Source organism: Scatophagus argus, chromosome 7 (genome assembly GCF_020382885.2).
Source record: "Scatophagus argus isolate fScaArg1 chromosome 7, fScaArg1.pri, whole genome shotgun sequence".
Taxonomy (NCBI): domain Eukaryota; kingdom Metazoa; phylum Chordata; class Actinopteri; family Scatophagidae; genus Scatophagus; species Scatophagus argus.
The window spans coordinates 14,384,355-14,672,712 of record NC_058499.1 but is presented as its reverse complement, the minus strand read 5'-3'; the positions used below and the strand labels follow the sequence as shown (position 1 = coordinate 14,672,712).

The following is a 288,358-nucleotide window of genomic DNA, read 5'->3' as shown; positions in this document are numbered from 1 at the left end:
CAGTCAGACAAGCCCAGTAAAACACTGTAGCCAAAGACCTCCCTTGAAACCCCCAGAGACCTGGCCACTGGCCAGCCTGACCAGGAAATTCAGCCCATTTGTGAGTGGAGGGTCGATGAAAAACATATGAGACTGATACAGCCTTTGCTGGAGGTATTTTGGAGGTTTGAGGTAGAATGTTTTCAATGTTTGGAGCCAAAGCTGGGCAAGACATAAATGAAGAGTTAAAGGCAAACATATGTCAACAATTAAGAGCGAGGGAGGACACAGAATCTGGGAGCAATGTCAGGAAACAGGAGGTGAGGGAAGATGGGAAAGTAATGGAGGCTCTACCATACAACTGGACCAACTGACCTACTTATCCAAGTATTTGTCTAGAGGGGCAGTGGATCCCCTTTCTCTTTCTGAGCACCATATGAACAGTCATGCTAAACATCCACAACAGCATTCACACCCTCAGAGCTTCTATGCTAGGATGTGCAGCACCTCAACCCACGTTGAAAAATATGTATTCTCTGTACAAGATAAGACATTTGTGTGCTTAACTGACATGTGCTCCACCTTCTGCAAAAAACAAAAAAAACTGTTAAGCAACAGACAGAGAAATAAACTTAAACATCTACTGGTGATCAAAGTGATACAAAATGAAGAAAAAAAGTACAGAAAAATATTTTACCTTATCTGTCATGAGCTACTCAGCACAATCCAGGATGAACATAATTTTATGGCTCTTTTCACTTATGCAGGTCCCAGGGTATGTAAAACTCGCCAGGAATTTATAGTCTCTCAATCATAAGACAGTCATCACACTCCCTTTGACTGTCACTTGAAAGAGTTCTTTGGCCTGTGCCACGTCCTGCGCACAGCAACTGGGAGCAGTGTCTGGCAGTCAAATCCTGCTCAAAGGGGCCACTATCCACAAAACAATATACTATTTAGGCTACCTATCAATGTCTGACTACTGCCATTTCAGAACCATTTCACTCGTTATTTTACTCATCTTTAACAAATTAACCATTTAGATAAAGATCTTTGAAATAGCAATTAAAAAATTGTTCTATCTAAATGAGAAAAGCGGAAACAGAAATTTCAGACATGTCTTGAGAAACTCACAAAGATGAATTAGAATTTATAAGCTCAGCATCAATTAAACCTATTTACATTAGAACCTTTTAGGTTTTCATAAATTGTGTGAGGATATCTAAAGTCAATGGCACCATCATATTCTACATACCATTTTGATTAAGATACATTCAGTGTCTATAAATTAGGAAACCTAAGGTGGCAGGCACTCTGAGGGCAACAGCAGCTGCACTTGAATCACAGCAGCTCTATCTGACAGAGTGGGTATGAGTCAGCTCACTAAAGAGCTGTGTTGCCACCACTGCCTCTGCAATATCAACTCTCAGCTGTGAAAACTAGCCTTGTGAAGTCCCTGAATGTAATAAGTAGGAGAAAGAGTGCGTGGGTCGAATATGGTGGTGTAAACGTGTGTGTGTGTGTACAATAATAATATCTTTCAAATCAGACCAGTCCACATTTTAACCATCTTTACAGAATCAGCACAACACTTATCTGAAACCCTGATCCCATTGCTAGAGTTCAGTGACACACCCCTTAACAAGCCAATGCATGGCTTGGCAGTTAAAGTGAAAGCCCAAGTCATTATAGAATTAGAATTATATCCCTAGTTGCTCAGTCCAAACTGAGTGAAATGGAATTTCCCTCCAAACCATAAAAAAAAAGATAGATAAGCGTAAGATAAAAGGAAGTTACTGTTACTGTAAGAACTTCATACACGCTTATGCAGTACAAAAGCTGTGGTAAATCGATTTCCAAAATATAGACATTATACTCGTGCAAAAACAAAACCTTGAATTTGTAAATTGGCTAAACTAGAGCTAAAAACCAGAACATACCTAGCATGGTTCAACAGTATTGAACAGGATATTACATTACAGGGCAGTAAATTAACATAACCTTTTATCAACTTTAAGCAAAACTATGCTGTGATAATATTAACATCATCATAAACAATAAGACACTTCATTGCATCAAAAATCAAGTTGTGACATGAATTTTAACCAAAATTTCTAGACCGAAATTTTAGACCAAAATAGCCTGAGGTCTTTCTAGCTAACTTGAATAACATCTAATGCTAGTTTAACTACATTACCAACAAGACAGAGCAGAAAATACTGCTTCTAGGCAAAGGCCATCATAAATAACCCAACAACCCTAAAAATAGGCTGAGTGAAGAAAGCCTGTGATCATGCCAAGGGCTGGCACTGTCAGGTCCCTGCTCTGAGGTTTGCTCTGAGGTTGACACTGAGGGCTAGATGGAACCCTCTGGGTAACATTGGTTGTGATCTTCAATGATGGCCCTGAAAGCCAAGAGACCATGTTAAACCATTCCACCCTAAATGTTATTTAGTTATTGCATTAAATTCAATATGTCTCAGTGTTACTATGATGCTATGACACACTGAAACAAGGTCAAAGATTACTGTGACTGTCAGTAAAACTGTCAGCAACAGAGAAGATCACAGAGCTGAGTTATTTCACATCCGCCAGTGTACATATTCTAAAACCAATGCTGTAGAAAAAAAATTTGGTATCCACTTCAACTAGAGTAACATGAGTGTCCAAAAAAAGAGCTGAGCTTTCTGAGCTGGACTTCAGTGAATTTTTTCAACACAACACAATGATCATCATCTAACAGCTAATGGCCAATAAATGCTCAAACCAAGTGTGAAACATGCTTAGAAACTAGTCAAGGGACATTTTTGTTCTGATGAAAAAAAAAAAAAACATGCATCAACAATAGGAAAAAGGAGGTGACCAATTTGAGGAAACATGACTTATTTTTCAAATATACTTACATGAATACATACAGGTTAGAAACTATACTGTCTAATTATTCTCAAAGTCTGCATCAGTGATTTAAAACATCAAAGTTTGAAAGGTCATAAAACTTCCATAAAGTTACAGTTTACAAAATTACAATCACAACAGTTCATAATATCAGTTTTGGTTTCTGGTCTGTTTGGAGTGCTGCACTACACAAAACTGGCATTCACTTGTTGAAATGAGACTCTAATTTATTTCAAGATTATTAATTTATCACTGAGCCCTAGTTTAAGTATTACTGTTGGATAGTAGCTATTGCTTATTTTTTTTTTATTTACGCAATATTGAGACACTAGGGGAACACAGCAAAAGCACTGGCTCAACATTTTCAATGGCACTGTCAACAATCTTAAACCACTCACATGGTAAACCGCCACATAATAAGAGGATGTCTACCCCATGGTTTTATTGAGGAATACTGACAATGCAGAATTCCATTTTACAAAATGTCAAGTTTCATCCCAAATTTGCTGCATCTAAATGTAAAAATGGAAGAAACTTATGAAAAAAAAATGATGGCAAACCTCAAGACTGCCATTTGTGAAGAGGAATTACAGACAAGTTACTATGTTATACTATGTGGCTATAGTGTGTCACTCCTTACGGATGCCATCAGCCAGCTGGACAGGCAGCTCACATAGCTTCTAACGGATGCCTGGGGTCCTCCTCCTCATCTTTCAATGCTTGGCTTCAGCCAGTACTAAAGAGGAAGGAGGTGGGGAGGCAGCAAGTGGAAGATGACATGGTGGAAGATGGATGAGTGAGCAAGAAAGGGGAGGCTCCTAAATTTTTTCTTTTTTTCCCCCCTCTTGACTTCCTCTCTGTGGTGACCTACTTATTGTTCAGACATGCCTGCAATGTGAGATCTGAAACAAATGTGTGGGTTCATGGGTGAGGTGAAAAAGGGTGGACGCCTAAAAATTCTTCGACAATTGTGGACAGATGGTCTTCCAGACTGAATAAGCCATATGCACTAAAATTTCTAGCTATGATTGCAGCAAAGCAGACGAGTTAGTGCATCAATCCACAATGAAATATCAACTGAAGAATTTGACATGTGGTACCAAATCTCAGCTTGTCTAATACAGTCCACAATAACATATCTTTGAAATAAGTGCCTAAGTTCTTCTAAGCCTAAGGTTGTATTTTGTTGAGATGAAAGATTTAGATTATACTATTTTAGTACATGGTCCCTGATGATTAAAGGCAATAAATCAAAAAGTCAGCAGTGGTTTGTTTGAATACCTTCAGGGAAAACCTTGCATTTTTCTCCCACTACTGGTAGGAATCTAAGAATTGCAAACCATTTCTCATGGCTTTCTGGTATGGCATGAGCATTACAGTGTCACAGGACTGCTAAAGTGGCCCTAGAATTTTTACCAAGTAAAAAGAGAGATTAAAAGATCTTAGGGGGGAAAACCTGTCAGACTTGTTTTAATTAGCATACAGGAAAGGGTGCTGCTGCTGCTTCCAGCTGACACCAAATTCCCAGTGAACACACAAGTGGTAAGGCTGATTATTTTCTGCATCGCTGATTCTGGCATCAACAGGAAACAAGACAATAAGTAAATCAACCGGTTGAGCACCTACTCTTTTCTTGTACAGTGCAATCTTGAAATTAATTCTGATGGAATGTTAGCATTTTTCACACAACCAAAGTAGAAAAGGATAAATGTACTTGTATTACTGTCAAAACTTCCTGAGAATAAATAGTTATTGTATACATTTAAAAAAAAAAAAACACTGAACAATTGAGACTAAACTTAAAAAGCATTCAGAAAATAATCTAGGTTAACATTACATTACATAAAATATGCCCTCAGAATGTATGGAGAAAGCAACAATAGCACTGGAGTGATAATGGTTCAGCCTTAACAACGATGTGAAAGGGGATTTCAGCTTTTCATGTGTAGCTGAACACTGAAACTCTTGAGTGGAAGTGGTATGAGAGTGTCATATTACAAGTTCATATTTTGGAGCATACTGCATGCATAAAACAAAGCTGGTACTCATTCAACTGTAAAATTTAAATAAAATACCCCTTTGCACTGGGCTTGGCATTAAGAAATAAGTGGTAGCTGAAAAAGATTAGATTAGATACAGAAAGCTTATGTGAGCCTCAAGGGAGGTAGTTATGGAACCTTATCTATTTGGGTGAACCACTGTCTAAAAACCACATGAACTAAGACAGAGGTACTTTTTGGTTTAGATTTTCCCTTGCCTTTTCAAACTGGTCCTTAGGAAGTCACAGAACAAAAAAGTTTTTTTTTCTGTCCAATACCATAGCGATTATTACCCCAGTATTCCGTTAATGAAACTAAAATTTCACATTGCATTTCTATTCCTTTCGCAATAGTTGGTTCATAGCAAGTTGCTTAATTGAGGTCAAAGGAAATTCAGGATAATATTGCAGAATTAACCTTAGAAAACTACGAGTATACTGGCTCACAATGTAATATTAACTGATGAAAGTATGAAGGCATTGCTTACTTTATATGTATATGTGTGTCTGAAATAGTTGAAAAAAAATATGGGAAAATGTAGAAAAATTAAAAAAAAGATGGGATGTGGACTGATAGTTTAGAAGCAGACCTTGGCAGGCTGGCCTGCTTCACTTCACACAGGAGATTCCTCGATCAGGAATGTGACCCATTTTACATTCACACAAGCATTCAGAGCAGGAATGCACTGAGCATGCGCTCGATTTGGTCTGTGTGAGGGGGGAGGGGCACGTGTCTGTAATCTTCACATTGTTCTGAAACCAGAGTGCATGCGTAGCTCTGGTTGTATGTGCTGCCGTGTGAGGCCTATGAGTCTCATGGTAGGGTGAAAGCATGACAGTAAAAGCAAACATTCACGTGGCGAATTAGGTCAAATTTTGCTGTGGGCCAGGTAGGTGCTTGAGCTGGATAGACAGTAGAACTGCAAATTTTTTCAAGAGAATTTTTTAGAATATCACAAACTATTTGCCTAAGCAAGATTCAAAGATAAATCTATGCCTGCTACAATATAGTAACACTGTATTTAATTCATGTATTTAAAGAAATGGGTTCTCTATAAAACTACCCCAAGTATATTAAGGCTTTAAGAAGTCTTTTAACAAAACAAAACATAAACTTCTATAAAAGGTGCACATTAATTACCACTACTTTTTTACATTCAGCTATGGAAATAGCAAACTATAACAACTTTAATGGCATTTCAGATATGCTGTCGTCAAAGGGTGTTAAAATAAACCAAATAAATAATCTCACCTAAAAAGAATTTGCTGTGATGCTAGACATTCAATGTATTGTTGTGGCATTTATGGAGAGGTAAAAGACAGTCATGACATTTTATTTTTAAATGGTATATAAAATCCAATGTCAGCGCAAAAAATAAAGCAATTATAGGAAATCATTATTATGATGAAATGGTTTCTGCACACTACCAGGGCAATGAAAAATCAGACTCTGAACCTAGAGTTTTCACTTAGTTGTAGTGTTAAAAACTTCAATTATACATATTTTGTTGACTTCAAGTAATCTGGCAGTGTCTTATGGTCAAGTAAACACTTTTACTTAAGATTTTCAGTTGTAAATACAGCCATGCCAGCTAGTATGGACTGAGCTGTGACAAGAAAGAAAAATTGTTTGCTATGCTTTTATGACATGTGCAGTATGAAACCATGAGGGAAAGGCCAGGCATGTCTGTCAGAGGGGAATTGACAGCAGCTGTAGCAGCAGCCAAGAATGAGAAAATTACTTTAGCTCTACTCCATCAAACTTAAGCCTGATAAAAGCATACAGCCTGATAAATAAATGACACTTTCAGGAGGGAGGGAGGGAGAGAGAGACAAGAATAAGAACAACGGTTATTCCAATTTCATACCTGCAGTTCACACCAAGCCACCTCCACTGTGGTCTCAGTGTCCAAGCCTTTGTAGACAGTCTTGAAGGAGCCTCGTCCAATTTCTATATCAAACTTTAGGAAACGCCCATCCGGTGATGTTCCCACCGCTTTGGTCTCTGCCTCCTCAATGTCATCCTGCACTTTTTTCTCAGCTTCACGCTGTTCTGCCTCTGCTCGTGCCTTGGCTGAGTCCTTATCTTCTTCCTCCCCCTCTTCATCATGATGTACCTTCACATCAGTGGTGCTTTCAGATTCTGTTTGACTTGGCAATTCTGTTCCTAAGCACGGTGCAGAGTGCACCACTACAACCTCCCCATCACAGATATCTTGCACAATGGCAGGCTGCTGTTCTGAAGGCACTACATCCACCTTGGCTATTTCTATATCTTTTCCCTCTTCTCCTCCTTTTCCAATTCCAGTTGACTGCTCATTTTTAGCTAAATCCGGCTCAGACCATGGTAGATGAACAACAGCAGCAGTCTGTTGCCGCTGGGGGACCGCTTCAAGTAGCTGAACCCGTTGAGGTGCAGGGATTGGGATCTTGCTAGGCAAAGGGAGGGCCAATGCTGTAGCATTGGAATCACTGATGACACTGCGGCGTAAGAAACGGTGTTCAGGGTTACATCGATCACGCTCCATCGTGTGATGCCTGCGTCTCACTTCTGTTGGCCGGCATTCATTCACCATTGAATCTGAACCAGAACTGGGACCATTGCCACTCTTCTGAGGGGGAGCCAGGAACTTCACCATTTTGGTGTCTGGCTTTTCCGACATCCCACCACCTACACTAAGAGTAAGGGGGTACAACAACTGAAGAATTAAAATAAGGATACTTCCATGTCCGCCATATAAGCTTATGTAAGCAATATCGACCTGTGCTTTAAAAAAGAAAAAAGACAGAAGTTTTACAACTTCTATCTGCAGCTGACTTTTTTATTGCTTAAAGAAGGTCTTTATATATATAGTGCAGAGCTTGGAGGTGAAGGATGGGAGGTGTTCTCTTGTAAATGGTAAAAGACTGAACACCACAGCAGAACACAGATTGCTGATGTCGATACACAAGTCTCTTTAAGTTCACACCATCCATCGTGTAACACACAGGGAGCAGCTTCTTTCAAGCATAAGGAATCACTGGCGAGGAACAAACATGCAGAGCCTGTAACAGGCACCAAACTTCCAACTGTTGGCAGGATAGCTAGACACTCTGAATATGCTTCAGTCCAGTTTCACTGCAAGAGAGAGAAAAAAAAAAGCTGCTTGACATGTTTTTAAAAGTAACCAGCATTATGTCAAATGTCAACAAGACTTGTAAGACACCAGCCAAAGTGTTGACAAGTAGAATTTACAGTATACATAGAAGTTAAATAACATTGGCACTAGATCACAAGTACCCCGCACCCCCAAAACGGATTTGCTGACTTTTCCAAAGACATGTGATGTAGGAAATATGCTGGCAATCACAACTGCTTCATTTCCGGTTCTAACGGGTAATTTCACTGTTTTTTCCACTGTTCACAAATGAAAAACTATTCAACTGATGTGCTCAGTAAGTATAAAGTGTATATCTATATTGAGTATATAATTAGATACACATTTATATGTATGAAATGTGGCACAAAAACCAAAAGCATTAAACACACCTTCAGAATGACACACTAACCTCTCAGAGCATAACACTTGAAGACGAGAAGCAACCAGCTTTAACGGAGCACGGATGAGTATTCCTGTCTCTTCAGAATAAATCACATAGGCCGCTATTTATGTTACTGCTGTTAGTAAATACTGCGTGAATAACTAATATTAAGTACACTGTTGTGATCGCCTCTGTTCACTTTATGTTAAAACTGCACAACATTTTAACTGTGGATGCAGTAGACCAGCGCATTTATTATTATTATTTATTAGGAGTTATTATTAACAGTTTTACATAGTGTTATCTACGGGCCTTTAATTATGCATGGCTGCAATGGCAGTCATAATCTTATGGTTTATTAGTCATCTATACCCTGCCATGTTTGAAGCCATTACCAGCGTAAGCAAGCACAATGTCAGAAGGAAACCCGGTAATGCTGGCAGCAATAACATACCAATAAATATGACAAACGACAGTACGAATTAAACAAATTAGCATGTCAATTAACATAAATCTTGTCTTACGTACCCATTTCCTCGCCGCCTTAAAAGTGACACCAGAGCCATTTGAAATGGCAACATAGAGCATACAAAGCTAGGAGGAGCAACGGCTCTTTGTTAGCTTGCTAACGAGAAAAGCTAGCTAAGAACTACTTAGCTGGCGTTGGCTGATCCTTAACCAGTGAAACGTTAACCAACGATGAATGATTTACCACGTCACGTCTTTTTAAAATATAATCCGCCTCGGCGTTATCAGTTCAGCTTACCATGACAAATATTTCACACAACAAGCTAGTGTTGCCATTTTAAACATATCGGTAACCGTTAGCATTCAACATTGACGTTTATTCTATCATATATTGACAACTTTACAGTCGTTAAAAGCCGTGCTAACGCACCGGATACGGTATGACGCCGGTTAGAAAGCCAGTAGCAGATAGCGCCACTGCTATTCAGCTAAGCTAACGCTGGCTAGGCGGGTCTTGCTGATGGCCTAAAAAACTAGCCCAACCTCCTGGCAGTCCCCATTCAAATGAACGTTATCTGAAGAGTTAATAACACTAGGGCCTTGTTTGTTATTATCACACACTTAATGATAATACGTTTATAAGTCGGTAGGCAACATCTATTCATAGCCGAATGGTTTCCCACATCTGGTTATGTTACGTTAGCTCCTACCCGTTGGTGAGTCTGGTTTTGCTAACAGTTAGCAATATTACATAGCCTTTCATGACGAGCGGTGCCGGGTGGCGGACAGCGACCTACCTCAATATCGTATCCACAACACAACTGACGGTCATCGACGTTGAAAGGGTCCTCACAGCTAGAATCCGTTTTCTTAATTATTAAAGTGAATATATGTAGGTTATCCTGAAATTTCAGGCAGATAAGTCACCGTATTACTGAATATCAAAGAGGCGATTTGTGGCCTCATAGACAGACAAGCGGCGCAGTTGCTACATATTGACGAAGAAAAGGGTTTTTCCGAAAGCGCCTGCGCCAGTGAAGAATGACCTCATAACCATAACACACATGGACGTTGAAACACCTTCATGACATGAATTTTGTAAATGATTTTCTCATGATTCAAAAATCATGTCAATTCAAACCACAAGATCAACCAAGAATCACTAATTCTAAATATAATAACCTTATGTGAAAGGAATTAAAAAAGGAATAGAATAAGAGTAAAAATCCATTTGGTTATGATAACGAATCACTACTGTTGATGTTTTGGTCAGATTTTAAGTTACTGCAAGACTTAACATATTCGATATATTCTCTAAAATTATTAGTCTATACAGAATTCAAATTTTTGTTTTAATTTGCTTTGCTAATATTATTTGTAGTTGCCCTGGGATTAACTCATTATAAAATATCGTGTCATTGTTAAAACAGACTAGGAATTGAATTATTTGCAAACCCAGGTCAGCTGCTCTCGTTCAAATTTCTTTCTGACTACAAAAGGCTGAAAAAATTAAGACATTTTTTTCTGTCATAATGAGTAGATAATATACTACGTCGGCATACTGTTATACTTACATGTGAATCAATTTCATTTATCGAATTTTATGAAAAAGAAAACACTCACTAAGATCATTACATTAGAAACTGGATACGATTTTTCCATAAGTAAGCACTGTCCCCTGCTGGTATTTGGTGACTCAACATGCCATATCTATCTCTGTTTTGACTGTCACACAGAATGAAAAGGGAACACAATATATTCACAAAGTCTAATTAAGATTTTAAATCTTATATCTAATATCTTAATAATAATTAATAAATCTTAATATTTAAGACTGTTAATATTAGAGAAAGATATACTCGACTGTAGTAAACGACATTTCCATCGTTGTTTGCTTACTGAATTTATTTAATTTAATTGGAATACTTTGACTGCATCTTTTACTTATTCCATTATATTTATTCAAAGTTATGGATTTTTCTTGTTTTGTCAAAATTTGGATAGGTCTGACTTTTGCTGCTGCCCCACCACAAGCTCGTGACCGCGCGTTTAAAATTCAAGCGTGGCGAGAAAGACTGCCGTGACCGCGCACAGGAGGCTTGACGTCACTGAGGCGCCCTGGCTCTCCTGAGCCGCTGGTACTGCTGGCAAAAAAGATGGGAAAATCAGATAGACATCTACCCAGTTATTAACAGAAAATTATGTTTTTGCCTTCGATTTTCATTTGACAAAGGAATCAGTATTGGCACCGATTTGAACTGCGCCAGACAACGATAAAGGTAGATTGTTTGGAGAGATTTTCTTTACTGGCTATTGTGTTAGCGAGAAAAAATAAGAGGTTCTGCTTGACCACATAAATCGGATGGACTAGCGTCCATATGTCACTTCGAGCTAACGTTAAATGTATGTGCGTTTGGTATTTTAGCTCTTTTCTTAATAATTACAGTACTTGCAGCGTGGTATGCGACCATCTGAATTGAAAAAACCGTAGCTTAAAACGAGAAGCCGTTCAGTAACGTTAGAGGTGGAAGAAAATGGATGTGGTTTGATGTGGGTGTCTCCAAAGCAGACCCTGTACGTTATCGTTAGGGTTGTGCAAAATACTTTAGTTCTGGTTCAGTGTTTTACATTTTGACACATCTATTAAACGTATCACATCAGATACCCAACTCTCTGTTTGACCAGATGTTGTTCTTTTTGTGTTCAATTTTACGAGCAGGGATTTTTTTCCGCACGATGTCCACCATGGACAACCCCCTTTTCCCTCCCTTGCTAGTTTTAATACATAGCGTCAGCACATTGGAAAAACCATCCAGAAATTCAACATTTATTCTGCGGACAAAATCAGCGAACCTATTTTATACACGTCTCAAGCAGTCGACAACATTTTAGGGATAACAAAAAGGTACTTAAAGGTGGAAATGTCAGCCTTTACTGTTAGCCGGTTTGTTAACGTAACGTTAGCTGCTAGCAAGGCCACGCAGACTGCCCAGTCAAATGGCTGTGGTGGAAAATCAGTTTAAAAAAACATACAAACCAGAATAATCAAGACACATTTCTGCACACAAAGCTGCTTGTAACTCTTGCAACGTTAAACACAAGCTTTTCGACTCAAATTGTTCGACAAGGCTGACAGAAGGACTATAACTTATCAACAGTTTGAATGTGACAGCATTCAACTCATCCTTTGTAAAGGATAAACCCAATACCAGAGGTTCCCAGTCTTTTCCGAATATATGTCCTCAAGTAGATACATAAGAGGTCGATTAGCAGGGACTTTGTTCTGAGGGACCCTGTTTGAGAAGAATTTTGTCCTTAGACATGTCTCCATACAATTACATAACTGTCTGTAGCTGCGTGAGGGAGTCCAGTATAGACAGTGAAAGCCAAGGACAGAGTGGATGCCTGTAGTCATTCTCAGTGTGCTAGATTTTAAAAAGTGGATCAAACATTTAATGTACTGTTGATGGAGATTGATGGAGACCCCTCTTTAATGACCCTTGGTGGACCCCAGACAGCATGTAGCAAACCACTGGCTTGTTTGATATGGGGAGCCCAGAGTTTGATGCCAGTTGAATTTGATTTGATCCTACTTTGTCAATTTTAAATGCATTCAGGTGTCTTATCAATTGATGCCATACACTTTATGTACACAACTGCTCTGCAGCTCTGCAATTTATAGTTATCAACTGTGTTTTCTTTGCAGATTGGTGTCATAATTTGTAAAGCTGGTTAGCTTCTGCCAAAAGAGGAACACCTATCAGCACTGTCTGTTCCTGAAGGTGGAGAGCATCAGGCCTCTGTTTTATCATGAACATTGTGCTGAACGTTTCCAACTGAAGGAAGATCACCACCGCATATTCATACAACCGGTCAAAGTCACAACCACAAAATTAGGAAGAATATAACCAGATATTTAAGGCCTGTCATACTTTAATTTTGCCACCAGGTCCATTCTTCCATAAAGCAGAAGATGTACGGTAGTGCCCGCTCTGTTGGCAGAGGGGATGCCAACCATAGTGGAGGAAGAGATGGAGGTGGTACTGGCAATCAGGGATCTGGCCGTTCCCCTCGCCTTCCCCGTTCTCCTCGGATGGGACACCGTCGGACTAACAGCACTGGAGGTAGTGGAGGGGGTCCTGGTGGAGCTGGAGGCAAGACGCTTTCCATGGAGAACATCCAGTCCCTAAACGCTGCGTATGCCACCTCAGGACCGATGTATTTGAGTGACAACGAGGTTGCCATGGCAGGTGACCATCTCCCCAAAAGTGGTGGAACAGTGACGACCATGGGGAGACAGAGGGTGACATATGGTTCAAGGGGCAGCAGCAGTGGAGTTGTGGCTGCCAGCACCCCCAACATCTCCACCTCAGTGCCTGGCAATGCTGTGCTGCCAGCAGGCATGATGGCAGGTGATGCTCTCGCTTTTGGGGACCACCACATGGCCTCCACTGTGCCCCATTCTTTAAGGCAGGCCAGAGACAACACCATACTGGACTTGCAGGCCCAACTGAAAGAGGTATTTTGCTCATTGTTTATATTTTTCTCAGTTTGCAGATTTTGTCTATCAGGGATATGGAATTTTTCATAAAGAGGTTGACTTGCTAAATTGAACAGACCATTTATACAGTATTTATGTGCCACTCCTTCATCCTGCTTTCTCAGGTTCTGCGTGAGAATGAGATGCTGCGGCGAGAAGTGGAAGTTAAGGAGAGCAAGCTTAGTTCCTCCATGAATTCTATCAAGACCTTCTGGAGCCCAGAATTAAAAAAAGAGCGAGCTCTCAGGAAAGATGAGGTTTCTAAGATCACTGTCTGGAAGGAACAGTACCGTGTGATTCAAGATGAAGCACAGGTCGGTATTCCCTTATATTTATTTGAATAGATGGAATAGTTGTCCTTGCCTAAAAATCTCTGTTTCTGATCTTATCATCTAATTTTTCTCAATACAAGCAGAGTCATCAGTCTGCCTGGTTTGAAAAGGTTCGACTGAATGAATGCATTTCTCTCTATGTGTCAGCTTTAGTACAAGTGTGTTTCCATCGCTCTCTTCTCTCTCTCTGCATAGGTTAGAGGCAGTTTTTGAACAACTAGTTAATCCTCTTACATAGCTATATGCTCATGCTTAATAGACGAAAGAGGCTGTAAGTCTAATGCCCGCATTAGCAATTCCGTATGTTTTAGAAAATGATGGATACGATGAAAATGATAAAAATTTGGAGAAAGCCCATATGTAAAACTACGTATGTGTATAGTAGTTGAGCTGCAGCAGAAAACAAGTTACCAACTGGAGAGTGTTGTCACTACACACATACTACACACACTATTAAAGGAGCTGTTATAAACAACACTTTTAATTCAGTATTTTGTCATTTTCTTTCAAGAACACTGAACAGAACACTGAACTTATTTTTCCCTTATATATTATACGGGTGATCTGATGCATTGAGGTGAAATGATGAAAAACCACATAAATACATACATGTTATACATTTAGCTTCCAAGAGAAGTCTATACCAGAACTGAATTCAACTTTGAACACTTTCATCATATTTTATAATTTCCATTACCTATCACAATTTAGTTGAGGATGTGTTGACATTCATCCAAATAGCTTCATTTCTAATTTAATTTGAAAAGACAGCATACACGAGTACATGCTATCAACACGTTTGTGAAAAAATATATCCGCAAGGTCTATTTTTAAAACTATACTGTGTTGGTGGAACTGTGTAAATTAAATTTCATTAAGGAAAAGAAATAGTCTTTGTTTGACTGTGATTCTTAATGGATGGGCAGAACTGTATAATTTACTGTTTTCACTCCTGCTGAGTCACAAAATCACACTGTGGACTAATTCCCAGTAATGCCTGACTAGTGCGGGGCTAATCAGTGGGTGCTGTAATTTAAAGATGCCTGCTTTCATATGTCAGCCTCCGCCTCCCACGCTGGCACACATACAACAGACAGCACGGACACTCACACACACACACACACACACCCAGAGCCATTTGGCTAATTATGCCTTTGGTTAAGCTGCATGCCCTTAATGAAAGTAAGTCCGAATCATGGTTAATACATCTGCAATTGTGTGTTTACATTTATGCATTTCGTTTTGATGAGTCATTTTTTGCTGTAAGTGACAGAGTAATATTAAAGTTAGTGAAGCAGATATGAGCATCTTTAACATTGTGTACAGTTTGATGATCTGAAGCAAAAGTATGGTTCTGTGGGCACTGTGTTGTTCTGATTTGTGACTGAGTGTTTGGATCACATTTCCTATTCTTTGTGCTCTCTCAAACACCTGACTGTTATCTCTCCTCAGGCAGAGAGAGTGAGAATATGAGGGTTAAGGAAGGGAGAATGTGTGTGTGTGTGTGTTTGTTTCCGTGCTTGTCCATGCATGCGCCTGCCTGTTGGGGTGGGTGTGGGGGTGGACCGGTGCAGTCACAGTAGTGAGTCAGCCTTGGTCACAGGGTGGAGAAGGTGATGGAAAGGGAGGGTTGGTGAGAGGAGAGGTGAGAGTATTGGAGGGAAGAGATAGGGCGAGAGCAGGCTAGGTAGATGAATAGTGTGTGTTGGTGGAAGGCGAAGGAGAGAATGACAAAGGAAGAAAAGGGAGGGGGCTGGAGGAGGGGGAGGAGGACAGAGAGGAACGAAGGCAGACACTGACTTCTCTCTTTGTTCTATCGTCTGAAAACGCTCACAGCTGGTTCAGACCAGAGTGTAGCACAGCCTTGCGTTACTGTCTCACAGCAACTCTGCCAAGTGTCAGATGCCGCAAACAATGCAACACTATACTGACCTGATTGTGTTTCACCACTTGTATTTCTCTGTGCATGAAATGTAACCCTGTCCACAAAGACCGGCTGTTGGGGGGTGCATTTGTCAGGGCATTGCTACATTTTCAATCATGATTAGAGGCTGATTTTTACAGACTGTAACCCAACCCAACCAAGTAGGGTGGCTGTCGACCCTGTTGTATTCAAATGATTATTGAATTTCCTTTACCTCATATAGTCCTGTGTACATAGTTTTGTAATAAAGTCCAGCAAATGCATATATGAAAAAATGAATGTTAATAAATACGTATGTGCGATTTATTTGTCTCCAGCATCTCCAGATGACTGTTCAGGCTCTTCAGGATGAGTTGAGGATCCAGAGGGACTTGAACCAGCTGCTCCAGCAAGATCCAGCCAGCCAAGGCCGGGACCTGGCCCTGACATCTGAGCCTACGGAGGAGAACTACCGGCGGCTCCAGGCCGAGCACGAGAGGCAGGCCAAAGAGCTCTTCCTCCTTAGAAAGACCCTGGAGGAGATGGAGTTGAGGATTGACACACAGAAGCAAACCCTGAGTGCCAGAGATGAGTCCATCAAGAAACTCCTGGAGATGCTGCAGAGCAAAGGTTTGAGCCTAGGCAGAGTAGTGCTTACTGTTAACAGATGTTTGCTAAGTATCAGTGGAGACTTGGCCGTTTACAAGTGGGAAACACACCTTTGCAAAACGTTGAAGCAGTGCAGAACTGTGCTACTGGGCAGCTCATCTGCTGGCCAATAGATTTTGATTCTTTTACAAAACAGTATTAAAGTCAATTGGAAAACCAGCACACTCTTTGAAATGCTAAGTCAGCATGTTTCTTCCACAAACATTTTTGGTCTGATGCTACAACTTAAAGTTACAATGATTTCCCCCTCAACTGAGCCCAGGCTTCCTCCTTTGCCAGCCAAACATGGGTTTCTATGCTCTTTAGTCTAACACAGATGCAAGCTTTAAACCCATGTATCCCATTTAAAAAAATAGGATAAAATAAGATAGAAAATGGATGGATACAGGAAAGTAAGGAGGAAAAAAAAGCATAAAATCACAAGGATGTATTTTTTGTTAAAATTTTGTTTTTGTTTTGTTTTTTCATGTTAGCTGTGGTGTTGTGAATCTCAGTGCTTTTTGATGTCCTTCCCTGCTGAACAGATGAGCTTTTGTTTGACGCGTAAAACAAAGTCTCTTACCCTCTGCAAGCTCCATTTTACTGATTTTTGACTATAAAAATGTATCTACCAATTTCACCGCTGTAACCATGTTTGTATGTATTCTGTCTCAGGGCCATCTGCCAAGGCATCAGAGGAAGACCAGGAACGGACCAGGAGACTGGCTGATGCAGAGATGCACAGGCATCACCTTGAGAGTTTACTGGACCAGAGAGACAGAGAGATTACTGCACTAAGAGAGGTAAACTCTGAGAGACCTTTCATTGGTCTAGTTGTGTTATCTCCCAAGTATACTCTGATATAAAACTGAACTGTACTGTAACTGATAATTTATACATATAAACAACATGTTCTTATTCATCGGGATCCAGCAGGAGTTGCACCGTCGTTATGAGGGAACCCCAGAGTCTACCAAAACTAAGGCTCTACAGACTGTCATCGACATGAAGGTAAGGGTTTTCAAGAGAGAAGTGTGTTTGATATGTTTGCGGTGTTCTGGTCACACATGTGCCATACTCTTATTGACCCCAGGATGCGAAAATCAATTCAATGGAGCGGAGCCTGAGAGACATGGAAGAGGAGCTGCTAATGTTGAAATCTAATGGACTTCTGAGCTGCGAGGAGCGTCAGGAGGAGATGAAACAAATGGAGGTCTACCGCAGCCACACCAAGTTTATGAAGAACAAGGTCTGAGATGAAAGGAGATGCTGTAGTTCTTGAGTGACTCATACATAAAATCTTGCATCTTCCATTCAGTGTGCTGAATTACATGTTCATCCTTTGCTCTTTCTTCCTCCCTTGGCCTCATCTTTTTCAGATGGAGCAGGTGAAGCAGGACCTCTCCAGGAAGGACACTGAGCTCCTTGGTTTGCAGACCAAGCTGGAGACACTCACAAACCAGTTCTCGGACAGCAAGCAGCACATTGAAGTCCTCAAGGAGTCCCTCACTGCCAAGGAGCAGCGAGCTGCCATCTTACAGACAGAGGTACATAAGATACAGATCTTCTGTTATCCAGAATATTTTGGAATAGGTTTACAGCAAGGGCACTTAAATAGTTATATATGCTTTGCAGAGACTTCTGGTCCTCTTACATTAAACTGATGGTACTACAAACAAAAGCACAGAAGTTACCATATGTTGAGGATGTTTTCCTCTCTTTTTCTTTTTCTTTTGACCACTTTGATTTTAAAACATAATGCATTCATGTTAAGTGACTGTTGTAAGTTGTCTGCTTTTTCCTGCCCAGGTGGATGCTTTGCGTCTGCGCTTGGAAGAGAAAGAGGCAACTCTAAATAAGAAGAGCAAGCAGATACAAGAAATGTCAGAAGAGAAAGGCACGCTCAACGGAGAGATCCACGACCTCAAGGACATGCTAGAGGTTAAGGAGCGCAAAATTAATGTGCTACAGAAGAAGGTGATTTGGATTAACAGCTGTTTCAAAGATCTTGTTCTGTCCAAAATGACCACAAAGATGCGTTTGTCATGCTGCAGTGCATATCCTGTGGTTGATGTTCATTTTGACCACATTTGCTCTGCAGATTGAGAACCTGCAAGAGCAGCTGAGGGACAAGGAGAAGCAGATGAGCAGCTTGAAGGAGAGAGTAAAGTCTTTGCAGGCAGACACTTCCAACACTGACACTGCTCTCAACACACTGGAGGAGTCTCTTGCAGAAAAGGTGAGTTTATTTCTGCATGTTCATTTGCAGCAACATCTGTTGTTGGTTATACTGGTGAAGGCTGCAGGTGACTGTTGCCTCGACCTCATTCATCTAGGAGCGCATCATTGAGCGTCTAAAGGAGCAGCGAGACAGAGACGACCGGGAGAAAACAGAGGAGCTTGACTGTAACAAGAAGGAACTGAAAGAGTTGAAGGAGAGACTGAGCTTACTGCAGGGAGACTTGTCAGACAGAGAGGTGAGAAACGGATGCGGGAACACAAGCTCACACGAAGACAGGCAAACTCTTGTTTACTGTGATACTATTAATAAAGTGAAACATTTAAGTCAGGAATGAGCATCAGGCCTTTTGCATTTGTCTCTTTTTTCGATGAGTCACAGTTGCTTTTATTAGATCAAATGTGTTTTCAGTTTGCTCTTAGTTTGTTAAGCTCGAACAAGTTCATTGTTACTTCCGGTTATGCGGGTGTGGGTGTCTGTCTGTGTGTGCAGACATCTCTCTTGGACCTGAAGGAGCATGCATCATCCCTGGCCTCATCAGGGCTTAAGAAGGACTCTAAACTAAAGAGTCTGGAGATTGCCTTGGAGCAGAAGAAGGAGGAGTGCCTAAAACTGGAGAACCAGCTTAAGAGAGTGAGATCAGATAATGAAATCAGGCTCAGCATTGACATGATGTTACTAAATGTTTACTTTATATGATTATGACATCCAAAGCAACTGCTTTCTTACTGGCATCCTGTCTTTTGTCAGGCTCAGAATGCAGCCCTGGAGGCTCAGGCCAACACTGAGCTGGCTGAGCGCATTAAGAACCTTGAGCAGGAAGTGGCCCGCCACAAAGAGGACTCTGGGAAGGCCCAGGCTGAGGTGGACCGCTTGCTGGAGATCCTTCGGGAAATGGAGAATGAGAAGAATGACAAGGACAAAAAGATCAATGAACTGGAGAGGTGGGTGAAAAAATAATGGATGTTGGAAACATACTACTGCTTAAGTAAAGAATGTTTGTCAGCTTAATGTGCAGGTGGTTTCTGATTGTGTGTGAGAAGATTGGAATGAGTCTTTTACAATGTGTTGTTTGTGGTTTTAGGCAGCTTCAGTGTGCTGTCTACTACCTATTTTCTTCTTCCGCTAGCTTGGACTTCAGACCACTAAATTTTGTTTTTTCCAATGACATCATGGAGAATGTTGCCCCTCAGCACATTAAGTGGTGGATTTTTGTGCAATTTGGCCATCTGCCATTTGGCATGTTAGCAGTATTACTTTGAAAGCTGATGTGGTGAATGTTATAAAGCTTGTATGTATGGCTGCAGTATGCACAAGCCATCTCTCATGTAACGTTTCTGCAGTGTTTGTCTTCCTATACGTCTATGTGGTGAACCATGTGACCTTGTCCACCAGGGTAAAAGATACTACATAATCCAAGAGCGTTTTCTTTTTTTCTTCATCTTCCTGGTCTGAGTCTGTTCTTCTCTTTACTGCTTTCTTGTTTTTACACCGGAATTCTCTCACCACACCAGTCTGGCCTCCAGGTTAGTATTTGCTCTTTTTCTTGCCTCACTGACATCCTTAGTCTCTCTTCTCTCCCTTGTTCCTCTCCGTCTCTCACCTCTCTATAGTATGTGTTGCTGCAAGCGATTGCCTTCTCCTGACATGTTCAACTCTGTCTTTCTTCATATTTCTGTTCATACCCCTTTTCCTTTTTGGCCCTGTTTATTGTTCTGTGTTTCACCCTGACAGAGTCTTTGCAGGGCTTTCTGAAATTTTGCAAAAACAAATCTGTAGGGTTTTGGTTGTAATTGTCATGTCAGTGTGTTTAAAAAGCTTTTCAGGAGATCACATCACTAATGTGTGAAAATACAATGGTATATTGAAATATGATCGATGTGCTGTTTTTTTTTACTATAAATTCTGAGTAAAGATTTCTTCCACTTGGACTGGAATGAGAGCCAAATTTATTACTTGCACATCCACACTGAAAATGTGTCTTATTTGCACTTTTAAATTGGAATGATAAGTTACATTTCTAGGTAAATGTAAACATAGCATGTAACTTCTCCCATGTATTCTGTGGTGTCCCTGTAGGCAGATGAAGGACCAGTCAAAGAAGGTGGCGTCTCTGAAGCACAAGGAGCAGGTGGAGAAGAGCAGGAATGCCCGACTCATGGAGGAGGCCAGGAAGAGGGAGGACAACCTGTCTGAGAACTCCCAGCAAGTGAAGGTGAGCCATGTAAGTGATTTACTTGGACTACATGAACCCTGAATTACAAAGTTTTGGTGCTGACTTGCAAGTCCAGTGTCTTAATGTGCGATAATAATAATTTGACGTCGTCCCACTCCTGTTCTGAAGGACACACTACGTCAGAAGGTGGAGCGCATAGAGGAGCTGGAGGAGGCCCTGAGGGAGAGTGTTCAGATCACTGCTGAACGAGAGATGGTACTGGCACAGGAGGAGGCTGCCAGGTCACTCCAGGAGAAACAGGTACACAGCTCACACCCCCTAATAACAATATTAATCAAGCCACAGGGTCCTTCTCAGCTACAGATAAGAGAAACACCTTCATATACTGAGATTCTTTCTCCACTTTTTTGCTGCCACTGTGGTGTTTCTCATCCTTTCCTTTCCTCCCCTCCCTGCTCCCCTCTGGCCTTTGTTTCTTTCTTCATTCTTTCATCTTTGTTTATGGTTTTCTCTTGTTTCCTCTCTGCAACACACCGCCTCTCAGAAGCACTCACTCAAACCAATGCATGAGTCCAACCTCGCCCACTTTAAGTGGTCTAAGGTATGAGTCCAGTATGTGTGACCTCCATCAGTGAGCAACAACACTCACGGGGTGGACACACTAACAGCAATTTCTCTACAATTTATGCAATCCCATACAACAACCTTGCTGTAAATGTATTTTTGAATATCATATTTGGGGACTTAAATGTTGTTGGATTGCATTATGTTGCGAGGTGTTGCTGTTTCCAGCCCATGTAATTTTCATGTTATTTTGTTTACCTGCTGTTTGTTTCTCAACATAGCAATGCTGATGAATTGGTTGGTTCATACAGTACAAAGTAAGCAGTAAAAATATAATTTGGGGATGAATTATTCACTCTTTCTTTCGGTCAATGCAATCAAAGCATGTATTATTATCAAACAAAGGTACTTTTACGCCATTTCAAATAAATAACAGGTAAATACAATTTAGTGCTGTAGTTTTACTATACCTATAGTTACCTTGTAGTTCTTCCCAAAACTCCACATGAATTCTGCTGCTTCCGCCTCTTTTTAGAGGAGTTCATACTAGCCAGTCATGAAAAAAAAAAAAACATGCTTCCCAATGACGGATTCAGGTGACCTGTTTTACTCTATTCGTCATTGAGCTTTTGGTGTGTGTGTGTTCCCAGATGGAGGAGCTGCTGGGGGCCATGGAGAAGGTGAAGCAGGAGCTGGAGTCCATGAGGGCCAAGCTGGCCTCCACCCAGCAGTCTCTGTGTGAGAAAGAGGCACACCTCTCAACCCTGCGAGCTGAGCGCAGGAAACATCTGGAGGAGGTGCTGGAGATGAAGTAAGAGACAGACACACGCACACAAACAAAAAACATACACAGTAGGGTGGAGTAGACTGTGGAGTATCGATTGCTACCTTCATGTTGTAAAATGTCATCCAATTCTGGCCTTCCCCAGCTGGTTGGATGATTTTGCACAATGAATAATAAATGATAATTGAGCTATTTACTTGTGTGGTTAAATGCCATGTTGTTTCATCCACCACCTAACAGGCAGGAGGCGCTGTTGGCTGCTATCAGTGAGAAGGATGCTAACATTGCCCTGCTGGAGCTGTCTTCCTCCAAGAAGAAGAAGACTCAGGACGAGGTGGCTCTGCTGAAGCGGGAGAAGGACCGACTGGTGCAGCAGCTCAAACAGCAGGTTTGGAAGGGAAAACATGATTGATTACACGAATTGACATTTATCTTCCCTAACACGTCTCTCACAAACAATATGTTGGGGAATAGAGCATGGCGAGTCTGGTGGTCATCCTAGAAAAAAAAAGTTGGAAAGAGGGGACACCGGATGTTAGTGTGACTTTTCAGTAACAGCTTGTGTTGTTACCAGGAACACTGAGTTGCATGCTGACTGCTAGTAAATGATGTGTTTATTATTAAATCTTTGAGGATTATCTTGCCACACTGGGGAGTAACTTTTTCTACCGACAGAATTTGAAGTTTCTGCACATAGAGCAACCTGTGCTCTCTCTCTCTCTCTCTAATCATGAACCAATCAAAGGGTAAACTACCTCAGAGGCTCCATATCAGACAGCCTCCTGACTGGTTCTGTGTATACTTGCTCCACACCATAGTTACATCATTATTGTCTTGCGCACACTTTATTTCATAATATAAATCGGGGCAATTATGTAAAAGATTCACTTAGTACTCAATTCTGTCATTGTGTTGTTGTTTTGTATTTTTTTTTTTATTATTCTTTTCAACTTTGTTTTACAGACTCAGAACAGAATGAAACTGATGGCAGATAACTATGAGGATGACCATCTGAAGACTGCCCCTGACCAGACAAATCACAAACCCTCTCCAGATCAGGTAGCTTAACCTAACCTATTCTAGACAGCTTTTTTAAAACACCTGCAATTGACTGGTAAACAAGATATTGTCTGTTGAACTGATGATCTCTATCTGAATACTGTTTTGAAATGGAAGTCTACTTCCATCTATTCAACTTTTATGTCTTTTATACCCACTAACCAAATGTTCCTTTCAAATGCTGCGATTGGCTTACCGTGTGGCTAACAGGATGATGAGGAGGGTATTTGGGCGTAGCCAATCTTTTGCCCTACCCCCTCTCTCTCTCAGCCACCGTGTTCAGAAGGGTGAGCTGAGTGATTAGCCAACCCGGTCACACCTTTCTTCATCGTTGCTCTGTGGCATGTTTATGTCTTCCATTCATTGTGGTTTTTCATTTTTCGCCACGTCATTCCTCTCTTGTTAATGTTGATGGTCACCGTCATCACTGCTTGGTCTTTCTGTGGCAGCAGATCTTACCACTCATTCTACATCTCTGCAGAGTTCATTTATTGCTTTTAAGTGGTTTAAGGGACAGTGTTTGCATGCAGAAGCTAAGAGGATGAGATGATTTTAATCCTGGCTCAGTCCCATTGCCTCAAGCTAAAGCATCTGAGCTTTGCATGCCTCTCACATGCTTGATTAGCTCCTCACATTTTGACCCACACCAACAGGTGCAGCACTGGGTAATGGTTTTAACCTCAACATAATCTGTGGCTGAGGAAGTTGCTTTGTTGAGCTGCATAAACAACGTAACAATCAGTAGATACTCTGATGATGCTCCTGAGAAGGGTGGCTCTAATGTGAGATGATAATGGGCTCAAAAGCACGAATGCAAACAATGAGGTTTTGTTATTTTCTTATTAAAAAAAAACTTGATGTGTTTGGGCCTCATTACTTTCAGCCACACAAGAGATTATGCATCCATTAATCTTCTATCCTGTAATCTAAAGATTTTTGCCCCTCTTTTTTTCATCTCTTAACGCTTTTTATTCTGTTTTATATATTGCGTCACAATCTCTCTTCTGATTTCTCTCACCTTGCAGATGATACCCCCTCTTCTAGCCCTGTCCCAGAACCGCAGTAAGCTCAAGCTCTACATTGCCCACCTGACAGACCTCTGCCATGACCGAGACCCCAGCATCCTCAGCCAGCTCACGCCGCCTTCTCACTACCACCACAGCGACCCCGAAGACTGGGAGGAGGAGCTCCAGAAGATGAGTGTCGACCAGGTAATTGTGGAACCCTGTCAGTTATTCATCTCTACATTTGTGATTAACTATGTGTAAATATATTACAGGTATATTGGAATAAACTTCTTTAATACAGTGATGAAAAATAAGCATTTGGTTTGCTTCTTAATCAATCATAGTGAATAGAATGAAAGGCAAGTTCATTTGTCCAGGACCTTTGGAGGCAATGCCATGTGCTTTACACAGGGCAAAGAACAAGAGAACAACAATGAAAACCCAGTGAAAACAACCAATCCAGGAGCAACTGAATGAAAATAACAGAAAACAGTACCACAGTGCAGTAATACGCTATAAGGCCTAAACCTGGGAAATCAAGGAAATACAAGTACAATTGCTAAAATTTGTCAGTCAGTCCAAATTTTTGATTTGAAAGTAGATCAGTGTGGGGCAAATTTAATACACTCAACATCGAGTTAATTTCAGTTGTACTATTTTTTTACTTATTCCTGATTTAATAAAAAAAAGATTTTGTTGTTTTATCTTCCCATTAAAAGTCAATCTGGGAGTCATGGTAGGGTCCAATCATATTTTTTTAACTGTCATGGTGATGCAATCCCTTTGTCTATAATAGTATAAGGTATAGTGCCTTTCAGGGAGATTGAATGTAATACAGTGTTTTCAGTAAAATGTTCCTCACTGTGGTTAAACTGACATAAAAACATTCTGCTGGTATTATCAGTTGCTTTTGTCCCGTAAATGAGTGATTGTTGTGGTTTGGTTTTCTGAATTTTAGCTACACACCATGTGCAAGAAGTCTTTTTTTTTCCAACTTCAAACCTTCCTAAATGTACATTTTATTTTTTGAAAAATGCAGAATTTTGTTGATGGTTGAAGCTCTTTTAAAAGGAACTAATTTTTGCATTTTAACTCCAGTTGGAACGGGAGCTGGAGGTGTGTGAGAAGGAGAGCGGAGAGCTGCAGGAGTACGCCAACTCTGTTCTCCAGCAGATCGCAGACTACTGCCCTGATATCCTTGAGCAGGTGGTCAATGCCCTGGAGGAGTCATGCTGACAACTCTGACCTCAGACACAACCCAGCTGATGCCTGGTCTTCACTTAACCCGTAGCTGAGCCCTCTACCTCCACTCATTGAGGCTCCTGGAAGGATGAGAGAATGCTGGGGCATTATCTCACCCCACTGAGCTTTTCTTCCTCGCTCTCCTCGTCCACCCTTGCACAAACTTTCAGGACACTTGAGTGCTTTCCTGTCTCATATGCCAGACCAACAAAATCGAATATGGGATGTTCACAAAGTTTGTTGAAGTGTATGAAATAGAGCAAATAGATTATTCATCGCAAACTGGGGTCCACTCATTCAGTGACAGTCCTATCAGATAGTGGAGTCGCAGTGGGATGAGAAGTTTAAAAACTCACCTTGTAGCAGTTGTGAACTCACCAAAGTCGATTTTGGGGTGTAGTATACTTACAAAAGTAAGTTAGGGACAGGTACGTTGGGAGAGAAAGGATTTCATAGGAAAGAAGCAAACTTCCGCACAAAGTCTTGGAGTGTACTGCCAACTTGGACATCTTCATTCACAGCAGGAAGTGCTAGATCAAGCACAGTTACCTCAGTCTAGTTCTGTCGCAGTCTATTTACCTCTCACAGCTTGGTTCCACTGGGCATGGCTGCTACGCTGCCACTGGAGCTCATTGCGGCTCTCCGCTGGTGGAGTATGAGGCTGTGCCTGGTGGAATAGGACCATTCTCGCAAATCTTTCGGGGTAAATGCATTCCGTACATGGGACTGGAAAGCACTTTTTGTCTTAAAGAACTAGGGAGCTGCTACATCTAGAGGGGAGCAGAGAAGAACCAAGTTCAGTGGGTAAGTCATGGAGCCATGTAGATGCTTGTTTTGTATTTTTGTCAGTGTCCCCTAACTAGTAGGTTGGAACACAGTCATTAGTTAGAAGTAGCTACTGGTGGCTGAACATGTGAACACCTTGGAAATGCCACTTTCTAACCAAATAAATGCAGCATGTTCTCCAAATGTTTCTTCCCCCGGCTTGGAGCTGTGGAGGTCTCAATGTAGCCAGGATTAAGTTGAAGGTACGCTTTTCTGTGGCTGGGTCAGTGGCATGAGAGGGGGATCAAGGCCTGACCTTTGACACAGGTCTAAGGTCAGCTTTTAGTTGCAGTATGTTCTCAAATAGGAGTGTGTGTGTGTGTGTGTGAGAGAGAGAGAGAGAGAGAGAGGGGTGATTAAAAACAAAAAAAAGCTTTTATTCTTGGTGACGTATTAATTTTTAGATGGTTTTGCACACAACGTCCACTTGATCATGAGGTATGCAATGTTTCTTTTGAGAACGTTCTAGTGGCCTTGGAGCATGCACAGAGATCAGTACTGGACCTAATGCAGGGATATTTAATTCTCTGCAATACTGGTGCTAAGGCATGATGTAAGAACTTTCGATCTGATCCACTGATCATTCAGTTTCATCCAAAGTTTCTATAGATGTTACTTAAAGCCCAACTAATCTTTAGTTTGTTGACTGAATCACTGAAGAATACAAGCAATGCCCCTTTTCTTCTTGTATTTTTCAGATCACTTACAAATGCAAGTGATAACTCCTTTATTGTATTTTTTGAAATCTTCAGGGCTGAGGTTTTTAATTACTAAGTGCATCTACATTTACAGGAAATGAAAGTCGCTTTTCTGCAAATTTTGACTTTTTAGATCAGTTTGTAAATAATGTGATATTTAACACGTACAGTGACTGAATAAAGGTAATAATGTGGAAGGTGTTGTGCATTGTTTAAAAAAAAAAAAACAAATCTGAAAAGTTAAAAGCAGTGCAGTTGTCTTTTGTGTCTAATTTTGTCTTTGGGACAAAATGTGTGTGTGTGTGTGTGTGACAGTACTGCCATAACTTGCAGAAAGTCATGTTCTGTAGAGATATATATAAATATAATACATATATAAAAAATGTTTACTGTATGGATATGCATTGAATGTTTGCACAGAATCTTGAAGAGCGAGCCGCTCTGAACAAAATGACCGTGGAGTTAGTGTCCTCAGCAGAAACTGAGGAAAGATGTGTCAAAAACAACTTTTGTGTCAAAAAATGTGTGAACTACAAATGTTTTCAAACCGTGACTGTGTGATGGGAGAGTACTTTTCTTGCATTTATTTCTAATCGTCATTTTTTTATATATATATATTTTCACCATATGGTGATGTAAATGTACTTTCCTGAGATTCCAGTGTTGTCTTTTCTTCTGACGTGTCATGTCAATACTTTTTGTTGGTTGATGTCAAAGACAGACTGCACCTGGTGGATAAAAGTAAGTTTCCAACCACGATGGCCCTCCTGCTGTTGTAAAAGGATAATGTTACAAAACAGAACTGCATCCGGAAGTTTTCTCACTAACTTCCTATGTATGTTTGATAAATTCGGGTGGGTAGACTTTACCATAAACAAAAGTCTTGATTTTGGAGGACGTTGGTTGGATTAATTTCTCTCCGTCCCTTTTAACCCCTGACAAAGAAGAAAGCATTTTTTTTTTTAAGTGTTCAGTTTCCCTTTGGCCTGTGTGTCCCTGCCCTTGCCTTAATGTCTCATCATGTTTTTCTTGACTCCTTATTGAGGAACACAGAGCTGATTAAGGGGCTTCTGTCAAGTTCATGTTGTTTCTTTTCTTTTTGCATTTGTATAAGAAATGTACTGCCTTCTGTCTGTTCATGTTAAGAATCAAACTGTGTAAAAAGAAAGCAAAACAGACATGTTTGTGAGTTATTTGGATTTTGTATGTATGTAAATAAATAAATTATAAGCCTTGGATTCTTGTTTTTTTGTTGTTGTTTTTTTTTTTAAACAAGCCACAGAGAAACCTCTGTTAATTTGATTACATATACATATATGTATATATATATTATACTGTGAGCTCCACTCAGATGTGTGAATGCTTGATTTATTCTTAGTTTGAAGACAAACTGCTTTAAGAATAAATAAAGACAAACTCAAACTGATTTCACATTGGCTGTGGTCATGAATTTGATTTAAAGGTAAAAAATACACTTAAGGTAAATTTATAAGTTTTAGACTAGCTCTGCTATTATTAAAAACCAAACCTTATATTGTCACTCAAGCGGTATTGGTGCGAATAATTTTTAAAACATATATTCAATCTGGGGCGGCACGGTGGTGCAGTGGTTAGCACTGTCGCCTCATAGCAAGAGAGTTCCAGGTTCGAATCCCGGTCTGGGCCCTTCTATGTGGAGTTTGCATGTTCTCCCTGTGCCTGCGTGGGTTTTCTCCGGGTACTCCGGCTTCCTCCCACAATACCAAAAACATGCACATTAGGTTAATTGGCTACTCTAAATTGCCCCTAGGTGTGAGTGTGAGAGTGTGTGGTTGTCTTTGTGTGTTGGCCCTGCGATTGACTGGCGACCAGTCCAGGGTGTACCCCGCCTCTCGCCCGTAGTCAGCTGGGATAGGCTCCAGCTCCCCCGCGACCCTGACGGATAAGCGGTATAGAAAATGGATGGATGGATGGATGTTCAATCTGTGAAAATACTTAGTGCTCTTCCACGATGCCCATTAGGAGTTACAGAATTGAAATTCTGAGTTATTACTCATCATCAGAAGATAGATGTCATTTTGCTTGTCCAATCACAATCCAGTATCAGCAACAAGAGTTGTTGTTGGTCGTTTGAGTTCTGTTCAGGGCACTTAAACACTCATTAAAAGCTTTCGATCAGATCAGCTACTACTAAGCTTCTATTAATCAACCCTGTGGTGAAAATGCATTTTCAAATGTTGTTTCCAAGGTCAAGAATGGAAACTTTCAATCTCAGGATAAAAACCTTTTAGGAAAATGGGTCATTATTATATGACATTAATGTATCTAATAATGACATCTATGCTTTTTGTCTTGTTTACATATCATCACGGTCGTTTTAATGCAGTGAAGTGTGGATTTGATCCTCAAGCAAATGCTGAAAGATTGCTCAGAAAAGTGTGCATACAGGGCACAAAATGTCTCCTCACAAACTTATTGGGAATATGTATTACATTATGCGTATGTGAGTAAAGACTGTGAGGGCTTTCTCAAAGATAGGTAGTAACTAGTCAAATAGCTGTGTGTAATTCAACGTTTTTCCTCATGCCATTGGGATTTAATAGGATATCTAGACCCCACCTAGTTGTGTAGATACATTTTTTGGCAATGGACACTTGGCTGTTACAACTCAAGTTTTACAGACAAAAGACACTGCAATGGGAGAACTAAACTGCACAAACCTTAAAACTTGATGGTCATAATCATAAATTAGTTAACGGTTGACAAAAGGGTTAAATTCTACAAGCAAAACACACAAAACTGAAACATATTTGGAATCTTTATTCATAAATATCACTACTGTAAGAATATAAAACAATCTTAAATTACTGCTTTTTTTTTTTAAACAAATACTCTGACACTATTGTTGGAAGCTCCTCGGGAGAAAAACCACCAATATACAGTTTTAAGGTATTGCATATAGCCTTGGCAGCGGTTAATTACTACGCCTTACTGTAGTTGTTGTGATGAACCTTTGACAGACTAGCACACTAAAACACTTATTTCCTCAGGAATATAAGACATGGTCAACTATACATACCGTAGGTAAACACAGACAGACAGGAGTGATCCACCCACTTCAATTTGAAGTACAACTTTGTCAACAACAGTCATTCAATACAAAAAATATTGATTACATTATTAAAAAATACATCAGCCAAAAAACAAAAAAACAAAAAACATTCCATCAAAACTTCAATCCAAGGTACTCCAGCCTTTCTGTTAAGAGATAAAATGCCTATTATTCTGCAATGAGATCTTTTTAAAAAAAAAATATCAAAATCTCCATTGGTACATAAGCCACAAAAATATGCAATGTAATCTAGTATTCAGCGGTAGTAGGCACTCCTGTGTTTGACAGGTGAGGTAGCTAGACAGTAAGAAGAAGTGTACACAGGCTGAGATTAAAGAATGCACGTCAAAAGAGATATATTTGAGTTAGAGTGGAGTATTGCAGCGGACGTGAACAATATTCCAGTGATCAATTCTGAGTCCCCCCTCCTTGTTTTTAGTCACAGTATAGAAGGTAAAATTAAAAATGGATTCAGGCAGTTTCTCTCAGTGTGCAACTGAGCATCATACAAGATGAAACACATGTACACTAAACTGGAAAGCCTTCACCTTACTCTCTCACTCTCTGTCATCTGCCACAGTCCCAGGTTTAACACTTTAAGGCATGGGAGCTGCGTTATCCTCTCCAGACCCCTCTTGGTAATCTTAGTACAACCGTACAGATCAATTCCTGTCAGCTGGGTCAGGTGGTCAGCTATCAACTCCAGCCCTTTGTCTGTGATCCTCACACATTGTCCAATGTTCAGAGTCTTGAGTTCATGCATCTGGCGTACCATCCTGTTAATGCCATCATCACTGATGTGGCAGGAGCAAAGAGAAAGAGACTTAAGTTGATACAAACCCTGGGCGATGTAGGCCAGGCTTTGGTCACCAATCTTGTCACAGAAGGACACATCAAGTCCAGACAGCCGGAGGGAGCCCATGGCAAGATGCATTATCCCTGTGTCACTGATGTTATCACATGACCGCAAATTCAGGCTGCCCAGGTGAGTCATATGTGACAGATGAATCATTCCTACATCTGATATCCCTCCACAGAAGCTGAGGTTGAGCATTTTGAGCTTGTTTAGGCCCTTTGAGACATGCTTGAGCGAAAGGTCAGTCAGCTTCTGGCAGTCCTGCAGGGTCAACTTCTCCAGGGACAGGCAGCCCTCTGCAGCACTGCGGGTCATGCCAGCCAGGTGACCGATGCCCACATCAGATACATGCCGGCAGCTGCGCAGGTTAAGGCTCTTGAGTCTGTGCAAGCCCCAGGCAATGAGCAACAGGCCCGTATTTGTGATGTTGCTGCATCCCCCAAGTTCAAGCACCTCCAAGTTTTTGAGGTACTGGGCAATCCTGCCCAGGCTGGAGTCCGTGATCTGTTTACAAAGACTGAGGTTCAGCACTCGCAAGGATGGGATATCCTGCACAAAAGCATGTCCGAGTCCGTTGTCTGTAAGGTTAAAACATCCACACAGGTTAAGGCTTTCGATGTGTGGCATCCCTTGAATCACGTAGCTCAGACTTCGCCTCAGACTGAGAATCTGAACTTTTTTGATTCCCCTGGTCTGCAGACTGGGGAACAGAGAGGGGTTAGCTCGCCGCAGATGGAGCTTGGCTTCCACCCCCCTCCATACCGACTTGTGGTAGGACGCGTCTCTCCAGGCCGCGCACACTTGCGCCACTCTTCCTTTGTCTTTTACGTCCAGATAACTGAAAATAATGGCCAGAATCTCCGGGAAAAGGCACGATATATGTGTCTCGATTTCAAACATGACTACAGGTGGACTGCTTTTAGTAGCAGAGGATGATTGTGAGCGACAGTACTGTCGTAGTTAGCTTGCCGAAACTCTCCTGCCGAAGTTGCTGGCTGGCTAAGCAACGTTAGCTAATGTCAGCTAACATTCGAACAGGCTGACGATAGCCAGTTAGCTCTGTGTGTAACGTAACAAAAAAACACCCATCTCGTTGAAGCGAAGCCCACTGCTGTACTTGAAAAGGTTCAAAATGACCACCGATGACAAAGTCCTTATGTTGACAACGTGGACGCAGATGCAGGAAACTCCGAGAGGCAGTCACAATATTTACCTAGCAGGCTAGGCTAACGCTATTGCGCTAACATTAGCAAACGCTGGCATAGAGTTAGCTTTATAAACTTGTAAGCGTTAAAGCCAATAACCTCCTCGCCGAAGCTGTCCAAAACTACTTATAGTTTACTCAAGCTCATCGCAAAGCGTATCCAGGAACTTTTTTTGATTGCAGGAACTTTTCCCCTTTACCTTCTGAGGCATTTCCAGCAGCGTCGGGGCATCCCGGATCTCTACAAATGAATAAACCAAATTATTAGCTTAGAGCGACTTTAGCCACAAGCCAGCGGCTCCTAGTGGAAGTAATGTATCGTTACCACTGGCGTCCTGGTGCAGTTTTAATAATAAGAGCCGTAACAATACTTGGCTGCATTAAAACACAATGGTGGTCGTCAGCAAGAAAACAAGGCGACATAGATTACGAAGTGATTTCAGCAAAGTTCTGCTCATGTGATTTCCTAAAAGCTAAAGTATGATCACATAATGAAAATTGATTTATTACAAAAAATGCATTAAGTTTGTCAACCTCTTGCTCTTAACCGTTTGATGTTTTACCCCAGTAATTTTTACATTTTTATTTTTTGAAAAATAATTTCTGAAGTTCTGAAAATGAACAGAAGAAACAAAAAACAGCAACAACAAAGCAAACAAAAACTACTCACTGCACGTGTTTTATTTTATCTACAGCTGACATATGACAAGTGGCATAACAAAGTGATTAAAATATGAAATGATCACACATGTGCAGTTGATACTTAACTGGCTGGGGATGATTTTTCAATGAAATAATGTGGTTATACTATCTTGACATGAAAAAATATGTGTCACGTAAAAAATGAGCACCATATATATTTTAGCGCAGTCCACCTCTGGACAGAAATATGTTTTCATTGTTTGGCCCAGCCCAGAAGACTGGAAACAGGAGTCATGTAACCATACTTACTGTTGGAAGCTTTTCGAGGACTTCTGGCAACCCGGGGTGCAGCTGAAAACAGTCTCTGTAGATATTTGTAAGTACAGTATAATCTGTCAAATTAGTCATATGTCCAACGTTAACCCAGAGACAGGTGCATTCGTTCGGAGGACTCTGCAGTGTCACCTGCCGTCTCTTCAGTGCTTCTTGGTGTAAATGTCTTTGACCTGGCAGGAATGCCAGAGTTACTGCTGTGAGGCGTTCACTGACCTGGCCACCTCTGGCTGCTGTGAGGATGCACAGCAGGTGCTTTGCAATGACTGTCAATGTAGAAATGACAAAATAGACATGGATGTGTCAGAATGAATGTTCACACAACGAAGCATTTCGCTGGTTTACACACAAACAGTAACAGAGAGGCCAACACAATAATAAAATAATAAAATGCAATATGGCAGACTCTGACTTGGTACAGTAAGAAAAGCCCAGGTAAAAAATGTTGACTTGCTGTCACATTATCAATACAACTGAGTCATCGTTGGTGTTATCAGTAACACCCGTGCTTTTGTACTGGCAGATAGCAATTAAGTACATTTACTCAGGAGCTATACTTAAGTACAATTTTGAGTTACTTGTAATTTATTACTTGTAAGTATTTCCATTTTCTACTACTTTGTATTTCTGTTCCACTACAATTCAGAGGCATATGTTACACTTTTACTCCACTGTATTCAGTCATTAACTGTAGTTTCTTAGACTATAAAATAAGGTTTTATTGATGCAGAACTATGCAGTATAAAAATGTAATATAATGGTCCCAATATATTAAAATATAATAGCCCCACCTTTAGCCACTACACTACACTACAAATTTAATGATTTATAATCCAATAATCCAATGTGCAATTTTTTGAACCAAGCCATCCTGAATAATATATAAGTATTTAGATGCTAATGCATGTGTACTTTCACCTCAGTAAAGTTTTTACATGCAACAGAGTTTTTCTGCACTATTGTACTGCCACTTTCATTTCAGTAAAAGATCTGAATGCTTCCTATCAGTGTGATTTCCTGTCATCATACATCAAACTTTGTGCTGTGAAAAAGTCCAAAGCTTTACATCTCTGAGGTGATGGCTTGTAATAATTTCTTTCTTTTACTCTTTCATTGTTGTTGTTGATTTGTAATGAAGTGTACACACACACACACACACACACACACACACACACACACACACACACACACAGAGTTGGGATGATGTGGAGAAAACACAAGAGATCTTTTTGTCAATCATTTGTCTGAGTGAAAAGAAAAATGAAAATGACCTACACATTACATGAATGTAACAGTTTTATGTCCCATACATTTTGTACATTTGAATCTGTAAACTTTATGTGTGTCTTGCAGCACCAGAATTGAGAAATGACTGCAGTTCAAGTGAATCTGACCTTAGAATCACTTTTGACTTTCAGGGGCACTGCTAGAAATCCTGGGCCCCCTGACAACAGCTCACATGGGACCCTGAAACAATAAATATCTACAATTCCTGGCATGTTTCAGGGCTTCTGTCTAGCTCTGGGCCCCTGAATCGCTCAGGCTCTCCCCACATTTGGCCCTCCTAACCTCCACCAGACATCTCTAAAGCTTTTAGAGATGAGGAGCTGAGACTGCTCCTAACAAAAAGAGTCACAACACCAGAAAGCATCTTAAATTTGATAGAAATAATACATCAAAATGAATAATATTGTATAAATGAATTCATTCATGAAAAGAAGAAGGGGATATCAGTTTATTTAAATAAATGCAGATAATTTAAGAACTAATCATTATTATTATATATTATTTTCCCTGCTTTGTATTGTTTATATATCAATGCTACCATACGTACAGAGTAATAATACTGTAAATTTACAGTGTAATAACGCTATGAATTGGAATAAAGCAACAAATTTCTAGGCAGACGAGCAAAATAGATCTCTGCTCCTTATATTTCTTATATTTTCTTATATTGTTTTTCAGTTGTCAACCATGCAACATGGAAAATTTTGAAATATCTTGTGTTGCATTGGGTTTATTTTGTGTATGAGTTCCCGCACTCATGAAGATTACTGCTTTATTAAATACAACCTATAAAATGAAGCTGTTTCAGGCTTAATGAACTTTATCTTTATCTCTGGCTTTGATGCCAACAAGCTGTTGTGTTTGTTTGTTTTTGGTTTTTTTTGTTTACCATCAACAGCCTCTGTCAAATTACCCCCAAGAAAGTATAGTAAAGTATAGCGATGGAGCTGAGATGTTGAATACAAGATGGTGGTTGTAAAACGCAAACGAACCTTGTCACAAAATATTGACCAGGCAGAGTTTTGAGCTGTAGATTCTCGCTGACTGACTGACGTCTTTTGCTGGTGTGTCATATGTACAGTGTGATATCAAGACTTTCATTCTGTGTGCAAGACCACATGGTAACAGAGAGGGGCAGAGAGACAGAGACTCTAGATAAATCAGTCAAACCTGTGTGGGTGGTCTGGATCCGAACGGGGACCTCAAAACTCAATCATCTGCTGTCATGCACAGACTTAATGGTCTGTGTTAAAATTTTAGTGTTAAATACACCTATTAACTTCAGTTCTGCTGTTACATCAACTTTTTGACAAATGAGGGGAGTCTGCTTTTGCGTTTAGTTAAAGTTAAAGTTAAAGTGACATATTTTGTCATTGGAGGGAACTCACTCCAACGAAATTTGTTCTCTGTATTTAACCCACCCAAGTGACGTGCACACACACACAGCAAACCCGGGGCAGTGGGCGACCGCGTGCAGCGCCCAGGGAGCAGTGGGGGTTAGGTACCTTACTCAAGGGTACCTCAGCCATGGACACCGGGACGGGGAATCGAACCAGCGATCCACCGGTTACAGGTCCGACACCCTAACCGCTGATCCACGACTGCCCCTTGTGTGTGTGTGTGTGTGTGTGTGTGTGTGTGTGTGAGCCTGCAGTAAATATCCTCACTAGCCATTCTGATGTTTATATTTGATCTGTAAAGTATGTAGAGGCTCTTCTTTTTTTCTCTCAGTGATTTCACCTCAGTGATTTGAGACCTTCTTTAAAGGTTCTTTTAGAGGTATTTTGTTTTATGACCATCAATAATGAAGAAATAAAAGAGATATATGGGGACACAGAGGTCCTGGGTGAATAATAACAAAATGAAATATAAAACAGAGACTCCAGGTTACCTACAACTGCAATGAACAAGAAATATGACCCTATAATATCATCAAGTAACATTATATTTTTGCAGTGTGCGTGTATATATGCATTTCTGTCACTCAATAAGCGACTGTTGACGTCTTTTTTGCAGAAGAAGATTCACCAGACTTTTTCCAGCTGGCAGACAATCTGGACAGCAAAATAATTATTTAGTTTCTTTTCTTTTAATCTCTTTTATGACTGTGAGCTCAGGACCACATGTGACCAGCAGAGGGCAGTGCTGATCTGACAAACCAGTCAATAAAAAAGGAGAAAGAGCTCACTCACTGAACACTCAAGCCCCAGTTAGATCATCACCACCTCAAGCCGTCTTGTGTATAAAACGGGATCAGCATGTCAAACAGAGAATGAAAAAAATGTTTTCTTAAGTCTACAAAAGGAAAAAACTGAGACAAAAGGATGTGGAAAAAAAATGTGATGAGGGTGGATCAAACAGACGTGAGGACGGAGATGGAGATGAGGGAGGGTTTGGTAGACAGGAAGGAAACAAGAAAACTGGAGACAGAGGTGGGGAGGGGGAGAAAGTGAGGGATGGTGATTCCCCTCTCGGCCTCCCCTGTGGCTCGACTTGTCTCTGCTAATGACCCTGTCTGCTGGCTCACACAGACAGATGGTGAATTAACTCCAATTAGCCCACTCTCACCAGATCTCCTGTGACAGCTCAACACACACACACACAAGCAGCCGATTACATTTAGTTGTCTTAGATTTTGTCAGAAAGTATGAGAGAGCAATATCTGTTTCATCACTTACTCAAAATAGACCTGGGCATGAAAACTCACTTGTGATATGACAGTTGTGATTTGAACATTTGCAGGGAAGTTTTTCGAAAGTTTTCATGTTTCGGTAAAGATATTCGTTAGATAGGTTCTCTAGAAATAAAAGCAACTGTTAACATGTGCACTGATTCACACACACACATGCACACACACACGCACACAGGGACACACACGCACACTTGGATGTTGCTGTGTGACTGTGACCTCCTGCCATTGTGTTCAGAGTTAGTGAGGTGTGACGGGTCAGCATTCATACTGTGCACAACCTCTGAGTGGCTAAACTCACATGACATGTCAAGCAGAGCATAGTGTGTGTGTGTGTGTGTGTGTGTGTGTGTGTCAGTATAACTGTCACTCACCAGACATGTATGCTTTTCAGTTTATCACACTGAGTATGTCTCTTGGAGGACAGTGATGCTACACAGATTGGTGTGTGTGAGTGTGTGTGTGTGTGTGTGTGTATGTGGGTGGGTATTTAACAGGTGTTGTCCCTGCTGCTGAAAGGGCTCCATCTGGGCAGTGTGACTGGGAGGTCCTCTGTGACCTACGACCTCTTCTGCTAAAGAGATCGGCAGGTGCTGAGCGCAGGGCAAAGGTCACGGGGTCAGCCACTCTGTGTCTGTACACAATGACATGATCAACCACCGCCGCAAAATAAAACGCTCTGATAATGCAAGAACATGGCAGTCCATAAGCCTCTCTATCTGCGTGAAGTGTGCGCATACACCCTGAGTTGTGTGTGTGTGTGTGTGTGTGTGTGTGTGTGTGTGCGTGGAGTAATCCCTTTAAATCTTTTTAGCTGTTCTGACCCATACTGCAGAGCATGAGGACAGTATGGACAGCAGCTGCCTGTGAAGGATGTGTGACCCCGGCTGCCCAGAGGGTACAGAGGGAGTCGTACCACTTCGGCTGACTTCTGACCTCAGCTCAGAGGATGTCACACATAGTGTTTAAAGTAGACCTCATATTACTCTGTACAGTCCCTTCAACTCTATGCTGTTTGTGTGTGTGTGTGTGTGTGTATACTCCTCCTGTCGGTGTGACACTGAAGTGAAAAGACAAGTGTCACTGAATCATTATGTCAAGAGAGAGGGAGACACAGAGAAAGCGAGATGGAGACAAACGAGACAAATGAGGAGTGATGAGCGAGATGTGGTTTTGGGGTATAGAGGCGTTAATGCGTTTGTGCATATGAGTGTCAGAGACAAAAAAAAGGAAGAAACAGGAGGGAAGGAAGATGGAGACACAATGGATGGACAAACAGGGGAGAGGGTGACTTGTTGTTGCAGATTGGCTGATGTAGGGCTCAGACACAAATAAGCCTTGTTATTTCACTTCGTTTATTTCATTGCGGCTACTCAGTAAATCAAAAAACAAAGCGCTTGGAAGTCTCATCAGCACACACACACAGGTAGCAGCCTCACACATATCTCATGTGCTGCTGGCAGGTGGTGATGATGGTCTGGTTACCTTGCTTCCTCATGACTTACTTTATTTAAGAAATTTTTTGCTGAGGATGTGACAGAAAGGTAGAAAAAAGCAGCACCGTGTACAATCATTACCACAACAATAGCCTGTAGTAAACTGTAAAATACTTTGATTATTACTATTATCTGAGACTGGTGGAGACCACAGATAGAAACCACTTTACTTGAAGTTAAAGCTGAAAACACCACAACACAAATATGAACAATATGTAATAATAATAATTGCAATAATAATATAATAACTCAACATATTAATCATAATGTTGAGTTGATACGGGACGTCTGTCTGTCAACTCTGATACAGTAAATATAATTTTAGAGTTTGCCTTCATTTTCTCTTTCAGATGTCAAACCAGGAGGACTGTTCCTGACCTCCGTGCTCATCAGACTGTGTTTCTCACCCTGTCTGACTGTCCTCGTGTGCTATAGTTCAATACCCACAACTGGGGTCAGTTTTTCCCAGTGCGCCTTGGATCAATCAGTGGAACTGGAGCGCTTGATTAAGTGCTTTCTCATGTTGTGTACTGCGTCTCAGTCACACAGTGACACATATGCAAACACACACACACTCGTCCCTCTGTGTGTGAACTCGCAGTTACGACCAAGAGCCTTGTTTTTATGCTGCATAAATTGATTTGTCCTTGTCATTTCCCTCCTCAATACAGCTCTGTTCCACTCATGTGTATTTAAAGCTGAACTGTTGTTTTGTTGTTGTTTCTTCGTGTCTCGTGAGTGCTTAGCTTTCCCCCTTTCTCTCTCTCTCTCTCTCTCTCTCTCTCTCTGTCTGTCTCTCTCTCTCTTCATTTGCTTTCCTCCTGGGCCTGTGTGATTTAAGGCTGTGCTTGAAGGCTGAAGACCAGGCTGTTATCTGGCTGTTATTGATGCGAGCTGTAACTCTCACTGTCCCCTCACTCTACAGGCTCACGGAAAGAGAGATCGTCTCTGTAGAAGGATGGGTGGACGGAACAAAAAAGAAACAGCGGATTGATGGCTTTCTCCGTAAATGTTCAGACTTTAGACTGCGTGGCGCGTTTCGTAGCTTCATGCAAAAGAAACAGCGTGCACGTTATAAAAACGCAGAGATTTTGGTTCTCTCTGCATTTCCTTCACCCTGCAGCTCTCCCCTCTCTTTCTCTCCCAACCCTCCCTCCCCTTTCCCTCATATTTCCTCTGCCCCCCCCACCCACCTACACACACACACACACACACACCTCCTTCCATCTGTACATTATGTAGATGTCAATAATTTAGCACAAGATTCAAGAATTCAGCGCTTAACAACAGGTTACGATCTTTGCTATAAAAGCCATAAAATATGCGTTTGTGAATAAAATATGATTCTGTCTCTTTCAAAGCAGCTGAAACCTGTCAAGATTGCCATTTGTTTTCTGACAGTATCGCGGTGAAGTGACAGTTCAAAAGCGGGGGTTTGTCTTTATCTTGGCAGGTTTTCAATCTTTGCTCTATTTCTGCACACCGCAGAGCATTATTTTGTATCCATTGTTTTGTAGACTGTCTTTCATCTCCAGGGCTTTGTTGTTTTCTCACTCTCTCGCAGTCTCTCGCTCTCTCACCCTCTTACATCGTGACTTTTTCTCTCCTTTTTTCTCTCTCTACTCTTTTACAGTTTCATCTTGTATTGTACAGTAACAGTAACACTTGGTTTGAAGCCCGCGAACAGTTAACACATCCCACTCCGACTGCCCCTTCAACCTCCAGTCACCTGCTACATACAAACCACCCAGCTCTAAATGCACTTGGTTTTTCCAGTGTTTTCTCCTGCCATCCTTCCTCCCTTTTGCTTGTCCTCCCCTCCCCTCCTTCCTCCTTCTCCTAACACCTCCTCCTCCTCCTCCTCCCTTTACCCCACAGGCCTGGAGATCATTCCTTTGTTCTTGACATCTGTTTTGTTCAGTGATTAATTGAGATGAGCATGTGGGGTGAAGGCGCTCAGACCCCCCAGGTAATGTGGATGTGCATGTGTCTGTGGACGTGTGTGTGTGTGTGTGTGTGTGTGTGTGTGTGTGTGTTGGCAGTGGAGCTGGAATAATCCTTGATCTGGGTAGTTAGTGCAACCTGCCAGGATTTCCCTTAAGAGCCACGAAATATGACGCATCTGAATATCTGTTATCTTGATGAAATGCTTCAAAACTGCTCACGCTCAGGAGAAAATCTCCTCAGTCTTTTCTCAGTGTTTTAATCCACCAGTGTGAAATCTTAAGTGACAGCTGAGTGACAAGCGACAGCACCGGTTGCACACACCATCATGCCAGATATCCCAGAAGGCAGAAATGTGATTTGCAGATTATCATGATACACTAACCATCACAATACACAGACTAACACAGTTGTCTGAAATTTACTGCAAATGCTGATAAGTAGTGAGCTTCAGTGTGATTCCTCAGCAAAAGACTGATCAATAAGCATACATCACCTGACTGTGTTTACGTCTGTGTTATTTATAATATCAACAGGATTACGTATTTTCAACTACATTGGTGATTTTTTTTTAATGCAGTTATGAGCATTGGAGTGACCTCAAGGTTAAACTAGGTCTAATGATTACATTCACTGTTCACTAATCGGCTTGATCTCCATTAATTAATCAATTGATCCTTTGATCATCAGATATTTCCTTCTGTTCAACCAGCAGTCAAAAACACACTTTCACACATGTCAAAGAAAAGCATTGAAATCCTTATATGTGAGATACAGAAATGATTGGCATTTTTGTATTTTTGAAAAAAAAAAAGACTCATACTATAATTCAGTAACCAACATAGCTGATTAATTTTCTACAGACTGACCAACTAATTAATGAACTAATTGTTCTGCACTTGTTTTCATTGAAGAAGGGAGCTTGGGAAAAAGTTAATGAGTACACCTTTAGGTTTTATCACCATAAGAATACCTCCTGTGTTTTTATGAATAATGTAACGCATATTGCTCTATTTAGTTTTCAGCCACTATGAAATGCTACAGTATTTATAGCACCTTTTTTCCTGTGAGCTGTGATTCATATCTTCCTCTACACGTTGCGATTGTAAAGTATCAAATAATTCATTTAAGAGAAATGCTGCATGTTTTGCAACAAGGGCATGTTTCTCCTGATGAAGCACTCCTGAGGTAATTTAGAGACAGATTGTGTCTGATTATCATAAAGACAAACTTCTGCACTCTGGTTGTCAGAGAGAAAAGTTTGAGGTTTGCATCTGATGTGTGTGATTTATTATCCTTTGAGCTTAGAAAACATCAGAAGGGACAGACGCTGGATTAGAGGTCACACAGCCAGGTCAGAGGTCAACTCGACGGTCAGGACGGGGCAGGGAAAAGTGCTGAGAGAAGTTCAAAACTCTCCTGTGGAGCTGCTGCTGATGTGATCCTGGCTGTGGGGGCGTGTGTTTCCCGGGGGAGAGTAATCGATGTGGCACTGTGGATGGTGGCATGGCGAGGGTTTGGACCTGCCTGACCCACGAGGGCTGCAGCATGGAGGAGGAGATACATGCTGAGATAATCACTAGATATCACCAGCTGAGTAGACAGAGTGAGGCCAAACAAAGGCACGCTTCACAACACATATCTCTCACACTCTCACACGCACACACACACACACTGAAGACCAATGCCACAACAGCAAGCTAATTTTCCACTGTGTGTGTTTTATACTTACAAATGGACAGGATATATAGATAGATAGAATTAAGAATCACTTTATTGACAGTATATATATTTTTACATACACACACTGAATTTGTCTTCTGTATTTGACCCATCCTTAGTTGAATACACACATGCAACACCTGGCAAATTACATGCAGTGAAACACACAGGAGCAGTGGGCAAATTTGGAGTTAAGTGCCTTGCTCAAGGACACATCAGCCAGCTAATGGAGGGTGAGGGGGGGCATTTTTTCTCATTAATCACTCCACCACACCCAAATTTTTCCTGCCCGTCCAGTGGGGGAATCAAACCAGCAACCCTCCGATCACAAGCTAGATCTCCAACCTCTAGGCCGTATGATGGACAGACAGACAGACAGACAGACAGACAGACAGACAGACAGATAGATAGATAGATAGATAGATAGATAGATAGATAGATAGATAGACAAGAAGGTTAAGAATTCAACTGAAAAAATTTTTGAATCATGAAGATTTCGCTCTTTAATGGCAACTGCTGTAGTGAATGGTGATTCTGACTATGGAAAGTGACACTCAGGGACACACCAGATAAACAAATAAGTCAGATGTGTGTACTGTGTATGTGCTGTACTTTGCTACTGTATGTACATGTGCGGTATGTGAACACTAACAGAACACACACTCGCAAGGCCAAGCATCACAGCAGCAGGCTAATTTCCCACTCGTATTTTTATTTTTTTCCTGTTCATACTTCCAAACGGACAGATGGACGAGGGAGAGAGAGGGAAAGAGAGAGAGAGAGATGGGGGGGCTTGAAGGGGTGGAGAAGTACAGTGAAGCCCTGTGGCTCGGGCCCATTAACAGTCTTGATTTATGCTGCTCTGCGTGCTGTGGTGGGACAGCGTCATCCAAGTCTACTGTACGAGTGTGTGTGTGTGTGTCTGATTTAGGGCTTCAGCAGGCCACACTCTGATAATACATGTCTATGTGAGCATGCATGGATGGCGTGTTTAGGATAGTTTGGTGGCCAGACAGGCACCAGACATCCTGAGTCGAGAGTTTAGCTTGGGGGCTAAGGGTTTTTTTCTTTTTAGACCATACTTCCCTCTCATTTCACCCTCATTTGGAGACTGACACCGTCACACAAATACAGTATGCACGACTCAAAGACACACAGACCAAACTGGTCTAAATCCACCATAGCAGTCCAAACCAGACTGCAGTTTGGGGTGTTATTACTGAGCGTCTGAGGCTGTGTCATAAGTTTGGAGGAAAGGAGACAGGCCTGTGATTGTGCTGCCTTTTGGATCATGTTTCTATAACAGACTAATGGTGATGGCGGTGTGGACAATTTTAACTTATTTTTTTTCTCCACTCTCTGAGGTCACAGAGAACCCATCAGTGTCCAATTAAATCCCTGATGGTATGGAAGAGGCTGATGAAGAGGAGAGGAGACATGATGAGAAGGATCGGTTGAAAGAAGCCTCCTTGGGTTTCTCCCACAATATGTGCATAATGACTTCCACTGACAATTATCTTTGATCCAGCGCAAGCCACCCCCCATCCCTCCCCCCCTCCGCCACCCCCTCATCTCCCCCTTCACTTTATCTTCCGTTCTGTACCCATCCTCGACTCACCATCTTTTAATCTTTTTCATGCCTCTCTGCGATGAAGCCCGTCCTCTGTCGTCTGTTCAAACATCTTCTTCTGAAACTGCCGGAGTGACTTCAGGGATGACAAATATATTTACTGTTCATCTCATCAACACATGCCCAGGTAAACCGCCCCCCCAACCCAAGAACTACCAGCCCCCCCTCCCAATGTGAGTGGATTAATGAGGCTCACTCACTTGGGGTCGCTGACCTCTGCGGGACAGAGATGACAAGAGAGGGGGGTGGTGAATACAACAAGGGAAGAGACAGCAAGAGTAATAGCGAGATGGAGGTGGGCTTTCTCTAGTTTTCCTCATCATTTCTCTCCCTTTATTTGTCATCTTCTCTGTGTTCCTTGTCAGCAGTTAGAGTGCTGCATGGACGCAGGGGAGAGAAGGGTGAAGCAGCAGAGAGAGAGAAAATGTTTAAGTGCTGATGGCAGCCCCTGGTTGCTGCTGGGACCGGGGTGTCAGCTCTTATTCTGCCACAGCATGCATCTGACAGGCAAATGATAGAGAAAGAGCCAGGCAGGAGACAAGATGAGAGGAGGGGGTGGGTGTGCATCTTGTGTCTGTGATGGTGTCCTTTTTAAGGACAGAACAAGAGCTCCAATAAAGAAAAGGAAGGCTGTGTGATGAGTGAGGCTGGTGTTTTATTGACCACATCTCTAAACTCTCTCCCTCCTCTTCTTGTCATTTTCCTTTTTTCTCCCCACCCCCCCCACCAATAGATTGAGTTATACTGCTCCCTTGGTGACAGGCATTCCCTCACGTTTCCACGGCGATGAGGTCAGAGGTGGATGCTCGTTATTGGCTGTTGTCTGTAATCATCACGGATCGTGCTGTGTGTTTGTTGGCCCCCTCCTCCTCCTCCTCTCTTGACCCTGACGACCCCGCTCTCTGCAGCGGAGCGTGACCCCCAGGGGCAAAAGGGCCTCGACTGTCTCGACCCAGAGGTCAGGGGTGTTTACAGAGTGTTGGCGGCTGTGTTTGCGTGTGCGCGCGTGTGTGTACGTGTGTGTTAACGGCTTGGGCTGATGGTACAGAAAAGAAGACAAATAATTGTTTTGATCTGATTCAGATTCACAGCCAGTCGCAAAAAACTAAAAACATCTTCTTTTGTCTGACACACACACACACACACGCACACACACACACACACACACACACACACACACACTTCCCCTCTACCCCCATCACCACCTCTCCATCCTCTTTGCTGTTTCCTTACTGTTGTTTTTTATCTCTTCTCTCCACTCTGCTCCCACTGCCCGTTTGTGGTTGGCTGATGTTTCACAACTTCTTCCACAGCTGCTGATCAGTCTGTCTGTGTGTGAGGGTTTGCAGCCTGCATGCACGCTTAATGTATGCTCTTGTGTGTGTTCACACACATTGTATGAATACTGTAAGGGTTTATGTGTCTTTGTTTGTACTGTATAGAGTGTGTCCTGCAACAGCCTCTCTTTATTGATTCAGTGGTGACAGACAGTGTTATAGATAGCTCTTTGAGACCCTCACGATCAATCTTATCACAGGCACACTTCCTCACAATTCACAGAGGAGAGGCAGAAAGGTATAAAGGAAATAAAATAGAAAAAAATTAAAGAGGGGAGATCAGAGATGAAGAAGAAGAGCAGATGTATAAATAGGAGGGAAATGAGTGAGAGAAGGGTGAAATAACTGAGACAGTTCAATTTGAAAAACATGCCCGCCTTCATGTACATTCTTATACTTAAACGTGTCTGCTCATGGGAATGAAACTGGCTGCTTGTGGCTGCGTGCACCATATGTGCAAGAGAGGAAGTGACAGAGAGAAATGAGGGCTACTGTGAGGAGATGCAGACAGTGATAGAGCGGCCAGGTTCCTTAGAGCTGCCATGAACACACAGGCAGAAACCACAAGCGGCAAAAAGAACCTCCAAAAACATCACCGTTGACTTTATACCACCAATGAGCAGAACACCGCAGAACCTCCTCAAATAATTGCTCCTAATGGCATATCATTCCCCTGTGATGCAGCTTGGTTTGTTTGTGTGTGTGTGTGTGTGGGGGCAGTGGTTTCTGGCTTAGGCTCTGGCGTGGCTGTGATAGAATTGGGTCTCAGTGACAGTAGATGGGATGCTACTCGCCAAGAGTGGACAGTAATTGATGGAAAGCTCAGCTAACATGATGTGTCAGACATATGGGGCCTGTCTAATCAATGGGAACATGTGACCAGTTTTGGGGCTGTGTGTGTGTGTGTGTGTGTGTGTGTGTGTGTGTGATGCGGTTATGCTGGTCACATCACGGTATGCAGCAACGTGTCTGCAATTTGAAGCACACAAACAAGACTGTTGATTTTCAGGACTGGAGGCTGAAGAAGAGGAGAAGAGGAAAGAGGGGAAAAGAGGAGATCTGAATGAAGCAGATGCTTAAGGGCAGGTTTTAACCCCCCATCCGTCGCTCCCTGCTCCACACACACACACACACACACGCACACATTTTTTTCCTCCCCTTCACTCTCCCTTCCTCTCTCTCCCATGATGAATCAGCTGTCACTCAGGCACCAGTCCAATCTACTGATAATGAGAACTGCATCAACACCCTCTCGCCTCTCTTCCTCCCTCGTTCTCTTTCTCTCTGTCTCTTTTTACTCACACTCGCTCACACACACACACAAACACACACACACAAACGCACGTGCCAACTAAATCATCCTTCCTGCTCTCTTCATATTTCACGCAAACACACACACAGACACGTGTGCGCGCCACACTCACATAAACTCATTCATCTCTCCCTCACTCATCCGTCTTATGATTCTCCTCCCATCTTCCTTCCTCCCTCCCTCCCTCTTTTCTCTCCTTGCTTTTCTCCCTCCTCCTCCCCTCCCTTCTCCTCCTCCTCCTCCTCCTCCTCTGTGCTCGCTGAGCTGAGCAGTCAGTGGTGGGACTGAGGCAAAGGAAGGAGGATAAAGCAAGAATAGAGACAGAAAAGAGAACAGAGGCACAGAAAAACAGATCATTATACAGCAAACGAGCAAGAGGCCGCTGAATGAATAACAAGGAAGGGATTACAAAGCACAGGACTAAAGAAAGGAGAGAACACCGGCTGAAGACTCTCTCTCTCTCTCTTTCTCTCTGTTTCTCTTACTCCCTCCACCCCTCTTTCTATCCTCCCTGTCACCCTCCCAACTCTCACAGGCTCTCCCGCCCAGGCGATCTCCTCAGTAAAAGATGGCATGAGCATACTCTCACCCATCCTCAGCTTGTGGAGCATTTTGTTCTCCTCTTTCTCCCTCTCTCTTTCTGTCACTTTCTGCCCGTCTCTTCCTCCTCTCTGTATTTTCCTGTGATCCCTCAACCTCTTTGCTGACCACACGGGTTCAGTCCAGGAGGGGAGAAGTTGAGAAGAGGAGGGGAGAAGTTGACCTCTTTCCTCCCCCCACCCCCCCCCTCCTCGCACCCACAGGGCCGAGAGAGAGAGAGAGAGAGAGAGAGAGAGAGAGAGAGGGAGAGAGGGGAAGAGAGGGAGGGAGAGTGAAGGAGCCAGAGAGGGCAGCCGTCTGATGACTTGTACCAACAACGAGCTCCTTAACCCTGCCGACCGCCCGATCCCCTCCTGCTCGCCCCCCTCCCTGCCTCCAGTAACCCAGACTTTTGTTCCCTGAGTCAGTGGAGGAGTGATCCAGGATCATGTTTGGATTAAAGACTCCACACTTCTACCTCCCAGGTAAGATCATTTTTATTCACTATTTCGTCTTTATGTGCAGGCATTCCTTGTGCTTTCAGCCTGTATCAAACTGGTCACATGGTCGCGTGTATGAGTGAATTTCCCATTCATTCACTCATTCTTTCACGGCATGATTAATATCTTGAGTGGTGATAGTGATGATAAACAGACTAAGCATCAAGGTTTCTCAGCATTTGCTCACAGTGTTGATCAAAAGCTTTATTTTCTCCTCCTTGCTGCCATAGTGAAAGTTACATCTACAGTATGAATATTTTTTTAGAACATTTTATAACAAAGACTACAGTATCTGTGGTCACTTGGTCTCTTGCCTTCTTTTTTTATTGCTTTATTTACGTTTTATTTCATTCCTACCTTCCTCAAAGTTATAATGCTATTGTTGTTGGTATGAATCTTTTGTTAATATGAGACTCAATTGAATGAGTGCAGCCAAATAGTGGACAACAACAAAGGGTAGAGGTTAGGTAGATCCACAAAAATTGATTGTCAAGTAGTGTAATATTTTAATAAATATATATTTTTTAAATTCTTCGATTCCAGCTCTTCAGATGTAAATGCTGTTTTTTTTTTTTATTCCAGTCTTTACTGATATTAGACAGAATATTTTTGGACTGTTAGTCTGACAAAACAGTCCACTTTGAATGACATCTGGGGCTTAGAAAAATTGTAATGTGTATTTTATTCCCTGTTTCCCGGCTTTTTATAGACAAACTGATTAATTGATTGATCAAAAAAAACCCAAAAACCCGAATGTTGTAAATTATGAAAAGAAAAGTTAGATGTAGCAGTAAAATTAAACAGTTGAATGGTGTCATGATGGAAGTTGATTTGAAATTCTGCGGCTCATCTCTCATGAGCTCTGGAGCTTTTACAAGCTTTCTAAGAACCAAACAGCCTGGACGTCTATTGTCTGTAATCTTCCAGGCAACTGTGTGATACACAAGAGTGTGCAGCCAGTGTCGGTGTGGAGCTCGGTGTGCGGTTACCTGAGAAAGGTGCTTAAACATGCCTGGTGGCAGGATGACAGAAAGACACTGAAAAAAGAAAGGAGGGGGGGAAGGTGAGGTCAGTTTAAAGGCAGTACAAAGAGGAGAATTTAAAAAACAAGCTGGGGAGGAAAGAATTGATGTGTAAAATGGGATTTTGTCCTTTTAAGCAGGAGATGGTATGAATGATAATGCTGGAAACAGAAACAGAAGACTTCCTGCATGAAGGCACACCTTCATGTCCTGTCATTCGCTCAACCCCTGAGCCTGATCTTTGACCTTTTAGTTGTCTGGGCCAGACTGCGGTCACTGATTAAAACCCCTGCTGTGGTGAAAGGTGAAAAGTGGAAGAGGGGGTGGTGATGTAGGGGCTTTACGGGGGGGAATTAAAGGGCGGAGGGCAGATTAAACAATGTTCTTTTCCTTGTGAATTTTTCATGCTGGTTTTTGAATTATACATCTGCTTTCATAAATGATTGAATCAGAGTGATTATGTGGTGCTTTGTCATTGTTTGTATATTTGTGTGTGTGTTTTCTATCTGCGTGTGCATGTGAACCAGAGAGGAAGAAGAAGAAAATCTCTCCAGGAAGCAACCCCCCCCCCCCCCCACACACACACACACACACATACACACACCCCCTTCCCTCTTGCTTTCATCCTTTTTTTCAGTTTCCTTGGTCGCACTTAATGTCTGTGTGGTGTGTGTGCTTTTGAATGTCTGTGTGCATGAGAGTGTGCGAACTTGACTGTGTTTTTTGTGTGTGTGTGTAAATGGGTTTTTGTCATAGCTAGCACCCTTGCGTGTGTGTGTGTGTGTGTGTGTTCTCATCATTCACACACTGGAAGATGCCCCAGCCCCCCTCCTGGTCCTAACTGCCGTTGCTGTGGAGACAGTGTCAGCCACACGCTCGCTCCTCAATGATCATTTGACAATGTAAGGGGGTGAGGGGTAAAGGATGTCTGTGTGTGCGTGCGTGTGTGTGCGTGTGTGTGTGAAATGTGGAGCGATTACTGTGTGATTAGTCAGGGTAGAAGGAGTGGAGCAGAGTAAGGATGAGACAGGAATGGAGATTAGAAGCAACAATAGAAAATCAGGTTAATGATACATGTTATCTACGTGAAAATCTTTCATAAAACCATCAACGGGCAAAGAAGGAAGAAATGTGAGATAGGAGACATGACAGAAAGAGAGGAATGTGTGTGTGTGTGTGCGCTACATTCATGCATTGTTACTGAGAGCACACCATGACCTTAACATGGTATCATAAGGAAAAGAAAGTGGCATTTTACTATCTCCCATTCTCTGGACCCCCTGGTGATATGAGCCATGCACATTACAGCAGTTTACTGTTTTTCCTCAGTGGCTTGTCAGGTGATCGCTATTCAAATGCCTTTTCAAAAACTGTATCTTTTGAAAGCAGAATGTATTCCCAGGAGAAGGTGCATCAAGGCTGATGGGAGTTTTGCAAATCATGAAATCAACAAAACCGTCCTGTACTATGGTTAGAGGATAAGGCTGGCGATATTCTATATTTTTCTGGTTGCCAACAAATCCCATGAAAATACCAAAAACAACACTATTTTTATCCTTATCCCGTCTGTGGCCCTCAGCCCAGAGCCTATTTGTGACTACTTCAGACGTAAATCTTGAATCTACACTATAAAAAAAGACTGTATGTTATTTAAACAGCTGAACACTGTAGTTTTTAACAAATGTTACTCAAAGAGAAAGTAATAGAGGTGGAAACAGGGAATATTTTCAGACGTAAATGAATACATATTTGGTCCTCTTGTGAGTATTTATAATATAACTACACGGAAAAGACTTGTTAGTAGGATCAATTCAGTTGATGGTTTTGGTCATAGGATTTGTTGACAGTCAGAAAAATAAAGAATATCAGCAGATTTATCCATACATATTGCATGTTGAGATAATTCATCCCCAGCTCTCACAATGTCACCAGGTCAAACCCGGCTCACACATCTGCATGAAGAATGGACACTCTCTCAGAGACATTTGTGTGTCTGTCCATGTATACATTCACTCACACACACACACACACACATTATCTGTGGAGAGTCAATAGGGCGAGAAAGCCTGGTGGTTGACGTGTGTATTAGCCTGCCATATTTATTGGTTGCTGGGGTATTTTCGGGGGCTGGGTAGCTCTGTTCGACTTGACCTCTGCATTGATTTCCATGATATGTGTTAGAGCTACAAGGACACTGTGGCTTGTGATTTATGGCAGATGTCACATGAACGTACACACACACACGCACACACACACACACACACAAACTTCTCACTCAGCCTCAGGCCACCGTACTGTGAGCATGGCATTTGATAACTTCACTCTGAGTATTTTACCCTGCAGTGTGCAGCAGCACAGTTTCACATACACAAATACACACTAATTTCTCAGACAGCAGAAGAATGATAACTTCAACAGACCTTCAAAATCTGTGTGAGCATTGTGGTGAGAGAGACTGTCCTTCCATCCAGGCGGGATAAAGGGTAGAAGCCCAAATAGAGCTCGATACAGCAGAAAATTAACTCTCAAACACAAACAAATCAACATGACTGGAGTGAACTTCAGTGTTGTTAACCAGCATGAAGAGCTAATTTGTGCCACAGAGTAAATCTGAGAGCCTGTAGTGATAAATTTAGGATGCCTTAGTGGTGAATCAGTATCCCTTCAAGCTACTTTTGCTCCCCAGTTTCTTTCCTTTGTCTGCTCCCCTCTCATTTCCTCCCTCCTTTATTTTTCATTTTACCTTGGTTAGGATGCCAGGTGGGCTCTGTCTAGTACGTGAGGCTCTGTGCTGCTGTGGAGCCAGAAATCAGTCTCTGCTTTTGAGTCTTTATTTTAAGTAGGACGCGAGATGCCGTGTGTATATGTATCTGTGTTTTGTAGTGGGCGGAGGAGCCGCTGGCACGCACGTCTGTCCGTGTGTTTGGCCATATTTCTCCTCTGTATGTATGTGGAGAGAGTCTTTGTGTATTCATGCAGGAGGCTGAGATGGGTGCTGCCTCAAAGGAAGCTGCTGTCAGCCTCTCTTGTGCTGTTAATTGTGTGTGTGTGTCTGCATCTTGGTGTGCAACCGTGTGTATGTTTGTGCTCACTAGCATGTGCCGATGAAAACAGGGTCGCGATGCTCCACCTCAAGGGTGCTGTTATTAATGAGATGAATAAAAGACCATGACAAGAGCTTGATAACACAGACGAGATAAAAATCCACACACACACACACACACACACACACATCATGTGGGAGCTGGGCGACTTTCTCTTGCCAAGAAAAAAGAATAAAAGTGCAAAACAACCATAATCTATTTTTTATGTTTTCTACCCTCCAGAGACAGCAAAAATAAACCCAGAGAAGGGGTGTAAAAAGAAAAGGAATGAATAAAACAACGTGTTCGGTAATGCCTCAACCAGAAAACAAACAAGTGAGCAAGTTAGCAAGCCACCCTAATTGGTCAAAGAGCTGGTGTCACTAATGAGCTCTTAATTAACAGAGGATTCACTTAAAGCACATGTGCACCAAGCAACAGCAACACACACACACACACACACACACACACACATACTTATACAGGCAAACATGCCTGCTCTGTGATGTTTACATTCATTTAGTACAAGCAGAAAGCTTTGATGTGAGATCTCACATCACATGCAAGCACACATTCACACAAACAATGAGTGCACACACATACACACACACACACACACACACACACGTTGCCTGTCTGCTCACTGAACTGGGGAGATTGGGATAAATGCCAACAGATTTTGACCCGAGGTGATAACGACAACTCCTGGAAGCTCACACACACAGACATGCACACATTTTACAGAACACACACAAACACACACGCAGCAACATGCACATTCTCAAAGTACACACCACAGAGTAAAACTGTAATAACCAGCGCGGTGTATGATAACGAGCAGATGGCGGGGGGATTAGCCAAATGAAAATACAGCAGCTAAAATTTGCCAGCATTAATATCTTTTACAGGGAGGTGGACTCCTTAACACACACACACACACACACACACACACACACACACTCACGCACACACACTATAGGACTGAGTTAAACAGGGAAATGGAGAGGGATAGAGAGAGAGAGAAAGAGAGAGAGAGGGATACTCAGTCCTCTGCCCCTGCTGGTCCTGCACCATCTGCATGTTCATGAACCATGTCAAAACATAATTGATTGAATGTGTCAGTGTGTATGTATGTGTGTATGCAGTGAGTTTGTTTGTGTGTGTGCGTGTGTGTAGGGAGGAGCCTCTACAGAGAGCACGTTAACAGCAATTAGGTGGCCGTTACCATCAGACAGAGCATGTGTGCTTTATAATGCAGATGTGTTTTTGCATATGCCTTCTTCATGAGGTGTCACAGTCCTCCAGCCAGGTCTCCTCTCTCTTACACACACACACACACACACACACACACACACACACACACACTTCCATATCCTTTTTTGACATTTCAGGTGTCACTCCAACACAGTGGAGGGGATTTATTTTGTTGATATTCAGAATGCAGAAAAAAAACCAACTCATTTTTAAAGCTCTGCTCTTTTGAGAAATATCATCCCAGCTACTCTGAATAATCCACAGATATCACTGTGTAGGATGACCAAAACATTTAGATTCATTTGGCACTGTAGTAAAGTGCCAGTGTCATCAATATCAGTACTTACTTTCAAAAAATGCTACTGTAACATCATGTAGGACCTATGTGGTGAATGTGTCTTTGTTCCAACATGGGTGTTAAAACAAAGCACAACTTTTAATAATCGTTAACCATAAAGTTCATTATGTCTTTTTTTGAACTAACAAGGAGAAGCTAAGAAGGATGTTTATGTGCCCAAAAGCTGATCGGTTGTGAGATCCTGCTTTGCAAAGTATCAATAATCCAAAACAAAATGGTTTTAGAGGACAGTTTTAGTGAACTGTTGGAAGTCAGTTCTTATTATCCAGAGTTATCATGACATTGCTTCTGGAGAGACAAGCTACTTTTGAAATATTTGTTTTATGTTTACACCACCATAAACAAAAACTCAGTTCATTATAAGCTTGCTTTTGGCAAGGATTTGGGTGAACTGACCCTTTAATTCAGATAAAATTCAGCCTTGGAGTCGTTCAGTCTTGACTCCATAAGCCATATTGCAACACACAGTGTTCTGTAGAGCGGCTGGTGTCTGACATTCAGACCTTTTGTGGAAAATAAAGTAGTATGTAGAAAAATAAAGAAAATAAAGCATACAATTACAAATCAGGAAGTTTTTTCCCACATTCTCTTGCACACGTATGTACCCTCCGACACACACACACACGCACACACAGACACACACACAGACACACACACACATACACGGATGTATCAACATTGCACGAACACGCATACACAGGGCACGTGTTTGCTCATGTGTGATCTATTGCCACCTCGTTCCGCTTCTGACTGTATTTGCATAATCTGCATAATGATGCCGGCTTTAATTGCCCACGCCCAGGTAAGGGATCATGTGGTTAAGTGGGAGATCATAATTATGTAAATAATTGGCCTGACCACAGCAAGCTGCTACTCTCTGCCACCCATCTGGAGAGAGAGAGAGAGAGAGAGAGAGAGAGAAAGGAAGAGAGAGAGAGAGAGAGGAAGAGAGAGAGAGAGAGAGAGAGAGAGAGCGAAAAAGAGAGAGAGAGAGAGAGGGAGAGAGAGAAAGGCAGAGACACAGCGAGAGAGATACAGAGACAGACAGAAAGACAGAGGCAGACAGAGAGAGAGACAGACAGAGAGAGAGAGACAGAGAGGAGCAGAAACTACGTAAGAAGGGATTTAAATGAAGAAATGAAAGAGGTGAGAAAACGAGGGGAAAGACAAGCGTACGAGAGGAGGAGTGAGAAGGAAAGGAGGGATTAACAAATGAGGACAGTCCAAGAGGAGGGTGGAGGAAAGAACATCCGAAAAGAGTGATGGCTGACAGGAAAGTAAGAAGAGGAGAATTTGATTAAAAAAATAACAAAACAAGGAGGAAATCTAACGACCAAGAAGAGATGTGTGATTGTCTGTATGTTAAATCCACTGAAAAGCTCCTGGTCCCTTTAGTTTGAATGTAATGCTTGATTTTGTCACTTGTTTTGTGGTCTGTCCAGACCAGCTCTTGTCCAGTTCTTTTAGGATATTACTTTATTCTTAATAAATAAATAATTACTATGTTTGTGACTTTTTTATTTGATTCTTTTAAAGCTTTACATTTTACTTACTTACTCACTTAAACGACACCATTTACCTCACCTGTAACCTCAGATCTTAGCAGAAAATGTCTTAATGTCCCCTGAGAGACATCACATCCTGTTAATTTCTTTTTTATTTTGAAAGATTATAGCTGTACAGAAACACACACATGTGAGCGCGCGCACACACACATGTACACGCGCACATGCCTGCCACTGTATCCGCTGCACAGATGGTAAAGGCAGCAGCCCCTTCACACAGACAAAGGGAAGGTAATTCTCTCTGCAGGACATGAACAGAGCTGGAGCTGGAAAAGAGCAGCACACATCAACACTCCCCTCCCTGTTTCCTCATCTCAGCCCCGGGCCAGCAAACATCACAGGAGTAAACTGACAATGTGTGAGCGTGTGTCTGTGTGTGTACGAAATGTGTGTGTATGTGCGTGCGCACGCTGCTGAAATGGGCTTGAGGAAGAGAGACAGGAAAAATAAGAGAAGAGGGGAGAGAGGGAGAAAATGAGAGAGAGATAAAATGAAAAAGAGAGGGAGAGTGTAGAGAGGGAGGAGGTAATAAACAGGATTAGTGCTTATCTTTACAGCACTCTGTGTGTGTGCGTGTGTGTAAGTGTGTTTGTGTGTGTGTGTTTGTGCGTTTTGCCTGAGGACAGAGCGACTGACTCCAGCATTACCTTTGCCAGTGTGTCTCCATCCCCAGGTATCTCTTCTCTCTGGACTCCATTTGTGACGCTAGTACACAGTATGCTCTATATGTGTGAGTGTGTGTGGGCATGTGTGTGCATGTATTAAAACCACAGTTACTCTTGCTATAGTCTGTAGTATGAGGGTGTGAGTTGCGTGTGTGTGTGTGCAGAGGTGAAAGTAAATACATGCACTGTACTGTTCGGTGATACACTAGTGATTCTGTTCTGACAGATTGTGTGTGTGTGTGTGTGCCTGAGGATAAAGAGTGTACTCACCTCCTTGTTGCCTCTGCAGTTTGTCTTCCCTGTCTGAATTGCCAATAAATCTGGCTACAGAATGTGTATATGCACATGTATATCTCTCTCTCTGTGTGTGTGTGTGTGTGTGTGAAGGCTAAGAAGGTGGGTTTAGTTGCCATTACTGATGCTCGCCCAGCCACGTAGAGCCAGTGTACGTAACCGTGTTTCTGTTTGTAATCTCCTACCTGACCAGAGCTAACAGGCTGCTAGAGCATCTCACTTTCACTGGATGGGGAAGGAGGAATACATTTAAATAATCAGCACTTTGGGTTCATGGCTGATATTATGCCTGGCTGCTTTTGTAAATGAGCATCTGTGTGTGCGTGTGTGTTGGTGTATGTGTTCACGAGAGAGCACATGCGTCTGTTTTTAAAGACATCTGTGGATGTCTTGGTGGGATTGTTCTTGTAGCCTGTACTTTGCTTCACCATAGATGAATAGACAGAGAACACACACACACACACACACACAAAGCAGAAGACAGAGACAAACTCTGTGTGTGTGTATTTGTGTGTGGCTGCGTCTGCATATAAATGTGTGTATGCTTGCGTGTGTGATGGATAGAGGGCTTTATGAGAGAGGAATAGGCTAATGACCAGGTCTCCAGAGGCAGTAAGATTCCTGGAGCTATTACTGCCGGAGTTCATAATGGCCTCTGTGCTTGGCCTCTTTACACGCTGCTTAATGGGGGATCCTACAGTCCACCGCCAAGTATAACGCACCCGGAGAATATACACCGCTGTGCGCTTTGACCCCAGCATTGCACACAAACACGCACACAAGCACACACACGCGCAGAGCAGCACATGTTCGATCAAGTTTCTCTTCTCTTTCATGCACCTGCAGTTGTACACACACAGACTCGTGTACATATTACAACTTACCTCCCTCTCTCTCTCTCCCTCTCTCTCTCTCTCTCTCTCTCTCACACACACACACACACACATGCGCTTTACAACCTGTATAGGTCACAAAGGATGGAGGTGAGACACTCACCTCAGAGAAAACTGAGAGATTCTGCCTGCAGTGCACAGCCAAACCATAAATCATGTCAGGCAACACTAGTCTCTGCAGACACACACACACACACACACACACACACACACACACACACACACAAACACACACAAAGACACACAATTTTTGTTCACTCCCCCTCTTTTCTCTTGTGTAGGTTTGAGTACAATATAGAAGGATTTGGGGATTATAGGGGAGCCTCATTTTTTTCCTTTCTTTTTTTTTCATCGCTTCCTTCAGTACTTGTTGTTTCCATAGAGAGAAAAGTAGGGAAGTAGGGGGCCGCTAATCTGTGAGCATGAGCAAGTGTGTGCAAATGTGTGCGTGTCTATTTGGGTGTATGCATGCCAGCTTGTGTTTATGCATGCTTTTGTGTGTGTGTGTGTGTGTGTGTGTGTGCATGCGTGTTTCATCACTGAATAGATCTCAGGGAAAGACTTGAAGGAGACGGTCTATTCATTGAGGAAAACATCAAGGCTGTTTGGTGCTACTGTGTGTCTGGCATCTTAGAAATGCAAGAGGAAAAAGGGAGGGGGGGGAGGGGGAGGTGGAGTGGTAAAAAAAAAAAGTGAGAGGCAGGAGGAAGATGGACAAGGTAGAAATCTGCACTCGGAAGCTCAAATCGATGCAAAACAGCTGTTAAATAGCTGCAAAGTGGAGCAGCTGCTTGGGAGACGAGGAGAGAGGGATGGGGAGATGAAGGGAGGAACGATCAAGAAGGAGAGACAGGGAGACAGAGACACAGAGAGGCCCAGGGGACATGTTGAAATATTAGACTAAATGAAGCGGGCTGAGTGAGCTTACCGGTATATTGTGTGATGAATGATAATGATTGTTTACAATTTGACATTTCCTACAGTGAACATCAGTGAAATCATTTTGAGTAATTTCTCCTTATATAAAACACATCATATGTATGTGAGTGCTTTCATGCGCTTCTTTTCTGAGTTGGGACGTCAATTTTCTGACTTCAGTTGCGTTCGGGAGATTTTACTCATAATGTGAAAACAACATGGATGCTCCAGACAAGACAGGCTGTGCTTATCAGGTTTAATACTAATAAATAACTTTTCCCACTAATTTGGGTCCCTGTGTGTGGATAACGGCTATAACCTAATACCACATCACAAATTACACGCGAGCAAAAATATAAATGAATTCATAAAGCAGTTCATTTCCTACAGTCAACCAAATATTTCATCTTTCATCTGTCATGTTTCGGCTTAATAGATGATAGGTCCACAAGTAGTGTGCTAAAAGTTTTTGATTTATTGCTCAGATTGAATTGTCACGACTGGGAACTAATTTTTCTGATTATTTCAAACGCCACATGAATGTGCTATTCGATTGTAAGATAAGTCAGACACTCCTGATCAAGCTGAAATAAATGCAATGATAACCAGTTGTCTAGTCACATTAACTCGATTAAATGTACTGAACGACTTAGGTTACAGGTTTAGCATGAAAGGCACACTAATCACCCGGCAGCTGTTTTAGAAGCACTAGCAGTTAGTCGATCAATACTAGTGCTATGATTATGATCAGTTAAATGAGTCTGTTAGCAGACGTGCTGTGTGTGTGTGTGTGTGCGTGTGTGTGCGCGGAGCAGCAGGAGGAGCTGACTAAAACAGATCTGATTGTCTCCAGTGGACAGTAAACATGTCCAGGCTGTGAGGTATCAGCAGTCTGGGGCCACATCTTCCATCTCTCCATCCCCTCCATCTCTCCTGGGAGTATCAGTGGAGCAGGTGCTCGCCCTCCTCCTCCTCCTCCTCCTCCTCCTCCTCCCTCACACACCCCGCCTCTCTCTCTCTCTCTCTCTCTCTCTCTCTCTCTCTCTCTGCCTGAGCACAGTTAGCGTGTTGTCCTTCTCCTCCTCACGTCGGTGTGTGTTGTGGTGGTATCGGGGAGATCACAGAATATCGCAGCACACAGAGTGTGTGTTTATCTGTGGTTTATCTGCTAAGGATGCACAAAAACCGCGGATTCTCTTCTCTGTGCTGAGGCGGTAAGTTGTCCGGTTTCTGTTGTTTTAGAACAAAAGTCGGTTTTCTTTTGTTGTAGCTCGGAGTGAATCAGAAGGTCTGTTATTTGTGGCCATCTACTGGTTTTAAAGTTAATTCTGGGTTGTTAAATCATCAATGAATTACTGGATGTCGTCTGTGGTGCTGAGCGGTGACTTTAACTAGTGACCTTATGGCTTTCGTTTTTGAAAACAAACTTATCTTGTTTTTACGAGCTTGTTGTAATCAGCGCTGACTCTATTTGCTATCATATTTTATTTATCAGTGTTATGGCAGCAGTTGAATCGCTCGCTTTGTACGACCTATCCTTTCTCTTTTTTCGTGTCCTTCGGTGGAGGAAGTGAAATTTTTACTTTCATTCCAGGCTATTTTTAGACAAACCGCAGTCGACTATAACGCTCAAAGTGTGGAGTGTGTGATTCAATCAGTCGACAATAGGTGATGAGACAAACTGGTTGAGCTTGACTGACAGAGTGAAATCAGCAGGAGAAACCAGCTTCTGGTTTCCACTTTCAAAATAAAATGATTTTTGAGTGAGTCACATGAGCTTGTAACAAAAGATACCAGGCTCTTACATGGGTATGATAGCACTTACAAACACAACGACGTCTTTAATTTTAATGTCCTTACGTTGTATGTCTTCATGGGGGGAAAGCATTGCTTTCTCTTATTTTGAAGTTATAGTCCCTCGTTTCCTGTTTCTTGATGTTTATTCCGTCTGCCTTGACGCAGCCGCAGAAGATGTTCCTGGTGAAGGTGTTTGTGGTTCCTTGTTATGTTATCTTTCTTGTCAAACTTGTCGGTGATCAAACACCGCTCCTGTTTACTCATGGTAAACTTAACGGACAGGAAGACGTGCCTGAAACACAGTCGTCGTGTCACCCATCGCCTTCCTTGTGAGGACTCCCTCAGCACCCATGGGAGTTGGAGGAGTCGCTCTTTAATCCGGGACCTTTAACAGCAACTGTATTGTTTGGCTGAGATAGATGCCGCCGGGCGTATTAGCAGCAGTCAAGCGGATCACGTCGCTTTTGTGTGTGTACACAGCCCGCAGGTGGAGTTCAACACACACACACACACACACACACACACACACACACACACACACACACTGTCCATGCGCCATGTGCTGCTCCTGACCTGCCGTAGACCAGCTGCTCAGCAGGGGTTACTGAGTAAACCTCCAATCTCTTTAATTACCTCCTTCTCATACAGAGTGCATACTGTAAGCTCCGTGGCTTCGGAGTTTTCTTTCATTAAGTTTATGTTTCTTTCATTTAAGTTTATGTTGTGCTTTTCATTTCCCAATACTTTATTGGGAATTGTTTCAGACTTTTATTCTCCCTTCTGCGGTATCAATATCATAAGAACTGAAACCTTTGTTCAGTTTATCGATCTACAGAAAATGTGTTTTTATTAACTTTAAGGTCATTTATCAAGCAAAAATCATTTTTAGTTCCACTCTCTCAAATATAAAGGTTTTCTCTTTTTCTGTAGAATAATATTTCACTGACCACTGTCTGATCTTCGTCAGCAGACAACAATGTCACCTAAAGGGCCAGTTTTAGTTGATTAGAAAAATAAATGGCAAAGCAGTTGAAATTAATTGTTAGTTGTGCTCTTAACAACAGCATTGTATTACTTATTTAGTGCTGTTCTGGCCTTGTAAAGTGTGAGATTGGCAGCTCTTTGTTATTTTGTTGTGATATTTTGGTTGTGGTAACCTAAAATGTATATAGTTAGTACAGGATGCATCCATACTCCACAGTCTTTGGCAATCTGAGAAAAAATAGGACCGAAGAGGTGGATGAGCACAACATGGAGACACAAAGCCAGTTGTTTTCTCACAGTGGTGACAGGCCTCATGTTTTAGTCATCGAACCAACGTCAGACGTGCAACTGACAGCCAGAAGTCAGGTAAACCTACTGACACGAAGGGCAGAGGTGATAGCAGGAATAAATCAACTGCCCTCTGCTTTTCTTTGCTCGAGCTTGATCTGTACAGTTTTGACAAATAAGGAAGTAATCTCACCTGGAATCTTAGTCTTTCAAGACTGACACCATTTTCGTCTACTTCACAGATTGCCGTTTAGCAAGTCTACTTTCACAGCACACACCTCAATTACACTCTGCACTTCATACTTATCCAACAACAGCCTGTCAGGCCAGTCTGTGTGTGCCTGCTGCTCCGTATTGTCTTCGTACACCTTTGTGCAACCAGAGTGTGTCTGTGTGTGTTCTCCCTCCCTCATGTTTGTTCAGATGGTTGCTGTCTAGCCGCTGCAGTGTCGGCACCTGGTGAGCAATGCCAGCCTCAGGCCAGAGAAGGAGGAACTGTGACTGTCAACTGTGTGACACGACCCTCCATATGCACTCCCACCTTCAAAGCTGAATATACACACACACATACACACATACGCAAATCCTGCAGGCAAGAGTCAGACACAGTCAGGCGCTGAAACAAACTGAGACAGAGTAAGATTGGTTTTCCTCAGATTGTTTTATCTTTTTGCATCATCTCCGTATCAGAGAGGCGAGACTGAGCCACACGCTGCAGAAGAGATCGATGACATGGAGGGGGGGATAACAGAACTGTAGCCGACGTGATGGGAAAGGCTGTCGAGTGAGTGGTAGCAGGCTGGAAAAGAGATAGTGAGGAGGAAATGACAAGGCAAAAGAAATGATAACACGCCTGGATAAGAGAAGAGTGTAAGGGTCCCAAAACGGCCGCTATTTATATCTTCTTTCTGTATCTTACAGACAGTGACAAGATGCTCGTAGACAAGTACACTGATTAGAGAAATGGAGAAGGGGTCACTGAGAGAGGAAAAGTGCCCTGCAGTCATGAGGCCTGGGTTCATGGGAGGAGAGAAGAGAAGAGAGGAGAACAGAAGAAGCTTTTTGAATGTGGCCATCTCGTCTTTGCTGACAGTTGACATTTCTGCTCTAAGCTGCGGCGGTGATAATTTATAGACCTTTCGCCAACATCTCGTCTCTGTTATGATTGCACAGTAAACATGGCTCTGCTCCGCGGACACTCTGTTTAATATGAAACAGAATAATGACTGCTACACTTCCCATACTTACTCCTTTGTTTCTTCTACCGCGGTGTGCTCCTAATTCCCTGCTCCAGCGTGTCTGCAGATGTTACTTCCTGCTTGTTTTGTTTTGTTTTTTTTCTTGCTGGAGGTGTTGGTTATTACAGTATGTGATTTTTCTGCTCCATTTATCCTGGAACCATAAATGTGTGCTGGCTGTTTGGTCCCTAGGGGTCACATGCATACATTTTGTGATGCACAGTGCCTGAACCCTGAGTCAGCTAATTGCGCACGAGTCCATCTTTGCACGTATTTACACGGACGGGGCACACACGTACGGGTGTTGGTTGCTTGTTCTGTCTCATGTCATTTTGTGACGTTTGTGGTCATTTGCGTGTCTGTTTCTGTGTTCGTGAGTGTGAGAGCTGCTGGAGTGGGAGAGTGTGTTCGTTGTTTATGGATTGTAAGGAAGTGTTAAGTGTTTCTGTGCGAGCTGCAGAGTGACTGGAGCTAGTAAAGCCATTTAGCAGCCCCTGGAGTAACCCTGGAGACTGCTGTGTTGACGCCACTCTGACTGCTATTACAGACAAGTTTAAGAGGCTGTAAAACATTTGGCAACTTTTCCACTTTCTTTCTTTCTTTCTTTCGTTCTTTCTTTCTTTCTGTATGTGTGTGTGTTTGTGTTTGTCAGAGGAATTTTAAAAAGTCTGCCAGCTATTGTAGCAGCAACAGTAGCTGTTGTTGAGATTAGTATCATCTGTTGGAGCCCAAATAATAATGTCTTAAAACGTAAATAGAGCATATTTTGTGCATGTGTGTGTGTGTGTTACGCTTTATTGGTCTAATGTTAGGTAAATGTTCATAAACACAAATGAGCACAGCCAATATAACATCTAAGTGTTAACAGAGTAGTCGACACAAGAACACACAGACGCACACAGACATGCCAGTGTGATGAGGGTTAATGAGTAGGTAGTGTGTTACAACCTCTTCTTCTGTCTTAATGACCCATCCCTGCTTACATACACACACACACACACACACACATACACAAATGTACAGACAGACGTTGTGCCTTTTTAATGAGCTGATGGGGCAGAGCAACCCCCCCCCCCCCCCCCCCCCCCCCCTGTCCTCACAGTCCCCCTGTGTGGTGGGTGTTTGCCTGTTTTTGTGTGGGTGCTAGAGTGTTGGAGAGAGAGAGAGCGAAGGTGAAAGAGAAAGCGAGAGACACAGAAAAAGGTGTGAAAGACACAAGCCCCAACATGTCCTGTATCACTTACATCATGCTGATCAGAGTGTGATTATGTATAGAGGTGTTTGTGTGGGGATGAATGGAGCTACACCTGGGTGTAATTTCCATTTTTGGCCAAACCTGGTGTGTTTTTATTATTAGTTTGTGGTATGTTGGAATATTTTGAGCCATGGCAGATTGGTGGTGTTAGGGACACGAATGTAGATTTTGGTCCTGGCAAAAAATGTATTGAAAACCCTGAGGATGAATCAAAATGATCAGCAGCAGGAGGTCCAAATTTACATTTCCCTTAACCTCTGACAGGATACCTTCAAACTGATTACCAGTAGTTTTACTAAGATTGACGTAAAGCTTATTATGTGTGGGACTAATGTATGTTGTGTGCACATTTGTAATGTACCACATGCAGGCTAACATGCTAGAATTAGCATACTAACATGCTAAATGTCACATATTAAGTGTTAGTCTGCTAGCTCTTAAGTATGTTAGCATGATATTGTTTTCAGTCAGTTTAAAGTACAACTGAGAGTGACAATGAAGAGTTAACCCTGAAGGTAATTTAAGATTATAACATAAAACTATTATTTAAAGTCAATATTCAGGTTTTAAATAGTCATGTTTATTCACCCCAACTAAATTTTGGGATTAACAGCAGTTTTTCTGACATTTTTTCCTCCAGTTTTCCTCTGGTGTTTGATTGTACATGAAGAAAAGTCATTCAACCGCTACGCAAATTGTTTTTTTTCCTAAAATGTAAACATTTTCAACTTGCTTTTGCCTTAACTTGTGCGTCACATTTGTCTGTTTCACCACTACATTGACTTTGTATGCAGGTGCGCCTCCTCTACAGTTGGCTTCATTCAGTCTGAACACACCTTTAACTGTTGTTTGAGATTAATTTTAATATGCTAAATGTTATCGTTATTGTGGCAAAGTTAATATGTTTGTGCATTTATGATAATGTCAGTATGTCAGCTTGGTTTTATCATGATGAGTGTAATCATGTTAGCATAGTAACACGAGCAGTGATGTCGGACCCTGAATGACCGGAAAGTCTGACATGTCCTGTAATGGCCACTGTACAACAAAGCCTTCACATTCTCCTCCTCATTTGTTTTCATCTATAATGATGTGAACATTTTTTATTCATCCACCATTTTTTAATCTGGTGTGCAGTAGCATTGCAGCCTCATTGGGGATGCTAGCAGGGCCATTCGTTCAGTCATCACTTTTAAAAAAGATTCCTAAAAGGAGTTAAGTGCCTTAATTTGTATCTGCCGTTGTTGTGTGTTTCATCCGGCAAACCCTTCAATCAGGGGCAGGAAGAGGTCAGGGGTGAAGGGTGAAAGGTCACTGTCAGTAACCCCCCCCCCCATCACCCCTGTCCCCAAAGCAGAGAGAGAGACAGAGTGATGGATGGAGGGTTAACACACACACACACACACACACACACACACAGCTCCAACCACACACCCACCCTCCCCGTCATCACCATAAACCTTACTCCTCCTCTTTCCACTCCACCCCCCACCCCAACCACCACCACCACCAGCAGCCTCCAACCTCCCAGGAGTGCAAACCAAAAGGAGGAGGGGTGAAGAATGAGGAAAGGAAAGAAAACGACAGAGAACACAGTTTGAGAGCGAGAGAAGGGACAGCTAAGGAGAGAAAATGTAAAGATAAAAAGACTGGCAGAGGAGGAGGAGGAGGAGGTAGGATGGAGAGGGTGATAGATGGAGAGGGAGGGAAAAAAGGAGGCGGGGGTGGGGGGTGGAGAGGGGAAAGAGGGGGGAGGGGGAGAGTTGATAGAAAGGAGGTCACGTGACCACGTAGCAGCTGCAAGGCTGAGAGGGAGAGAGAGAAAGAGTCTCACACAGGAGCAGAAAGACCGAGCAGGAGGAGAGCAGTGAGCGGGAGGGTGAGTGTGTCTGTTTGCATGTTTGAATTACGGGCACATGCATATGTTTGTATGTGTTTGTGAATGACATGGATAAATATCAGAAGAAACAGCCTGTGAGAGGAGATTGTGGGAGAAAAAGGAAGAAAGAAAGCAAGAAAGAGAGAGGAGATTATGTGTTGGCTTTTGTTAAATAAGCTCCATTATGCTGAGATAAACGAGAGAGAGGAGAGAGAGAGAGTGACGGGAAGGAAAGAGAGAGGAGGGAGGAAGAGAAAGAGTCGATAGAAACTGTCTTATCATCTCTCCCTTGACTGCTTGGCTCAGCAGAGACAGAGATATAGACACACACACATACGCAGCATGTCAGGAACTGAGCTTTTACTCTCTTCATCTCTCTGTCTGTCTCAAGTTCAATTTGCTTTATTGGCATGATATGTAAATACACGAGTGCAGCCCGAGGCATAAAGAGATATTGTGGTTGAACACAAAGAAAGAAATTGTAAGTATACAGGAAGCAGGTTGTGTAAGAAAACACCAGTGAACATTAAAGAAAGTACGCATCTTGTGTAGCCTACCGTACATGCCAGAAGCTTCACGCGTGTTGATTGTATATATTACCGTACACACATTAGACATGTCAGCCAGAGCACTTCAGTGGAGGTTGACAGGTTATTTCTTGGTGGCAGTTAGTAACAAACTGAGGAAAGGAGGCTTTTCATCAACTTGCAAGGTCACAAAGCTGCAGTGTTGTTTTCTTTCAAAACTTTCATAATATTAAACTCTTAGCTGTAGATTTTCAAAACGCACACAAGAAATGGACTGATGCATTTCATGCGTCCAACACAAACCCTGTCAGTCCCCACTTCATGTTCACTTACTTTGCTAAGATTTGGCTTTTGTTCATTTTCTCTCCCTCGCTCTCACTTTCCCCTCCATATATCTTCTCTCGCTGTGTTTATCGCTCGACAGCTTCCTCTGCCTGTTTTTGCTCACGTGTGAAAGCCGGCTGGCAGAAAGTAGACATCTAATCTGACGTCTGTGAAAACGAGATTTATGATACTTTCAGTGAACAAACTCTTGAGGTCTGACTGCCGTTTATTCTTTCATTAGAATCATTCATGTGATGAGCAGAACATTCAATAATGGTGTTCAGTGTGCACATATGAATTTTTCATGAGTGTGTTTAGTGCTTTGCCTGTTTGTTTCCTCTCCCTGTGGCATGTGTGTGTGTTTGAAAGGTGTATTTATGTGTGTGTGTTGTGGTGGTAATGAGGTCATTGCTGTAGCAGGCAGGGGGGCTGCTGGCTAATTCCAGCTGTAATTAACATTAGTGGGTCAGTAAGAGGGTAGAGGCAGAAGACAAAGGTTACTATGACCACGTTTGATCTCAGTGTGTCCACGATTCAGTAGATCGATGGCTTTGCTGCTCATCTGTGTTTGTGTGGTTGTGCATGTGTGTGTGAGTGTGTGTACTTGCTTGCATTTGCGTGAGGGTGTAAAACTGCAGTGACACTTAATAATGTGTGCGTGTAGACACTCCAGAGTTTCTTAAGATGTGTTGACTGGCTCCCTTGAGGAAATGGACATGTGTGCACTCATGTGCGTGATTTGCTATTAGGGTCACCGCTCTGTTTGACACAGCTCTAGTCTCCTCACTCTGTCTCTAGTGGAGCTGACCCACGCGTATGCACACATTGTGATGTCCAGACACAAAGGAAGACACACACACACACACACACTTGTTCAGTCCCTTTGAGCTTGTGTGTGTGATGAGTTTAGCTCGTTCAGGATGAATGAGTTACCAACTGCGTTCGACAGCTGATGCATTTCATCGCAAAATGATTCAAAGCTAATATTTTGTTCTAATAGAAGGAGGTGGTAATTGAATTCCTCAGTTGACAAAAGAATCACATGCTTTTACTATCTGGACTGTCAGAGTTTCATTTAAAGATAGCAAACAAAAGAGTGTCATACAATTTCTTTCTATGTCAAAGCTCCTCATACATTTCTTCCCACTGTCCTCCTCAGGTATGAACCATGAGTCCAATAAATCACCATCATTAGGAATGATCTCCACAGCAACTCGCACCACGGCTACTGTCAGTCCCCTCAGCCCACTAACCAATGGGAACGCAGTTGCCCAGTCTGCAAACTCCGGATTCGCTGCTGCCCTACGCAAACTGGCCAAACAGGCAGAGGATCCTAGAGGTGAGCGCTGATCAAACCTCTTTATAACCTGGAGATCCAGCGGCTCCAGACCCTGGAGATTTAACACACACACACACACACACTTACAGTAGACTTTTTTGTTGGTCACACCTAAAAACGGTCCCCTCTACTGCTGCTGTCAGATTTGTCCAGCATCCTTTAATGTACCTGTGCATTTTCATTGTTTCTATCAAGCCAAGAAAGGGAGCTGTGAAAATAAAATTACATTAATGCATTTTTGTCATTTTTACACTTACACTACAAATGAAACAAGATATAACATTAATCAATGAGCTTTAGAGGTGCGGGACCCCCCCCCCAACCTCCACCCCTGTTTCTAGTGTTTTTTCTGAACTAAGCTAATCAGATGCTAGTTGTAGATTCATATTTACTGTACAGACATGAAGGTAGTATCAATTGTCTCATCAAACTCAGCCAGAGGGGAAATAAGCCTGTTGTCCCAAAATGTTGAACTATTCCTTTAAGATTTGAGTGAGGTATAAATGACCCCCAATACAAAACTGTGCTGCAGTACAACATCAGTGACTACGTAAGTATCACATCTTATTAATTCACCAAGATTATGTTTGGTGAGTTAATACGAAGCATTTTACTGTCTGGTATGTCTTTGTGTGTGTGTGTGGGTGTGTGTGTGTGTGTGTGTGTGTGTCCTCACTCAACTCATTGGTGTCCTAATGAAGGTGTTGAATAAGAGCTGACCTCTCCCTCTCTGCCTCTTCCTTCATCCGCTTCCATTCATCTCCTAATAATGAGAATCTAATTACAGTCAATTATAACAAGCTCTATCTCTCTCTCTCTATCACCATCTCACTCTCTTTCTCTCTCTCTCTCTCCCTTCCCGTAGCTCTCTCTCCACCTTAAGTCTCTACATTCCCACCTTCTCTCCATCTCATTATTATTTACTCCTTCTTAGCATCTCTGAATGTGTTTGTGTTTCTGTGTGTGTTCACTGATTAGTGAGTGTTACAGTAATAGAGTAATGATAGAGCAAAGGCTACAGTCAACACACACACACACACACACTCTCTCTCTCTCTCTCTCTCTCTCTTTCTCTCTCTTTATCACATTTAACACCAACTCCTTCACCGGGTCACATCCCAACCTCTTTTTAACACCATAATTTCGGACATCTTTTTGTCTTTGATTTTTCTCTTTTTTGATCAGTCTCTCTCTCTCTCTCTCTCTCTCTCTCTCTCTCTCTCTCTCTCTCTCTCTCTCTCTCTCTCTCTCTCTCACACACACACACACACACACACACACACACACACACTTTCATCTTGTACCGTTTTCCTCATCTCTTCTACTTTGTGTATCTTATTACTCTTTCTTTTATTTCTGTTACATCTTGCCAGGAAGATTTTGATCAAAATGATTGAATCACTGTTTACTTTGTCACAGGCCAGCACGCTGACAGAAAAGTTAGTTTTTCTTTTCCGTGTACCATCTGTATAATGTCACAGGGGGATTGTTTGATCCTGGAATCTTTTTCATCTGATCGCTGCAGTTTATTCCTGCCTCTACTGCTGTCATCAACCTCGCCTCCCTCTGCCTCAGGTTCTGCCGTCAGCGGTGAGTCGTCTCCAGTCTCTTCCCCGGCCACCAGCCACAGCTCGCCGGTCACCACACCTAAGCGGAGCTCTTTAGGGCCCCTCCTGGGCCAGACCAGGGGCCACGGTGTCCCCAACACCCCTCCGGTAGTCACCATTGCCCCCACCAAGACCAGCAGCGGCCTGTGGAGGGCCGACGGACGACAGGTAAGACGCGTAGTTTAAAGGCGCTGTGCTCGCTGCTGTTTCCGGGCAAGTTTGTGACTCTCTGCATCTCTTTCTGTGCATGTGTGCTTTCTCTTCTACTTTCTTGCCGGTTTCTCCTCTCTCTCGCTCTCATGCTTTCTCTCAGCACAAATGAGTCTGCCTGTCTCCTTTATACGTTCTGTTGCTGCTCCCTCCATTAAAGAAATCGTCCCGGTGCTTGTCAACATCAAACTGTCAAAAACAGCCATCCCTCCGTCTCTTTTTTTTCTTTCTATCCCCCCCCCCACTTTCTGTTTCTCTGACTTGTCTCATTCCTTCATTGTCATTCTTTCACCCTCTCTGCCTCACCCCCTCTTCCTCTTGCTAATCAGTCCATGTCTTTTTCATCAACACACGAGGGGTTTGTAAAGAAACACTGGAGGCTGCAGAGACTGGCACCTATTGTGTTCAGCTTCCTGCAGTGTTTGTGTGTGCGTGTGCTCGTATGTGTGTGTATGTGTACTTGACCCTTTGCCACAAAAGGCTTAGGATGTGAAGTATGTGTATGTGTGCATCTGTGGATGTGTTTCCTTGTGGGTGTGTGAGTGAATTTAAGGTGGGGTGAGGAACCAGGCCCCTCACACAATGCAGGGGTTAGCCCCCACTGTAGCCACTTCCCCCTGGATCAGAGCTGCCATTCTCCCCCTTCACAAAGACCACTCTGTGGCTTTGCCTGCCTGGGGCTGCCATTCAGACATTCAGAGAGAAAGAGGGAGGGAGGCAGGAAAATAGAGAAGAGGATGTTAAGACATGAGGGGAGGGAGAGAATGAGCAGAAGAGCGTCAGAGAGAGGGCTCTAAAGCTTTGCGTAGTATTTGTCCTTACTGTGTGCATTTTGTCCTAGAACAGAAAGAAAGGACATTGTAAGCAAAAGAAACAGGGTGTTTGTGTGTGTTTATTGCTGCATCTGTGAAGGCTGTTGGCTGTGTGCAGGGTCAGAGGTTAAGGAATGTGATGGCTGCTCTCCAGACCCCCTGTGTGTTGTCCCCCTTCCTCATTTGAACTGGTGGAGATTGCTGAATGACAGAGAGTGAGTGAGAGAGAGAGAGAGAGAATTCTTCCCTGGTTTGAATCTGCTTTCCATGAGTGACACATTCAAAGCTATTCAAACATATTCAAAGCACAGATATTTCACGTCAAGTGTTGTACAAAACTGAGGTAGCAGATCGGGTGTTGCTGGGAGAGGTTATTTGGTCGTGGTTTGCCTGTGGTCTGTCTGATGTCCTCTGTTGCTGCAGCAACAAGATTTGACACAGTATAGTGGAAATGTATGTTGCCTTATTATCATTGTGCTGTGGTCAAATATTTCCTGGCAGCTGTTTCTTCTTTATACTGAAAAGTCAGAGTTAAAGACAAAGTCAAAGTTTTAGCCATTCTAGCAATGTGGCTTACTGTTGTGGTTCAGAATGGAATATCTTGGAATATCAATGGAATATAAAGTCACTACTGCATGACTTGTCACTCAGTTTGTACAGACATCCATGGTGATCCCCTGACTTTTCATTTAGCACCACCACTGAGTTCAGATTTTAGTTTGTCCAAAATTTAACCAAATACCTTAAAAAATAATGGCGTTCCCATCAGCCTCAGTTACACTTCGTGTTTAGTGCCAGTCAACGCGCTAAAGTAAGATTTTGAACATGGTAGACATAATAAAGATCAGCATGCTGTCATCAGCAGTGCGAGCAGGTTTGAGCTTTGTAGCTCAAAGTAGCCTCACGTGGCTGGCTGGCTTGGTCTTGTTTAAGGTAGTTAAGAAGTTGAAATGTTTGGAAAGTGAGTAGAATAATGGCACATGACATATTAAGCACACTGGGACAGATCCTTAGTCTCATGGTATTCATCCTTGCCAGTTGTGTCACTATTTACTGTCAATTTACATGCAAGTTTTGTGTCCTTTTGTAATGTTAGGTGTGTATTTTGTGGCTGTTTGAAAGTTGAACTTTTACTAAAATCAGTCAAGGATCAAGTGCACCTTTGTGTCGACTGAATCGCCTTAGAGAGAGAGGGAGAGAGAGAGTGAGCGAAGAAGGAGAGAGCAGTTGACCAGATATTAGGTTCATCTTTCCACTTTGATCTTGACCTGTTATGACATATCAGACCCACTTTTTCCACTCCGCTGAGCCTCTGGGTGCAGCTTGGAGGGGTTTTAACCCTGTCACTCCTTCTTATTGCCCTCTCTTCTTTTCCTAAACCTTTTCTGGTCTTTCAATCCAGCACAGACTCAAAGCCCATCAATATACATAGTAATGTCTTGTCTCATACTGTCTGTCTCCCTGTCAGGTAGAGCCGAGTGTTCAGGGACTTGGCAGGGAGCGGGTCAGTGTTGAGAACACCCAGCAACAACAGGATAAGAGGACACCATCTGCCCCATCACCTCACTCCCTGGCTCACCCCTTTGGCCTCACCCCTAGCTCCGTCATGCAAGACCCCAGATTACAGAGCCTTAGGTAAGTGCAACAAACGCTCATAGTTGGACTGGAAGCGTTTGTATAAGAGTGAAGGTTTTGATTACAACCACTAAAAATCTACATACAAAAGTCATCTGAAACTACATGAAGCATCATTGGGTTAATGCTATGTGCACTCGTTCTGCAGTATGCCCGGGCAGATGCACCCCGTGGTTCCTTCGGGTGCCGTCCCAGAGGAGTACCTGAGAGCACTTCGGCCCTTCGCCACCTCAGATGACCTCCGGCTGACCTCTTTACCCCTGAGTCTTGATCCTGCTGCTGCTGCTGCCCACGCTGCAGCTGCTGCTGCTGCTTACTATCATCCTGCCTACTTGCACCACCCGCTGTCCTTACCAAGGTAACAACACAGCTTTAAACTCTCAGTTGTTAACCTCCCAAGCTCATGTTCATGAAGACTCTGGTTTGAATCTTTCTCTTGTTACGAGTGTTTTGTGACTTAAACAAATTAGTGGAACAAGCAATTGGAATAAATCACTAACAATACATGTGATTAAACAGCTGGAACTTTTTAATCTAACCAGAGTTTTTAAGGGGAAATCTAAGAGGAACTTTGGAAATGTTGTGGTACAAATGCTTTATCATTTTTGCCACAACGATCATTATCAATTTATCATTTATTTTTTCCACACTTGGTCTGTGTAGATATAGTCTGACTGGTTTGCTTCTGTCTATTTGTCTATATATCTGCCTGTTACAGGATGGAGGAGTCTCTGTGTCTTTCTGCGCTGCGCTCGCAGTTCTACTCTGTTCCTGCAGGGGGCGCCTTCCCTCCTCTCCACCCCTCTGCCCTCCACTTGCACCTGCCTGGAGGCCGCTACCCCGGTGAACTAAATCACACAGCACTGGCTGAGAGGTAACACACACACATGCCTGTATGCACATTCATTCATTCAGTCAGTCATCCATTCTCATCTTCCTTCCTTCCCTCCTTATTTTTCTTTCTTTCGTTTTTTCTTTCTTCCTTTCTTTCTTTCTCTCTCCTCTGTCTGCAGGGCTGTGTAATCTCTCTGCAGGGTAGGCACAGGTTGCTGAGTGTGTGATATTTTTAGCACACACCCCACAGTGCCTCCTATACACTCATCACACACATACTGCCCTTCACACGCACCACACCACACACACACACACACACACACACACACACACACACACATTACGCACCCATACACATGCATATGCAAGCTAGTTCACATACAAAATCTCACACGAGTGCACATAAGGAAGTCTTTCTTCTTCCCTTTTTCTTTCTCTCCATTTTCTCTCAGTACTTTGAGGTCCTTTCTCAGTTTGACAGTACACATTGTTTCCCAGTGGCATAATGCACGGGGGAAATGTTTGTGCTTGAAATGGATGGTATTTATCGTCTGGTTCTGTAATGGCTCCTGTGTATCCTGTAGGTTTGTTTGTGTGCTATTGATTGCTGGTGAATGTGCTCTCTTGTGTGTGTATGTGTGTGTGTGTGTGTGAGTGTGTGTTTGTGTGTCCTTTTCCTGTGGATACCTATTAAGTGTTCATCTGCTCTTGCTCAGTCATGCTGTGTATGGATTATTTTCCTCATGGTAAGTAGAGATTGTGTATGTGTATGAGTGTGTGTTTCTCTGACTGTGTGTGTGTTTGAGCTGAAATGTTTGTGTGAGGTTCACCAGTGTGTGGTTAATATCTGCCTCATGTTGGGTGTTGCATCTCTCACCTTCTCCCCATGTATGTATGTATGTGTGTGTGTGTGTGCGTGTGTGTGCATACTTGTCAACCTCCCCCACAGGCTACAGATGGAGAATGAGCTCCGCCAGCGTGAGAGACAGCAAGAGCGTGAACGAGAGAAAGAAAGGGAGCGTGAGGCAGGGCTGGAACGAGAGCGGGAGCGCGAGAGGGAGCGAGAGAGGGAGGAGGAAAGGGGGAGAGAGCGGGAGAGAGAGCTGGACAGACAGAAGGAGAGGCAGAGGGAGAGACAACAGCAGATGGTCAGAGCGGCGGAGGGCCACTACCTGGCTGAGCTGCAGGCTCGGAGGGCACCACCAGAGGACAGGGCCAGGCCAGGGGAGAGGCTGACCCCGAACAGACTGGGTACCTACGCACAAACACGCACGAACACACATGCAGACACACACACAACCAGAAACCCAAACTGCTTGTAATGGCATTCTGTGTGTGATAATCCTGGCTCAGGGGGAAGCCACATGAAGGAGAAAGCAAATTTTAAGTTTATGAAGTAAATCAATTAAACTAAAACTAAATTTGATTTTAAAACAACACACACAACAATTTAAAATTTTATTGGTGATCCATCATCTTGTCCTCCCTTGTGAGAAGTGTGAGATGCCGAACGATGCCTGAATAAATCTCTGAATCTTGACTAACAGTTGAAGATGTTTTGCTGTTCATCCAAATGTCTACACAGACATGCTGCTTACTGCACAACATGTTTACAAATTTACAAAGCTGTCTGTTTCACCAGATAAAACCAAGGACTCAGAGCACCCAGGTTTCCCAGCACCCAAACCTCTGTCTCTGCAGCCTGGCCTTAACTCCTCCAGGGGCTCTATCCCACACCCAGTACCCAGCCTGGTGCCTTCTCACCTGGGGAAGCATCATGCTGGGGGGATCCATGGAGCTGTGGCAGCTGCCATGATGACTCAGAGGGCAAGCGAGGTGGCGTGGTTAGCACGGCAGCGAGGGCAAGGTCAGGAGAGGGAGGGTCCGCTGGAGATGGGCCTCAGGTCACCTGGGAAAGTGGCAGAGCCAAGGAGAGACAGCTACAGGTGAAGTTTCCAACTGAATTAGCTTAAAAATGATTTCTTCTTCTGCAGCGAGACTTATTTATTTATTTTCATTTCTTTCATAAACAGAACCAGTTCAGTCAGTCACAACCCAGGCAACAAGGATGTACCTCCATGCCTCGGTGCTCCACCTCCCCTCATCTCCCCTAAAGGTCCCCATCACCCCCCTGTGCCTCTGACTACACTGTGGAACCCAGCCTCCCTTGTTGACACTCCTGCAGACTCCCGCAGAAAACTCAACCCTCCCACACCGCCAAGTCGGCCACCTCCTGGCCTTACCAGAGCTGACAAACCACCCCTAAGCTGGGGGGAGAGGCTGGAGGAAGGGGCCACGGGGAGGGTAGACGGCACAGAGAGGTATCCCTCACTGAGAGGAACTAGTTTACAAGAGTTAAGCTCCTGGAACAAAGCAGAGCAGGACAGAACCATCCAAAGTCTCTATCATCGGCATCACATCAACAACCTCCACCAGAGACCCTGCATGCCTCCTGATCTCGGGGGGCAGTGCCAAGCGGCCTTTCTGTCTCCGGCAAGGGAGCATCACAGTCTGACTGTGACGCCTGACAGCATGCTGGTGTATGACGAGGTTCTCCAGCAGCACCGCCGGCTACTCAGCAAACTGGACCTGGAGGAGAAGAGGAGGAGGGAGGCCCGAGAGGGAGGTGAGCACAGACGTGGAGAGAAAGGGGATTTATGAGCAGGAGGGGGAAGTGGTGGGCAGAAGATGATGACTACAGTGAATGGATGCTTGTGCCATTAAAACTAACCCATAGGCTTGCAATTTCTTTATGATGAAAGATAATTTCTCTCTCGCTCTGCTCTTACCAGGTTATTACTATGACCTGGATGAGTCATATGATGAGAGTGACGAGGAGGAGGTGAAAGCCCATCTGAGAAGAGTGACAGAACAGCCTCCACTCAAACTGGACACATCCTCTGAGGTGCATGATCATAGACACAGTTCAAATATATTGCAAAGGTTTAAATTTTTTTGTTGGATTGGTACTCACCTCCCCGAATTTCCCTCTCCAAAGAAAGTGGATTTTCTGCGTGTGTGTGGTCTGACCACGCTGGCCCATCGCGATGAGCTTCTGGCGCGGAAGAGGAGGAAGAGGAGGAGGATGATGAGAGAGCGCAGCGTCTCTCCACCAGCCGTGCAGGGCAAGAGAAAGGCCTCTTCACCTTCAGCTCCTACAGCTCCCTTAACTACCCCGTACTCTGCCGAGCAGATGGACAGCACCCCTGAACTGGAGGAGAAAAAAGACTTCCTCCTTATGTTCAACCTCTCCCATGTCAGCCCACAGCAGCGGAGAGGTAACATCCTGTTTAATATCCACGCACACATCCTACGTGCTACTCTGCTGTCTTCACAGTTGTTCTGGTGATTCCCAGCGGAAAAATATAACATGCAGATTCTCTCCCTGTTTGTTATTTGCTGAGGGTGTAGGAGGGGTGAGAAGAAAATAAAGTTAGGGTGCATCGGGTAGAGGAGGGTCTGCTAGGATTGGATTTGAGCCCACAGCCTGTCAAATACAGTATTGGTTAAAAATGTATGATTTTCTTTTAAAATGTTATTAATCTAATGTATTTTTAATGTAAAACTGTAGATATACACATTTTTAAAAATGGACACAATTAAATATTTAGATAGATTTTTTGATTTTTTTTTTTAAACATATGTGTATACCCTGCAACAAACACAGCTTTTTTTCTGCTTAGAATCTGCTTTTCTGATGTTTATTCTGTACTGACTAAACATCAGGATAATTATTTTCTATTACTTGTTATTAAAAAATCATTGAATTAGGCTGCCTTTACTTTTTATTTTACCCATTAAAAATAATCTGATAAAAAGAATAAAAATAAGCAACTGCAAAATGCCCAGCAAAAATTGGAATTTCAAAATACTCTCCTGTTTAAATTTGTATTGTTTATTCTTTAGAGGGACACTGACGCATAATCAGCATCTCATTTGCGCTCCATCAGACTTGTTCTTAATTTTTATTTTTTCTTTCTGGAAGCATTATCTGATCTGTCAACATCGAGGAGGGCCTTGATTACTATAAAACTGCCGTCGTCATCTTTTGGATGAGTAGGGACATAAAATGTGGGTGAAAATCTGTACAAAAAAATCAGGTCTTAGAAAAATAAACTTGATATTTTAATGAGAAAATGTGGTAAAAAGAGAAATGATGAGTCTCTGTTAAGCTTAATTTTTTGAGGCCATAGCCTGTGATGGTTATCTCAAGCCACTCTGACTTTTATCCATCATTTTCTTGTGCCAGTCAATATTTTAAGTCCTATTTTCAAAGGTGAATGACAGGTGTTCTCATTCTGTCTTTTTCCTCTGTAGATAAGGAGAGGACAGAGGAGCTGCTGAGGGCCATTCAGAAGAAAACTGTGACGTTAGACACACTCAGATATAATCCTTTACCTCCATGTAGCAGTCCTCCTGCTCCCTCAAATGGTGAGAAACATACACACCCACTTACACATTTACAAGTTGCAAGAACTCTTTCTAAGGAGCTGTTCAAATGTATTTTTAGGTGACCCCTCATCAGCCCCTCTGTCGTGTCAACCGAACGGGCATCTGTACCCAGACTCTCCCAGCCCCTCCCCTCCCTACCTACACAAATCTAAGCATCTCCTCCATAAGGACACGTTCAAACCCTCCATGGACGCTCACGTGGCCCGCATCCCTCCACCCTTGGCCCTTCATCGTGAAAAGGCTGAATTGGTGGAGGCTCAGCCAAGCAGGAAGCACCAGGGCCTCCAGAATGGCATTGTTGCTTCTGCCCAGAAAAAGGAGCCCAGTCCTGTGCAGAATGGACAGAATCGGCCTTTGGAGAGGTTCACACCTGAGACCTTTGCTCAGCACTTCCACCAGGCTGTGCTGCAGTCCACACACAACACGCTGCAGAATAAAGGTTAGCCACTCACCCCCACAAGGGTGCATGACCACTGGGCTTTGATTGTGAATTTTAAAATGACAGTGTTCTGCCACCTAGTGGTGATTGTATTGAATGTCCAGTAACCATGTTTGCTCCTTATGAGTTATTGTATTAAATGGCTGCAAAGACTGACTCTGCAGTTTTGTCTCACTCTTTTCTTCTAAGGGGTGTCAAATTACATCCCTGATGCCGGCATGAAGAGCGACCGCTTGTTGCCTCATAGCATCTCTCATCTGAAAAGTTCGAAGCCTAATCATGCCTCTCAGCACGCACACATCAATGGCCATCACTTCCATTTGCCTGCAGCCAGCATGGACACAGCAGGACCACGGGAAGACCTGTCAGATGAGGACGAGGAAGAGTCTGGTCAGGAGGAGGAAGATGAGGAGGAGGAGATGGAGGAAGCTCCAAAGAAGTGGCAGGGGATTGAAGCTATTTTTGAGGCCTACCAGGAGTATGTGGATGGTGAGTCAGTTTCAAGTCAGTTTTGTTTAAGTTACATTACTGTGAGTGAGGCTCAGAGGAGCTACACCAGGGGTCAGCAATTAGGTTCAACTGCAGGCCAGGTGTTGTTTGTTAGAGGAACAGGATGAAGATTTGTGAAACTACTTGTTTCAGCACTGTATGTGAGATCAGAAGTCATTTTTCTCCGTCATTCAATTTGGAATAACAGTTCATTCTTGTCATACGCAAGCCATAATCTGTGTTTTGTGTTGCACCACAAGACTCGAGACATATTAAATGGTAATCCACACTTAGGAAAAAATGATTTACTTAATTTGCTTGCATTTAAAACTTGAGTCTTCGTCAGGGGCCCAAATATTTTGGTTGAATTGATCTATGAGGTGCTATCAGCCTACCACTGGACTACAATATACTCTAAGGTCACTTGTGTTAAAGAGGTGTTGGGAATGATTATAATTTGCACTCATTTGTGGTTTCTGTATTTTTCCTTCTGCACAGAATGGAGTATAGAGAGACAGGTTCTTCATGGTCAGTGTAAAAGACTTGAAGCACAGAACTACAACCTGACCAGAACTGCGGAGCAGCTCTCTCTCACTATGGGAGTAAGTTTCTTACCTGCATACGTGCATGCCTGTGTTTTTTTGTGTCTCGCATATTTGCATACTTTTTCATCTTTTCTTGTCAGTGTTGACACTCTTTTTTTTTTTGTAAACGATGCTGTTTAGTGCGGGAAGTCTTGGTGCTGTAATAAGAGTCATATCTGTCTTTCAATTTACCAGGAGCTGGTGAGTCAGAGGCAGAAAGTGAGAGAGGAGAGGGAGAGACTTCAGGCACAGCTCGAGCACTTCAGGAGATGTTTGACACTACCCAGCATTCACTGGGGCAGGGGGCAAGTCAATGGGCACACGCCGAGGTGACCTCTCAGGTGCACCCCAGACAGCAAAGGAACAGTAACGAGAACAAGATGGACTGGAGCCAGACCACTCTCTGCACTTGAAGCACTTGAAGAAGCCAGTCCTCGTCTTGTCACCCTTCTGGCCAGTCAGTTCTTTGACTGCTTCCAGATTCAACTGATTACCTGCCACAGTAAACAATGGTGACCATATAGTCTGGGCATTCACACACACTCTCTCTCTCTCATTCTGCCCATAGATTGTAACAACACCGTGTAGGTGAGGCAGCATCTTCATCAGGGTGACACTAACCATGCCCACTAGTCCCTGAGACGGCTTTAAGGACTTTCCACCATTTAGCTCATATCAGAGCATTTTTACATAAACTGTATTGATCCATGCTAATGAGATGTATCACTCGACACAAATATGTAGCCTCTCTGGACAGCAATGAGAAGAGACTTCATGTGTGCAGTGGTCACTTGTTTAATACTCAGAGAATGAAAATTGAGTCAAGGAATCAAAGCACACCTCAGGCCTTAAACTTGATTGGATGCACTTGAAATGGAATTGGAGGAAATACTTTACTGTCCTCTGTGTTGTATAACGTAGTGTCTACTGAGCACCGTATCTGATGGATGACGTAGTTTGTGTGCTGGTGGAGGTTCTGCAGAGAATAGGAAACATTTAAAGATATTATCTATATATTGGCAAATGGTATCAACAACGTTTTTTGAGGTTTAGTACATTTTCCATTGGTTAAGTCACTCACGAAGAAATTTGGTTGTATTGTTTTAACCATTTCTTGTGGGAAGCCATATGTTTTATTTGAATTGCTGCTGGTCAGAATAAAAATGTTTAGAAAATGAAGGATGTTAGGACAGTTGTATTTGAAAAATGTTATGTGATGTCAAAAATGTTCGAGGGCTTGACCAGGAGGGACATGGATGACACTGTGGCAAATATCAGTCTTTGTCTCACAGCAGCGTCAAGTTGTCGTGACTGCAGATAAGGTGGTTTATTGCGGTGTCTGTGTCCTAAGTTCCTCTACATGCCTATAAATATTGACAAAACCTGAAGAGAATAACAGCTGTGATTTTTAAAGGCCTTTTTCATCATTCTGCATGTTTTTTTAAGATGATTTGCATCACTTGAGTGAAATGACAATATTTTTAGGCATACTGGTCCGATCTTACAAATATTTTCCCCTATTTGAAGGTGATTTATTGTGGCATCATTGTGAAAAACCAAGTTTAACTGATTTTAATGAGGAAATGAAAAGCCAAATTTTTCTTCAGTTCCATTTCAGCGCTGTGTCAAAATTACTAAATGGCATCTTTTCTCTTGTCTATGGGTGACATACACATAGGGATGACACAATCCCTCTGTGGATAACAATAAACTACTCCGTCTCTGGTCTTTTGATGAGATTTAATTTTGTTCAAGTCAGATAAAACAACAGCTTAAATTCATAATTCCTGCCTCTTTCTTTCCCTCTTAATGTTAAAATCCCAGGAGCCCTTTCCTTCAAGCACAAGCTACAGTAGCAATGTCTGAAAATCACCTCCTGCATCATCTGTTCTGTCTCCTCCTGCATATTTGTTTCAATCAGTTGTTAGGTAATGTATTATTTGGGATGTATAATTGTGATGAATTATTTATTAACATATATTGCTGTAAATTCTGATGGAAATTTACATTAAAATGTTTGTAAAATGTCTTTTGTCCGCCAGTGTTCACTTTTGATTAATCTTTACAGGTCCAATGTATGCATTTAGTCAGGGTGAGAAGAACAACACTTGACACAGAGCAACACATTAATGCATTTAACATGTAGATGTAAAAATCAATGTGATGTTGTGATGAAAAAGAATAGTCTGTGATCTTTGACCTGCAGAGGCAGAGCCAACATTCCTACAGTATATAATTCAGACATATATGTTTATGTAAGTAAGTTTCCCTGCCTCTACAGACACAATAAAGCCAACGTAGGAGTTGTATTGATGGAAGCATTGTGAGATAATAATACAATGCCCAACAGCTTTATTTCACAGTTGTATCAACATAAAGACACAAATTGACATAAATAAGGCAAAACAAACATCGTGTTATGTAGATTAACGTGAGGGATGCAGCACATGAGCATTATAACACAATGGAAAAAGACCTTTTTCCTGGATGAAGAAGCACCATGTGACAAACCAAAGGCTGATTTGATGCTCATGAAAATGTCCAGTGGCTATTCACATGGGTTCTGGATGACTATCAGCAGAAAGTCGTTTTCTGCAGAAGGGAAGACAAAGGATACAAACGCAGGATCAGCACAGCTACAAGCATTCCTCTTTTAAGTTACAGCTGTTGGCTGAGATAATATTAAATGTTCGTCGTTATTGTGTCAACAACACCAATGCAGTACAACACACATTCACCTGGTGCAACCAAGATCTCATGTTTCTTGGAGCGGATGCGGAGGAAGGTGAGGTCATTCTGGGGGTCAATGTCCCTCACAGTGCTACTGGCCTTCATTGTGAGGTGTCGAAGAAGTCCTGCATACTGAACTGCGGTGGAGTTATCTAAAGTTGTTCTGATGGGAATACCTGAAAAAATATACTGTGATGTAAACATAGAAAACTGTTGCGCTGCATACGTATGCTTGTTGAGTTACCTTACCTTCTGCATTGACAACTATTGTTCCAATCACTCCTTTATGGGCTTCAATCCTCTTTAGTGTTTCCACAACTTCAGCCTGTAGAACACAATAAAAGACAACTGAAACAGTAGCAAAAAGCAAATTTAAGGTTGTTTGATCTCATTTCAATTACGTTATGTAAATTGTTAGCAAATCTATTGCCACTAGGAAGGCACAGCTGGCTAAAATAACTGATGCAAATCCAGTGTTTTCTGTTGTCTAACGTTAATATACATGAATACGTGAAAATTAAGACGTTTTCTTAATATAAGCAAACGTTTGCAACACAATTAACACAAGTTAATTTACTTTCTTAGTTCCTACCATTTTGTCCGTGAACGGCTGTACACGACAACGCTTCTGCTTTCTGTACGCGTTTCGCTGTTGCCATGAGAAACGGAACAGACGTCAAGCGCAAGCGGAAGTGTAGCGTAGCCGTCATTGTGCGGAGGTGTGTTGTGAGCTGTTTATCGCTGCTGCAAAAATGCCGGAGTTAGCGGTGGAAAATGTGGTCGTTCATCCCTTAGTGTTGCTCAGTGTGGTTGATCATTTTAACAGGTCAGTAACTTCAGTATTTGTGTTCAGTCTTTACAGACGTATTAAGTTAAAATGACCAGAATCGTAACGTTGCTGCTAAGCTAAGCTAATGTTAGCCCTGCTGAGTCAGAGTCCCATTAACAGTGAATGGAGTCATGACTAGCTAGTTAGCTCAGTGAAGTTATTTTAGTTCGTTACCTTGCTAGTGTGAACAAACAGTGTGTCTTAAACCGTTTAATGAATCACAAACAAAGTAGGACTGAAAAGAAGTTGAATTGGGTAGTAGCTTGATACTACTGACTCGACCTTGTCATTCATTACGTATCGATGGACAACATGAACATTATGGATATTAGCTTACAGTAGCAACCTAGCTAACGACTCATATCCAGTCACGTTTGGGTCATGGCGTTCAGCTGTGACACAACTGTGGTAAACTAACAAGATAATTTGTTCTGTTCGTTTGCACGATGTAATATACAGGATAGGAAAAGTTGGCAATCAAAAACGAGTGGTTGGTGTCCTACTGGGATCGTGGCAGAAGAAAGTTCTTGACGTCTCCAACAGTTTTGCAGGTATGTGTCATGTTGTAGTTTGCCAGTCTTTCATAACAAAAAGAACACAAATATCAACAAATGTGTGTTTGCTTATGTACCTGAAGTAACACAAGTTGCTTGTTTATGAATATTGGCTTCTTGTGCAGTAATTTCAGGTACCGGTATAAGTATCAAAACAAACCTATCACTTTGCAAAGAAGGCTTAGTATGTAAAATGAGAAAGTGCAGGCAATAGTGAGCTTCATACAGTCAAAAGCAAGGCAAGTAGGGCATGTGACTGAAAGCACACTCCTACACAGACTGTATCTGTCTGTATGTACGTCACAGTCTGCAAAATAGTTTTACACCAGGTGCCTTTTAATTGTACCAAATTTCGACATCCATAAACAAATTAGTTGGAAAGAAAATGCACCAAGAGAGAGCTGAGCTAAAAGGCGAAGCTGTCATTTTACTGGTCATTTCACATCCCAACCCTCACCTACGATCACAAACTGTGGGTAGTGACCGAAAGAACAAGGTCACGAATACAAGTGGCTGAAATGAGTTTCCTCTGCAGGGTGGCTGGGACTTCTTGGTTGATCTCGGGTAGAATGAGTGGATGGAATCTTTATTATTCTTAAATGTGCATTAAAAGCATTTACTGTGGACTTATTCTAAAGGTCAGTAAATGTTTTAAGCCAGTTAAAATTGGTTCTTCCAATTCCTCATTCTGTTTTCAATGTTACTTTCCAGTACCGTTTGACGAGGATGACAGGGATGACTCAGTGTGGTTCCTGGATCATGACTACTTGGAGAACATGTATGGCATGTTTAAGAAAGTTAATGGTAAGGCACAGCAGACATCTACATTATTCAGTTCTCTGTCACATTGACTGTGCCATCCTGATTTTATATTTGTGAATAACTTGTCTTCCCTGGTTTTCAGCCAGAGAAAGAATAGTTGGATGGTACCACACAGGACCAAAGTTGCATAAGAATGACATTGCCATCAACGAGCTCATCAAGCAATACTGTACTAATTCGGTATGTAACCACTTTGCTTTTTTCCCACTACTTACAACACAGTAGGTTTGCTCTACTCATATTCATTCTGATGTTAAATAACAGGCTCATATTTTCTCTTTTCTCTTACCAGGTGTTAGTCATTATAGATGTGAAACCCAAAGACCTTGGACTACCCACAGAAGCATACATCTCTGTGGAAGAAATACATGATGTACGTGAATCATGAACTGCACTGAAGCAGAAAGAATACCAGTTGTTCCTGAAAGTGTTTGGACTTTTATTTAATTATAAATTAGATAAAAAGAAAAAAAATACCGTAGTGATGCATGCACGTCACAACTTCAGTGGTTTACAATTAAACTGAGTTTCATTAGTACTCATTCATTAGTACTTAATATTTAATTTGTCCAACTGGAAGGCCTTTAAAGAGCTATCTTTCCTGTTTGTATCTTAGTTGAAAACAAATGTCAGTCAGTCATTTTCATTGTTGTCATTTACCATATCTAGGATGGAACACCAACATCCAAGACATTTGAACATGTCACCAGTGAGATTGGAGCTGAGGAAGCAGAAGAAGTGGGTGTGGAGCACCTGCTCAGGTACTAAACAGACCTTTGACACACACACTTTACTGCAATGTTAATCACATAACAGCACTTTTAGGCAACTCTGTAAATAATTATGATTACCGTACAGTAAATAATGCAAATCTACTGCTACTTTACTGCAATCAGTGCAAGGACATACTGATGACAGTGTTTAATAAATTAAATGAATGTTAAGACATTTCATACCCACTCACTTCTCATTTGCTACTTGAAATCGCAAACTTCCCCACTTTGGTACACATAAAGGAAATTCTTAAATCTTAATTCTTAAATCTACAGAGATATCAAGGATACCACAGTGGGCACTCTGTCGCAGCGCATCACAAATCAGGTTCACGGCTTGAAGGGACTGAACTCGAAGCTGTTGGACATCCGCTCTTACCTGGAGAGAGTGGCGGCAGGCAAACTTCCCATCAACCACCAGATCATCTACCAGCTGCAGGATGTCTTCAACTTGCTGCCGGACGTAAATCTGCTGGTAAGTTGTATGTGTTTGAGCTGCATGTGCTGTGTATTTATTTACAATAATCATTGTTTGGATATCTTCTGAATTGCACTTAAGGTAACTTCACATCAAGTTACGTCTGCACAAACATTTTTTCTGGTTTAATTTGCTTGCTGAATATGATTTGTGTTTTTGTATTTTTATTCTGTTTTAATGCTGCGGCAGTTTGTAGTGATGACATTGAGTTACTTGTTATGTTATGAATACAGCTCATTTACAGTTACAATTGCTGCATAATTTGGAATCAATAAAGTGAACCAGATGTTGATTTTGAGAAAAATAAAATAGGCATTTTGAGCTTTCATGTCCAAGTGAGTTTCACATTTTGTCCACTTGATGGCAAAGTGAGCCAAGTTTAGTGGGACACATACAGCTTTAGCACATATGAGCTCAGTTGTTGACTCGTATGAACTGTAGTTCCTAACAAGCTGTGGGCAATAATGATCTTTTCCAAATTATATTTTGGGGTGAATTCATCACCTTAATGGATGTAATTCGGGTATGTAGAGTAGGTGATAGTCCAGTGGGTAACCAGACACAGTTTTGTGATGCTGAATATTTTGTCTTTGTAGGAGTTCACAAAAGCCTTCTACCTTAAGACCAATGACCAGATGCTGGTGGTCTACCTGGCCTCACTCATACGCTCTGTGGTGGCTCTGCACAACCTGATCAACAACAAGATTTCCAACCGAGACGCAGAAAAGAAGGAAGGACAAGAGAAGGAGGAAGGCAAGAAAGAGAAGAAAGATGAGAAAGAGAAAAAAGATGAGAAGGACAAAGACAAGGAAAAGGAGAAAGCAGATGGTGCCAAGAAAGATGAGAAGAAGAAAAAATGAGTGCTCTTCCTTTAAGGTCTTCTCTCAGATCTCGCCTTCTTCATCTGGATGGTGCTCTACTTTCTGCCCACAGTCACAGCTCTGTATGTGGGTCTCAGGCTAAAAGTAGACTCTATATGGGGAATGGCGTTATTTGAGATTCGGCCTCACGGTCACAAGTGGCACTCATAAAGACTGTTATCGTACAGAGATGATGATGATGTTTGCGTCGTTGGTCTTTTGAACTATGAAAACATGCTCCTGGTGTGGTATGACACCTGGTATTGCTTTTTTTGTAATATGGAAAAAATGTTTTGTTTCTGTATAACTCATTAAATTGGGATCATATTAAAATTTTGTGGTGTTGCAGTTTTCACTGTTCCTATTTTAATTTTCTAAATTAAAACACAGTAAATTGTGGTACAATGGACCTATAGGTTGATGTCCTGGCAATATTTGCTTTGAGATCACTTTTACTTGGAGTTGTAAGTATGCTGTAAAGACTGCTTTAGACTGGCTCTAACAAAATTACACATTTTAAAATGATACCATAGTAGTGCTAAAGCACGTTGTGCTCAACGGTAACAAGGGGGAGGAGTTTGTTATCTCCTTACAAGTTGGCAGAGAAAAATGTGTGCTTGTCTGTAACTGACAGCCCATCTGCTGATGAAGACCATGTGATATGACTGAATGCTCCAGAACAGTTACTAAACTGACCTTGGTGTGGGATTAACAAATGTGCGATTTTTACGACGCGTCATCGTTTAGAAAAGAAAAAGACAATACATTTCTTACATCTGTTGCATAGCATACCATGGTGAAAACAAATTAAAATCATTTAAAAAAAAACAAAAAAAAAACAGTAGGTGATTGGGGATATTTTGGGTTACACGCATCTACAATAACAAAAGTGCAGTGACGGACTCATCACAGCACAGAGGAGATTCAACCACACACACACTGGGCGCAGTAGTGCGGAGTGAGAGGCGGTACCGTTATATTTTTAAAACTGCGTCATCTGCAGCTTACCCCCAAACGCTCGCAGTACAGTACTGCCACGGTCAACAAAAACCCACAGTGTTAGGCTAGTAGTGGTAACCGCTATAGCGCATTTTTAACTCAGGTTGTGTCAGACAAATCAGATTACTGGGAAAGTAAACTGGATTCTGACGTAAAGGGATTAAACCCCGGCAGAGCAGCATCGCATGTGCTACTCGCGCGCGCTCTCCGTCAGCACCAGTCGGCGAAGAGGAGAGCAGCTCGTGCCACCTCCAGTCAACAAACCCTCCTCTCTCTGCTAGCACCTGAGCATGACTCCTCAGACATTTCTCTGCGACTGAACAGGACGTACCAACCCTGGTAACATGGCTTCGTATTTGCAGGTAAGGCTGTAAACTGCGGTATCTGCTGCGGGCTTGTTCGGTTTGTTTGTTTTTTTAAACAACTTCTTCACTTGTCAGGGTGTGGTTGTGCCCCGTGAGGCCTGTCTTGATAGACCGCAGGTGGCACGAGCTTTCCAATCGGCATTTGAGTGTGTGATTTCTGTTCATCATCCGAATATCAGGCACATGTGTGTGCGATAAACAGGTGGTTGAGAGGCTCAGTGTTGCCAGGGGCGAGTGGTGAAAATGGCTACAGCGTGATTAATGCGTGTTTGGCGCATGTTATCTGTCAATGCCAACCGTTTTGGGCCGAGTTGAAGAGATGGTTCCCTTTTGTTCCAGATCGCTGATGACGAAAAGGGCCACGAACTGGACCTGTTCTGCGTCCCCAGACATTATGAGAATGATTTGGAGAGGGTGATCATCCCCCATGGACTCATCATGGACAGGTAAACCAATCGACGGCCAACACCAGCACCAAACACTATTATATTTGTGTCAAGTCATCTGACACACTCTCTTCTGGCTCTTTCCATTGCTCTCTCTCTCTCTCTCTCTCTCTCTCTCTCTCTCTCTCTCTCTCTCTCTCTCACACACACACACACACACACACACACACACACGCACTTACACTGGCTTGTACTCACGTTACAGTGATGCACCATACTGTATTTGTTTAACAAATCACTGTAGTCCAGTGTAATGTTGTGAGATGGATTGTAAACAACATTTACGTGCAATATCATGTTAAGGTTCACCTCCCTGCCCCCACTGCATTCACATACATTGCAGTGTCATTTATGATGCATTGTTTCCTTTCTCTCCTTCCTTTTTATGTCACTCACTGGTCCAGGACGGAGCGCCTAGCCCGTGACATAATCCGGGACATGGGAGGACACCACATTGTAGCGCTATGCGTGCTAAAAGGAGGATACAAGTTCTTTGCAGACCTCTTGGACTACATTAAAGCTCTGAACCAGAACAGCGATAAATCAGTGCCGCTGACAGTGGATTTCATTAGGGTGAAGAGCTACTGTGTAAGCTGCCTTTCCTCATTTCATTTGCGGGAAATACTTGTGCTGATGTGAGGTATGTGATATGGGGTTGGCAAAATACAAATGAGAGCAATCTTATTCACTCAGTAATGGGCCACCATGGAGAGTCTGACTGCAGTGTAACAAAGTTTAATAATGTAATGTTGAGTGGCGGATTTTACTTGTGATTCTAACAAAGCAAATTATACAGTGGTAATCAAAAATGAAAATGCAGTAAGAAGGGTGTCGTCTCCCCTTGTTTTCCTAGAATGACAAATCAACAAACAGTGTCAAAGTCATAGGAGGGGATGAGCTGTCCAATCTCTCAGGCAAGGTTAGTATGCTGGTGTTGACCAAGCAGAAATACTTCAACTGCACAGTCTGGTATAGTTGTATACTTCATCAACTGTTCTTTCTTCTGTTCTTCATTTTTTTTTTATCTTTTAATCTGCAGAATGTTTTGATTGTTGAGGTAAGACATTTCCTTATTCATTTCCTGTTCTGTCTCATGTTTGGGTGATATGTATAAAATCAGTAAATGTTAACGTATATTGTGATGTTAGTATATATCATGATATTGTCGAGGTGCTTTGTAACAAAAATGTGGAAATCCTCATTTCAATCTGATCCAATATTTCCATCCATTGGTCCTGTCACCTGATTTTCAATACTGACCATAATCAAATACAGTAAATACCTCAAAGGGACAAATACCTTTTGAACAAACTTACTTATGGCTTAAAAAAATTCTTAAAAGTGTATATTGTCATAATCTGCAACCCTTGTATGATTCGTATTTTAATGTTGCGCCAGTATTCATGCATTCAGTTCTTTTTTTAAAACCAAATATGAGACCACATTTTTTAAAGTAAATCTAACTGGGTATAAAACATCAAAGTCTGTTGTACACATGTTGTATATATTTTTAAGAGATGCTTCTCTTCGTTTATCTCTCTGCCATGATGTGACCGCTTCCTGTTTCCTGCATTATAAAAAGGATATTGTGGAGACTGGAAGAACGATGCAGACGCTACTTTCTCTACTGAGTGAATGTAATCCCAAGATGGTTAAAGTTGTAAGGTAGGCACCATCAGACACAGATCAGTCCAGGAAACTGAATTACAAACCTCCATAGTGACTGACTGGTATGTCATGAGAGAGAGAGAGAGAGAGTGCATATAACAGTGCTCTTAGCTAATGGACGACCTCCTTTAGGACTGTATTGGAGCTCTAATGTGATGTAGGGAGGGAGGGAGCAGCTTAAGAGTTAATCTGCCGTACTGTTAACTGCACTGTGGAGGGAGAGGCCATTTCTCTGAAGTATTTTTAAAAGCAGGGTGAAATGTGGGATTCTTCTGAGGCCTACAATAGTAGTTTTTGTGATCTTCTGTACATGGGTTAGGTCATTTCTATTACCGTACTCTGATTTTGGCCATGTAATAATTTACTGCCCACATGTCTCTTGCTAAGCTAATTAATTCTTAATCAACTGACTAATTCTTAATCTATTTAAATACAGTTCCGACACACACACACACACTTTTGTACTCATGAGGACCCTCACTGACAATGTATTCTGTAGCTTCTAACCTAAACCAAATAAAAGGTACTGTCATTCAAACAGCCCTTTGGAGTTGTGCTGACCGCTTAGATGCCTTCACTTTCCAAAATGTCCTCATTCCTTAAGTCTCTCTCTCTCACACACACACACACATAAAGAGAAAACATTTCTCACTTTGTTATGTCACGCCTTGTATAGTTCCTGTTCCTGTGATATCTATCGCTGCCATTTCTGCTGCCACCCCAACAGAACTGCACATAATTATTATGCATTATACTGCGGTGTTGAAAGCATTGAAAAACTGCATTTGAAGCAGTCAAAGCTTCAAAGCTGGAACTTATAGTAATAAAATACAGAAATACAGTAGACGGCAAGGTCTGAGATTATTCAGAACATTTTATATAGAAAGTGAAATCTAAGTTTTTATTATTTATTTATTTATTATACTAATACCCCAGAAACGGTATTGGTTCATCCATTAGATATGACTGGTTATCCTTCAGAGGATCATGGAGGGCTGGAGCCAGTCTCAGTTGTCACTGGGCACGAGACCATTCACGCTCATATTGACACCTACAGGCAATTTAGTGTCACAAATCGGCCCACCCAGCATGTCTTTGGATTGCATGTGTGCAAACCACTGCCCCTCGCGCCACCCCCAGAAACAATACATTTGAATTATTCACAATAATTTCAGATCTTGCTCACCCTGACAGTGAACCTCTAGTTATTGGCACCACTTAGCCTGTACTAAGCTTCTAACATTGCATCTCTGCTTTCAAAATAAGCTCCACATAGGCTGAACAGTCATTTGTCTAGCCAAGGTGTTGTGCAGGTGTACCAAGACAATCAATGCCGTCAGTCACCTGTACTGAAAATGTTGTGGTCACAAGAGATCTTTCTTTTTGGCAAGTTAATCTCTTTTTTGCTTGCTTTTGCTTGTCATTCTAGCCTTCTGGTGAAGAGGACCCCGAGGAGTTCAGGGTACAGACCAGACTGTGAGCACCTCTTTACTCACTTTTACACTAGCACATGTATTGTGGTATAGTTGTGTGTAGTGGTGCTCATTTTATGCCAATCTCTGACATGCGTTTGTGTTTCTGGTTATTTAATAAAGCTGTGTTTTCCATTCAGGATTAACATTAATTTCAGGAATATCTACTCCAAATGTATTTGAGCCTGCCATTTACACACTAACACATGCCTGATAACCCCCGGCTCACACGGTCTCTGATTATGTAATGCTTTTAGGTTTGAGTTGGATAATCTCTTTAAGATTGTCCCTCAAGGACAGCTGTTACTGTAAGCGTTTTGACTTTCCACTATACAGCACTTACAGCTTAAGAACAACCTCACATAGACCGTAAAAGAGCAGTAAATATTCGATCACCACAGAGCCTCTGATAACAGGCCAGCTTAAGAGCTTTACTTCATTTGTGTTTAAATATGGTTGCTTGTTTCTTTATAAGATTCAAATTGGTGGTGTCTCTGTATGCATTTCAGACATTGGTTTTGAGGTGCCCGATGCCTTTCTGGTGGGTTACGCTCTGGACTACAATGAGTACTTCAGAGATCTCAGTGTAAGTTGATCACTTCACATGAAAATTATGAGAACAAACATCTGATGAACCAGTGGCTGCATTCTAGTTGCATGCTGTATTGTGCAGTAATGTGTGCAGTATATACACTATACTGATTCTCAAGGGATGCCACAGAATATCGTTGTGTTTTGCTGTTTAGTGCATACAGGGAATTATGCAATATATGTTTGCAGTGTTTTTATTCCATATCTTTGACTTTTATGTTTCTTCAACCACCATTTTTTATATTTTGTAGTTGTGATCCATAGTTGGGAGTTGTGAAGAAAATCACCAGAATCTACTTTTGTGAGAAATGGGACACGGCTCATATTTTGTAGCATTTACTTTTGACAGGAAATTGTTAATGGATAACTGGTAATGTGGGCATAGCTTACAAATATGTGCCAAATTAGATTTGAGGGGAATGTTTGTGTTATTTTTTAATCTACATTTTATTATATATTGTATTTTATCTATTTTATTTCTGATAAATAGTTTCTTCCTAATGGTGTCATTACTCTTCATTTAGCAGACGTTTTTATCCAAAGTGACTTACAGAATAACAAGTTTCAGTACAATAGAATTAGACTAAAGCAATAAGAACTAAAACATAATTAAAAGTGCTTAAGTAGAAGAGCAAGAGTGTCAAATTATGTTTTTCTCTACTTGATCGCACTGGGGCCTGGGCAGATTGTTAAAAACAGTCACAGAGCATATACTAGCTCTAAAAAATGTCAAATTTAAACAGAAAATTAAATTCCTGGACAATAGAAATGTGTTTAACTCGAATTTACTATCCTGTTTTTTTTGTTTTGTTTTGTTTTGTTTTTTCCCCACAGCACATCTGTATACTGAATGATCAAGCAAAGGACAAGTACAAAGTGTGATCAGACGAAGTGCTGCAGAGGCGATGGCTGAATCAATGAAGACTAGGACCACTGTGATGACCCTTGTTACCTTTGCTGTGTTTTGAATCTTAGTTATTTTTCTACATTTGAATCCACAAAATGTGACTTGTGGGTTGTAAATACCTTCAAGAAGAAAAATTAATTTCCCCTATTGAATACATGGGATCAATTATGTATATCATGAATATTTTGGTTGTCAAATTTTAATTTATTTATTTATTCACTTAAGTGTATAACTTTACCTGTAAACCTGTGGGTTTAACGTTGAAGGGAGAAATATGTCTTTAATTTGTTCTAGCTGATGTGGTTCAAATCACACATCTCAGGCTAATGTTACTGCTTCATATTCAGTGAGCTGGCAGTCAGTTTTAAGTAGTCTTTTCTACACGTTTTTGTTCCTACCTATGATATAACACATATTCTCGTTATGCCATAAAATGACTGACTTGGAATGTACTGTATGTTTTATTTCGTATCTGATGTTTCACCGAGAACCCGTTTACAGCAATACAAATCCCATTGAAACCTTGCATGCTGTAGTTTTCCTGATGCACTTTTTTATAGAGCAACACAACTTGTCCATATTCTAGAAAAATACCTTTTCCATTGGTTGTCCATTTACATTATAACCTTTGCCTGCCCATCTATGACATGTCACTCAAATGTATAATTTCTGTCAAACTCCTGAGTAACATGGCTATATCTGTTGCGACTACAGTGCCTTGACATTTTCAGGACACATAATGACGTAATTGTGGCGAACGCGGAAGCGCGTCGCATACAGTGACGACATGTTTGTTTTGGAGGCTTGTCTTCATGAAGCGGAGCGGTAACTCTTTTAGCTACCATATTGACAATGTAGGAAATACAATCATTTGACTCATCTTACCTCGACCGCAACAGCGAGAGTGATAATTGTTACCACAGCCACTGCTAGTGTTCAAACTGACATTAGCGTTAGCTTTGTGGTAAGGTTAGCTTATCGTTTCGCCTTCTGACATGAACTACATAGAAGAGCTCGAGCTCTGACAGGTCCAGCTCTTTTATACTTATGTAGACGATTATATTGAATTGTAGTGAATCGTATTGTATCGTACTCCACCTTTCTGTTTCTGCTTTAAAACAGCTAGCAGCTACCATGCATAGCAAAGAGGAGACCATAGCCATTTTAAAGCAGTTTGACATTGGAGACAAGTTCTCCGGTCTGCCTGTGCTGCCTAAAGCATCAGTGTTGATCCCATTGTTTGTGAGGAATGGAGAGCTGTATACCTTAATGACCCTGCGCTCAAAAGAGGTAACCCGTATGGATGTCAGCTGGGAATGCGAATAACACCTGTTATCTGACTGACTGACTAACTTGTGTGCGTCTGTAGCTGAGGACCAGTGGTGGTGAGGTGTGTTTCCCTGGTGGGAAGAGAGACCCCACTGACAGAGATGATGTGGCTACAGCTCTGAGGGAGGCAGATGAGGAAATTGGTCTACCACCTGATGAGGTTGAGGTGGTCTGTAGACTGTTTCCCATCATCAGTAAGGTAGGACAGTAAAAATGATTCATCCCTTGCAGGGCATCAGCTGCTTTGGTTTTATCTCTTTCTCACACGTCACCCTCACCCCCAACCATCATCTATTAACAGAGTGGTCTGCTGGTGACCCCGGTGGTTGGCTTTGTAGAGGAGTCATTTTGTCCCTGTCCAAACCCAGCTGAGGTCAGTGCTGTCTTCCCAGTCCCTCTGGATTTCTTCACCAGTGAAAAGGACCACTGTGCTGCACATGGTGTTGCTGGGATGGTGGGGCCGATGCACTCTTTTCACTTTGTGGACCGTGATTCAGGAAACCAGCATCACATATGGGGACTGACTGCCATGTTGGCCATAGTGGTTGCTGCCCTTGCTCTCAGGAAAAGACCGGAATTTGATGCTGGTTTCAACACTGATGATCCATTATCCTTCTTCCAACAGTTTCTACTTAAAAAAATTAGTAAATTATGACCTGCTGTTTTCCAGATGTTCTTAATGAATTTGTGCCAATGCAAAGGATCTGAAGCCAGACTTGTTATATAAGACAAATGTATTTGTTTAACACATTAATTGTGAAGGTAAGAGTTCTAAGTGCAGTAGCTGAAGAGATACATATAAAAACCTTTTAGAGCTTTTTACAACAAATGCATCTATAATGCATATCTGGGGGGACAAAAGAAGCAAATCAAGATGCTTTAGTTTTTATTAATTCATTTAATGTAGCAGCAGGATTACAGATATAAACAGAAGAGTATACAAATATCCAGACCAAGGCAAAGTACATGTTAATAATAGTTCAGATGTATGATAACACACTGGGGTTGACCTTTATCCCAACTGCAGGGTCTTAAGGCTAGATACTAAAGCTCAAGCTACACAGAACGGATACAACAGAACTGTTGGAGAATGTGAAATAGAAAGCGAACTAGGAAACGTGAGCAAACTGAGTACACACAAGATACAGCTCACACTATTGGCAATTAACAGTTAATTTATCATGGTTGCTCCTTTTGATCAAGCATTTCACAGCAACAATAGTAATGTTGACAAGCACATCAACACAAGAAAGCTCTCCGCAAAACAATCTCTGTTGTCTCTTCCCTTTTACCTCACATGTACAAATCTCATGAGGCATGAAAAAACAAAAAAACATGTTCAACAAAAAATAACAATGCTGACAATTCACTGGTGAAGCTGCACAATGTTATGCTGAGAGGACTCACTGATATTTTGCAATGGATTTTTGTAGAGAAAATGTTAAAAAAATATATAATGGTATGGGCTATGGTTATGCATGTGTTTAGAAATAAAAATTTAATCACTGAAAAGTGTCCTGATGTTAAACCGCCCTTGAGAATATAAAGGACATGGAGCCAAATAGCAGTGACACAAAAGGGACACCAGTAAACACAGCAGAGTAACAGTTATCAAGGCACACAAAGTTCTGTTGAAAGCATCACAATTGAAATTCAAGATACCCCTGCAGTATATTTCACATTTAAATATACATGGATATTCATTACATGACTGAAGGACAAAACTGATATTGTGTAAAGATTTGTGTGCTATCTTCACCACCATTAAATTCATGGTTCATGTGTTATTTTTCAGGTGGAAGTGGCTATTCGAAGAGTCAGACTGAGCATCCTGGATTGCTCAACATTAAAATGACTGGACGCGAAAAACATGAAATTACACCACAATCCAAGACAAAACAATCTGACAAATGTACAGTGAAACACATGACATTTGGTGCCACCCCACCCTTCCCTTCTGCCTCAAAATATATGTTCTCTAAAACTGTAATTGGTCCGATGTCAGATGTAGAGCAAGCTCTGTCCACCATGAGGTAAAACGTACATTCATGAAACTGAAGTCACAGGTTGACTTTCTGTGTTGCTATGGCTTTACGAGGCATTTCTGTTTCTCGAACTTCTTCTGCAAAAATCATGTGCTCTTAGACTCCCCTACCCAAGAGGAATGGAATGCTTGGAAACATCACTACTGCGCTCTAAACTACAGTTAATGGATGAGTCAAAGTGCCATTTGAGATGCATGACATTAAAAAAAAAATGCACACAAGAAACCTAGCCCATGTATTATTTTATGCAGGTTGGGAAAGTCAGTGTTGAAATTGTAGAATTATGATCTAACCTATTTGCTTGATGTCAGCTTAATTACATTTCTAATTTTAGTCATTAACTTTACAATGAACCTGGACTTCATGTCAGGGAAACATACCAGCAATGATATATTCTGTGCTATGAGCATAAACCAAAACAGTTTAGTTTTACAAAAATACTCTACATTTTGATATATGGATACAAAATTCTAAAAAAGATAAGTTACTTTAAAATGGATCACTAACAGCTGCAGGACAAAATAGTATGACTATGAAAATGTAAACAAATGCATAAGTGAGCCATGCTATTCTAACATCTGAATTATTCTTAAAAGTTGGCTTTCTGATAGTGCCAAATTGGCTACTGTTGTAGATATGGAAAGTACAGCAGTGTTAATTTGCATCAAAAACACAGAATAATGTAATGAAAAATGTAAAGTATCAAATTGGTGGAAACGATGATGAAAGACTAATTGATCCGTGAAACAAAGTACCCTTTAGACATCTGGTATAATGTTGGACTTGAACAACATGCTGAATTACTTCCATGTAAGAGCTGCAAAATTGAAACAAATAAGTACAAATAAGTAAACATTACGAGGACAAGTATGAGACAAGATAACGACAATTCACAACAGGAGCTTTGGTATGCCTGGGTGCACTCCAGTCTGACCCCACAACAACAGCCAGCTCTCTAGACTCAACTCTGCTTCAGAACTAACAAATAATGTCAGTGCTATTGATATAAGTATAAACTGTTATGTATTAACATCATATCAGAAGTGCCCATCACTCCTGTACATAGCACCATAGATAGAATCAAAATGGCGGTCTCTATGTAACAGAGATTTCATTTACCAGTGAGCCCCTGTTCACAACACAAGGGACGGGTACTGGATGCCAACTTCAAATGGTGCCAGCCTGCACACGGTACCAACACTGAGACATAAAACTTAAATATTCAACACAAGGTAAAACAGTCTTAAGTGACAGACTGAACAGTAAATAGTACAAGTAGCAATACAATGAAAATCCTTCATTTCAATCCAAAAACCAATTGAATCAGTATTTTAGGTGTTTTGTCAGTGTCAGACAAAGGTCTACTTACCACTGCAACAATGAAAAATGACAATGCTTTTGGTGGGAATGGCTGTTTTTTTTTTTTTTTTTGACAGACTTGACTGGACCACTGAGACTGAATACAAAGAAGAATTCAACAGTGAGCAGACATTCTATACAAAGTTGTCCTAGACCTCAAAAATGTTCAGACATGACATGATAAAAATGCTTTGTTAACATGTATTTACCTTTACAAAGACAACTGCTTTTTTCGGGTTTTTTTTCTTGTTTTTTAACTGGATGTTTTCAGAGTACAAATTCAGCTGGATCAGTAGAGAACTGTGGACGGATATTAAGGATTAGCTAGAGGTTATAAAGTGCTTGAGATAAAATGTTTATAAAACCACAGCACTCCATTTTCACTAGTGGAAAGTTTCTTTCTATCCACATGAAATTGGTAAAGGTAACCAACTTCTTCAAAACAAAAACGATAAACACAATACATAGTTGAATGCTTTTTAAAATTTCACCAAGAAAGCTTCTGCAAACCCAGTGATGAGGCCTGAAAGTATGAAAACACTGGGAAGTGGCCAAAATGAAAGGCCCAGTCACATTTTTTCCAGGTTGAATCTCATTTGTGAGCGTTTAAATAGTCTCTCCTCTTTCTGCTCGTGATGGGAATACAGTATGTACTGATACCCATTTGGGTCAGTGAGTTAATTTCATTTTAGTGGAGCTGATATCAATATTTAACTCTCCTCCTGACAGTCTGCTCAGGTGCACACTCCAGCCATGGTGGCAAACATGATCGAGGGAAAACATACATATGTACTTAATTTAATAGTCTTTACTCTTAGAGTAGAATTTTGTCAAATAGCTGACATATGCAAACAATTAATTGCAAAAAAATCTTCATTATCCTCAGCAGAAGTAGTTTTGGCTGATGAAGTGACAGCTTGGAGTTTACACACTCACAAAATGAGATTCAGCCTATTTCTGACACATGTGCAATCTATTATTCAGTCCATGGCTGGCTGTTTCATCTACTCCAGCTGCTCTTATAGACTTCATCTCCATTACATTACTATTCCCCTGTTTCCCTGTCACTGACATTCTTTATCCCTTTCCAGTTTTGCGCCAAACCTGGTAGGTTTTTATCATCATCTTTAGGCTCACATTTTTAAAACGCAAACAAAAGACTGCACTTCCAAGACTGATGGATAAAGCTGTTATTACAGGCCTCTCTGATCCTGCAAGAGGGGTAATAACAAAGGCGAATTCATCAATTCAAGGACAATGGGTGTATGATGGCTATAACTAATTATAAATATTTCGTCAAAACGAGGTGTTACATAAGCTCATAATTTGGGTTTTTAGGTAACGGGCATTTAATTCTTCAATGTTTAAAATTTTCTTAGATTTTTGGAATTGGCATAAAACACCACACATCGCCATTGTGTTTGTTGGTTTAAGGATGTATAACTTTCAGCTACATATCACTCACTCTCCTTAGTGCCCACATGGTCCAAACATTTATCACTGCTTCTGTAGGCTTCCCAGTAGGTCCTCAATTTTATCCATGTTAGATGATGCAGATATTGATGCCTGTAGTTGATTCTGTAAGCTGCTCTGTAGACTGGTCTGCATTGGAGCTGGCAGACTCGTTTCTATGGTTGCCTGTAAAGTGGACTGCAGAGCTGCTGATGTGCTTGTCTGCATTGGATTCTGTAGACTAGTCTGCATGGCGTTCTCTAAGCTGGACTGCATTTGTGCCTGAAGGGTGCTCTGTAAGCTGCTGTGCATGCTGGAAGGCATCGAGGGGGCAGCTTGGGCCATGGGCTGGTCCAACAGAGGCTGCATGTGACTTGAGTTCTGGGGCTGGCTCTGAGCTGGCAGGGTGGGTCCGGGCGAATTGAGCAGCTGGGGCGAGTCTGGGAGGAACAAACAGTGGAAATGATTACTATAATCAAACAGTAGATGAAGGCATTGGCAGTGGCACTGGAGCAATGCAGGAAGCATAAGGAAACATACAACTCAAGAATTCAACACAAATTCAAGATCATCTTACCATTCTGGATGCCAAACACAAACAGGTTTGCCTGTCCTTGTGCAGCCACATTCCTACCCACAGTTGTCTGGAAAAGCTGCTCTGGTGGTTGCTGGCCAGGGTTGGCTACCACACCTACACCACCCTGTACCACAAAGATGGTTGTGCCAGGGGCTGGAGCCTGGTTGTTCAGCTCTTGTGGACCAATAGTGTTCTGCAGGCTGGACAGAGATGTCTGTGGCAAAAAAAGCTCCACAGGTTGACTGTTTGGGATGCTGCTGGAACTTGGGCCCACTTGCATTGGCTGCTGTTCCTGAAACAGACTTTGCTGTTGGTTCTCAGTGGACGCTGAGGAGCTTGAGGAGCTCTGGTCTTGAAAGGACATGGGCTCTGCTGGGTCTGGCTGGGGGATTCCAACGCTAATGCTTCCCATAGAAGAAGGGCCTTGGGTCTGGGTGCTGAAGAGAATAGTTGGAGGAATAGCCTGTGGGTTTAAATCTGTGGTGCAGAGAAGAAGACCTGTCTGCTGGGGTTGGGAAAGCTGGTTCTGGGGGACAGGATTAGCCTGCGAGTGGTTTGGGATATTTTGGAACAAGGAGCCCTGCTGGCCCATTGGAAGCTGTGGTGGCTGTTGCTGGTTCTGCTGTGGAGACTGCTGCTGCTCCATTGGGGTGCTCTGTTGCTGCATTTGGGAAAGCTGGGCTTGAGGTTGGTTCTGAAACATTGCAACAGACTGGGGCTGGTTGGATGTCTCCATAGAGGAAAGGAATGCCAGCTGTTGCTGTTGTTGAGGCTGAGGGGTTGGGGACAGGTATAGAGTTGACCCTGTTGACTGCTGCTCTGAGTTGAGACTGCCACTAGCCAGTACAGTCAGTGTATTCTGGAGCAGGGCAGCCTGGACCTGCTGTTGGGAGCTCTGGGTCTCAGCGAGGGGCCTGGGTGACTGGAAGAGCTGCTGTGGGGGGGATGTGTGGGATGGAGGCTGTGCTGGGAAGCTGGTCTGGATGGTGAGCAGATCTCCAGCCTGCTGAAGAAGGGACACTGGCTGCTGTACTTGGGAGGAGGAGTGGATCTGGGGCTGAAGCAACTCAGCCTGAAGATGCTGTAAGTTCTCCAAGACCTGTTGCTCTTGCAATTGTTGCTGCTGCTGTAAGTTGCCCAATGCTTGATTTTGTTGTTGCTGCTGCTGTTGTAGCTGATGTTGTTGTAAATTGGTAAGTATTTGATTTTGCTGTTGCTGATCCTGAAGCTGAATATTATTAAGGACTTGCTGTCGCTGATTTTGTTGTATCTGTTGTTGTTGCTGTTGAATATTCTCCATGATTTGCTGCTGCTGTTGCTGTTGGTCCTGTGGTTGTAGTATAAGTTGTTGTTGTATCTGCATGGTGCCAAGAACTTGCTGCTGTTGCTGCTGTAAGTGCTGCTGCAGTTGTTGATGCTGTTGAAACTGTTGCTGCATTTGTTGTTGTTGTTGTTGTTGTTGATGCTGTTGTTGTTGTTGTTGTTGCTGTTGTATCTGCTGTTGCTGTTGTAGCTGTAGCTGTTGCTGTGTTGTCAGTGAGTTATCTGTGGTTCCCAGTCTAAGGCTATTCATGTTCTCCTGGACATGCTGTTGAAGGGAGTCTGCAGAGGGTGTGGGACTATACAGCACAGAGTTCAGCTGCTGCTGAGCTACAGCTGCCTCCAACACCTGCTGGAGCGTGGTGTTACCTCCAGCTTGTAGCTCCCTTACTGCCCTCTCCAGCTGGGCCACACCTTCCTGTGGGAACAGGGGAACCTGTGACTGTTGTGGCTGGGGTTGAGAGGGAGTTGCTATTTGGGGCATGGCCACGACTACAACCCCTCCACTATTACTGGAACTCTCAGGAGGCAAGCTGTCCTGAGGGTCTCTGAGGAATTGCTGAGGGACTTCGGGTGTCACAGGGGGGATTGTAGTATCTCCTGACACTGGGAAGGGGGTTGTGGGAGTAATGTCTTGCTTTTGTATAGTGCTGAGAGACTCTAGGCTAGGGAAGACAGGTGGTGCCTGGGGAAGCTCCACGTCTTCAGGTTGTAGGGGCATTGGGCTCTGAAAAGACTCTCCACCTGAATGAGGACTAGAGCTGAGCTCCAGGGTCTGCTGCACTGAGACAAGAGGGTCAGGGGAGGGCTAAAAACAGAGAGGAAACAAAAATGTTACCATATGCAGTTTCATGTAAATATGTTGACTCCTCTTTCTGGAGAATGAATTGTATCTTACCTTAAAGACATCTGTGGGTGGTGGATTGCTAGACACTTCCATTGGCGTGTCCTCTTGTCGTTTGGAAGACTGACCAGAGCAGTCAGTTCCCTCAGAAGATAAAGATTTGAGTTGGCCATCAAATATACACGTCTTGACCAGGGAGGGTCCCTCTGTTTTTACTGTCCGTATGTTTGAGTCATCAGCTGAGGGCGAGATTAAAGACACAGGATGATTTTGTGTCCGTTGAAGACTATGCACTTATTTCAAGTTGACACCTTAAGCTTCACAGTGTATTATCACTGATGTTGCATTATAATTTAATTTTCTGTGATAGGTCACTGATAGTTTTGCCATTTTGGCAATACTTACACATTTCATTTAAATGCATCTGCTGTAATTGGAAAAATGTAATGTTGATTTACACAATTAACACAGGTGGCATTTTGTCCCATAGAATATGGCCACCGTATTTTAAAAATAACATAATTTGAGCCTTAATCATAAAGCACTGTCTGCATCTTTTACTTAAGGCGTAGGTGTGCAAGGTATGAAAAAACTCACTCACTCACTGTGCTTGCTTCACTCAATGGAGGTGGAAGTGAGGGCTTTTAAATATAATCTCTAAAGTCTAACACAGCAAGCACCTGTCTATCTTTTCACTGCATCTCTGCAGCAAGATTTAGGTTATCATTACTTTAAAAGGTAACAGCATCTGTAAAAATCTATTTGTTTGGTTATGATGGTTAAATTTTGCAATTAATCTGAGGATCATGTGCATGAACTGGGGGTGTTCCATACAGGTCACCAATCAACTATGTTATGTTACACCCCTATACAAGAGGTCTCCAATTCCAAAGAATATGTTGGCTGACGCTGATGACCTGCATGAAGTGACTGTACCTGAGTCTGGAGTGTAGGTGAAGGTCTGGGCATCATGCGATCTACCAGCATTGGTCATCACAAAGATTCCCACAGAAACTGGAGAAGTGATAGACTGGTTGTGGAATGGAGGAACTGTCACAATCAAATGGTTCTGGAAAATAGAGATCGAAAAGGGCAATCACATTTTTTAGTAAAATCTCATAAAGAGTATAGTCAACAAAATCAGGCAGTTTTTCCTTATTCAAGGAGAACCAGGAGAGAATACAAATCATTCAGCCGCATTTACCTGGTGGAAAAGGTCCATATCAATCTTCGCCTCAGCTTGCCACGAATTATCATCTACAAATAAAGCAACATTTTTTTTTTTATACCCAGCAGATGTTTACATGCAGAAACCCATTTTCCACACTGATTACACTGAGATACATCTAAGGACAACATGGACAAACTCAAGCTGGCTACAGCACCTGCAATGTTCTCCTGAAAAATAACTTTGGTTCCTTTGAGGAAGTTTTTTCCAATGATAAAAACTTCCTCTCCTCCCCTCACTGAGCAGCTGTGGAGACTCTTTTTCAGGATCTCGGGCACTCCTGCTGGTTGGGCTGTGGGATGACAACAGAGTTTAAACAAACAAAACTCACATGATATCTAGGTTAGTGTTTGCCAGATGGCTCCTGGAAGACTAATGAAACAGTAAGAAAAAAAAAAAAAGAAAAAAAAAGTTTAAGAAAGAAAGTTTAAGTCCCGTGGTCTGATGAGACCAAAACATCATCCTAAATGTGATGTCTGACAAAAAGCCAAACACACACACAACACAACACAAATGATGGGAGACAAACCTTTCCTTAATATTTAAGTATTTAACTTTAGACTGATGATGACTCTTTGATGTTGTGCCTGAACTACTCACTGCAGAGGATGGGTGAAGAGGGGACCTGTAGAGTAAGGACTGATCCATCAGGTTGGGGGATGCTGACTCTGAATGCCAGCCTGGCACGTGTGCTCTTCTTTTTGGACCCTGCCACACCAATACGTGCCTCCACATCTGCATTACGCAGCTTCAGAATTCCTACACAATCCACCCTATAGAAACAACCCAAGACGGTGAATACATGACAGGCACACTAAATACTCTGTGTATTAACTGATCTCAAATTATCCACCACAGCCCCTTACGCAAGTGTCATATCATTGCTGGGCTCCAGAGGGATCTCTATGACAGTGGTGCCCTCTATGTCCACCTCCTTGCAGGCAGTGGTATTACGTCCCGTGACTCTGCATGCCTGGTAGAAACCGTGTGGCTTCACTCTGCCTGCATCATTCGCGACAAACACTTGCAGCACAACTGGTTCACTCACACCCTCCAACTGGGTAATAAAAAAAAAAGTGCAAAAAAAATGCAACACTATTAAACAATAAAGTTGTTTCAAAGTTCAAAACACAGGTGTTACATTTTTCCTGAAGTGAAGAAGTGGGAAGTAGTGAAGAAGTAGTTAACCATCTTTGTCAAACCTTGACAGTGGGGAATCCCTGTTGTGTGCGATCTTTGACAGAACCTCTGCTGCCCTCTGTCAAATAGCGAGCTCTGTGCTGGGTCTCTGGCTGCACCAGGATCTTTAGCTCCTTCCCATCACTCCTCTGTGGGTACTGAGCACACAGGGAGCCCCCCTTCACTGTAGTTCCTGTCTCAAGAGAGCTGTGGGACAACCAACCAACCAATAAATAAATAAATAAATAAAATCACAAACCACATGATGACTTTATAATGACTTTCAGAAATTCAGTCAACCCCGACAAAACTAAGTTAAATGACCTTAACTGTAGTCCTACGGAGGGACAGAACTCAAGTTAAAACGCTGACAGAGTGAGAATCGGACAAGGGTCACCCCACCTGGCTATGGGATTGGTTTTGTCTGTGCCCAGCTGGGATAGGACAAAGTGAGGGGCCTTGGCGCTGTCAGCATCAAACACGTCCATGCTGTCCTCTGGAGGAGCAGGCTTGGGCCCAGGTCGCTGGCGAGGGGTGCGTTTTCGAGACTTGCGTGGCACCTCTGTGTTGTCGTTGTAGGAGATGGAGCTGATCAAGCTAAAGTTGGAGATGGAGTCATCAGCCCACATACTGCTGCTATGCTCTGAGTCTGCTCCTGGTGGACCAGATACAGTAGGTTCCTCTTGGCAAGACATCTGGCTGTCATCAAACAGATCCTCAGGTGGCGGGGATATGCTCAATACAGGCCTCCGTTTTGATGGGGTGTTCTGAGGCTGCTGGACTAGCCCTGACAACACTCCTGACCCTATGTCTCCTGTGGCAGTGTTTGCTCCACTGTTGCTTCTGCCTGGGACAGATACAGCACCCTCCATACTCTGCATCTCTGAAGTTCCAGCTCCATCCCCTCCTGTGGAGTGGACATGCTGTGGAACCTTGAGATGGTCTGAGGATGAGGTAGAGGAGCCAGTGGATGGGACTCCCATGGCCAGGGAGGAGGAGGCAGAGGGGCTGGAGGTGGAGGAGGTGGCATCTGTAGTAGTATATACAGATAAAAAAAGTTAGTACGGCTGTTCAGCACAGAGCAGGCTAGCAGTCCCATTCAAGCAGCTGAATTTGTGCATGATTTGTATTGATTTCCCCTCTTCCCAACTCTAATTTCAACAGACTGTTGAGGGTTATATATACTCTCACTGTGCATGCGAGAGCTGTCAAGCATTGATCAAATATTCTGAAGTTAAAGTTGAGAAGGGTACTTTAGGTCCCACAATGTTTTGATTCCTACAAAACCTTTCTCAATTAAAATCAAGGTGACAAAACTGACATGCTTTGTTTACAAAAACAAAAGCAAGCTACAAATTGTTACATACACATTGCCAGAAAAAAACATAACAAAATCTGGTCAAACTTTCTTGTACAGCCAAATTTGCAAGCTGGAAATGTGGCGCCAAATTAAATTTGCCAGGGTTACAGTACAGTTTGTGCAATGTGCATTCAGTAGTAAACAGTAGTTTGCGCATGCCAATTGGAAGATTTGGTTGGGACTGAGCGTAGCCATGGAGACAGAATAAACAAGCCTCTGACCTATGGAGCAGTGAACTGCAGACCATTTTATATGCAGACACTCCCTGCCTCAGAGGGAACTTCCTGCAATAAAAACGAGACAGCCAATGAGCAACAAGAGAGCTGATCATTCAAGATTCAACTTCTGTCAATCAGTAAATTGGATGAGTTAATACACCGAAGGAGTAACTTTTGAAGTTGATCATATATATACATATATATGATATACCCAATTTCCCTCCAGGGATTAATAAAGTCATCTATCTATCTATCTAGACATGTTGAAGCATGTGTATTTGGTTAATGACGTTCTTAAAAACATTACAGTAGTCATGCTTTTGATCAGCACTGCTTAGGGCCAGCTGGTTCAGACAGGTAGCGTTAACAAGAGCGCTCTCTCCCACATGACCGCTGACCAGTTAGTTTGCTGTCTGGATGAAACTCTAGAATCCTTCACAGTTATAGCTGAGGTTGACCTCCCTGAACCATGATCCAAGATCAGACCATTTGTTTGGTTTGCTAAATGATATTTCAAAAACAGTCCCAAAAATTGTTAGGGGCAACTTCACTGTTTCATAAAGAGACAGAACCTTTATAATTTCTGAAAATGTCAGCTGCTTTGAAACATATAGGAGTGGATCATTTCATCATTTCATTTAGCTGCAAAACTCAAATACTATTGCATGAGCTATTGCACGAGTGTGTGAATATTATGGCATTTATTTATATTATGTTATGGCAAAACATAACTATACCAACACCGTTAGAGACAAAGTGTTAATACAGTCATAGACACTGGGAGACAATATGTCATAGCATAATGGATGTCTGAGATGACTGCTTGAGCCAAAGAACAAAGTTTTGGATCACCAGCATGTGTGATGCTATATGGGGTTTTGCACTAAATGTATTTTTAACAACTTAACAACCCAGGTGAGAAAAAAAAATGTTAAGCACAAGCATCACTGGGAAAAGAGGTGCTGAAAAAAAAGTAAGTGAAATGAGAAAGGACAAGCTATGTTAGCATGCTGTTAATGCAAACTTAACATAACTTGGAGCGGTTACTTTGCTTTCCAAGAAAAGAGGACTGTGTGACTTTCATTAGATAGAAGCCACTGAAGCCGTTTTTACACTGCATGGCACTGCTTGGCTCAACTCGACTTACTTTTGGTATAAAGTAATTCTAAATTTGGTTTTCCACTGCAGATAGTATCTCCTCAATGTAGGCAGGATTCTGACAGTCATAACTGTGTGAAACTGCTCTGATATGAACTTCACCGTAAGACAAACACAGAAACAATGGAGGTTATCAAAGAGATAAGAGATGTAAGTAATTATTAAAGCTATTAAAGTCATTGCTCCTTTTCTGGTATCACATGTTTTAAACAAAGTGATATCTGCATTTTTACATTAGATTTTCCACCCAAGGCTGAATATACTTTAAGATTAATGCATTAGTATGCGGTCTGTGACTTTTTCTATACTAGCACTGTATGTTGTTTATTTATACAATTATGTTTTAAACCTTATTTTGTACACTCAGGACATTTTTTTTTGGTCATGGTATCACAAGACAAATCAAGTATCTTTTTATAAGAGTAACACGACGACTCTGGTTGCTCCATGTTGTGCAAATGGTCTGCAATGCTTTCACTCCACTGTTAATCAACGGCCCTGTTCACTTGGAACCTCGACAGAGATACAAAAGTCCGATACTAAAAAAGTAACAGGTACTATCTGCCGCTTTTGACTCTGGAAAACCAATAAAAGCAAGTCGAGTTGAGCCAAGCCATACCGTGCAGTGGAAACACAATCCAAGTTTCTTAGATATTAACTGGGCTTAAATGTCAGTCTAAAACAATATTCAGCAAACTTTAATTACATTTCTTTTCAGGCATTTAGCTTTAAAAAGTGTAATTGTTATGTGGAAAGCTGCAGACACTTAATGCAGTTGCTGTGTCAGTGAATAACAGTGCACCAAAACACAGTCAAGACAAGCAATGGTTTTTCCCATACCACTGCTAAAATTATAAGAGAAGTTCGTCACGCAAACTTAATACCTAAAAGGCTCAACACAGACAAGCCTAACCTCCTACACAGAACAGATTTTCACTAACTGGTTTCTTTATCTGAGGATAACAGTGGAAAAATCAATGACCCCAAAATATATTTAAAAACAGCTCGAGTCCAGCTCTAATTATCAGCTTTAACACTTTGCTCCCACCCCCAGCTGGTACCACCATAGCCCTGTAGAACTAGTGGACACCCTGGACTCTAATGTGACTGCCTTGTCATGTCAGCAGTATTAAAGTAGAGTAGTTTAAAAATAAATACCAGCCCATATCATTTCAAACAGTCAAATATTGTCTCAGAAACTGATGAAAGGGTGAAGTTGCCCCCAGACACTGACACAAGGCCATATTAGTTTCTTTACCCCTACTGTCTTGGGGAATAATTTGGCAAGGGGAAACTGATCCCAGATCATGGTTTTCATGGAATGAGCATGTAGCTCACCTGAGGCCAAGGCTGCAGAGGGGGGAGGTCCCGCCTCTCCCCCACTCTTCTGGCTCATGGTGGGTGGGTCTGTCTGGGTGGACGACGGCTGCAGTTGGAGTTCTTTAGGGAGGAGGTCATATACCGACTCTGTCATAAAAGATGAACAAGAAAACATAAATTAGATTTTGAAATACACTAATAAGATCTGATGTTTATTAAAAAACCAAGTGACTAGAAAAGAATGTCCACTTCTCACACATGGAAATTTTTGACAGCTTTGAGTTCTGCAGTCCTGCTTTAAGTCTGTTCAGAACTTGAACCAACTGAAATTACAAACCTTTATCATAAAAATTACTCACAATTTCTTAAAAGACGACAAACACACATCTCAAGGGTTCCATAACAAACAGCCACTACATTCTTGGCCCAAACCTGAATCCAACATAGAATTACCTTAAGATGCAGTTAGACACTGGAACAAAAAACATTCAGACTTAACTGAAATATAGTCACATGATGTCATCACAAAATGTAATGGTGCCAACAGTTCATTCCACTTGGCGCTATGTAATCCTGGGGGTGGATGTGACAAAAATGGAATCCTGTAATGGGACTGAAAGCAAAGCTGGGTCTCATGATCAAATGTTTTCCACATATACAAAAAAAAACTGCAGTCAACACTAACACAGCACAGACTGTCTTATGCTAAACTAAATTAGCCCGCATTTGGCTTAGTGTAATAAGACCCACTGAGACATTCCTTGATATTTGATGTTGAGGTGATTCCTAGAAGTCTATAACCAACCACTGCAGCTACATGGGAGTATGCCACATTTGGTGGCATGATTAGGTAGTCTGGTTGCTAAGAAACAGTGATCCATCAACATCCTGACATTGAAATTTCAGCTGTGCATCGGTAGCACCCAGCATGTGTAGTAGTCATCTGATTCTCAGCTGTGACTTAGCACCAGCAGAATGGTGAAACTGACAAGACACATGATCTTGCACCTCTGTGACGTCAATGATGCTGCTGAAGGAGTGACAACACACCTCAGTGCTCCGGTGTATAGACAGACAGACAAAACTTAAAATACTCAGACTAGCTTAATGTTGTATTGCTTATCCAGAGTGAATCTGTCCTCAAGGGATAGTTCCCTCCAAATTACAGTAAAATTTGTTTATCTATACAGAGGGATTGTAGATATAGCCTGCAGCAAATGCCATTACAGCTGAGCTGAGTGGAATTAGGTTTGTGGTGCTCCAGCTACCAAAAATTAAATTTGTCACCATCATTTTCCAAATATAGAAACCATTTTGATGTGAACAGTGTCTTGATGCAGGGTAGAAAAGTGTCTTGCAATGAGGGCTGTAGACTGTAGTCACTAACAATGTCATTTTGAGCCAACAATCCTTTTAAACAAGACAAACCCTAACAGTGTCTTTACATGTGCCTTAAAATAGAAAGCCAAACAAAAGACCTCTATAAACCTCGGACAATAGTTCATATAATATACTTTTAAATGGCGTTGAAGCCAGCAGTGAAGTATGCATGACTCTATAACCATCAATCTGCGTCTGTTGTACTTTGTCCATGGGGCGAAGAGAGTGTCTTTGTGCTTGCATGTATTGCAGATTGACTGGAAACCCGACATGACCTCAGGCTTGACCATTACTCCTTTCACACAGGAGATGTGTGTATGATGTGAGTCTACTGAATGATTGTCCAACCTGCCTCGAACTAATTCATGTGCACTGAAGAGCATTCACATATGAACAAATGTCATCACCATTCACAGACTCACAAATACATATTCCTGCCAAAAAACAGAAATACACTATATAGTAAAGATAACACAAAAGCCCGTTCACTGAGTTGGGAATCTTCCGACCGAGATTGGAAGGAGGGTCACAAAGCCAGATTGGATTGCATATACTGACTGGATTAAAAAAAAAAAAAAAAAAAATTAAAAAAGTCAGTCCAGGGTTAACCCATATCACTGTTCTGAATGAGACAGATGGCAAGTCTGCTCTCCCCGAGCGCTCACAGGTCCCAGAGCAGAGCAGCAACGGTACAACTGAAATTTCATTTTTAACAAAAATTCTGCAGCAGATTTTAACTGCTTGACTAAAAATCAATCACAGAAAGGACTTTGTTTGCCTACAGTGCATTTATTGACATGTGCTTTGACAAGCTTAGTTAGCTTCTTTTGTCTAATAATCTTTAACACAGACTACTAATGATCAGTGCAAACACAAATCAATGGACATAAATTCATAATCCTTCATGATATTTACATGCATGTAAATGCATGATCTGGATTTCATTCAGTGTTTTGAATTTACTAGGGCGCTAGACTTTGCCCAGAGTGAACAGTATGCAAAATAGTGTTTGTATATATACAAACTGTGGCATGGCTGCTGGTATTGGGAAATTAGATGATTTTCTGATACTTATGTCAATGCAATACTTGGGTTTTAGTACCAATATCAGACAATACATCTAATAATGTACTTTCCTGAGTATTAACACATTTTCCTAGCCAAAACATTCCATGGTGAGGAGGAAAGCCAAAACTTTCAAATGCATGTGGTTACTGTTGTCAAAGGGCTGTAACTGACAGTAGTAAACAGACTAACTGGTGCTTGCTTTTTGTATTTGATGGCTTTTGATATTTCATTCTACCGTCACATTATGTGTGGGGCCTTTAACACAACACAAAAACATTTGAAACAAGTTATCAGAGTCCATTTATTTACCATGTTTTGTGGCCAGAATAAGGTGCTTCCGCTGAGCTACCACACAGTCTTGTACACAAGAGAACAACCACATCATATAATTTGTGGTTACTAGAGAAATGGCCTTGCTGCGAACCATGTAAACATCTTAATCAAACTGTCTGCGTGAAAGAGGAGGGCTTCTGAGAGACTTATACGAGTCTACTGGACACCGATAATGTTCAGGGAATGGATTTTGGTATTGGTTTCCATTTGCTTTTACAGAAGGCAGACAACATCTGTACATGTTTATATGTACAGCTCTACAGAATCATGCCCCCAAAGTAAGCTGCAACACACTTGCCAGCCAGAGGGCAGGCTGACTTTAACCTACACTAGAACAATTAAATTACCTCATCTCATAGTTATGCACTGCTCACGTTACACATGCCTTAAAGGTTTTGCCAAATGGCAAGACTGCCAGTCCATTTTTATTCTTTGCAGCTGGCTTGGGGCTAAGATGGGGGATGACAGATGAATAGACAATTCACAAGGGAGATGTTTTTGTTGCAAATGAAAAAATATGCAGACCAAGAATGTATCTCAGTGCCCAATAATGGCTGCTTTAATTACACTCTTGAACACGTAACGATATTCTCAAGCCAGCGTACAGACAAAGGAGCTACTCACTGCACTCCAACCACAAAGAATGCCATTTTTGGCTATTCACACCATCTCTGTTTACCTTGAAACTGAATTGTTTTGGCAAGGAATCGCGAGCTGTTCAATTTGATTCTCCATGCGCCTGTTTATGTAGATCAGAAACCAGTAGTTTCAAACATTGATATAATCCAGCTACTACCGCACACATTTAGTTTACATTTCCTTTACATTTTGATCTTTGTAAAACAAGTGCTTTGTGGTAGTCAGTCATCCTTGCCTGAAATAAAGCACCCCAGTAGCTTAAAAAGTTGCCCTAACTAAACAAACGCAGACATGAACATGTTAATTTAACTTGTAAAACACCCTGCTTTTAGACTGTTACTTCCGGAGGAGACTTCCATTTCGTCCCATATGTCTCAGGTGATCAACACTAAATGGATTCTAATGGATACATGCACCAATATGAATACATGAGTGGATACTCAGCTGACGCACAAGGAATTAACAATGGAACAGAACAAATATAAAATATATATATTTGGACCAGATCTACATGGAGTTGCAATGCATGTCCTGTGTCTCACACAATGGATTCATATATGATATCTGATACACTGATGCCACAGCTCATGTTTCCCACACAGATAAGCTGGTAAAAAATCTATTTTTTAAAAAATATTTTTTTTAAATCCCTCTAAATGAAAACCCTTGAAAGGGGAAGTAGGATAAGAAAACATGCACACTTTGTTCATGCACAGTTTAAGTATTTTTTAAGTATTCAAGATGCCAAATAGATAACCCTTTAGCAGGTTTCAAAGCACTTTTGTTCCTCCTATTGAATATTTCAAACATTGGAAGATAAGCTCCTTTTCTCTCGCATACATCAGCAGATGAGCTGATGTATTATTGTTGTGTTATTAAATTATGTAAATAATATAAACCAGATCGAATTTATTTGTTACAGTGAATGATGCCATATAGCAGAAAATCAAAAAACTGAGATGCATTAGGAATTTTTTTGTAATTAAAATCTGGCACCCTGGATTAAAGCTAAACTGAATCATGAGTTTCCCAGCCCTAAAATCTCATCAGTTTGCAACCTGCTTGTGCAGATGGTTATCATTCTCCTTCAATGTATAGTTTAAGTACCATACTATGGATGCAAAATATATGGTGATGCAAAAAATTATCGGCCTGATAAAAGGAAATTTATGTTATCTGCTAGAATGAATTTATAACTGACTTATTGCTTATCTTATCAGTAATGGCCATGAGGCACAGGTAATTATCAGTTCCTGGTATCAGCTGAAAAAATCCACGCTGTATATCTCTTCACTGTACAATAAAGATAATCTTTTATGAGTAACATTTTGTGTAACTAATTAAGTGGTTTTAATTTTTTTGTAATATATGTTTGAATACTTTGCCTTCAGATCCTTACTGTCATTTACACTGACAGACATATAACACCAAACACATTTGTTTGAATTACTGGAGATCTACACAAATCCTAGAGGTGTCTCCTCACGCTTCTGCTTAAAGACCTAGCACACAAATATTTATTCTATTATTACTATTAATACTTTTTCCACTTTAAAGAGGTCAGACTAAGTCATATTTAGACTCTCATCATGTGATACAGTGTGACCATATGGCAGACTCAACTAACAATTTCAGGTTCACAGAGCAATGCTTTCTGTTGGGCATTCCATATACATATCATCCAGACAGATGTGGGGCCAGTAAATCAGAATCAGAATCAGAATTCCTTCATTTACCCCTGAGGGGAAATCCTATATTGGGTATAAACGCTCTATGTTCATCACTAGCGATTAAAATAATCACTATAACTAAGAGCAGCTGCTCTCCCATCCAAATGCAAAATGCATAGAATCATGCATCTCAGGTTACCATCAACATACAAAGCTTTCTCATGAATAAGCAAAACCATGATAGCTGCCAGTGTTGAATAACAGAATGACAGAGAGAGAATTTATCTACCCATGAAGTTGATCCACTTGCTAACAAAGAGAAAATTAAAATACAAAAAAGCTGAGCCGAAAATTACTTCAGATGCTCTTATCTGACCACAACTAGAGTTAACGGTGTAACGCTACTTCCTTGAACGAAGCAACAACCTCCTAATAATAACATAACCGTTGGATGACACGTGTCCCAAACGTATTATAGACAGATAATAAATGTTGGCACCAAGTTAATGGCCAAGGCGGCCCCAGTGACCCTTTATCCTGACGTGCAGAATACCATGCCCTGAGCTCTGAAGTGCGAGTAACTACCTTCTTTATGTGGAACCAGAGAAATTGAGGACAACTCTGGCCCAGTTTCACACATAAACCAAAACAAGAGAAGGACGGTCACTCAAAAAAGGAAAAAAATGATGATGATAAAATAAACACAGAGGATAAACACAGCATCCAGCATGCACTATATTTCCTCCTTCCCTCGCATGCTAACACACACAACTCTGCAGAATCCAACCAAGACTTAGACGTTAAACCACTGAACAATGTGTTGGCTGTAAAGCGACCACACGTAGCTGTGGCTAGCTAATAAAATGTACCTAACATTATACTAGCCATCAGCCCACTAAATGATGACAATTCTAATCACATCGATGTTATCTCGCGTGTCACTGATACAATTAAACAGCAGCGTAACGCATCAGGGACTTCCACGCATTGTGACATGGACAGCTAACCAGCCAGGTTCTCGCCAATGCACAAACCAAACGCAGCTAACTAACTAAGCTAGCTAGGTTGGCTAACAGCAGAAAAGAAGCTAACTAGTGCTAGCTAGCAGCTTAACGTGAGCTATTAAGACAATCATTTTGCTTCCAATTAAACAGGACAAAACGGGTTAGTGTCATAGTCGTAACCTTTATTTAGTACGGATCTTACCTTTTGAGTATAGAGATTTGGGGGAATTGAGGTCGAAATCCGAGCTAAGGAGGGATATAAAATCAGAGGGCATCGCAGCGCTTCATCGAGGGGAGGGGAAGCGGACACTCTCTAGAAGAAACGAAGTCGGCAGCTTTTGGCCAATGAATATTGCGTTGTACAAGCGAAATGTTTTAATATATAGGGTATAACATCGACACAATCTTAAGGCGAGAAAAACAAAACTTTAAATACCAAAAAACCGTTAACGAGCACGCCTCCCGTTAGTGTATGTTTGTCTTTGCTGAGGAGACACAAACACACACTTGCCTACAGTTGGTCGGCCCACCTCCTAGCCCCTCCCCTTTCTAGTGCCTTGGGACATGCGCTGTGGCCAGAGCGAGGCTGAAGTTGCCATCATATAGTGAAGTGGCATCACATTACGTGCACTAATCTGATTTTATCTTATCTTAATCTTGTAAGTCACGTGTATTTAATTTGTCTGTTTTACACCTTGGGTACACGAACCAATTATGATAATAAGTTGAATCAGTCCTAGCTGACTTGGAAATTTCCTCGCAGTCCTCAGGCTCCATGACACTTGAATGTTTATATATGTGCTGTCTTTTTTATGCTATACTCCGTTCCTCCACCATCCTTAATAAATATTTTCTCATAGAAGGTTCATGCCCTTAATTTCTATGAAAAATTGTATTGTACATTTCCTGTACCTATTCCAAACCAAACACTGCGGGTCTCCACAGTGTACTCCAATTAATCGCATTATTTCAACTTTTATCAAGAAAACAGAAGATTCTAATCATCAGAAACTTTAAGTCACTGCTTCACATTTCTGGGAAGGTACGAGGAGGCAAACTATGTTACTTTCACCATCCTCTGAAAGGCAAACTGGAACTGGAGGAAGAGTCTGTGCACTAAGCAAAATGAAGTGCAGTCAGTTATGCTAAACCGGTTGAACATTTGTCAGCCAATTCTTCAGAAAGTATTTCATACTGTATTTCAAGTTTTTTTGGAAGCAAAATTCCAGAGTAGAGCCTACTCTACCTGTCATTTCCAATTATAACAGAAACAGTAGATGAATCACCAGCAAACAGGAGTGGAATGGAACTCAAGAAAGTAGTTTAGTGTGCAGAGCAGCAAGCAGCTACTCTCTGAGTATGTAACAATGCTGCCACTATTGACAAATTGTGAGGGGGCAAGTAACAAGCTGTAAAGCTGATGCTGGATAAAGCTTCTTTGTATATCCTTATGTGGCCCTCACTGCTGCAGTTTTACAACCACATGTAACTTCAAAAAAATGCATAAAATTTTTATATCATATCTCAGCTGTTGTGGCTCTTCATTTCTTTGGTTATGTGTCATTTATATCAGGTACAATGTCAATGCTCTATCAGACTGATCAATAATAATGAAACAAATTCAGTTCAATTCAATCCAAGATGAAGACATAACTAATTTGTGAAAAGACACAACTAATTTACTCACACACATAAAATCTAAAGATGCAAGAGTTAATCCACATAATAACATGCACAAGACCGGGACCCTGCAAATGACGCAGGTAAATGGAGATAAGCCATCGTTAATTTCACAGTTTACCCTTGTACTTTTCCTATTATACTGTATGTCAAAGTGCCTTCTGTGAGAGAGACCTAAGATAACATGGTATAAATACAGGTTATCCCACTTTGAATCAATGGAAAACCAATAGACCAGTTACTAATGGGGAAATTCATCATCTTCCCATTCTTCTTTCTTCTCAAACAATAGCACAAGTGGGATACTGGTAGTCAATTTCCAGAGATGTTTGTTGGCCAGTTACACCAGTATGCTATTTGTACATTTCCAATTTCGATATATCTATTTTCTAATTTTATGGGTTACCTTGTTTCCTAATAACCGTGTAGCCATCATCTGAAACCATACTCTCAGCAAACAGGCAGGACATCAACAGCAGGTAGCCAAACAGGCTAAGTGGCAGGTGGAATAGTAGTGAAAATGGAGAATTAGTGTCCTTGCATACATAAGAGCTAATAATAATAACAGAGCTGATGCTGAATTACTGTGCAGGACAATTTAAGGTTATACAAGCAGCCATCAAACAGACTGGTGTAAAAAATAACCAAATTCTTATTGTTGTTGTTGTAGCGACCAGCCTCAATTTCCCAAAAGGCTATTCGGCAGTCGTCACCGTGTTGTTGCGGAAGTGCTGGTAATTCTCTGCTTCTCTGACAGTTGCATTCATCCTTCAAAGCAGATATTCCTTACTGCTTTTATGTTTGTAGCGCCATCGTTTACGTGAAAAAACGACAGCAATGGCTGCTCTGAAATACGCAGGTATGGACGATACTGATAGTGAGGATGAATTACCTCCCGGATGGGAAGAGAGATCTACGAAAGATGGTTGGGTCTACTATGCAAAGTAAGTGGAATACCTCTAGCTTAGTAACATTAACTGTCCACTCCGGCGTGCCTGTATTTAAGAGTTTAGCTTTAGCCCTGTTCATGACCGAATGACCATGTTATTAGTCTGTTGCTAATACAGCACGATAGCTACAGCAAGTCTGCGTTGGTACCGTGAATTATAAAGTCTACAGAGCTCACGTGCAGTATTGCTAGAAGAATATTTAATAAGAAATATCTTGATAAGACTGACTGTGGTATTGCGAGTCATACTGTAGTTTCAGCAGTATGCAGTTGCTGCAGTTGTGTAGCTCAGACGTTGTGAAATGAGATGCATAACTTCGGGACAGAGTCTTTCTTTGAATATAAAAGCCTGAACTTAATGATGGGAAAGTGGTGCACTGGGTTGCTCGAATGTGGAAGATATATGAAACCACAGCACCAACATGGTGTTTGCTTAATACTTCATTCTGCTCTTTACATTAATGTCTGTCATCGATATCAGGGTTTTTCTCTCTAAAGCGTAGGTGCAGCAGACAGGCCATGTGTATTTAATGTGGATTGCATCAAAACTAGCTAAATGACTTTTAGTGCCTGCATTTGGTCATTGGTGGACTCGTTATTTTATTTTTGCTATTTTTATCACTACGTTTTTCAAGTGTTGTTTATTTATCATCTACGTTAAGCTTTTCCAACTTTTTGTTCCCAGGTATGGGTTAATAGTGGTTCAAGTCTGTGAAATTACGCTTTTTTTAAATTGAAAAACACAAAAGGTCCTCTTGGGGGAGATTCCTAAAATCCCAAGCCAAATACATGCATTTAAATCTTCCACAAACCAAATGGAAAGCACTACATATGGTAGACATATTTTAAAGTTGGTACGCATGAGATGCTTAATAGTGATAGTTTTGTGTGCCACTGTTTATTTGTTTTCTTTTATGAATGCCTGTCTGTGTCATATGTCCGTGATTTGCAGTGCTTTTTTTTGTTTGTTTTTTATAATCTTTTGTCCCAGCTGCTGTTGTTGTGATTGTCTGCTCCTTTTCTTTAACAGGTTTTGTCAGGTTACATTTCATGTGCTGTATACTATATTTATTTCATTTTGATTTGGTCTGCCTTTTATATCAAGTATTCATTTCTTTTAAGGTATAACACTGACCAACCAGGAAGCTGCAACTTTTTTTTTTCTAGATCTGTTACATTAAAGTCACATTGACTGTGATCTGTGTGTGTTTTTCTCAACACATAGATAAATATATGAATTAAAGTTTCCAATGTTCCTTTGTGTCTGTGTACCAACAGCCATGATGAGATGAAGACACAGTGGGAACACCCCAAGACGGGGAAGAAAAAACGTTGTGCTGGAGGTTTGTTTGATTTACTTGTTTTTCAGTGTTTTACGTGTGTTTCTGTCAGCTTCAGGTTCACTTAAAATGGCTTTGTGTGCTCTCTAATGGTGTCATAACCTTGGCTTTGCAACCATCAGATATGACAGTAGTCTTGTTGAATGCCTTGTTTCTTACATCAGTAGTTGTATGTGTATAAGCGCTACGTAAAGATTTTTTTTAGAGAATTCTGTAAGTATCACCTGCAGGAAAAGTATTCATTGTTTTCTTGTGTATTCAGGCTGTTAAAGCAATATGATTTTTACTGCAGACTTACCGTATGGATGGGAGCAAGAAACTGATGAAAAAGGACAGATCATTTATGTTGAGTAAGTAGACTGATGACTGAACCTCTACTTAACAGCTGAAACAAATGAGCTTATTTTGACCTCACTCAGTGCTGAACTGTACAAATCTGCGATAATGTCTCCTCTATAATGTCCCATTTCCTCTGTCATTTTCAGTCACATTAACAAGCGGACCACATATTTTGACCCGCGGCAGGCATTTACAGTAGAGGATGTAGTGGTGAAGCCAAAACGGTATGATGGAAATACTGCTGCACTTGAGATCCTGCAGGGTCGTGACCTCTCTGATAAGGTTGTCCTCATTACTGGAGGCAACTCTGGAATTGGTGAGTTTCATAAAATCTCAATCTACACCATATAGACAAAAGTATTGGGGCACCTGACCATTACACCAATGACATCGCATTCTAAATACATAGACAGCTTTGCCACTATAACAGCTTCCACTCTTCTCGGAAGACTTTCCACAAGAGTTTGGCATGTTTCTGTGAGAAGTTTGCTTATTAATGTACACTGCCTGGGCAAAAAAAAAGCCGCCACCTGGATTTAACTAAGCAAATAGGTACGAGCCTTCTATTGGTTAATTACTGAGCGATTATCTTTCAACTGGCAACAAGTTATTTAACCCCAACTGGTGCAATGAGTTGCTTCTCATTTCTTAAACAACCATGTCGAAAGACACATCCTGTGGTCGTGGAAAAGATGTTAGTCTGCTTGAGAAAGGTCAAACCATTGGCATGCATCAAGCAGAGAAAACATCTAAGGAGATTGCAGAAACTTCTAAAAATGGGTGAAGAATTGTCCAATGCATTATTAAAAAATGGAAGGATGGTGGGGACCCATCGTCTTCGAGGAAGAAATGTGGCCTGAAAAAAATCCTGAATGATCGTGATCGGCAATCACTTAAACGTTTGGTGAAGTCAAATCGAAGAAAAACAGCAGTAGAACTCATGTTTAATAGTGAAAGTAAGAGCATTTCCACACGCACAGTGCGAAGGGAACTCAAGGGACTGGGACTGAATAGCTGTGTCGCCTTAAGAAAACCACTAATCAGTGAGGCTAACAGGAACAAAAAGCTTCAATTTGCTAGGGAGCATAAAGATTGGACTCTGGAGCAATGGAAGAAGGTCATGTGGTCTCATGAGTCCAGATATACCCTGTTCCAGAGTGATGGGCGCATCAGGATAGGAAGAGAGGCAGATGAAGTGATGTACCCATCATGCCTAGTGCCTACTGTACAAGCCCATTGGGGCAGTGCTATGATCTGGGGTTGGTGCAGTTGGTCAGGTGTAGGTTCAGCAACAGTATGTGCTCAAAGAAAGAGGTCAGCTGACTACCTGAATATACTGAATGACCTGGTTATTCCATCAGTGCATTTTTTCTTCTCTGATGGCACGGGCATATTCCAAGATGACAATGCCAGGATTCATCGGCTCAAATTGTGAAAGAGTGATTCAGGGAGCATGAGACATCATTTTCACACATGGATTGGCCACCACAGAGTCCAGACCTTAACCCTGTTGAGAATGTTTGGGATGTGCTGGAGAAGGCTTTGTGCAGCGGTCAGACTCCACCATCATCAATGAAAGATCTTGGTGAAAAATTAACACAACACTGGATGGAAATAAACCTTGTGACATTGCAGAAACTTATCGAAACAATGCCACAGCGAATGCGTGCCGTAATCAAAGCTAAAGGTGGTTCAACTAAATATTTTAGTGGGTAGAGCAATAGTGAGGACGGGCACTGATGTTGGACAAAAAGGCCTGGCTCACAATCTCAGTTCCGGTTCATCCCAGAGATGTTTGTTGGGGTTGATGTCAGGGCCATCTGTGAGGGCCAGTCAAGTTCTTCCACACCAAACTTGTCCAACCATGTCTTTATGGACTTTGCGCACCGGGGCACAGTCAACCCCTAAAACATCCCACATACAAGTGTCTGGATACTTTTGTATGTATAGTACATGTAATGATGTTAGAAATCGTCCGTAAGTCAAGTGTGTTTCCATGATAATGCCACTAGGTGGTGATGTTGTATTACTCGATAGTGCAACGTTGACAAGAACAACTCTGCATTCTCCAAGTCCCCATCTCTCCACAGCGAAGCATTCATCAACATTAGGCTCCAAAATGATACACTTAGACACAACAAATCACTCCTTAATACCGAACATGATTGTATTGAAGTTCATTAGCTGGGCTGAATTGGATGTCATTGTTAACTGTAATGAATGGTGTCCATTTGTACCCAGCAAATGCATGGCTCACTATATAATGGTCTGGAAACAAATGTATTTCCCCTTTCCTTTAGTTTAAATTAGCACAAGTAGTGGCCATTTGTTCAGACTTGCTGCTTTGTTGGGGATAGATAATGACAGCATGAGGGAAATCAAATAAATATAAAATCGTTAATTGTCTTTATATTCAAATTCTTTGTCCCAAGGAAAGTCACAGCAGTGTAATTGCTTTGTGTATCGCAAGAAGCTGCAAAGCAGCGCTGTAGTATATAGATTTACAGCAGCATGGGGCCCTTCACTCAACAAAGCAGTTTGTTAACTTCAATGCCTTCCTGACCTTGTTGTTCTTCCATCTGTCTCTTTATCTATAAACATATTCAAGGATGCAGCATAAAGAATTAATGCAAATGCCAATGTTATTGTCCTTGAGAAAGTATTGTTTGATTTCAAACTAGAAAACTAAGAAATGTTCAGTATAATTAATATTCACATACAGCATACAAACACTCCATGTTAACACTTCATAATTGTGCTGAACTGAACTCAGGTGTACTCAGGTGAACTTAGGTGCTCTCTTGCAATGTAGAAATTAGACAAATGAATCACAATCACAGCACAATTATGTATCATTAATAAAGATAAACATTCAGTTATTGTTTGGACCCAGGATAAATATAACAGGAAATAATTAAAATAAAAGTATAACATTGCCACCGTACAAAAATAACATTGCTAAAGTCTGAAAGAAAGTCTACCACACAGAGAGAGCTTGTCCATGAAGTCCACATTTGAACTGGAAATAATTCAGTTGTTTGACTTGCACTTGAATAATTGCAGACATTCCCTCTTGCCTGAAGTTATGTTATTGATATATCATCATTTAGCAGCTGAATAATGACCAAAAACATGCATAAAAACTAAGCAAGACTTGCTTGAATTTTAAAGTACAAGTGTTGACTTAAATGGCCTCTCAGAACTCTGTCATTTTCTTAAAGAACTTCTGAGAGGGGAAAAGGTTAAAGCATATTGATTCTGAAATAAAATAAGATTATTTGGCCTTTTGATTAAAGATGGTGAATAATAATTATATAGGGAGAAGTAGAAAATAGCTTTATACCACAAGAGGGCACAGGAGGTCCACGATTTTGTTGCAGTTGAAGTTTTTAAACGTTGTCATATTAACTGCTTCACATGTGCCTGTTTTTTGCCCTAGTAAATTAAAAAAAAACAAAACTATATAATGAAAAAGAATAATCCACATGTAAGATTTGCTGCAATGTATTTAGTAAATGAAAATCTGTTCATCTGAAAAAAGCAGCTTTTCTCTAAATGATGCATCAAATAGCTACAGCACACAGACATTTTTCTATTGTGTGAATGCTTAATAAACTCACATGAACATAACCTTTGTTTTACTTTAACGCATTAAATATGCAGCACCCATAATTAATATGTATTCTAATAGTAATTGCTACTACTTGTGTGCTCCTTTGACATTCTGCCAGTGAAATGTGGTTATGCCAATTGGTTGGACCCACTTAGCATTTTAATGGCATCAATAGTGTTTTAATCCAAGTGTCAAGGCTATTTCCATTTTCTTCAGTGCTTATTTCCTCCATAGGAATTGTGACATTTTTATTAGTAATGGTGGGATATTATTTAATTAGCAAATTTACATTTCAGCTCTTTGATTTATTTCTTAATGCACACGCGCACGAAAAGCACCTATGAGTTTATTTATGCGTGAAATGTCATCGTGTCAGGTTTTGTGACCAGCCTTGGAGCTCCACTGTAATAATGCTGGGAGGCAAGACAGTAATGTGGTTTGTCTTGCCGATGTGATCACTGCGCTCGGTTCACAACATTACTCTTCCTCTCTCTGCTTTCTTTTGTAAATTAAAAACCAGTACCAACCTGAGTGGTGTTTTTAATTGTGATAATGGAAATGAATGATTGCAGTTTGTGGTCTCCCCCCCATTTCTACTTCTCTCCCTTTCTCTCTCCCAGTCACTTTAAAGGTTTTCTTCCTCTTATAGACCTGTGGTTCTACACCTGTACCTCTGCATTGATTCCTAAGCGGCTTTGACCCAGGCCTGAGCCTCCTATCCATCCCCATTACACACTCCTGCTCTGGCTCTAATTCCCCTCCTATCAACTAACTCTCAGGTTATTTACTGACCAGGGGTCCATGGAACAGTTGTCCTTAAAGGGCCATTGTCATGATATCTCCGGGACCCACTGGGTTCCCAGAAAAAAATACTTTCTTTCTGTCTTCACATGAAATGAGTGTGCAGGATGCACACTATATTTTCCAGCACTGATTTTTAAAGCACAAGCTTTCCTAAAATACATTTGCCTGTTGCAGCAAGACTATATTTGTGTTGAGCTCTGCCAGCACATGCAGTCATGTTTGCCCTGTGACATCTCTTTTGGGACCTATGTGTAACTACATACATGTGTCCTTCTACCTGGAGAGCAGGTGCCATGTTGTCAGCAGAACGTATGTTGGGTAGCGGTTGGAAATAATGTGTTGACCCGCAATAAAACATTCAGGCAGACCAGCTATCTTTTTTTTGTGCTATGATTTTTATCCCAGCACAGTAGAAAACATACATTCAGAGGTGAAGGTGATTTGACTTTTAATAACAACATTTTGTATTTCGAGACAAAAGAAATATTGTTTGCAATAATTGAACAGGCAGCTTTTTAAGATTATATGTTCTCAAAGCTTAAATTCTTCTACATTGTGAGTGTTTAACCCTTTTCTGTCAACATGTTTAGAATTTTATTTGAACTTTTTTGGCGATTCTGCACAGTGGCTTGCAATAGCTTCAATTACAAAGCTCTACTCAATCTAAATGCATACACTTACTTCCATGTGGTGTTGTTGTTTAGGTGCAGGGTCAATGCTGCACTAAGCAGCAGAAAAGTCTCAGTCAGTCCAGACAGGGAGTAGCAAGGATTTGGAAAAGGGTGCTTCATAATGTTTCACTATATCTATGCATCGTCACTGCAGTGTTTTAGGACTTTCAATGTTATTCTTATTCATGAAAGACTAACATTGTTCTATGTTTGTGTTGATCCCGGTGTTGTGTTTGGAGGATTAAGTGTCAGGCCGGTGCTCTCCTCTCTCTGGATGGAGAGATCCCTAAGCATATTCAGTGAGTCGCAGAGCTTGGGGAGCCTCTGTGTGCAGATTAAAGCCATAGCCTAGCTTTGTGGCTGATCATTAGATTGAGGCAGATTTGTTAAGCATAACTGCCATTAAATTGGCTGCAAAGCTCTGGTATTTACTGCACTGCTGTTTATGAATAAGGACCCCCTTAAAGACCCGCGCAGCGATGCGTTAAACCCGAGCCTCGGAAAGGAGGGAAATGTATTATTCATAGTGGGAGGAATTAGATGGATAAAAAGATGTTCCTGGTGAGTGTGGCATGCGGTGCCTGTGTGTGGGTATGCGTGTCTCTGAGCATCTCTGAGTGGCTGTGTGTGGTTTAGATGACATCCAGAGTGCATCTGTGTTTATATTCAAACGTCTGACAGTATTTTGTGTGTTTGTCCACTGGGGGGGCGGCCGGCCTGCGTCCTGCTCCGGCCCTCCTCTGTGTCAGCTTCTGAACCGAGCCACTGAGGAAATCGAAGGGGAGCTTTATTTATTTATTTATTTTTTTCAACGGGCATTTCACGTCCTCTCTGATGAATGTGTTTATTGGCTACGTAATGAGAACCAGTTCTGGTTGGTTAGTCAAATTATTTAACTTTATTAACCTTGGATGAAATTTGCTATGCAGACTCAAAACTGGTGTAACATGCAAAGAGTATTATGCTGGAGGCCAGAAGGGTTCAATAATGATTACAGCTCTAATATAATAGAACTGAAGTGGTTAGAGAGAGGATGGAATACATATATATGCTTAACGGCTGTAGGTAAAATAAAATGAAAGGGTACTGGGTTATTGTGTGTAGTCAAGTAGTTTATAGACCTATCGAGTTTACAGTCTGCAAATGATGAGGGGATGAAAGTTACATGATGGGGGTTTTGATGACAGTGAAGAAAATAGCCCGAATGTTCAGGAGATATGTGTGCATAAGCAGGCATCTGGGGTCTGAGTTCATTGTTGCCCATGTGTGAGTATATTGTTTTTACTGTCCCCTGCGAGCGTGTGTGTGTGTTGGGGGGGGGGGATTGTCAGGGTGTCTGCTGGCTGCAGTGGGAGCAGGGGTGACCAATGCGAAGTGAGGCCATGATGAGCGATTGTGTAGGGAGTTGGAGGCTGACACAGAGGGTCAGAGGAAGAGAAGGGGGTGGGTGGGTACAAGATAGGGCTCGCATGGATGGTGAGACAGCAGTGGGTGGCGGCGGGGTAGGAAGGAGGCAGAAAGGGACAGGGAGGGGTAATAGAGCCACTCCAGTGCTCTCGCCCGGAACAACTCAACCTTGGGCTGTAATTACTAACCATACATCCCACTTTTGGGGTGACATCTCCCTCCTCTTGGACTAATGGAGGAGAATTAGAGGGGATCTTAAAAGTCAGAAGAGGGAGGGGGGTTTCTGTTCTACACTTCTTGGGACAAAAATGCTGGACCAGGTAGACTTACCACTGAGTCAGGAGTTGAGACTTTGTCCTTCTCTGTTCAGTCATTCATGCACATCTGTAATATTTGTACGTGTAAATTGTGAGATTGTTAGCAGAAGGTGCTGATGAAACAACAGAAAAGTATATGCACAAACACAAGCACTCAGTAGCTTGAATAACATAAAAAAAGTCAATGTTCTGTTGTTATTTCATATTCACATGTTTGATCATGACACTTTTTCCAGACACGTCAGCAGTGGCCTCTGGGAGCAGAGCACCAAGCGTGAAATGTGTTGCTTTACAGAGTAGCTGCCAATCCGACCGTCACTTCCTCACTTTTCTGCATTTGACAGCTCTCCCCCATTTTTCCTTGTATTATCACTGCCCCGTTTGAGAAGCCTTCTCCACAGCTTATTGTGGATTTTCAGGTTTAACTGGTATAGTTTACAGGCCACAGACACTTTTCTTTGTCCCACCGTGGGAAACTTTAAGGGCACAGTATAGTATACTCTTCTCACTTAGAATGACAGTGAATATCCTCAGTAGTAACTGCAGAGGGATTTTGCACACAGCTTTAGAGTTAGAATGAGATGAGATATAATTTAGGGGTTAAAGGCTTGAATTTAGGGAGAGACCGTGCAGTGGCATCATTGGACCAGATGGAAAAGGACTACAGCTTGCTCAATAAATCTACCAATTTATAAACACCAAAATAACCTGCACATTTTAATGAATAAATCGGCTTGACTGCACCTAATTAAATTTGTCAGAGATACACAGACATTAACAGTTTAATTATAAGTCACATATTTATCAAATTTATTCATTGCTGCAAAAATATATCGCATAACATATTTTTATGTTATACATTACATTTAAAAATGTGAAACTGGCTCACATGGAGTCTGCTCATGATCTGTGTTGCTTGTGTTTTTTCCAGCACAGTTTCAGATTTATCGAAAGGGGATTGTGGGAACTCGACATGTTTACCCACAGGTCTTGTAATGATCTGAATTGACTTCTGTTTGCCCAATTGTACTACGGAGCTTATTTTAGTTAAATGCCTCTTTGGATGCAGATCAAGAGACGGAGCAGGCAGCTCCGTTTGCCAAATAAACACGTTTACTGACGAGGCTGGTAATGATCTCATTACATTGAGCCAATACACCTGTGTACGAGGGGGATCCAGAGAGGGGCGGCGGGCCAGGGAGGACAAACAAAGCGTGAAATCACTAAATCACACTCATTATTGGGGGATATCAGTAGGGCCAAGATCCTAATGTACCATGAAGAGCATTCACTGCTTAATGGACATTTTACACATTTTTTATGCTTTTTATACATTACAGTAAAACAAATTTCCAAAATAGCTGAGCCATTTACTGTATTTTTGTTACGTTGTGAATCTTCAGATTGAACAAGCACACAATCAAAAGGTCTGCTTTAACCAGACTTTACTCTGTCATCTTCACCTCCAAATCTTTTAAAAAAGTGTTCAGACCATGCACAGACTGTTTGTCTTATACATCTGTTTCTACAGAGTTGTTGATCATTACAGCCAGGCGTAATAGTCAGGCCTTGTGTTTGTTGTAAAACAGCTTATGGCGTCTGTCGATCCACCAGAACAAAAGAACCCCCTGTCTGACCTCTTGTCATGTTCCACCATCAGCGTACACCGCTGAAACAGGCTCTCAGTGTTGTACACCTGACCAGGAACTCATTTCAGTGTGGCCCTCTCTACCGGCAACACGGGTGAGAGGGCGGGGAGTCTCTGTTACAGCAGCGCTACTCTCGTTATTTCACAATTAATGTCAAGCCCTTGTTATTTGTCATTGGAAATACATGGCTTTGGTGCTGCTGCTGTTGTTGCTGCCATATTCTAATTTGTTCTCCATTATGGAAAACACTGGTGTCGATTAATTTCACTTTCATGGTTTGTACACACAACAAGTGAGTGTGAGGTGTTGTTGTTTACCAGCAGCCGGTACCCTTGTCCAATTTATAAAGGCTAGAAAAAAAGTCTTTTAAATTATGGCATGTTTGGAGTCCTCTTTGGACATTTGTAAATTTAGATTATTCTGTCGCTGCTTATGGATTGTTTCTGTTTTGCACATTTTGAATAATATTACTACAAGACACATCCTTAGCTTGTTTACTATTACTCTTTAGATGGAATGAAATTGTATGATATTGTGAAGTTTTTATGACATATGTTTCCTAAAGCTTCCTGCTCCACCTTGCAAATTCAAAAGGCGTATTTACTCTGGGACTCTATACGCCCCTCTTTTTTTTTCCCCCCGTCACATTGTTTTTATTTTCATTTCCATTTCCTGTGAGCGAAATGATCTCCGCTCACGGCCACAGTCCCCTCCATTACACCTAATAAGGTGTCATATAATTTAATTCCATGCTTCACTTGTCAGAGAGGGCTTCTCGTCTGACTCCAATTTTGAGTTTTAATAGATATTAGTCCTTAACACTCTCCTCACAATTAGGCCTCCCAGTTTTGCTCTTAATGAAAATCAGATTAAGACATATAATCTAATTACAGTTCATATTAATCCATCCGTTCATACACTCTCAGACTCTCTTTGCTTCAGTCAGTTGATGAACCTGTCAGTTTATCAATCGGGGCACTCGCACACTACAATATATGTATGTCTGGGTGTGTGTATCTGACTGTGGTTTGTGTATACTGTAGAAGTGGGACTGAAATGTGTGACGCTGCTGTTGAACTTTTCCAGGACACTTTGAAGGATAGTAAATGTCAGAGGAAATAAAAATACGGTGAAGGGAAAAAATCTCATAAATTAATTCAACCTACGAGTTGAAATGACCCATTTAGACTTGTAATTTAGCAATGAACTTCTCTCCCTCTATCTCCAGTTTTGTCAGTTTTATCGTGACTACATGATTTGGATGGAGCCGTGAAGTAGTCTTGGACTGATAAATTCTGTGTGTTTTTGCAGACCTCGTTTCATGGGAGGAATGTCCTTATCGGGGGTCCTTTCGTGTGCTGAAATATCACACGGATGTTTCATCTTGAATGCCACGTCTGTTCGATTGTTCGTTTAGAGTCCTTCTATTATGAGCCATGTTTTCATAATTACTGCCATCACTGTGTAATTACCAACATAATTAACAGGCAGCCTCCCTTCCACTAACCCGGTATGAGCAGCGGCACCTTCTCGAGAGCCGGCGGTCAGATCCCAAACTTTATCTGAAGAAGAGAGGGAAAAGTCTTGAACCACAATAATTCAATCAATTTCATCACTTCACAGGGAAATGATTAACTCCCTCTACTAGATCACTGAGCTACTCAATGAAAAAAATTATATGGAAAATTGATAGGGATTTTAACTTCCACCCCCCACTGCCCCATTACATTCAACCCCTGAGAATCAAAGTTATCTCCAGAAAAAAGTAATCTTTGAAGCATTGCTCGCTTTCATTCTGTTTCTTTTCTTTGTGTCTCTCTGTCTGTGTGTCTGTCTGTCCATCTCCCTGATCACGCCTCAGGCTTTGAAACAGCCAGGTCTTTTGCTCTGCATGGTGCCCATGTGATCCTGGCATGTCGAAACCTGTCGCGGGCCAGCAAAGCAGTTAGTGCCATCCAGCAGGAGTGGGTAAGTGGCAGTCAAACTTTCAAGAACCGTTCAGTTTTGTTTGACACTCTTAAATGTGGTAGCCTGACAATGTCAACAGCTACTAACAAGTACTGTCTGCGTAGCCAAAGTCTGATACGCAATAATTTATTTCTCTGTGGAAGACGAAGTTTTTGTCTGTCCGTCTTGGCAGGAGGATCCTTCTTCTTCTTGAGGCTTTTATTTCTTTTTGAACATCTTGATCTGGATTTTCCTTAACCACATCTCTCTGAGACAAATTTGTGATTTGTGACTGTAAGAAAAGTCCACTTGAGGATGTGTGCCACAATTTCACATGAAATAAATTTTTATATGATCCACACACTCAGGTCTATAGTTGAAATTTCCATGTTTAGATTCTCACAAACTGCCTGCATGCTTCTCAGGAGAGAGGGGAGGCGGGAGTTAAAGGGAGGTGGGGGGAGGAAGTGAGAGAGGGCATCTGATAATTACCTGAGATTATTGCTCTAATATCGCTGCGCTTGTGACGCGTCCCCAGATTTACGAGTGTGGGAAAATAAACAAGTGAAATGTGGGTGCTGGAGCAGAAAGAATAAGCCATTAGCACTGGGTTGATTACAGAGAGCAGGACTTGAAGAAGACGGAGAGTGAGTGCTCAGTGCAGATATGGGGGGGGGGGGGGGGGGCAGCAGCGAGAGAGAGAGAGAGAGAGAGAGAGAGAGAGGGAGACAAACGCCTTTGAGCAAGAGTAGATCTGCAGTGTTTAAACTCACCCAAGTCTCTAATTGAAGTATGCCCCTGGGGCTGTCAGTGCTGCTCCACAGTGTGAAATCTAGTGTACAGATCTATTAATGTAGCTGCTTTGTCTAAATAAGTGAGGAAAAGCTCTGATCCAAGTACCAGATTTTGCAGTCAAATTGATTTTCAAGCTTCGCACCTGCCACAGAACCATTCAAGATGCTGTTAAATGTTTGCAAATGAACAAATGGAGGCTGCTTGGAGTTGCTTCAAAAGATCAAATGATCGGTGACCTCTGCAGTGTAAATGCTAATTTTCCCTTTTTGTGGCACATTGGCATGTGGCACGGGCAGATTGTCAGCAAATTATTGAGTTTATAGAGATCTGTATAGTTCGTACAGAGCACGAGAAGTAAATTAGCATTCCCTAAGCTCACTCCATATTTCCTTCTCAAGGAATCCCCCTGTTATAGGCTAATGAATAAAAGTCACAATATCAGAATAAATCTTTGCCGCAAATTCTCCCCTCTGGCGACATTATTAATAGATTCAGGAGAAGAATAGAGAGGAGGATTAATCTTTAAGATGATGGATGGACTCTGCTCGCCTTCCCATGCTCCTGCGTTAAGGTCATTTTGATAAGAGGGTATATTTTGGGGTCCTCTGTACAAAAGGTCATCATATCTACTTCCAGGTCCCTCTCAAAGTTCCGCTCTGGCTGCCAGGAGTGGAACTGCTGTCCCGATTGCACAGGACCTCTGACCTCTAACTACCTGCTTACTATTACTCTGAACTCCTTCATTCTCTAGCTCTCTGTCTGTGTGTCTCTGGCTGTGTGGGCTGGCGTCGCTGCTCAGAGGTGAGAGTGATGGCTCATCCGCAGGGCAGGGCGGTGCCGTACAGCATAGCACCGTGTACTGACAGTGGGTATAATAGAGGGGTCACAGATGGATAATAGGAAGGTCAGAACAGCCACTGGCTGTTAGGAAGAACTGGGTCAAAGGGCTTCTCCTTCCCAACCAATCACAGTCTGCTTTTCCAGGAACAACATGAACAGAAAAGTACAATTTACAGTAGGACAAATCTGTTCTGAACTTAAATGGCTCTCAAAGTATTTTATTTGTGCTGGACGTTATACAGTGCTTTTGGCACTTTAGAGATTGTGTTACCATTTCTGCTCTTGCTGACTTTTTATCATGAAATTACTGTCTTGCTGTGTTTATTCTACACACTGTTGTCATGATGGGACTTTAGCTGCATCCCCACCACAGGCCTGATCTGAGCAGGATGTGCTGTTTTCTCTGCCTTTATTTGAGCTGTGAGGTGAAACCCCTCCAGCAGGCTCATTAGAGGAGTTTAGAGTGGCGGGTTGGGGATAAACATTTACCTTATGATTGTGTTTTACAATAAGCCTGATGCTGGTTGCCTTTATAGGGTTCAAAGGGGGCTGTTTTTACAGGCGGTGATGAAGCCACAGTAAAACCAGGAGGGGATTAAGCAGCAGATGGGTGCTGGGAGAGATGGGAAGACAGATAGAGGAAGTGCTGAGGGTGAAGCGTGGTAGCAGCAAAATGAGACAAGGCAGACCAAAATCTTGATTCATGCACAATGATAAATTTATATTTTGCATTTTGCGTTTGTCATGTCGCAGTAACTCTATGCGCAAATCTTTGAACTCTATAGCTCATGGTCTCTGCCTTAAATATGACCTAACTTAGCTATTTTCCCACAGCTCCGTACCCACCCGTCTCCTATTCCACTCACAGTGCAAGCAGGTTAAGTTGCTGGTTAACAACCAAAGCGTTGCCTGGGTGTCAGAGATTTATTTTTCCTGATTGCCTTTAAAATTCTGCTTATCTTTGACTCCAGTGTCTCCCTTAGAGAGCTGTAATGGACTCTCCTGAGATAGAACCCAGTGCTTGGTGGGCCAACCAAGGCCCTTGGCCCCTGAGTAGAATACAGTACGCTCACGTACACACTCAGACACACATGGCCATACATGGTCTTATTTTGTAATTTCTTTTCTTAATCCAAAATGCTTACTCCCCCCACTGCCCCTTTCTACAACACATGCTAATGAGATGCTTTGTAAAAGCGTTAATTAGGGAGCTAGTCACTGATTGCTGTGCTTGTTTTTGTTGTGTGTGTGTGTGTGTGTGTGTGTGTGTGTGTGTGTGTGTGTGTTGCAGGGAGGTATTAATATGGCTGTGTGCCGCTGAGGAGAGTTCTGTCAGGGTCTGCTCTGGAACCAATTAGGCTAAAGCTCAGTGTCCACCGAGGCTGCTGGGGGAAAAAAGCTTGCTGCTTGCAATGTCAAACAGCAACATTAACACAGGCCAGAGAGGCAAAGCGAGACAGGCGGACTGAGAGCCGATAAGCAGCGGTCACTCTTACAGGCAGACGGCCCGCCTGACAGACAGTTACTTTGCCAGATATGAACATCAGACAAAGAATACACTCAAACCCATGGGTACAAACCTCTATTTTTTAAAAATCAAATTCAAACCTTTAGATCTATACAGATGTATTGATAGATAATGTACTTGTGCTGTAGACATGCTGGTTCTCATGCTGTAGGATAACGTAACAACAGAATCAATGAGACACAGTGTTCCCCTTTAGTCGCATCTGCTATTACATGTGAAATGACTGGATTTTTACAAAGTGGAAGTGGAAAAGGTCTGGGAGGACAGAGAGAAACAAGACATGTCTTTTTTTAAGATGTCAAGTGTTCCCACGCCTTCCAGATACATGGTCTTACCGATTGACACCAGCTTTTCCTGGGTCAAAACCTGTGATTTATAATGAGAATATCAAATGTTTACGCATCATGGCCTACATAAAACAAAGTGAGATGGCGAAGTTCTGGATGAGTCCCACTTCTCTTTTCTTTTTTATAGCATGTGGTCTGTTCATTAGGCCACGCATTCAGAGCCCTGTCTGTGTCATCCTCGCTCTACATTTAACCTGAATCATACTTGTTTTGTATAGGAAAAGTGGTGTGTGTGTGTGTGTGTGTGGGGGGGGGGGCTTTTTGCCTGTTTGCCTGGTGCATAACCTCCTGTGTCATTCTGACAGGCCTTGTGCCCCGCTGGCCACCACGCCATGCCATGCTCCTCTCGCTGAGGCCAACAGGAAGTGACACATGTGAAATGCTGACCTGGTCAGTTGCAGCCCCCTCCAGGGCCTCAGGATGCTGCTCCTTTAGTCACTCTTCCCCTCTATTCCCTCCCTCCCTGACTCTTTCTCTTTTTTCATCTTTGAGAAAGGCCTCAAAAGACTTTTGTCCCACTCTGTTCACCTTTCAATTCTGTACCCCCCCCTCCCTTGATTAAGGGAATTGCAACCCATTTCCCAGGTCACTGAGCAGTTCTGTAGCACTCTTCTGTGCTGCCAGAAAATCCAGTGCTTCATCATAGCTCATCATTGTTAGGTCTTATAGCTTTCAAGATTTTGGCTTTGGCTTTGGCTTGTTTCAACACCTCATCACAACAAGTTTATTTTCTTGCAGGAAACAACAACAATAACAAAATAGAAATTTCTCTCAGTTGCTTTAATTAAACTTTGCATACTTTTTTATGGTGATTCAGGATGTCTCACATGGTGCACTTTCTTTCATTAGAAAGCATAAACAAAAGATTTTTTTTTTTTTTTTTGCATGGGGTTTTGCTGACACACCACTGTTAAAGCTCAGATAAATCCACTGGAGATTGTTGTTGGTGATGTTGAAGCTTGTACTTAAGCAGCCCCAGAGCTCCTTTTCAGATTGTTCCCCAGACTGTACAAACATTATACCTGCACTCCCCCCCCCTGCCTGCTCTCTCAGTCCTCTCCTGCTATCTCAGGTGCATCCATCGAATTATTGAGGGAGTGGCGGCTCTCCTTTATTCCCTGGATGATGCGTTGTGCACATCAGTCTGTTTCCTCGCATATTAGTAGCTCACATTCGTGTCTCCAGTGAGACCTTCTCATCTCTCTTTATTTACTTATTTATTTGCTTGATCCTTACCTGCATGTTGTCTGTGGACTGGGAATAAAAAGGTCCCACGTCCCCAGCTATATTCTTACCTCGGCTTGGCGTTGAACAGAGCAGAAAGGACTGATGGAATGAGGGTGAAATTGCGATATGTAAATCTGACGAGGAAGCCCTCTTCTCCTCAAATTTATCCAACTCGGATCCCTCCAACAAGCGACCACACAAAGCCTGGAAACTACAATAGGATTTACTCTAATATACCACTGAGGATTTCTTTACATTGCACAGGTGACAGTTACAATGCAGCTTGTGGGAATACTAAAGGAGGCTTTGTGTACTATAGACTGTTAGTATAAACGTGTAAGAGTACGTAAGAATAATACCTTGAGGTTTTACAGTAGTAAGCACTTTGTGTGTGTGTGTGTGTGTGATTGTGCATCTGTGCAATACACTCCACAAGTACAGTATGCATGCACATGTACGTGCACATGCATGCACATTGCCCATTCACATGGTGTGTATTTAAATGCTTGATTATGCATTTTGCATAGCTTTGGGACATGCATCACTCTTCCCAGACTGCTAATAAAGTGACCAGGGAGATGGGGGAACCTAAATGAATCCTAAAGTGCCTGGCTTGCATTCCTCACTCCCTCACTCTCCCTCACTGCTCTGCTTAGTTATTCCAGCCCGTCGTGAAAAGCTGTGTGCCGCTCAGCTCTCCTCCTCCTTATGTCTGTCTGCTGTAGCCAGGTGCTCTGTCTCCTGAAGAGGTGTGGCCTGCTCCTAATTGCCTGGACCGCAGTGAACTATGGGCAAATGCAGTGTGTGAAGGAGCACCATAGAGGAATAATTTTGAATAAATCACATAGTTAGCCGGGTGGTATTTTCTGCTAAATAAGCAGTTCCGCAGTCGTCTCACGTGGAGGTGTGAGCGTTAGAATGACGGGTCACTTGCCATAGGTCATGTTGGGGAGGATTTAAATGATTTAAATGATGCTGCTGCCACTGAAGGGGACAGGTTGAGGAAGGATGTGTAAGGCAGCACCTCTTTGTTGTTTGAACCTGACAGACTCTCATCCTTCACTCTTTCACTCTCCCCTCTGAGGAAGGGCTCATAGCCCTGGGACGAGGGCTTCTTATGATGAGAGAGGTGAGAGGTTGCTTGGATCCCTTTCACTCTTTTTCTCCTCCTTTCACTCTCTGCCAAAAGAGAATGTTTTTATTGAAGTCTGAGAAGTGCTGACCACAGACAGAGCAGTCCAGCGCACACTGTCATGTTTTAAATCAGGAGATGAGCCAATTGTAATATACTGCTGCCAAACAGACTCAGGCTGAGTTGATGTCTGCCAAACAAGCAAACGTTGTAATGTTGAATGCAGAAAACCATCTGGCAATGGACTATAACATTTATCCAGTATTACTCCAAGTTCTTTTAGCATCTTTAGCGCAGCTTGAAATTAGGCTCTCAGATCCTCTGATAAAGTTCATAGGAGATGCAATAGGGTAATTAGATGTAATTCTGTGTTTGATGTCTCTATGAGATTTAAATTGCCTGATGCTGTCTCTCGTCATCTTTCATAACCCATCATGAGTATATTCAGACACGAGAGGGGAACTTAATGAGTATGCATGTGGTGCCCTACATGTCCATGTCTGATTGCATTTCCCATGTGAGGAAGGGGATAGTGTGCACGCGTGTAGCCTGTTGTCAGTTTGTGTTTTTTGTGAAGGACGGAGGGATTGTCTGCTAATAAAGAGACAAGTGGGTCACAACAAGTCAACAGCTGCCACCTCCGACCTTCTGACACTGTAAGTCACGTATTTCAATGTCAAGAATAACAGTCGCAAACCTCCCTGTAGTCAACTGTTGTATCTGGAACAAATGTGTGGTTTCATGATGATGTGAAAGTGATAAGAATGGGTGTTGAGTGTTCATTAGCAAACACAACATGGAGATGGGAAACAAAGTCACTTGATAATCTTTATTTCTTGCCATGCATTTACACTAACTCTGAAAAGTTTGGAATCACCTGTTATAACTATGCTTTCTTCTATCCTGCAATCCATCCATTCATTTTCTATACCACTTATCTGTCAGGATCGTGGGAAGGGGGCTGGAGCCTATCCCAGCTGACTACAGACCAGAGGCGGGGTTCACCCTGGACTGGTCACCAGTCAGTCACAAGGCTGACACACAAAGACAGACAACCACACACATTCACACATAGGGGTAATGTAGAGTAGCCAGGAAAAAACCCACACAGGCACAGGGAGAACATGCAAACTCCGCACAGAAGGGCCCAGACTGGGATTTGAACCTGGAAGGGAACCGACCAGGATTCAAACCTGGAACCCTCTTGCTGTGAGGGGACGGTGCTAACCACTGCATTGTCATGTCACCCTTCTTTCCTTTGGGTATTTTAACATAGAAAAAATTAAGATGCCATACATGATTTACATTTAAAAGTAGTTTTTTGCACATAAAGAGAATAGCTACCTGATTAAAACTTCCATTTAGTTGATGTCCCTCACATTGTTGCATGACAGGGAGAATACTGTTGTAACAATTTTCCCCCAAATGCTCCATGATTTTTAATTTCTTTTCCTGTCCAGAAAAGTGTGAGCAACTGTAGTTAATTACTGAACAACAATGATGCTTAAAATTGGCTCTGGGTATTTAGAGACCCTGTTTTTCTTTAGCTGTTTTTCTGTCTTTTTTGTGCAGACTACTCAGTGGTGAGACTGAAACAGGTGATTTGTCGGTCTAATAGTCCAGTAGTGCTAAACATAGACAAGCCAAACAAACCATCTCTTTTTAAAGAGGACTTTACAGGACTGTACAGCATCAAGCTTTTGTGGCAGGTGACTCCAAACTTTTGAATGGTAGCGTAAATGTGTAGAATTATATTTTATATGTATTAATTTTCTTTCCTCATGAATACATAGCATTTTGGTACATAAATTTGAAAATCATTCCGGTGCGACTTTTGCTGATATGGCTTTGTCTCTGAGCCGTGTCTTGTGTTTATAGGACATCCTCTGCAGTCAGGTCTCATGGAATTGATATCACTGAACTGCTCCAGGCATCCAAACAATCCTGCCCCAGGCGCTGCTATCATTATTTTCAGGAAAGTTGGGTGTGTGTGTGTGTGTGTGTGTGTGTGTGTGCGGATGTGCATGTAAGTATGTATATGTGTGTGTTTGTATGTGCTTTGACACAGAGTTAACACTGGTTTACAGCTTAATCAGTCTGTGTAACTGAATGCATATTTATCAGAGAGAAAATTCATGCTCAAAGAATCAGACCTCAGCCCATACATCATTATCAAACACACACACACACACACACACACACACACACACACACACACACACACACACTCTGTTGGACACACACACATAGATCCACATTTCATTAGAGGGGCAAATTCAGGCAGCAGTAGATTAAAAACAACGTGTGTTTTTACAGGTCCATAAATCAAGCACGGGACGAGGGGGATTCATTTAGAGAACACCAGAGTTGTGGCGTAGTTGCCCTCACGTGACTAATGCTTAACTGCGATACTTTGATACACTGCCTTTTTATTAGTTTCATTCTCTCCTGCTGCCCCATATCAATGATTATCTCTTGGCTCACATTTGACTTGCAGAGTAGGCTCGATGTTGTGTTCATTTTAGCTGAACATTTCAATGATGAAGCGGCCTCTCCATCTAACCAGTGATTAAGCCTACACATTGGCAAACGATTAGGCCTACGGAACAGTATCAACAGCATAATGTATTCAACTTTTTTTTTACATGAGACTGATCTTGTGTATAGGAAGTAAATAAATCACTGTTTACTTTATTTTCATGTCCTACGTAAAGTGTTTGGATGGTAAAAACAGGTCACAGTCTTGATTCTTTTCATGCCTCTGGGATTAGTGGATGGAGAGCAGGGCTGTTAATCTGTTATTGCTGTTTGGGCTGCTTGGTACATTTAAAATAGTACCAGTGTTTTAAGGATGTGAGAAGCACTCCTATAAAATGTTGTGTTGGTCACTGATACAACATCACACACCCACACGTGTGCTCTCTCAGCCTGAATTCAGAGTTCGTCTCTGGTTTACCTGTGTGATCATGTGCCTGTGTGTTTGTGAGTATGTAATCCCCAATTCTCAGTGGTCTCTGTGTGTCAATGCTGGTCTCAGGCTGGAGAGCAGGTGTAATTTCCCCTGCACTAAAACCCCAACAAGTGGCACCAGGGGAGAGAGGAGCATATTACAGGTTCAAGCGGCTCTGCTCCCCTGGACTTCAGAGAGCTACAGGCTCTCCTGACCTGTGACCAGGCACAGCCCATGTGTATGTGTGTGTGTGTGTGTGTGTGTCTGTTGAGGGAGGCTCAGGGGTGTCGAACCTGCCTTGCCATGTTTCTTTCATGGTGTAAAGCCTTTATTAGGGTACAGACCTGTTTGGGGGGCCGCAGGGCAATATTATTGGAGAAATGAACATGTGTGTGCGTGGGTGTGTGTTTACTGTACAACTTTTAGATAACCAGCTCTATATAGAGGCAGGTTAGAAGGTGAACAGGTTGGGTAAATATATCAAATAACTGTAATAACACCTTCTGTAAACCGGTGAACACAGTTTGACCTTTAACCTCCAACTCCCTCAGTCACAGGAGCACTATGCGTAGACCACAGGGGCTCAGCTGATTAATTCTGCCGAGGGCTGGATGATCTTGTGTCTCAAACTTCCACCATTTGTTCCACCACTGCTGTCATAAAAGATTGGGTTATTTTTTTCCTGAATGGAAAGTTAAGTTTTAAACAGTATTTCAAGTTATTGACTGTCCACAAAACTGCTCCCCTGATTGCCCAATCATAGCTTAGCAAGTGTAACTATAGACAGGTTTGGAAATCTCCTGTGGAAATCTCCACGTGCCCAGGTTGTGTGTGTGAGACTGTAGTAAGAGAGTTATATACACTTAGCTTACTACCTGCAATAGTAATTAAGGTTTACTTTCAAGACAAGAGAGTTAGTTAGTTGGAGTCTCTGTCCTGCTCTGTGCTAATTTTGGGGATGTTTACATTCCAGCAGAACTGGACAAACATGCTGTTGCCATGCCATTATCTTTGCTCGACACATTGGCTTGTCCTTATCCTAAAAGCTCCTGTACATTGAAAGTCGAACATACTGTGAGAAGATATGAACAATAAAGCGTTAATCAGAACCTTACTGATTGTACTTATAGTGCTGGAATTTATTAGCTCTACACATAATACAAGAGCAATGCTGTTTTGTTGCTCCCATGTCTTCTAAATGGATCATCAGCTGGTGAGGATGCCGACATTTTGCCTGCTGCATGTAGCTTCAACATTAATTTTTTTTTAGCCTTGTATCATATATGTAGCCATCCTCCATTCAAATCAAGTCAGCTGCAAATTAAAAATCAGCCGAATACAGTGTTTCAACGAACTCATGGAGCTAACATTTGCTTAATTATCTAGCAGCAGCTGATAAAATCTAATAGCATTCAGACACAGTCAGAAGAAAAGAGTTTTTAGTCTTATTTGGATTTTTAGAGAGCAGGTGCAGAAGAAGTACAAAGCTCCTGTACAAAATCTCTTGTAAAATAGTAGATAGAATTTAGCTCCACTTGTTCATGCACTGAGCTCCCTTTCCCATGTAATTTACGGTGACGTTCTGTAATATGCAGAGAGCTGCTACAGGACAGAGTAATTTGACAGACCTTTGTCACTCCTACCGGTCTGTCTGTGGCAGTGAACAGTGAACAGAGTTAATTGGAGCCTCTCATCTCTCCTCTGAAGGGCACTGTTACCTATTAATACAGTGTCATGATAAATTAGCCCAAATAAAACCCTACACACAGCAATGAGTGATGAGCTTATGCCAGTGTACGTTGGTGCATGTGCACTTGGATATTTTCTTGAGTGATTCTGTCTCATTAATTTTTGGTATCCAAATCTCCATTAGGTTTAAATGAATGACCAAGAAGAGCCAAGTAGGGCAAGGAAGAGGACTGGACTGATGGGCAGAAGGATGAAAGATGAAGGGATGAGCGTAGAGTACAGGCGAGGAGAGAGGTGGAAGGAGAAGAGAGTGAGGGGAAGTGGGGAGGGGAGGGGGCAAGGATGCTCATCCATTACATCCCACAGCGGCCCAGGGGTCGGCTTCAGCAAGACTGATTCAAGGCGATCAGGTTTGGACTCCATCACCCATAAATCCTGGCATGTGACGCTGATGGATGTGGGCCATAAAGCCTCCCGCTTTGACATGCGGAGAGCAACATGGAGAACCATGGGAAAATGTGAGTGCTCCAGGTTAATGTCAACGAGGCCTGGGAGTGAAGAGGGGATGATGGAGAGAAAGAAAGATGGGGACATGGATAGATCAGAGGTGTGGAGAGGGGGATTGAGAAGAATGAGCAGGCCGGGAGCAGAATGTGAAAAAGCGCCGAGTTTGTGGGGACGCGGTAACAGAATTTTCTGTGACATTGCAATGATTCAGCTGTCATCATGTGGGTTTAAACCCGTGTTGCCACTGAATAGTCCAACACCTGTTTGTAAGAGATGAAAACATCTAAATATCTTTTGTGACATTCAATTTGTAATTTATTTTCTCACTTCTAAAGTTGGAGATAATAATCAACACGACTATCACAGTGTTAAGCGAGGCTATTGTGTTTTTGTAGTGTAATTAATTGTGTGTGTGCTTTCATTAATTCTTTTATTTTATGTCTGCGTTGTGTTTGATGCGTGACCAAGATGAATATAGCTCATTAAAAAGCCTTGTGATTATAATAGGACCAAACACAGGAACTGCCGACCTGGCTAGACAGGAAATGGAGACTTGTGTACTTCCTCATTAACGGACCCCCATTTGGGCCATAAAGCACCATCCCAATGCGCACAAAGAAAATGCTATGATTAGGGGGGTGGAGGGGCATTGCTGCCCTAATGAAGGCTTCCCCCACAGTCATTTATGATATTGGTATGGGTGGTATGGTGACTAGGCCTGTGGGATGAGCTGCCTTACGGAGATATGTGCGCGAGACAGCAGATGCAGTATATTTGTATGGATGGGAGAGATGAGAGGGCTGGGGGAATGCATATCCACAACTCATTTGCAGGAGTCAGTTTTACTGGGTTGCGGCTAATGGAGATGAGCTTGTGTTAAGAGTCCAGGGAGATGCTAATTTTACGTAAAACCAAAAGAGGTTTGAAAGCCGTGTGTATGTGAGGTCAGTTTGTGTTCACTTTATTCTTCCTGGCTTACAGAGTGAACTCTCAAACGCTGACCATCTTTTCCCATAAAAGCTTTCTCAGTCCAACTGAAGAATAAATGACGCAGCGTGATGTCACTTATAATTACCATGTTTGCTCTTTTAATTTACATTTTAATGAACTGATATCTGATCAAAACACTGTTTGGTTTAATCTTGCACACTGAGAGAGACTTCCCAGATTTTCTGAGATTGTGTTTTAAGGATAATGTGTACATTTCTGTGCCCCAGTTGCTAAGATTTCGAACTTGCAATCTAATGCCGAGGTTTTCTGCCACCTTTAAAGGGATTTTATGAGCACTACGATGATTCTTGGGAGAGTCGGAACGTGGTAATAGACAAAGTTTTTTATTTGTTCATCCTAGTTTAGAAATAGATATTGCACTATATGGACAAAAGCGTTGGGCCACCTGACCATTTCACCAACCAGGACTTTAATGGCATTGCATTCTAAATACATGGACACCTTTGTTGGACGAAAAGGCCTGACTTGCAGTCTCTGTTCCAGTTCATCCCAAAGGTGTTTGATGGGGTTGAGGTCAGGACTCTGTGCAGGTCAGTCCATTTCTTCCACACCAAACTCATCCAGCCATGTCCTTATGGACTTTTCTTTGTGCACTGGGGCACAGTCATGCTGGAATAGAAAAGGGCCTTCCCCAAACTGTTGCCACAAAGTTGGAAGCATAGCATTGTCCAAAATGTCTTGGTATTCTGAAGCATTAAGATTTCCCTTCACTGGAAGGAAGGGGCCGAGCGCAACCCCTGAAGACCAGACCCATATACAGGTGTGTCTCGATACCTTTATCTATATAGTGTAGATATTGTGAGGGACAGAGCATGTGATCTACACTGAATTTATGTGTACCTTCCTCTCATCAGGATGGTTCATAAATAGCACAGCATTATGGCTGAGATGTGGAATGATGTGATTGTCAGCTTAGTTGTGCACTTTTGAAAAAGTCTTATGAGAAAAATTGACTTAGACATAAATGTAGACATTAAGGCCTTGGAAAGCCTTGGCCAATTCTTAGAAAAAAATAATCCCCTCCCCACTTTTGTCTTCTCCCCTTTCAGCTTCCTAATTTCTCCACTTTTTCTTGTCTCACCCTCCATCACTCCCCCCACCATCACCACAGCAGCTACCTGAGGCCCTTGTGTCCACCTCATTCATCACTTGGGTTTGATTCCTCTGCTTCGAGAGAGAGAGAGATAGAGAGAGAGAGAGAGAAGAGAAGAAAGAGTTGAGAAAGAAGAGTAAAGAGTCATAACAAGCCCTCCTCTGTTCTCTCTCCTTCTTTTCTACCTCCCTTCCTTCAGAGTGTGAGGGAGAGATGAATGCAGCCAGTGGAATTAATTGCACCCCGTTACTGAAGATCAGCAAGTTTGCACTGTTGGCGTGCTGATCTGCCATATGGCTGCCCACTAGGTGAACACTTTGATTAATGTTGCCCACTCCCCAGTTTTTCCCCCCACTAATATTTGATTCTGATAGCTGAAACTCAGCTCCTCGTTCCGAGTCTCTCCATCTTCTTTCCTCACTCTGCTCCTGTTTCCCTTTTGTTTGGTCCTTTCCTCTGCTCACCTGAGCAATCTCTGTTTCCATCCTTGCCTTTTCTTTCATTGCTGTTTTTTTTTACAGACTTTGCTTACAAAGTCTTTGTAAGACATGACATCGGTGTAGCCAGTATGGAGTTTAGAGTATCAGCGAGATTAGAGGGAGGAAGAAAGGCCGGAGTGCGTTGGTGTTGGAGAGAGATTTGGAGCTGTGGGTACGCGTCCTTCGCAGTTGATTAGGCCCCTGGTGTGTTGAGTGTTTGTCTATTAGCCTCCTCAGCCTCTTGCCTTCTACTGTGCACAGTGACTACTCGCTACCCCAGAGGTCTGTGATACACACACACACACAAACAAACAGGAACAGACACACACACGCCATGCACACAGGCAGATAGGAGGCTGTCCTGGGGTCCAGGCAGTAACAAGGAGGTGAACAGATGCTGGAGTCACAATATCAATAGGGCTGAGTGTAGGTAATAATGCCTTAGCAGGGTTCAGCCATGAGACAGTGCTAACTATTGAGGCAACTCTCAAGTGGAGCATTCACTATCTGCAAATCACACCATGCAGCTGTGTGTGCGTGTGTGCATGTTTGTGTTTGTGGGTGTACATACTCCCATTACATGTTAGAGAGAGCCTGTTTTTGCTGCAGGGGAGCAGTGGGATGGTGTCAGCACCATCATCAACTCTGAGATGAAACGTTCTCACCTAAGGTCACAAGTTCAAGTTTGTTTTCTTTTTTCTCCTGCTGTAATGAGGCAGCAATACAGAACACTATGCAGACAGCCATGCTTGAACATCTATTACAATCACTCGGGTGCTTTGTTTTCCCTCTGTTTTATGGCCTGTTCCTGCTGCTCGTCTATTTTGGTCTTCCTCAGTCTTGTTAAGTGCTGCCATTCTCCAGTGTTTGGATGTGGCCCAGAGGGCCCTTAGCGAGACCAGGGGCTGAGAATGAGCTGCGAGCCCCAGCCAGGGGGTGCCCACGGTAGGCTGCCAGTCCCACTAAATCTCCCTGATTACCCAGGGTGGCTGTGGTGTGATGGGGGTGTTACCAAGGTGGTGGGTTCTCCAAAGAGGCTGATTGAGATGCAAATGGAGGCCATAACTCAGAGGTAATGCGGACCTGAACACCCTTTGCCTTGTCCGTTCCTGTTCACCTCACTCTCTCATCTCTCCCCATTTACTCCAGCATAGTAGGAGGGACTGTTATTGTCTCGGGATAAAGGTAGGTATTTGTCATATGGTATGATAGGAATAAAGAAACAGGGGTGTGGGCAGAGGAGAATAAGAACGTATCAGCATGTAAATAGATTGCGGAAAACATAACCAGACACTACCATATATGTGTGCTCACTTCTCTGGTTGACCACATGCAGACACACCTGAAGATACCAAACTCTGTTTCTTCGAAAGAACAGATGGACACAATAAAGTGCAAGGGACTTTGCTTGCCAATAGAAAGGTGGAATGAACAAGGGAAGAGGAGGGGGAGGAGTAATTGCACAGTCCTTTGCTGAATTGTTCTGTGGATGCAAATTTAAATCCCTCCTATTATTTTAATAATCTGCCTTTTACTGCTTGTGCTCGGATCATTTGTTTGCAAACCAGGTTATTTGGAGAGGGAGGCTCGGGGGTAATTTCATGCTTTGGAGCATTTATATCTATAACTTAATGAGGAGAGGGCCTGTTGTTTCCTGGTAATACACTGCTAGAGGGGAGCAAACTTTTTATTCTCCGTTTAGGGTACTGTTAGAGGGCAATAATGTGGGATTACTCGGATGGAATTAAGGAGCAAACTGAGGAGAGACCTAATGCAGCTTTGGGTGATAGACCAAACTTAATACTGATGTTTCATTCAGGGCTTTTTAGGTTCATGAGATCTACCATAGGAGACAAGCTTTCCCATTTGCCCATTACGATAAGCTTGCACGAATTTCTTCAAAGATTTCTTCAGATTTAAACATCCTCACCCTAGCTGCTTAGCTGCTGCCTAATTGGACTCAGTCTGTTTTTCATGCACATTTTCTTTCACTCCCAATTACTTCAACTTCTTAAAATGTTTATGCAACAGACAAACTGTAGTCTGTGTATCAGTTTATGAAATTCAGATCTGTCCCCTGCTTATTGTCTCTCAGTTGGTGCCAGGGCAGGGAGTCAGCCTAGTGGCCCTGCCCAACTCAATTTAACACAACTTTATTGCATTTAGCTGAGACAAAAGGAAGACTTGTTGTCTACAGAAAGCAGTGCACAGTCCTGTGAGATGATCGGGGTTGTTAATGTAGTTATTCTCCTTCAGTGGAGCCAAAGATGTCGTGGGATGGAGTGATGGAAGAAGAAGGTGTGGGTCCACATCGCGTCGTCCACCTCCTCTCCTCTCTTCTCCTCTCCTCCTCCTCGTCCTCGTCTTCCTTCCTTCCTCCTCTCTGTGAAGGACTTTTTTCTCTGCAAATCTAATCAGACTGCATGAATTAAAGCAATAACTCAATTTGTTTACAAGGCATCATTTATTCTCTGTCAGGCCAGCGCTCCGTTGACAATCGGTGGCTTGCTAACCCCCGACCTTTGCCGAGGTCACATGATGCATGTATTACACTGTTCAACAGGAGTCTTTCAGGCTATTATCAGGCGACAAGGGGCTAAAGATGCATGATGAGAATCCTATTATTCAAATATGTGTGACACTGAAACAGAATGCAAAACCACATGACCTTCTCAACAGACAGGGTAGATCGTGTAAATGGTTCCTGAACAACTACAGTTGTTGGTAATGAATATCTTTATGAACATGAAACATCACCATTATAGCTAACAATAATTATTATTGGCCACTGGTAGCCTTTTGCTCACCCCCCTTCATTCCCCTTCCGAAAACACTTTATCTGAGCTCGCTTTTCCATTCATTCATTTGTTCCTCTTGTAATGCTAACTTAGTATCACTGCTGTGTGATTTCATACCAGAGAAAACAAAAGTCTTTATGCCACAGAAGAAAAAAAAGCACAATCTCTTATATTTCAAGGCTAAACTATTGTGACAGTGGAAAATGGTAAGCAGTTTAGAATACTGCCAAACAAAAGAGCTTTTAATAAAAGTGCCTACAAGACCCTGCGGAGGGTAAAACACTCCCTCATCAAAAGGCCTATTATACACTTACTCACATCAAAGGCCTCCATGTTTCTTAATTGCCAGATTCTTTTCTTATTCAATTATGTTATGCTTATGTTTTTATAAAGCTGTTACAAAAAGAGCGCGGGTAACCAAATCAAAAGAGCTTAATTTATGATCTCTGTACAGCGACGTGAGTTCACTACAACAGTGTACACATGTGTAAATGCATGCATTTCAGTGAGTGTATTTGGAACTTTACCAGCCCTCCGGATACTGAGATGATACAAGGCACGAGTGTTTCGGGAGAAATTAAACAGTGTAAAACTAGCAGGTTTAGATAAAGCAATCACATTACTGCCGCACTTGAAAAGAACACATTATGTTGTACTTGGGAGTGTGGAGCTTTATTGCTGACGCCCCCAAATTGAAAGTTGTATATAGAGTATATGTGCACAGGGTCTTGGAGTTTTTCTCTGACTGCATTGTTATCTAACCACAACATAATCAGCATCTAAGTCTGCATGTGCCGTTCAGCCAGACACTGAAGTCCCTGTGCAGAACTGCAAAATAAGCTGGGTGTAAATATGTAATTGCCAGTGCTTATTCTGAGATCTGAAATATTAGGGAGCAATATGGATCGCATTAAAATCCTGGTTGTTAGGGGTATCGGTTACACTGAAGACATGCAGCAAAATGTGCACTGTCTGCGAATCTGGCGGAGATGGAGTGGGTGAGACGAGGGGGGCAGATAGGAGAAGGAGAGGGTAAGGAAATGGAGAGGAAGAGAGGGACAGAGAGGAAGAGGAGAGTGAGATGAAAATCTCTTAATGTCTCTCTGAGAACATAGACACATTATTTAAATCTCCATCACTTTTTAATGTAAATCTGATCAGGCACCAGGCTGGACGAAAGGAAGTGAGATGTGAAGTAGAGGCAGAAATGGAGAAATTGAGACACACACACACACGCACACACACACACACACACACACACAGACACACACACACACACACACACTGACCGGCAGAAAGACACTGAGCAGGTTTCTAAAATAACATTGTTAGTATTGAAAGCTGGGTGTTACTGTCTCAGTTCATACTTTATCTGTTAGAGAACGCAAAACACTTTTAAAATAATATCAGTTGTCATTTGCTTTAATGAAAAAACATTGTCTCCGTATGGAATATCTTATATGTGTGTGTGTCGGTATCTATGGGTGCATGTGTAAGTTTGTATGTGTGTGTTTGTGTGGAATCCGATATCTGCCTCAGGCCCCATGGCCCTGGTCTGTCTGCATCCGAAAAGCAAACTCTGCAATTATGATGACCGGCCTGTCCTTTTCATTTCCCATCTCTCTCTCTGTCTCTCTCTATCTGTCTCTCTCTGTCTCTCTTTCGCTGTCTCTCTCTGTCTTAGCCGTCTGTTGCCCCTCTCAAAGAAATTCTCACTAGCAAGACGGTAACAGGCTTGATTACACGTTAAGCTGCGTCATAAAGTCTTCTCGCACTTTATGTCTGGTGTATTTGCATGCTATTAGTTAAAATGTAGCAACAATCATGTATATTATATTGCTGAACATAATCAATAAATCCGTCCTGTTGTCAATTATGTGATTCATGAAATTTTTATTTAATTTTTATAAACTGATCAGTTAATGTGTTGTATTTGTATTTTACTTGAGTTTACTTCAACTCCACTACGTTACAGGGAAATATTGAAGTTTTTATTTCACTAAATTTAAGTGATGATTAAAGTTAAATTGTTACATAAGAAATTAAAATAATAATAAAAGAAAATGTAAGAAGATGTAAGAAATATAATACATCACTGTATAATAAAATCAATTACAGAAGGGTATTTAAATATCTACAATTGCATCACCTTGACCTACTATAGTTTAAAATTCTGCTTACATATTAATGCATCATTATTAATAATTCTACAATATAAAGAGTAATGATCAAACTCTGCCTTTTTCTCTGCATAATGAGTGCTTTTAGTTTATTTAGAGTAGATATTCCTGCTAGTGCTTAATAATACATTAGCTTAAGTGCCTTTTTTTAATAGAGGAATAGAAATGGAGTATTTTGCATTTTGGTACTGTTACTCAACTGAAGGAAACAAATTAAAATAATACCACAGGTTATCTGTAAGTATTTCCCTCTTTTTTCTTTCTCTGTTGTTTTTTTTAGTATGCTCAGTGTTTCTCTTTAGCCTCCACATGACTCCTTGTCAGCTTTGACTGAGTGATTAACTCATTGAAGTACTTACTAATTAATGTGTTTCATTAAATACAGTCATTAATGCCGCGTTTCCTAACATGGCCTGCAGTAGCCTTAGTGTGTCAACAAACGGAAATGTCAGCGAGTACTTAACTGAGACCTGGCCTTTACTCTTTGTGTGTGTGTGTGTGTGTGTGTGTGTGTGTGTGTTAGGTGCCCCTGATGTCCAAGTTAAAAGTATCAGCACGTTTGTGCCTCATTCTCCATGTTTCTCATCTGGAAAATCATCCCGTGTCCTTCCTTCACCTTTCCCATATCGGCCCTTGCAATTGCTTGATTTGTAACTTGATTTCAGGAAAGGGAAAACCTGTAGATTATCCAGCTTTCATTAGGGGGGGAAAACCCAGTCCGTGTCAGAGAAAGAAGAAATCAATTTAATACAGACTTAACTGGAGGAAATTGCATATTCTGCCTGTATGTGCTGAACAGGCACTTTCCCTTCCTCACCAGAGACCTGCCTCCCTATTAATTGCAGTGTGTGTGGATGTCTGTGAGTGAGTGGTTGTAGTGTGCATGTGCATTTGTTTGTTTGTGTGTTTGTAGAGTTGGTGTTAGGTGCTAAAATGCATGTTTGAGTGTATGCTCAGCCTCTTTGTCTGCGTGTGGAGGTCAGTTCTCAGACTGGTTGGGCACCCGGCTAGTTGCGGCTGTTTCTTTATTCGTGTGTGCGTTTACAGCACGTGGTGTGTGTCTGTATTTCTTTGTTTGGTGTATGGCGTGTGCATAAGCACAAGCGCATGTGACTTAGCCAGGTGGAGAGGAAATTGGCTGGTATTTATGAACAAACGTCATAATTGTGACAGGATGATATACGACCAGCACATTCCACCCCACCCCTTTCTCTTTTTCTTTCGCTAAAAATATATATCTATGATAAAATACAGTCTTAAAAGCTGATGACCAATTTAGTGTGGCGTGTTGCGGACAAGGTCACAGAGATCTGAGTTCCTCTGTGTTCCTCCCTCCGAGGCCTGTTCTAATCTACAGAGCAAGAAGAGGGGCTCAAAGTCATTTCTCTAATTGCTTTTATAAGGTGCCCTTTTCACTTGGTGTCTTCCCTGCTCATTCACTTTCACCACCATTACAACACCTTACCTCTGCACCTGCTGGTTAAAACACGGTCATGTAATATCGCTGCTGCTTTATGTAGACACGCACACACACACACACACACACACACACACACACACACACACACACACACACACACACACACACGGTATCTTGTATTCAGAGAGAGCAGCAGAGAACACATAAAAAAATTGTCCACTTTTTGTCTTCCCTCACTCACCTTTTTGCCATCTTGCTCCATGACTGGAGTGTTAACTGAGGTCTACAGGGTAAGTGTTTTGTATATATGGGGGTGCTTTTGATTTCTTAAGTGTTTTCCCTGCATTGGTGATCTATGAGGGAGGTTGAGGTGGTGAGGGGGTGTAGCACGAGGTGAGTGAAGATGGAAACAGGGGTTAAATTGTGAGAGGGAAGGCTGAGAAGGATAAGGGGAGAGGGGGGATGAGATTGAGGCTAGTGCATTAAGACAGTGTATTATTTGGCGGTTCCACTTGCTTGCGTCCATTAGGGGTGGCTGCTATGCTATTAAAGGGGTCAGCGAAGTGTGTGTACCTGTGTGTGTGTGTGTGTGTGTTTGTGTGTGTGTGAGTATGCCTCCATGTGTGTGTTTTAAGAGTTAGAAGAGTGGTCCAGTGTCTTATTGAACAGGATGGGGCTCCCCCTGCTCTAATACCTCTTCATTTTATTGGATTGGATGGCTGAAGTTATAATTGTATTAGGGATCTTCCCCCTCCACCCCCCACTCAGGCTCCATCTTTCTCCACAGCAGTGACCACATGTCACTCCCCAGCACACGTGGAAAACACCGGGAGAGATGAGGAGGACCTCTGCAGAGGCCAACTTCTTCCCCTCACACAGGCAAAGTCACACTTTTCTTCTCCATCCTGACTCCTCCTTCTTGTTCCTCCCGGTGCAAGTCGTCATGGTCGCCATCATGTCACAGACGGCAGTTCTTTTAGGGTGACCACTGGAGGCGGGGGGGAGAAAGGTGAGAGTTGGCGGCAGGAGTTGGGGGGCTGAGAGATCTGATGCCTGTGCGATCATCGCCGTGACCTTCTTGATTTCTTTCCCCAATCATGTGGCTCTTATGCATGAAAATGTTTGCGCGGTCGCCACTGTTTTTAGTTTTCAATCCACGAGAAGAAGATTATTTACACGTGTGTTTCATTCATAATTAGCCTTTCGCATTTAGATGGAACGATAGGTTGTGTGTAGCTGGGGGCAGTAAGCTCTGTCACCCCGAGCTGAGCTCTGTGGTGTTGCACACTCAGCGATTACTCCGGAGTTAACCAGAGAGGCTTCGCTGCCTCTCACTTTTCCTTCGCCCTTGAAAAGACCAGGAGTTGTCAGGGTCCTCATAAAAAACCTGAACGATTACGTCTGTGCGTTCTTTCTCTCTTTCTCTATCCCTTTTTTCCCTCTTCTCCTTCCAAAACCTGGCCATCTGTCTAATTGTTCACCTCCATCGCTTTAATGCTTTTTACATGCTTTTCCCCCCTCTTTCCAGGCAATAAACTTTATTTTCTTCGCAAGACTTCAATCTGCAGGGGGAGGGTATGCAGGCAGGCTGCTCACCTTCTCCCTGCTGGATTTGCTCCAGTGGCCCCCCTTCAACCCCCCTCTGTCCTCCCTCTGGTCTCCCATTACTCCAGCCCCCCCGTCTTTGGAGACGAGGATATGTGTTCGTCAAGCTGACACCTGCTCTCATCTTCTCTGCTGGTCATACACACACGGAGGGCCGCCCTGTTGAGGAGGCCTTATACTGACCTGTTAATTATCACGCTGCTGCCTGCTCTGACCTTGTTTGGAAATAATTTCCCATTTCTGTCTTGTTAAAATTCAATTCCTCATTCCTCATTCAGCTTACTGTAAAGTCTTCTGATCATATTGCTAATCTTCCTCTTACACTTGGTCACCATATATTTCCTTTTGGCTTACACATTTTCACTTTACCTGCATCTCTATGTATGTATACTGTGCAGAAGTGGCCAGGAGTGTGAATGCTGCACATACAAGTCATTAAATTAGACAGTTGTCTCCTCTCACCTGTGACTACTGCTTTGTGCAGATCATATAAGCAGGTACCCTATAATCATATCTATAATAGCCATAATCAGCCCTTTAATGCTTTGTAATAGCATCCATATAATGGTATAGAGTAGCATCAAGAGAATAATTCAGGCATAGATAATGGTGTGATGGCGTGGTTTTACCCTTGAGTCACAACATTGAATTTGTTGTGTGCGTGGGTGAGCGTGTGTATGCATGTATAAATATGCCCTGGGGCCGTTAAGGTGTCTGTAAAATGCCTGAAGAATCACATTTCCATCAGAAGGTGCTCTTAACCCTTTCTTGTTTTCTTTGTGCTCACTCCTCCATGGAGCGTCCTTGCTGTGAGTGTCATGTGCACTTGGCTCTGACTTGGCACAGACAAGCAGAGGGAAAGACAGTCCCATATGACGCCTACAGACTGGAGATCAGATCGGTGGAAAAGGCTGACAGGGGAGCAGCAACAGCGGTGGTGGTGGTGGATGGGGAGCAGAGCGCTCTTCCGGGCTGTAACATGAGCTGACAGTGTTCCTCAGGGATAGCGGGCAGGGCGAAGGGGAGAGGTAACATCAGAAATACTTGGTGCTACTGAACCCAGAGCCCAGCTAGGAGTCCCGGGAGCAGTATCTTACTCGTTTTACCTTTCCAGAATGAGGGATGAGTCTAATGGACCGTCAGTGTGAACAGAAACGCTGCACTTTGGTTCACGCTGCACGCACTCGTATACATATAAGGTCCCGCGTGAGCTCGTACATTGCAGGGAGAAGGAACCTGGGCTGTCTGTTGAGAGGGCCAGCACTGATAAAGATGTGGAGAAAGACAAGTACGGGGGAGAGAAAAAGACAGGAAGATGAGGAGAGATACTGAGTTGACGCGCTTTGGTCGTACGCTGTAATTGAAGACATGTGCTCCTTTAGGCCTGCCTGCGTCTCTGCTGAGGCCTTTGCCCTGCAGCAGAACGCTACGGTGGGGTGGAGAGGATGATGAATATTTAGCCTGTCTTCCTCAGTGTGTAAATGCAGCTATGCATTCACTTCTTCAAGTCATTTATCTTTCTCTTCTCCTCTCCTATCCTCACCCTGTCTCCCAACATATGGTGTAAGATCAGACACACACACACACACACACAAAATGAGAACATGCAGTCAAAAGCAATGGAGTTCTTTAGGAGTCTTTAGATTAGACTTTGAAGACGTGTCAACACCTTTTTCACATATGTATATTTTTTTGACCAGCCTGTGGCTTCACATTACAAAGAGGGGTCCTTAGATTTTTATTTTTACTGGGGAACTTGTTTAATTGCGGTTTTAAACGAGGTGAAAGAGTGCACCTTTTTTATAGTTTGATTCTTTGCTGATGCTATTATTACAATCTTACTTGTGTGTTTCCTGCCTCTACAGCACAAAGCAAGAGTAGAAGCCATGATGTGCGACCTGGCCTCTCTCCGAAGTGTCAGGGAGTTTGCTGATTCTTTCAAGGCCACAAAACTGTGAGTATAAACCAAATTATTAATCTTTTATGATGGATTTCCTATTTTCACATTTTTTGCCATTTTTAAGTTACTTACGTACATTTTCACAGCAAAAGAGAGTAGAATTAAAACCTCTAGAAATATACATCTCCCACATTCTCTGAGCGCAAGGGGCACATCATAACGTTTCCCTCCTGACCAAATACTGAAGCTTACCGGCTGAAAATAATTTATGGATTGGAGCTGTCAGTCTCATTTCACCTGTCAAGTTTTCATTTTGTTTACATAGAAAGAGAGAAAGAAAGGTAAGCACAGGAATAAAGATATTATTATTGTTATTTGAAAGGCAGTCATTCTGTCTGATTGCTGTATTCATCACTATTACTTGCTGCATATTCTATACTTAAAGGACATCCAAACTGTTCCTGATGGACACCATATGGACAAGGCCCCAGGAGTGCGTCTGTGTGTGTGCGTTTGTGTCGATTTGCTTGACATTGGTCGAACACACTTTCAGACTTTATGGCACTTATTTTGTGGCGGTCAGCTTTTACAGCATGTGTTTTGCATCCCGTGGTCGGTCGCGCAGTTGCTATTTTGGGGTCATGTATTCTGTCATCCATACTGCTCATCCACCTGCAGGTCTCTTGGTGAGGAGAGTGTGTGTGTGTGTGTGTGTGTGTGTGTGTGTGTGTGCGTGCACACACGGGTGTCGGGGGAGCCCCTTGGGGAGAGGCAGGGCAGTCATTGCCCGTAGCAGCCCTAGGGCAGGGTATGGCCATCCAGGACACGTGTCTTGGGTCACAGCCAAACCTCACGGTGGCTTTCCTCACACTGTGTCCTATGCTTCTTACATGTATCCGTCCCATCCACACTGAAGCATGTTGACCTGCCTTTTAACCCTACTGTCCCCAGAATTCCTCTCCTATTTTTTATTTCTTTTCTTGCGTTTACATTTTTGTGATTTGTTTAGCTGCCTCTCTCTTTCTCCCTCTCTCATGTTATCTTTCAGTCTTTCCCTGTCTCTCTCTCTCTCTCTCTCTCTCTCTCTCTCTCTGTGTCTCAGTATTTTGGCAAGGTTGTATTTCTTCATTAGCTGTGCTGTTGGGAGGGGGGGTAGTGGTGGAGTCTCAGGGGACGTCAGAGTACATTAATTCTCATCAGAAGGCGAACAGAGCAGAGTGGAGGCTGGGAGCTCTGAGCTGTGAATGGCACTGGGCAGCTGTCTGAGTCTACCACCACTCTATTACTGCACGTATGTCTTCAGGCATAACACACACACAGGAGCGTGTGCATGCACACAACGCAAGCGCACATGTGCACGCATGCACTGTCTGCACACAGTCACTTCCAGTTCTGTAAACACACAGAGACAAACAGACGCACACACTCGTACACACATGCACAATAATGCTCCTGCAGCGTGTCATTGACAGGTGAAATGTAATCAGAGTCTTTCTCTTTTCCTTCTCTCGTTTCTCACTCCCTTGCTTTTAAGTGCTTTAGTCAGTGGCTTTCACGCTGCTTTGTGTTCCATTGACCCCGATTCTGCTTTAATTGCCTGTCCTTTGAAATGAAATTACCTGGATATTGATATTGTTGAATGCAATGCAATTTCATCGGGATGTAATTGATGGAGGGCGACGTTGACAGAAAGCCCCTAATACAATTTCAACTGAATGGTCTGTAATTAACACGTGCAATTTGTTTTCACCTGTGATTTTTTTTGAATGCATTTACCCTGTTGTAATTTCAAGCATATTATGTGTGATAGGTGGTCTGTGTAGATACATGCATGCTAGATGACAATACCCTTCCATTCTTTTACGTTATGGAGACTATAGTGCAGTGGAAATTGTTGCGTGTCTTTATGGGTATGTGGTTCTGGAGTGTGAGTCTGTATACGGATGCACACATGTCCACATGCCAGTGCCAGTTGTCAATAAAGTGCAGTGTTAATGACCGGTAGTCTGAGCCCAGCTCGCACAGGCAATCTCATCCTGCTGGCCCCCATTATCATAGAGGTCAGGGGTCATACACAGGGGGGTTATTTAAAGTAAATATATAAACTGATGTGTCCCTGTTTGGTAGTTAACACCCTCGTTTGACCAGCGCTGAGATTGCACAGTGCACACAGTTTTGTGTGAGGTGTTAATGTGGAAAGAGGGACTGTGGTGTGCAGCGATAGGCCTATTAAAGACATTCATTAGACCTGCGCTTATGAGAGAGGGACTAACTGGTGGGCAGTTGAATTAACAGGCCTTTTACATTACAAGCAGACTCACTAGAGGCCCATCTGAGCTGCGTGGGGGAAATCGCTCAACTGGCCTGTGAAAAGTTGTTTATTGGAGTTTTCGATCACAAATTTGTGATATATGCATCGCTTTTTCCTTCTGTGTTTTGCAGAGAAAATTCACAGAAAAAGAACACAAGCCAAAATCTTAAGAGGTGTAGCTGACATAATGAGCAGTTTTAAAAGAGAAGAGTTAGGTCAAGAGTTCATGCCTGTAGTGTGTGCAGCCTCTAGTCCGTACACTGGTGTCAGAACTGAGAGTTTTGTCTCATATAGCACAAGGTTACTGTACCTCACGCTCGCTGGGCCAAAAACAACCACTGTGTTTTGCCTGCCTTTAAGCTGAGAGCCATTTCAACAGACCCTCACAGCACACTTTTACTGCTCTTGCTTGTTTTGTCAGGCTTCAGTGCGGGTCAGAAAGGTTACATTTATTTGATGTCTTCTTTTGTTACCAAGCCAGTAAGTTCCTTACCTGTTTTTTGGTATTTTGGATGAAAATTGGAATATCTCGCTTCTAGTGTGTGCTCCGTTGATAATGTGCTGAGGTTGGCGTTCTTTAAGTTGACTTGTGACTAGGTTTGTGCTCTTTAATGAACCTTGTGTGTTCAGAGGCCTGAAGGTGATCGTACAGTACACTCCTATGTAATAGCATGGGATGGCTCATTATAGAAAGGCATAACAATTCACACATTAATTTTCCAGCATCCAGTTTTTAATTAATCCAGTAGGCAGTCTTAAACACAGGGTACACAAATTGCCTTCGGCCTCATAATTAATTCTAATGGAAGAAATTAAAAATTGGTGGGGTGTGTTTGGATTGTTCGGCTGTGTTACTGTGGTTTCGAGCTCGCTGGAGCGACGCTGTCACCGACAAGGATCTCTCGCTGCCCTGACCAATCCAGCAGTCTCCGTTCAGTGGCACGCGAGCAGGGAGTGTTACTCACTCGCCCACGTGAAGTAAGCAAGAAAGGAAATGTGTTGCGTGTCTGCATGTACTAAAGGTATTTTCTTTTTTTCCCAACTGGGCCCTGAATAAAGTCTTTTGTTTTTTATATCATGACCATGTGTGCACATCCTTTTATCTGCACTCTCCTGCTCAGTCTTCTCCGAGTCGATGTGTCGGTGGGTTTGGTTACTCAGAAGAGTTACACAGAGTCTATATCAACACCCATTACTTCCACCACGGTTGTGTGTTGAAACGGTTTGAGATTGCTTTTCAATGTGTTGTTGCTCTTGGATTCCTGCCAGCTGTATTCGGTATCTACAGTACCTGTCGAGCCATGGGGAGTTGCACTGGAAACCTCTGTATCATATCAGCATTACTGATGCTCTGTCTCTGTAGACCCCTAAAGTCTTCCACTCTCTGGAACAAGACACCCTGTTTCCTTTCTTTGCCTTCGCTTCTCACTATTCCATCCGCTTATTCTTTTCTGCTCCCTGTCTCTTCTTACCTCGTCTTCAGCCTTATATGGTATGAAAATTTCCTTTTTAAGCCACTGTGTCTTCTTTGTTTTCACTTATAGTCAATAAACAATCTAACATGTTTTATTTTCTGCTCCCCACCACCCGTCTTCCCAACAGGCCCCTGCACATTCTGGTGTGCAATGCAGCGGTGTGCACTCAGCCATGGAGCTTGACGGAGGACGGGTTGGAGTCCACCTTCCAGATCTGCCACCTAGGTCACTTCCTGCTTGTCCAGTGCCTTCAGGATGTGCTGCGTCGATCGGCCCCTGCCCGTGTTGTGGTGGTATCCTCTGAGTCCCACAGGTAAAGGCAGTAAACTTGACACGTACAACCTCGTTTCCAAAAATGTTGGTTGACCAGTTTGTCATTGATGCATCTACGTGATCTGAAGAGAAGCCTATTAAAACGAGGCACATACAGTAGATTTTTAAATGTAACATTTTTTGGCTGTTTCTTAAACTTAAAGTTAAAGGTATATGTGTACAAATGTACACTGTGGACTTTTCTTGTTAACAAATACAATTCATGTTGCCGTTCAGTTCAGTGTTCAGTGTTCAGTGTAACTCTGTATCCTTGAGGTTTAACAAACATGCTGAATGCGTTTCCTTCCTCCTACAGCGTTAGCCAAGGAGATACACAAAACTGCTGTAAGCACTACTACTACAAGTTAAAAAAAGCCCCACAGGGTACCTTTAACCTCGGCAGAAAGTGTTTTATGCAACATGTGTGAAAAACATGATAACACCAGACAAAGTTCAAGATGTAATTACCTGATCCTTTTGTCACCTTGTATTTAGTTGCCTTAAACTACCTTAAAGGTACTCTGTGGTGTTGTTTCTCTAATAGCACTATGGGGCTATGGTTTTATGAGTGAGTTCCTGTTTGGGTCCTCTTGAACACATAAGAGACCCTGCTTTACAAACATTTTATGAGGAAGAAAATCCATTCAACACATTTGTTCTCAAGGATATAAGAAATGTGTTTTGGTGAGAAACACTGAATATAAACATAACTGATTTTGTTAATTAAAAAAAAAACAAATGGTACCTTTAAATCACCTTTATTTTAGTTTTGAGTTGCCTTCTTATCTTGGATGCCGTACGATATGTTTCTGCACTTGGAGATGCAATAATTTTTACTGATGGTGATGCATTCATGACAAAACATTTGTTGAGAAAAATTGTCAAGTGTGGCAAAGCATGAAATCATCACCATTTGTTTATGTCCTTATATTTGAGATGCCACTGGAAATCACAGACAGAGCTGAACTGAGCCTAATTAAGATAAAATCAATAATAATAAAACTTAAAACAATCACTCTCCACTGCCTTCAAGGCAAAATCTGAAATATATGATCATCAACGTGAGTTTACGTGACCATTTTTATTTTGAAATTCTTAGTGACTGAAATTATTTAGCTTGGTTAACTCTACACCTACTCTGATCCTTCAACACAGTAAGCACGGTGACTTTTTTCTTTTTTTTTTTTGCAGGTTAGCTGGGTCAGTTTCATTCTCAGTTTCATCCTCAGTTTCTTAAAAAATTCAGAGAAAGGTGATATGATCGTAGAATAACATTTTGATGACACTTGCCTTCTTCTAATGCTTACACTGTCCAACAATGTGGAGGTACAAATATTTCACACAGGTTGCTATAACGGAAGTCAACCCTCCCCTGGGTGAATGCAGTGCTCTTGCTGAGTGTGAGCACCACACTGTTGGTTGCCCTGCATTCCTAACATTCACAGTTAAGCCATATTTGATAGAGTTTAAGCAGTAATATCCTATAGCCCTCGTGACTAGTCCCACAGCTCTTGAACTCCAGTTGTGCAGTTATAGCCGCTACGTTGGCCAGTTTTCGCTGCAAACTGATAGATCAGTCTTAATGTGTATTGTCAAACATGACAGCCTCACTCACTGAAAACTCATTTCCCTCCACACGCTGTCACTATGAATTAAACGTATCATCAACATGATGGATGGACTTCTCAGCTAAAATTTACTTTGATCAAGTATCTGCTCCTTTCTGTCTGACCCCCTGACTCAGCCCCTTTCTCCCTTCTTTTCCCTCCTTCTGTCTTTGTTTTTTTAAGTCTTATCTGTTTTGTCACGCAACTCCACTCCATAGGCCTCTGGTTTTCCTGTCATACAGTAGACAAGCATGATGTCTTGCAGTGATCTGTGAGCCCAAGCCCCGAGCCATGTGTTTCAGAGTCTGTGTGTGTGTGTGTGTGCACGCTTGTGTGCGCGCCATTGATCCTGGCTTCAGTCAGTCAGACGGCCAAGCAGAGTGATTGATTGGAGCTCGGCAGAGTGACCTGAGACAAGGAGAACATACGCAGAGTTATTCTAGCAGATCAAGCAGCAGCACTATTACAGGGGCCCTTGTATGAGTTATGCTATAGAGACTGCCATGCATGAGAGCACAGGAGGAGCGGAGGGGATGGTTTGACACTCAGATTCACTTGGGGTCGCACTGCTATTACATGTTGTGGGAAAAGTAAGAGGAAGAGAGAGTCGGAAAAGCTTATGGAAAGAAAACATGTCGTGAAAGGAGTATTGACAACACTTGACTGATGCAAGACTTGCCTACACAGTTACAGCAGTGAGTTCAGACTGGTCAGTCTTGGTGGAGTAAAAACTGTTACAGGAAGAGGCAAAATGTGTACTTTTAAAACATATCATAAGTGCTAGAATGATCAGGTGTTGTCTTCACTCTTTGCCCTACTGCTCTCTCTCTCTCTGTCTGTCTTTCCTTTTCTTGCCTCCCCAACACATATTCTCACCTCTCACTCTCTCTCTACAAACAGCAGTGGCCTTAACTCCTTCAAAGAGGGCTTAGGCAGGACCAGAGAGAGTCAGTTACACACTGACACAGACTAGAGGGAGGGGAAGAAGGAGCGGAAATAGACAATATCTCGCATTACATCTTCCCATTCTGTCCACCTCATTCCAGACCTATATTACATCTATTGAAGTAGCTCCCTTTTTTGTTTGAGTTATTTTCAGCTTCCACTGATTTCCCGTTTATTCACTTAGTCTCCCCTCACAAGCAGCATGTGACCTCTGACCTGGCAGCATATTGTATTCCCTAAGCCCCTTGTCCGCTGGTAAAGCATTGACCTATAAGGGACGGGGGCGGGAGAGACGGACACATGGGTAATGGCTGGGCACTTTATCAGTTCCCACCACACGGGATTACTGTGGAATTGGCTGAATACAGGTTTACTTTGCCCTGGTACTGCATCAGATCTGCTCAAACAAGGTGCGATAATATCCCTAATGAAGTTTCCTCTGGTGGAGCTCACTCTGTACTTTAATGTGAGTGAATCATCTGACAAGGTAATTCATTTGTTGCAATATCACTGTAAAATCAAATTCACGAGTAACTAGGGACAACTTCAGTAAAATGTAAGCAAATTTTGGAAAAATTAAAAAAGAAAACGACAAAAAAACCCAAACGTATACAGTGCTCAGGCAATTGATATATCAGCCTCTACTTGCTACAGTAGTTCTGAAGTTGCAACACATGAAATGAAGAGCCTGCAGATGTTGTAATTTAGCCAAGCAAGAATGTTGCGTAAGGCGACAGTAAACAAGAGGCAGCGAGCTTGTAAAATCACAACAAGGAAACCAGGTGACATTTTGATTGGTTGTTTTCTAATGACTGGGTTAATATGTAGGATGTGTTCCACCAATTCAGAGCACCTCTCTCTGTCTCTTGCTCACACACACACACACACACACGCACACACAGAACACACACAGGCAGTGTAAGTCTTTGTGCCTGTGTGTTGAGAAGTTATTGTGTGACTGCATAATAACACAACGAGTAGTGTTATGTTTAAGGGGCCTTGTCAAACATCTGGAGTTTAACAGCTCTGTCGCAGGCAATTAAAGAACATCATGTCACGTCTTTGATTTGTATGCAGCCAGCACCACACATCTGCCAGTAGAGAGCAGACACACACACACACACACCCACTCTATTTAACTGCTCCTGATCTTGGACTATATTTCAGGTTCACAGACCTGTTAGACTCGTGTGGCAAGGTGGACGCGGCCCTGCTGTCTCCTGCAAAGAAGGACTACTGGTCCATGCTGGCTTACAATCGGGCCAAGCTCTGTAACATCCTCTTCAGTAACGAGCTCCATCGTCGTCTCTCTCCTCACGGTGTCACCTCCAACGCAGTGCATCCTGGGAACATGATGTACACCTCCATTCACCGGAGCTGGTGGCTGATGACCTTTCTTTTCACACTGGCCAGACCTTTCACCAAGTCTATGGTAAGGGAGAAAACAAGTTTGAAAAACTGTTATATAACCTTGTGACTGCATAGACTGGAGCACGACCTGGACAATGGTCAGCAAAAACACTTTTTTATTCCCTTCAGATGTTGATTATCACCAGAAAGGATTGGTTAACATTTGCTTACTTCCCATTTCGTCAGAAGTAGCTCTGTAGACTCCGATGTGTCCCTTACTCAACCTATATATTTGTCTTGGCACGTTCCTGGGAGAGAGGAGAGGAAAAGGATGGAGAGGGTTGATCTGTTGAGTGCTGAGGGCTCAGGGAGAGAGTCTGGGTTTCACAGATAGAGAGATATTCAGTGGTTTGTTTTCCTCTTCCTCCTGTCACTGTTTATTTAACTCTGAGAGGCAGTACCCCTATCCTCTCTCAAGAGTAGGCCATAGTCCAGATCCTGTGTACTGCCACTATTAGGTTACAGCAAAGGCACTGCACAACCTCAAGTCTCTACTCGTCTGCAGTCATGCACTCTAGAGTACTAAGATAATAAGCTCTCTGTCAGATATGTTTTTACCATATATCCGATTCCCATCAGGAGAACCTATTACCAGATATTTTCAGATGCATTATCTTAAGTTCTGGGCAATTTAGCAGGCTGACTAAAGAGCTGTCTGAGAGCAGAGATACAGTAAAGACATCATGTCCTCACAGGCTGTCTTTGAGAGATCCGAAGAGAGGAGGTCAGGTGCTGTGCCAGAGGGATCTGTGGTGTTTTTTTATGCTTTTACAAGTTTCATTTTGAAGCAGTTACAAAACCAGAGAACTGATATTGTCAATGTGTATTGGTAACTGGAATCAAACTGTCATAATCAGCTTCATCAACTATAGTTGTATCATATGATTTTACTAATCAAGCTGCTTTCAGCAGGGGAGTAGAACTTCTAACCATAATTTGAGATATCGTCTACTTAAACCCGGTAAATGCAACATTTGAGGATGCAGAGCCTTATATAATATACTATATATTATGATCTAAGTGATCTGCCATCTGCTTACTGTTAAAGTTTCTTCTCACGGCAGTAACCTCTGTACTACAGTTTAGAGTAGCAACTGTTGAATCTGTGAGGGTGTATATGTGTGGGGGTGCACAATAAATCACTGCATGATAGCATTCTTAGCATGTGTGTATGTGTGTGTGTGTGTATAAGGTGATGTTATGTGCCTGAGGTTAATGTCTTCACAGGCTTTGGATGTGATCGATAAAAAGCAAAACTGTGATTTATTTTAGTCTAAGTTGTGTCCTGTGCTCTGCAAGACTTTTCAGTTGATAGCAGGACTCTTCCCTTTAGGCTCCATCGTCTCCTAATGTATGCTTTAGTTTGACTATTACATCTTTCCATTAGCCGCTCTTCATACTTTATCAATTTAGTGTTTGCACTGAAGGGTAAATGTGATGCGTTGAAAGGCAGCATGCTGGAGTTTTGGTCGAGTGTCATTCTGATCCATCATGTCTGACAGACATAAGGCCTCAGGCAGTCATTTGTCTCTCCTCCTTCTGACATACGATGAGAGATGAGAGGAAGTGCTCCTCAGCACCTTCCACAAAATGCCAAGCTGAACATTTCCTCTCAATCTGACCAATTCTGTCAAAATCACTGTTTTTCTTTGTTTTTGTGTTTTTGCCCCTACCTTCTGGAACATTTTTCAGAGCTCTTTTTCATCACATCCAAAAACAAGGTTTCAAATCAGGTCTGTGTCGGTTTTAGCTGGACCAAAATTTGTTAAACATGCTTTTTAATCGTGAGATTTGGAAGTGTATCCCTGACAACTTCTGTGCTCTTTGTGTGCCTAAGGGAAGGGTGTTAATATAAGGCTATGGCTTTTTTACATGTGGTTAATTAAACGTAGTGTAGATGTTAGTAAATATTAAAGGACAAAGGTAGAGCTAATTAAATTCTGATGTGCTGACACAGCGATTAGCCAAAACTCATGTCTGATAAAGGCCACACGCAGACGCACACACAGATACAGAGGCACACCCTTAAGCTGAGCATTTGCTCTTATTTAAATCTGGGGTTGATAAGGCCCCTGAAAGTGTATCCTCTTTAAAATCCCACTCCTCACTCCTTCTGCCCCCACATTAAGGGCTTAATAAAACAGTGATATTATTTCAGTTATTGGTTGCAAGGATATGAAGATGGTATCGCTTTAATTGCTTGCGTACGCTTGCGGGATCCGTGGAGATTGTTCTGGGATGCAAACACAAGCAAAATGTCGACTCCAAAAAACAATCACGAAGCCCCCGTGTGTGTTCTTGCGCAAATAACCAGCCTCTCATTTAAAACACAGGTTTGATTTATAGGAGCACAGGTGGAGTGATATACAGTTGGAGGCTCACACACATGGATGAGCACATGCGTGAAGACTGTTGAAACACCTGCAGCTACATGTGGTCCTTGATCTTTAATTTGATTGTTGTAGTCAAGGTGAGGAAATGTCACGTCAGGCCATGAGCCTCACACTTGGTCGTCCAATCGCGTGCATGCTTTCCTCTCTCATTAATTGTGCTTCACGCTCTCTTCTTTTATCACTTCTTCACTTGTACCCTTCACTTTTATCTTTTTGCTACTGTATTTTGCTCGCGTATTGCCAAAAATATATTTTGACTCAGTTTTGCATTCTTTGTGTTGTGGTTTCTACTCAAGGCAAAGAAACTTCTCCATTAGCAGGGAGCACAGCCCACTCTGCTATTGATGTACAGAGCTGATTCCATTTTGCTGAGTTGAGAAAGGCATCTATAAAGAGCCATGACATTTTAATCAGCCAAACTATCTCTCACTAACATCATGTTCCCCTCCCCGTGCCTTGATCTACTTATCAGAGATTCTGCGACCAGGCCTGCAACTCCTGTTTCTTTAATTCAGCGTGTTTAGAGTGGGAGTTTTTCCCTGTGTCCTTTGGTGTGATTATCAGCATTGAATGATCTGGCCTGCAGTGGTGTGTGCTGTTCGCGTATGCGCCAGGATATGTATGTCTGCGTGTGTGTTGTAGAGAGTGAGACTGAGGGAGAGCAAGAGAGGCAATGATTATCATAGCTCTGTTTAATGTTCAGAATTTGATTGACACAGATTTTGGTTGATTTATTTGATCTAGGATTTCGGGCCTTTGACAGCGTATGTGTATGCCTATTAGACAGAGCACTTTGAATCAAAACTTGGGCTGCACACATTTAAACAGCACAGAATGAAATGTAGTGACTGTTGCAGTTATTAGTTGGGCTGTAACCTTTGTGAAGTTGTCACCGTCCTGTCACGCTGTAACGCTGACCCTGTGACATTTTGTTGACTGACTGATTGCTCCCTCAAGATCAGTGTACCCTCAGGCTCTGAGCAGCTGTGCTCAGCCTATACTCATCTAATCTATAGCTTAACTATAGGCGCAGACAATGCTGAGCTGAATGGAGATCAGTGTGGGCCGTGGCTCTGGTACCTCATCATCCACTGTAATGGATAGAAAAGAGGGGAGGGAGGTGTTGTGGGCACAGGCCTAAGAGGCTTCACTGGTCCAATCAGACACCTCAGCTCCCCCAGGGGCCGGTTTCATCAGCGCTCTCGCCTCGTCCCATGCTTCTTAGCGTTTTAGTGTGATTATTTTACCCAGGATCCAGCCTCGGGCACCAGGCCACCTTTTTACATATGCACGGGCTGAACTTTTGACCAGGCACCAGCAGTCAGGGCTGTACTAGAGAAACGGTTGTTCATTCAGGAGTAGAGGGACCGCTAGTGCCCTCTCTGCTGAGCCTTGCCTACTGTGACCAGGAGCTCTGTCCTGCGCCTCAGAGGTTAACCACACAGACTGGTTCTGCAACGAAGACATCAGCATTACCATATAACAGACGTACAGTGAGCTTGGGTGGTTGGCGCTGGCTATGAGCACGGCAGCCACATTCACTTCAGTGTTCTTTATCAGCCTCAGTCCCGCAGACAGATGTAAGGTTAGGTGGTGTATCTGCTGTCTGGTGTAGCACACAGACGCAGCAGCTCTGCTGCACACCCAGGCAACCTGTCTGTGTCTGTGTGTGTGCTCTGCTGTTGTGTGTGGTGCTCAGCCATGTGGAAAGAAAGAGAAGCAGAGGTCCCAATCTACCCGCCAGCCCCCCTTCTCCTCTGTGGGGTTAGATGAGCTGCCAGGCCCTTGTAATAGAGTCCTCTTGGATGATTAGGAGCTACACAGGAGGGGGTCAGCTCCAGCCTGACTGGAGACACTGTTTAAGTTTCTCCTCAGTGGCGTAGACAGAATATTACACGGTATGCTAACTGGTATGAGGCTCACATATTCAGAGTGGACCTCACACACTGATTTTCTTCAGAGACTGTATTTTAGATAACTTTTGAGGAGGTAGATGTAATGAATGTGATATTCCTGTCAGACAGTCCCCACTGTACTGCTACAGTGCGTATGTGCGAGTTCATGGAGGAGGGAGAGAGGGACAGAGAAAGACAGAGAGACGGACAGAGAGAGAGAGAGGGAGAGGAAGATGTGTTGGTGCAGGGATGGATAAAAGCATACAATCCCATTTGGCTGTATTGACATGTGTGTTTCTGCCCAATCCTGTTACTGGGATTATTGTCCACGGAGATACCATTTCATTAAAGAAAATACACACATGCTCAGACACACACACACACACACATACGCACACACGTGGAGTGAGTGAACGGAGATGGCCTGAGGCCTGGTTTTGTGGTCCATTGCACAGGGAAACTGTGTAAATGGTTTATTGTGGATGAGTTGATGTGATGGAGAGCGTGTCTGGATCAATAAAGAACCAATCAAATGCTGACAGTCTGCTACTGTATGCAGTCAGTCATTCACCCCTCCTGCCTGTTATACAACATGAGTGTGAAGGAGGCACGAACAATATCCGCGATGAAAGCTGAAAAAGTTGCGGAAGGTAATTTTTTTTTAACAGTCAAACTTAAATTGAATTTCATGTTGCTGTTTATTCCTAATGTGTTATATTATCTTGTTTTTTAATGTTGCTTGTTGCTTTTCTGTACATTTGTCAGTTTTGCTTGCTTATGAGATGTCTGTCTGTGACAGATTTATTTTACACGTTACTCAAAACCACAACCACGTCCTCTCTGCTCTTCCGGCTCCAGACACCTCAGGGAGGCCATTAGGATGTCTCCCCAGCCTGAGCTGTCTGGGTCTGGCCTGAGTCTGGGTTGAGGCTGGGCTAAATTACCCCAGAGCCACAGGTCAGAGCCAGCTCGCCCCTCTTTGCCAAGGGACTCTCTCTCTAATAGAAGAGATCAGAACAGGCCAAAGAGCCAGAAACTGACCTGGCCAGAGAGACATCCTTTGCTCACTTATCCTCTGCTCTTCCACATTGCCTCCTTCATTCTCCATCTTTCTTACCTTTGGAGCTTCAGGGCTTTTCTTCCATGACCCTCAGAGAGGAGAGAGATGTAACCTTTCACTCCTTTCTTGTCCATACTGCTTTCCTGCCACTGAACCCCCCCCCCAAACACAACACACAAACAAACACACAGTGCTCCCTCCCCTCTTTGTTGTGACATGGAGCTGATGGACTATTTTTCAAATTGATTTCAAAAATGTATATAAGCAGCCGATCCCCTAGCCCAGATTACCTATTGATTTTTAATATGAAAAGCTCATTATATAAGCAGGAACTGCAACACAAAAAGCTAGCCAACCTTTGCATAAATCCTTTAATTGAATTTCCAGAGCCCGTGGTTCTACATTTTTTAATTAAATCCATTTCTTTTTTTAAGGGTTGCTGTGTAATTTGCATGCTGTGAAGTGGGTGCTGTCCCAGATAAAGTGCCATTGATCCTTATTAAGGCTCACCTCTGGGCTCGCTGAAAACCAACCGCAGAAATTAAATGTGCTCATGGTGCATACACTTATTGCCCGCATGATAGGATTAGAGGCAGAGGGAGAGACGGGGGGGTGGGATGAGGGAGAGTGAGGGAGATAGAGATGGAGAGAGAAGGAATGATGGGGTAAGAGGTGGGGAGAGAAAGGGGGGGTTATTATTAATAGTTGTTCATATTAATGTAATATTTCACCTTTCCTCCTCTGGGGTGAGACTGTGAAGAGCTTGTTTATAAATACAGCTTGGTCTGGGTATTATTCGGGTTTCTCATCAAACACACTGTGGTCCGATCTGCTGGTCTTCGTCGCCACGATTACACAGTAGCATTTAAATCCGTCACACACATCAACACTGACAGGTTATGGCTCACATGTGTTTTTCCCGTGCTAACCCCACTTGGCTGAAATACGTGCCTCTATTTTAGATTTAGTTTCAAATGAGGACAAGTGTCTCCGATCATATGATCATGTGTAAATGAAGCCCAATGATCATATCTCCCATTGATCTTTCAGGAGGTCATGGTCTGCAATCTTTCTAAGTAGAGGCTGTTTAACTACCTGTTTGGATTAAATGAGCCTTAATTTTCTTGTCCTTACCCTCCTTAGCATCAGGTAACCGAGGGTGTGTGTGTGTGTGTGTGTGTGTAGGTGTGTGTGAGCAGCGCTTTTTATGCTGTGTTTGTGTGCTGCAGCAGCTGGTAAAGCAGGCCTCTCCTTCTTTGCCTTCCTGTGTGGCTGTATGCAGACGGTGGAGTAAATCAATAGGGATTAACCTGTGACCCCAGCCACATACTTATAGCCCAGTCCTCTCTGCTCACACATCTCTCATCAGTTTCACTTAAACACTGGACCTCACTCAATAAGGCAACACACGCTAATTCATTTCAAAGATGGAGAGGCCCCTATCACAGACCTCTCTTTCACACACACACTTATGTGTTCATTGAAGCAAAATGAAAAAACAGAAAACACATGGCAGGGCTGCAGCATCACAGGCTTTAAAACAATAATCACCAAATTTTCCACAGATTAGATTTTTGATTATTCTTCCAGTGAAGCAGTTGTATCATAGACTAAAATAATGTAAACTACGGACTGTTAAGGTGTTTAGAATCTTGTTTTTTCAGTATCATAAAAGAAGAAGAAAGTCACTAAATATTGACATTTAAGGTGCTGGAACTGATGAATTTGCAAATTTTGTTAGAAACAAAATTAATCAAAACTGTTGCTGATTAATTTGATGCTGATCAATGAATAGATTGACTGAATGATACCTCTCCAAATGAGATGAAAAAAAAAATCAAAATCATTTAAAGGGAAACAGAAAAAGATGGAATTAAATCCCCATAGCACTGAAAAGTTACCACTAAGATAATCGACAAAAACTTGTTTTTGTCCCCTGTTATGGATAGTTCTTGGCAGCTATCTGCGCTGCTACAAATCAGTAGAGGTTAGTGAGATTATTTTTGTTGTATTTGGGATGAATTGACCTTCTGAGTTGGAAAACTTCTCTGTTTCGCCGGAGATTTCCTTGTTCTCCTGGCTGAGAATGGCGATGCCACAAAAAATGTCAGAAGGTGAAATCATAATTTATTTTAGTTAGTTATTTTTTCCTCTGGGTAGTAAGAAGATAAGAAGGGTTTCCGATGTCACAAAAACCTAAATCAGTCTGTAAAAGATGTCTTATTCAGAAACACACACACACACACCCACACACACACTTTCTTACATTCTCTCCTTTTCTCTGTCTTCCTCTTGAAATATTGACATTGGCTGACTGATTGGTCTGATGTCTCTCTATCTTTTGTGTACATGTCCGTGTGTGTGTGTGTGTGTGTGTGTGTGTGTGTGTGTGTGTGTGTGTGTGATGAGTGGTGCAGTGTCAGCAGCATGTGCTGCAAGTATTGACCCATGCCTGTCCTCTGCTCTGACTGGCTCTTGTCCCTAACTTGTCATCTCTCTCCCTCTCTCTCTCTCTCTTTTCCTCCTTCAGCCTTCTTGGTTGGTCTTCTTGTGAGTTGATCAGTGCTCATCCAACTTTTAAAAAATGTATTTCTCTGATTCTACTAGTTTTGTCGTTTATTTAACAAATATTGGTGCCTGATTTGTGTTTCTTTTGCCACAGCATTTTTCTCCATTATTATTATTCTCCTGCATTAAAATGTGTTCATGTGGCAGGGATTAGAGATGTGAATGACCTCAGTAATGTACAGATCAGTACCTGGGAGCTCAGCAATGCTTTTAACCCGACAAACAGGTGTGCGTGTTGCTCATCACCGATGCTGGAAGGTCAAATCACAGACAGAGGCGGATTTCTTTTCTCCTGGGACAAACCTGAATGTGAAGGATGTCTCATCTCTTGTATAAACAGATGATTCATTTCCTGTATTTTGCATTTCATTTTAGCCGACATTCTTCCTTTTGCATTCTAAAATGCACGACATCACCCAAACCACTTTCACTTTCCCTCTTTCCTTTAGAGCGTTGCTCTCTCTTGGGTGGGCAGAAACACAGAGTAGCTACTCACTGAAGTGAAACAAAAGGCTTTGATTTCCCTCATTTCATTTCATAATCCAATCAATCAGACTAAAACAGCTTGGCTCCTTTTCTGTCCTCCCCTAACCAACCAACCATACATATTTACACACACCCGCATACGGAGCGCCTCCTAAATGCATGTGGAGCAGGTAGTGGGGACCCCCCCTGGGGTTAGACCACTCTATGTGTTATTGATTGCGTTGCTGTTGCATGTTGTGCTCAATCATGTGTTCCATGCGTCTAGCGTTGTCCTCTCCCACCTGGCCCATTAGATTAGACTAATGCATTCAACCATTGATTAGTCATTACACTCAGACCTGATCAGCCAATCGCCTACCTGGTTCGACTCTACTTGACCTGTGAACCTTGGCTTTCGTGTCATCTCGCCAGCTCTGACATGTTAAACACACACGTGTGGCTCACAGCTCCACCTGACATGTATCATGTTGTTGGGTTAGAGGAGGTGCAGGTTCAGCTGGGTTCACCACACGTATCATATTCAGTACTGAATTTTACTGCATTTCCACGCATTTCCCAATCACATGCAATAGGGAGCTATAGATTTTATCATCGAGCATAGAACTGTTGAACTTCCCATTGATCTTGAAATTTACCGTGAATGAGCTTGTTGATTGGAGCTTGTAAGAGGCGTCGGACCATGATTTATGAAATGTTTTGGAGAGTTTCAGTTCCTTTCACGACCACCCATTCTGCATCAACCTGTGGTCATGGATTGTAATATATTGTATATTGCGCTGTATTCAGTTGAGTATTTCTTTTTAATGCTACTTTATGTTCAAAAGAATTTGTTTTTACTTTTTGCTTCACTACTTTTATCCAATAGCTACAGCTATTTTGCAAATAATGATATTAAATATAAAACACATGATTAACAAGTGATGAATCCTTATAGATTAAACTAGTCAACCGTGTGTAAAGTGGTTTAAAGTACTCCACCTATTTAGTGTCCCATACCAGTTTTCTTTAAAGTATTAAAATAGATGAAGAACTAGAGATATCAATTTCTTTATCCCATCCATCATTCCTCCCTGTCAAAGCCTGGCGACTACATTACCCACAAAGCAACGTGACTGCCGACAATTCAGCTGGAGATTCATGTATTATGCTGTTAGCAGTTAATGGAGACTTGAGCTGCTAGCCACAGGCAGAGCTGAGGAGAAGGCTAAAGAGGCTCAGTCATCTGGTTTCTTTCTAAGTCCACACCCCCATTTTCAAATTTGTAGTCAGACTTTATTGTGTAAAATTGGAAATAACATTTCCCCTTCAAAAGTTTCATCTGCTAATATGCTACAACATTAAAATGCCACTTACATGTTGATGCATCAGTGATAGGATCTGGATATTTTTTATATTACAACACTGCTTCCTTTATTTAAACAATCTACACGCCTCCTCCACCACCGGTTCCCAAACCAGATATGGCATGTGTATACACAGTGGACAAGAAGAAGAAATTGTGTCTTTGGCAACCCTGCCTGACCATCTAATGTCAAGACTCTCACCTTGACAGTGGTGCTTAAGAAATAATTTGTCCCCTCTCCCATCTTCCTTATTTGCCCCCCCAACACACACACACACACACACACACACACACACACACACACACACACACACACACACACACACACACACACACACACACACACAGTATTGAGTCAGTCTGTGAGCAAGTGCTGTTTTAAGGACAGTCCCATTGATGTGTGTGTATGTGTGCGTGCGTGCAATGTTGAAGCACGGAGCTGAGCGATTGGGGATGAATGTCCTCATTGGATATGAGCTGGCTACTCCGTGGCTCTGCATTAAATTTGTATTGAATAGGAAATTAATGATTGGATAATTTTATTGATGTTTCTGGTATTGAACATATAAACAAAATGTTCTTTTGAAGCATTGTGAGAGTGTTGCACCCCGGGAGGAGGGAGCAGTCCCAGTTGTGCTTAAGAAAGAATAAGTCCATGTTAAGTCCATAGTGTATTGGAAAAGAGAGCGAAAGGATCGATGGGGACTTGGTGCTTGAGACACACTTTAATTGTATTATTTTCTTTCAGATTTCTGCCCTCCCACATCCATCTCAACGCAGCGGTGACAGATTTGATATGTATTGCCGACATTGTCATGAAGACAGATTTCAATTTATTGAACAGTTTCAAAAACGAATTTGTTCTGCTTTTATCAGTAGACCCACATGGGCCATAAGAGGTTGTAGTTATAGTGTAGTGTTTGACAAAGGAACTGTTTTTTCTTTTTATTAATGTTTTCGGTATTTTTTTTCCCCTACGTGCTCTGATGCCTTTTGTGTGAAATCAGTGTTGCGCCACTGCTGCTTGGAAGTCCTCAGAATCAAACACTTTAGCAACTTTTTTTAGGAGGTGGAGATGGACTGTTTCTTTTACTGTGAGTCGGATGGGAACAGATCAAAGAGATGAGAGATGGCGAGAATGGAGGAAACTTGTTTAATTAAAATGAAGCGAAGAAGTGGGGATAGAGGGAGGTTCTTTGATGCCTGTTCCGGATGCCCTGTATATGTTATGCAGTTATTACACACGGTTTTTGTTTAAGAGGTTCCAGCAGAGGGTGGGACAGTAGGAGGTGTTGCAGATGCAAGGAAGGGGAGCAGGAAGGAGTGAGCTTGATGAAGTTTCTGATTATGTCTCCTCCTCTGGCACCGGGAAGAATTACTGAATGCCATTTGGGTCAGTGCTCTTTATGGAACTACATTTATGAAATACATCTCTCCCCCTCTTTCTTTCTCTCTTTCAGTCTCTCCCTCTCTGTATCTCTCCCTTCCTCCCTCTCCTCTAATTGGAGATGCAATAAAGGTGTGTGGGGTCAGTGGTTCTTCAAGGTGAGGCCGCATGTGTGTCTCACTCTAATGTTTTCCTCCAGACACACGTGCAAAGTGGCGGAAGAGCACCTGCCGGCACAATCTCGCAGTTTCTGCCTAGCTCACAAAAACCTCAGGCCTAAAACTGTCATCTGCGCCTCAAATAACTTAACTCATACTGCTCATCTTTTCTGTGATAACTTTCTTTTGGTAATATACAGCTCTATCAGTCTGTAGTTCCATGCTTCCTGCCCTCCTTCCTCAGCTGTGCTCCGTGTCCTTGTGCCAGCCTGTTAAGCCAGAGGGCACGCTGTGGGTGAATCAGAGACAGAGCTCTGCCAACACACCCAGCGGGAGAGGCCCTGCCAAGGGTGCCAAGGCCTCGAGAGAGGGAAAAGGAGGATGCGAAGGAGGGAGGAGAAGAATTTTGGAGTCTGAAGATGGAAGTGAATCAAAGAAGATGAAGAAAGAAATGCAAAACCCCCCAAAAACTGGACTGAGAGTTTTGGCATGGAAGAGAAAATAGAGTTTATATTACAGGAAGGAAAGGAAATTGACCTTTCTGTTATTTCTTCTTCTGATTGTGCTTTTTGTATTGAAGGTCCAGAGCCACAAGTTCACAATGAAGTCCAAGCTCTTTGTCTGAGGAACGCACCAAGCTACTACCAATTCAGGCCAGTAGGGGTCATTGCAGTTCAACTGACTGAGCAGAGCGAGCCCATCAATGTTAGTCGAGGCTGTGGGACAGACGGTCGCTGTTCATTTGCTCTGGACTCACAACTCTGTTATCACAGGCTTTTCTGAATGTATGGAATTAAAATTTAGCATTTATTTAAATAGGCAAATTTCCCCACACATATTTTCTAATCTTTTTTCATTCTGTTCAACTTTTTGATAAAGGTTGAATAAATTTAAAAACAGATGACCTCTGCAGGAGGCCTTGGGTCGGTTAGGTAGATGCTAATGGCTCAGAGTTTAGCTGGTCTTTGGGCTGAAATCCTCATAATTCCTAGATATGCTTCAACAGAAAGTACCAGAAGTAGAAGGACAGTAAGACCAGGTTTACACTCGTGAATTAACAACACACCACCTTCTGCTTCAACTGCTGCTTAATTGATTTTTGTGGGCAGGTAATTTAATGTCCAGAATGAAAAGGTGTTGTAAAGGCAATGCCTCCAGGTATTGTTTGAGACGCCATTGTTGGGGAAATAATTTCCAAGTCTCTTCTCAGTTAAAGGCTCCCTCTCTCACTAGGAAGGTGAAGGAGGAAGACTTTTGTGGGTCTATTTAAGTGTTTTTGCTTCATACCGTCACATAACTCACATCTTTGAGACTTTTGATGTGTTGCGATGGATATAGTGTTTTTCGTTTTAACGCATAAGGAAACTAACCTGGTTCCTGGTCCTCTTAGGTTTTTAATCTATAAATTCTGTATTTGTTGATCCTCAACTCTATGCTCATTTAAAAGTCTTATTCTCCACCCTTAATTTGTGTATACAAATTAAGCATGCCACTACTGCCATTGACCTCCAGTAGATGAATATTAGATGAAGCAGCAGCCAATACGTGAATAGCTGAGTTCAGGACTGCAACGATTTTAATGGCAGCGAGCAGCCATTAACAGTATATCTGAAAATAGACAGAGGATTTTCCATAGATCATTAATGACGGGAAATCTATCCCTCTTTCCCTTCCTCCATCCTTCGATATATATCTCTTTTCTCCCCTCTTTCTGTTTTTCTACCTTTGCTGTATTTCACTCATGTCATTTTTTATTTGTGTGCACAGTATATCTGTGCTTCCCCTCGCTGCTGGTGTCCATCCATCCAGTCTTTCTCCAGGACCACAGACCTTTCATTAAGATGCACCAGATTTTTGAATAGAGCGCACTAATATCTATTTAGTATATAATCCACGTCCCCTCCTCCCATATTCCTTGTTATTCTGGTTTAGTGCTGTAATCAAGCAGGGCTTGCCAATAAAGTTTATTGTACGGAGCTAAGTGTCAATATCACACACACACTCAGGGCAGAGAGGTCCCTTTAATTAGAATAGGAGAGAGGAGGCTGTGTGTGTGCACGCACGCTAACGTGTGTTTATATGTACGTTTAGATTTTTGTTGATTTAAACCATCAGAGACTGTAAATGCCATCCGGGCCTGTTCTTTGTAAAAGTGTGTATGAATAAAAAATGCGATGCGGGGGAAAAAATAAATAAATGTGACACCAACATTAAAAATTTCACTTCGTTTATGAACAAATCAATTGTCACTTTACATGACTATCGAGTCTGGATGTTTTGAATCTGTGTTGAGCCTGAACAAACAATAATCCCCACTATATGAAGTATTGATTAGACCTGCTCCCTCTCTGTGTGGCTTTATTAAAGGTACAATTGTAAAGGACTTTATGATGATGGTCTAACCTGACGGGAGAAAACTTTCACAGCTACTGTTTGTATTCGAGGTGAAAAGAGACATTTTCTTTAAACAGATGAGCCACGTTCAACTGTTTCCACTTCAGAATATTACAATGAAAAATATTTTTAAGCAGCCATTTAATTCAGTCTAATTTTTTTTTTTTTAATTCTATGAGTGGAAGCCAGTTCTGATTTTCCCCTCTGTCTCTCTGTCTTTCTCTCTCCACTCTTTGCTATTTTCCTATTAGGCCACTTACAAACAGCCTGGTTAATATGTAGAATCATATTACTGATATGAATTCTTTGATAAAAGACAATTTGAGCAAATGCAAAATTGAAAACACCTCCCACTCCTAAACACCCAGAGTCCCACGGTGGTGAGGGGCGGGCTCGCAGCTTCAATCAAATAGTAAAACACAAAACCATTTCCCATTACAATGCGAAGAGATTAAAGACAGATTAAACACTCTGTACGGGAGTCGTGGCCTGTGCCAACCACAGATAGCTGTGAAGTCTGGCGGGGAGAGGAGGAGAGGAAAGGGCTGGAGAGGAGAGGAAAGAAGGGAGGAGAAGGTTAAATTCGTGATGCGGTGAGGGAGAGCAGATGGAGGAGTAATTTGCGTGGGATGTGGTAGATGGGGGAAACATGGCTGTGTGTCAGTGCTGAGCGATGCCTCCCGTTCTGTAAGAAATCAATTTAGGGCGGGACGGGGACGCCGTGCATACAATAATTGAATATTACTGCTTACTATCTCCTTCACATGCAGCTTCTCTGCTCTGCACAGTGAACTGTATGGAAAAGTGAATCAGGCGGTGGAGTGGGAGATAGGGGTTAGGGCAAAAATATTGAAGAGGTTCAAGTACTGTACAGATTATAAATTGATACTCAAAGTAATCTTTTCAAGTTAGTACATGATTGAGAAGAGTTTGTGTGTGTGTGTGTGTGTGTGTCTGTCTGTCAGATTCTCTGCTTGCGTGCCTTCTTTTTTCCATCTCCCTGTTCTGTCTCGTCCGTCTATCTGAATTTGGACCCTGACCTATCAGATCTGTCAATCCTGTCTGGGACGCCACGTGGCCTAATCAATAATCACAACTGTTAATCAATGAGCTTTTAAATAAGTATCGACCCTGCTTACAAGGTTAGCCCCGTTTATTGGTTTACATTAGGCTAAGTAACACAATCAACTGGTCATAAGAGCAGATATGTTTTCAAAGAATCAAAAGAAAAGTTGTACAGCGTTGCACTTTGGGCATTGAGCTTACTAATTAGACAGCCTGCCCTCATGTGTGCCTTCATTTTCTCTTTGAGAGAAACAGGAAAAATTAAAATAACCGGTACATATTGGGATATTTACACCATAAGCAGCTTTTCAGCTCATTATAGCTTTCATTATAATCAGTGTCTGCTAAAGTTGACTGTGCTGGATACTGTGAATTTGTAAAAAGCCATGCAGTACGTCTGTGTACGTGGAGTGTGTTTGCACAGGATGCATTCCCACTTTTTAGACTTTGGCGGGCGTTGTGCATGAAAGCAAAACTGAACAGAACATGCATCTCCACCTGTGATTAAATGGCAGAAAGTTTTGTATCACTGCAGCTCACAATTAGTCCTGAATTGATTAAATCACAGTTAATTCAATCTTTAATTTGTGCCTTATTTCCACTTGGTTCCTCTGTACAAATGTTCATTAATTCTTTGCAGTGATATCAGTCGGCTCTGTTATGCTATCATTTAATCATCTCTGTACGTAATAATCATCCATGTATCATAACGGATGATCAGGAAGCATTTAATTAGGATAATTACTCATTAATCCTCTGAAGGAGCTCCTTTGGAAGGTGCCTCGCAGATTGTTTGCACTGTTTGTGTGCCCATGTTTTTTGTCTGTGTGTGTCTTAACTGTGTGTGCGTATGCATGCAGCGTGGTCTCAGTAATATTCGTCACTGTCTGATTTACTGTGGTGAGGTTGCCATAGCAGGCTGGGATCCACTACATTTGTCTCCATTTCTTAATGGTATTTCAACAGCTTCCACACCAACGGCCGTTTCTCATTTTAATGACTGAAGAAATGACTGTGTTTGTGCGTGAGTGCTTATACACATCTCTGTTTTTTTTTTAAAGTAGGATGCAAAGATAGACACTGAGCTACCTGTTTTCTAAAGACAAAACAACATCAACAGTATATCTTTGCTTGAGTGGGAGTTCTGATTGATGTTTGGGTGGTAGCGACTGGTGGCTTTTGAAGTGACTACTGTTACACTGGTTGACGTGATTGAAATTGGGTTTCTATTCTACCCTGCTCACACAGATGACAACCCCCCCCCCCCCCCCCCCCCCCATCCTTTCTTCTACACGCACGCACATACACACACACCACACACACCCACAAACACAGTGATGGTTCCTACAAGATCTGACAATTACAAGAGGGGCTTTTAATCAATCTGGAATGCAGCTCAGAGGGACGAGTGATGGCATGGGAGGAGGAAAAGGAGTGATTACTCCCTCTCAATCTTTCTCTCCTTTCCTCCTTCTGTCTCTCTCGCCTCCTCACTTTTGCTTTTTTACATGGTCCATCCCCTGCGATTTCAGCCACAGACTATTTAAACAACCCCCTCTCTTTCTTCTCCTGTTTTTTTCCCCTCCCTTCTAGCGCTTCATGTTTGACTATTAGCTGACATGCACTCAGGGAGCATCGCTCATCTCCCCAATTTCTCCTCCTCTTGCCTCGCTCCCACCCCTCTGCTCTCCTCCTCCTTCTCACTTCTTTCTCCTGCTCCATGTATAACTATTAGCAGACATGCTCTCGGGGAGTCTGATGAATATTTTAGCAGCTGCAGGGAGGGGCTCCAATTCTCCTCCTCAGCTTCCAACACAACTAATGGACCAGAGTCAGTGTTTTCCTTCACACAACTTTACATCATGCTTTAAGAATCTGTGCTGCACTTGGGCACAAACTGTGACATTAGACTCTGTTCTGTCTGGTTCATCCAGGATGTATTAGATGAGGCTAGTAGCGATGAGGTGAACTGGGAACACTGGGAGTGACTGGACTGTTGCTGGATTCTGTTGTACATGTTGAGATGCAAGATGACAGAAATACTCTCAATATTTTTAATGTCTTAATGTAGAAGACTGGATAAACTTTAGAGAACAAGATGAGTGTTAAAGCTCATCAAGGAATTAGTTTTTGCAGTGATTTCCATACAAAGTACTGCCATCTTACTTCAGGTTTTGGCATCTCTCATGAGATAGAACAGTAGTTAGACTTTGGCTGTGGCTTACAGTGTGGGAATCGTTCTGGACACCAACAGATGAGACACTTTTCCCTCCCAGCTGTTTCTTTTAGAAACAAATACAGACTTCTGTCCCCTTCTCCTCCATTTTATTGTTCTCTTCTGTTCTCTTCTCTTATTGTTGACATTGGATTCTTGGAATCTCTTCTTGGGTCATTTTTCACTAACTTCTGGCGTTTTTATAGATCAGACCATTTCATCAAGAACATAATTGGCAGATTCGAAATGATTGTCTGCTGTGGTCTTCCCCTTCGATGAGTTTTCACTGCTTTAATAGACAGATTTTAACTTGTGTGAGAAGCCAGTGAAATAGATGCCACAGCCATCTTTGTAACATCTCTTACCACAGCAACATACACCTTCACTCTTCTCCCTGAACTCTCTGCCATGTAAAGCTGACGGTGCGCACAATTGGACACATGAACAAAATAATGCTGGTATGTAAATATAATCTCACTGCACACAGCGTGTAATATTATTTGACTGGATTGGACATACATAGTGTCTCCTCATTGGTCTCCAGTATGTCCTCGATTGTTAGCGAGTTATGCTTTTTGAAATACACATTTCTGCACCTGAATCTTCTGCAAAACCAATTGAACAGTCATACAGTATCTCCTTGTGCCTCCATTATCCTTTCACTTGTCTTTCTCGCTGCTTTGCTTCCTTTTCTTCCCTTCACACCTTCCGTGTCTTGTCTCTCTGTGTGGTACAGTACACACAGAGTGTGTGTGTGGGTGCTTTTGCAGAATGTTTCTGTGTGTGTATGTATGTGCGCGCGTGTGCACGCTAATCTTTAGATGAGGGGCTGGTGGTTAAATCATGATGCATAGTCCAGGGCTGCTCTGGCCACTGTCATTAATCAGTACAGGGGCGGGGGACGTATCTGCTTTTTATCCATCTCTTAAATCAGTCACTGCAGCTATCGGCAGCCCTCCCCCCTCTCCCCTTCTTCTCTCCTCCATCTCCTCCCTCTCCCCCGGTGCCCCCTCCCCCCCACAGGCCGCTGATTGAAGTGGCATTGTTTGGGAGACAAGCGGCGCTCAATCAATAGGCAGTCTCACTAAATTACCGTTTGCATGAAAAATGAAGGGCTGCCCAACCTGACTCCATTCAGCTGGGGATGAGCTGTGTGTGTGTGCAGATAGGTGAGAGAGATAGAAATGTGTGCGTGGGACGTACTGCAGGGAAGAGACAAGAGTGTGTGTGTTTGTCAGGGGACAGAGAAGACAAAGTGGGCAGGTAACAGAAGCAGGGTGTGCGCCTCTCTCTGCTACAGTGTAGCATCTTTGGGAGACCACCTACAGCTGCATAGAGATGCTGGAGAAAGAGGAGCTCAGGGTTTCCTGGTCATGTATTGATCATGGCTTGTTAAGGACTTCTGCTGTGGGCTGACACCATGACCCTCACCCTTCGCCTTCACCCTTCAACTTTACCTTTCACCCTCACCCCTGACTGACCTGCTCAGGCTGCCTCTTTGTATCTCTCCTCCTCTTCGCTGAAAGGAATCTCGGACCAATAGAATTCTGGGGGATTTTCACATTTGAGTGTGAACACCTATAGTGATCAGTCAAAAAAATTGACTTTCCTGGTATGTGTGTGCATGTGTCTGTTTTTAGATTTTGGATGTCCGAGGTAGGCTGAAGTGAGGTCTCAGCCGCTCTGCCTGTTTGTGCTCTGCCCTGACCTCTGGCTATTAATCATCTCCAGATCTGTGTTTACCCTCAGTTCAGCTCTCCAGCACACAGGCACCTAGAGGGGCAATTAGAGGAGGTACTGCCGCCCCAGCGCAGAGGATTGCCCCCCTCTCCTCGTCACACACATACACAAGCACACGCGCATACACACAGAGCGAGCCTCTGAGAATCAGGACCAAGCCTCATCTAGAGAGCCAGCTATACTGTTTTTATTTACTTTAAAAGCATCCTGCTGTTAATACAAGTGGCATATCGTAGTGCTGCCATTATATTTGTATGGGAGAGAGTTTGCGCATCTCTTTGTTCAAGCGCGTTATGTGTGCTTGTGTGTGCGTATATGTGCGTGTATGTCTCCCACCCCCACAGGGCATACCAAACATGCATTAGTATAAGTTGCGCAGGCTGAGTCTCATCCAGTGTACATATGGTAATGGATGGTGTGTGTGGAACATGTCAGCCACCTCATCATGTAAAAGCCTTCGTGTACAGGAGGGAGCATAGAGGGCTGGCAGGTAGGCATTAGGCAATATAATGGCCTCTATTTTTACACTGTGGAACGCGGTTGAAGAGGCGACGCTTATGAAGCTTTCAAAAAAGCAGACACACAGGTGGGGGGGTGTTATAAGTGGGTAAGTGAGAGAATAAAACTGCTTTTCAAAATCGCCTGACTGTTGGACCTGTTTGTTCGTGCCAGTGCGTCTGAGAACACATCCGTATTTTTGTTTGTGTGTGTGTGTGCGTGTGTATGTGCATATTTGTGTCTTCTTTTTATCAACGAAACCAATAATGAGCAGTCCAGTGGTGATGTGTAATCCATGTTGTTTTTATTGCTCAGATTGATCAGAGGAGTGCAGAGAGAGGCTTTTTAATGACCTGCTCTGATCTCCCACCATCTGGATTGTGGTGCTCCTAACTGAACTACTGCCTCGTCTGCTTTAAGGAAAAAAAATCAACCTCCGTGATCTTAAGCAGGCCAAGTAATTGATAAGAATGATTCGTGATATTCTATGCACATCAATGCATCACCCAGTGTCCATTTCTTCAAATGCTAACTGAATGTTCTCTTCAGTAGCGTCAGTGCATGCATTCTCATGCACTGCCATACCTTCACCCATGTTTGCAGTTGGAGGGAGTGTGCCAGGGCCTTGTGCTGAGTGGATGTAGGCCTGCCCTGGGCCCAGGGAGGTAGTTAATCTCTGTGTGTATGACATGTGTGAGCTCAGGGTATTGTACTGTATGTTTCCCTCTCACTCAGCTGTACTTAATGTAGCCCATAAAGGCTACACAACAATAAGCTACGCCTGGCACTCAGGCCACCATTCTGCACTACACTAGCCCGCTGAGCAGGATAAATGACTCCTATAAACCTGTCACACACACACACACACACACACACTAGAGCGTGTGCAGACTATAGAAAGTCATCTTCCTGGCTGTGGAGGATCTGCTGTGGTTCTCAGCATGGTTGTGTGAAGTTTGTTTCACTCTGTGTGGTGTACGGCAATAAGGCAAAGCCTAGCTCGTAAACATCTGAGGTAAGAAATATGGATGGAAAAGTCTTCTTGTTATGTGGGATCCTCACACTCAAAGGATATTAATGGTGGCATAGCATTCATGTGATGGTTCCATTATGCATTCCTGCATCGGTTCCAATTGATGTAATTCCTTTCTATTCCTTCACCTCAGCCCAGTGTTTAATCAGTGGCTGAAGACAGATGCAACTTCCCTAATGTCCTGGACCTCCCTCTGCATTTCACCCAAGAAGACTGATCTACATTAGGAGAGGATAAAATAGCCCTTCCATGTGATGGTTAGCCATGGTGTTCTTAAATGAATGCCATTTAAAATCCATAAAGCTGTTATTCTGCATAATACCTTATGAATATACAGAGTGTGTGTATGAGAAGTAGTTAAACGTTGGTGGGTGTTGTGTGGCCAGCGATAGATGGCCTGCAGATGTGTTTAGGTGTGTGTGTGTCTGTGTGCGTGCTTCCATCTCACACTCTGTCTGATGTTACATACCGCTATTGTAAGTGTCTGAGATTGGGAGGATTTTATCTATCATTTTTACAAAAACGCCCACTAACCGTCCTGACTGAGTGCATTGTAGTGGGAGCAGTGAAAGAGCTATTAGTCTATTTATGGATCCAGTGTGGTGTTTATCAGTCACAGACTGACTGTGGCACAGACAGCATCATCTGGCCCCTCGTGTTGCTTTTAATGATTTTCCTGTTAAAGATGTCAGTGTCATGTTGCTCTTGTTATTTTCACAGTTTTCCTGGCACCTGCAGATGAAAGTGGTGCACGTTGGTTTAGCGGCACCCAACTTGATTTTGATAAAAATGTAAATGTGATGTAAATCCTAATATTTATTCTTTTACTTAAAAAGAAGAAAATGAAAAAAGGCTAAACACATTATCTCTGTATTTTTACGTCTTGCCTATTTTGGCAGCAGCCCTGGTATTCATAAATAAACCACATAGATAATAGTGTTCGACGAGAAATCCATTTTCATTCTTGATATTTATTCAAGCAGTTCTCTCCCATGTTTATACAATCCAGAGTATTAAAAGATTGATTCAATTTTATGTTTTGGAATAAAATGCAAACAAAAACAGATGCTTGTGTCTTTCGCTACCCCCCCCCCCCCAAGATGAGAAGGTATTGTGGTTTATGTAAACCATAGAGCTCTGAGCTCTATTCTCGGTCTGGAGCTTCCCAGAAAGACAGAGAGCGAAGGCAGAGATGGAGAAGGTAGACCGCTGTGCTATACAGCAGGAACACTGTGTGGGTGAGAGCAAAAGGCTTAAAGATGTTGTCTGTCTGAGTCTTGGTACAGCTGGTAGAACATGACCTGATTTTAGTTACTATAATGGGTTTGTGTACCAACCTACAGGAAAGACTAGAAATTTCCAGTCAGGTTCTGGAATATTGTAGAAATATTTGTTTTAATCATTGCCCCATTATTTATTACCACAAATCTAAATCTTATCCCTTGGATCCAGGTTTTGAACTTTGAACCAGTCATCTGTCGATTTGTTCACTGGAGCAACCCATTATCAGATAATGTTACAATTTCTGAGTTGTAGCAATAATATGAAATTACATCTTCACAACTCAAACCTTCTCGCAGTTAACAAACTACTTTGTTTGAATGCAGATTTGTCCGCAGATTCGCGTGGTTATGTATTCTGGTCGTTCCATGGTGGGTACACGGTTTATGGATGTCTGAAATAATCCACGGTTGAGTATCTTGATTGTCGGGGCCTCTGCTGGGTGCTCTGCTCTCTAGTGATTATCTCCTGTTCTGGTCTTCCTCCAGAATTTGCTTGGCTGACTGAGCTACCAACATCAGCGTGTGTCTCAACTCACCCAGACAGAGGTTAACTAAGTTAGAGTTGTGGCTGCTAACAAGCGCTGCTAGTTCTAATATAATTTTGTCTAGTTTTGAGTTTATTGTACTCGCTAAGGTACACTGAGCTTTGGAGCAGCTTCATGGCTTTTGGAATATAGCTAAAAAAATTTAAGAAAAAGTTCCGCCCTAATTTTTTTTAAATCTAGGAAGGTTTGGTCAGTTTTAGATTTATTTAAGTTTGATGTTCATTGATACAGATTTATTTATTTAGGTAATTAGTAGTTTGACTTTGGATTTGAGTTTGGAGTTGTTGCATGAGGTGATATCATCTAGATAATCTGCTTTTCAAGTTAAGATAGGCCTCTATTAGTCCTTCAGTGAGGAAATGCTCAGGCTCCAGATTATCATTACTATATTGGCCTTTAAAGACTCACTGTCAGTTGACTTCTAACAGTCTAATCTCTCTTAAGTACTGGAGGAAAAGCGTTTGTATTTTTCTCTAATCTGTATTGTTGGCGATGACTGCACTGTCTGGTTTAAAACGTAACACCACATCACCTTGTTCCACCTCATAGTGCTTACACAATGAGACACACTCATTACTTGAACACTAATGAAATTCATATTCTCTGTATGCTCATGTGTGGGACAGACATGAGGTCGTCCTTATGGAGCACTGAAGGGGAGGGTGGGGGTGGGGGGCTACAGAAAGTGGGATGGGTTGATTTTACATGGTTGTAGATATGCAGGGTGGGAGTGGCAGCCAGACAAGGGGGTGGGGGTAGTCAAAACACCCTTCATGTAATTTAAATGCAATTATGCATTCCCCACACCCTGTTCCTCCATGGCTTATGGTTCTGGGGTGAATAACATGGGCGTATCTTCATCTAGTCCTCGCCGAAGGACTAGTGCTTCTTTGTGGGACAGCCTCGGCTCTTGCCATGGCTCCAGTCACCTGCTCCTCTTATTATTGAACATTATTCCGCCGGCAGAGCAGAAAGGAAGAGAGGAGGGGAACTTTAATAGCACACCTGAATGGAGGGTGTCATATAATCAATGCATACAGGCCTGCATTACAGGCTGTCACTGAGACTCCATCACACACCAGCAGAGAGGAGGAGGGAGAATGGGATATTAACTCTTGTGAAAGGAGGGATGGGTATCAGCGGCCTGAAATTAAATGGCTTGCTCTAAAGGAGACGAGGCCCAAAATGAGGCACCCTTTTGAGTTTGGCGTACGTGTTTTGCACAATATTTTCCTCTCTCCTCCAGATCTGTACGCCCAGACCTGCTCTTCGTCTCACTTTACCTATCGCTCTCAGAGATGCTTTGATATGATCAGAGTAATCGGTTTCCACTGTTTCCACGCATCTGACTTCCACTTAGAACTTCCTCAAACAGAACTTCTCTGAAGAAGTTTTCTGTGTTTTTATGCCTGTGTATGTGTGTGTATTCAACTGCTGTCGTCAGCAGACTGTAATCCCTCTGAGCCTTCCGTGTGTGTACGTGCGTGTATGTTTGTGTTACTTCATTTTTTCCGGGTTTGGAAAATGCCGGACTGCATGTTTATGTGTGTCTGTGTGTGTATATGAGAAATGTTCGGCGGGATGCCCTTTGATACAGAGAGAGTTTTAGAAATGCAATTTCCTCCTTTTCTGTATATGGGTGTATTCATGTTGGGTTTATTAGAATATGAAAGTGTTTCGCCGCAGTGCCAGGGTTAGCCTCTCCCTCTGTCCGCTCCCGCTCCCTCGCTCTCCCCTTCGCTCGTTCTTTGGCCTCCGCGGTCTCTCTGGCTGGCTCATGCATTAGAGATGAGGGGCTGGAGAGGAGAGGGAGACCAACGCCAGGGGAAACCAACAGCTTACACCAGGAAACTCACCGTTATAAACAGGATCAACACGCCTCGCATATCAGACACTTTCAAGTCTGTGTGTGTGTGTGTGTGTGTGTGTGTGTGTGTGTGTGTGAGAGAGAGAGAAAGTGTGTAGGTGGGAGTGGATGTAGTAATGAGGAACAGGAGAGTGTTTTTATATGTGCTTCTTTTATAATACTCTTTTCCTTTTTACTTCTTGGTTTGAACGTGGGTTAAGAGGACAGTCATCCTTCTCAGCACTACTGTGGTGCTCAAAGAATGACATAAACTACATGCATTCATCCTCATCCTCATCACTGTCATTATGACCATCAACAGCATGTGGTGAATGTGAGATTGCAGGATGACAGAATGGGAATGGAAAGGAGTGTAGAGCTGGTGTTGTGTAGAGAGGAGAGACTTTTCTGTTTAATAAAGTACTTGTTGATGAGCAATCATGCTCTCCAAACTGCCAAGTCCCATATTGTGTGTGAGCCTCTGGAAGTACACTAATACAAATGAGAGTTTTTTTTTTCTTCTGGCTCCTGTCACATTGCCTGCCTCTTTCTTTGCTTTCTCACTTTCTGTAACTTTTGTGTGTCCTCCCTGTTCATTGAGTTGTTTCATAATGCCAGGGGAAGAGTTGAGTCTCTGTTCTTGGTAGGTGCTCCAGACAGAGGAGCTGCTTGTTCGAGGTCTTTCCCTGGAGAGGCTGAAGGGGGGGCATATAATGACAAAAAGGCATGTTCTCCCCAGGGGTCAGGTCTCTGTTCTTCCGTCAGCAGACTGGGATGAGGACAACTCTGGGGTGATCTGTGTGGTGACACAGTCTGGATCTGTCATCATACGTCTTTTTCGGTTTCTGATGTTTTTGATAGTTTGCTGTGTTTTGAATAACTTTTTACTTTTATTGAATCTTACTGTGTTATTTCTATGAGCGTGTGGGTAGGAGTGTCTCAAACAGATATGCAGGATAAGGGCAACTAGTACTCTTTTCAAATGACCAGCAATTACAGTATGAAATATGATCCGTTTCTTGGTCCGTTGTTTATTGTAAACCATCTATCTCCAGATATTCGTGCTGTGTAAACGCTTCCATCACGCTCCTTTAAACCTTTTCTTATCAGTTTGAGTGCAGCTTTGGGTAGGAAATGATTTCTGTGATACAGTATTTTATTTTGTTAGTAACATTTCTCAGGTGAATCATGCATCAGAACTGCATCATCACCTCCAAATTTTGTTAATTGTTGACATGAGAAGCATTAAAACTTCCAAAGTGTAACTTCCTTATTTATACTCATCTTAAATGAAACTTTCATTTTGATTGACAGCCTCCTCAAGGCACAGATAAAGTCCACAAAGGGACAGAGACTTGGATGATACGTGTGCAGTTCTCTTTTCATAGGCCCTTCAGTCACAGTCCCTGCAGTCATAACTTAGAAGAGCTGGGCTGATGACCAAGTTTAGCTCGAGTAAACCCTCACGAATTTACATCCGCTGTCAGCATTTCAATTAAAATGTGTTTCACTGATTGAAAGCACGACTATTTTTCTATTTTTTTTTTTTTTACTGAATTGCCTTCATGTGAGACTGCATCCTGTTCTGGTCTTTTCTGTATTCCTCTTCTGGACTGCGGTCTTTATTTTCTGAATCTGCTGATAGATAAGTTCAAATAGTGTATTTGTCTATAGTGACTTCCACCTTTAGATTCTCTCAGAAATTACTTTTTCCAATCACTGACCTCTTGCAGTGAGTATGGGGTGGTCCTTCCACCGCCCCCCCCCTCCCGCCCCACTGGCCAGGGGCTAATGTTCACGAGGCCCCCATCCAGACAGGGGCAGTCCTCTAGCCTCTGACCCCAGCCTCTCCCTCCCTCACCTGGGTCAGCCCGCAGAGGACAGGGCCTGGGAGAAGATTAATGGACTACTACTGGAGCAGGTGTGTGTGTGTGTGTATGGGTGTGTGGGTGTGTGCGCGCAAAAGAGAAGAAATGCACACAGACCTCTGTGTGTGTGTGTGTGTGGCAGAGAGACTGTATACTGAAAATAGACAACAAAAATGATTTACCCACTGACAAAATTCAGACACATCTAAATGGGGTTTAGCTTTTCCTTAACTGTGTTGCCTTTAGGCATGATTTTGTACATTGGTAGTTGTTTTTGTTTACTTCTGTCTTCTTCATGTCACCAGTATAACCATTATTTAGCAGGTGATTACTTGCTAACCCCCCCATCTCTCTCTCTCTTTCTCTCTCCCTCTCTCTCGCTCTCTTTCTCTTTCTCTCTCTCTCTCTCTATCGCTCTCTCTCTCTCTCTCTCTCTCTCTCTCTCTCTCTCTCTCTATCGCTCTCTCTCTCTATCGCTCTCTCTCTCTCTCTCTCTCTCCCCTCCTGCGTGTGTGAAGAGTGCTGTTTCAGCAAGGTCTTCTGTTCATTCTCAAGGTGTCCTCCGTGCCGGCTCTTTTCTGAAGGCCCTTTTAATGGATTGGCCTGATATACCTTCCAAATGGAGCACTTTGAGCGTTAATTCGCTTTCTGATAAAGATCCCCCCTTTTTACCTTCCCTTTCTATAAGTCTTCTCCCCGATTCGAAGTACACAAGGAAGGGCAGATGAGCACAAAATCCTCTCTCTGTGTCAGGCCGGGTGGGAAAATGGACTGGGGTGAAAAAGAATCAATTGGATCCCCATTCATGTGTTAGTGGGGTGGAATGAGGAGAGTGTATTGTGGAGAATGGCTGGAGGTTGTCTCTTCAGCCCCCCCCCCCCCCCCCCCCCCCCCCCCACACACACACACAGACTGGCCCAGTGTCTGGGGGGGAAATTGGAGCCTTTCTGTCGGCTTTGTGGCGACAGCAGGGGTTATCGCCAGGATCTGGCCATTGGCAGGTATAGCTGTCAAAGCTGTCACTACCTCTGAACTCAGGAGCACGCCTGCTCACATACAGTATGTGCACACACAGACAGAAACACGCACGCATACACACAGGCAGGAGTGTGCTTAGCCCCTACTGACACACATACGCAAACAAACCAAAACATGCACACACACACACACACATGCAAACAGCATCTAAATTATGGAAGTATGCTATATAAGATAAGCATTGCATTTTTGGACAACCTATTACCGCTCCAAAGCTCATTCAGTGTGTTAACCCTCAGCGTGCCGGAGTCCCATGCTGCATTTTGGCTGTTCCTGAAGGAGCACAATAGAGGTGGTTTGACCTGTTTGCCCACTCAAGTGTGACAATATTGTGCTGTATTTGCAGCCGGACCTGAAAACTTCTTTTGCTCAAACTACAAATTAAACATCATGTCTCTACACAAGTGCTTACATGGTCAGATTCTTATGAATAACTTCCCACCCGCCTTCATTACCCGTCTCTGCAGGAAAGTACTCTGTGTCTACTGGCCTTCTGATGCAATGTGGTGAGCTAGAAGCCTCTGACTCTTCAAACAGTTTCTCTCGCGTTCAATTATTTATTTATTTTTTCTGTCACTGACTGAGTGGGAGCAGCGCTCTGAGCAGCTTGTGTTTCTTTGTTCATCACTGGAAATAGAGGGTCGAAGTAAAGCCCCTTTTCATCTTGGTTGGTAGTTTATTTGTTTGATCAGTTCGCTGTATTGTGTTTTCTCTCTCTTTGTGAGTGTGTGTGTGTGTGTGTGAGGAAGAGAGAGAGTGAGCTGTGGGCAGCTCTCCCACCCAGAGAAAGAGAGAGAGAGAGACAGTAAACTCATGTTTACAGTGCTGTCCCAGTGGATGAGGGTTCCCTGCGTTTCAGCCCAATTATGAGCAGAGAAATTAAAGCAGCCCAAAACATATGCACATCTTGGCTCTGGAGAGGAAGAGAAAAAGAGAGCAGGAAGAGTGGAGGAAGAGGGCAAAAAGTGCAGAGCACAGGACCCAGTGGGCTCTCACTTGGACCGTTTGGCAAACACCCTAATTAATATGCTCTCACACACACACACACACACACACACACACACCGGCAGACGCTTTGTCACATTTTTCAGCGGCTTGACTTAATTCAAATAATTCTGTTTCCATTTGTTTCATTATTAAGTGCACTTTGACTTCTTCATTATCATATTTGCCCTCTGTCAAATGCACCAGCATTGGTTTCATTTGTGAAACAGTTGATTCTGCCTTCTCTCCCATCCACCCCCCCCGCACAGCCCGGTCCTCCCCTCTCATCCTCCCCTCTTCTCCTCCTCCTCTTCCTCCTCCTCAGCGAGACAGTGAAAGACAGAGACAGAGAGCTAATCCAGCAGCATGTTTGATGCATTTTTAAACAGCACTGGACTTTTTCAAGTTTCCAGCCAACAGAAGATCTCATCCGCTATAATTTAATCAGCGGGTGGAATCACACTGCATATTTAAGCAACATTAAATATCTCCCGTTCTCCCTTTCCGGCCACTTAACTGAGAACAGAAAAAAAAGGGGATTTTATTTTATTTCCCGCGTATTTCCTCCAATTTACACTCTTTCATCTGGCACTTAAAAGAGCCAGTGATTTGTCAAGTAATTACCATCTCTCTTTCGTAAAGAGAGAATGTTCAAGTGCTGTTAGGAGAGTCGTGGTTGTTCTGGCACATGGGGTGGAAAGCTGTAGAAGGACTTTAAAAGCACCGTGTGTGCTCAGAGGTCAGAAAACTGCTTTTACACACTATATCCAATCTGTTTCAAGTATAAGACGGTTAATTCATCATGTAAATCTAGTGTTATTTATTATCCATAAAATGATCCAAGTGTGGGATCACAGTAGTTATCTGATTGATTAGCAGCCTGCATGTCAGTGTGTTGGAGTGCATTCTCATGTTTTCGCATGCAGGTGCCTGTGTTTGCTGAAGCTTTTGTTGTGTCCTGTTTTGCCCATCACAGCTTTTTCTGTAACATAAAAATATTTTTAAAAAATGAATATTTATCAGCAGTCGGGGCTGTGTGCTGTGGGATAGGGAGAGCAGGCTGTCTGTGTGCATGAGGGGAGGACCAGGGGAATTGATTTTTTGACCAAATGTGTTTTGGATTTAATTCAGCTGCTGCATTTTTCTCTGTTGCCCTATTTGCATGGAAATCATTTGAGGTGAGTGAATTTTAGAGGACAGCCAAGTTGTGAGAAGCTACAGTTCCCCTTTGTGTGACCAGGATTGTGTGTGTATGTTTGTCGACAATACAATACATGCATTATGTCTTAAGTTTGTGTTTTCATGTGAATGTGTGGTGTGTGTGCTTTTTGAGGGCTCTCACCTGTGCTCTTACATGTGCTGCCCATGTGAAGGCACGCACTCTGCGTTGATGAGTGCTCCACACACGCACGCAAACACACACAGACACACACACACGCGCACAGGCTCATCAGATCCTCACAGTTCCCTTTTACACTTGGCTCTGAAGGGGAGCATTCTGATGACAGTCAATAGCCCAGACAACAGCGCTCTGTCAATATTTAGACAGTACTGTAGTGTTGTAAAATGAACCAATACACAACGAATGAGGCTCCTCGCTGGATTAATGATGCCTGACTGACTGGCTGCTGCAGATGCTATTGGAGATGAAGATGTTATTTACCCCTTACTCTCTCTCTCTCTCTCTCTCTCTCTCTCCCTGACACCTTCCTTCATTTGGAAGCTGCTCTTGTGTAGTTTTGTGTGATCGATAAGTCTATGTTCAGTTAAAGAGGAATCTGATTCCAATAGAATTAACACTAGGCTTTGTTCACTTTGCATTTATGGCTCTCAGCACTGTCTCAGACGCTATGCAGGGTTGTAGTTGTGCTGATTTGATTTGGATTGGGGAGGGCGGGGGGTTATGAGAGAAAATGCTGATAATGATCCTGAAGTGTCTTCAACCCAAATCATGAGACATATATTTAAGTGGCTCAAACACTCAAATAATAATTTGGATTTTTCTCTTGCCAAGCCTTCGTTACCTCAAAGTCACTCTATGGTTTGTGTCCCTCTGTTGCTCTGGTGACGCAACATCGGCCCTTGTGTGACTTCTTCCAAATGGGCATTAGAATCTCCATGCTGCCATTGACTGTAATGGAATGTGACGATTAGCACTCTCGTCGCTAGGCTAATGGGCCTGACTCCTCTGTTGGAGCCTGTGGGAGGTGCATTGTGGGATAGCCTGAATGATAGCTGGTGCAGCTCAGATGGGTGTTAAGACGGGGCTAAGCGGCTCTCTTCTGCTTATAGCGTCTCCTGTCTTTTTCCTCATTTCTCATGAAGGAGCACGGACTGTTAGAGAAAAAAGTGTGTTTCTAAATGTCAACTCCTTCTGATGACCAGTGGGATTGTGCTCTAAGTGGTGTCTTAGGCAGGCAGACGGGAGTAAAATATAGCCCCGAGGGGCGACTCGTAAGCAAAGCTCTTTGCAGACTGAAAAATGGTCAGGACAGACAGAAACAGTATCGTCTCCATCTGTACACAAATGCATCAGAAGGGGGGGGGGGGGGGTTAAAGAGAACAGGAGTAAGACTGTGTTAAATACCAGGTTTTGGAAAATGCCTAATGCCTGCACTTTGCATACTGTCATGACTGGAAGCTCTTTAACTCCTCCTCCTGTCTCTTATGTTTTACAACAACTTTCCACCTGTCTGCTTCAGACCCAGGTGAACTGAGAACAACTTTAACATAGCTGCTTTGTGTGTGTCTCCCCAAAGTCATGCAGTCCTTTGATTCCCGCTTTGGTTGGCTTCAGCGCCTCTTGACAGTGGTGGTTAGGCCCCTGCCCCAACACTATCTCCCAGCTCCATACACCAGCTTCACTGGAACAGATTGAATGAACACAATGATTCTTTAATCAGATAACCCAAGCTCCGAATAGATTAACCTTCCTAACGCAGGTCCTCTTCCCTTTTTCCTCGTCTCCTCTCCTCCTTTCTCCTCAAACAGAGAGAGAATGGAGGTCCACAAACTTTAATCTTTATTACCTGCTTTGATTTCTCTGCTAAAGGAAGAAATGCATAATTTACATCCTTTGAAGTAGCTCCACTATTACTGACAACATGTTACCTTTAATCTTAAGAGCCCCGGAACATTAAATATTTAGTCATTTACCGAACAAAGGAGGACCGAGGCGATGCCTTCCTACCTCTTTGACTTTCACTGTCATGTGCACTCAACGTCCCCAGTAAGAAGCAATTAATTTTGGGGGGAGAAACAGCTTTTACTGAAGTGCAGGTAACTTTAAGTTATTTTCACACTTTTACCTTGTTATTTTATCCTGCTGAAAAGAGAGAGCTTTAAAGTAAAGTGCTACCGTTAGCAGAACTTGATATGGGTGACCGGAAGGCTAACAAGTTAGTGCCAGTCTGTCTGAATGTCTGTACGTCTGTCTGGTTTGTCACTCTGAGGCCTGTCCTGTTTAGTCTTGTCTATTCTTTCAGCAAAAGTGGATTTAGTAGCCATGCCTCTGATCCAGGTATTGTACACAGGTGTGTGCGTGTGCGCCTTACTTGGGTCTTTTCCAGGAAGCGTGTTCATGAGCTTTGCCTGAGTAAGATAGCTGATGTTGTTTTCTTTTTTTATTACAGTAAAACAATGATCTTCTTGTCCTTAGATCTCTGTCAGGTGTAATGTCTTGCCAAAAACACTGATAGAATCACATGTGGGTTTTCACAAACAGTCTGTGCCCTTTTGGATGATATATATATGTTGGTTTTTATACTTCAGTTCCAGCAACATTTGCATTTGCCTGAGGCATTATGTTTTCAGGTGTTGGTCTTCTATGCTGCCAGGTTGAAGATGTGTGTGAAGCGTCCACGCTCTTGTAGGTTCTTTGCAAACATCCACATTTGAAGCACTGTAGTCCACCATAAGCTTATTGGTTTTGTTTGATATTGAGCTTCAGGTGATTGATGTTGCGCCAAGTGACAAAGCTCTCTATCAGTCATCAGTACTTCTTTATGAAAATGGTCTCGAAGTGAAGACAGCATGTATGATTCCAGTGAATCACAGTGACAATTTCCATTTCACTAAGAACTATTACCTTTTGATAAATTCCTTCGAGCAAATAAAGTACATATTTTATATGAGTCTGGACAGACATGGATGTAAACTGCAACTTGATTGGTTGGAGTCATGCAGTTGCATGTAGTTGTTATTTTTTTGTACTTCGAACAAATGGTGGATGCTTTGATAGCCCCTTCATCTTTCAACTGTGGAACGCAGCGACTGCACTAGCAGTTTGTTTTCTAATTCCTTGTTGGGCTCTCTGAAGGAAAATTAGACAATTACCCAGACTCATAATGTTGTTCCACCCTCCAACACCCCCACACCCTCTTCCCCCCCTCTTTCCTCATCTCCTCCCCCTCTCCGCCTTTTATGATTAATTACTCTGTGAACATCATATGCCGGTTGAACAGAAACATAAGTGTGGGGACTACGTAATTGTGTGTCTCTGTTAATGAGCGTTGATACACGCTAACAGTAGTTGCTCAGACCCTCTCTGTTGTCTTTGTCTCCCTCCCCCTCGCACACGTATGTGTATTCTCAAATATATGTGCATGCACGTGCGTGTGCTCACAAACGCAACCACACACACGGGCCTGTGGTATAGATTACCATAGTAATAGCTGCTGAGTAGCTTAAGGCTGGTGACTGATGGTTTTATGGAGCACCCCTGTCTGCCACTTGGTCAGTGAAATTAATATCCACTCCGGTCTAAGCCAGGCTCTGAGTCCTGAATTTGCTGGTAGGAATTGTGAGCTGTAGCCCAAGGCTAAGATATACCTAACCTTCCCTCTGAGCTCTGAGCTCCAGCAGGCACTGGAGACACCAGTGTGACCAAAGTCATTAAGATATACAGTAGGCCCACCTTTTTCTCTCACTGTCTTTTTGTCTTGGCTTCCCTCCCTCCATTGCTTGCTCGCTCGCTCGCTTGCTCCTTCCAACATCTCCATGAGGGCCTGCAGGAATAGAACTGCTCTATTGATCAGAATAAACAGTAGAATAATCTTTATTAATCAGCTGGGGCCCTGGCTTTATTAACAATTGATGTGGTCGGAGTGGAGATCAAGAGAAGTGCAGCTAAGATGGTATGTTTTTGTGAGTATGTTAGTGTGAACAAGATGGAGTAAAGCTTTTTGTGTGTGTGTGTGTGTGTGTGTCTTTTCTCTTGTGTTTGTGCAGGGTCTCTGTGTGTTTTGACAATTTAGTCACCCAGTCCATCTCCATCTGTAGGGTCCTGTCTCTTGGACCCTTAAATTATTAATCAGATGTTCTCCTGGAGTCTGCCCTGCTCTCTGTGCCTTTTGAAAAACAGACAGCACACAGATTCTCCTATGGAAGCCTGTAGTCTGAATTGTGCCTGTTAAGGCATCAACATGTAGAAACACCATGAAGCCAACACAACTGGCAAAATAAGGCAGGACACTTGTGAGAGTATCTGAAAACCCTGGCAGCCCTCACTTGTCTTTCTCTCTCATTAGCATTGTGCTTGAACTTGACATATCACCCATTCATTTTTCAGTATCAAACCCTTTGTCTTTTTTGCTCATAGCACATCACACTTTATCTTATTGTTAAGCTTGTATGTGTGTTTGTGTGCAGGCCTGTGTGCAACCACCCCTGGGCAGGGCATTTTTCTCCTTTCAATACGACATTGATTTCCTGTATGACTTCATCAGACTAATACCCGCTTTGCCTCCTTCTACACTCATACACTCTCTCTCCCTCCCTCCCTCTCTCTCTCTCCCTCTCTCTCTCTCTCTCTCTCTCTCTCTCACACACACACACACAGATGCCCATAATGCCAGAGTTTCCCACTAGCAATCAGTCAAGGCGGCTTGTCTTCAGATCAATGGCCTCTATGAGTAGACTTCAACACTGGAAATGGAAAATGGACCATTCAGAGAAGCTGAATGTATAACATAATGAGCAGTTAGGTTGCCAGTCTGGAGAGAGCTTTGTGAAGAAAACCTGACACATCTGGATTTCTCTTTGCATTATATATTCTCATGAGATGTTATTTGTGTTGCTTTGCCCTCTTTTGTCATCTCTGCATGATATCAAATAAGCCCACATAATCTCTGTAGATATTTCACTGCAAAGACCTGTAACAAGACAAACCCTCCTCCAAAATAATGTATGACTACACAAAGCAATAAGGGATTGAAGTGGGGGGGGGCTTGCCATAAACCTTTGTTGTGTGTCCACAAAGCAAATAGCAAAGGGAGTGGATGGTCAACAGATCAAGGTTGTTTTGGCCTATTTAAAAGAGTAGGATAGTCCATTTATTAATCCTGGAAACACGTCCCTGTATGCTCACACGTGTCCAGGCAGGCAGTAATATTTCCCAGTTTGATAGCACAGCCCTTACTCTCTGTGATGATACACTCAGTGATCCCTATCAGCAGTACATGAAGTGTCAGACAGAAAAGAAAGGAGGGGGGGGACTGGACAGAGAGGGAGAGAAAGCTAGTTATCCTTATGCTAACATGCAGATTAGAGCCTTGCTAGGTTCACCACACGTAATTGAAGTGAGGCGCTTATCTGTGGACTCAGTGCACAATATACCTTCCCCAAAATCACAGGATGTTATGAATAGAACGAGTATCTTAGAAATGTGGTTGAAACTCAAGGCAGTGCACATGGAGGCACATGCAGAAGCACATGTTAGGGCATGTACAGCATGTGTGTGTCTGTGTGCTTGAGTGTGTGTTATCTGACAGTGATGTAAGAATGAATGTATGCTGGGAAAACTCAGGAGGACACCAAGCAGTGGCAGGTGTCAGGAGTTATGAAAGAGGGGGATACCTGGTATTTTTGGCTCCCTCAGGCTCCAAGCGACAGGATTCAGTGTCACGGTGTTGTCGTGATGTTTGTTTCGAGCCTTCACATTATTACAGCGGGCGTGGAGGGAACACTTGTAGGATCAGACCCAAAAACCCCTTCAGGAATAACCCTCATTTCTCTGCCTCTCTGATCCCTGTTTGTACACACCTCTCAGATGTGTTTTCTCCCACAGTCACCGTGCCTCTCCCGTTTCAGAGGCTTTCTCTCCCTCTTTATGCCTGCCTTTCTTTTTCGCTCAGTCTGCCTCTTTGTCATCAGTTTCCTCCATAAGTCAGGTCATGTTGTTGGGTGTCTGCACTTTCCACTGCTCTCCTGATGCATCACCTTACCGGAAAACAGATTATTAGATAAGGAGTAAAGAAAATAACTCAATCTGTTACCCAGTGAATGAAGTCAGATTCATCTGAATGGTACCAGTAATTTAAAGGAAAATTCTAGTGTTAGTAAAACTGTTTTTTTTTGCTCACCTTTTTTCTTCAAGACTGAGACAGTTATGCTAACATTTTACCTATCATCTCTGTTTTGGAGGTTTAGGAAACCAAGACTTCAACACAAGGAACGCAATCTTCCTATACAGCTTCCAAGATATATAAAACTTTTTGTTTGATTTTGCTAGACATCATTGAAAGCATAACTTTTTAATCATATTAAACAGAACAACATAAAGTGGTCCCCTGGAATTTCCTGGAAGTCTGCTTTTCACAAAAAAGATTTGTGAAGATTTTTTGGTTTGTTTATTTTTCACAGTTTATTCTTGTTGAGATAAGAATGAATCTTCACACATATTCCAGAGCTGTTGTAGACTCTTGACCTTGCGGTGCAGTGTGTACCGAGTGTACATTGGCCCTTTATGACGCTGCCTGTGTTTCTGGCTATAAGTTGAGGTTGTAAAAGTTTATCCCCTTTATGTACTTTAAGGGCCTTTAATATCATCTCATAAACTAGCACCAAACAGGCCATGGAGGCCCTCTCCCCATCAGATAGATAACTCGCTGATGAATGCTCAGCCAATTAAGGGTTCTACATCTCCAACACTCTCCTGATTCAACTGGGAGAGAGGGGGGGTGTGGGTTTGTAAACATGTAAACACTTGAGTGTGAGTATTGGCCGTGAACACACAGAAACACAGAAGGACTTTTCCTCTGAGGTAATAAAACCCTATGTGTGTGTGTAAGTTAAAATGTGTATGCAAGATGAGATGGTGTGTACGTGTGTGTCCCAGTGGAGTGTGTAATCTCTGCTGTCTCTGTCTCCTGCCTGGCTGTGACGCAGAGGGAGGATGTGATGGAAATCTCTCTCTATTTAAATCCACCGCTGGCACATCAAAGCCTGCCAATGCTGCTGCTGGAATAACAGAAATAATTAGACACAAACGCCTCATTTACATAAAAATGTTAATTAATCTCTTCTCTCTCAGCCCAGTAAGACTGAAATGGCCCAGTGTACTGAGTATTTGTCTGTGTGATCTGTGTGTGTGTGTGTGTGTAGAGATGGAAGTACTTTTTCTGGTCAGCCATGAATGAGGAGTCAGAGGCTTTAACTGAGGTTTTCACCCCTTCTTCTCTATCTCTTTGTCTTTGTTTGTGTTATTTAACTATTAGCCAGCCCTCATGCTAGCTGTCACATTCGAGGCCATGTGTGTGAAAGCTGCTGGACCACATTTACGTCTGATCTGACTAATGGGCTTCGGTCTGTTTGTGCCCGTCTAAAATGTTTGGTTGGATTCCCTCCTTCTGTCTGAAGTGAACCACTCATGCAGTTTGTTTCTAACACTGCAGCTGAAAGCATCTGTTTGTGTGTTTGTTTCTTAACATCCACCCTGCTGCAGTGACGTTTAAGATTAGGCTTTACAGTATGTGAGTGTGTATATATGTGAGTATTTGTTTTCATGGTTCTTCCAGTACATGCACACTTCTTGTTTTGTGCTATAAACTGTTTTAATTTATTTTCTGTTGTATTTTCTTACTTTTATATTTTTAGTTATTTTATGTCTTTGTTTTGTCTCTTAATGTGACATTTCTTATCAGAACCAGTATGAATACACTTTACTTAGTTAAATATATGTATGTAAATTGTATGAGTAGCGTATAGCATTGCACACAATTTACATTCATTGAAATTAATTGTGATGTTTTAGCTACAACAAGAAAAAAGTTGCCAGTTTCTCTGATTGTTTTACTTTTGTCTCCATAATGTCAAATCTGTGTCTGTATAATCTCTACCTCCTCAGAACTTAATAGATTACACTCTGTCTGTAGAGGTGACCTCCTCTTCCTCCTTTCATCTCCGCCTGCTTAACCTGAGACAACACTCCCTGACTTGAGAGTGCAGACACACCAAGTTGAGCATGATTATAACAAGCACTTAAATCTGCTTCTGCACACCCCCTAACGTCACGTTTTTATTAGAACAAGCATTTACATCAGCCTCTATGCTGGCTTTATTAGATCTAAGACCTCTTACATCATTCAAGATACGTGCTCATGCACAAGTCTTCTCCCGCTCGTCTTTACTTACCAGGTCAGAGTTTATCCGTGCCTGTCTTTTTGTTTGAAGAGCCGTTACAGAGAAGACGGTGGTTAATGATTAGACGAGAAAAACATTTAAAAATAATATTCACATTCTAAAATGAGCAAATCAGAGGCTTAAAATGAGGATATACAACTAACTGAGCCAAATAAAACCTGTAATGTATCTTATTTCACAATTCTTATTGTTCTTGAAAATATACAGCGGAAGCTACAAAAGCTATGAAGGATGTGCAGTGACTCCTTCTTAAGTCTCGTCTATATGTTTGCTTTAGAGGGCAGGAAAAACACTTTCCATCACCACTGTCATCGGCCTCTTCTCATTAACTCTGTTCTTATTGCCGTATTTATTCAGAGTATATTTCCTGGGATGAAAATCAAATTTCAGTCCATATGTCCCAAACTTAGACATAATATTTCTAGGAAAACTAAAGCGATACTGTTCGCCATGTTGGGTTTGTTTTTGTTTTGTTCTTTTTCCTGGCTTTCATCCTTTTCTTTAAACTGCTGTGCTCCCCATCAGTTACCAATACAGACATTTTGTTTTGTGAAACGTCCCTCTCCTGCCCATAAAGCTCTGAGTCTCTAAGCAGTTCAGTATGACTCTCCAGTAGCTCTATCGACTCGCTCTCTGTTCCTGCGGTCCAGTCTCGACTGCGCCTTTCATTTACACAGCCAGCGCACAGCGGCCCTGCTCCGGGGAGAGCCGCTGAAACAAGACTTCATCAATTCCAGATGAAACACCAACATTTCCTCCCATTACACCAAAGCACCGCTCCCACTCGCTCTCCGCGATCTCTCACCGCTCTGTTCTCGGTGTGTATAATGAGGAATGGGACTGTGTGTGTGTGCATGTTTGTGTGTGTGTGTGTGTGTGTGTGTGTGCGCACATATATGTGTTTAGTGTGTGCTTGTGTGTAATGAGGAATGGGAGTGTGTGAGTGTGTGAGCGGAGGCATGGAGTTGGGGCAGTGCTGAGGGGATTGGTCTGGGGAGCAGGTGTGTGTTTGTTTGATGTCTTCCTGCAGAGAGAGAGAGAGGGAGAGAGAGAGAGGGAGAGAAAGGGGTGGAAGGAGAGAGGGAGGGAGAGAGAGAGAGAGAGAGGGAAGGAAGGAGAGAGAGGGAGGGAGGGAGGGAGAGAGGGAAGGAAGAAGAGAGAGAGAGGAAGGGAGGGAGAGAGAGAGGTGGAAGGAGAGAGAGAGAGAGAGAGAGAGAGAGTGAGAGAGAGAGGGAGAGAGAGGGGTGGAAGGAGAGAGAGAGGGAGGGAGGGAGAGAGAGGGAAGGAAGGAGAGAGAGAGAGGGAGGGAGGGAGAGAGAGGGGTGGAAGGAGAGAGAGAGGGAGGGAGGGAGAGAGAGGGAAGGAAGGAGAGAGAGGGAGGGAGAGAGGGAAGGAAGAAGAGAGAGAGAGAGAGGGGGAGGGAGGGAGAGAGAGGGAGAGGTTTTAAGCAAAGACTTTCTCCTCTTAAACTCCATCTCTCGCCCTCTCTCTCTCTTTCTCTCTCTCTCATCTCTCTCTCTCCCTCCCTCCTTCCTTCACTCACCTCCTGCACACCATTGCACCAAGAGGGAACTCCTTTTTTCGTTCTCAGGACAGTTTTTTTTTTTTTTTAATTCCTGTCACCATCAATAGGTTTACAAACTAAGTTTAGGGCATTGTTTCACACAACACGTGCCACACAGTAATGGGTGCTCAATCTGGTTTAGAGTGTCGTCTGAGTGTCATCATCAAATAAAATGGACCGAGAGGTGAGATGTGTCAAGATCTGGGTGGCTTCGCACCTCTGTTAAACACATTCTGGAGGCAAAAACATGAAATGTGATATGAGTAACACATAGTTATCACTTTACAACACTTTAACAAGCAAATGCACAAAACAAAAGCTAGTGAGGAAGAGCTCTTTGCCACTTTGACAATGGGAGCATTTGCACAGAAAAAAGCTGCAAATAAATGAAACACAACAATTAAGAATCATATTTGCCCGAAAAAGAAAAAGAAACATACAGCACAGAGCAGAAAAACCTGCTAAATATAGTTTAATCTTTTTGATTGCTTTGATTATTTGAGATATTGTGAGTGTTCATCAGGTTTTACTGTCTCCCACACACTTTTTTTTTTAAATTTCACAGATTTCTTTTTTGTTTCATTTTGTGTACAACTTGCAGCATTTCTGTATTTGCACATTTTTTGTTTTTTGTCTGTTTTCATATTGGTGAATGTGTTTCTTCATTTATGTGCTTTTCATCTCTTTATTTACATTTCTTTTTCCAGAGGAGACACATGTGTGGTTGGACCTTTTCCCCTTCTGCTTGCATTTTGTCTGTTTGCAGACAAAATGCAGACATACTATAATGAAAACAAAAAGAGGAAGGATTGCCGATATCAGCTGGTGTCAGTGACCAGATTGTGATCACTCAGTTTGTACTTAAGAGTTGTCTCTGGTCACTCACAGTGTCTAGATAATCTGGCTGTTGGTATTGTCTGTTCAGTACTTAATAATTTTGAAGACAGCAGAGCCTGACTCCCTCTCTCTCTGTCTTTCTGTCTCTCTCTCTCACTCTTTCTCTTCCTTCTAAAGGCAGCAGTCATAGCTGTTCTACTGTTGATAATGCTTTTGACATGTTTTCTTATTCACCCGATCTGGAGTCAGTCATCCCTGCCACAAGAGCAGGGCCGAGGGGGATGAGGGGGAGTCTCATTGTGGATCACATACACACATCTCCCCCTCTGTGTTACCCCACCTAACTGAATTGCTAAATGACTGACTTCTCAGGATCTGCACCTCTCTGGAGCAAACAAAGACCAAACCAAAGATCTGACCTACTGTCTTCAACAAGCCAGTGGTGTAGCGGAAAAGTGAAGCAACAAGCCTGGCTTGGCCACAAGAATGGGTGGATGTGAGGGAGGAGGAAAGCGGCTGATACCGGGAGAGAAACTGGCACCGGGGGGGTGGGGGGATGAGTTGAGCCTCCTGTTTGTTTAATATCTTTATCTTAATCTCTGCCCTCGGGACACAAAGGCGAATTCATCCGGAAAACTGGATTATCTCACTTAGATGAGTCAAGCATAGGGCTGCACTGTGTGTGGGTGTGTGTCAGTGTGTGTGAGTGGGAGTGGGAGAGGGAAAAAGAAGCTTCAGGATGGGTGCCTTTTTATTAAGTGAGTCTTCTTTAAAGATGTTCCAGCTGCAGATTTGACTTGAGATTAATTTTTACTAATCATAGGCTCAACAATTATCAATTGATCATTTGTTGCTATGGTTTAGTTCATGACCAGATTGGATGTAGCATCTTTTAAGCTCACCCAATTTAAGAGATGTTTAGAAGCCACAAGTTGCCACAAGCTCCACTAATTTTTCCAATGATCAGATCCAATGGTTTACTTATCTGTGAAAACAGTTGTTTAATGTCTTCTTTGACTCTGGAGGAAGGTATCTAAAATCAGAGAAAATAAACCTGATGAAATCATCAGGTGGCCTTGGAGGGGGTGGGAGCTGAATGAAAGACACTGTTGTGCGTTATGGGGACATTGCATTATGGAATAGCTTGAGCTTCTGAGTCCCACAACTTTATGGAACTGCAGTACTAAATCGGCTGAGTACTCCTTCAGGCCTTCTGAAAACCTACTGAATTTTATGGACAATTGAGTGCTTACTGCCTCCACTAAACGATTTCCTGGGGGAAACCCTGCTTAGATCTAGTGGAAAATGTTTGACTTTTTTTGTTTCTACAGAACTGGTTTTCTTTCAACTCAAGTTTTGGTCTTGAATCTAGTGGCCATTAGAGGAACTGGTTTCAACAGTCAGCTGTGGTGGCTGCATCTTGTGCAAGCCCTTAAGAAATCCTGCACAGTGGCTAAAGCTCATCATATAATTTTAAGGACAATCGTTAGAACTTGAATCATGTTGATTCCTCTCTTTTCTCCTCAGACATTTCTATAATAGTCAAACACTAGTGAGGGATGAGGGCCGAATAGTTGAAAGTGTTCACAGGGGTGAGGCTGAGAGGCCCTTTCATGTATTCTTACTCATCCTTTAGTTACTCCTATAGGATTACACTGAGCTTGATACTACATTCAATAGATGTGTGCTTTACATAGATATATGTGTCCCAGTGTGTGTTTAAGCACTAAATCATTCATATTTCCCCTTGCTTTCACTTTAATTGGCCCTCTTTCCACATTTGCCAGGATGCCACCCCCTATTCCTCGTCCTTCCTCCCTGCTGCCTCCCATTTTCCTTCCCCCCTCTCACCACCCAGCTCTGCTCTCAATTTGACCCTAATTGATTATAATGAGCACATGCTCTTATACCTTCCTTCCAGTCTCCTATCTTCTCTGTCTTCTTCTGTTTCGTTTATTGTGTGTGTGCGCGTGTGTGTGGCTGTGTGCGCTCAAGATATTAATTCCTCCTGTGTCCATACGAGTGTTGAGTAACTGTGGAGATCTGTATTAGTCAGAACATGCCAACTAGCTTATGAAAGCCTCAAGTGTTGTACAATTAATACTGCGTTACATTAGTGAAACCTCTTAAAAGCGAAAACTCGTGTCAAATTCTCCTCTGTGAGTTCATTTCGCCTTTTTTCGGCCAGTTAGAGTCCAACAGTAGCATTAGGCTTGGGGTTTGCTCAAAAACAACACTACGGAGGTGAAAGAATTTATACACCTGTTCTGAATGTCCACGCATTTAAATATTTGTGGAGTAGGACTTATGTTCAGACAGTCTCTTCTGTAAGGCAGTCATTGTGTTGCACTCAGTTGTACACGTGAAAAGTGGCAGAAATCGCAGTTTGAATCGGACATGTCAGACTTTTGGGTTAGGAAGGTAACGCAACCCTCATTAGAAAGTTGTAAAGGGAGATTATTTATGACACAGTTTGAGCATCCAACAGGCACAGGCACAACAATGAATCTGTCAGACAGCTCTGCAGTGTGGGGTCTTCAGCATGTGACAGGTTTCTACAACCCATTTGGACCTTGAGTTTTCCTCTCATGGTCATAGACTTCACCTCTGGCTTCCAACTTCCTGTCTCCCTCTCACTTTCTTTTGACTGCGTTTTGTCACACGGCAATAGACCCCCTTTAGACCCTTCATATTATCTGAATGCCGTCCGTCCGGTTCCTCTGTCTTGTGCCTCTTCTCATTTTCTGAACCGTTGCTAATGAACGACCCCTACATGATGTCACCGCGCTAATTCATAACAACTGCCATTTTTCTTTGCTTTGGAATGTCAATATGATTAAAGACCGTGTCGAGGCCAACTATCAATCTACACCTTCATAATCAGCACTAAAGGGATTCGAGCAATATATACTATTATACTGCAACACACACATACAGTATACATGCACAGCACACACGTGCATGCACACTCCTGTACATATTAGTGTGCCATAGGATTAGCATTGGGTGGCAGAGTTATGGAGGTGTTTTAACAGTGTAACGTATGAGCTTTGACATCCCAGAGATGACAAAGTGCAGGATCGTTTACAGCAGGAGGCCCTCGCACTCTTTTAATGCCACATCATTTACATGCATGACAATGTACCCACATTTACTCACTTGCAAGATCAATAGTCCTCACAGTATGGCATGAATGTAATTCTGATATGACGTCCTTGTACCTTTGAACCCAGCAAGCACCAAAACACGGGTCAAAATAATAATAATAATAATCTTGGAAATTAAGTGAGGACGCTCTTTCTCTGTAGCGGAAGATTCCTCTTCCCATAAAGTGCATGGTTAGAGGCTGTATATAAATGTAAATTGTTAGTCTGACTGATGGTAAGATGGCATTTACATTAAAGTCCAGTGATCACCAGGGTTTAAAATGACAGGTCGATATGGCTGAGAGCTTTTAGCCTCAGCTGGAGCCCAGCATTGATCTATTGGCTTATGGATTAATGGGAACACTGATGATAGCCAACAGACAATGTGGAAATGATAAACAGTACAAACATGAGCATACTCACACAGAAAAACACACCATCCCAGACAGACTGACAGACAGACAGACAGGCAGGCAGGTTTAGGCAGCCTCAAAGCTTTAAGGTGAGCCTATCCTGTCAGAGAGGACATCAGGGGTGAGACGTCGTGGCAGTCTGCCATTGACCTGTCTGTCACATGTCTTATCCCTGCCTGTTATGTTGCGGTTCATGTCGTAAGCTGATAAGGAGCCTTTTTTTTAGTTACTTGAATTACATAGTTGTGTATCATACTTACTCAGGTTCTCAGAAAAATAGAAACCTAAGTTGCTCCTGTCACAGTAGAGTGAAATTCAACTGCTTTAATGTATACTTTATTCTTATTTTGACAAAATGCACCCTTGATGTAATGCAGTGGTAAAAAAAATGGTGAAAAATAATCAATACTCAGTTCAATTCATGTTTGCATATACTGGAGTTAATTTATTGTTAATTTAATTTAATGCAACTTTATTGCTTCATAATTTTTACTGCTGTACTAAAGCTAAAGGTTGCAGGATGTTATCAGGGGAATGTTTTTATTTTTTATTTTTTTGGAATATGTTTGACATTACTGTACATGTTGGATTATACAAGTAAGTATTTTTGCAATGTACACATAGTATAAAATGGCACGTGTAATACAAGAAGATCTAATTATTACTGTCAAAAACAAAAAAGCGCTTAGCATATTAGCATAGCACAAGCACTGAGCAGTTACAAAGTTAGACTTTGTTGTTTTTACTTTTACATTCTTGGACTGAGAAAAGAACCAGTGTTTAATATACAGCTGGAGCTGTGGGTGATGGCAGCTTAGTGTCAGGGTCCTGCACTCAACACCCATCTGCACAGCAACACACACGTGTTATATATACATATATGTTACAGCTTGGTCCTGGTGAGATGTTGGTGAGATCGATAAATCTGAATGAGATGCGTGTGTCCCCTATTGCAAACACACACACACTGAGGCAAGCACATGCATAGACACACACACACACACCAACAGTCCGTCATCCACCCTTCCCCCTGTCTTCACCTGTCTGTAGAGGTAAACACATGCATTTAAATCAGTTGTGGGGTGCCGTGGTAACAAAGACAAATGATGTTGTATGTAATATTTTTCTATTAACATAAAGTAATATAAAGTGAAGGGCAGCGCTGTATGGAGGGAGTTAGGGGCTAATGTCCCGTATCAGATGTGGACAATGTCAGGGCTGCATACTGAGCAGTCCGTGTCCTTCTTTCCTGCTGTGTGTGTGTGTGTGTGTGTGTCCTGCTCTTTCAGAGGGCTAGAAAGCAGTGACACACTGAGCTGCCAATGGTCGTATTATTCCCACTGCCTTATTAACCCCACTGCCCTCACCTCACTCTCTTTTCTGCTCTCTCAGATGAACTGAATGTATATCTAAACTAACCTGGGCTCCTCTCCACACACCTCTTGTTTTCCTGTCACATCCAACAGCACATTCTTAATGTCTGTTAAAGAATAAGATGTCAAAGTTTCCCCTGCTCTCTTACTCTTTCTCCTTTGCTTTCTTGCAGTTTTGCCCCCTCTAGATAATTTCCCAGTGAAACAAATGTAAGAAGTACCATGAAAGTTTTCAGTATCACTTCATTTTTTAAAGATGTTCTCTTCACTGTCAGGATGGTGATACTCAAGGCAGGGCACCCAAGGAAACACTAGCAACAGGCAGCTAAGTAAAAGTAAAAACAGACTAAACAATAAAATCAAAACCCCAAATTAGCAGTCAATGATAGCTGTGACCTTCTATCAACAATTAGTATTTTTGTTAGCTTCATGATGTGATCATTTGAAATACACTATATAGACATAAGTATTGGGACAGACCTCTTTATTATTGAATTCAGGTGTGGTATGAGGCTGTTCCTCAGGGGTCGGGTTCAGCCCCTCACTTCCAGTGAAGGGAAATCTTAATGCTTCAGCATACCAAGACATTTTGGACAATGCTATGCTTCCAACTTTGTGGCAGTTTGGGGAAGGCCCTTTTCTATTCCTGCATGACTGTGCCCGAGTGCACATGGTTAAATATTACTCCCAGATAGATTGATAAAAGGAACATTTAAAGTATTTATATTATAATTTGATTTAATTAATGACATTTTAACTTTCTGTACATAGATAAGTTGGTTTAACTAATCAAATGTTTTTGTAAGGTGGCTAAATGACTCAAATGACCAAGCACCTCACCAAGTACTCATCAAAGTTACCCAAAACTGTGTGTGTGGTTGCCACGATTGAGCTCCACTTTTTGTTCAGGATATGTTATTCAAATCCTTGCAGTGTGAGGAAGAGGGGGTGTGGTGTGTGTGTGTGTTGAAAGGATTCCACCCCTCTATCAGTGTGTGAGCCCATGATAAATACAGCACACATTCAGACTGACAGCCACCACACTGATAGCTGATATGATATTCATCTCTCTATATGCAGTATCTGGTATTATATTGCTCTAGTTGTTGGTGAGTTCAGACTTTGTTGTCAGCCTTATTTTTGAGGGTTTGTGTCTGTATTCATGCTGTGTGTGTATATATATATTTATATATATATATATACTGTACATATATGTGTGTGTGTTTTCCCCTGTTATTATCGTCCTCATGCTGTGGGACAGACAGGAATAGAGAGCTGGTCTAGTTGAGCCTGGTGGGCGTATAGATTGGATCCACTGTAATCTACTGTAAGACACTGCTATCTCTGAGAGGCTCACAGAACGCCAACTCAGCCCTTATTCACACACGCACAGATACACACACACGCACATGTTCCACTAACGCAAGGGGATTTCAGGGGAAGTGAGTGAATAGTTTCAGGTCACCAGCTAGATTCCAGTATCAGGATGCTGCGTCAGCGGGAACAGCGGTGAGGATGTGATCAGAACAGCCTTCACTGTCCTTAACTCCACCGTGTGTCTCACGCACATTCACACCCATGAATACATGTACAGAGGGATACATAAACACATATGGCTCACAGCAAAATGCGTTGTCCAGATTTTCCTGCGTATATCAAGGATGCATCACCTTATCCACCATTTGAGACATGATCACAGACACAGCACACACAGCAGTGCTGTAGGATAAATATTAACCTGATCTCCAATGAAGAGTAGAAAGGCTCTCTGAGTGGTGCTGCTACATCAGAAGTGGAGCAGTATCTGTTTTCGGGCTTTCCCTGCCTTTGTTGAGCAGCAGTGTCTGGATCAAACATGAATATTCATTCATCAGACTGAGGAGATGTTAGCACAGGGAAGGCGAAATGTCTAGAGGGCTCATCCTTTATCGTTTTTCTTTCTCTATCACAGACTCCCTCTCTCTCTCTCTCTCTCTCTCTCTCTCTCCCCCTTGCTTCTCTCCTCACATCTTATACTTCAAGGACGGCAGTTAATTTAAGATCTATTATAAATGATTAATTCAATATTTATGAATATTTTAAACTTCCTATTAAATTACTTTGTATCTGTTTAGCATTACATCTTTCCGGCTTTTTTTTTTCATGTATATTCTCTCAAAGAGACAAAACTGTTACAATTACTACATTCTTTTATCCTCTGAGATGCCTCATGCAAGATGTGTTTTTCCTTTGATGTGTTTCACAGTTAAACCAATGTTATTTCTGCCATCTTCCTGCTGCAGATATACAGTTTGTGTGTGTGTGTGTGTGCGCACGTGTGTGTGCATATGCATTCATAAGGATGCCTCTGACTGTGTGCAAGAGTTTGCTCCACTGACTGTCGGTGTTAACAGATAAGAGTGGAGGAAAGTCTCGTTTCTTCCTCTTTCGGGACCATTACCTTTCATTACAATCACAGAGGAGAATCCGGAGGAGGAAAAGGAGGTGGGAGGGGCTATGGTGATGGAGGTCCATGTGACTTTGTCCTGCATGAAGCATATGAGGAGAGAGGGGGAATATTATAGATAGGTAACTGATAGTACCATGTTGTAGTGGGCAATGTGCAGATGCCTATGTTTTTTTAATGGTCGCACTAATGACTTTTTATTCAGTGGCTTTCACTTGTTTCCTTATCAAAAAAAATGTTTAGAATGGAATTGATGGTTAGCACAAATCACAAAAACATAAACATCAACACTTTAAATGCATTTTTAGACAGCATCTTGATTCACTGTGATTAACCACGCATGCTTTACTGATTTTAAATCCAATATGAGTTAATAAAATTTAAGGTGTTTGGTTTGTTCCTGCACTGTATTTCAGTGTTTCTGTTCATGTGGTTAATCTTATATTCATGCATGCATGCATGCTTGCTAACTTAGAAGCCTTGATAATTATTATTATATTGACATAGCAGAAATGTAGTTTTTATTGCCATTGTCTCATTTGGGAAAACATATATAAACAACAAGATTAACAACAATTAACAAAGTGCTTTAAAGAAGCTTATCAAAATGATATCAGCAAAGCAAAGAAAAAAAGGAATAGGAGCCACAAACAGCCACAAATAAGAAGTACAAGAAGTGACATGAAGTTAAAATTCAAGAATAAGACTGTTAACTTAATAACACACACACACACACACACACACACACACACACACACTCTACAATTGAGCAAAATAAAAAAACGAAAACATGCAAAACTCTTTATGCTGAACAGTTTAATCAGCCTTGATTGTTGATTGATTGATTACTGTTAATTAAGAACTTAAACTAAATAATGATATTAATAAATAATGAAACTGAACGTGCATTTATTTCTCAGGCCTTGACAGCCATAGCCAGGTCAACCTTTATGACTCTTGTCTTTGTGCAGGCTTTTTGTTTTGTGCCTGCAGTACATCATGAGCTCTGAGTTCACAAACGCCTTAACTGATTGAAATTATGAAAACGATCACACTGATGGAACCAGCGTAGCATGTCGGTTTGGGCATTGTCAGTTAAAATGTTCTAGACTGTAGTACCTTCACACAGGAAGCACAGTTGATCAGAGGGAGAGATCGATCAGAAAGCAATAGATCTTGTGTGAGGGTTGTATTGATCCTTCTACCCCTCCCATTGTCGTGATTATCTGCAGCATGGATAGATTACTGATGTCTGAGGAGAATTTATAAAAATAATGGCATCTCTGCAATAACTGTACCTCAGATATTTAAAACTTTAGAGAACACATGATAGTTTTGTTCGAGTCTCATGAAGAAAATAACACAGTGGCACACGTTTTCAGTGTTGCGATTTTTTCCCTCAATATGTTTGTTTTTCATGTTGAATTAGTTCCTTCTGGGAGAACATATCGTTTCACTGTTTTTTTGTCAACTGTTAGCCTATTTCTGTTCCCTATTTCCGCTTGACTCTCTAGAGATGAAATATAAAAGTGTTCCTTTGCACAGTTTCTGTTCTGGCAGGTATATCCGAAGTACAGTAACTCATCCAGCTGGTGTTTTTATTCATGGCTTATGCTGCTGAATACACCTTCTGTTAAGGTTAAGTGGAAGGCAAGCAGACATTTTTCAGAGTGAAAGATTACTGGATAAATATTACATGATTATCAGTTGCATACCTCAACACTGAGCCTTCATCTTTTAAGACCACCACTCATTCATTGCTCTGTGGTTTCTTCCCTCGGTCACTTTGGCTCGTTTGCCTTCATGTCATTGACTTAAGTAAACTATATGATCTGGATGCATGCGTGTGTGTGTGTGTGTGTGTGTGTGTGTGTGTGTTGACATCATGTAAGGGTGACACCAGTGATGTGTGACCATCGGTCGGCCAGGTGACAGCAGTGAAGGCTGATTTACTAAAAGGACAGGAGCATCAGAGTAGAACCTGACCACACATCCTTCACTTTGTCAGACAGATAAAAGCCTCTCTCTCCATCTCTGAGAGAGAGAGGGGGGGGAGAGACCCTCATCTGTCCATTTTTAAGACAAGGTTCAGCTTTCTTTGTCTTTATCTCCATGTCAACATGTCCTTCTTTCCATGTCATCCTCTTCCAGTTTCCAACCACATCTGTGCAAGATCCTGCATAATTTTTTACATATTTATGTGAAAGCTTGGACTTGTACTTCTACTTTAGATGGATTTGGATTTGTTCTGTCAAGCTCATCTTGAATGTAAGACTGCGCACATGTATGTGTTATCAATACGCCCTTGTGCTGTAAGTGTCTTGATCAATAGCCATATGATTATCTATGTAGGGAAGGTATAAATGATTTAAAACAGGGCGGGGGTGACAGATGTTTGCTTTTCACATTGAAGTTACTGTCAATAATTAATGCATGTGATTAATCTGTCAACAACTTCAAATGTGGGAAGGGATGAGAGGGTCGTCTTCTGTGTGTGTGTGTGTTTGTGTGTGGCCTTGACCCCTTGATTCCAAGCTAGCAAAAACAGCTATGTGACTTTATGACAGTCATGTCACCTGTGTGTTCTGACGGCACCAAACTGAAGTCTGAATGTGTGAATGCCTTTACTTTTTAATAAAACATTTAAAAGTATGATAAAAAAATACACGTATACATTGTTTTACAGACACATTTGCTAGCTTGCAGTTTTCTTCCCTATGTTAGTTGTTACCACCACCCACTGTCTGCATTGCCATGAAACCACTGTCTTGTCACCCATGTGCTCATCAAGTTGCAAACAAAATGGCGCTGTAGTGTTACGAGTGGGCAAAAACTCCAGAAGTCTTTTAAATTAAGTGCAATGCACACTGGTCACATTGCAGAGGGTCATATGATTTCATGCATCAATTGACACCTAGAGCACACACTGAGCCTGTCATACAGGCAAAATCAATAGTGATGGTGGGTAAGTCAAGCTGTTGAGATTCAGGGCGCTGGTGTGATCAAATTGTTGCTTCTCAGCTCAGGTAAACAGGACAGTGGAATATCCTGATGAGCTGACGTGTGCCCTCACATGATAGCATGTGTTAAGACACTGCTGGTGTGTGAGCTTGCATAACAAGTGGTAGGTGTACCGATGAACCTCAGGTCACATCATCTGAATGATTTAAATGAAATGAAATGAATGAATTTAGCCAATTTTATTTGACTTCAGTTAAGTTCTTGTATATTTAATACTTTAGAACTTTGGTTTCTTTCATTAATATATTAAATAGATCTATATTATTTGCATTAATTGTGAAAAATGCATACTGCTTTGGTATCAGTCCTGAAGCTCTGATATTATCCCAACATTACCTCGTCTTTGTCGCTGGTGATTACATAACTTTCTTTAGCTTGTTCTTACCTTCTCTAACTTACCAAAGTCAAACAGTAAAATGGAAAAAGGGTTTAGTAATTCAAGGATCCTATGCTCCCCATGTTTCTATATCCTGCTTCCACATATTCTCCCTCTCTCTGTCTGTGTGAGTGTGTGTGCATGGAGGAGAAGCCTATCTTGCCTGCTATCATTTCCTGAATGACCTCTGCTTTCAGCCTATGATGGATTGTATTGCTCTCATAGACATTAATTTTCCTGAACCAGGCAAAAAAAGCTTTACTCACAGGAAGAGCATGTTGGTACAAGGGTAATTCCATAAAACAACAACTAACATGCAGCAAAGAGTTGGTGGTATCAACAGAAAGCCTGGGAGACTTCCTCCCCCTTCCACTCTCCACCTCACTTTGAGTCTTTCTCTCTCTGAGGTACAATCAAGCACATTTGCTTGTTTCAGTAGTTAGTAGCAGATATTTACATGTGTTTTGCTGTATGTGTGTGTGTGTGTGCATACCCGTGCAGTGATCAGGTAAGTTGCTGCTGCTGTCTCAGTGGTGCTGTCTTCTCATTAAGGCAGGTAATGAGCTCAGGCACATCCACCTCTGCAGGTCACCCCATGAGAGAGAGGGAGAGAGGATTAGAGACAACACAGGGAGTGAAATCAGGAGAGAGCCAGAGGTAGTCTTTGTGTGTTTGAGGGAGGAGGAGGAGGATGTCTTAATCATGTCACCTGCCTGCCGTTCCACCTGACTGCAGCACCTTTGGGTCACTCCCTGTTTACACCACCTCTCTGCCCTGTGTGTTGCAGAAAAGACTGGAAAAGAAGGGAGGGTGGGAATACAGAAGAGGAGTTGGGATGAATCAGGATACAGCAGAGAGAGCTCTGGAGGTGGACGACGCACAGAGACAGAATGAGGTTGTTGAAAGGAAAGGGAGGAAGGGGTTAAAAACAAGCAGGAGAGGCTGGAGGCAGAGGAAAGTGTTAAAGAAGAAGGAGGAGTGAGGAATAGAGGGAGTGTGTCTTCCCAGGAGTGAGCAGGCTGTCTTGTCGAGTAGTTCATCATTGTGTCCCCGGTGACTGTGTCTGTGGCCTGGCCCCGCTGTAGCTATAATAAGACATAAATAAGGAACAAGACTACCTTATCTACACTGTGGCCCCCATCTCTTTCTTACTCTCTCTTTCCCTTTTTTCACCCTCTCTCTTCTTCTCACACACACTTGTGCTGCAGCAGATGTAGAGTTGTGCTTTTAAGAAGTGTTCTCACTATAGCCACTATCCTATGAACCATGGTCATGGTGAACCCACACACACACACACACACACACACACACTGTGGTAGAGACTCCTTGTCTTAACTACAAATTAGTGCATCACTCTTTGTGAGTTTTAAACAACACTGTGAAATCACACACCATCTCTAGATCCCCCAAATCACAGAGGGCCCTTGAAATTGGTTGTCTTGTAATTATACTGTATGTGGGTAGGTTCAAATAAATACATATCAATATGTTTTGGAGAACTTTTAAATAATTTCTTACTTAGAATTACACTTTCTTCACACATGTGTACAATAATCTGACAGCTGGCTATTTTTTTGTGGTAGAAAATATGGCAGAACTATAAAGAGCCAAAGTGAAATGGAAATTTCCAGATTTTGTTCCCAAAGTTTAAAAAAAAATCATTAAATATGACAGTGACATTCTCATCTCATATTACTAAAGATCCAGCCTTGGAGAATACCCATACTCAACATGTGTCTCCCTCACTGTGTCTAAATATGTTTTTGTAAAATTGTTTATGCAGTATTCTTGTTTTTAGCTGCATTCCACATCATTTCCTAGAAGTCCAACACAGTCACAGGTAAAATGTCACCAACTAATATTTTAAGTTTCCATCAATAGAATAAAATGTGCACACTGTAAACACATATCACTTTACTTCTCTGTGTTAAGCTGGTTATTATTCCCAATATTGCATGTATACATCTCCACCATTTTCTTTCCCTCTCTTTTGCTTTCTCTTTCTGTGTGTGTGTGTGTGTGTGTGTTGATAAAGATGCTCTATCAAGTCGAGTTATTAATGTGTGTGTTTATTAGTGCAGCTTCATTGGGGAGTTGGATCTCAGTTGATGTCTCACTTTTGTTTACACAACTTAATGCTGCTTGACTCTGTGTCAGGCATGCCTGTATGTGTGTGCGTGAATGACTGTGTGTGTGTGTGTGTGTGTGTGTACGTGCGTGGGGAGAGCAGGGAGAGAGTCAGAGCCAGAAAGAGAAGCAGACCCCAGGAGAATGGGGTTTTTGCAGGAGCTTTGGTTGTTCCTGCATCATTACCCCGACTACAGACAAAGCCTACTTATGTCTCTCTTTCCCCTCCCCATCTATACACTCAGTCACTCATACACACACATACACATACAGTATACAGTGTATGTGTCAACAGAGGCTGAGGGAGTCCTGCTCAGGGGAGAAAAGAGGAAATAAGAGAGAGGAGGCGAAGGAGGGGATGCAGAGAAATGAGAATGGAGAATAGATTTATGAAATGAAGCACTCCAAACAGGACTATCTGCCTGCTGTGAGAAACACCTTTCATAAATCACCACACAGCGGCAAAAAATAGAGCATTTGGTAGGGTTGTTGTCTGTGCATGTGTGTCTGTGTGTGTGTATGTGTGTGTGCGTGTTCTCTGTGAGTCTGTGTGTTTGTGCATATGTGGGGGTGTGTGAGAGAAAGAGGGTTTGAGCGGGAGAATCTTTTATTCCCATCACTGGTCTCAGTGAAAAACTACAGTGGAAGGTAGTGTTGCAGGTGATGCACGCGCATGCACGTCAATGTCAGTGCGAGCACGTGCAGCCGGTGTGTGCGGCTGTGTTTGTTAGATACTGCCCTCCCACAGGGTATCTTCACAGAGAGCACGGTATAAAAAGAGACAGATAGGGTTAGAGGACGAAAACCGAAAAAGAAAAGGGGAGAGGGAGAGCTGAGTACAGTAGCTCAGGGGGATCTCTGTCTGGGTCAGAGACAGAAAGAGAAAGAGAAAGAAAGACAGAGAGGGAGAAGGAGTAGAAAGGTAGACAGAGAAAAGGGCGACGTGCTGAGAGTTTTTCCTCAGGTGAGTTGTTCTGTAAGTGAACACTGATCTGCCCCGATCCTGTCACTGGGAAGAACGCCGGGTCGACTGCACTGAGAATACAAACAGCACCATACTGAACACACACACACACACACACACACACACAGAGCATTTTTCAGAGCTATTCAGCTTCAACAGTGGAGCCAGTGAACTATTCACCTAGCTGTTGAACACATTGAGAGCTTATTAAGTGTCTCTTCCAACCATAGAAAGGCCAAGGATGTAATTTGCCAGTCACACACTGGTTTCACAGTCTGTCTCTTTAACACATCTAGCACCCATCTTGCATCCTTAAGTCCTCAGAATAAGACAATTAGCGCTCAGAGACAAGGCCAGTGCAGTCAATGGACGAGGAATGGCAATGTAGGGAGAGACAGTTTAGCAGAGCGATATATTGTGACGAAAGAAGAAAGGGAGGGCAAAAAATGAAGGAGAGGCAGATAATTGAGGAATGGTCTCTTTAGATTCTCGAAGAAGCTGAAGATATGAGAAGAGAGGAGAGATAGACTTTTATGAGTCTGACAATGAAAGGCAATCAGATGGGAGAGAAGTGAAATAAGAAAAAGCCGGAGCATGTGTTCAACAGCGGACTAATTTCATGAACCCGTTTTACTGATTGCCAGTGAAGGGGTGGAAAGAAAGAAATAAGGGATGTTAAAGGACAAAAAGTGATTCGTGCAGGTCGGGGAAATATCAGCAGTGATGTTGTCGTTGAACCCCGCCTGCTTTTTTCTCCTCATCCTGTCTCTCTTAAATAATCAAATATCATCAATCAGTAGCAGTAAACTTATGTCTTTAGACTTTAAAACTCTGTTAATTTTGCAGCGTAACTAATGCAGCAGGACTTTGTTGTGTGACTTCACCAAGTCCTGTCCGGTCTACGGGACTTTGGACGGTGGGCGGTAATGTAGCATGCAGCTGAATTAAAGGGGCTGGTATTTAATTGCGGCCCACAGATGGCCTCATACATCTCTGGATCATTTAAAGGGGCGGTGGGCTGAGTAATGTGTGTGTGACACGGCGCTGTGTTTTATAAGAGAGCCCCTATTACACAGACTGCTCTATAAAGAGATACAGTCAGCGGGGGGAGAGGTGTGGTTAAAGGCCTGGTTTGTAATTGTAGTGCGACACCCTCCTTTTAAACTCTGTCACCTCGTCGCTGGCTTTGTTTACATGGAGATTTATGTAAGAGTTCAAAGGAATTTTTCACTCTGGAAAAGATCTCAGCAAGAAGCGAGCGAGTGTTATTGGGGGGAAAACACACAATTTTAAAAGAAATGATGAAAAAAAAAACATTTATTAACACATTTGCGTTTCACTGGCTTTCCAGACTCCAGTTTCAGTTTTAGACAAAGAGGAAGAAGGTTTTTCTTTTAACGTGATACACTGAAAATAGGAGAAAGCAAAAAACATATGTTAAATGGAAAAAAAAAACAAGAAATGAGTGGAGGATTTATCAATAGTGTGCAAGAACACCAGAGGAGGGGTTTGAGTGAGGGAATCAAAATGAAATGAATGGAAAGAGGGAGCTGGAGTGGAGGAAAAGATGAGGCCAGGGATGGAGGGATATGGAGATGGTTTAGGAGAAATGAAGTGAGGGATATGCTAAGGAGTGTGTGTTTGTGGTGGAATCCCAGCTGTTATCTCCCTGGGGGGTTCAAACAGCTGTCACACACTGTAAGAACACACACATCCACACACTCGCTTTGTTCTCTTTTCCAATATGTATACACCCCTTTCATCCCGAGCTTCCCACTTTTTATTAGCTTTTTTTTTCCCTTTTCGCCTGTCTTGGGTCCAGCTGCCTGTATATGTTCATTTTTTTCTGTCTATGTTTTCCCCTTCCTTCTTCTCCCTCACCCCTCTTTCTCAGAGAGATAGGGAGGAGAGAGTGGGAATGATGGTAAGGAAGGGTGAAGGAAAGAGAAAAGAGGCACAGGAAGCAGGAGGGACAGCCCTTTCATGTGCCCCTATCCTCCAGTCTGCATAGTCCAGATTACATTCCCTCTTCTTGGCTAGACAGTTTTTCCAATTTCTCCCAACCGAGGGAAGACAGGTTGTGAAGAAGCAGCTGGTTAACTGCATTAACTCATTTTGGCCTCCTCAATACGTCTGGTACCCTAATCCCTCTCTGTTGACATGGCAGGACGAGGGAGTGTGGCACTGGTTGATAGGGAGGTCCTCCTGCCGCTCCAGAAGACACTTTCCCTCCCATCTTCCTCTCATCATGTAACTCCTGTTCTCTTCAGCGTTAAACAGCTCCAGCGCTCAAAATTCAAACAGACAAATTGGAATTTTTGCCTTTAGTTGCAGCTTTGGATCTTTTGCTAAAGCATGACAGACAAGGAGAGAAATTGGATTGGAGTTTATGAAGAAGGGAATGGGATGCTACTGGCTCAGACAGAGAGGAGTGAGTGTAGAGGACAAGGTGGATGGAGTGAGTGCAGTTTGGATAGAGGGAGGTAGAGGTTGGACAGGCATGTACACGCACTACCATATAGACTTTGGTGTTGGGGGATGGAGAGCATTGTTGTCAGGGTGGATACAGGGGAGATCTAGAGGGATAGAGGGGGATCAGCGGAGGAAAAGGAGGAGGGGTAAGAGAAGAGTGATTATGGTGGGTCTGGGCTGCCAGGCCTGATAAATGACTAATCAGGAGAACAGGGCCTTAGGTCCCTCACAGGACCACTACTACTACAGGCTTATCACATGCACGGGATGCGCACACACTCACTCACACACATGCACGTCTCTCACTAACATGCTATACGCTTGCAGCCTTACACACTTGGACACAAAAGGAGAGAGTAAGAGAAAAGAGAGGGATGGGTTGAATCCATAGCTGCCTCTTTTGGAGCAGGGCTCTGCCTGGAGAGCTGTTATGGATCCACCTCTGTCTCCTCCTCACGCCTGTCTCACCTCTCTGACTCCTTGCTCCAGGTCTAACAGTCTGCCAAGGTTGGGACAAAGAGCAGGTCACTACAGACAGACTGAGGTTCTGTTACACGATGCTATATCCACTATTTTAAAATGACAACTCACTTAATAGTTTCACAATTAATTTTTTAACATTTGATTTGATTGATTGGATTGATTAGCAGGTAAGTGGTAAAATGTTATAAACTGCTACAGAGGGAAGCACAGGGCATTTTGAACAAAACAGAACAGTTTGTCTGACTGGTTAAATCCAATCTGGCTGCATTCCAAGCTAATGATCAGGAAGGGATGGGAAAAAGGCGGGAGGGAGAATTATTGAGAGGAGGGAGAGGGAGGAAGCAGTAGTGATGGGGGTATATGGACGTCTTTGTGTGCCACGCTCCATTGACTCGGCCTCCATACCTCAGCAGCCATGTGATCCCAGTGTGAGGCTGCTAATAGTGACACCAGTGGGGTCGAGAGCAAGTGCGAGGGCGAGACAATTGTGAGGATGTTGGGAGGGGAGGAGTGGGGGGGGGGTTCAGATTGAATGAGGGAGACTGGAAGAAGGAACAGGAGAGCTGGTGGAGGAGGAGAATGGCAAGAGCAGAAATGGAGAAGGAGAGTAGGATGGGACTGTGGTCTCTGTGGAACTGTGTGCAAGGACGGCCAAGTTGGTTTCTCTGTCCCCTTGTACCTTTATGCCCCCTCCCCCCCAACATGTCCCTTTATGTCCAGCAGTGTCCCTGGACGCAAAGTCACTCGCACAGTCAGATCACCTTTGCAGCTCATATACCTGAATGAGCAAACTGTTTTTACTCCTGTGACTGCTGTTGGACTGGTGTTATGGCTCTGTGTATGTATGTGTGCATGTGCTGAAAGTTAGACATTAACCTACACAAGGTTTGTCTGTCTCCCTCTGGAGCTGAAGGACATATACATCAGTTCTTATACCCAATCATTTGTTTTAAACTGTGCCTTGTGTGTGCATTTACTTTTCCTGTTTGGTCCAGGTATTTATGTACTGTTCATGCACAACGCTTTCCTCTTCCACTCAACAGTGGATAAAGATGAAATTCTACTGGTCTAATTCATATTTCACACTCAATATGTGTCTGCGCCGTTCCTGGGGCAGCCGTCATAACATGGGAAGTGTTGGTTAAGCCTTCCCTGCTCTCCGACTGTCACTCCTGGCTAACTCTGAGCCGTGTTGAATCCCTGTGATGCATACTTCCCTCTGACTCTCTGTCTCCACCAATCACAACTAGCATCCCCATGATGCCCTGTGATGTGGTTCCCACAGATGCCGGTGTCCGTGGCGATAAGGCCTCACAGATGAGCAATCTGATTGGATTAACAGGCCCTTTGAACGAGCTCTGACTGGCTGCTTGCCGGCGGGATGCAAATGAGCTCCTTAAGAGGAAGGCAGGAACTTGACCTTTATTGGGTCTGGCAGTATGGACGGTGGCACGGAGGGAGAGAAGAGGGTTAGAGTGTAGCCTCTGAAAGCTGGGAAATGAACAAGTAACGGTATATCACTAGCAGACAATTCTGCTTCCCTCCCTCTCTCTCTGTTTTTTTTTGTCTCGGTCTAAGTGTCTTCATGGTGCCACTGTCCTGCCTGGCTGGTCGGCCTTCTGGATGGCTGGCTTTGCTCATTTGTGTCTGTGTGTCAGAGCCATTCGCCACTGTGTTGTACTCTCTGTGACAGCCACTTAACCTCTAGGCCTGGCAGCACCCACAGTTAAGATTCTTGACCCAACAGATGGAAGCTCAGCATAGTAAACTCTAGTGTTTCAGCCAAGACTTGATCAGTTTGGACCAAAACAACCACACAGCCAAGACAGCTTTAATGCTTTAGACTAAAAGCTATAGACAGTAGCGCTGTGTGAAAAAATAAAGCCCCTGCATTTGTTTCAATTAGATCGCTGCACTGGCACAGCCAAGGAAGTGCCGAGGCAGAGGGTTTCAAGAAAAAAACAACAACAACAACAACAAAAAAAAACAGCGTTGTTGACTTGGCTCAACTCTTCGGCAAAGCACTGCAGTGTCGTCGGGAAGGCGTCGCTTTGACCATTCAAATATGTAAAAGCATGTATCTCTAGTACAGTACCTTGTAACATGAACACAGTAATAACACTGTCCACCTGGGGATCATTGTAGATAAGACAACATGTCTCCACCAACGCAGCCCTTTACACAGTGCTGTGTTCTGTCTTAGGCTTGGTTAGATGGACACTAACAGAGTAACATACTCACAGAGAGTGAGACCACATACAATTTTAAAAATGTGCACTAGGTGTACTGGAGTTGAGTCTAGAGTTGTTGGTTTTTGTTTCCTATATAGATCCCTAATACAGAGTATGTACCTATATCCATTCTTGTGGAAATTCTTATCGTTTTTTTTTTATTGAATGATCGCCAAATTATGATTAACCTATCATTTGTGTTTTTCTATTGATCAACCAATCATATTCCTGTAAAAAGGTGACAGTTGAAAATGGCACATTTTCAATTCATCTAATTCAGCAAACTTTCATATCTGAGAACCAGTGATTGTTTGGCGTTTTTACTGTTAAAATGGCATGGGATAAAATCTTTTAATTTTGTAAAGTCATTGAAAGTATTTCACCATTTGAGTTCAAGACTAAGACAAGGCAAAATGGGTTCAAGACCAAGGGAAAGACAGTGTCAGGAGCCACTGGTCTGATGACTGGTCTTGGAAAGTCCAACTCTTGTTGATTTCATGTTAACTGTCCTCCTGAGTCCCCTGGGTATAGCACTGTGTATGTGAAATGTTTGAGAGTTACTGTACAGAAGGGGCTTGGAGAAATCTTTTACTATTTTATGTGAACACACACACCCTCACTCATGTGCACTCACACATGCTATATGACCTCATACTGCCAGGAGAGGAAGAAAGTCAGGTTGAGGCTGTAAGTCATGCTAGATAAATCCTGCTTTTGTTCCAGAGAGACAAGGTTGTTTTGGGTGTGGAGGGATGGAGGACTGAATGGATGGAGTGGTGTCTATACAGTTTTTTAAGAGCAGGTCCCCACAGTTAAAGGCTTTAGGCAGTGTGGCCCTTCTCTCACCCCCCCTCCTCTCCCCTGGGGGGTTTTATCTGCCCATTTCCTCCTCTCATGCCGGGCCCTCGGGACGCCTTAATGGCGCCATGTTCCCTGTCAGTCAGATATTTAAATGGAAACCGACCATGAAAGTATGGCTGCTCAGGGCTGGCTTGCTGTGCCACGTCCTTGCTCTCAGCAGCCAGAGTCAAATGCAGAGGCCCAAACCCCAGCCTCGAGCTCCAGACGAGCCTGGGGAGGGGGAGTCGGACTCAATCTGCAAGTTTAATATCCCCCATCAGGTTTTAAACCTGTTTACCTTGCAGATTTGATCAAGGATACTGATGCAAATGGAGGCAAAGGCTCCTTGCACTGGAAACCTTCTGTCCAGAGGTTCATTGATTCATGCTAAATGGGTTCAAGCATCATTCTTAATCACTCACTTGACTCAATTGATATTGTCCTAAACACAAAAGAATATCGGTTTCTCTTCACGAGCTTGCATATGTAACAGTGCGCTTGTTGTGTGTTTGTGTAGCTCGAGTTGCGTCACTGTTGTCTCTCTCTGCAGTTATGATAATCTCTGTGACAATTGACAGCTGCAGGTGGCCTCACCAACCCTCACCAGACGACCTAATTTAACCCAGTAATAAATCTCTGTGCCCAGTTGGCCATTTTAGCTGTTTGGCACAGGGCACTGTAAATTCACCCTAATTAGATCCTCCCTCTACTCCTCCCACTCTCTTCCCCCTGTCTTCCCTCTCTCGTCTGACTCGTTCCCTCTCCCCCGTTTCCTCCCCTGCTCATTGGTACATATGCTCATACACCTGGCCTGCATCGTTACCTGTTTACAAATGACCAGGCTGGTTCTGCTGGCTTCAGCATCCATTCCAACACACTGTACTGAATCTCTCTTCCTCTCTCTCTTGCTCGCTCTATAACCTCCCCTGTGTCATAATTAGACCTCTGAGCTCATGTTTGCTTAATATTATAATCCAGTACACCTGCATTTCTCTCTCTCTATAGTGCGTAGGTGTACCTGTACCAGCTGCCCCACCTACACCCCAATCCCCCACCCTTGACCTCATACAGACAGTGTTTTGGAATTGATGTTACCAGAAACTGTTAGCGAGTGTATTTATTTATTTTCTCACGTTTTCTTCCCACCAACGCAGCAGCACTATAAGGCCTTGAGTGTATGTGTGTGTGTGTGTGTATGTGTGTCATGGGTGTCAGTGTCAGGGCTAATGGTCTCTAGCAGGGGCGCCAGCCTGAAGATTTATGCCACAAATTAGTCAAATGTGATCAAACAGCAACCCAGTTAATCATGCAGGACCCACGTTTGTCCCTGCTTTATCTACAGGCATAATTATAGACACCCATCCCTGTGACAGGCCAACGGCAGGCCCCTGCGGAGTGATACTGGGGGGCCGCCACGCAGCATTGTCACCATGATGAATGTCTTAGGGGTGCGGGGAGTGTTTTAAACACGTATATACTTAACACCCCCTTGTGAATGCTGTGAGTGAAGGCATGGCCCCAGAAGAACTGGTCTAACTGTTAGATGAGGACCGGCTTCCTAAATGAATATTAGTGTGAATGAGTCGGGTCCCCCTTCCCTCCCCATCCTCACACTTTGAAGCACTTCAGCCATTAAGAACAAGCGTTGCCATAAATCCAATTCATCATATGACTCCCAATTCATTATGTGTTAAGTGTTGACTGGTTAAAGCCAGCTCTATCACTCATCCCCTCCCATTTCAGCTGCCTCCTCTGCAGCCTTGCGCAACTTGGAATGGTGGAATGGGAATCATCCAACAGTGTTCTGTTATTCCAGACCATTACCATGTGCCAAGCTGGGAAAGAGATCCAGTGATGTGTGCTGCAGTTCGTGATTGGAGTGGATCCTCTTTCTCTCTCTCCCTCCCTCTGACAGCCATTTTAAACACTCGTTTATGCAGCGCTTTTAATATCAATAAGAGAAGCAGGCAGGCAGGCGGACAGGCAGCAGTTTCTTATACACACACACACACACACACACACACGGCCTGGCTGGAAATCAGCAGCCTCCATCTCCCTGGTATGACAGGGTGTGGTAATTATGTCTCTGTGAGAGTGTGTGCTGTTTGCTGGGTGAAAAATGATAATGGGGTGATTTTTAAGTGCCATATCTCCCGCACGGGTAATGAAAAGTACTTTTAATCCAGTTCGGAGGAATGGAGGGGTGGAGGAGAGGAGTGGCTGGGGAGAGGAAGCAGAAGGGTCTGTTGTGATGGGAGGAGAGGAGGAGGAGTGGAGGAATAAGAGGGTGCTCTGAGGGTGGAGGGATGCTGATAGAGGGAGCTGAGGAAAAGAGGGAGATGTGGGAGTTCTGTATGGAGATGAGGGGAGAGGACGAGACGAGGCGTGCACACAGGTTTCAAGGCAATGCAGTGGCTGAATCTTGTGTGTGTGTGCGTGTGTGTGTGTGTGTGATGGGGGTCTCGTGTTGTGCCAGGGGAATGCCTAAGCCTTGGCATGAAGCTTGAGCTCAGCAATTAGAATAATTAAGAGGGACTGACAAGCTTTTAGAGTCTCTCTCTTGCTCTCTCTCTCTCTTCCTCCCTCTATCTCTCTTCCTCTCCCCCCCTTTCCCTCTCTCTCTCTCCCTCTCTCTCTTTCTTTCCCTCTCATTCCTGTGCCAGCTGTAAATGTGGAGTATGTCAGACAACATTTTGTCACTTATATCAGGTTAAACACACACATGCATTTGTTAAAAGTTGGGGAGTCGGGGACACTGTGCAGCTGTGTCAACTTTCATTTCCCACATGTTTGCCTTAATTTGTGTCAACGATGAAGTCTGCATTCACACAACTCATGTGTGATACGTTCAGAGACTGTCCTGTAAAGGATAGTTCAAAATAATATTACTCAGGGTCAGAATCACCTAAAGGACTCACACCTTCCAAGTAAAGACTAAAGGAGGGGTGTGTCATTATGCACACATGTGGGTGTGTGTGTGCGTGCGTGTGTGTAAGAGAAGGAGTTCACTAATGACTTCACGCCCCATTAGCGCCTTTGCTTGATATGTCACACTTCATTATGTACTTAGATCAGCGGTGCATAAACTTAGAAAAGAGTGTGTGCACATATGAAGTATGTTTGCACTGGGGAGTGTGTGGTTGTACCAACTTTTGGCAAAAACTCTCCTCTTATAGTATTACAACAGTCCACATGGTATTGCTGTTTTCTTTCTGGACGTACTTTTTCATTTTTTATATTTTATTTGCCCCAAAATTTTGATTGCAGACCTGTGTATGAAACACATTATTGTACAATCGACACAAATGTATGCTCTAATAACCTACAGTAGACAGTGAATTTACGTAACATTAATTTTCTTAAGTGATGACTTTTTCACCTGTTATTACTCCAGAATAATTTTGGGGCCAGTTTCATTCTTCCTCTGACCCAAGCTTGCCTCTGGACCCAGAATGAGATTGTCACTGGGTTAGTATGTGTAATCTGTATGCAGGACACTTGCACCAGCAAAAAATAAATGTCCTTGTCTAAGCAGATACATTTCTATCTGTTTAAATCTGCTTAACATTTTATAATAGGGGCCTGATATATGGAGAGTTTATTTGTCTTCATAATTTACAAGATCTCTTGTGTGTGATTCATAGATCAATTACTCAAAGAGCCACCACTGTCCAAACATTTATTCCACAGTTTAAGCATGCCTTTGTATATAAATCCATCATAAAATCCTAAGTGTAAACTATGTGTGTGAGTGTGTTTGCGCATGCACCTATGCAGGTATGAGTGTTTGTATGCACATGCTTGTGGACATGTATGTGCATGCAGCATATGTGATATGTTTTAATTCGTTGTAAACAGACAGCGGTGCAGCCAGGCAGGTTGGTTTTATCAGAGTGTGTTTATCTTAATTCCCCTCAGTCTCTTTCAGGCCTACCATCCATTACCTGTCTGAGGAGGGTGGATGCTCTCCTGGGCCCCACACACAAACATGCACGGTTACCTTGACGCTTAAAATATGATGATAAGACTGTGTGAGAGTACGTATGTATTGCTCAACACGTGTGACTAACTGCCTGTGTCTTTGTCAGTTTCGTATGCGTTGTTGCCTTGGCTTATGGGGAAGATGATGTTTTCAGAGCGGGCTGTTGTGACCTTGGCTGTGTAAACGGGTTTGTAATGTAATCATGGATGGAGGAGAGGAACTGCTCTGACAAGGAACCATAAACAGTCTAATAGATGCATGTCATGCTAACATGACACATCTCACACATCATATCATATGCCACACACACACATGTGGTATGTTGAGGTCAGGTGTGAGTATATGCAAAAGAGAGAAGGCATCAGCATGTAAATATGAGAGATGCAAACACTTTCATGCATGCACTTCATGTTTGCTCACACAATGTTACCCCCTGTGTGGAGAATGACAGGCTCTTTCGTGGGTATGGCCCTCTCCCCATGCTGTTTGTTTTTAGGGTCACATGCTGCCCTCTAACTCCTGACCCCTGACCCCTGACCTTAGTTCGTCAGCCAGCAGACACCAGCACTGAGTTGACAGCTCCCAAAGCCCACTGACCCCAAAAGCAGAGAGACAGAGAGACAGAGAGAGACAAAGCTTTGACCGCCGACCTCTCTTGGAGGGGGAGCAGTGTACTCCTGGCAAGAGTGACAGTTTACCTGTTCAGAGAGGTCAGGAAGCGCGAAAGAAACACAGCCTCACTTATGAAATACGAAAAGCAGCGTTAGAAGAAATGAAAAAAAGAAAGTGGTGTGCGGATTGCTGAAAGAGAAGAGGAAGGAGGGGGAGGAGAGAGAGGAATGGGATGGGATGGGAGGACAAACACAGGTGAACCTGGCTGGTGGAGGTCACTCTCTGCCTGAGGAGACAGGTGCCTCAAGATTAGCCTCCACATTAATGGCCTTTACTTACTCTCTATCACACACACACACACTGACATACACACACATACATGCTGCAAGCCAGTCTAAAAGAACTCTTATACCACAGGGACGTGGAACTAGTGAGAACACAGCTCTGACTCTCATATCCTATTTATACATCCTTTCCTGTACATTACAATCCTATTTAGCTCGCCCTGCTTCCTACACAATCCTATTTATGGACTCACCCCCACCACACCCCCCCCCCCCCCTTTCCACTCTCGAATCCTATTTGTGTGCCCCCTCCTCCTGTATGCAGGTGTCATCTATCCAAAAGGCGAACTACTGGGTGTGTATAAGCTGTGATTCAGATGAGTATGTGTGTGTGTGTGCGTGTGTGTATTCACCTGTGATTTGTGGATTTGTGTGTTAATGTAGCACTGAAATTGGAGTGTTCCACCCAGGAAAAAGAGAAACACTGTTCTCAGACTTTTGTGTTTGACATCAATCAGGTGTTCTCTGGCCGACTAAGAAGCTTTTTTGTTCTCTAAAGGCATAAAAGCTTGAACATTTGTTTTTTTTTCCTCACGTCATTATGCACTCTCTTAAAGGTGAATGAGACAACAAATGCCTTAGCTCTGCTATCTGATGCAATGCATTGCACATGCCCCTCTCTGCATTCACGAATCGTCCATAAGTAAGGATGAGTGTCTGTGTCTTCTGTCCTGTCCCATTTCCACCTTACCCAGTGACAGGCCTCTTATCCTCCATTAGTGTATTTAAACAGGACAAAGCGTCTGTCCATATCACAGGCCTGTCTCTGCCTGACTCCTCTACCTGTCACTCACCCAGCGTTATGAAAGCATCCTCATTCTGTTTGAAGGTGGGAGATGAAAGGGAAACTGCAATCAGAGACCATGTTGGCCTGACAGACCGGATTAGAATAGCCGATCCTGGAGAAGGAGGTGTGAGGGAAAGGAGAGATAGGTGAGGATGTTTCTGCCTAACTGGATTAGGGGAGGAGGTGAAGGAAAATGTATACGTAGAGCAAGGGTCCACACCTGTCTTTATTAGGAAACGGAAGGTGTAGCAAAGTGGGTGTGGAGACTTTTGTGCCTGTTTATATTAAAAAGACAGTTGGCTCTCCAGTTGCACTCCAGTTTGAGGTGAGGGACGTGTCTCACAGACCGAGGCAATGATGAGACAGCTGCAAAAAAAAATTTCAAATAATAATGATAATTTGCATACTGAAACACCATCTTCTCCTGATGAAACGGAGGGGAAGAGAGACAAGCACAAGGTTAAATAACTCACTGTGCATCTGCTGCGTCCTGCATACGTCGTACACACAGCTGGACCAGTGCAAATTATACTGATACCCAAAGCAAGTCTTAGGCAAAGGGTTTCAAACAAGTGATATATGACGTCTTCCACTTGGCAGACATTTTTATCCAAAGCCAACACTGGAGTGAAATAGTGTGACTGAGCTGAATTTATTAATCATTCAATTAACTAAATGTTCCTTCTTGGTATGGTTCAGATGAATGGACTGTCAGTCTTTAATGCAATCTAATTCTCAGCACACCTCAAAGAGAGATGCTGAGAACTTAACTGCTCTGCAACTCTTTAATTTCTTTCACCCTCTCGCTGCTTCTCACCTGCGTTAGTCATTCCTCTGTACGCTTCTGCCACACTTGTTTTTGCTTTATCATTTCTCTACATGTCATAGTTGAAATCCAGACTCTTCCGTACTGCAGTTTAAGTCACCCTGCAGGCTGCTGTCTTCATCTCTCCCTCTCTGTCTCTTTCTTACCCTCCCACCGCAGATAGAGACTTACTCTGTGTCTTTGGGGCCGGCTGGTAAAGACAGTCAGGGCAGTCGATCGTATCAGACTATCAGGCCAGTTCAACCATAAATTACCTGCAGGTAACAAAGCGTGCAGCTGTAACTATTACACAGGCAGTCAAAGTCACCCCAGCCTCACACGGCTGGGCTAAACACTCTCACATGCTGAAAGATAGCAGACCAAAGAAAGTGCAGGGACAGAGTATTTGTATCTGGTCAGTTGCACACTGAGATTTCAATATTCATGCCATACAACTTCAAACGCAGGCGGTCAAGGTGAGGATACAGTCCGCTCAGAGAGGCGTGATTATGATTTTATATCGACTCTGTAACAGGAAGCAAAACCTTTATATGATTTTGGGGTTAATACCAAAGCCAGAGACATTGACAGTTATTTGTATTACATTGTTCTTTCTGTTTTCTTTGCTAGTCTAAAGCTGGATCAGACATTATGGGTTAATTGTGACTTTAAAAATTTTTCAGTTCACCTGATTCATAAACGGGTTAAGCTAATTTTTAAAATGTGAAAATTATGAAAAATAATAGAACCATAGTGTAACCAGGCCAAAATCGATACATACGGTTTAAGGGGCTTGGTATTTGTCATTTTAAGTGTGACATTGCTCTGTTTTGATTTTTTAAGCAAATGTTTTTGCCTGTCTCAGCCATGTTGAGCTTACCTGAAGTTCATAACCTACTGCCTGCTACTATCATTAAGCACGAGCACATAACACTTAAATATCCAGCAATCTAATGGTGTTTGAATTAATAAATCAGAAACTGATGCATGGTTAATTTATGTTGGACTTGCTCATTCAGCTCGCAGTGTGTCCGTGTCCACTGTGGGTCCACTGTGTGTCCACTGTCCCTGTATGTTTGTTGTGTGGAGACAGAGCGGTCCCTTTCCCTCTCCAGCTGTGCGTGCAGGTCTGTGTTATTGGCTAATTGAGAGCGTGTTCTGTGCTGCAGCTCTGCCCTGGAGGTTAGTGTTAGCACACACACACACACTGTAGTTGGACAAATGAGAATACACTCCGCCATCTGCCCAAGAGAGACACTCCCTCGCCCTCTCCTTGTCCCTCTACCCTTGTCCCCCTCTCTTTTTTTTTACTGTTTGCGTCTCATTTTTATTCCTTCCTTCATGCTCCCACCTCTCTCTTTTCGCTGTTCCACACCAACCCCTCCTCCTCCTTTTCCCACATTTTCTACTCTGCCTTCCTATTTTAACAGTTTTCATCCACCTCTCTCTCTCTCTCTCTCTCTGTGTCTCTCTCTTTGTGCCATCTCCTCATTTCTACCACTTTTTTTTGTTTCCTCCCTCTTACTTTAGAGAGGTTTGTGTGTGTGTGTGTGTGTGTGTTGTGATGTGGGGGGTTCAGGCTGTCGTGTTAAGGTGTTACCGTACTCCGACTGCAGACTTTCCAAATGTTCTGTGGGCGCGATCCATAGGGGCTGACATCGAAGGTGACCCCCGGTCGGTAACCTTGGAGACCAACTTTATTAAAATGAATTTGAGTAGAGGGGCCGTCCTGACAGCAGCATAATTACATCGCAGAGCATCAGCACTAATTTATGCAGCCCGCATTCAACCGGTCAGGAGTGCCGAGATGGGGTCAGCGTGGACACACACACCAATACGTGCGCTTACACACATGCACACAAACACACACATACACGTGGATCAGCATACCAATAAAAATAGGTAAACTCATTGAGTTTCTTCTTACACTACACAATACAATGGCGCATCCCTCCGTAGTGTTTTTACTGCTTTGAGGTCAGTGTGTGTTTGAATGTATGCAGGTGTGCATATGTGAGCTGTTTGTGTGCTAGAAAAACAGTGTGTGTGTGTTATGGAAATGCTGCACAGATCTGAGTAGCAGAGAGTCCTCTCAAAAAGCACATCAGACAACAAATAAAATAGATAAAATACTGCATGTTTGCTCACATGTCTTTTCAAAGTTTTACATTTTTTAATCATTAAGCATACTTTAACAATCCTAGTACATGCAGCATTTTCACATGACACCAAATCTCTCCACAGACGCCTTCCCTGAGGAAATTCTCTCAGGCAGGGTGGCTACTAATATAAAGGAACTTAAAGGGAAAGTGACCTACTTTGACAAGTCTACATTAATTATAGCAAGTAATGTTCAAGTCTCAGAGGCTTACTCTGCAGTCCTTTGGGGTGTTTTTTGGTCCAAGAGTAACTTTACTTCTGCATTTTTTTGTTTAGTCATTTTGTCACAACAAAGTGTTCTTTCTTTTAGATGACCAGTGTGGTTACCTAAGTGTAAACTAGTGTGGTTACCTAGTGTGGTTTTTTCATCTGCAGGTGTTGTCATTTGAACACGCACTAAAACCTCTAATACATTCACATTAACCCAATCAAATTTCAGTATCAAGGAAACTTGTAGATATAAACAAAAATGAAAAGTGTTAATAAGAAGGAGTTGCGAGGGTGATAATGATCATTAATCTATTTAAGTGAAATGCTATGTACAATGCAAACATTTCCCTGCTATTTTGTTGATTATGACCACTTTTCACTCAGCATGCAACTAACTCTTTGTGAGTGCCATCACTTTTATTCATGTATTGATTAGGAAGGTCCTCTGTGCTCATTAGGCTCCATTAACAAAGATCCATGATGAGAAAAAAACCACCAGTTCTGATAATGTATCACTGCTTTGCATTCTGACTGCTCTGTCGCCTGTTCCCCGATTTTAGCTCCAGTTTCTGGTTTACAGCACCCGTATCCAATCAGTTTTATTTTATTTATGTAGCCTAATATGATTAATCACATTTGCCTGAGGGCGGCAGATGACCCTCAATTTTGGTGAGGTAAAAACAAAACCCGTTTAATGGAAAAAGAAAAATGGAAGAAACCTAAAAGCAGCAGAAGAAGGATCGCTTTTGACAGATAAGCAATAGATGTTGTGTGCACAGAAAAGACAAAAAGAAAGAAAAGAAATTACAGTGTATACAAATTATGATGACAAAATTACAGATACAAACAGATTGTGAAGTAGATGTCTCTCAGAGACACATCGGAGACATCTATTTTACTCAGAGGAAATTGAGCAACTTCAGGTATCGCCAGGTAGGTAGGAGCTGAGCCATGTGACGTCCTCTCTGCCATGGAGATGCAAACACCAAGGACATCATGTGAACTGGGGAGAGAAGAAGAGGGTTTGAATCTAAGTCTACTCCGTAAAGCAAGAGGCTGAATAAAATGTTGAGCTGTGGAGGATCAGAAAGGAGAGAGGAAGAAGAAGTGGTGCTGTAGAGGTGGGACATGTATATAAGTCACAGCTCCAGTCACTCCATTGTGGCCGTTGTGACCAGGGGCACACTAATCTATCCCATTAGCAGATCTCTCCGACTCTCTCATAATGTTACCGCTAGCTGCTCTCCTGTGACGTCTTCCTGCTTTGTGTGTGTGTGTGTGTGTAAGAGACAGTGAGAATGAGACCGATTGCTTCGCGTGTGTGTTTAAGTGTGTGTGTGCGTAATGACAGTTCAGCTAGTTGCTCTCTTGTGAAAATGACACGTTCCTGCCAAATTAATATCATTACTATCAGAGTTTAATGGGCCAGTGCTGCCTTCTTATTTAAAACAGAACATCCCTCTGTCGACCTCCACCACGAGGGAAAGGGGAGGTGGGGGTGGGAAGGATGGGTTACAGGGAATGGACAAATGAGCAATGACAGTGTCAACAGACTTTTTTCCTTCTACAGACAAAGAAGAAGATGAATTTAAGACAGGGATACGATGAAACGACAAGGATATTGAAGATAAAAGAAAATGAAGGCTAACTTTTCATTTGAGCAGAAGATTTTGAGCATCTACTGGGATTAGACTACTTATCATTCACAGTTTAGGTTCCAGCCATGGCCTAAAAATACATTTCCCTTTCTGCTTTCTGTCATGGCTTGAACATGTATCTCTGCTTTCTTTGAATAATAAGGATTGGTTCCCATTTGTAATGTTCAATTTTGGGATTGTATTCTCAATGATTGTTACGGCTGGGCGCATGCTGTCAGTGACTGCTGCTATCATCACCAGTATTTAACATAACAAAAGGACAGATAATGTTTTCATCATGTTTCGTGTGTTTTCCTTGGTGGAGAAATAACAGTTTTGTGATGTTTGGCTTTTTGGGTAGAGTTTCTTTCATAGTTTGTGTTTTACAGCGTGCCTTTCTGGTTTTTATTTTCCTTAACAGTACTTTACAGTAGGTGTGTGTACCTGTATGAGCAGTCTGTTAGGGTATCATTCTTCTCTTGGAGTCAGCACTGTGATAATGAGTTCATTTGGTAATACACTCCGCAGGCTGCCTGTGCATGTGGACGCATGGTTGTGTTTGCACATGCGTGCTTATTTGTGCACTCTGTATACACGTGGCTATAACTATTGCACACTACACTGTGTGTGTGTGTGTTTTGGTACGTGCATACCTGAAAATGTGTGTGTGTGTTAGAGAGAGAGAGAGATTGTGAGCGTGTGAATATGTCAGATTGCCGCAGGAGACCAATTAGCTGGTGCATCAGTGAGGAGGTGAGCATACACACACCTGTGTGTGGCCCTATTACACCAGCTCATCACACACTCACATACCGACACACAGACAGCATCGCTGTGCTCATAATAGAAACATACTGACACTTACAGTACATTGACCATATGGAATAATGACTTCACCGTGTCAAACTGTCAGACGTGACTCACCAGCATGCGTTATTTCATCCAGGTGTTACTAACTTAACCAACTTTTGTGAATTATGGGTTATCTTAGTGCCTTGTCGTTACTAATATGTACTTTACATTTGAGCAATTCTTCGCTCAAAACTGCACACCTTGTAGTGTTCAGACGCAGCACGTGAGATCCGAGAGTGATTCAGTCCAAACTTTGAAGTATCGCGAACTGACGCAATCGTGTTTGAGCGAAAAAGCAGCTCACAGCCAATAAAGCAGCCAGGCCACTTCATGTATAATTCAGATCTTTTATGGTGGGCTGTGCACCCATATGGGCGTGCTAAAGGAAGACTAAGGCCATTTCCAGCCAGAGAAAAGCCCTTTTAAAAGCTAATCCCTGTGCCAGAGTCCTGCTCCTTTTACTGCTCCTCTTTAATGAATAGGTGTCCAATAAGGCCTTTTATTGTCTTAGCATATGTTGCTTTTATTAGGGGAAAATAATTAGGTTGTGCGGATCACTTCGGAAGTCCCCTCGCAAGATAAAAATGAGATAGTTTCACAGTCGTTGCGCAAGTCCTTCTGACTCCTTGTCGTTTTCCCCTTGGATGCCTTGTGTCCTAGCTCCCTCATCTCCTCCTCTCCTTTGTTTCCTTCTCTGTTCTCCTTGTCCCTCCCCTCGTCCTCTCCCTCTTGTCCTTTCCCTCCACCTTGTTCCTCACTTCCTCTTCTATTGTTCCCCTCGAACATGCGGGCATTAAATGTATGCAGCGATGTCGCATTGGACTCCACATTTACACACACACAAACACACACACAGATGAACAATCACAGTGTGACAGGAGGCTGTTGATGACTGACACTGGGTTGATCTTATCTGGCGCAAAACGGGTAAAAAGAGGGCCGCAGAGAGAAAGAGAGAAAAATTGTGCAGGAGGGGGTTTCTGCTGTCCTTTGTGTTGTGTTCTTGTCACTCCTACATAGTTCATTCCTCTGCTCTTTTCTCTCTCTCTGCCCTCTCATCTTCTGCTTCATCACTCCACTCGCTTATATAAATAAGAAAAAATACAGGGCTCTTCCGTGATCTGGGACTCCAAGGAAGGAGATTCATTTACTTCCAAGAGGTCCTACTATGACCGTTCACCCATGAGACTGCAGTCACAGTAGCACTGTATGCCCAGTCCTGTAAGTTATGAGGCCGGGGGCGAGGGGGAGGGAGCTGCAGGGGAATGGGGATCTGCAGAGGGTTGATGGAAAAGAAGGGGCTGAGGAAGGAGCAGGGGGCAAGGCTGACAGACTGAGAGACTGAGCGGGCATGATGGAGGAACGGGAAGAGAAGGAGGGAGGGAGGAAGCTGGCCCTTCCATCCTGTCTTTAATGCCCCTCAGGGGACCACACTGCCAGTAGGTGAGTATTAGCCATCAGCCAGTGGGCTAATGGAGAGTATGAAATAGAGTTTAGTACATACAGATGACCAGGGGTAGACTAATCACTGGGGAGACTCATGATGAGGAGAGCTGGTCATTCTCTGGGGATCTAAACAAGCTATCAGTCAGATTACAGACACAGCTCCCACTCGAATAAAGGCTTTGGCCCATATTCAGTGCTGCTGGATGTGGAGAATTGAATTATTTTGAGAGCGCATATGGATTATAGGCTGGCCAAATGCTCAGCACCTGTACTCGCTTATGTCTAATGTGACCTTTGGCCTACCTCAGTCAGGGTGACAGAGGACATCACACAGTCACGGGGGTTAGTGTCACGGTGCTTTCTGAAGTGTGCGCTGAGGTGTTTGAGGCGTTAATCTCCTCTCCCCTTGGTTGAGTGGTCAAGATGAATGGAGGTACAGCTTGTTTATCTGTGGGGACCGCATTACCCAGGATTCCCTCTACAGCTGGGCCAGGCACGCTCAGCTGAGCTGTCAGCTCGCAGAGGTTACTGCAGCGGAGAGAAAACATAGCTACACACACACACACACACACACACGAGTATGCACAAACGTTGACATAAACTGCACACACACACAGAGGAAACTTTTGAATTCAATGGTTATTTATTAAATGTAAAATATCTTTAGCACAGATTAAAAATCAGACACCTCCATCTATTTTAAACATCACAGGCTGAAAAAAAACATTCCTGAAACAGAATCACAATCCCTTTAGAATCCCACTTTCAGGATGAATAGTCCACAAGGCCGGGCAGAGGGCTGAGGCAAAAACTGTACTCCTCCTGATCCCTTTACTGCGGCTACGAGCCAGGAAATACTTTCCAAATGCATGCTGTAGCTTTAGTTCATTGGATTGTATAAAATGATTTTATTTTTTTTAAATCAAGTACCCTTAGAGTTCAGGTAGGTTCACCAGCTATAGATGAAAAAAAAAATGTTGTTCTTTTTCCTAAAATGTGACTGAAACAAGATGAAATATTATTTGCAAGAAAACTATCAACATTTGCCAATTACACAATGGCTACTTTAAATCACAGGGTGACACTTGATTGTGACTGACAGCTTACCAAGCTTAAGAACTAAAAAACAATTTGGTTTGCGACCGAAAACTATTTTCTTGACCTGCTGCATATTCAGAGGAATTTCACATAACACGTTTGCCGTAATGATTTGCGGTTCATGTCGGGAACTTAACTCGTCAAATTGTGTCCCAGGCATAAATTCCTTTGCGAACACTTAGCACTGCTGCTGAACTGGAGTGCCATCGCAGAGGTCAGCTGGTTAATGCTCCCTCCCCTCTCTTTTCTGCTCTGCCTCAACCCTCGTTGCTGTACAAATGCCAACTGACGACAACTGACACAGATGGTGAGCAGAAACACAGAAGGACAGGCAAAGGAAGAGAACCACCCACAGGAGTAAGAAAACAGGAAGACTCTACACACACTGTCCAAGAGAGGATATTGCCTGACATTATTACCAACTCATTTATTTGAAACTTTTTTTTATTTTTAATATTTTCTTTTTTCTGCTTTTTTAAATTGTTCTTTTTTTCCAGCACATGCCATATGAGAATTTAGGGATTATAAAAGTACCTGAAAGAATTTCTATGTTTTCAGCATGCATAGCTGTTTGTATTTACAGGTTTTGTCTGTACAGGGGTGGGACAAAAACAGACTGCTCTACAGTACTGGGTTTATTTACAACCAGGTCAGAGGGAGAGGTCAATGTCATAACTACAGATGTGGGGTGGGGTGAGGGGTCACATGCATTGGGTCAGAGAAAGCTCATACGACTGAGTACAACTTGGATGATGAAGACACAGAACAGAACACAGCAAAGTAACATTACTGTTAATTCAACAACATCACATCCTCCCCCACATAAACCTTTTTGCTTTTGAATACGCTCAATAAAGAGTTTTCAGCAACTGATTATTGCGTAACACTATACAAGGACATTGCTATTGCAAGTCCACGAGGTCCTCGGGTACTGAGTCGATACTTAGATTGGAAGACTTGGATCTGATCCCAGAGCAGTTCCAGAGCCATAGTAGTGATCCCAGGCAGGCTCATTGCTGATTACCTGCAGTCAACTTATTACAGGACGTTTTGTGAATATTCTCTCAGCATTTGGGTGAGTTTTATTACCCACAAAAATCAGATATACATAGAGGCAAGTAAAATCTGCTCTCACTTGCTCCTATCCTGCTCCTTTGGTTTGTCATATTGCTGTGGTGCTGTGATCTTTACATGTTATTTTTAGCATAGAGGATCAGTTCGGTTCCATGGTTGTTTTGGTGCACTTCTTCTGTCCCATCTTCTCCCCTCCCTACATCAGTGTGATAGTAGCAGAGCTGCTTTTCTTTTCCAAGCAAAGTTTCAAGTCCTGGTCGAGCATCAAGTCGTCCCTATCAGGTCTCTGTGCTCATTAATGACATGGCACTAGTCAAAAATGTATTTATTTAATGTTTGACATAGCTGAGACCAATTTATTAGACCGTTTAAAGAATAAGAAATAGCTTTAAATTTGCACATGAAATGCTAAAGTTGTACTCTTTTCTCTTGATGACTCGGAGGACCCAGAGTATCTGAGGTGGGTCCATGTGACTGGCACATGACAGGACAACCAGACAATCATAAATGTGATCACACTGATTAAGTAGATGCACTTTATTTACTACAGCTACAGATCCTTAGCAGTAACCTGCAACATGGCAAATTGCAGCATATTATTGTTAAATCATCAGTGCATCCAGTCAGAACTGTTTTCAGGTCTCATGTCAAGTCAAGCTGTCAGGCGAGTCCAAGTCTACGGCTCTTTAGTAGTGGAGAGCAACTTACAGATGTTTACCTGAAAACTACTGTACATAAGGTAATGATTCACATTTAGTTGCAGAAGATAGAAAGAGACACGGTAAAATCCTTCAGTTTGTAGATTGCTAAATTTACAGGCATAATCTACAGTTTCACATGGGATAGAGATGGCTGTTAGGCCAGAGGTGTGTATGCTGCTTTCACGTAGATTGTTCTGGACATTTGTTTGCGTATCTGTTCGTGCTTGTGTGCAAGTGGATGCTCATGTTCAGGCATGCATGCATGTATGAATACCGTGTGTGTTCACGTGTAATTGGGTAATGTAAGTGTATCAAGGTTGTTGCACACTTCCCTCTTGTTCTTTTTCTCACTAGCTCACACACCCCTTGCCTCCTATCTGTAAACACACACACACACACACACACACACAATGATAGATGACTGTGGTGGGTGGTTGAGCATGTTAATGCCTAATCTCATCAGCCTTATCTTCTGCAGAGGTCACAAGGTCAAGTGGTGAGGAGGATGAGCTAAACACCAGTAAGATAGCAGAGTTCATGTACTGATCCATGTGCAGCTAACTGCACTGTCGCAGCCCATAGAGAAACAGTAGTAAGGATGTGCATTTCTAGGATACATTTTCAAAAAAAATGGAAAAAAATCTCAAGACTTCATTCTGAAGTCAGTCGCATAAATCTGGATTATGAACATGAAAGTTTATTTTATCAGTATTTCAACTTAGAGCAGGACCAGTGTTTGGTAACTGGACACAAACAAACTGCTTTGAAAGTCAGCTAAGTTCAAGGGGGCGTCAGCGAGCCAGAGCCTGCAGCCCCCGAAATCTTCAGTGGAGTTTAAAAGACATTTAGCTTTCAGACGAACTAAATCAGATGCCCTAAGGGAGGGAGATGAGTTAAACTGTTTGTGTGTGAACCTGCAACTCGGAGACACTGCTTGGCATTTGTCTGTCTTTGATATGGTGACATGTGATGTGGGTGAAGTTATCACCCCACTGGCAGGTGAGACAGACAGCGGCGCACAGAGAGATGCAGCCTTTTCATCTGCTGTTTACCAGCTTTCTCATCACACTGCGCTTCAAACACACTCAATCTGCTGCTGCCACGTTACCAACCAGGGCTCCTCCTGGCGGAAGTTTACTTGGAGCTTAGAGGGGGTTGTGTGTGTGTGTGTGGGGCCTTGTGTGTGTTAATGAGAAAAATATTTCTTGGAATCCGGTTCGTGGTGTGTTTCATTCAAAGCATTTGCATTTCTATGCATATTTTTGTACTTACATGTGAAAGTGTAAGTGCTTCAGAACTCAATGGATCTTTCCACTTCATGTGTGTTGGTCTCACAGCTGCTTTGGGAAGCTGTTCAGACAGTTGGCATGTAATGTGGCTTCATTATGCATATATGTCTGTGTTTGTGTGTCTTGCCTGTGTTTCACTGCTGTGTATATGGGGTTGTCTCACTGTGTGCCAGAGCTCTGTGCTAAACATTAGTCCTCGGTCTTCACATCAGTGCACCCCACCTCCCCCTCCCTCCACCCTCGCTGCCTCTCATTGGGAGATAAAGAGGCGAGCCATTTCATGTGGCCATATAGAAGTCGTCTCCAGCCCCGGAGTTTGCGCTGAAGCTGTCACAGCAGCTTTTAGCCGGGCTGCAACATGAAAGATCCCTCTTTGAGCAGTTGGGTTATGTGTGTAATTCTCTCTGACGTGTTTATTCTGTTGCAGTTTCAACTTTCATTTTCAAATGTCACTGAAATCTCCCTCCCCCAAGAATATCCCTACTAATTACTGACTGATGGGACAGGGTGTATTAGCAGAACTTAGCAGGTTGCGTTCAAACGACCCAGTGTTACTTTTGCAGCGCGTCACAGCTTGAGACGACATGAAACAGAGTCAGTGTCTGGGTTGAAACTTGAGTGATTTTCAGATTTGCCTTAAAAAAATGAGAGCAGACTTACTAAGAGAGAGTCAGAGGAGACGCCTTGTGGTGTGTGTGTGTGTCTGTGTATTTGTGTTTGAATGTGTGTGTGGTCTTGTGTGTTTTGTCTATGTGAAAATATCACTTCTGTCTGTAACCGACAACTTTTGATTTAAACACTTCCGTGCAGAATTGTACTTGCATCATTTCCCGTGATTATTGTCAACTTTGAAAGCCTGGCTGAGCCCATATACATATCATGTGAAAATATACATATTCATTACCATGGAATTAAAACCTGCTCTTTTACAGTATACATAAAAGCTGTGGTTTCCCTGGTGGTTCCCATCCAAACAGGAGCTGGTGTAATTTTCTTGTCCATGTTCTCACTTTCTCCACTGTGAGTCTGTACATCTGTAGCATTCACATGGTCCCATATGGCCAGAGGTCCTGTACACACTGGGTAGAGAAATAAATAAATAAATATGTATATAAATATATGTACAGTTTGGGGTTATGCTATTTCCACGGTGATATGACCCAGTCATCGTGGGCTGCAGGGAGAGGGGAGAGACAGCATGTGGAGTCTTTCTTTTTTTTCTTTTTTTCATTTTTCCTGTTGACGCTCTTCCCTGCTGTCTCTTTTTTTTTGTCTGCCTGTGTATGGGTGTATTGTAGATGTGTGTGTCTCACAGAGGACATAGGGATGCAGTTGGTGTCCACTGTTCGTCCCCTCTCTTTTTCTCTGGACAGGCAGGACATGTCCTAATGTCTGTGTGTCAGTAAATGAGTTCTCGGTTTTTCGTCTCCTCTTGCAGGCTGACGCCGTCTCGTTGTCTCAGTCTCATGATTCGCTCAGTGAATCGTATCTCTCTGTGTATTTCTCTGTCCACAGCAACAAGGGGCAGCCACCACGGTGTACTGCGCCGTGGCTCCGGAGCTGGAGGGGTTAGGCGGCATGTACTTCAACAACTGCTTCCGCTGCCTGCCGTCCATCCAGGCTCAGGACCAGAGCAGCGCTGCCAGCCTGTGGGAGCTGAGCGAGCGGCTGGTTGCCGAGAGGTCTGCAGGCATACAGGCCCTCTGATGAACGGAGGAGGAGGACTGGCCAAACAGGAATCAAAGAGAAAGGATTGAAGGTCATGTTGATGTCCAATTAAGTATGAACTGAATAAAGAGAAACTTTACTCCGACTGTACAATAGAAGAGAGCTGCCAAACCACAGAAGTCCATCTGGATATGTCACACCACTACGGGGGCTAAAACATAGTACATATACAGTACAGGTTTCATATACACTCTATTGAATAAATCAAAGTTTGAATTGTGTTCAGCTCTGCTGTGGTAGATTACAGTGGGAGGTGGGGGATGGGAGAAGATTCGGGACGAATTCAGGGATCTCTTAAAGTTAGTTTTTTCTCTTTTTGTAACTCTCTCAAGTCTTCTCCATTTCTCAACTGTCTATTTTAAAGAACAAAGTTCAAAGAAGCTAATGACCTGTCTTGTTAACAAAACAGGGTTGCTTAACAATCATACAGTCTGTTTCCAGCGATATGTCTTCCCAGTTAATGTCTGCATATTCAGTATCGTCTTGTCTAGTTCTACATAGATGTTGATGTATCATATCAAGATACAGAGCGCGTTGGTTTATCTTTGTGCTAACTCTTTTTGGGAAAGGAAGAAATAAGGAGCGAAGGGCATGTGACACTCATGGATACATAAACACACTAGAGGTATGATTCATATGGGTATATACATTATTCTGCAATAATTTTATTTCTTATCAATGTCCCTATTCGTTCTCTGTACATATATTTACAATATCCTGATCTGGGCATGTGCTAAAGGGGTGTGGACGTCATATTTTTTCTGTTTGCTATTTGACTCAACCTACGTATTAATAGTCTAAACTCCGGCGACACTGAATTACAATTTGGAGGTATTTCTGCGATGATCGTGTCCGTTTGAATAGCAAATAAAGATAGTGGAGAATCTCATTTCCAGGACTCCAGGATCTTTAATTTCTCAGTTTCTTCCCTTGTTGGAGCAGAAGAACACAAGTGATTTCAGTCTCCTGTTACTGTTTTGTCATCATGGTTTTAATATTGAACTCTTGGCCTTGGGTTTGCTGTAGATTGGTTGCCTGGAAGCCGCTGCAGGGACACTTTTGAGACATTGTGCTTTATGGCAGTCTGGGTGCCGTAGGTTGCTCTTGAAACATCAGCATTCCAGGGTCGTGATATCTGTAAAAAACAAAACAAAACAAAAAAATACAAATTAACAAGAAACGTTTAATAAAACTTAAAGTTTCTCAGTATCATTTGCGTGAAATTCTTTCAGATGCAGAAAGTGGAAAAGTGGAAGCCCATTCATTTGCAGGCCATTAGGGGGAGATGTTTGTGTAGGGAGCTGAGAAGTGAGCAACACCAAAGTCTGACTAAGTAGGACTGAAGGGAAGAAAGACTAAGTCAGCTAAGAGTCATCAGCATCACGCAGTGTATATGATGAGACATTTAATAAAATCTTTTTCTCTGCATTGTTCATATGCTTGATGTCAGATCTGTGTGCAAGGAGCAGATCGAGCAGCTGATCCCACAGATGACCTGCACTCTCAGGCATGGATCATCAGCTGAATGATGGTATCGTTCCTCCAATCAGAGGAGCAGCAGTAGTGTTTATCTTCTTTTATGTGGCCCACACAAAGACAAACACACCGCAGTTCACGATTGCTTTTCTTCTTCCCTTTCCCGTCTTACAATGTCGCTCTCTTTCTCTCTCCTCTTACTACTTTTCAGCCTCAAATATAAGAGAACAGACACACACTCACGCATTCAGCCACAAACATGCCGTTCCTTCACACAGATGTGGCCTGTGCATAAACTGATACGGGTGTCCTGCCCTGTTATAATCTGTACTGCAGCCAGAGTACAGGTGTCTTATCACTGTCCTTTCACAGTACAGGACATACCTGGAACAGAGACACAGCACGCACACACACACACACATATAACACATACACACACATACTCTGTGAGAGCTGTTGGTGTCTCATATATTCCCAGCAAGAGACTCTGTGAAAAAACAAGTGAAACAAGCAAAAAGAGAATTTTAATTAACTGCCCAAAGTATGTCTGTCTTCTAAATCAGCACGTCTGTGTTTAGTTGCAGTGTAACACTGTGACCCCAGAAGGCATTTCCTATTACATACTCAGTGATTTTGCGATGGCCATACTAGGAGAAAACACCACAGCTGAAATGTTTTATTTTTTTTTAAAAATTGACAATAACAAAGCATTCGTCCTGCTGCTGTCCTTGGTGCTGATCAGGCTCTGACTCATTCAGGGCACTGTGGCTCCATCACCAGTGAAATATCCGGGGAAAATTTAGGATCCTTGAATATTTGCTTGCTTGTTAGTTTGTTATAGAGCATATTTTCTTCATGTGTGTTCAGTCTTTGCAGTCCACGAGAGGCATAAGACATTCCCTTCCTCGGTGTCCGCCCCAGCTTCAGCTTTGAGTAGAAGTATTTCCCAGTCAGTCAGCATGCCAGCTGTTAAGTTTCCTGATGTCTGTTATAGACCCCAGAGGCTTATTTGGTTAGTTAGTCAGCACTGCTGTGTTTGTAGCTTTAAGTGGTAGACTTCCTGTTTAACTGTGCTGCCATCAGATACACTGAATGACACTTTCTGCCTCATCTGGCCTGTCAAGTTGGGTCTGACTTCTTCATTGTGTCACGTATCACTGCTATTGAAATATCATTTCACTCAAAGGAAAATATCTTCTAAGATGGTTATTTTATTGCAGTCTCACAAGCATTTATTTCCAACTGATAGAATGTGCGCTCTCTCTCTCCTCCACCTAAAGGAGAAGGTCTGAGTTTGGGAATAAAATAAAAATAAGAATAATGTCAAATGTTTGAGGCTTTTTACCAAGAACTGACTAATTCCTGCATGCTTTAAACACACTAATTTGACTCATAAACCTCCTCTTCTCCTCTCTACAGCTGCAAGTTCTGTACTCAAAGTTTTACTGTACTATTTAATGTGCTATTGGTAGCTGAAGTCAAAACAACCTTTTAACCAATGCACATACACCCACACGTACACCCAGATAATTTTGTGAGACATCCCTGTGTTCAGCCAAGCTCGCAGGTTTAGCTCATCAGTGACAACTCTATGAAAGTGGAGCTCAAGAAAACAGTTGGAGCGTTTGAGGAAGACGTCGATTGGAGGGGTGGGCCCGAGACACACAGGAGAATCTTCAAGGGAACAACAAACAACAACCAGACGTCCGTGCAGCTGTGCAGTGCTGTGTCCAATCCGTGGGTGCGCGCCTGAGTGAGGAGGGAGGGTCCTGCCTGGCTTTCATACAAAGTCCTATCGATCAGGCTCTATCGGAATCATCTGATAGCTAATCAATATACTACACTTCCTCTGGGCGAGAAGGGAGGAGAGAGAAGCAGGGCTCTCACAAGAGTAGGACCTTGATCCTTTGACCCCACAAGGCAGTGCACACACACACACACACACACACACACACTTTGTCTGTCTCTCTTCATTTCTCTGTCTCTTTATCTCTCTCTTATAACAACAGTACAAGACATAATGATAACTGAAAGCTGTTGTAAACCAAATAACCGATATACGTTAGAATGTTATTTTAATTACTTGAATTTACAGTTGATTTTTTTTCCCTTCACTGAGTTTATTTCAATTTGGGCAGTAATTGTTTACGACTGATCATTTCATTTTCCATTATTGTTTTTATTTCTTCTTGTGATTAATTTCACCTCTCAAAGAATAATTATGAGAGGATTGATTTGATTATGCCTTTGTTCTGCTCCTATTGGCTCCATTGACTGAGGGAATGCCATGTTGCCATTTCGAGCGGATATATTTAATGATCACAATCAATGTTAAAGCTCTCTCTAGACTCAACTAACTCAATAAATATCTGCCAGGAGGAAATTTACCATCTAACTACAGCAGGCAATAAAGTCTTGCTCTCTGTTCGCTCCTCCCTCCCCCTCTGCTCGCTTCCCTTCGTTTGAAGATGACATTGTGATTAAAACTGCTGATCAATTTTCATAAAGTACCACTGTAGAGTCGATGAAAATATGATTTCTTTTCAATATCTGCACGTCTTTTGCTTGCAGACAGCTTTTTTTTTTAGTTTATATATTTTTTTATTAAGGAGAAACATTAGCTGATCGTTCTCCAAGACTCCTTTTCACTTAATAACAAAAACTCTCTTCTTTCTTTATCTTATAAGTCTTGTTTTGCCTTTTTTTTTCTTAAGAAAAAAAAGTAATTTTTATTCACTTAAAGGATGACACAACCACTACAGCTTTTCTGTGTGTGTGGGTGTGCATGAGGTTTTATAGGTAAACAGTGCAGTAGTGCTGCTCCGTCTCGCTGTGCTGGATGCATTTCCCGCTGCAGCCAACCAGTAGCACTAAAATAAACCTCCTTCGGCACGCTCTTAAAACAACATGCTGCTCAGGAACACACTGCAAATAAGATGTGAATGTTTTAGATGACGGGAAGCATATCGTTTTAAGTAGTTCTCTCTTTGCAAATGGTGAAAGTTGTGTAATGTGGAGATGTTGGAGTTGTTGGCACGTGCGACAAAGTCCACCACTTCTCCACTTCAGTCTTTTGTGTGCTCTTTTATAAACAATCTTAGAAGCAGAATTGATAACGTTTGGATCCGGATAGCCGTGATTCAGTGAGCCTCTTCACTATCAAATGCACTTATTTCCCCCTGTAGATCTGCTCGTGCAATCTATAACTTTCTCTGTTTTTTATTGAAGTCTCAACACGGCACCTTTGAGGAAATCCTTCCAGCCCCAAGTCCCCAGTGTGTCCTCACTGCTAGACAGCGTGACCTTGTAAACCCTGAGTTATTTTACTCACCCATTGTGTGAAGATAGAAAGAAAAGAGAGAGAGAGAAAGAGGAGGGACGAGGGGGTAGAGGAAAAAGAGCTCCTGCCTGTCACAGCTTTCAAACACAAAGAAAAATGAGCACTTGTGCTGAAGTACAATTATTAGCCCCTGTCTACAGATTCATCACACTATAGAGAGGGAGGGAGATGGGGGAGAGATAAAGAGAGGAGTGGAGCAAGAGGTGGAGTCGAGGAAGGTAGGAAATAAAGGGATATAGGTATGGGCAGAGCAGTACGGAGGATGGAAAGAAAATGATGAGAAAAAGACAGAGGAAATAGGGCTGTTACACTGTGGGGGAAAACTGAGAATGAGCAAAGTGGAGTGCAAGGTGAGGCATGCAAAGCTACCGCAAAGACGGGAGAAAAGAGGGGAGGCGGGTGTTAGGGAAATAAAAAAGAGTGAGGAAAAGAGAAAGAGCAAGGCAGAGGTAAAGGAAGGCAAAATGAAATAAGAGGATTTGTCAGGCCCGTGGTTGGTGGCAGTAATAAAACCTGCTAATCTGGGGGAGAACGCTTGGCTGCTCTCACACTGACTCTCCTGACGCCCCACTTTACCACCGGGCCAAGCCAAGGTCACACACACACACACACACGCACACACACGTTTTCAGCGCTTTTGTGTGTGCTTCCCATGTGAGCTTCATCCTCTAGATGTTTTTCCGTCACTGCTGACCTCTCTCCTCTCCACACACGTCTTTCTCTCGCACACCTTTTCTGTCTGTGTCACTCGTCTTGTTAGTCATCATGTCCACACCGCCCGCCCCTGCACCCCTCAGCCATGTTGATTTTGAAATCTCATTTTTCTCTCTTTCTTAACTGGCTCCGCCGTGTGAATCAATACCTATCAAAACCATTACATAAATACATCTGTCACAAGCAGATAGTAGAGTGGGGATGTAATGTGTCTGGTTAAGGCCACCGTAGGGTGAAAGGAGATATGTTGTCTGTGTGTGTACGTGAGTGTGTGTGTGGTGTGTGTTCGCAGAGGACAGCGAGTGTCATTTTGTGTGACCAGGTGTGTCGGGCGGAGAGAAAGGTTGTTATTGAGCTGCAGTAAATGACGCATAACCTGGTGCACCGCTTACTTAGCCCCGGACCCCTGTTCTCTCTGTCGCTTTTTTGTCAGTTAGTGTGTTTATGTGTGTGTGTGTGTGTGTGTGTACACGCGTTGTGAGTGTATAGTCATGGGCATGTTTGTAAGATTTCTTGAGGGCAGGTGTGAGAGAGTTAATTAAACTAATTAAAATAGAGGAAGGATACTGTTTAAAGCTTTCAATAGGTTAACCAGTGTGTTAGCTTAGTTTCAGCACTTAAATGATTAGCAAGGCAAAACTTCTCAAGTGTTAATTTTCTCACATAAGAAGCTACATTTACTAGTCTACAACTGCAAAAATGATGATTCAAATCAAGAACAAACTGATGCTACAAATGTGCCCGGATTTCTGAAGCATGACAGTTTTATTTAATGCTCAGTGTCACAGAGCCATTTTGGTCATTACCTCAAAAGAGTTTAGTTTTGTTATCCAGCACTGCTTGCACTCAAACATCCATCCAGCTCGTGTACATGCAGAGGATTAGCATGCTCGGCTGTATTCTGAAAAATACTAGCCTCGACATTGACAGAGAGCAGAAGGAAACCAAGGAAGAAATAATTGATAGAGTGAAAAAGATGGAGTTTCTCTTGTCCTCTAACTGGGCCCATCTGCACCCATTAATATTACGTTTTCTTAAAAAAAAGAAAATGTAATCTTTCTATCTCTTTCTCTCAAACACAAATACTATTTCTCCTTGTTTTTCTTCCTTCATCTTCGAGTGTTATTATTTTCACACCTGACTTCTCTGACAGCAGACACTGTGATTGACGGTGTGATGCAGATTTGCTTGTCATGCTGAAATAGCACAATAACCCGCACGCAGATAATCACCTCATTGAGAAACGCTCCGGCCTCTCTCCACTCACAGTTACTATTGTGTATTTGATCATATAACCTCTCTCCAACAATGCACTTAATGGGCTTATTGGCAGCAGACCAGAACCTGCTTGTAAATAAGCCTGATGGTGTTTGATTCTAATAAATTAGACTCATATATGCAAACACGGTAAAATCATAACAATATCCGAATGTGTGTAGGAAGAGGCGGGGCAGTGACAGCTGGAGATTTATGCTGCTACCAATTGGCTCGCCTCATCACTCACTCAGCTATCTTCAACTTTTTTATTTGTTTAATTTCCAAATGTGATTGCTCCACCACTCCCGCTCATGCTAATGAATGCAAAGGATCATGGGTAGAGGAGGCCAAGATTAATACGCATAATTTTTCAACTGGACCGATCCAAAAAAAAAAAAAAAAAAAAAAAGAAAAGGAAAAAGGAAAGGAATGTACTAAGAGCTCTTATGAGGAATAAAAAGCCTTTTCTGCAGGGGCATGATGTAAGTACTATAAGGTAAATAAAAAATAAAATCACCCGGTGCATTTTCTCCCTGTCTCTCTCCCTAATTGGGGCTTTTTGGGTGAAAAGCCTTTTAGCCAAATAAGAAACAAAGCCAAAACACACAGTGCTGAAACTGCTCCATGACCTCATAGCTTCACTTCTGTCATATTATTTATCTGCATAATGTGAGTTCCCACTGTTTTACTGTCTGTTCTGTGAGATACAACTCCCCTGTGGCCACTGAAAGTTACACACGCACAATGTGTCTTTTAAAAGTCTTAAAAATATGTTAATTTACAATTCATCCAACCTTTATATGCTGTAAAGTTCTTTACTCTCTTCTGCACGGACACCCTGTGGCGTGTATGCAAGAGACACGAGGCAGAGGAGCTACATAAAATAAAAATAAGGCATTGTATTATTGCACCTGAAGTAAAAGATAAAGCTCAATAAATGAAGTTACACTAAATTTAATGAGCAATAAATAAAATTAAGTACAAGAATATGGAGTAAAAACCTAATTAACCTGAAGATGCTAACAATAACAGCAGCCATGAGATGGTGGTTAACAAGAAGTTGATTTTTGTGAAGCATCATTGAGAGAGACCGGTTTGTAAAATAGAAATGTGTGTGTGTGTGTGTCTGTGTGTGTGTTATAAATGGGAGGGAGAAGAGTCACCTCTCAAAAACACACTCACATACCTACGAGATTAATTACAAGTACCGTGAATCACTGTGCAGTTAATTAACTCATCCTTAGCAATGTGTGTGTGTGGGTGTGTGTGTGCGCGTGTGCGTGTGTGTGAACTGTGCGTACTGTGTGTCACACAGACAGCCCCTCCATCTCTCCACCTCTCGCCCTGTCCCCTCTCTAATTGCTTCCCTCTCTATTAAAATGCAGTCTGCTGTGACATCACTCAACCCTCCGTTAGAGCAGGCCAGGGCACTGGGCAAAACACACACACACACACACACACTGGTATGTACACACAGTTTATTTCATAGTGCAGGTTTATTTAGATTTAAGGGAAGATTTGGGATGCTGAAAGAAAAAAAGAGATTTTTTACTCTCTTTTTTTTACTCTCTAAATCGAGGCTCAGCGACAGAGTCAGCCAGCAGAAGAAGCCTGTGGTGTGACTGCCAGAAAACCTGACATACAGTAAACCACTCACCCACTGTGTGTGTGTGTGTGTGTGTGTGTGTGTGTGTGTGTGTATGCGTGTTACAGGAAGCACAAACATTGACTGGTCTGTATCTAAGTCTGGATAGACTGCTCTGTTACTGTATGTGCGTGTTATTGACCTGGATCATAATGATTTTTTATGATCTGTTTATTTGATAATTAGTTATTATTATATGGTGGCCATAAGATCATACACTGTTTCCAAATATTTGTAATTAAAACTAACAAAATGAGTGATTAAAGGTTTTTTTTTTCTTTTTGAGAAACATGGAGCGCAGTTCTTAACATATAGCAGTTTGATCATTTTATTTTTTTATAAATGTGATTTTAAACATTTTATTATTTTACATACATTTGTTATGCGCACAGTCTTATTACTTGTTCTGTTTAATATCTGTCTTTTTCTATGGTAATCATTATTGCCCATCACAAACAAGTAAAAACACATTGCACAAAAGACACAGTTTAAAAAAAGAATCTGACAGATGTGAAAAAAAAGTGTTTAATTAATTTAAATGAAAAAGTTTATCTTTGTTTGATATGAACTTAGATGTTTGAAATGAAATGAAGTCAAATGAGGTGACCTGACCTGACATATCAACACTGCAGCCTACAGTATGTGAGTATTCTCACACGCTACTGTGTGTCCATCTGTGTGGTATGAACAAATATTATGCCTGTTATATATTGGGCCCAGTACAAATCTGCATCAGTTGAAATGATATTTATTCATCTTTCTCCTCTTCAACCAAATACAAGATGAAAAACACAACAATAAACCAGCAAGTAATGTCTGACGCCCCCCTCCCTGCTCACTTTCTCTCATTCTCTCTCTCTCAGAGCTAATCTGATTGGTGCATAAATCATGCTGACATCAGCACGGGTGGAAGTTGGCCTACTGCTACACACACACACACACACACACACACAGAGTGAGAGAGAGAGAGAGAGAGATTCCTCAGTGAGGTGAGAGCGGCAGTGTGTTACACAGTGAGCATGAGGACAGTGGATAACAGATCTCCCTTTTATCATTCCCTGACTTTCCCTGACATTTAAAAAGCCATTAACACCACTGAGATTCACCCTCGTGTACATTTCATACAGACACACCCCCACAACACACATGCACACATACATGCTCGCTTGCCCCTCACTCCCAGGGTCTCTACACACTCGTGTGTGTGTGTGCGTGTGTGAATGATCTCAGTGATAACACAAAGACCAAATGACACAGACAGAGCAGTGAATTATACCTTAATAAGCTTTTCACACCTGCACTTCTTTTCTCTTAGATTAAAGAAAAGAGATCCAACCGGCTGTGGGGGTATTTTAATAGTAGCAAGACACAGCTAGTGATACACTTATTGATCTCTTGTTTTAATCAATGAGCATTTGGGGCATTGATATCCTTGATCAGAATGCAGACCTTCCCCCACTACCCCTCCCCAAACACAGTGACAAATGGACAGTAAGTGGCTGTTGTGTTGTGTGACTGCCTTTGTGAATGGTAATTATCCACCAATTCGGCCATATATACATGGGTATACTGTAAACACTAACAGCATAATAGCATTTGCTCCTGAGCAGTGTATTAATTTATGGCCCATTATTGTAAAGCCCATCGTTACAATGCGAGGGAGAATTTATTGTAATCAGAGGACTGATACAGAATGGAAGCACTGCTAATGTATGTAATGTACTCAGAAGCAGTCTGCCTGACAAAACTATACGGTAGCTAATGCAGTGAATGACATACAGCCTCACTCTGTGTTGTTAGCATTTATTAGTAGTGAACGCAGACCTGAGTGTGAAACAGCAATTGAATAATTATATTCCATTGTGTCTTTGTGGAAAACAAGAGGCAAACATTCTTCGTAGTGGGTACAGTGGTGTCCCCACCACTTACTCTGCGGGATATTGAAACTAGGATAGGTTGAAATTCTCTTTACATCCGACCAGCAATCGATCAATCAAAGGCTCTGACAGAATAAAGAAATGCATCCAGTATCTGCGGCCGGTCCTGGCTTGTAAAAAGCCTACCTGCCTGTCTCTACATAGCCTACTCGTGCACACGTGACTGTGCATGACTGCAGTCTTCCACAAGGCTATTAGGCTATTAACAAGCAAGTTGCACAGGAATGACAGAGAAAGCACAGCTAAAGTTTCCACTTCCACTTGTACCTATAACAGTTTATACAGCTAAACAAAGCCAGACATGAAAGACAAATGTAGAAAAACATTAATATGAAGCGTCTGTAAAAGCGATGCCATGGTTCTTGTGTTTATGTTGGAATGTACTTTATCCGGTTTGTTTTGTTTTGAGAATTTGCCATGTTTACATTTGAGGAATGCTCTCTCATGGCATGCAGCAGCAAGCAGAGAGCATATGTTTGTGCATTTTAGGGGACCGGCATTGGAGGGAGGACCGAAAGGAGGGGATGGGATTTTTTTGGTTGGTAAAAAAAAAATCTAGCTACTCTTACAGGTTCCTCCAGCATTACTGACTCCAGCTTCAACATGAACCTGAAGTGTACAGCTCAGCCGGGCCTGCAGTATGAGTCATGACTAGCAGTGATATACAGCAGATACAGATATTGAGCTCTGTCATTTAAATGCATGTTATTGTAATTCTGCGGATGGCGGAGGCACTTTTGGTGATTATCGATTGGACCTTTTTAAACTCCTCTGAAAACAGCTTTAAATCTCACGGCCCCCAGGGGCCTATAGAGACATTCAGTAGACAGGAAATATGTTTGCATTTAGAAAATCGTGAGAGGACAGACAAAGTCATAGAGGGCTGTCGGAAAGGGTTGACTTTTGGTTTAAGGCAGGTGTGAAGTAACTGGCATATTCAAAGATGAAAGGATGAAAATTTACATGCAGAAAGAGATGGGACTTCCAATCTCATGAGTAGAGGTAAAAACACTGGACGTTTGAAGGCAGAGAAAGGTTCGATGCTCTGTTCGAGGTCTGTAAAGTCCATCCCTTGAGCAGTGTTTGCATTTTTTATTATATGTATGTGTGTCTTCTCTTGAGAAGGTTTTGCAGAATAATGTTTTTTTGTTTCTTTTTTGTTTTGTGTTTCTTTTTTTTTTTTTTTACTTTGGGGCAGCTCAGGCTCGGAGCGCATGTTCGAAACAGCAGCTAGATTCTGGGTAAATGCTGAGTGAAAGAGAAGAGGAGGAGGAGTACGAGGAGGAGGTGGTGGAGGAGGAAAGGATCTAAACAAAGAAAGTCCCATTCTCTCTATCATCTCCTATGAAGGTCTGCTCAGCTGAAGATATGCCACTGACAGAGTTTGACTCGCTCTTAGCTGCACTTTTAATGCTGCGGGCCAAACAGCCTGCGACTCTAGATAGTAGGTGTATTTATCCACATCTGTTTTCATCATGCGTGAGAAAGTTTGGCATTAATTCACATCTACGTTATTAGAGTTTCCACTCAGGCTGATATGCGCCTGCGTTTATCTTCGCTCATGAACATAATGAGCTCAAAGACTGAGAATGCTCCCCTAGAGTGATGCGCTGTTTATCATGCTCTCTCCACTTGAGTTCTATTTTGTCTATCATCCTCCTTCCTGCATCATTTTGTATTCAGTGCAGTGTTATACAGTAGTGCCTGGTCTCTGTTGTGCTGTGTTGTAGAGGGGTGCACTGCACTGGGTCTCACCCCGTGTCCATCACTCTGCCGGCTGTAAGTCAGGCAGGCAGCCAGACAGCCTCCCACCAGAGAGAAATGGATGAATGGTGGGATTTGGAAGAGATGCACAACAAGAAGGTGTGTGTGTGTGTTGTGCGATGACTCAGAGCATTGATACTATGTCAAAAATGGATTGGAAAATTATTTTGAAAAATAAAGAGAGAGAACTAAGATGCGAAATGGAAGGGGTAAAGACTGGAAGAGAGAAAGAGGAGTGTTACAAAGATATAATCATGAATGGCTCTGAGAGAGGCGTGAGCGAGCATGGAGAGAGACCCGGTGAGTTATGGGAGAGGTGGAGTAAGTGGGATGGTCGAGAGAAAAGAGAGAAGCAGAGACAGACAGGCTGAGTTATAGACCCAGAGAGGGAGAGAGAGCTTTCACACATGGAGACAACCTGGTGATTTAGGGCTAAAGAACACTGAGACAAGCTCTGCTGCGAAAGGTGATAGACCTAAAGACTAGTAACAGATCCACCGCAACCCGAGACCGTCGACTTCGTCAGCACCGGAGCATGTGTGCCTGCTCTCTTATCTTATCTACACTAACATTTATGCACGCCATGTTCTGAAGACAAACGCATCACAAGAGCGCTTCACTCTGCAAAAGAGACACTTTTCAAATGAGAGCAGTTAGCGTATGTTTTTTGTTTTGGATCAATCCTTATAAAATCATTCAATAATTAGATAATTTAATAATAATTATTACTTCTGCCTGATAAAGAATGACATCTGTCAAACTGACTCCAGTTTGTAATCCAGTCTTTTCAGTGTAAAAAGGCCTGGTGACATCATTATTTTTCAGTGTTTACACATGTCTGGTGAGGACAGCCTATAATAGGGCTTGTTAATTTGCCAGTCACTAACCTGGCACCGTAGTAACACTGTTTACCTACAAACATCATTACAGTTGAGTAAAGCAGTCATATTTACACCAGTGTGTGCGGGGCTGCGTGTGCTGGTACAGAGATGCGCTTTCACAGCTGCAGGTATTTGTATGGCAGCAAAGTCGGGTCCCGATATGGGTGGTGTGAGGCGGTCACTAATCCGTCTGACCTTCCGCTTCATTTGCATGACTGCATGGGTATGCCCCCCCAACACACACACACACACACACACACACACATACTGAGAGATGCCGTGACCTTTATTAGCTAATTAAGAAACATAACAGAAATAAACCTGACAGAATGAGAATGGACACACACACACACACACACACATGCATGCACACACTCTCAGTGTGGCTGTCGACAGAATGAGGATGGGGAGAAAAAGCTGGCACACTGAGAGAAAAAAAAGACATGAGCAGAGAGAAATTTGGCATTCATCAAATGGAAATAACCACAGCTCCATCTCCACATACAGATTCCCTGTGATTTTCTCTGTAACGGCAAGTCCTCTTGGGAGGAAATGTTACCACACACACACACACACACACACACTCTTCTCTCTCTCTCTCTCTCTCTTAATCGTTACATTTGCCAGCAGACATTCAAGCATTATAGTATTATAGAAGTAGTTTCACTTAATCACATACTGAGCTCCTTTAAATCTCTGTGTGCCGGAATAAGAGAAGTAAATCTCTCTCTGTCTCTGCTGTCTGCTGCCACTTAAGTGTAGTCATCCTCTTGTTCTCTCCTCCCTCTCCCACTACGGACTCATAATAAGCTGCAAGACCCCACAGGCTATAGATGGTGTGTGTGTGTTTGCGTGTGTGTGTTCCCTCATACCATACACAGTCAGACAAGACTGTACAAATACAAACACACTGACTAATTCAGTATGCACAGAAAACACACTTAGAAATTTCTGCACGTATGCAATCACAACTGAATATTCACACAGATACACAAATTGGGGGCGTTATCTCCCACACCTTCCCAGTGTTCATTGTCTGTTAATCTGAGCAGTAATCTGCAGAGTGGCAGATTATCATATGACAAGCACCATTTTGAGGTTTGAAGGATTACGCAATCAACTCCCCTCTCACAGCACATCACAGGGCTGAAGATACAGTGTACACACACACACACACACACACACATACACTTATGCTGATGCTACTAAAACAGTTAGGGGATGACACACTTCATTTTATACCACAAACTTTCGCAATGTTTCATAAGACAGACTAAAAACTATGTTGTGATACTTTTTCGAGATGACTTAAAAATGGGAGAGCAGAAGGACTAAAATAATCGAAAACACATGATTAATTTCAAAACACCCAAAGTTGTAGAAAAGGAGCGAGACAAAGGGAGGAAGGTGAGAGACTATGAGAGGTTGAATGAGAGGAACTGAGAAACATGAATGGATGGATGAAAAAAAAAAAGAGATTGAAAGCGGCGACCTCTCAGTGCTACAGCGTGTCAGTCTGTCTCTGTCACCATGACAGGTCCGCAACAGTGGGAACCCTGAGCAGCTCGGCCCACGCTGCTGCACACAGGGGCTTCACACGCTGACAGACGGAGCCAAGGGCTGTCCTGTCCACAGCACATCACACAGTCGGACTGCCTATCTAACGCCAGCAGCCCAGCCTCCTGCTTTCATCACCTACACAAACACAGAAAACGTTTCCATACAGAATAAGTGTAGATGTGACTGCATGCACCGTTTCTGAAAAATCTGAACATGAAAGTTGAGATATTTGAATTCAGAAACTGGGATGTTTAAATTGCGTTCCTGACGGTCGAGCGGGACACCGGAGATTTCTGACCGTCTGTAACTGACTGATTCCTCATTTCTGAAACATGAATGCGCCAGAGGTGAAATCAATGAACGAAAGTGCAACAAATTGTCCTGTTACAGTTTGTTGTCCAATATCATAGCAAGAGGAGGGGCTCGTACGCCTTCACTTCAGCTTTCCCTCTGGACGTTTGTAAGGGACCGAGTTATTTTCAAAGCTTGCCATTGATAATACAACATAACCTGCTGCGGTTCAGCCTATAAATGTTCAGTTTTGTTGACACTGTGTCAGAGAGTTATTGATTCAAGTCCAAAACACACATTGGATACATTTTTCATTGTAGTATTAATTTGTATTAAGACGTGTCTCTAGTCATGGTGTTATGACAGCACCACGACCCCAAACTATGGATTTTAAGCTTCGCAAATATAGAATTACATTACATACAGTTGTGCCTAATGAAACCAGTTAAACACATAGTGTGTCATTTCTGCCTCTCAATCAAAACTAAAGACGTAGTTTGATGATGTTGTGAAGTAGCAAGGGATCATGGGAGTTGTCTTGTTTTTGTTTTTCGTTGTTAAGCAACCACCATTGCTGATGAAAATCTGACCTTACTCACACTGAAATGTTCACAGATGAGGTAACATGTTCAAGCTTTATTCACGCCATGTTTAGTCTCATTCGCAGACTTCCTCCTCAGGCGACCAAATGAAATGCACCGTTACTTTAAATTTAAAAATGACTTCTCTGAGTTTGAACATATTTTACGTAGCATATCTTGCATTCTGATGAGCAGAGCGCACATCACCAAGGTAAAAATGTGAAGTCAAGCTAAATTTAAATAGTCCCTTCTCACAGCATTATGACTTATTAAACACAGGTGTTACCAATAACATCACTAATTGCTGCTTTGCTCTGCAATGATTGCTGAAACGGACCCTCGTTAGAGTTATTAGTTGCACCTGTGATTTTCCTGCCACGATGAGTCAAAACGTCGGCCGTGAATATAATTTGTTTGGAGACTATTAAGAAACAACAGTGGTCACATGCTAGCAAGGTGGTTAAGATTCAGGTCAGCCAAATCTTTATCAATAAAAAAATATTTTCAGCTTTGCAGTTTGAGAACTACTGGCTTAAATAAAAATGCTCTGAATTGTATTGATCCCAGAGCGAAAACCAGACTGTATGCATGTATGCCAAAATGTATGCTTTTAACAAATGTATTTTAATTGCTTCTGTTGATGATACTACGTGTGCATCTTTATGCTACACATCCTCTTATGTCCCTCCCTCTGTGTCCCCATTTGTCTGTCTGTGTGGGCTTCCTGTGCCTTTCCTGTTGTTTGTATTTGCCACTCTGCCTCTGCAGTGTGATAGCTGAGGCTGTGATTTTTATCCTCCTAAAATTCCAGTAAACACTCAGACAAAATGCAGCGCACTCCGAGGAGCCTCAGGCCAGGGCAATCAATCAGGGAGAAAACCACGCAGAGATCAGGCTGTGGCTGCTCCATAAAACAGCCTTCAGAACAACAGCAGCCATTCAGCGTCTGGGATGCAGAATTAATACTCTCTCGCTTTCTCTTTCTGTATTTTTCCACCATCCTCCCTCTCAATCACTATATCAAAAACTGCCGCAAATCCTGCGGTGAGAGCTGTAAACAGTATTTGTGACTGTGCTTTTTTTTTTTTTTTTTTTGCTGTATAATTCACCCACTGGGTTGTTGGCACCAACCTGTTGAGTTTTCTAGAAAACCTGCTTGTGGATGAGAAGCAGTGAATCTGCAGCTACTCCAAAGCAAAACCTGAACTTGAATCTTGAGTCTACGTAATGTAGCGAAAGTCAGCAGTGTGTTTTCTTTACTTGCAGGCTATAGGATCAGGGATAATGTTGTATAAATATTTGATGGTTTCCTTTGCAGGGTCTTATATGGCTGAGAGAGTGCAGCATTAAGCTTGATGATCAAGGAGAACTTCAAGGCCTGCCTTCGCACACGCGATCACAAAGACACGTGCACACGCAAACGGCAATTTGTGTGTGCTATCAGGTATGGCCGGTGTAGACATTAACGGCAATGAACATACACATATAAATGTATACACACACACACACACACACACACCACACTCTGCTCTGTCTGTCTGTTTGTCTCTGCACTGCATTGGGTTTCACTTTCTCTGTGTGCTTGGTTTACAGATGTTGATCATGTCTCGCTGAGCTTGCAGTCAAAAGACAGATTCTTTACATCTTTGAGACCAGTGCTACTCTCACAGCTACTTGTTATGCTTTGATTAAAAATAAAAAAAATCTTTGAATGTCTGCAGAAGCTGCTAACATTAGGAGGCTCTCTGTGAAGTTTTGTTTGAAAGACAAGAAAAGACGTTTTGACTTGCCAAAAGTGGTTATTTGAAACATTGTTAACAAATGTCTTAAATATCACAATGTATATCCCGTAGCACAGAGATGGATTAGCGCTGCTGGAAAGACTGTGTTAAATTGCTGAGCTGTTATAGCTGCCCTCTCCACACCTCTAAAATAAAGTGTCCAAATTTTTCTCCATCGAGCAAGTGTGAAATGTCAGCCGGTGTATAATCTTACAGCGATCAACCCCACTGAGAGCAGAGACAAAGAGTGTTTTTCTCCTTCAGAGACCTATGCAGATGGCAGCTGATGTATGATATTAACCTTTGCTATCCTAACTCCTGTCTATACTACCCCCACTCAAACACACACATATACACACACATGCAAGGCATACTAATTATATTGATCCACCTTTTTCCTTTCCTGGTCAAAATCTGTGTGTGAGTAGTTAGAGAAGGATGCAAAATCATCTCATATTTCATTTCAAAACTCACAATATAGCGTAAACATAACTTTTCCTGCGCATCCCATAGAAAGTAAACCTGACATATGTGCATCATATTTTATACAAATTAATTTGATAGATGTGTCAGCCCTCTAGTATTTTCTCTGTTTGGATTTCTTGTCAGTGGCAGTGTTTTCTTGAGACAAATGGGCTCTTCGGTTTTAGTGTCGCTCCTCGCTTTGTCTACTGAATCGTCAGTTTTAGCGAGGGAAGAAAAAAGAGCAGAGGGAGGATGAGAGAGGAGGCAAAAATATAAAAACAAATTGGCACAGAGGGATGAGAGTGAGATATCAAAAGACTGGATGGTGAGGGATGAATGAAATAGAGTATCAGACGTGCTGCGGTCTCCGAGGTCAAGGTCTGTATCGCTCTCTGCTACTGAAACAACAACCACCACAACGAGCACCAGGGAGCCAACCAATCTGGGCTACTGTATTGTTCACTATCTGCTGAAGAAAAAGGCTCAGTCTCTCACTCTCTCTCTCTCTCTGTCTTCCTCTCTCGTTTTTTCTCTTCCTGACACACACACACACACACAATCACTCCTCACTTCATATCTGGAGAGAGAGAATAGAGCGTGTTCCTTATTGTCCCCTTAGTGGTGATGTGGGGGTGTGTGTTAGGGCTTGATTGTTACTGGTTTACATAAGGGTATTAAACTCTCGCATAGCCCTATCTATCTGAGCCAGGCAGATATATTTGTGTTGTGGCTCCTTTATGCATTTGTTATTTCCAAAGAGGATTGGGATGCACCAGTGGAGGAGAGGATAGATAGCCTGCTGATATTACCCTCTTCCTCTTTCCCTCGCTTCTTCCTTTTTCCTCTAAAAACCAAACTCTAGTGCGTTTGTGAGTGTGTGTGTATGTGTGTGTGTGTGTGTTGTCTCCAGAAACAAAAGCGGGTAATTAATTAAAGAGAAGTGCACTTTGGTTCCATTGTCCTCTTCAACAACTCTAACAGCATTCAGCAAAACAGCATTCAGTGATATTACTCGTAATAATAGCTGTTGTTTCAGTCTGAAATGGTCTGAAATTAGGGAAGTATTAGCTAAACATTGTGTCGATGCTTTTAGCCAAACCAACACAATGCGCAGAGAAAGGTTTGCTGTCAGCTTTACACGTCAGACAAGAACATACCATGCAGAATTCGAGTGGTTAAATACATTTACACAAGTACTGCAGTGCATATACAATATTATCTTGATTCATGTATTACCATTTCTGTCTTTCTTACTTTATTCTCCTCATTACATTTAAGAGAAAAATAAAGTACTTTTTACACCACTACACAGCTAACAGTTCTTTTATGAATTGAGATTCTACACACAAAACAAATCAGTGCATAAAAGTGCATAAAGTAGCCGAGTTTGGGCAACTGCAGAAAGGACTCATCCTTAATACATAGTGCATGCTCTACCACATGAATTACCAGGATGCAAAAATGGTTGAAATAATTATTACATTTTGTCTTTCATATTTTGTGGGGGATGCCTTGTTTACTGCGTTACCAGAATTTTAATGGCGATTTTGCAGTTTAGTTTCTTTAAGTTCAATGGAAGTGTAACTGCAAAGTTGTCATTACATGTTCTGTGTTCTTTGTTGGCTTGCTAACGTTAGCCACATTCCCTCAGTGAGCTGTTTGCTGTTCAGAGTTTGAGTTTGTGTGAACCCAGTGGATAAGAGTTCATGAGCGCAGCCACCATGAACGATAAGCCACACTGTCTTGTTTTCTGACTACATGTGTTATATACCAAAGATGGGGCATGTAGATTTAGAGACTTTGGAGGTTAAAAACACATGTGACAGGGTGTGCTGAATATATATTAACTAATATAACAAGTAATCTAAACTGCTGTTGAGTAATTAATTAAACCTATTTTCTGATCTGACGCAGATGTGGTTGAGAGTTGCTTTGGACCCAAAAAAGACTTTCCATTAGAAGTGCTTTTTCTTTTTTATTCTTAAATTCAAGTGTCTCTAACTTAAATTTTCAGTGTATGACCAGAACCTCCACTTCCACCGCTGATATATACAAATCTATCCAAAACAGACATAAATTCTGAAAAACATCCTTAACATGCACATCCCTGAGAGGGCAGCTGTTATTTTGAGAATCTCCCGATCTGCATGTGTCTGTGCGCTTCTGAGGATCAGGCAGGAGAGGTTAAATCAAAGTGGAGTCAATAACTTCATCCCTCCCTCCTGGTCTGCTCTGCTGTGCTGCTGGGAACGCCTGCTGCTCGCTCTCTGGCTCGAGAAAGAGGAGGACAGGATGGGGTTCAACACTTTCACAAACACTAAAGGAGGGAAGAGTCGTGCTGCTAATACAGAAGATGATCTAAGACTCTGGCACAGAGATATAGAGACACACATTTATCCACACACACACTGACACACACACGGCGAGAGAAAGGCTTCCTCGCTGTGTCTCAGAATGATAATGAGCTAAATTCTCTTTATTCCCAACCTGAGAGCCTGAGTCCAGTCATGGCCACAGCCCCAGCTAAATCAATATCATCATCCATAATCTTTATTGTGGGATGAAACACAGCATAAATCAGCACAAAGCCCTTCAAACATCCCTCTCTTTAGCAGCCTCCAATTGCATGCAGCACTCTCCTGGGCCGACAACGCTTTCTTTACAGTACAGAGAGGTTGTCTTCTGGTGTCTCCAGTCTCTGTAGGGCCTGCTCATGCATCATATCAGCTTTTTGTTTAGTGGTTTTGACAGTGTTCTGTCTGCAGCGGGTGTGAAAGGTGAGCTGAGAGAGCGGTGCATGTGTCTATTTGTGAGGAATTAATCGTCCCTTTACCTGCAGGAGATTGGTGGCGTGGGATGATGTTTAAGTTGTTAAATCTTCCTTGGGAAAATGTGAGCAGGACACAAATGTCTGTGTGAACATGTGTGTGTGTATGGCTGTGTATGGCTGTGTGTGTGTGTGTGTGTGTGTGTGTGTGTTTCTTCTAGTTCTGCTCTCTTTGAGTGTGAGTGTGAGTAATGAGGTTTGGAGAAGAAAGCTTAGCCAAATCCTCTCATCAGTCTTCACTCCTTCAATACCCAATCAGCAGGCTAATTCAATACCCAATCACAGGGCTAATAGCATCCAGCCGAGAGGAGAACCAATGAGAACTCGCCTAATGGACCCTGGGGAGTAACTAGCTGCACAAAAAGTTAGTGCAGAAAGAAGGCAGAATTTCTGTAAAGAAAATACTGTCTAATGATCTCAGTCTGGTGTCCAGTCATTTGCCACTGTAGCTGTGAAGCTCAGGGAAAATGTCTCATTAAACTGTTTCATTTGACATTTGTGTCCACTCAAGCATGTCAAAGCGATGAGTGTGGTGATACAGTCAAATCAGCTAAAATCTAAAAAACAAGTTAGATTTTTGTCAATTCTCCCAGTATCGGAGTTTCATGCTCGTTTTATTGTAAAATTACACCCTTGTTTCAATGTTCGACTGTGCACAGCTCTGTGACATTTAACATGCAAACAGATTCACATCTCCCTCACTCATTTTCCCCTCCGGAGCTGTGAATGGTGGGTGCATAAGTGCACGGGGCTGCGGGAGTGTCCCAGCCATTGTAGTGTCACAAATCCCCCCTTCCTGACATGCACTGAATAAACTGTCACAGGCGTTATATAGTGTCTCCATAAAGCCTACCATCAAACAGTTACTACCGCCATCGCTTCAGTCCACTGCACCAACAACACAAACAAATCACACAGTGGTGTGTCCCGGGGTTTGCAGGTGAGTGCATGTTTGTGTGGGTGAAATGCTGTAAAGTGAGGCTCATACATGACTGTGTTTTCTGATATGATCATACCCCGTATAAGCCTCTTTGTCTTGCTTGGTTGCAATCCATATTGACCTCCCCTTCTCCACCTCCCTCACTAAAAGCTTTTCCACGTGTTTCATGGCGCATATACAGTTTCCTTCCTTTCCTTCTGTTTTCTGTCCTTGCACAGTTTTGTGCTCCGTCATTAAAAGGGTGCATCAGCGTTGGCCGTTTTTGTTTTCGTGCACCAGAGTCGTTCATAAAGGCAAGACAAAATTGGAAATCTACTTTAAAAACATTGTGGGAGCAGAGAACATTTCTGGACCTTTCTTGTTAGTGGTGGGTTCTTTTATCTTTACAAGATAAACATCTTGAAAAGCACAGATATGATTTAAGTTAAAATTTTAATGTCAAGGTTTAGGTGTGAACTCCTCATTATTTTTTATTGCCATACTGTATAACAAACAGAGAAATCCAGATGCAACATCTCCTCAATTATCCCCAAAAGGCCAGAGTGCAATGCAGGGACAAGAGATTTGACTCATTTGAGTGATTTGACTTTGGAGTAAGTTCAGCATGTTGTGTCAGGATTATCAGCGCATGATACAGAGATATGTAGGAAATCAGTGGACAAGGCAGGTGTGTACATCAGGAAAATGAATTTCAAAAAGACAAGCACAGCAGCCTCAAAGGCACTGAACATCACACGCTAATGATATACTGTACAACAGTGTGAGAGTACGTGAGGAGGAAATTTCCCTTTAATCTTCTTCATGGCTACATCATCTTTTATTGGTGGACAAAGTGAATCTCAGCCTCCAGCCTCAGCCCCGTAGAAATGACAATTGATTTGCAGGTTATTTCCTGCTTCCTGTGAGCTAATTGAAATAAAGTGGGATGGTGGACTCAGGCTCTGCAGCAACTATCAATACTGCAGTTGTACAGTAGAGAGAGCCTCATGCCTACTGCTGTGCCTTAACCAGTCCCACAGAATATTTGTTTTGTTGTTTGGCTCATCACCATGCATATGTTTTATGTTTGTTGTGCTGCCTGGTGTGTAAGCCACCTCTTAATGACTGTAAGTAAGCAAAACAAAGGAGAATGTATGAGCATATATGCTCTGTATATGTGTTTGTGCTGATTGTGTCACGTAAGGTCTGAGTCTATAGTCAGGGCAAGTAGAGTTTAGCTACAGACTAAAATATTTGCTTCCTTCACAGTGTTCACTCAGAAACCTTATAGTATTGGGATTATATTAGATTTAGAGAAGGGGTTACAACTGGCTGCACCCAGTGGAGGAGAACTGTGTGTATCTGACCAAGAATCCACACACAAATAAACATACACATGCTCACACACACTGATTAGTGCATAACGCCTTTTCCCATCAATTTAATTATGGTAAGCGTACTATAGATAAGTATACAGCACCCTGCAGAGCACATCTGTCCGGGCGTATGTACAGCAGGAGAAAGGAAAGGAAACAACTCACAGCTCGTGAATGGAAGGCAGCAAAAGAATAAGTGTTGACGTGTGTGCAAACGTGGATGTGCAAGCTCAGGAACTACATTTTATTTACTTATGATGTCCCAGCTGTCGTGAGCAGCTGGATTTTACACAGACTAAACTGGCGGGTCTATGGAGTCGCATGTGCAGTGTCCTTACTTTGAGGAAATCACTGGAGGAATTTTCCCCAAACAAAATCTTCATCTGCGCAGCCCCACAGACATTTCACACCATCCAGACCACAAAAAGACATATGTTGTTATCCAAACAGATTTATGGTAAGGTAAAATTTAGGATTTGGTTCTAATTTGAATTTGGACTGATTTCTCTGAATTACATAAAATGACATGTAGAGAGAATTTAAGAAAACTTTCATTTTATTTATGTTTAAATGCCTTCAAGCACCAGCTCGTCCTTCTGCTGCTTTTCTCTCAAACTACAGTAATGATTTCAGCCAGTGTCTTCCAATGGTCTAATCAAACTCTCATTAGTCTACAAGATACACTGAATCATCATTAAATCTATCTGCATATTACCTGTGCTGCTACAATTAGCTATGAATCTCATTTGAATCTCATTTAAATTCCTCCTATGAATCTCAATTAAACATAGAGATTCAAACAAACAGGCATAGCACTGGAAATGTGGATGTGTGAGCACACGCTCACAAACACACACACACACACACACACACACACACACACACTGCACCTGCTGTTATCATTGCTGTTGTTTTAAATGTGTTCAGCTTAATTAATTTGTTTTGATACTCAAGACAAATCCTTTACAAATCCTCATGTGGTAATTAACAATTATCGCACATTTAATAAGCACACTGAGATAATGAAACAATTAGAGAGAAACAAGCTGTTTAAAGATCGAAGCAGTGCTTTGAACTAGTGTACAGTATATGCTTTAATTGTCTTTCAGTTTCTTCCGACTTCAATGAGCAAGCAGATCATAATAAATGTCTTCACAGCTTACAAATCAAACACCCTTCAAAGCAGAATTACAAACCAATAAATTATTACTTGTAGAAAATATAAGCTTTCAACAGCGCTGTAACACTGAAACACAAACATACACACACTCAGCCATGCACACATATTGCCTTTCTCTCTGGTGTTATCACAGGGGCCAATTAGCAGGCCCCGGCTTTCTGCTCAGGCTTGTGTCAGGGGACCTATAGGGAGCCCACGAGGCTGAGAGAGGCCTCAGGGTAGCAGGAGAATTATCACTCTTTTCATCTCTGCGTCTCTTACGCATCCTTGCATACACACATCCACTTTCTGCTCGCAGCGAGAGCTGCTCCCTCTCTGTCTCTCCTTCCCTCCCTCGTTTTCTTGCTGCTCAGGCCTCCAGAGCAGCGAAACAAAAGGCCATCCTGAGTGTTACAACATGCAAATACTTCAAGCTTATTTACTCAGGTAAGGTGGCCAAATTGGATAAGGTTCAATAAACATATGCATAACCTCCACGTACAGATGAATCAGGCGATGCAGTTTACTCGTAACCTTTGATCCCTCTGAACTGGAAAAGCAGTACAGCTTTGTGTGTGTGAGCACTTTTAGGCAACAGAAAGCAAAGTCATCACAATACATGCTGATCAAAACCTGCGTCTGTATTGCACTCTGTAACGTGACTATTAGTGATGGAGTGTTCAGGGAGACCTAGCAGATTGCCGGAGCAGGTGTGTCAGTGTGTGTGTGTGTGTGTATGTGTGTGCATGCATATTCCTGTAGTTCCTGTAGTTCTCTCTTCTGTTGTGAAGATTTGCTTTAAGGTTTGGTTAAGGTCAGGGTTAGGATTAGGCAGCTAATGTTTGTTGTTATGGTTAGGTGGTGGTTAAACCTCCAGGAAATGAACATAAGTCTATGTAATGTGATGAAAACACGACTGTGTGTGTGTGTGTGTGTGTGTGTGTGTGTGTGTGTGTGGCTGGTTACTGTGTGTTTGTTCTTGCTGAGAGTTTTATCCCAATCACACTCCTTTCCATTCCCTCATCCTTCTTTCCTTCTTCTCATCCCTCTGTGGCTCCCCACTGAGTGCCTGGTAGGTGGCTCACAAACACACACACACACACACACACACCATGCAAAGACAAAAACACATTAAGCCCTCCGCTGGCTGCAGATAGCTGAGGATCCTTCTCTCCCTCTCCTCCACACCACAGGGAGCAGAGAAGGAAGGGATGACAAGAGAGGAAGACGAGGAAGTGGAGGAAGCGCGGGGTTGGGGGGGTGACAGAACAGAATAAGTGGACAGCTGTCCTCTGTCAAGCCTGCATCTACCTGTCTGTGTGCTACACTGTAGACTGTTGTGTCTTTCTATATGGCAGGTGGCTGAAGACTTTAAGGCAGTACGACAAGTTGAAATGTTGTTGAACGAGACTTTAATCTTCCTTCTGAGAGGAATAATTACGATGCAGGCGAGAGAAAATAAAAGAAAAAGATTTTGATTATGGTTTGGGAAAATAATTATGACTGTAATAATGGTTATAATAAAAGACCCAAGTCTTTATGGTTCTGTCTGTTGCTGTTAAATTTTTTTTTCTTATTCTTCTTGTGTGTATTTGTGTATGTGACGTCGATGGGGATAGAGACAGCAGAGTGGAGGCTGTAGATAAGATAAGTGCTCTTTATTTGTGACAGAGTCATTTAGCTGTGGATGAAGAGAAGAGAGGAGGAGAGGACAGGGAGGAGAGAGTTATAGTTATGGAGCTGTCGGAGGTTTGGGAGTGTTGAATGAAATGAGGTCCGGCGGAGCAGAGGGAAACAAAGGTGGAGAGGGAAAGAGGGGGGAGGCTTCTACATGACCTTGCAGTCACAGAAACAGACGGATGAGGGAGGAGAACCAGTTTCCTCTAAATCATGTGATGTGCTGTTTTTTTCTCTGTCCCTCTCACTGTAACTCAGTTAACATATCTCCCCTCTCCTCAACCCATATCTTTGAATCACTTCCTCACTCTTATTATCCCCAAAATGACTGAGGATGTTCCTGTGTTTTAGCACAAGCTGTACCCCACACATACACACACACACACACACACACACACACACACACACACAGAGTTTTCGAAAGTGTTTCTTTGTCATATATTTGCTTGTATTGAGGCATCAAACTGTCAAAGACCTCCTGTCACTTCTGCCATTTTCCTCTTTCCCCTTCTGTTCCTTGTATGAAGAAAAAGTATTTATTTTCATTTATCAAAGCCTTATGCCCCTGAGAGTGAGGGAAAATGCAGTGTCTGCAATACTCAGTGTGTGTATGTGTGTGTGTATCAGGGGGATGTGGAGCGATGCTGTGGGTTATTATGAAGAGACTCCGATGCGACATGAGATTCCTCTGATTGGGAATAAAACACCATCTTATCTATTTAAATAAACCCCACTGCAACTTCATCAACACACTCACACACACACACACACACACACACATATATATATACAGGCACACACACACTATAAATAAAAAAGGCATATACAGAGCGACACAAGAAAGTAAACACATTCACTGAATCACACAAAAAACTGCAGAAGCTGGCAAATCTATGCATGTAAACAAACACAAGAGCAAATTCACAAAGGGATTTGTAGTAATTAAATTGCAATGATCGCCCTATTTTAGTTTTCACTTTGAAGATGAAAAAATACTGTTCGAGCAGAGACATGAGGAAAAACAGTCCTAATAGAACATGAAAAGAACATCTAATTATTCAAAGGAGAGTAGTTACTGTAGGAATGAAAAATAAGATAAGCAAATAAAAAGGTTTCATGCGAATCTCAGCAGAATAATGCAGAAGAGCCATCTGAAGCTCCACAAATCAGCCCACACTTTGATTTTAAATCCACCGGTGGATTATTAGTGAGCTACGCTGTGATCATCCTGGCCCCTGACACTAACCTGCTGACCTTTGACCTCTGCTTGACCAGGAGAGCTGAACCTGTACTTGACCTGTGACCCTGTGGCATCTCTAATAACCAGCTCACCCCCCCCTGCAGGAATGCACAACTGCACATATGTCAATAAGACAAGAGACATGCAAAGGAAGGATGCAGCTGAGCCGTGTGTGTGAGTGTGTGTGACAGAAGATAGTTAGAAGTGAAACAGTGATGTGTGTTGGGTCTGTAGTGTGAGGCTGCAGATGTTCACCCCAGGTGGTCTGATGCTAATAACGTTCCACTTTTTACAGGCCCTTAAATTCACTTGAGATAAAGCCACATAAAATGTACAGTACAGAACACGGTGATGCTCCTAACAGCAGCACCGAAACAGACTCAGCGTCGCAAATTTTCTCTTTCTTAAATTAATTTTTGGTGTATACACAAATATTAAAAATATGTAGCAAAAGCATTGATTTTTGCAGTTTTCGCACTGAAGACCTGACAGAGGTGTAATTAGAGATTGCAGCTCTGCCACCTGCTGTGTGACTTTCGACTCTTTTATTTGACCAGTCTGTTTAATGTATCTGTTGTATAAGTAATAGCTGTCAGGCTTGAGAACTCTGTGGCCAGATTCAATGGTCACGTATGAAGGAAGATAGTCGCTCACTCATAGCTATGATGCCAAATATGCATTAATAAATTCCCAGTGTTTCGACATGACAGTCCTCTTCAGGGTATTGGTTCTTTCAACATGCACCACTTGTGCCTGCGTCTGTCACTGCAGCTACCCGGGTTTGAGTCCATAAAAGGGCCCTTAGCTGCATGGTGTATTTTCTCTCTCTCTCTCCGGGACATTTTTTGCCTGTTTTATCAAAATAAAGCCAACAAAGGCTAAAATAAATTACACTTGTCTAAGGTGGAGACAGAGGGAGGAAGTGGACAGGGAGTCCATGTAGTTTCTTGTGTCGCTGAGGCAGGACGTTATGTTCACACATGGCAAAGCGAGCATGCTGATGCCGCTCTCATGTCTGCTCCTCCTTCCCTCAAGTCTCCCCCCTCTCTCCCTTTTTCTGTCTCCATATGTGTAACAAGCTTTAACCAGAGCAGATGAGAAAGAGGGAGATGAGGGCAGTGCAGTACTTTCCTATGTGTACAGTAAAAAACAGATGGTAGTAACTTCAAATGGCAATAAAAATTCAAATTCATTTCATTAAAAGTAATCAATAATACTAAATTATAAATAAATATGTAAAAATATATAAATATATAAATTTATTTAACTCTTGTTGTCTATAACACAACAAGACAAAAAATAATGAAATGAAAATAAGTTTGTATAATTTTTGACAAGAAATAAAGCCCAAAAATGTCCTCAAAACATTTACAAAGACCTCATTACTGATGTTACTAGAAAGCAAGCAGGCAGCAAAGATCAGAGAGAAAAGATTTTTCTATGCTAGACAATCTTTGCAGTCTTTGGCAGTACTTCAGAAACCACAGAAAACACACACTCACGGGGCTGACTTTGTATTCTAGTGCAGTTAATGTGTACACAATTTATTTCTCTCCCCAGAATAGCTGCTCCAGTCGCAGGCTGCAGACAGCAGGGTCCTGCCTCTGTTCAGTACGCCATTTATACACATCGCCATAAGACAGGCTTTCTACACAGTTGAAGTCAGCGATTAATATAAAATATATTAACTTTTTAAACAGCAAACACCCCCTTAAACACATACAGAGTAAGAACTGATTTTTGGTCTTTTGTTATCATTTTCCCTCACAGCAGCAGCCTCACTGACTCAGCTTTCCTCAGTGGTCTCATTGTAAAGACACCTTTAGTCAGTTAGTGACCGCTGCCTTTAACGAGTGAGCGTTCAGACTGTCGAAAGAAAAAAAAAGAGAAAAAAACACAGCTCGTCTCCTTCCCACTTCTCTCTCTCCTTCTTCTCTCCCTGTCTTCTTCCAGCCCATTAGAAGCAGGCGGGTTTTTTTCTTCTTTTTTTGTCATGAATCTTTAATCAGCCTTTTCAAGTGAGTGGGCAGTCTGAGACTCTGCAGAGCACTGACCTGAGCTGCTGAAACACACATTCTGATGTAACTTATACAGGCGCGGCACAGGTTAGACTCCGTTCACATCCCAAGAACTCTCTGTGACTTGTGTCAGCAGCGAAATCTCACAGCTGAGTGCTATCTCAATTTCTATGCCTGCAGGCCTAAGAGAGAAGATCAAAGAAGGTCTGCTTTATTTACATTTTACAATATATCCATCCACACACTGACAAAAATAAAAGACGCTGTAGTGAAATTCCACCATTGTTTGGTGTCTGGAATAGCTGCACGCAGAGCCATTCAGTGTGTTTGCTCTCCTGTTTAGACTGAGAGGAAATCCATCAGCAAGAACCCGAGAGAGAGAGAGAGAGAGAGAGAGAGAGAGAGAGAGCGAGGGAGGGAAAGAGGGAGGGAGGGAGAGAAGGAGAGAGAGAGAGAGAGAGAGAGAGGGAAAGAGGGAGCGAGGGAGGGAAAGAGGGAGGGAGGGAGAGAAGGAGAGAGAGAGAGAGAGAGGGGGGGAGGGAAAGAGGGAGGGAGGGAGAGAGGGGGGAGAGGGAGGGAAAGAGGGAGGGAGGGAGAGAAGGAGAGAGAGAGAGAGAGAGAGAGAGAGAGAGAGAGAGAGAGAGAGAGAGGGAGGGAGAGAGGGAGCGAGGGAGAGAGAGAGGGGGGAGGGAGGGAGAGGGAGCGAGGGAGAGAGAGAGAGCGAGGGAGAGAGAGAGAGAGAGAGAGAGAGAGGGAGGAAGGGAGAGAGGGAGCGAGGGAGAGAGAGAGAGAGAGAGGGAAGGAGGGAGAAGTGACGGTTGTGTACATACGGGCTCTGCATCTCTTTCTCTGTCATGACACAAATGCGTTTGCTTGTGCAGGCGTGCATTCAGCTGCACACATGAACTCACAAACACTTCCAACAGTAAATAAAACAGTGCAGTCAGGTCACAATCACAGTAAACCACACAAACGACTACCATCTGTCTCTTTGTCTCTGCCTGTAGGAGTCAATGAGCCTCAATGGCAACAGTTCATACTACACTGCCCAAACACAATAACATTCACCATCGTGGGTTGAAAAAAAAAATGAAAGAAAAAAATATCTGTGAAAGGGTACAGGCTATTCATTATTCCTCTGCCGCTCTCTTATCACTTTCTTGTTTCCTCTTTCCCCACTCTATCCCTCCTTCTCTTCCTGTAAATGAGTGATTTATCAGCCTTAATTGCTGGCAGTGGTTCATGTGGTCATGTGACCGCAACATGACAGCATGTGATAAATACACCCTGAAGATTAAACCCTGCTTTGCAAACAGAAACGCACATTTGCTTACATCGCATCTGCAGAGCGAGAGTGCATTCGGATACTGACAAAAATAGAACTGGTCTAATAAAAGCATCGCTTTAAACACAAAATCTCAGCTCACGATGTGCTTTAAAAGCAAAATGTTGTCGTAATAAAAGACATTCATCAAAGTGAGGCAAAGGGCAAAAGGGAAAAATGTACAATCAATAATGATAGACCAAGTAAATCTATTGTTATAAGGTGTTTCACAACGTCGCCCCATAAACACACACACACACACACACACACACACACACACACACAGAGCCTACAGTAGAATCTATCACTCCGACTCACATGTATTTCCTCCTCCCAGCGCTCAGAGCAGGATGCTGACTGAAGGGCCTGCAGTGCTCAGTACATGCATCTTATTGTTACATAGAGCCTGTTCTCAAACACTGACCTTTTTATTCACCACACCATACATTGTTAAAATAATGTATGAGGTGTCTCAGCCGAAGCCACTTCATTGTGTTGCGTTGCACCTAACAAAGTGAATGTGTGTGTGTGTGTGTGTGTGTGTGTGTGTGTGTGTGTATGCGTGAATACTGCATGTGAATGCACAGGATGAGCAAACATGTTAGACATTATGAGGCCAAACAAAAGCATTTAAAAAACTATCAACACAAGTTATGTCTGCGTATAATGCCATGCAACTGATAGGTTTACATTTAATTTTGCATGCTGTGATCGCTAAAAGTAGATTCACATCATCCGTAGTGCTGTATATGTCCTGTCGGTGCTCTTGTGTTCTTACTTTATAGACCTGCAGTAAAACACACTCACTGCTGTGCTTTTGCTGCTGTTATATGACAAATGCTTACTCTAAATGTAGTCATCTTAGGTTTTGTGGGTTCAAAAAACAGGACAAAAATTAAAATAAAATAATACAAACAAACAAAATGAACAACTATATAATATACAGACAGTCAGATGAAAATAAAAATTAAAATATGTTGAAATTTGATATTTCTTTAATCTTGTATTCCAGTTTAATTTAATATAATTCTTTGTTGCTCCTCAGTAGCTTGTTTACTTAAAAAAAACTGTCAAATCAAATGGCTAATGAGTCTGACTACCAGAAGACAGAATATTTTAAATGGTTACGAAAAACAGGTAGTCACAGCACAGACATGTAACAGTGATGGCACTCGTGCACAAATGCAACACACACAAACCGAAATGCAAAATTAATAAATAATTGTTCCCTTAGTTTGAACATGCTTCTACAAAAGTGTTTTAACTGAAAAAAACCCCGGTATTTTCTGCAACAATAATTAATAATTAAGGTGCAAACCACAAATGAACTACTCAGATTGAGACCTGAAATCTGTTCTGTCATGTATATGAGCTCGTGTAAATACAATTCATCCACGGTGTTGTGCACTGTGATCCACCACATCTCTTTTTCTGATGAAACCCATAATTCAGGAAGGCAGAATGGGAGGGTGAGAGGGCCAGACAGAGAGAAGGGCTGGAGGCAGACAGCAGATAGAGAAGCATGGAGCCAATCTTACTGTCTAACTGACAGACTGTCTGTCTACCTGCAACATGCTCAACATTTGACCTTTGCAGGAGTCGTACTAATAATGTAACAAGATGATTCAACAGTTTGAACAACAACAGAAGCATTTATTGAGAAACTAAGTGTGTGTCTGTGCTCCTGCTTGCGTGTTGTATATTTTCTGCAGGTTTGCATATTGCACATATGAATGCTTGTGTATAAAAAGGTAAGGGGGGTGGACAGCAGAGTCTCTCCAGCACCTCCGCACCTTCCCTTCCTCCTCCTTATTTATTTGTCTGTATTAGTTAGCTCCTTCTCAGCACTTAAAATTAATGTCATCCAGCAGAAAATAGAGGCTGAAAGCTAAAATTCAGCACTTTCCCAGCAGCCTGGTTATTTATCAAGCTAACAAGGAGAAGATGCATCCCGTTTCAGCCAGACCCAGAAAATATGTGCCATTAAAGCCCAGAGCTAGTGTTTGAGAGCCAGGGGATAAAAGTGAGGGTGTCAGGGAGAGGGGATGGACGGCACTGCTAGCGGTATGGATGCAGAGAGACCAGCAGACACATTTATATAAGGGACAATAGATACACTCAGGTAGAAGCATGAGAAGTGAGAGGAAACACATTCTGTCTTCCAACGGTGCATTCACAATACGTATTCTGCATGTGCTGCCTGTGTGTATATGAAGTGCTGATTCGCTCAAGTGCTGATGGCTATAAAAGTCGATCCGTTTGGGGATACAGAAGACATAGTTTGGAGCTTTGAATAAATCATGTGCTGCCAGAGTGAGCTTAGCACTAATTTTCTCTTTAGGACGAGAGTGTTGAAACACGTCCCGAGGACTGTTAGTATTGTGCCGTGTTAACATCTCTATAGCATCAGGAGCTAACGCCAGAGTGTTGGAATTCAATTAGACGCTGGGTGCAATGCTACACAGCTAGCACTGGGTAGTCACTGCAGGGAAGGGAGAGGAGGGGATGGTGACATGAGCGGAGCAAAGTAAGAGTGAGTGTGTGTGTGTGTGTGTGAGGAGAAGGAAGCTGCAGGCGAGAGGAAGGCCCTGGGCTTCTGGCTGCGGTGATTCAGGGGAATACATTATATCAAACTAACCTCCGGCTGATCACAAGTTCCTCTCTCAATCATGCTGTGAACACACAGTCACAACCTGAGGACAACAGTGGCTCTGAGGCTCTCTCTCTCTCTCTCACACACACACACACACAGAGAGCGGTACAGCTTTATAGCTAATTATGTTTGAATAAAACAAGACAATCCAGGCTTAAACAACTGAAACATCGGAGAGAAAGTTGTATATTAACATAAGTTGAAAAGAGGAGCTGCTTGATGTTTAGAGGTTTGGCTCTAGGGTGCAGCTTTGTTCTGTGGTTCAGAAGAAAGTAAAAAAACACACAACACATTTTTAAAAACAATCCAAATCTAAACACTGTTGTTCTGTGTTCAGCAGGTTTATCTTTACAACTGCAGAGACTGAAATCAAATTTTTCCTTTTTGTTATTTCTAACCCAAAACCAGTTGTGCTTGTTTTTTTTCTTCTTGGACCAGGCTCAGTAATGAGCATACATCCTGTTCATATCCTTTCTGTCATTTGGATTTTCAGGAATGAGTGATGTCATCTGTGTTACTCTCAAGACTGTAACGAGTCTCACACTGCAGCATTTTGCTATATATGTCCCAGGCAGTTAATGGACAATGGAGTGTGCCTATCTGTGAATCGAGATATTATGTTATTCATTGTTTATCATCTGAAATCATATTGTGGAATTTTGCTTCAATAACAGAAATTATGATGTAGATTTTGTTGATTGTATTGATTCAATATTTAGTCAGTATTTTCTGGGAAGTTCAAGTTTGATTGCCGTTACCATGTTCAGTGTGTTGCACATTAACAAGCCCAAACAGATATCACAATATTTATCAGTATTGGTCTTCCAGTTGATATTTGTATTTTTCCTGAACAAGCAGCCATATTTGGAGCCTTCATATTAACTACAATCTAATGGCAAAGGCTTTCAGATGTTTATGTATACAGCACATATGTCCATGCAAGCACAGTTCTCTTTCTTCCTCTCTCTTACGCACTCACACACCTTGATGTGTCTGCATGCGTGTGTGCATGTGTCCTTCCTCCTCTGCCAGGTCTACAAAAATCTGACCTGCCTGCTGTCAGCCACAGAGGCACCTTGCTTCCCTGCGCCCCCTCACCCCCGGAGTGGCCGACTCACCCCGTCATCACGAGGGGAAGACGAGTAGGAGGAGGAGGCGGAGGGATGACGGGGAAGAAGGAGAAGTGGGGGTTGGGATGGCGGGAGGTGTAGGAGGGGAAAGTATCGTGGTGGCGTGGTAGGTGGGGGCTCTGATGCTTCCTCTAATGTGCCCTCCCCACTCCCCCGCCTGCGACCTCAGAGCTCCTGACAGCCCGAAAGTGCTGAAGCATGCAGGTGTCCTCACGCTGCAGCCACACACATGCGAGCACACAAACACGTGCTTCACTGATACATACACACACAGATGCAAGCTTTCTACCTGAGAAGCCTGCATCCTGTCATTTTTTTTTAACTCTTTCATGACCTCCATCCTCACTGTGTCAATACCATCTCATATAAAATGACGCTGTGATGGTGTGCAGCTCAAAGACTAAACAAAACCTGTGCCTCACAATGCTGAGCACATGAGGAAAGTAGAGTATACTGTCTGCTGCACAGTAAAATTAGCTGATGCTGATGCTGTAGTTTCTGTCCTGCCTCTTGACTGTACAGTGTAAAACCTGAGGTGTCCAGAGAGTGTCCTGTCCTGTGTGTGTGTGTGTGTGTGTGTGTGAGGGAGGGAGGGAGGTTAGATTTTAGAGAGTTGTATTACAGTGGTGATGAGTCGCCTGGCTGCGAGGCTGATACCTCAGCAGCACCCAGCATTGACCAGGCCTTTAAATAAAGCTTTCGATCCCCCAGCAGCAGAGAAGGTCACCGCCTGCCTCTAGTTACCCTGCTCGGCTGTCTGCATCCACGGCCAGGAGCCCTCCTACCACCCCTTCCTTCCTTCGCCGTCTCGCCTCCGTCTGTTCTCTCACCCTGTCGTGCAGGTCTGTATTCAGATCCTGGTGCCTTCCTTTTGCTCAGTCCCTCAACTCCTTCTCTAACTTTGCCTTGATCCCACTCATTCTTCCATTCGTGAGGGCGCATAAAACTAGACTTCACTTTTCCTCAGTCACTCCATCGTCCTCAGCCATCCTCTGCAATCCCACCATCCGTCCATCTGCGTGTCAGCCAGAAATAAAAAATAATGTACAGTGTCTCTCAGTGTCTCCACGGAGAGAGCTGAGAGAGTGAAGGAGGTCAGAGGGTGAGAACAAAGGTTTTGGCCTCGTCCCATGAGCACCACGCATGTCACCCTTCTGTCAATGGGGCAGCACTGTCAGAGCGCCAAAACAGAGAACTGCATGCAACTTTGCGCACAGCAAACGTTGAGAGAGCATTTCATCGTCATAGACCTAAATATTAAGTTAGAAAAAAATTGATCTAATGATGAAACCCTCACTGTTGTCACCAAATGTCACTTTTCACTGCCCAGATGAATGCTTCCTCGTTAGATATAATCAACATAAGCGGCTTTGATTTCACTTAGAGGGGAATACAGCCATCTTCCTCTATAACTGAGGGATATATACACATTTTGGCCACATTTGGACAGATAGTGAAAATATCACAATGTTATAGGTGCTACAGATTTAAGTCTTGCTGTGTTCTAATAGTTTAAATTAAAAACAGAATTATGAAATCAAACATAAATAGTCATTTATAGATTATGCTGCAATCCAGTTCAGCATTTGCGGTAAGTTTTATATTGCAGAACATCTCCAATGTTTTGCTTGATTGCAAAGCCTCTTTTTGTTTTTAAATATAAAATGGAATCATTCTGGGTGTAAACCTAAATGAAAGTGAAAGAAACGGATACTGAATCTTTTAATGGATAAATACAAGTCTAAATAAAATAAATAGTACAAAATAGGCAAATGAACTCTGGATCAGTTACTAAACACAGTATTATGAAAGGCTCTGTGTGAACACATCAGCTGTATTTTTATGAACATGCGGCTGACACAAAATTTTAATTGTCTGGTGCAACACTAAACTTTTTGATGCCATTCCTGTTATATTCTTCTTTCACATGAGTGTTAAATATTCTAACAGTGTTAGGTGCGTCAAAGATGAGAGGCTGAATAGCACAAGTTACCTCAGACTCCCAGTTGGTGGGACGGAGAGGTCACAGCCATCACAGATGGAGGAATTTTCTTGATGTCCTGAAAAAACAGGAAACAGAAATGTATTATAAAACCCACACTCTCATCCCACAACACAGGAAACGCCGCCGTAGACTTGACACACTTTCAACTTTAACTAATGGGTGTTTGGTTACAAAATGGACCATGAATTCAAAGAAAAGTAACACACAAAAGAAGTCAAAATAACAGAGTAATATCAGTCCTTTACGAAAACCAATACAGCTTTAACTGAAGAACACATTTGTGGCATACATAGGATTTCTAAAATTAACCACTCAATTGAATTCATAAAATGCTATCAAGGAATTTGAAATTATAATCATTAAATATTTAAATTACAGGCAAACAATTTAGATAAAGATTAAACAATTACTCATATATGAGCTAAAAGGAGATAAATTAAGATATAAGCTCCACAAAATCAAAACTTCTCTAGTATTTCTATATTTAATATTTAAATCGACCACGTCGTATCACTTTGAACACAAAATTGAGATTTGTTTAAAATGTTAGATTTTTAAAAGACATGGATATGGATGCACACACACACACACACACACACACACACTTCAGTCGGCTTCAAACGCAAAATCAATACATATCAAAACTATATGTGAAATAAATTTCAGGCTATAGTATTAAGTTTGATAATGCTGAACTGCTCTTTTCATCATTAAAATATTCTAAGTTTAAGTTTATTTAAAATAATTTCAGGAAAATTAATCCAGATGAAATGGTTTATTTTGCAAATGACTGAGATGAACACCATATCATATTGTCACATTAATTCGGGTGTGTGAATGTCAGACAGCAGCATATTCACACATTAATACGTTAATATCAGGGACGACCATGGATTATGAAAACCTGGTTTAAAAAACCAAGTGACGAATCATCCTAAAAACTCCCCAGGGCTTCGGTAGAGAGAAATGAGGCAAAGGAGCGACAAAGTAGAAATTAATGCCCCTCAATCCATCTTCAAGCAACAATGACAGCCATTCATTTCCCTGTAATCCGATTCACACTGTGGCCAAATGGACTCTGACCCATTCAGCCACACAGGAGCTCCCAGTGTGGGACCTGCAGCGGAGAGTGAGCTCCGTCTTCACCGGGAACATGCTCTGAAGCATGAACACCAGCAGACTGGCCTCTCAGATGCGCCTGAACTCTGGCGACAATTTACTGTTTCAGCCTCATAGAAACAAATCTGCCTGCAATCACACACACCTATAGGTGACCGCAGACAAGGAGCTTGATAAACTCGCATTCAGGGCCAGAGGAGCACTCACACACACACGAGGCATGTATACTCACTCCCACACGTACACTGTGCACAAATACTCGCACACACGTGTCTGCTCTGTGTGCTTACTCAAACAAACGCACGACACTACACACACACACACACTGTGTGTTGGGTACAGGGGAAGTGAGGCCCACGTGCAGAGGGCTGCTACATGGCTGCAGCGTGTGGGGTCAAGGCCTTTCCCAGGTACAAATGAAAGGGAGAGGAGAGACTTTGGAAGAGCTGAGCAACACTGTGGGTCACCTTGCCTGGCAAAGAGATCAATGTCTGTTTGACTGGCTGACAGAGAGAGAGAGAGAGAGACAGAGAGAGAGAGAGAGAGGCTGACTGCAGTAGAAGGGTAAATCACCTCTCTCACTTCATTGACATGCAGGTAAAACACACAGGGGTCGGGCTCGGCTCCAGCTCCACCCTGCTTAACACAAGCTTGTGCACGCCTAGACTTAAATGTGCACACATACACAAACATGTATACACACACTCTCATATTGCACACCCCCCCACCCCAACCGCCATGCACGCTTGCGTCCAAAACACACCACTCCACTGACTCTGTGCCCTGCAACTCAACTCACTGTTGAAAACATCAACACAGCCTCGGCTATGTTTATCTGTGAGACAGAATATTGTGATCACATATAATTAAATCAGAATTAGCTTTCATCTATTGCCCTTTAGTTATGCATTCTGAGGAGCAAATGCAAATCTAGTGTTTGAATTCTACTGCGACATACACCAAACATTATATGTGCCCGTATGCACATTCTTTTACAACTGAGCTTTTACAGTAATCTCAGTTCAACACAGGACTATAGGACTGGATTCAGACAATCACATTACCTCCGCCCTGCCCATGCTTCTATTTGCTGGAGAAAATCACCATGTAAAGCCAGAGCAGACAGAGATGCAGACACAGACAGCAGCCAAAACCTTCTTTACAGCTGCTGCATTCTTACCACATGCACAGCAGCGACAGGAGGGGACAAGTTAAATTATTAGGGTTTCAAATAAATGACACATAACTCAGGACACTGGAAGACAGAGAGAGAGGGAGGGAGGCAGAGAAGCTCTGGCTCTGCAGGTCTATAGATGATGGACGGACCACAGAGAAACATAAATGCAGCGGATTTAAATCACTTTAAATGTAAATGTTTATCGTGTGGAGTGATGCAGATACGGATTGAGTGGAAGAGATTGAAATTGTTTCCTCTTTTGGATGCAAATATGTTTTTAACCCGTTGGGTGGGCGGGCGGGCGTTGAGCGTACACACAAAGAAAATGGTTGTGTTTCAAATTGAGATATGTGACTCCAGTGGTTACAAAACAAAAACTACCATTCTTTTATTCAACGGTAACAGAAAGTTTACAAAATGATAAGATCGTGGACTGTATATATTATAAACGCCTATTATAATATATTATATATATATCAGGTATGAGATACTGACATCTTAATGTAGGAATGCTTTTTCAAGTGGTGTTTAAATAATGAAGTGTTTACTTCCTGCTTACCTGATTATATAAAACAAATGATAATAATAACAGATTCAAATCCAAGTAGAGACACTATCAGAGCGACTTGAACTTTGGTTTAGCTGCTCTTAAATTAGTCCTTGACCGTAAAGAATTTTTTTTTTTGTTTTAGATTTTTATGCTCCTTTGTATCAGCATTTATATCTGCATTATTTATTTTATCATCTCATATTATTAAGATTTCCTTTTGATGGACACAAAAAAAGCATCACCTTAACATGTTAAAAAAAGACTCATTCTGATAGATTTAATACACTCTGTTGAAGCATATACACACACCGTTCAACCACAAGGTCAAATCAAAGACGATGCTGGCTGGTTATTGAGCACTCACACAAATAGACACTAAAACGTGCACACATCCTTTGTCCTAATAATTCTGAGGCATTAAAGGGAAGTACACGATGATGATTCAAATGTCAATACTGATAAATTTCAAAGTGATATCCCATAGTTGACCTGAAAGAGAGAGTCCAATATTGTGACAGCAGACAACTACATTATCTTTAATAACCTAATCATTGGACAGACTGCAAATGATCACAGCGCAGAAGTCAATATACTGGGACGGAGAATAGAATTACTGTTCATACTGATAAGATTAATAATGCGGTGTGTCTGTGTGTGTGTCTGTACAGACGTGTGCACAAATGAACAAGAGGAAGCAGAGAATCTTGTAGTGTGCTGAGAAACGAGGAGGAAGTGCTGAAATATTGTTTCCTGTGCATTCTGTCCTCCCTCAGCACAGGAAGTGAATCAGTGCTACTGAATCCTCCTGCCTCTTGGTGTGTCTAGAAGTCAAAAGACATTCACTCTCTCTCTCTCACACACACACACACACACACACACACAAAAGCAAAAAGCGTCCTACACAGTTTCCACACCCCTATGACAATCAGCAGTTTTTCAGTTTATCATTCTTACACACTGAATAACAGAGCAGTGGAAACCTATGAACTCTTACATAAAGCAGACCTCCTGTCTGTCAACTAACGCTGGCGGCGCACAAGCAGGTTCCAACTAAAAATCCTGAGACTCCAGAGAAAACTCAGCTAACCCCATCTTCCTCACAGAAGAAAGTGATGCCACGAAAAGAAGAATAGCATCTCCAGTTCTAGGTTATAACACAAATGTAATTAAATAGCACGCTATATTGACCTAATCAGATAGGAGGGCCATAAATTAGTGGACACATGCTCACTAAAAGGCCCTCTCCTCTCAGCTAGGACGCATCTCTGATCGTTTATCATCTGAAAGGAGCAGGAAGGCCGCCAACATCTCTGTCTCTTTCTCTCTCTCTCTCTCTCTCTCTCTCTCTCTCTGTGTGTGTCTCACTCACTTTTAATCACAGAGAAAATCATTCCTTCAGGCATGAGAGGATCACGCTCTCCCATCTTGTACCTCAGTCTCGGCTTTCATAGGAGTTAATATGAGCCAGGTGACCGTGTGTGTGTGTGTGTGTGTGTGTGTGTGTGTGTGTGTGTGTGTGTGTTTGTATGTGTGTGGGTGTACAGGTGAGACACAGAGCTAATAGAGTCTGAACAGTTTTCAAACATGTCACTGTCGTGGTGCATCTGAAAGTTTTCACGAGACAGACACTCTTGAAGCAAGCAAAAGCAAACAATTCCTCCTTGTGAAAATACATTAAATGTGCAAGCACCGAGACTGTCAAAGATCCTGCATTGGGAGAAGATAATGTCCCTCCTCCACACGCGCGCGCACACACACACACACACACACACACACACACACACACACACACACACACACACACACGGGTTTCCAGCAGCATGCATTGTGGTGACCTTCCATGGCCCAGCCCAGACCTTGTGCAGCTTTTATCTCAGCTGTGCTGCTCTTGATGTACTGAGTTCATCAGGCTGCTTTCAGTAGGAGAAACACTCTGCAGGCCAGATTCAGTCCAGAGCCGAGGCAGGTCGGAGGCTACTGGACCTGTCAGTCGCCACAAAACCAAATTACTGAGAGTGCTTTTCTCTTTCTACTCTTATCAGCGTTTTTATGTCAGAAGTCAAGCAAAGGATCTTCACACTGAAGAGAAAGTGGAAGATTGCCAATTTACCTCGGGTGTCATAACCATGGCGACGATTTTGTCAGGCTGTGAAGATTATAAATTCTGACTAGAAATTTGACAATTTGAATCGTATCACCACACGATTATTACTAAGTCTTTAACTGCATAAAGTTTATTTTCACACGGAATGATTTGCAGGAAGTCAAAATTCATATTTTTAAAATCAGACAAATTTGCCTCATCTTTTCGGGACAAAGTACGTTTTTTTCGATATAAACGAGGCTTTTGCGTCCGGTCGATTTAAAATGAAACTTTTCCACCGACATTGTTCAACAAGTGGACAGCTACGGAGCAAAAAGTGCAAGTTTACTCTAAAATCAATCATTAACACAGCCTTTTATCTAGGACACATGCAGCACAGTTGTTGGGCTGGGAGGCAAAAATAAAATTATATTAGGAAGGACAGAGGATCGTGGTATGATTTTCAGCACGATTTTTGAGAGAAATTAAAGATTTTCTGTTTTTTAATTACGCAACAGGTGAAGGCCGTCCCTTTTATTTCTTGAGAAGCAAAAGTCGTCAAAAGAAAAAGAAAAACACTTAGAAATTAATTCACCCCGTACTCTCAGGGAACACACAGCATGAAAGACGCATGTTAGCTCAAAATAGAAGATTAATCCAATAAACAAATTGAACTTTATCTTGGAGCTGTTAGGCGCCTTGTGCGCAACGTTGCGCTTTAATCCAAACCAGATGTTTGTGAACAGATGTTCATGTTATCTCAGTGACATTTGTAATTGGCATTTTCTCCTTCTGTTTATATTTCACTTGAGCTCAAGAGCAGATTATTAGGCTGACAGTGTGTGGTGTCGCCTCAAAGACACAATGACAACAACATGCGGCACTAAAGAGAACAAAAATAATCAACATTTTCAGGAGAATATATTTGTTTCCATTCATGAAGGTTTATTGATGAATGGTATATTCATTAAATTCCATTTTTAAGAGTGAACACGATGTCTGCCAGTTAGCTGTACTGTCCAGACAATACAATTTACTGTATAGAAATCCAGAGCATCACAAAAGATGTATGGCTGCATTCGCTTAATTATTCGACAACAGCGAGAGGACATTAACATTAACAGTTCACAGTTTATTTACCGAATTACACCCACAGGGTTCTGGATAAACTTAATTAAGTTCCTTAAATGAAAGGAAAACTCATCAACAACGAAGTGCAGAAAGAATAGATGATTTGTTGCAACACTTAGAGCAGAGCAGGCTGTTTCTCATTTAATTCTCTCTTATTTCACGACATGCATCAAAATCCGCTGCTGTTCTGTTCAAAGCATTTTATCTTCAGCCCCACTTGTTGATCGCAATAATCTATTTAATCTGCATTTGTCGGGAGAAATGAGAATTGTTTCTACTTAATGTTCCGATGCTGCTCACCTTGATAGTAGGCTAAGTTGTCTCTTAGTGTAGGTCACTACTGAGTTCAAAGGTTTTTTCTTTTATCCCACAATGTCATTTTTCCTCACAAGGCTCCAAAAGAAGCCTATAAAACGCTGAAGGCTCCATGTTCATGTTCACGGGGAACTTTTATGAAAGCAAAGTGACGGATGGATGCACTCGTTCACACATTTTTTCCTTTTCTTTTTTTTTTTCACAAATAAATCCCAAGAGCTGATGAGGCTGAACACAACAGTCATGGTATAATACAATCATTATACACAAGTTCACAAAAAAATGCGGGAAAAAGAAAAAGGTAAAAACACAATCCGTACATGACCAGCATGCATGGCTTCACATCACTGTTACAGTCTGACATCAGTTTCCCAAACGGCTGCTGTAACTCAGTTTAGATGTTTGTTTGTTTGTTTTTTCACAAGACAAATAGGATGGATGATATGAAAATGAGATCATTCGTATCAAGATAAATTGAAACAAAAAAAAAAACAAAAACTCACATCAACATAAAGCTGCTGCTGTTGTATGAGGATTGTTGAATTTCACAAAATAAATGTTGGGTTAAAGGGAGCAGGATGGACGAGGCGCAGGTTGAGGCTGTCAAGGCGGACCTATTCAGCAAAGTGTGATGCAATTTAATGCAGTGTGTCTAAAGACAAACTGGACGAACTGGACAGAAATCCTTTTATATCAAATATTTGTGGAAACCGATTTCTTATTCAGCCATTTAAACAGGCCTAATTGTGCACCCGCTGAAAGTGATAAAAACCAAACAGATCCTCACCCTGAAACAAAATACTTCTGAAACACAGAAAAAGGTGAAAGACTTCTTTGTCCTTAACTAACACAGCTGTAACAAAACAACTTCAACACATTCACGCACAAACTATTTTTAGCCGCGCGCAAATTAAAAGTTTTTTATTTTTCTGTTTCTCTGTGAGGGCCGGTTATTAAAACTTTTCAGCGCCGAGACTCACATGAAAAACTCCGGGGATGAGGGGTTGTTGTCGCTGCTGGATCCTCCGTTTTCTCTGAAGCCGGTGCTGATGAGCTTCTCGTATTTCTCCTTGTAGACGTCCCTCTCCCTGGCCAGCCGGGAGATCTCCTGCTTGAGGTGGTCCACCTGCTGTATGAGTTGCGTCTTCTCTCCCTCCAGGACGTGCCGCTGCTGGACCCGCTTGTATCGGCAGGACTGGGCATAGCCTCTGTTCTTAAGTGTCCTCCTCTTCTGTTTCAGACGGATCACCTCTTCCTTGCTCACCCCCCGGAGCTGCCGGTTCAATTCCCTCACCGACATGGTCACTAGCTGCTCGTCCGAGAACCGATCTTCCAAGCGCAAGTGCTGGTGGTTTCCTCCCGCGCCGCCGCCGGACTGAGACCCGGAGGAGGGGTGGTGTGCCCCTGTGTGGTGGTGGTGGTGATGGTGGTGGTGGTGGTGGGGAGCCCCGTTCTGAGCTGCGGCTGCAGCGATAACCGCGGACACCACAGCGGCCGCTGATCCCATCTCCTCCCCGGCCATGGCGCTTCCTGCCCCGGCTGCGCCGCCGTACTGCTGCCCTCTGCTATAGCCATCGAAGGTCTGGAGCTGGTGACTGCTGCTGATCAGCGCCTCTACGGCGTCCTCCGGGCTAAAGCCCAGAGCCTCGGGGTTCAACTGCTGTTGGTATCCGGTCATCCAGTAGAAATCCTCCAAGTGAGCCTTCTGTTCGCTCCCTGATCCCGGACTCGGCGCCGAGAAGCTTGGAGAGGGGGGAACCGAGCTGCAAGGCGTGCTCATCGGGGTGGAAGATAGGGATCCCCCGGCGACCAGGCGACTGCACTGGCTGATGCTGCGATCGGGCTCCACCGGCTCCTTTTTCACTTCAAACTTCATCAGATCGAAGTCATTAACATATTCCATGGCCAGGGGACTGGTGGGCAGGTCGGAGTTGCTCATTGCCAGCTCTGATGCCATCCTCTTGCTGTTGACAGTCCTCCAAAGGGGGTGAGGAGCACCTGTCAAAGTGGGCTGCTGAGACACGCACTGAGCCAGCTTGATTTCTTTATTTATTTTCCTCAAAACACGAAGGAAAAAGTGGATTTTCTCGCACTAATTGCGCAGCGCAGGTTTTGGTTTCGTGAGTCGATAAGTTTTTTTTTTTTTCTTCAGTCTGTGTTGCACAGAGGAGCGCAGTTTCCTCCCTCTCTCCCAGCGTGCGGGTGTCTGGGCGCCGCTCTCTCTGTTTCTACCATTTAACACTTCATGGCTCCTTTTAGGATTAGTGCGCCAAATTGAGGAGGTTCACGTACGAGTCCCGGGCAAATAGTTGCTTTGTGGAGAATGAAAAAAAAAGAGAAAAAAAAAAACTCCACCCAAGGATTGATAGATTTTTTTTCTAAGGGATCAGTGAGACGACGAGTTAAAAAGCATTGCTTAGTTTTATAGGCGCCCTGACGTCAGGACTGAAATATAAAATTGACTGAGACTCAGCCAATGAGGAGCTCAGCCTGGGGACGTAATTAGCATAATAGTAAAGAAGGCAAAGTTTTCTGAACTGTCCAAGCCCATCAGCAGACTGACACATGAGACTTAATATTCATTCTTTTGTCAGTTTGCATGGAAGATAGCGAAAGCGAATAAAAGGCAACAGACTCGGAGGATTAACAAAAGATGTGAGTTGGTAAATATGCACGTCTGTCTTTTTCACATTGGCAATATTCAACTATAATTTTAACACAAATTTATGGTTTTCCCATCATGTTAATAATGATTTGAATGTAATTTTAGAGTCGTATTTGTCAAATATGTTGATTGGTTCAGCATTGTTTACTGAGTAGTCAGACTTTCTTGATCCTGCTGTCATCATGCTAATCCTGCTGTGTGTGGAAGCAGAAATATTTTGTTTTTTACAGGTGTTTATTATTAATTATGTATGTGACTGTTTTATCTGACGGTTAAAACCGTTGTTGTTGTCGCTCCACCAAAACATATTGAAATTCAATCCATCAAAAATGCATGTTGATAATTTGCTCTGGGCGACAGATAAATCGTATCTATAGCACATAAAACCGTCGCAAAAGACTACAGCAGATAAAGCGGACCTTTGTGTGAGGAAGGTGAAAGTGTTTGAAGGGAGCGTGGCTCGGGTCTGCTTGAATGACAGCGTTTGGAAACCCAACGTCGCCACCTTTCGGTATAAAAGAATACTTCATGTGTCCCTTCCAAGGCTCCGTGTGTGTCCGACACTTCTGTTGTGTGCTAATGTTTTTTCTACTTTAAAAGAAAAAAGAAAAGTCATATCTGTATCACTTTGCTCCTGCTGTTTGTGTTTGACAGGTGAAAGATTTAACTACTTGACAAAGAGACAGTTTGTGCTTTGAAAACAAAAGAAAAATCTCTTAAAAATTTGTGAAACAGCAAAACTATTTAGATTATACGATTTAGTAGTATAGCATAACATGGAAGTATAACATAATCACATTAAACTGAAGTCCTTGTCAACACCAAATGCTTTTTCTAATGTAAAGCTGTAGTGGCAACACCTCCATCTGTGTCCTTCTGGAGGCTACAGCCTCAGTCTCATGTAATGATCAGAGCATCAGTGTTTCTCTCCATCTCTTTCTTTCTCTCTCCCTTTGTCTCTCTCTCTCTCTCTCTCTCTCTCTCTCTCTCCTGAAGCACATTCCTCAGGAGTGGTGCCACATAAGAACAAACAATAAGGAGGGCTATACTCAGAGGACTGGAGAGTAAATAAGAGCAGTCTCCCTGGAACATGTCACACGGGGAAGCTTCAGAAAACTACAAAGCCGCCAGCAGATAATCCAACTCCCCGGTGTCCTAACGCAAGTAAATATTCTCTTGGTCCCTGTGACTGTTCATGGGGACTTAACGTTAAACAGGAAGGATAAACATGGTGTTTTATTCATTAGAACATACAACACAGGCTCCTCTGATGCTTTTGAATAAATATTAAACAGACGAGGTGTCCCGTCTGGTGCTACTATATGCTGTTGCTGTTGAGGTGGAAATTCAGACTGGAAGTATGATACACGAGACAAGAACTTTAGAGTAACAGCAGCAGATATTTTTCATAGATGAGGTGCTATCTTAAACACTCATTTGTATGTCTTTTAATAACCCTCACAACATTACATTTAGTGACAGACAAACTATGTCATAACTGAAGGAGGTGAATAAACACTAGAAAGTGAATCAAATGATTCAGTTGCATGCAAAATCTCTTTAATTCTGTACAATTGACCAAATTACCTGCCACAGAACCCCAAAAAATGATCATTGTGGTTTGTATTGTTTGACACTCACAGAGTGGTTTAAGTTGTGCATGTGTCCACACCAGGTGTGCCATCATAAATCAGTGCTGACAATATTAAAAAAGGAAATATTGTTTTAATAATATAATCATGTCATACAATATGCACATGCAGATGTTAGCCCACATGGATATTTTGTGTGTCAGGTCATTTGGTTGAGGATTTGTCAGCCCTGAAGTCTCAAAGTTTAACAAGGAGAGTCTGGAGCCAGTGCCTCAGCTACGTTACTGAGAGCTAATAGTCCTGTCCTGTCTGTTTGGAGTTTCATGTAGGCAGCTCACTGCCACCAGGCTGACTGTTGTCTTTAGCTTTAATCAGAAGTTTTCCCCAAACTGAAGCAGTATTTACTGACACACCAAATTTAAACAGGATTAAATACTTGTAAAACTAATATTTGTATCTGGGTATTAACTCAGAGCCATGCAGTCGAACTTGTGAATGAAAACATCCAGCTCTTTGAGGCTGGATGACTCTTCCGTCACGCAGTTAATGCTGGGACTTACGTGTACAAGCCAGCTTTGTGTTAATAGTCTGGTCTCTACATTGGAGCCCAGTTACTGTACGTGTTAATGAGACACTGTCTGACCTTTCAGAGTTCACCCCAGGAGAACACTGATGGATCATGGGTAAAGGATAATGCTCCTGGATTTCCCTGTGATTTACTGGTATAGTGGCTTTACTAATTGTTACATCTATTAAAAGCATCCTCGTTATGCTGTGACTTATGTGCCATGTTGAAACAGACCTCACTTTTATTTTTCAGCTTGCTAACCTGTTTGCCTCTGGGGTTCCCTGAATTTGTGTACTTAAAGAGGATGTACATGTTGTTTGCTTTGTTACCCACCTCTATAGCAGAACAGCTTTGCGTATAGATTTATTCAGTCATATTTACTTGTAGAAGCAGGAGCTGCTAGTGAGGTCTGTAAAGCAACGCATTATTTACTTAAAACAAATGTAACAACTTACACACCATGATGTGATTGTAATGCTTATAAAATGTTATCGCAATGTTTTGGCAAAGGAAGAAAATGGAGGAATGGAACACATTGCCATATTTAACAGACAGTAACTTCAATAAAACGCCAGAAACTAAACCGAAGGATTTTTGCATTACCAAGATTATGCCTTATAATCATTCATTACATTCCCAATGGGAGGTAGGCTTCATACTCATTCTCAATCCCTGTTTAATGCCATATATTAAACTCTGGTGGCACTCCAAATGGGGGACGACCAGACCAGTGGGCTCAGTGGGCTCATCTGAGACACATTTAATTAGACGGACAGAAAATGAAATGTTTCGTGGGGTCTTAACTAACTGTTGTATCTTTTGTAATAGAATGAGGAGCTGTGAGAAGCTATTACAAGGAGGAGCCTGAAGAACAGAGCCACGCTTTCCCCTGCCAGTGTTTTACAGGGGGAATAAAGGAATGCATATTAAGATAATAAGCTTCCACATCACAGAAACAAAGTGCCATATTTGCAAAGTGCTACATTTGAGAGTACAGGCTTAGTTGCTCTCTCTCACTATCTCACTGGCCTGTTCTCCGGTCCTGCATTAATCAGACTTTTACCACCTTTTTCGATTCATTTGCCTGCTCAGGAAGCAGGTAGCTGAGTGAACTGTCTGTTTATGTGTGGACTTGACAAGCTGAAAAACGTCTGTGTGATTAATGGGCGAGAAATAGACCTTCAACAAGTGAGTTTGATCATTACTTTGCAGTGTACTCGTTCATTGTGCAACAGTGTACCCAGAGAATAACAGGATATGGGTTTACCACTAATGTGTTCATAGAAAGGCCTGACGTTCCTCTGTTGTTTCTGCTCTGATCTAGATCTGGTTTTTAAACTCTACAGTGGCAGAAATGTCCAAGCCACCACAGTCAAACACACCCTTAAAGCCTAAAAACGGAAACATTATGCAGCAGAGCGATGTAAGATCCTGATTCTAATGACTGGATACTCTTGATTAGAAAACCAAACTGTGACTGTCTCTCTCTTGCTCTCTCTCTCTCTCTGTCTGGCTCTGTGCCTGCCAGAAGGATGCTTCAACCTGGTAATTGGCCACAATGAGCAGACTTGCATGTGTCAAACTCCCCTCTTCACATCTGGTTATTGTCTCTCACAGCAGGTGGACATCACAGGCATCGTCTCGAGCAGTCTCATTTGCTCTCTGTCTCTGTGTAACATGGGATGCACTACACTTTACAAACCTGCAAAAGTGCATGAGTAGTTTAAAATAGGATATCTCTATGGTGAGCATTTAACACGTGAGGAAGATGCAGGTCATTCACATGTCAGTGCAGTCCGTGAGCTGATGATTTTCATAGGCCTTATTAATACATGAATATGTGAAATTGGAAGCACTGCAAGAGGAAGTAGCTCTTTGGGGATTCAGCAGTCCAGGTTCATGAATGTAATCATGTTTACACACAAGCACACTAAAATTAAGTATGAATCGTGTGGAACCTGAGCTCATTCTCTCATTAGACACACACTGCTACATTATTGGCTTCATTAGCAGTCCCTACCGTGTATCACCCAGCATGAGGAGGAGCAGGTACAAAAAGAAAAAAAATACAACAAAAGTACACAAGCTATTTGCTCTTCACCAATAGTTTTACTAATGGTTTCTAATAGCCCACCTAACTGAGGGAGAAACATGGATAATTTTAGCTTTTCGTGGGTAATGACTGTGATTTTCTGTTTTTAGCCATATATGAACACACTGTTTGGATGGGTTACTTCCTGTGTGCACGTGGCATGATGATTCATGTTGCAGTCGGAGGGTATGAGCTGTTATTGATGTGGGCGGTATATGTACTGTGCTATATGCTCTCTGCAAGTGTACATTGTTATTAATGTCCACAGTGTCCACTCTGTGCTGTTATTAATGTGACTCATATACATAAAGAGTTTCCCCATTAGTCAGAGTCGAACTGTGCCGTCATAGACAGAGGTGGTACTTGTAGTCTTCTTCCTTTTTATTCTCCTTCACCTCCCCCACAGCGTCATCACCACCATCCTGTGTCTGACCTATAATGTGAAATTGTGCACAAATACAAACAGGCTTCTCTTAATAAACTCCTCTGGAGTCTGCTAATTGACTGAGACTAAAGCACATGGTGTAATCCAGTGACTCAGTTCACTGGTTAATTTAATTCACTATAAAATCTTGCAAAAGTTCTTTCAATGCAACAGAAGCAATGAACTAGTTTAGAGTTAAATTTAGTCAGTATAAGTAGTCCCAGGTGATTAATTGAGTGACAGAAAATTAATTAAATTTGATACTTCATGTTTAATCAGCAGGCAAAATGCGTCTATTCACTTGTTCCAAATTCTCAAGTGTGACAATTTGCTGAATTTTTATGTATTTTTATATTCAGATTTTTGACTGTTGGTTAGATAAAGTAATCCAGTATGAAGATGTTGCCTTATGACTGATAATGGAAGTAGTTGTTAAATGCAACCCAAGAAATCTGGTGAAGTTGTGTGATTGAACAACTCTGATAAAACAAACTGGATTCATTTTAATGCCCATACAGTTTATTCCTTGTTTAGGGTGTTACGCCTAGTCAGACAAATATGTAAGGTAAGCGAAAAGGCTAACAAAATACCATGAATTTAAAATGTACATGAGATGACTTTTAGTGAAACAGTTAAGGAAAAGAAAGAAAAGAAAATGAATCCTTGAGCACTCACAACATAATAAATGATAATTATAAACTATTTGTAGTTCATATATTTTGTAACCTGAACTACAGACAGGATGACTACTGGCTGCTTTGGTTCACTCTCATATCTACATGCTCAACAGTCCGAGTCTGCAGGTGGCTGAAGAGGCCTCACCTCTGAGGAGATCAGGGAGCAGCT

General features: G+C 42.4%; 11 protein-coding genes and 2 long non-coding RNA genes across 30 annotated transcripts in view; 7 read left to right on the top strand and 6 right to left on the bottom strand.

The window, feature by feature from the left end:
* Positions 1-9,927, bottom strand: part of LOC124062070 (serine/threonine-protein kinase WNK1-like) — a 27,415-nt gene extending 17,488 nt beyond the window's left edge. For 2 of the 3 annotated variants that reach the window (XM_046394533.1, XM_046394535.1), the window contains exons 1-2: positions 9,700-9,927; positions 6,781-8,030 (exon numbers count right to left, since the gene is read on the bottom strand). In XM_046394533.1, coding sequence (XP_046250489.1) covers positions 6,781-7,575 — 795 coding nt within the window. In that variant the 5' untranslated portion in view covers positions 7,576-8,030; positions 9,700-9,927. Of the gene's footprint in view, positions 1-6,780; positions 8,031-8,962; positions 9,661-9,699 lie in introns of those variants that run through there. The other variant, XM_046394534.1, reaches the window with a different exon arrangement.
* A 1,047-nt stretch (positions 9,928-10,974) lies between these two features.
* Positions 10,975-28,157, top strand: LOC124062068 (ELKS/Rab6-interacting/CAST family member 1-like). 7 transcript variants are annotated; one of them, XM_046394532.1, is made up of 21 exons: positions 10,975-11,181; positions 12,609-13,421; positions 13,568-13,756; positions 16,016-16,307; positions 17,001-17,128; positions 17,262-17,336; positions 17,419-17,574; positions 17,705-17,872; positions 18,135-18,302; positions 18,427-18,564; positions 18,662-18,802; positions 19,057-19,197; positions 19,315-19,508; positions 20,079-20,090; positions 20,644-20,779; positions 20,909-21,040; positions 21,955-22,115; positions 22,329-22,476; positions 23,052-23,147; positions 24,173-24,358; positions 25,253-28,157. In XM_046394532.1, the coding sequence occupies exons 2-21, from the start codon at positions 12,876-12,878 to the stop codon at positions 25,388-25,390; spliced, it is 3,345 nt and encodes a 1,114-aa protein (XP_046250488.1). In that variant the 5' UTR covers positions 10,975-11,181; positions 12,609-12,875; the 3' UTR covers positions 25,391-28,157. The 7 variants fall into 7 exon arrangements, with proteins under 7 accessions (XP_046250488.1, XP_046250483.1, XP_046250484.1 ...); XM_046394527.1 differs by having other exon boundaries at positions 20,644-20,788; XM_046394528.1 differs by having other exon boundaries at positions 17,259-17,336.
* A 1,544-nt stretch (positions 28,158-29,701) lies between these two features.
* LOC124062331 (F-box/LRR-repeat protein 14-like) lies at positions 29,702-32,366 on the bottom strand. Its single transcript, XM_046395006.1, has one exon. It carries the CDS (start codon positions 31,764-31,766, stop codon positions 30,555-30,557), a length of 1,212 nt encoding a protein of 403 aa, XP_046250962.1. The 5' UTR covers positions 31,767-32,366; the 3' UTR covers positions 29,702-30,554.
* A 15,028-nt stretch (positions 32,367-47,394) lies between these two features.
* Positions 47,395-80,314, top strand: LOC124062251 (genetic suppressor element 1-like). 5 transcript variants are annotated; one of them, XM_046394887.1, is made up of 16 exons: positions 47,395-47,526; positions 67,045-67,224; positions 68,800-68,999; positions 71,322-71,488; positions 71,637-71,846; positions 72,207-72,362; positions 73,272-73,573; positions 73,965-74,268; positions 74,356-74,948; positions 75,115-75,227; positions 75,321-75,600; positions 76,640-76,753; positions 76,833-77,213; positions 77,403-77,702; positions 78,201-78,304; positions 78,482-80,314. In XM_046394887.1, the coding sequence occupies exons 1-16, from the start codon at positions 47,490-47,492 to the stop codon at positions 78,617-78,619; spliced, it is 3,579 nt and encodes a 1,192-aa protein (XP_046250843.1). In that variant the 5' UTR covers positions 47,395-47,489; the 3' UTR covers positions 78,620-80,314. The 5 variants fall into 5 exon arrangements, with proteins under 5 accessions (XP_046250843.1, XP_046250844.1, XP_046250842.1 ...); XM_046394888.1 differs by lacking the exon at positions 47,395-47,526 and adding an exon at positions 58,634-58,807; XM_046394886.1 differs by lacking the exon at positions 47,395-47,526 and adding an exon at positions 59,539-59,858.
* Positions 80,315-80,590: 276 nt separating this feature from the next.
* LOC124062257 (dynein light chain roadblock-type 2) lies at positions 80,591-81,735 on the bottom strand. The gene is made up of 4 exons (XM_046394898.1): positions 81,609-81,735; positions 81,266-81,341; positions 81,025-81,192; positions 80,591-80,878 (listed from the first exon to the last, which is right to left on the bottom strand). The coding sequence occupies exons 1-4, from the start codon at positions 81,609-81,611 to the stop codon at positions 80,835-80,837; spliced, it is 291 nt and encodes a 96-aa protein (XP_046250854.1). The 5' UTR covers positions 81,612-81,735; the 3' UTR covers positions 80,591-80,834.
* On the top strand, positions 81,670-85,660 carry psmd7 (proteasome 26S subunit, non-ATPase 7). Its single transcript, XM_046394891.1, has 8 exons — positions 81,670-81,842; positions 82,305-82,396; positions 83,111-83,203; positions 83,304-83,401; positions 83,514-83,594; positions 83,891-83,982; positions 84,271-84,469; positions 85,069-85,660. Exons 1-8 carry the CDS (start codon positions 81,769-81,771, stop codon positions 85,330-85,332), a joined length of 993 nt encoding a protein of 330 aa, XP_046250847.1. The 5' UTR covers positions 81,670-81,768; the 3' UTR covers positions 85,333-85,660.
* A 582-nt stretch (positions 85,661-86,242) lies between these two features.
* Positions 86,243-92,306, top strand: hprt1l (hypoxanthine phosphoribosyltransferase 1, like). Its single transcript, XM_046394896.1, has 9 exons — positions 86,243-86,693; positions 87,036-87,142; positions 87,547-87,730; positions 87,996-88,061; positions 88,182-88,199; positions 88,725-88,807; positions 90,240-90,286; positions 90,792-90,868; positions 91,708-92,306. Exons 1-9 carry the CDS (start codon positions 86,676-86,678, stop codon positions 91,753-91,755), a joined length of 648 nt encoding a protein of 215 aa, XP_046250852.1. The 5' UTR covers positions 86,243-86,675; the 3' UTR covers positions 91,756-92,306.
* Positions 91,978-93,038, bottom strand: LOC124062258. The gene is made up of 2 exons (XR_006843887.1): positions 92,879-93,038; positions 91,978-92,801 (listed from the first exon to the last, which is right to left on the bottom strand). It is a non-coding gene; the product is annotated as an uncharacterized LOC124062258 (long non-coding RNA).
* Positions 92,430-95,379, top strand: nudt7 (nudix (nucleoside diphosphate linked moiety X)-type motif 7). Of its 4 annotated transcripts, XM_046394893.1 has the most exons (5): positions 92,430-92,634; positions 92,903-93,070; positions 93,150-93,308; positions 93,411-93,692; positions 94,905-95,379. In XM_046394893.1, the coding sequence occupies exons 1-5, from the start codon at positions 92,593-92,595 to the stop codon at positions 94,962-94,964; spliced, it is 711 nt and encodes a 236-aa protein (XP_046250849.1). In that variant the 5' UTR covers positions 92,430-92,592; the 3' UTR covers positions 94,965-95,379. The 4 variants fall into 4 exon arrangements, with proteins under 4 accessions (XP_046250849.1, XP_046250848.1, XP_046250851.1 ...); XM_046394892.1 differs by lacking the exon at positions 94,905-95,379 and having other exon boundaries at positions 93,411-94,621; XM_046394895.1 differs by lacking the exons at positions 92,430-92,634; positions 94,905-95,379 and adding an exon at positions 92,671-92,808 and having other exon boundaries at positions 93,411-94,621.
* Positions 95,380-96,541: 1,162 nt separating this feature from the next.
* Positions 96,542-113,802, bottom strand: nfat5a (nuclear factor of activated T cells 5a). 2 transcript variants are annotated; one of them, XM_046394884.1, is made up of 12 exons: positions 113,466-113,802; positions 107,188-107,316; positions 103,516-104,143; positions 103,137-103,320; positions 102,801-102,991; positions 102,535-102,707; positions 102,092-102,226; positions 101,911-101,963; positions 101,643-101,775; positions 100,761-100,945; positions 98,543-100,670; positions 96,542-98,405 (listed from the first exon to the last, which is right to left on the bottom strand). In XM_046394884.1, exons 1-12 carry the CDS (start codon positions 113,536-113,538, stop codon positions 98,011-98,013), a joined length of 4,407 nt encoding a protein of 1,468 aa, XP_046250840.1. In that variant the 5' UTR covers positions 113,539-113,802; the 3' UTR covers positions 96,542-98,010. The 2 variants fall into 2 exon arrangements, with proteins under 2 accessions (XP_046250840.1, XP_046250841.1); XM_046394885.1 differs by lacking the exon at positions 113,466-113,802 and adding an exon at positions 104,695-104,757 and having other exon boundaries at positions 107,188-107,318.
* Positions 113,803-115,646: 1,844 nt separating this feature from the next.
* On the top strand, positions 115,647-237,755 carry wwox (WW domain containing oxidoreductase). The gene is made up of 9 exons (XM_046394902.1): positions 115,647-115,887; positions 117,171-117,235; positions 117,525-117,582; positions 117,718-117,887; positions 127,894-128,000; positions 151,446-151,534; positions 155,394-155,579; positions 159,298-159,562; positions 237,564-237,755. Exons 1-9 carry the CDS (start codon positions 115,781-115,783, stop codon positions 237,753-237,755), a joined length of 1,239 nt encoding a protein of 412 aa, XP_046250858.1. The 5' UTR covers positions 115,647-115,780.
* Positions 237,756-238,779: 1,024 nt separating this feature from the next.
* On the bottom strand, positions 238,780-282,452 carry LOC124062262 (transcription factor Maf-like). Of its 2 annotated transcripts, none has more exons than XM_046394903.1 (3): positions 281,152-282,452; positions 273,785-273,851; positions 238,780-238,911 (listed from the first exon to the last, which is right to left on the bottom strand). In XM_046394903.1, exons 1-2 carry the CDS (start codon positions 282,126-282,128, stop codon positions 273,824-273,826), a joined length of 1,005 nt encoding a protein of 334 aa, XP_046250859.1. In that variant the 5' UTR covers positions 282,129-282,452; the 3' UTR covers positions 238,780-238,911; positions 273,785-273,823. The 2 variants fall into 2 exon arrangements, with proteins under 2 accessions (XP_046250859.1, XP_046250860.1); XM_046394904.1 differs by lacking the exon at positions 238,780-238,911 and adding an exon at positions 272,640-272,806.
* An 18-nt stretch (positions 282,453-282,470) lies between these two features.
* LOC124062263 lies at positions 282,471-287,900 on the top strand. Its single transcript, XR_006843888.1, has 4 exons — positions 282,471-282,826; positions 283,833-284,000; positions 285,079-285,150; positions 285,825-287,900. It is a non-coding gene; the product is annotated as an uncharacterized LOC124062263 (long non-coding RNA).
* Positions 287,901-288,358: the final 458 nt, after the last annotated feature.

What these genes read in the sequence shown, in the direction of transcription:
- LOC124062068 (XM_046394526.1), top strand. Translation starts at nt 12,876, where the DNA reads ATGTACGGTAGTGCCCGCTCTGTTGGCAGAGGGGATGCCAACCATAGT. An exon ending in TGATTCAAGATGAAGCACAG is followed by an intron (nt 13,757 to 16,015) that starts GTCGGTATTCCC and finishes ATTTGTCTCCAG; the next exon opens with CATCTCCAGATGACTGTTCA. An exon ending in AGGAGTCTCTTGCAGAAAAG is followed by an intron (nt 18,565 to 18,661) that starts GTGAGTTTATTT and finishes TCATTCATCTAG; the next exon opens with GAGCGCATCATTGAGCGTCT.
- LOC124062331 (XM_046395006.1), bottom strand. Translation starts at nt 31,766, where the DNA reads ATGTTTGAAATCGAGACACATATATCGTGCCTTTTCCCGGAGATTCTG.
- LOC124062251 (XM_046394886.1), top strand. Translation starts at nt 59,810, where the DNA reads ATGCCGCCGGGCGTATTAGCAGCAGTCAAGCGGATCACGTCGCTTTTG. An exon ending in GGAGGGCCGACGGACGACAG is followed by an intron (nt 69,000 to 71,321) that starts GTAAGACGCGTA and finishes TCTCCCTGTCAG; the next exon opens with GTAGAGCCGAGTGTTCAGGG. An exon ending in AGCTCTCTCTCACTATGGGA is followed by an intron (nt 78,305 to 78,481) that starts GTAAGTTTCTTA and finishes TCAATTTACCAG; the next exon opens with GAGCTGGTGAGTCAGAGGCA.
- LOC124062257 (XM_046394898.1), bottom strand. An exon ending in AATAGTTGTCAATGCAGAAG is followed by an intron (nt 81,193 to 81,265) that starts GTAAGGTAACTC and finishes ATATTTTTTCAG; the next exon opens with GTATTCCCATCAGAACAACT. An exon ending in TGAGATCTTGGTTGCACCAG is followed by an intron (nt 80,879 to 81,024) that starts GTGAATGTGTGT and finishes TCCCTTCTGCAG; the next exon opens with AAAACGACTTTCTGCTGATA.
- psmd7 (XM_046394891.1), top strand. Translation starts at nt 81,769, where the DNA reads ATGCCGGAGTTAGCGGTGGAAAATGTGGTCGTTCATCCCTTAGTGTTG. An exon ending in GTGGTTGATCATTTTAACAG is followed by an intron (nt 81,843 to 82,304) that starts GTCAGTAACTTC and finishes TGTAATATACAG; the next exon opens with GATAGGAAAAGTTGGCAATC. An exon ending in AGCAATACTGTACTAATTCG is followed by an intron (nt 83,402 to 83,513) that starts GTATGTAACCAC and finishes TTCTCTTACCAG; the next exon opens with GTGTTAGTCATTATAGATGT.
- hprt1l (XM_046394896.1), top strand. An exon ending in AAGATGGTTAAAGTTGTAAG is followed by an intron (nt 88,808 to 90,239) that starts GTAGGCACCATC and finishes TTGTCATTCTAG; the next exon opens with CCTTCTGGTGAAGAGGACCC. An exon ending in AGTACTTCAGAGATCTCAGT is followed by an intron (nt 90,869 to 91,707) that starts GTAAGTTGATCA and finishes TTTTCCCCACAG; the next exon opens with CACATCTGTATACTGAATGA.
- nudt7 (XM_046394892.1), top strand. Translation starts at nt 92,593, where the DNA reads ATGAAGCGGAGCGGTAACTCTTTTAGCTACCATATTGACAAT. An exon ending in TGACCCTGCGCTCAAAAGAG is followed by an intron (nt 93,071 to 93,149) that starts GTAACCCGTATG and finishes GTGCGTCTGTAG; the next exon opens with CTGAGGACCAGTGGTGGTGA. An exon ending in TGTTTCCCATCATCAGTAAG is followed by an intron (nt 93,309 to 93,410) that starts GTAGGACAGTAA and finishes ATCTATTAACAG; the next exon opens with AGTGGTCTGCTGGTGACCCC.
- nfat5a (XM_046394884.1), bottom strand. Translation starts at nt 113,538, where the DNA reads ATGCCCTCTGATTTTATATCCCTCCTTAGCTCGGATTTCGACCTCAAT. An exon ending in CTCTGCAGCCTTGGCCTCAG is followed by an intron (nt 104,144 to 107,187) that starts GTGAGCTACATG and finishes ATACTACTACAG; the next exon opens with ATGCCACCTCCTCCACCTCC. An exon ending in ATATGGACCTTTTCCACCAG is followed by an intron (nt 101,776 to 101,910) that starts GTAAATGCGGCT and finishes TCTATTTTCCAG; the next exon opens with AACCATTTGATTGTGACAGT.
- wwox (XM_046394902.1), top strand. Translation starts at nt 115,781, where the DNA reads ATGGCTGCTCTGAAATACGCAGGTATGGACGATACTGATAGTGAGGAT. An exon ending in GAAAAAACGTTGTGCTGGAG is followed by an intron (nt 117,236 to 117,524) that starts GTTTGTTTGATT and finishes TTTTTACTGCAG; the next exon opens with ACTTACCGTATGGATGGGAG. An exon ending in GACCTTTCACCAAGTCTATG is followed by an intron (nt 159,563 to 237,563) that starts GTAAGGGAGAAA and finishes CTCTGTCCACAG; the next exon opens with CAACAAGGGGCAGCCACCAC.
- LOC124062262 (XM_046394903.1), bottom strand. Translation starts at nt 282,128, where the DNA reads ATGGCATCAGAGCTGGCAATGAGCAACTCCGACCTGCCCACCAGTCCC. An exon ending in TCATCCCCGGAGTTTTTCAT is followed by an intron (nt 273,852 to 281,151) that starts GTGAGTCTCGGC and finishes CTGTTTTTTCAG; the next exon opens with GACATCAAGAAAATTCCTCC.